The sequence below is a fragment of the Eretmochelys imbricata genome, chromosome 10, assembly GCF_965152235.1.
Source record: "Eretmochelys imbricata isolate rEreImb1 chromosome 10, rEreImb1.hap1, whole genome shotgun sequence".
In the NCBI taxonomy this organism is placed as follows: Eukaryota; Metazoa; Chordata; order Testudines; family Cheloniidae; genus Eretmochelys; species Eretmochelys imbricata.
The window spans coordinates 38,326,891-38,556,570 of NC_135581.1; the positions used below are offsets into that span (position 1 = coordinate 38,326,891).

At 45.0% G+C, this 229,680-nt stretch overlaps 2 protein-coding genes and 1 pseudogene across 5 annotated transcripts; 2 read left to right on the forward strand and 1 right to left on the reverse strand.

The window, feature by feature from the left end:
- Positions 1-1,947: 1,947 nt before the first annotated feature.
- On the forward strand, positions 1,948-122,980 carry CRAMP1 (cramped chromatin regulator 1). Of its 3 annotated transcripts, none has more exons than XM_077828027.1 (21): positions 1,948-2,336; positions 4,902-5,251; positions 17,278-17,471; positions 18,483-18,636; positions 21,904-21,987; positions 33,458-33,506; positions 48,720-48,805; positions 50,027-50,150; positions 51,701-51,782; positions 65,761-67,023; positions 75,262-75,436; positions 80,872-81,053; positions 86,738-86,812; positions 101,551-101,632; positions 105,020-105,124; positions 106,374-106,552; positions 107,261-107,341; positions 109,908-110,136; positions 112,759-112,923; positions 115,854-115,999; positions 117,605-122,980. In XM_077828027.1, exons 2-21 carry the CDS (start codon positions 4,903-4,905, stop codon positions 117,767-117,769), a joined length of 3,969 nt encoding a protein of 1,322 aa, XP_077684153.1. In that variant the 5' UTR covers positions 1,948-2,336; position 4,902; the 3' UTR covers positions 117,770-122,980. The 3 variants fall into 3 exon arrangements, with proteins under 3 accessions (XP_077684153.1, XP_077684151.1, XP_077684152.1); XM_077828025.1 differs by lacking the exon at positions 1,948-2,336 and adding an exon at positions 4,383-4,446; XM_077828026.1 differs by lacking the exon at positions 1,948-2,336 and adding an exon at positions 4,383-4,446 and having other exon boundaries at positions 17,284-17,471.
- Positions 122,981-129,290: 6,310 nt separating this feature from the next.
- On the forward strand, positions 129,291-150,006 carry JPT2 (Jupiter microtubule associated homolog 2). The gene is made up of 5 exons (XM_077828889.1): positions 129,291-129,424; positions 141,964-142,112; positions 143,513-143,655; positions 146,878-146,926; positions 147,535-150,006. Exons 1-5 carry the CDS (start codon positions 129,381-129,383, stop codon positions 147,702-147,704), a joined length of 555 nt encoding a protein of 184 aa, XP_077685015.1. The 5' UTR covers positions 129,291-129,380; the 3' UTR covers positions 147,705-150,006.
- A 4,398-nt stretch (positions 150,007-154,404) lies between these two features.
- LOC144271198 (lysosomal dipeptide transporter MFSD1-like) lies at positions 154,405-184,937 on the reverse strand (annotated as a pseudogene). Its single transcript, XR_013347319.1, has 9 exons — positions 184,770-184,937; positions 182,015-182,128; positions 166,228-166,343; positions 160,196-160,296; positions 157,899-158,010; positions 157,057-157,194; positions 156,056-156,195; positions 155,724-155,834; positions 154,405-155,270 (listed from the first exon to the last, which is right to left on the reverse strand). The product of XR_013347319.1 is annotated as a lysosomal dipeptide transporter MFSD1-like (transcript).
- Between the last annotated feature and the right edge of the window lie 44,743 nt (positions 184,938-229,680).

The following is a 229,680-nucleotide window of genomic DNA, read 5'->3' on the forward strand; positions in this document are numbered from 1 at the left end:
CCCCTGGTTCTTGAATTCTCTGCTGACAACACATGCTTTCATAAACCACATTTCTCTGGGGTACAAAGTATGCATCAAACATAGCCAGAACTCTTTAATGGTCATCTTTGTGACTATCATCAGCAAATCACAGGATTTTAAGATATACTCTGCCTCCTTCCCCACAGCATAATTTAAAGACAATATCTGGATGGCTCCAATTTCCTGGTGGAATTTACTAGCAATGTGAAATCTTGCAAAGCTCTGCTTCTACTCTCTCCATTCTGAAGGTCTGCCAAAGCTGAAATTTTCTGGGGCAATGAGCATAGGCGCCAACTCCATGGGTGCTCCAGGGCTGGAGCACCCACAGGGAAAAATTAGTGTGTGCTCTGCATCCCTGCCCCACCTCCTCCTCCTCCCCTGAGCACACTGTGTCCCCGCCCCTCCATCTACCTTCCAGCGCTTACCGCCCAGCTGCCGCCAAGTAGCAGTTTGGCAGCGTTAGCATGCTCCAGGAGGGTGTGGGAGGAACGTGGTGTGCTCAGGGGAGGAGGTGGGAAGAGGCGGGGCTGGGGCAGGGATTGAGGGAAGGGGTTGGAATGGGGGCAGGGCTGGGGGTAAAAGGGGGGTCACGCACCCACAGGAAAGAGGGGAAGTGAGTGCTTCTGGCATTGAGGAATGGTAGGTTGATGGGATTGATCCTGCAGCATTTGTTGCTTTTTTCTTCTTCACTGTTTTCTTTCCATTTTTGTTATCCTCTAGCACTAGTTAGGTTACCTTTACTTCTGACACATCACATACCCCTTGTACATGGTAGGTTGCAGATCACTTAGCAGCGGATCAGGCTTCTGTACCAGATTTGGACTGGCTACAGAGCTCCCTTCATGCAGTGACACAAGAGATGCAGCTTCTTTGACCGTGACCACCTCAGTCAGTACCCTTAAGCACAGTATAGCCAAGTGGCAGAAAATCCTAACACAGTGGTTCTCAACCAGGACTACCCCTGGGGGTACACAGAGGTCTTCCAGGGGGTACCTCAACTTATCTAGATATTTGCCTAGTTTTACAACAGGCTACATAAAAAGCACTAGCGAAGTCAGTAAACTAAAAATTCATACAGACCATGACTTGTTTATACTGTTCTATAGGCTATACACTGAAATGTAAGTACAATATTTGTATTCCAATTAATTTATGTTATAAGTATATGGTAAAAATGAGAAAGTAAGCAGTTTTTCAGTAATAATAAAACTAATAATTTAGCAGTTTTATGGCTGATTTTGTAAGCAAGTACTTTTTAAGTGAGGTGAAAGTTGGGAGCATGCAAGACAAATCCACCTCCTGAAAAGGGTACAGCCTCTGGGAAGGTTAAAAGACACTGCCCTAACACAGCTACACCATCCTCGATGGGGATAATATTTAATACAGCTCCCTGCTCTGCGGGCTGCTATGTTTCTTCTTCAGTTCTGGAAGACAACAGTTCTTCCCCGGATATGTTACCACTCCCACATGACAAGACCTCAGAACCCGCCGGTACCTAAGACGCTGTCCCCACAGTGCGGGCAACGGCCCGACCAGAGCGCGACACTGCATGCTGGGAAACGCCAATCTCATAGGCCACACCCCTTTCCGGACGCTTCTGAAGGAAATTCCATATTCAGGCCCCGCCCTCAAGTATCGCCATTGGCCCTCACTCGGCCAATCAAAGCCTCTTGATTTTGTCCCGCTCCACCCCTGCCTAGCCTGGCCAGATCCCGCCTGTCCCCTTGCCTTCGGGTTGCGTCACCGTCCGCGCGCCGCTCTCTGGTTGGCCAGCGGTGTGGCCGGGACCCCGCCTCTCGCCTTTCGCCCGTTCGCCATCGGCCAATGGGGTGGTTTGTTTGGGGTCTGGAGGGAGGAGCTGGGGGTATCGACGCGCTCTCAGCTGGGCCCGCGCCTGCCCGCCGCGCTTCCCCCGCTGCCGCCGGCCTCAGGGCGACGAGGAAGCGGAACCGCGTCCCGCTGCCAGGACTCCTCTACGCGGCCCGCTGCAGGATCGAGCTCCAGAGCTGAGGGGTGGGGGCTGCTGCTCTGGTCGGGGGGGCCTGAGGGCCCGCGGAGAACGGCCAGCTGCGCCGGCCGGGGGCAGAGGCCGTGGTTGGGGGAGCCGGCTTCGCCTCTCCGGCCGAGCACGGGCTGCTGCAGAAACTACTGGGGTGTGGGGGGACAGCTGGAACCGAAGGATATTGGCGTGCTGAGGCAGCTGTACGAGCTGGCGGATTTGGGGTGCAGCTGGGGGGGTCCTGGGGCTGCCAGAGCCAGAAGATCGACCGGAAAACCTGGGGCGCAAAGGCTGCAGCGCGGTATTGATGCATCAGGTAAAGCTTCATTAGGAGATGGGGCCTCTAGTGTGATCTGGGTCGGGGGGAATCTCTGCATCAGGAAAAAGAGGAGCGATTTCAGGAATCAAAAGTTGGCATCTATATTTGTGTGTGTGGAACGGCATTTTGCCCCGTGGGACCTGAAGGCTGCCGCTGTCTTCCCTCTCATGTGTCTTTGGCTCTAAAGGAGGACTGAAGAACCACAGATCAACTCCTTATTAAAACACAGTTTTGTAGTTTTAATACAATTTTTGGAAAGAAGAGAAGTGCCCATAGAGGGGAGTGTGGGTTTTACCAGAGGAAGGGGTAGCAGAGCATGAAGATATGGAAAAGCAAAGGCTATACAGGTGTCAAGATCTTTCCGTTTTAGAGGAAAGGGGAAAACGAGTGTAATGTGGAGAAGAAAGTTACGCGACAACAGCTGGGTGTGTGGGTTGGGAGGAGAGTTGCACTGTGATAAGCATGAGAGATTTTAGCCAGAACAGTTTATAAAAGAAACTGTTGGTTACACTGAGACTTGCTTTTCCTGAAACTTCAGTAGCCATTACACTGACTTTCATTATGCAGATTTTGTTCTGGTGGGGAGGGTACATTTTCTTCCCTGTTGCCCTGGTCGTTGGAGGATGTATTCGTTTAATTTGTGACCATGAAACAAATGGTGGGCTTGTAACTACCCTCTTTTAATAAAAGGGATTGAAACCCCCTTAAATATCATACACCCCTAGTCTTATTAGTAGGTAAAGTGGTTTTGTTTTTGTTTTTTAAAGAGCAAACTGTAAATTGCCTTGTTGTCTGTAGTTGAGGTGGTTTGTCAGGTGAATCGCTTACCACGTTTTAATATGTATTCAGGGTTTAAGTGCCTTGATGTGTAGTTCAGCCCAGTTGTGTACGCTGTTGACAGAAACCATTTTTCCAGAATAATTCTACACTTGTAAATATAATGGCTTAATTTAAAGCATAGAGAGAAAAATATGTACTTTTAACGTCACCCTTTTTTAACAAAATCACTACTGTAAAAGGTTGTGCAGCCAACAGACTCCCTTTACAAATGCATTATGTTCGTGTCTGCTTTTTCTGTATTCACTTCAGTGTGTATTAAATGTTTTAGTTTTGTTACTTGGAATTTTATTTTTTGTTGGTAGTTAGTTTTTCTTAATTTAAGTTGGACTATGGATTCTGGTTTTGTGATAAGGCAATTGCATTGCTGTTGCCAGATCGTTCTGTTTTATTTTAGTATGGCGTCTTTATTGAAAGGTGTAGTCTTGTTGTTTTTAGATATAGTGTCTGTAATATATTTCCTTTCTGTAAAAATTAAATCTGCTAAAAGTCTCACTGTCTAAAACTTTCGTGTGTAGTGTGATATTTTCCACTGAATTTAAAATTGAGCAGATTTATGAACCAAAGCAAAGCGAGTGGTCAGGTTATCGGCTACAATGGGTCCAAAGTGGGTCCAATTTTGGAATTAACGATGATGTATAATGCATTTCAGTGGCAGCAGAGCCCAGTCAAGTGGACTTGTAACAAATCCATGTGCTTAAACTTTTTACTTGGCAAAGTGATTGCAGAATCTCTGAGCTGAACGGTTTCCTTTAGGGTTGAAAAAAACAACAACAAATGTTTGGATCTGAGCGTTTTGTAGGTTTTTTTTTAATTGGGATGGGGGGGCTTACAATAAGTATAAAAATGCTGGAAGTTGATGACGTAGCAAGCAAAGTTTTTGGATTTGGAAATCCAAATCCTCTCCCGGTGTGCCGTTTTTAAAATGCAAACGTTGACAGGCAATCAGCCCCCAAAGCGATGCTCCTTTGCAAAGACACCAGAGCTTTTGGGCTCATTGTGTACTTGACGGTCTGCCACCTTCCTGGGGAAAAAGTTCCAGCTTAGGGTAAAGCAGAAAGGTGCCTAGTAATTTGGAGGCGGGGGCGGGGGGAGTTGGAAATCTTTGTAGCCTTGGCCAGTCCCAGCCTCAGAGAGAGACAGAGACAGAGAGGAGTAGCTGCTGCTGCATCTAGGAATATGAATTTCCCCCCCTCAGCAGGTCGGATCACCTCGGCTCCATGGTGAGGAGAAAGAAGAGCCCCCCTGGGCCAGAGGAACAGCACAATGGGTAGGAGGGGATGGTGGCGAGTCACTTTTAGGGGCCCCGTCCCTGCTCTGCGCTCCCCCTGTTTCGCTGTGGGTTTTTTGGTGGCTGTTTTTTCTCTCTCTGTGTGTGCCTATCGAGCGCTTCCAAACGCCTGAGTTTGGCTTGTCAATTTCCTTGCCAAAGGCGCTCCTAATCCCTCCAGGAAGGTGCCAGGGGTCTGCTGGGGAGCCTGGCTCCCTTTTGGGGTGGTTTGGGGGGTTTCCTATGGGGCTTTTCCCCTCCCACCCTTCGGCACAGGTTGTTGGGTCGGGACAGCAAACGAAAGGGGATTTAGTAACAAACAACGGCGGCCATGTTGAGAGGAATTTCTGCAGCTAAACTTCTCCCCTCTCAGCTCAAGGATTTTCCTCCCTCTCTAGTGGGGGTCTGTGGCTTGACTTTTTGCCCCCCTCTTTTCTTTGTCTCCTCCCCAACAGGATGACAGTGAAGCTGGGAGACAGCAGCGGTGAGGAAGGGGTGAAAAAGCTAGGCAAGCGAGCAGGAGGAGATGAGGAGTCCCTGGAAGAAGGGGCAGGAAGAGGAGGAGAGGCAGCTCCAGGCAGGAGCAGCACAAAGAAAGAAGAGAAGATTATTAACAACAACACTAATAACCCCTCATCCAGCCCCAATTTACCCCAAGCCCCATCTTCCCTCCAGCCCTCTCACAGCCAGGACCAGCATCATTTTCTCAGGTCCAGTGTCAGACCTCAGAGCAAGAGGTTAAGGAAGGATTCTCAGGCATCCTGCTCAGTTGGCAATAGCAGCAGCACTACTGCAAAAGGAAAAGGTACTGTATTCTGTCACCCCTAAAACACACCTAAGGGGTGGGGGTGGGGGTCAAGTGCATTTTCAGAGGCTGACAGTTTTGTCCTGCAGATGCTATCTTTTGTGATGTTTTTTGTTTTGTTTCTTGTAGTAGCTGAATTCCTCTTTGTGTCTCAAGGCTTCAGCTTGAATGCTGCCCACTGTCATGTTTAAGTTGCAAAAATGGGCACTTTGGATGTGTGCATGGATATTTCCCTGCTCTCCATTTAATATCAATGAGGGTATTTAACACCTGTATTTACTCTGTTTTAATCCTCACTAAATTCCTTTATTTTGGCTCGTAAATTAGAATGTAGCAAAATGGGTTCATTTAGGTGATTACACACACAATTACTAGCATTGGGCTATAACAGAATATTTATTGGGTGTGCAGGATAATATCTGAAAGAGAGGTTGCAGTCTGTCCCCCACACCATAAATTGTGAGACTATTGCAACAAAGAGCTCTGGCTTTGGAAACATGTCTGAAATGTACATACTGTAAACATGTCTAACCATGTTGCCTTAGGTTCTGTGCAGCATCCTCTGCTAGTGTGTTACTAGTTCAGAATAGTCCAGGGCACTTATATGTTAACCCCTTCGATTAGTTATTTTACTTTAGTTCCATGGATGACTTCATCAGAGCTGTTGCTTCCCTATATAGAGGGAACGGGGAAAGGGTATTGGAGAGACTTGGTTCTATTATGTGCAAACTGTGCTTTCTGGTTGACACCTGGCTCTATAGTTGAGTGATACTTGGATATAATTTTAGTTACTTTTGGGCACCAATACTTAAGTGTATTTTCATTATTTTGAGGATAAGTAATGTTTTTGTTCTTAGCCTTTTTATCTGAGTAAGCAATTTTTACCTCCATCTGTCCTTAAAAATAACTTGGTACTTCTTAAATATGTTATAGAGGTCACCTTATCTCTTCTTTCCCAATTACTGAATCTTCACATAGTATACAGAAGGTAAAAATGCTGAGAATCAATATTAGCTTTGCATTAAAAATAAATAAAATATAACTTTGCAAGGTGTATTTAAACAAAAATTTAAGTATGTTGTGTGGCAAATATTTTTGTAAAGTTTATGAAAGTACTTTTTATAGGTTAGTAAATTCTACTTAATCTTTTAAAGCCTCAGCAGAACTTCAATGTGGGGTGCCTAGTACTGAGAAGTCTAGATAATTCTCTCCCCAATGCACTTAAACAAACAAAATAAACAGAAGAATACTTTGATGCAGCTAATTATTTTAAGGATTGTGAGTGGTATTAATGTATTATATCTCTGGGATGTATATGTTCCATAATCAGCATGGTAAATGCGTATGTATTTGTGTATATTATACATTAAATGCATACACACATTTTCAGAACAGTGGAATGGCTTGAAATAGCCTTGCTTACACTAAATCAGCAGACTCCATTTATTTTAAGATTCACATACTAAAATTAACAAAAGAAAGTTATGCACAGTACAATATAATGACTAGTTTCAGAGTAACAGCCGTGTTAGTCTGTATTCGCAGAAAGAAAAGGAGTACTTGTGGCACCTTAGCGACTAACCAATTTATTTGAGCATGAGCTTTTGTGAGCTACAAGCTCACGAAAGCTCATGCTCAAATAAATTGGTTAGTCTCTAAGGTGCCACAAGTACTCCTTTTCGTTTTGTGAATATAATGACTAGAATCTTTTCAGTAATTATAGAAACAAGTCACTGTACCTGACTCTATTTTGTCCATGTTTTGGGGAATTTTATTCAATCATTGAGGACCGTCAATAACACATTTCAAATTGAGAGCAGCTAGAAACTCCACTTGGCTAGTTTTGCTGTGAAGGCATTGGAGGTGGTTCCTCTGATATGGCTGACGTTGTATCTGTCAGAATCATAGAGAATAGAGCTGTGGAGTGTGGGATGCTTCCAAATTTGAATTCTTTATGTCCAAAGATGTAGGCTCTGAAACATTTACTGGTTCGTCTAAATTCTGTCTGTGATGACGACGTGTCTTGTGATCAAAATGTAAAGGGGTTTACTTTCCAAGTGAAGTACCACACACTGTGAGCTTCCTGCAGGAAACAAATTGAAGGGAGGAGGCTTTTAAAGAAAACGGAGCTAAAAATTGCTGCTCTCTCTCATTTTCCATCCCATACCCAAACCCTTCCTCCCCACCCCCATAAAAAATTATGCATCTGAGCTGGTTATGGTCAGTGCTTTGTGCTTTGCTGCAGTACTCATGTAGGATTCCTCAAACCTTTGGATCTGCTATGAGAGCTCAAGCCTTTCCATTGGCATGTTGCTGCCAGATGACTGCTTCAAGGGCCATGTTAACACTGGCCATTCTACAGCTACATTTGGACCATATCAGAAGTCCACCTTGTGTTATGATCTTCAAATAATACACTCTAAGGATGTAAATAACATTTAAAAACAGTAACTGTTCTATCGGTTCTAGATTACAGTTCTGTCGGTTACACAGTTAAACATTTACCTGAGGAACTATAGTGGGGGGGGGTGTGCTGCAGCACTCCTACATTTTACATGGGGCTCCCTGCTGCCGGTCCCCTGACAACCGGGATGGATGCCCGGTGGCAGCAGGGCAGCAGCTGGGACTTTGGGTGCAGGGCTGGCAACTGTGATGGACCCTGGCAGTCTGGAGGGACTCCAGGCACACGGGGCAGCAGCTGGGACTCCTGCTGCGTGGCTGCTGGGACCCTGGGTGGAGTTTAACCATTAAGAGAAACCAATAAGCATCAAGCTTATTGGTTAACTGGCTAAACTCTTACATCCCTAATACACTCATGATTACCTTTCCAAATATTCTTAAAGAATTCTTTTAGAATCTTTAGAACGCTCACTTGAGAATATGTGGAGAGGGTGTCAGGAGGGAAATTAGCAAAGGTACAGTCATTAAACATGGCATTTAATTTCTTTTAAACAGGGCTTTGGAGCTGTGCTCCGGCTCTGCTCCAGCTCCAGGCAAAAACCTGCAGCTCCACTGCTCTGGAGCTGCTCCGCAGGTTCTGCTCCAAAGCCCTGCTTTTAAATAGTAGCTTGTCACAGTGCATTGGTTGGGCCTCATCATTTATTTGTTATGATTTACCTGTAAGTGATGTGCTTTTGTCTTTTGGTTTAAAAAGAAAATCAATTTTATTTGTGCTGTTTGGGCATATCATTTTAGGAAACCAATTATATAAATAAAAAACTTATATTTAGGATATAATTAAAAGTAATGGGGAAAAATAGATTGACTATAGTTTGAAGAGGAATCAGTGGAGTTTAAGGAACTTTTTATCCATCCTCTTTCTCCAATTCTGTTCAGCAGAAGGAAATCTCTTGGGAACTTTGACTTTAAAATAAGTAGGAATGTATTTCCAGTTGGATTCTTGGGTTGCAGCTCTTGCTCCAGTAGCGCACTGAGTTGTTGTTGCATTTTGCAGTTTTAGGGAAAGAGGTGACATAAACAGCATCTTGAAGTGAAGCATCAATTCTGTTTTTTTCTTCCGGCCCACTTTTTCACTTGCTGAGTGATTTATCTAGTGCATTGTGTGTAACAGATAAGTAATTCTTTTGTGAGCATCTTGGCAAAAATGAATACTAAGAGTGTTGTAGTCTTTGCTAAATATTGCAGCTATATTTTGAGGCAAAGTTAAGTGGTCTTCATTCCTGCACTTAACCCATTTCTCTGTTCAGAGAATGAATGAATGAATGTAAGGAGACAGTAGCCCTCTGATGGATCACCCAAGATAGAAGCTTCTTCCAGAAGTTTGGAAGCATTTTACAGCACTACTGTTCCAGATTTAGTCCCAATGGGCTAAATGGTGTTCTTTGCTTCCTCAGTAGTAGTTCCTGTGAGTCAGAAAGTTGTTCAGTTGGAGGAGTGGATTGAATGAAAATGCTCCATCTTGTTAAATATTCTTTTGTAGCTGTTCCTGTAAAATTCACTAGAAAGAGGAACCCCAAATTGATTCTCGGGCCTCCATGAGTTGCATGTGCTATAGGACATGTATTAGGGCACTGGTTAACTGCAAATTACACTCATGCAAACAGGAAACCTTTCTGAGATATTTGATTTTTTTTTTTTTTTATTTTATCCTTGAGCTTTGAAAATTGATTTTATCTCTGGATAATGAATAACTGTTTAAAACCTCCTTTCTAATTCAGTCTATCCCTTCATTCAATCAGTCCATTTCCTTCCTCCCTGTTGACTCATTCATTGTGTTCCAAGTTTATTACTGCACCCTCCTCCTTGTTCTGAAAATGACCAGGGAATCGGAGAGCTCTGCAGAACCTCTCTCATTACCCCCCAAACAGTAGCACCAAAGTGCAGCTCCCTTGCCTACAAGGCGTTGAGTTGCACTTGGTGCATGTCAGTAGGGGGTGTGGCTGCACAGCCATGTGGTTTAGGGGGAACACTGATGGGAACTGTACCTTTCCACTTAAGGATATAACTTTTGTATGTTAAATAGTATAAGGTTCAGATTTTGTCATGATTATTTTTAGTAAAAGTCAGGGATAAGTTGTGGGCAATAAACAAAACTTCATGGGAGTCATGGCCTGTCCATGACTTTATTAAATATAACGGGGAGAAAGAGAGTTGGAAGGAGTAAGGGATGAAAGCTGAAACACTGCAGCCTTAGGGAGGTGGAGGCACAGCCTTGGCTATAGCCCTGGCCAAAGCTGCAGGGTTGTTTTTTTTGGGGGGGAGGGGGGGCACAGGTCCCTGCCCGGGGAGAGGAAAGTGGTCACATAGCCCGAGCCAAAGCTGTGGTGGTGGGGGAAGCACAGCCCCAGCTCCTGCCACAGCTGGGTGGGGGGTGCACTGCCCCACCTCCATCCCCACCACTCACTGCTGAAGCTAAAGCCACAGAGGTCTGGTAAAATCAGACTCCATGACTAAATCATATCCTTAATTATAACAAGTTAATAAGGAATGCTGTCTAATGATACTTTCTAAAATAAACTGTGCCCCAGGTGGGTTGACACACAATATGTCCATAAATCCCAACTTTGTGTATGTACAACTTAGCTAGATTCTATGTTAAATTTTGTCATAAAAAAACCTCTTCCCGGCTAAGCCATTGTATACTAATGATTTTTTTTGTCTGATTGCATTTCTCCCCAGCCATATTATAAAATCCTGTAAGGGATGTGTGTAAGCGAAAGAGATTATAGTTGAAGTGCTCACATAAACTTAACAGTATCTCTGTCATATCTTAAACTGGCTAAGTAATTTTCCAAGGTGAAAATACAAATGAGCACTCAGTTGTATGCTTAGTGCTGGTGTCTAAAATGCACACCTCTTCTTAGCCCTTTCTTTTAATGTGAGAGCAAGTGAATGCTGATTTACTGTGGGTGGGAGCCTCATGCCACATTTATTTAAAATGATGTACAATGTATGCAGATGTACCATGCCCATACTAGCCATGTATATCTCTGCACTTGTTAAAGTATGTACTGTGTAGAGCAGTGGTTTTCAAACTTTTTCTGGCGACCCAGTTGAAGAAAATTATTGATGCCTGTGACCCAACGTAGCTGGGGATGAGGGGTTTGGGTATGGGAGGGGCTCAGGGCTGGGGATGAGGGTTGGGGTGAGGACTCTGGGGTATGGCTGTGAATGAGGGGTTCAGGGTGTGGGAGAAGGCTCTGGGCTGGGGCAGAGGTTTTGGGTGTGGGAGGGAGTCAGGTCTCTGGGCTGAGGGTGCAGCTCTGGGGTGGGGCTGGGGATGAGGGATTTGGGGTGCAGAAAGGGGCTCTGGGATTGGGGGGGGCTCAGGGCTGGGGCAGGGGATTGGGAACCAGGGTTACCTCAGGCGGCTCCTGGTCAGCAGCGCAGCGGGGTGCTAAGGCAGACTTCTTGCCTATCCTCACACCACGCTGTGCCCCGGAAGCGGCTGGCAGCAGGTCCGGCTCCTTGGTGGAGGCGCGCAAGCAGCTCCTTGCGGCTCTCGCCTGCAGGCACAACCCTCCACCCCCAACTCCCGTTGACTGGGAACCAGCCAGTGGGAGTGTGGAGCTGGTGCTCAGGCTGGGGGCAGCACATGGAGCCCTGTGGCCCCCCCGCCTAGTAGCCAGACCTGCTGCTGGCCGCTTCTGAGGCGCAGTGCAGTGTCAGAACAGGTAGGGACTAGCCTGCTTTAGACGGGCAGCACTGCTGACCGGACTTAATGGTCCGGTTGCTGGTGCTGACCAGAGCTGCCTCGACCCAGTAGGTCGCAACCTACAGTTTGAACACCACTGGTGTAGGGAATGCTTCTAACTATGTTTTTTGTGTATAGTTCCCTGACAGCAATTAGAATGGGACATACTGAAACAAATTTAGCTGCACTTCAGCTGTTTGATTTGTGCATGTAGTGTAGGGGAGATGGAAGATGCTTGCCATTAGGCTTCATCTTTATTGGCCTTTTAATTGCCTTGTTTGAAGCATCAAGTGTCAGTAATAAAACAGCGGTGTGAACATATCCAGGGGGCTAGTGCTGTCCTAGACTTGTACTTGTGAGAGGCCCATGCCATTTGCTGTAGAAGGCAAACAGGCTATGAATTAGTTTTCCCATTACAGGGCAAATACTCAAAATGAATCATCAGCCATCCCTGCTTTTTATCCTATTCCTAGCTGGAGCTGCTTTTCCCTCTCTGAGCAGAAAGCAAATCAGATCTAGGCTTCAGCTTTGGAGGGTTGCCCCACAGGTCAAGATGCTTTGCTGAATTCCTGAAGTACATGCTTTTTGTGGGGTTGATAGATTCATTTTTTCACTGCAGTGTTTGTTGTGTTATATCTGGCCAATGAAAGGAAGTTGACTGCGGTTTAACAATGGGACTTATTTGTTTGGAGAGCAGTGAGGAAATTTCAACACCTGTCTTGCATTTGGTTGCTTTTTCAACAAGAAAGATATCGCTATGAAAGTAGCAGGATGCTTTTGTAACCTTTCTGAAACGTAAACCTTTACACCTTACACAAGTGCACCTGGGCAATAGGGATAAGTATTTTGCTATGTAACTGTGCTGGACTATTAAATTAATTCAAGGGCTTACATAAAATTCCTGAGCCAAGAAGGAATTTTCTACCATAGTCTTTCTAATACAATCCTTCAGCTAAGAAGTACTTCTGAAGAAGTTATATGCAGTCTTAGTGTTACTGATTGCTATAATGAAAGGCCAAAACATCTAAAAAGATTGTTCAAAAATAATCTTTCCATATGTCTTAAAAGATGGTATTCAGAAGATATCCTTTTAGGAAATGGAGACAAAAGCATGTTTAACTCTTAATTTTGCCCTTGTTCTGTGCGAATAACAGTAAAAACAACATTCTTTTCCAACAGATATACCTGGTAGATGTTCAGCAGGCAGCTGACAAGTGACCCTTGAAGATGGCATTTTGTATACTGTACTCATTTTAATATTGGCCTGTAGAATGTGGATAAGGGGAGCTTAATCTAACGTATGTTCAGTTAGGCTGGTACAGGAGACTCTAATGGAGAGTGACCCTTTGTATGCAGGACCCATCAGGTGAAGCTGTGAATTTTCTGACTTTTAAAAGGTGCCAGTGGGGGTGTGGGAGACCAAACATTAAGCTGCTGTTTGGAGCCTGGATGGAAGAACTCTTCGTGACTAGCCTTTATGAGACACCAGTGTTGTCTCTGACTCATCTATTGTATCTGATGTATGCAATATTCCATTGTTTCTAACGTGCACATTAGGTTTTTGCATTTCAATCCTTAGATTTTTTTTTTAGTGCAATTTTTTTAGCAAATTTTCTGTCTTCATGCTTCTAAGTAGAATATCTGGGTTCTCGCAATCAGAACATGAAGATCATGAGGATGAAACTCAAACCACACGAGAGGGAAAATGGCTGTTTTCTGAAGTCCAGACGACATACTAAAAATTGAGTCGAGTTCAGCCTAATGTGATTTCCGACCTCCTAATTTACGTGTACTTGTTTACCAGGCTAAGTACTAGGTTTTACCAACTGTCCAGAATTTATAGAGGTTTAAACTTGCACGATTGATGGAGAGGCAGGCCCAAAGACCCAGCACAGAGGGACATGGTGAAGCTAGGCAGTGGGGCCCAAAGCACCAGTCACAGAAGTCTCGTGTACCAGTACTACCAGGCTTATAAATGTGTAGGGACCACTGCACTAACAAAATGAGTAAATGGAGCCAAAACACCAGTGCTGTAGGGTTCATACGTGTAGTTTTGTTTGGACTCGTACCTCACAGGTCATTGCAAATATCAGCATGTACAGAAACTTCTGCCTTTACAATTAGTAGCACAAGAACAAAATGCTAAGAACTCTTGCTTCCAAACTTGGTGCTTTCTACCTACTGTGCAAGAGTTCTTTCTCCCATGTGTAGGGTAGTGGAAGGAATTGTCAGAGATATGATCATGTGGGATGACCAGTCTTGGGACTCATGTAACTTGATGTCAACAGACAGATCAAGAATAGCCTCTGTGCCTCATCTGCAATGAGGTCCTTTTATAAATGTTCTTTTTAGAATAGACACCTAACTGAGATTCTTGAAATATTCCTCTTCCGGTATCCAACAACTTTTGTGACGGATGGCGAGATTCAATGGAGAGGGGTGTGTGTGTGTGTAAAAAATATATATAAGTAGTATTGCGAGAACTTAAATCATGGATTTCCGGAGGCAAAACATAATGATGCATGAATATCTTCATTTTCTTCAGTCCCTTTCATGCAAAATACTTTATAAAGTTATGTGATAGGGATAATCCCCGCTGCAATGCAGCCACACTAGGGTAGGTTGTGGCAACTAGCTGGTGAACAGCATTGTGCACAGTAATGAGGGAGGAGGATTTTGCAAAAAGAGGATAGACTTGAATTCCCCTTGTTGGCTAGAGGTTTGAAGACTAGGATCTTGATTCCCAGGGATAGATTCTCTACAGGATCTCCCCCTAAGTCTAGAGCCCGGCGCGGATACAAAATTTGTATCTGCATCTGGTCTGCAAAACATGGTCCACGGATATCTGTGGATATAAAGCAGATGTCTCAGATTTGCAGGGCTCTATCTATGTTTTCGAGAGAAATCTTTATAGTAATGATAGATTGAAATGTCATTTTCAAATAACATATTAGAAAAAACATTCAGATCTGTCTCTTTTGATAAGCAATTCTTGGTTTTAAAACTGCTTTTTTTCTTCTGAGCCACCTATTAGCAGTGCCAAATGGTTTTGCTATAAAAAGCTATCAAGTCTTAATGTCAAAATACGAGCCTTTTGGGGATTTTGTTTATTTCACAGTTTTTGTATCTTTCAAAGTTTTCTATAAATGTGTGAGTTTAGGTTCAGGGGATAGAAAAGTTGTTTATTTGCAAAGTATTTTAAAAATGAAATTGATTTTTCTCTACTTCTGATAGACTGAACCTCCTTTTGGTTCACACAGTCCCCAAGGTAGTAATAATTTTCTGTTGAAAGATAAAGTCTAAACTAGGAGACCATAAGAAACAGTCTTAAAATTGTTGTTGTGTTAACTATGCACTTCATATGAAATATTGTACAGTTACACTCAAAAGAAAAATACGTAATTTCAAATTTTCTTACAAAATATTTTTAAACAAGTTAGTTTGGAATATTCTATGTTACATTTGAATCAAAATTACCTTATTTAAAATATAAAGCAAAACTATTTTTAACACCCCAAATTAGTAACCATTAGTCTTTTGAAACAAAAGTAGTCACGCTTTCCTTTAAGTTTTGCATTCAGGTTTCTCTTTCCCTTGCACAATGTAATAAACCTAGAATAGTTCAATTCCCTGTACTCTGTTGCAATGCTATTAGGGTCCGATGTCCCCAACTCTTGTATGGGGAACACAATCTTGAATTCCAGAGTTGGTAGGTAAATGGAAAAGCTGCTTTCAAATATTTATTCAATAGTTTATTTTTAAACCTAAGCATATATAATAGCATCTTGCTAATTCACACAAAGAGCTGGGAAATTTACTGTAGATTGCTTACTCATCAGTTCACAAAATTTCACAAACAACAATAATAAAAACAAATCAAGGCAACATATTCTCTTTAAAATAACAGGAAAGCAGGGCATACAAAATGACACAAAGGTAAATATTATGTGTGAGGACAGTATGAGTATCCAATATTTCAACCAAATGTGATAGCTAGCTAGAGAAGTGGTCATCAGTGTAATGTTTTATGATGTATTAAACTCAGGTTTAATATTAAAATGGAGGCTGTTGTGTGACAAAATGTATCTCTATTTTGACAATGGTAGTCTAATTTTAAAACGTTAGTGCTTCATAGCATGTTATTGAAGATAGTGTTTGTTTGTTTTTAAAATGTAACGTAGTCAGTAAACATTCTAAAATCTTCATAGAGAAGTGGGGTTGGGCAATGTTTTTTGTGAGAACAGTCAGATTTGTAAATTAGTATTATGCTGTATTCTATCACTGATTGTCAATCTAGGGTTTTTCTAGCTAAAGAACTGTTAAGGTGAATAGAGAAGAGCTCCAACTCCCTTCAATGACATCTGAATTGTGGGGGATTAATAAATTTAGGATTCTTGGAGGAGGAGAGAATTTTTTCTACTTTTGCACTATTTGGAAAGCCGCTAGTATGCTGGAGCCCGTGAGAACCCAAAGCGATCGTACCAGAACAATGCAGAAGCTAAAATGCTTTTGTTATTATGAAATAATTGTAATATGGAACCTTATTGCACTATGACTTAGGCTGTGTCTTCCTGCCACTTTCAGCACTAAAACTTTAGTTGTTCAGGGGTCTGAAAAAAACACCCCCTTGAGCGACAAAAGTTTTAGTGCTGAAAAGCACCAGTATAGACAGCGCTTTATCTCTGGGAGCCATACTCCCAGCGATAAAGCTACCACCCTTCGTTCATGGTGCGGTTTTTTTAATTGCCGGGAGAGCTCTCCCCCAGCGATAAAGCGTGTCTATGCTGCCCACGTCACAGTGCTGCCACGGCTGCACTGTAACGTGGGCAGTGTCAACATACCTTAACTCTTGCCTTATTTCCATTCCCTGAAATTCTCTTCCCTCCTTCCTCTCACCTCCTTTGCACTTAGTTTCATTTCATCTTCCCTACCGTTTTCTTTTAAGCTACCTCCTTTTCCATCCAGCTTTATCATCCTATTTTCACTGTTCCCATGATTCTGCTACTCTCTGAATCTTGCCTTTTGGAATGTTGACAAATTGACAAGAATCATAGAATATCAGGGTTGGAAGAGATCTCAGGAAGTCATCTAGTCCAACCCCCTGCTCAAAGCAGGACCAATCCCCAACTAAATCATCCCAGCCAGGGCTTTGTCAAGCCTGACCTCAAAAATATCTAAGTATACCTAAGCACAAGGGTGCTGCTTCCAGACAGGCAGTCGTGTTTATGGAGAGCAGTCAGACCAACATGCGACTGGGTGTTGACGATGGGGGGCTTGTTCATCTTTGAGATACAGCTCACAACTTCAGAGTCATCACACTCCAAAGATACTGCTTTATGTACAGCAGAGGGGATTACTGAGAACACTGCTCCAATGAATGATGTGATCATTTATTAGTGCTTCTTTTTTAATCAATTGAGGTATTGCAGTTTTGAGTTTTAAAGCTGGATCTTGCAGCCCTCAGTTCAGTGGATTACTCATGTGCACATCACTATTCAACATTGTGTTTAGGTTCTTTTCAGCTGTGCCAGGGCATATGTACTTTTATTATATACCAGTATAGGGACTGCAGCTTGCATCATCCCTCTAGCACCTCTGAAGAGAGATGCTCTCACCTATCTTCCATCTCTCTGGAGATGTACAATTGACCCACTCCAGCCTTCATTGTGTTTGCCTGCTAACCCTCCTGCTGAGGCATACTGCTGCTTTTCATAGCTTTCAGCAACTCATCATCTGCCTAATGTGTTTCAGGTGAAAACCTTGGAAAACATGGTACAGTCAAGAAATCAGATATTTTCTTTTAATTCTCTAGGATTTTTCCCCTTTATGTGACCTCTCACAATGCTTCTAATTTCACTTTTGTTGTCTAAAGGGACAGATAATGGAGGGACCTCATCTGGTAGCACATCAGGAATTCCTCCCAGTGTTCCTGCTGGGAGTTCTAAGACTGCTGCCAGGAGCCTGGGGACCTCAAGTGGAGAGAAGGAGGAAGGAAAGAAGGTCAGACGTCAGTGGGAATCATGGAGCACAGAGGACAAGAATACCTTCTTTGAGGGACTTTATGAGGTGTGTTTGTATATGGAAGAAGAAAGGCAGGCAGCTGGCCTGGTGCTTCTTATGGAGCCCATGCTTGGCTGGCTTGGTTTTATGTTTAAATGAAAACTTGATTTGGGAGTTTGTAGAGGATGACATTTCAGATTGGTTTTGTATGTGCACATATCCTGTATACAAGTGAGCACAATTGGCTGCACAATGCATGTGAACCATAGAATCATAAGAAGGTAGGGCTGGAAGGGATCTTGAAGTCAAGTCCATCTTCTTGCACTGAGGCAGACCCAAAGCTATCTGCTTAAAATCATCAGGCACTGTGAAGCTAGAAGAAGAAATCAGTTTACTATATGCATGCAACCCCCAAACCTCCTGTTTTCTTCCCTTGTCCATAGAATTTGTACATGTTTGAGGTTGTCTATTAAAATAAAGTGCCTGTCTCGAGATGTAATGAACAAACTTGCATCATTCCTGTGCATTGATAGGGCCATTTCTCTATTTTATTCCATCTGCCTGAAAAAACAAAATGTTAAATCCTCAGCAAGATGTGAGCATTCCATAATGAACACACAAGCCCTGACAATGAAATCATGTGATTAGTATTTTATTTTCATTTACAAAATGACTGTAATAAAAGCACAATTTAAAAGTAGTGTAAATTGTTTCCAGTGGGGAAAAATACATATGGTGCCCCCATCTCAACCTTCAGAAATAAAATGTATACAATTGTGCTGCATTATTTTTTTACATGGCAGCATAACCTCAGTTCTTTATTATAGAATTTTTTATAGAAGTTAGAAATGGAAAACTTCTTTGGCAAAGAACAACCCTCTCACATCAGCTGTCACGCAGTCTTAAACTCCTAAACAGGATCTGGCCAGGCCTATAACTGGATAGGAGAAATGGAAAAGCCCTAGCTAGATCATAAAGTCCAGAAGACGATAGTCTGTGTCATTAGATGGGATTCCTCATCCTTTTTATCCTCTGTACTTTGTTCTTTAATTGGTTTTGAATCTTGTACTTTTTCAGCATGGGAAGGACTTTGAAGCTATTCAGAACAACATTGCCCTGAAGTACAAGAAGAAAGGTAAACCAGCAAGCATGGTGAAGAACAAAGAGCAGGTCCGGCACTTCTACTACCGCACCTGGCACAAGATCTCTAAATATATTGATTTTGATAATGGTGAGTATGCAGTGGGAGTGGATTCCATGACCAGCTCAGGGTCTGGGATGAGTATTCCTTTTGGTGGGAGTTGGAGTCCTGTCTTTTAATATGATCTCAGAGCACAGGAATGGTGAAGATAAGAAAAATAAATATCGGATACTATTAAGATATCGCTGAATACCTTGTACTGTACCTGTCATGGCCACAAATAGGCTCACTCTCACAAATTTAAAACAAAATATTTTCCAGTTAGAAAACAAGACCATTCCTCTGTTACTAACCCCATGCACCTATAATAAATATTCATCTAACTATTGACCTAATCAGCAAAAAGCCAGATTAAAGAGATGTATCTTCCAACATATCCTGGATGTCACCGCTCCAAGCGTTTTGACTGCGATGATAGACAGCCAGAGCATTGTAGCAAATCATGACTTTAGCGTTCCTAACTTCTTGGGTCAAGCAAAATCCAGTAAGAAGCAAATTAGTCTGCATGCTAACATATGGCCAAAATGGTGAACTTTTCTTGCACTTGTATACTCAGTAAACGTCTAAGTTACTTTATTTCACTGATCGGACAATCCAAGGTAATCCTACGCAATGTATGTTTTTTTCCCCCTTGTTGGACAGTGGTGGGGAAACCAGATAGCCAAGTAACTGGCAATAGTGATTCATACCTGTGATAGTAATTAGTGCTAACTGAGTTCTGAATTCACTTGAATTGTATGTACTTAGTGAAACTAGGGTCCAGGACTGTTTGCCGGTAACCTTGTCTAGATGATGGACTTAAAAAAATCTGTCTTGCAAAGTGTGTGAATTCCAAACTTGTAATATCTTTTAACATTCAAAAGAACTAATCAGGAGTACCTCTTATATTAGCAAGTTGAGCAGCAAGTACAGGTCCTCTTAGTTTTCATATTCTACTGATCCTGTATTGTAGTTGTACATTGTACTCCTGAGGGAATTCTGCGCCAAAAAAATAAAAATTCTGCACACAATATTTTAAAATTCTGCAAAATTCTGCATATTTTATTTGTCAAAATAACACAGTATAATCACACCAGTTTCAATTATTTCTGTCATTTATTTCAAAATACCTGTCAGCAACTATGTTTAACAATACAGACAACAAAAAAGATTCAGGAAATGTTTTTTAACAAATAGATTCTTTACTAGGCATATTAATACAGAACTCCGAGTAATAATTCATTGAAACTACAATACAGAACCATATTTCCTGCACCCCTCAGAAGAGGCTTGCGGGAGTCAAAGATAACGGAGGAACTGAGAGAGAGGGAAGTAAATTGCTGGGAAGGAGCCTGGGTGTGAAATTGAAGGGTTGTTGGGTATGGTTGGGAAAAGTATGGAACAGGTTTTTGGGGGGGGCAGGGCAGGATTGGGAGGGAGCTTCTTCCATGCAGACCCTGGCTGACTCCTATCCTCTCCCATTCAGTCAGGCACTTCTGCTCCTGTCCCAATGTTCCTGAACTCCATGTGTCCTTGCACCCCCTGACCACGTGTCCTCCCTCCCCCACATGTGTCCCTGTGGCCCTGCACCTCCCTCCCCTCTGTGGTCCTGTGCCTCCACTCCCATTCAGCCCCTGCCCCAGTTTGTCCTCCCCCACTGGCCCTTATGAGCCCCTGTCTGACCGCCCAGCACCGTATGCTGTCTGTCTCCTGACCTGACGTGACAGGTGCTGCAAAGAAGGCAGGCTCTTTCTTTTCCCTCACTGGCTGGGAGCTGCCGCTGTTCTATTGCCACAGCACCATCTGGGGGGCAAAAGGCAGAACTGCAGCAACATTTCAGCAGAGGCTTTTTTTTTCTGCGCAAAAAATTAAAAAGATGCGTGACTCATTAATTACATGTGTGTAGTAGCGCAGAATTCCCTCAGGAGTATATATTGTTACATCTAGAAGGTGGTTAAATACATTTGCCCTTAAACAGTTCTTTAACTTTTGCCATAATCCCCACAATCAGTTCATCCCGTTAATTTTTACAGATACAACTACTCTTATTAAAGAAGTGTGCTTGTCTGAGAGAGACAGATAAGATTTTTCAGTGCTGATGACCAGTTGCAAATGAAAGTAGTTCTTTAGCATGTGTTACAGCATGCTTCTCGGAAAACAGAAACAGCATGTAAAGGCTCTATAGTAAAATCCCTTTAAAAATTGATTGGTCTTGCCCCTTAAGATTAGGATTTTTAAGATGATTTCCATTTGTAAAGCACAGTTAGCATAGGTATTCTTCGAATTTTCCCTCTATACACAGAAGATGGTCACAGTTTGTGAGATCAAACAAGCCTTAGTTTTTAATTTAAAAATAAATGACCCTGAAAATTCAGCATTGGAAGAAGCCTATGTGCATATAAGTTCAGAAGTCCTTCCAAAGTAGATCGTCAGTTGTGGTCTGGATAAGCAGAAATGAATAAATGAAGGTAAAATACCTAAATCTGCAAGGTATGAAAGCTTCTTAGCTGCCAGTGTAGAGGCTTAAGAATCTGAGGAGCATGTGGCTAAACTTGAGTACTGGTGAAAATGCATATGGCTGAATTTTGGACTTATTTGTAGCCTGCAAATCAAAGAGAATTGCAATGGTCACCGCAGCATCAGGTATAAATATTTCTTGGTCTGATTTGTATGCCAAAGGGTTTTCTTTAACACTAGCTGTGGATATAAGCTGTAACATGCTACCACAATACAAATAAAATGCCCACACCAATGTATTCTGTTGTTGGAAGAAAAAATTACAGAAATTGACCCAAAATTTAGAAAAAATACATATATTAAATTTCAAAATGTACTGATATCTTCTAGAAAACTCAAGTGTGTGTGTGACTCAACACACAGACGTACGTATATTTGAGTTTTCTAGAAGGCATCAATGTGTCTTGAAACTTAATTTGATTATAGTTATAGACAGCTAACTTGAGTGGTGATGAAGTTGTGGGGTAATAGCAAATTGTCACCTCTAACTTCAGTTCATTTTGCTGAAACGTTTTGTTAAAATTATGTGAAATCTCTTCTAAGTTTTTGATCTTGTATAAAAATGTTGCATTTCCAAGATATAAAGTCATAGCTATGAAATACACGCACTCCTCTGATTTAGCATTACTGTGAAATAGGACTTAGAGCTATCTGCAGTGAGATCTTTGTGTATTTGTTAAATATGTGGATTTTTGTCCCTTTCACTAAGGAAAGTTACTTGGTCTATTGCAGCTAGTGGCATATCTGCAGAGAGGGCGCTCTCTGTCTCATATTTCGCCTGATACCTATTTTGTTTTACAGTGTTTTCTCAAGGTCTGAAAAAATCCTCTCTGGAGCTTTATGGCTTAGTCTGTTATGGGGAACTAAGGAAGAAGATTGGGGGCTGTGAGTATGAATTTCCTCTAGTTTCTTTTACTCTAGAATCTACCGTGAGGACTGGGCTTGACCTGTACTGTTGTGCTTTGGTTGCTTTCAAAATGTCTGCTTGTTGTATTGGTGCAATTCTGTGTTGTGTAGCTTTCTTAAGGGATTTTTTTCCCTAGAAGAATTTTTTTGGCCAGTCACATGGGATTCCCATTTTTCTTTAACATAATATTTATTTAGCTTTCTTTATGCAGATAATGCAGAAAACACAGGCCTGATTTTATTTTATTCTTCGAGTGCTTGTTCACGTTAATGCCAATTGGGGTACACGCGCCGCATGCGTGGTCGTTGGAAACGTTTTCCCTCAGCAGCTCCCGTCAGGTCGGCTAGGGAGCCCCCTGGAGTGGTGCCCTCATGGTGCTCAATATACGACCCTGCTGACCCGATCCCCCTTCAGTTCCTTCTTACCATCTGTGGCAGCATTGGAACTGCATTTTGCTTGCAAGTGTTCCCTTAGCCTATTACCTAGTCCTACCCTGTTTTTGTTTAGTAGTTAATTGTTATTTGTAGTTTGATCCCACTCACCAAGTCTATACTTTCTCCCCTCATCCCACCTTGGGCTTCGGGGCATGCCTCAAGCCTAAGAATTTAAATCTTGCAGTATATGCAGAAAGTCTATGCCCAATAGCGATCCCCATGACTCGTACCTGAGGTGTCTAGGGGAGTCACATCAGTCTGAGCACTGCAAGATTTGTAAGGCTTTCAAGCCCAGAACTATAAAGGAATGCGACTTCTGTTTGAAGCAGTTGTTAATGGAAGCCACACTCCATCCAGCAGCACCTGACTGCCAAGGCCCGGGCCCAAGCTTGGTGCAGAGTGCTCTGGCATCGGTCCACAAATCGGTACCAAGGAAGGACTACGCTGTGAGACACCCTTGGTAATGAAGATCCCCAGCACCACAGCAAGGAGCAGCGCCCCAGCACCGGTCAACATCTCCGGTGGCCCACAAGCGCCATAAGGCAGCGGACAGAGGGCGCTCTCCTCAGAGATTGAGACCATCGGGGAGACTTTGCTGCCCCAGAGGAAGGACTCGACTTCCAAGCAGCAAGACCTTGTGCTGTTGACTCCAGCGCGCCAGGTGGCACCATTGAGCCTGGCACTCCGTGACTCTCTGACAGGGCAGTGCCTGGTCAAGGCGTTGGAGCCCCCCTCCACCCCGGACACTTTTGAGGCTGCCAAAGAGCTTATAGAAATTACTGCACCTCAGCCCCTTGCTGTTAGAGAGATGCCTCTGGCACCGCCTAGATGGGTGCCATCTAGAGGCAAGCCCGCAATGATAAGGCTCTCCTTGTTGCCGGACTGGCACTGTTCCCGGTCTCCATTGCCGCAGCACTGCCCGGCACTGGCGTTGGTACAAGATTGCCTAGTGCCGGGAGTTCAACAATTTGTGTCTTCGGCGCCGAGGTTTTCGGCACCGATCGCGAACACCCTTGCTGGGCTGGCACCTAGACACAGCACCGAAGCACAACAGCCGTTCTTCAGCACTGTACATGTGGCACCAGTCTCGGTAGTGGGACTGCCAGCACTGATTCCCAACATGATTGTCGCAGCTCCGATCCCCGGCTTCTTTCTCTCGGCACCGACCGCTGGCTCTGGGATCGTCGGCACCACTGTGGTCATCGCCCTTGGGATCCTCTGACTCTGAGGCCGACTCCTATTACTCGTGGTACAGTAAACATAGGTCGGATAAGCGCCAGAGACACGCACAGTCGGCCTTGCAGCCACAGTGGCCATCTGCCATGCAATGGTCCTTCTGGATGCCGTGGGCTTTCCATCAGGCCCAGGATACTCCTTCAAGAGTTTCTAGGTTGGTGGCATTGGGACATCATCCTTCCCGGTTACTGATGGATGGACCTGCTCCTTGGGTTACAGAGGCGACCCTATCCAGACTGCCTCCTCATACTACAGGGTAGTATGTTCCAGACCCACCCATAGCCCAGGTCACATCTGACTGTGTCGAACCAATGGACAAGTCCAATGCAACCCTGGGGCAACGTGGGCACATAGAGGGCCACGAGGACCCTGTATCCCCACTTGCTTTCTCGTCATCCTCGCCTGATGAGACTGTGGCAGGAGCGTCAGCTTCAGGTCATCTGCCCATTGACCACAGGGCACACCAGGATCCGCTCCACCGCATTGCCCGTAACATGGGCCTACAGGGGGAGGAAATCATTGAGTCAGAGGACCGGATGGTGGACATTATCACCCCAGAAGGTCCTTCCAGGGTGTCGTTGCCAGTCATTAAAACTATTCACGACAACTATAATACTCTGTGTCAGACTCCAGCCTCCATTCTGCCCACCGCCAAGAATGTGGAGAGAAATACTTTGTTCCCTCCAAGGGATACAAGTTTTTATTCTCCCACCCACACCCTTGCTCCCTGGTGATCTTGGCGGTGAATGAGAAGGAGTTCCAGGGGCAACAGGCACCGGCACCCAAGGCTAAAGAGGCCAAATGTACGGACCTCTTTGGCAGGCAAGTTTATGCTGTGGGGGGCCTACAACTGAGGCTAGCCAACCAACCAGCTATCCTCAGCAGATATAATTTTAACTCTTGGGACTCTGTCCAAATACAAGGAGTTGCTCCCCACTGAGTTGAAGGTGAAGTTCTCACCTCTGGTCGAGGAGGAGGAGGCAGTGGCCAGGACATCTCTGCAGGCCTCCCTCCACTTGGCTGACTCTGCAGCATGTAGCATCTCCTCTGGGGTGGTCATGAGGAGAACTGCATGGCTCCAAGCTTCCGGGCTTCCCCTGGAAGTTCAGCAGACCCTGCAGGACCTTCCCTTTGAGGACACAAGGCTGTTTTTGTACCAAACAGACTCAAGGCTTCACAGCCTAAAAGACTCGAGGGCAACTATGAAATCTCTGGGGATGCACACTCCTGCTACACAGAGAAAGCCCTTCAAGCCTCAACCCCAGCAGCAGCAGAGGCAATACCAGCCCTGCCCAAAGCAAGATACTTACTGCTGTAGGGGCAGGAACAATAGGCATAGACCTTCTAACCATCCCTCAGGCCAGGGGCAGGGCCCGACCTGTGTGTGTGCAACAAGAGTGATGTAGTGGTGGGAGTCTGCTATAGACCACCGGACCAGGGGGATGAGGTAGATGAGGCTTTCTTCTGGCAGCTCACGGAAGCTACTAGATCGCATGCCCTGATTCTCATGGGTGACTTTAATTTTCCTGATATCTGCTGGGAGAGCAATACTGCGGTGCATAGACAATCCAGGAAGTTTTTGGAAAGCGTAGGGGACAATTTCCTGGTGCAAGTGCTAGAGGAGCCAACTAGGGGGGGCGCTTTTCTTGACCTGCTGCTCACAAACCAGGTAGAATTAGTGGGGGAAGCAAAAGTGGATGGGAATCTGGGAGGCAGTGACCATGAGTTGGTTGAGTTCAGGATCCTGACGCAGGGAAGAAAGGTAAGCAGCAGGATACGGACCCTGGACTTCAGGAAAGCAGACTTCGACTCCCTCAGGGAACAGATGGCCAGGATCCCCTGGGGGACTAACTTGAAGGGGAAAGGAGTCCAGGAGAGCTGGCTGTATTTCAAGGAATCCCTGTTGAGGTTACAGGGACAAACCATCCCGATGAGTCGAAAGAATAGTAAATATGGCAGGCGACCGGCTTGGCTTAACGGTGAAATCCTAGCGGATCTTAAACATAAAAAAGAAGCTTACAAGAAGTGGAAGGTTGGACATATGACCAGGGAAGAGTATAAAAATATTGCTCGGGCATGTAGGAATGAAATCAGGAGGGCCAAATCGCACCTGGAGCTGCAGCTAGCGAGAGATGTCAAGAGTAACAAGAAGGGTTTCTTCAGGTATGTTGGCAACAAGAAGAAAGCCAAGGAAAGTGTGGGACCTTTACTGAATAAGGGAGGCAACCTAGTGACAGAGGATGTGGAAAAAGCTAATGTACTCAATGCTTTTTTTGCCTCTGTTTTCACTAACAAGGTCAGCTCCCAGACTGCTACGCTGGGCATCACAAAATGGGGAAGAGATGGCCAGCCCTCTGTGGAGATAGAGGTGGTTAGGGACTATTTAGAAAAGCTGGACGTGCACAAGTCCATGGGGCCGGACGAGTTGCATCCGAGAGTGCTGAAGGAATTGGCGGCTGTGATTGCAGAGCCATTGGCCATTATCTTTGAAAACTCGTGGCGAACCGGGGAAGTCCCGGATGACTGGAAAAAGGCTACTGTAGTGCCAATCTTTAAAAAAGGGAAGAAGGAGGATCCTGGGAACTACAGGCCAGTCAGCCTCACCTCAGTCCCTGGAAAAATCATGGAGCAGGTCCTCAAAGAATCAATCTTGAAGTACTTGCATGAGAGGAAAGTGATCAGGAAGAGCCAGCATGGATTCACCAAGGGAAGGTCATGCCTGACTAATCTAATCGCCTTTTATCATGAGATTACTGGTTCTGTGGATGAAGGGAAAGCAGTGGATGTATTGTTTCTTGACTTTAGCAAAGCTTTTGACACGGTCTCCCACAGTATTCTTGTCAGCAAGTTAAGGAAGTATGGGCTGGATGAATGCACTATAGGGTGGGTAGAAAGCTGGCTAGATTGTCGGGCTCAACGGGTAGTGATCAATGGCTCCATGTCTAGTTGGCAGCCGGTGTCAAGTGGAGTGCCCCAGGGGTCGGTCCTGGGGCTGGTTTTGTTCAATATCTTCATAAATGATCTGGAGGATGGTGTGGATTGCACTCTCAGCAAATTTGCGGACGATACTAAACTGGGAGGAGTGGTAGATACGCTGGAGGGGAGGGATAGGATACAGAAGGACCTAGACAAATTGGAGGATTGGGCCAAAAGAAATCTGATGAGGTTCAATAAGGATAAGTGCAGGGTCCTGCACTTAGGACGGAAGAATCCAATGCACCGCTACAGACTAGGGACCGAATGGCTAGGCAGCAGTTCTGCGGAAAAGGACCTAGGGGTGACAGTGGACGAGAAGCTGGATATGAGTCAGCAGTGTGCCCTTGTTGCCAAGAAGGCCAATGGCATTTTGGGATGTATACGTAGGGGCATAGCGAGCAGATCGAGGGACGTGATCGTCCCCCTCTATTCGACATTGGTGAGGCCTCATCTGGAGTACTGTGTCCAGTTTTGGGCCCCACACTACAAGAAGGATGTGGATAAATTGGAGAGAGTCCAGCGAAGGGCAACAAAAATGATTAGGGGTCTGGAACACATGACTTATGAGGAGAGGCTGAGGGAGCTGGGATTGTTTAGCCTGCAGAAGAGAAGAATGAGGGGGGATTTGATAGCTGCTTTCAACTACCTGAAAGGGGGTTCCAAAGAGGATGGCTCTAGACTGTTCTCAATGGTAGCAGATGACAGAACGAGGAGTAATGGCCTCAAGTTGCAGTGGGGGAGGTTTAGATTAGATATTAGGAAAAACTTTTTCACTAAGAGGGTGGTGAAACACTGGAATGCGTTGCCTAGGGAGGTGGTGGAATCTCCTTCCTTGGAAGTTTTTAAGGTCAGGCTTGACAAAGCCCTGGCTGGGATGATTTAACTGGGAATTGGTCCTGCTTCGAGCAGGGGGTTGGACTAGATGACCTTCAGGGGTCCCTTCCAACCCTGATATTCTATGATTCTATGACCAAGCCATTGTTGGGATCCAAGCAAGGATTTTGAAGGGACGCCCAAGGACGGCATACCAGCCACTATCCCAGATCCTTCTCTCCACTTTCTGAATCATCTACCCCACTTCTACCATGCATGGTCTCATATAACATGGGACCGCTGGGTTCTTCGCACAGTAGAAATGGGATATTTTCTCTAATTCTGCTCCTCCCCTCCTTTCCACCCCCCCTTCCCCGTCCCTCTTCAGGGACCCCTCTCACGAGCAACTCCTTATCCAGGAGGTGCAATTTCTCCTCGCCGTAGGGGCAGCGGAGGAGGTTCCTCAGGAGCTATGGGACAAGGGATTCTATTCACATTATTGCCTCATCCCCAAGGCAAAGGGGGGGTCTCAGACCCATCTCAAATCTGCAAGGACTCAAGCAGTTTATGGTAAAGTTGAACTTCTGCATGGTCTCCCTGAGTGCAGTTATCCCTTCCCTGGATCCGGGGGACTGGTATGCTGCCTTTGACATGAAAGAAACCTACTTTCATATTGCCATTTGGCCAGCCCACAGATGTTTCCTGAGGTTTGTTATCCACTGCATACAGTATCAGTTCACAGTGCTCCCATTCAGGTTATAAACAGCCCCTAGGGTGTTCACCAAGTGCATGTCTGTGGTCATGGCCTTTCTCTGCAAGAGGCAGGTGTATCCCTACCTCGATGGCTGGCTACTGCAATGGTGCTCCAGGGAGCAGGTGGAGTCCCAGGTCTGGTTAGTCAGAGATGCATTCCAGAGATTAGGTCTCCTCTTCAATGTGGACAAGCCGACATTATCACCCACCCAGCAAATAGGATTTATTGAGGCGGTGCTGGACTCAGTTCAGGCAAGAGCCATACTACCAGAGACCAGATTCCAAACACCGTCAGACATCATTCAGACTCTCAGATGATACCCCACCACAACCACGAGGACATGCCTCAGTCTTCTTGGACACATGGTGGCATGCACCTGTGTGGTCAGGTATATCAGGCTGAGGCTCAGATCACTCCAGGCGTGGTTTGCCTCATCTTATCACCCAGGTTGAGACAGTTGACTCGGTAGTAACTGTACCGGCACGAGCCTTAAATACCCTAGGCTGCTGGTTGGACCCTCGCATGGTCTGCGAAGGAGTCCCATTCAGCACCCCTCAACCGTCCATGACCTTAGTAACGGATGCGTCAGATCTGGGTTGGGAGGCCCACTTAGGAGACCCACAGACTCAGGGCAGGTGGTCGCAGTCCGAGATCCTGCTCCATAGAATCATAGAATATCAGGGTTGGAAGGGACCTCAGGAGGTCATCTAATCCAAGCCCCTGCTCAAAGCAGGACCAATCCCCAACTAAATCATCCCAGCCAGGGCTTTGTCAAGCCTGAGCTTAAAAACCTCTAAGGAAGGAGATTCCACCATCTCTCTAGGTAACCCATTCCAGTGCTTCACCACCATCCTAGTGAAATATTTTTTCCTAATATCCAACCTTGACCTCCCCCACTGCAACTTGAGACCATTACTGGAACCCCCCTTCAGGTAGTTGAGGGCTGCTATCAAATCCCCCCTCACTCTTCTCTTCTTCAGACTAAATAAGCTCAGTTCCCTCAGCCTCATAAGTCATGTGTCCCAGTCCCCTAATCATTTTTGTGGCCCTCCACTGGACTCTTTCCAATTTTTCCACATCCTTCTTGTAGTGTGGGGCCCAAAACTGGACACAGTACTGCAGATGAGGCCTCGCCAATGCCAAATAGAGGGGAATGATCACATCCCTCAATCTGCTGGCAATGCTCGTACTTATATAGCCCAAAATGCCGTTAGCCTTCTTGGCAACAAGAATTGAGTCTCTAAGGTGCCACAAGTACTCCTGTTCTTTTTAAGGGCACACTGTTGACTCATATCCGGCTTCTCCTTCACTGTAACCCCTAGGTCCTTTTCTGCAGAACTGCTGCCTAGCCACTCGGTCTCTAGTCTGTAGCAGTGCATGGGATTCTTCTGTTCTAAGAGCAGGACTCTGCACTTGTCCTTGTTGAACCTCCACATAAAGGATCTCGGAGTGGTGAGACTAACCTGCTAGACATTCCATACCAGATTACAAGGTCAGCGCATGGCGGTGGTGACTGACACTACCACCATAAACAAGCAGGGCGGAGCCCGCTCTTCCCCTCTCTGTCGGGAGGCTCTCCAGCTGTGGGATTTTTGTATAGCTCACTCCATTTACCTGGAGGCCTCCTATCTCCCGGGAGTACGGAACAAGCTTGCAGACCACCTCAGCAGGTTGTTTTGCAACTACAACTGGTCTATCCGGCCGGACGTCATACATTCCATCTTCCAAAGGTGGAGGTTTTCCCGGGTAGACCTAATATTTTGCTCTTTCCAAAAGCATAATCTGGGCTCTGTCTCAGACGTATTCATGCTACCCTAGGGGAACAGTCTACTGTATGCCTTCCCTCTGATACCACTCATCCACAAGGTACTCCTCAAAATCAGCAGAGACGAGGAGGTAATTCTGCTGGTCCCTGCACGGCCACACCAACACTGGTATACCACGCTTCTGGAGCTGTCAGTGGACACCACAATCGAGCTGCCACTCCTCCCTGATATGATCACAAAGGACCACGGCCACCCGCTTCAACCGGACCTCCAGTCCCCACATCTCATGGCTTGGAAGCTTCATGGCTAAACCCAATGGAGCACCAATGCACAGAATCACTGCTTGGTAGCAGGAAACCTTCCAACAGGGCCACTTACCTAGCTAAGTGGAAAAAGTTCTTGTGCTGGTGTGAGCACAGTTGCGTACCTCCGCTTCAGGCATCTATACTATTCATCCTGGAGTATCTACTGCATCTGAAGCAGCAAGGTTTGGCCGGATCATCCATCAAAGTACACCTCGCGGCCATCTCAGTGTTCCATCCGGGAGAGTTAGGTCATTCGGTATTCGCCAACCCTATGGTGGGCCGTTTCCTTAAGGGCATGGAATGGCTATATCCACAGTTCCATCCACCTACTTGGGACCTCAATCTGGTCCTACCTAGGCTTATGGGGGACCCATTTGAGCCACTGGCTACATGCTTCCTTCTGTATCTCTCATGGAAGATGGCATTCCTGGTCAGCCAGGAGGGTGTCAGAGTTAAAAGCGTTAACCTCTGCCCCCCCCTACAGTCTTCCACAAAGACAAAATACAGCTCAGGCTGCACCCAGCCTTCCTGCGCAAGGTGGTATCCCAATTCCACATTGGCCAAAACATTTTTCTACCAAGTGTCAGAGGGGGTAGCCATGTTAGTGTGGATCTGTAGAAACGGCAAAGAATCCTGTGGCACCTTATACAGGACTCTTTGCCATTTTTCTACCAGTTTTCTTGCACAGGAGCAGATGCTTCACTCACTAGATGTGCAGAGAGCGCTAGCATTCTACACTGAGCGCACAAAGCCTTTTGGAAAGTCAAACCAACTGTTTGTAGCAGTGGCAGACCGGATGAAGGGGCTTCTGGTCTCCTCACAATGCATTTCTTCCTGGATCACGGACTGCATTCGTACCTGTTATGACGTCACCAACTTCCCAGCCCTGGCTATTACGGCCAACTCGATACGAGCTCAAGCCTTGTCTGTCGTTTTCCTGGTCCAGGTGCCCATCCAGGAGATCTACAGAACAGCAACCTGGTCCTCGGTGCACATGTTTACCACCCACTATGCCATCATCCAGCATTCTAGAAACAACACAGCTTTCGGCAGAGCAGTTCTCGAATCAGTGATTCCTTAACTCCAACCCCACCCCCATAGGAGAGCTTGGGAGTCACCTGATTGGAATCAACATGAAACACTCGAAGAAGAAAAGAGTTACTCACCTTCTTGTAACGGTTGTTCTTCGAGATATGGTGTTCTCGTCCATTCCAGTACCCACCCTCCTTCCCCTCTGTTGGAGTAGCCGGCAAGAAGGAACTGAAGCAGGGTCATATATTGAGTGCCATGAGGGCGCCACTCCAGGGGGTTTGCTAGCTGACCCAATGGGAGCTGCTGAGGGAAGAAGTTTCTGACGACCGTGCACGTGACGCGCACACACCTGATTGGACTGGCTGTGAAAAACACGTCTCAAAGAACAACAATTACAAGAAGGTAAGTAACTGTCCTTTCTTTTTTTCTTTTTAAGAACCATCCACAGTTTTGCAGGTGAAATACATGTGATTTATATATCTGGCTACCTGGTGGTTCCTGAAAATCAAGCAATGAAATATATAAACTATATCACTTGCATCTGCCATTATTTGTGCCTCCAAAATCAGAGTCTGGGATGATGCTGTTCTCCAAGTCGGGCCTTAAATCTTTATATAATAATAAATACTTAATGAATAAACATTACCAGTCTTAATCAGCAATAAAAACTTTAACTGTTCAGTAAGATGCATTCTAAATAAATCAACTTCTTTAACCCTGTCTGCACTATGTGTCCTATGTGTTTCATTCAGTCTGGTCTCAAGCATTTTTGGTGGGACCAGTGCCCTAGCAGGGATGGTGTAGCATCTATGTGTATAGCTTTGCTGGTGGGATGTGGGAACTAAATGTAGAATGTTCTCAACTTTTATTTCCTTTTAAAGACTGGATTATTTATAAAATAACAAAACAAGAAGGCATAATTGGTGGATCATTTGAATTCCCTACAGTATAGTGGTGCACCTGGGGACTTTTTACTACATTCTCTCCTCACTGTGGGATTTTACTTTATTATCTCATGAATTGGACTGTTGGGACTGTTTAGACTGTTCATACTCACTTTATTCTGTTAGTTCAAAGATCTCCAGTGTGCTCATCAATCTTGGAGAAGCAATTTTAATCTGCTTCATGACAAAGGTAGGGCAGGTTGCATTGTCAATAGAAAACACTAACAGTGTATTTCCTGCTTCTCCACACCTTGTCTTAGAATGACCAGGAGCATCAACTGACCCCACCTTGGCTGTGACAGGAAATCAAGTGTCGCTCAGTCATCTTGGTGATGCATGCATGTTGTCTGTGCAACTATGTATTATCTAATAATTTTTTTGCATCCTCTTATGTACCATCTTCACCCTCACCTTGAAAATTCTTTGTTTCCATTTGCCCAATAGACTTGAGCAGCAACCTCCCCTCCCAGGTATTATCGCAGGTCTACCCTGTTGCTTGCCGGAATCCGCTTATTTCCCTTTCCTTTGGGAACTAGGTGGTTGTCTGCATTCCCAGAAATTGCAGATGCCATGGAAGGATGAAAGTGTATCAGGAATGACTTCCAGCATTGCTGGGGAAAGGTCAATTCCTCTGCAAGTAGGTTTAGGCTTTGCTATCTTAGAGGATATAAATCAAGTTGTCATAATATGTGTTTCAAAATGTGCAGTACATTGCATAGGACGTGGGTGTATGTGGGTGTATGTGGGTTTTTTTCTTGTATTGCATCCAAACTTGTGAAGGTTTCAGGCTTCTCCATAGTGCTGTGCTGCCTTAGCAACAGAGTATGAAGAGCAGGTATCTTTGCTGTCAATACTGCAATGTCAGATCCACACCCAGAAACCTAAGGCCTTTGCAGAACTGATGAACTTTTCTTTTTTAATCTGTGTCTGAAATGTAATTAACACAGCAAGGTGTGTGTAAACCCTACTTGTCTTGCTTAAACTGAATTGTACTATACTGAGGCATATGAATAGAATATGTTCAGGAACTTTTTTGTAGCCCTGGTATTTTTATGCTAATCAAAAGCATCTTCCCATTGTAATACAACATCATAAACTATAAGGCAAGCAGACATGATTATCATTTCTGTGTCCTATTATTTAATTCTTAATATAGTGTGTTGTGTTTGTTTTCTTTTTCACTTAAAGGTATGGATGATAAAAATGCAACAAAACTTAATGAGCTCATTCAAATTGGGTAAGTAAAAATTTTTTTCGCAACTAATAAAATCAGATCATAAAGTAGCTTGATTGCTGAGTTGATGGCCCAGTGCAGGGAGCATTTATTACTTTGTAAGGGCTGTAATTTGATTTAATATGCTGAAAAACATGAAATAACCTTGTTTCATATTTTCCCCTACCTTTTCCTGAGAGGCAAACTAATTTAAATAGTAAATACACCAGGGTAAAGTTTAAGACATTCCCTGATAGTGTGTGAATGCTTTGTAGAAGATGTCTTTTTTTTTTTTTTTTTTTTTAAGTTGATTGAATGTACAGAATATGACTTTCAGCACTGATACTACTGTGGTTTTAGGCCTTCACACAGCTCTGCCAATGTACCTTAGGTCTCGATCCTATTAACACTTATGGATGTACTTGACTGTAAGCATGAGTAGTTTCCTTGACTTCAAGCAGGATTGGGGCCTCACTCCTGAACTGCACTATCCCCTAGATAATATATATGGTAGGAAGTTCTACTACTTTTAGAAATGAATGCATGAAATACTTCTGGAGGGGGCAGGGGAAGTAAGTAATTGAATTGTTCTGCTTTTCAATGCTGACAGCTTCTTCAAGTCCTTTCCTTGTACACAGTTATAATGAACCTTACAATGGAGCATTTGACCTCCCCTCTTAATGACTTCCCATCTCCAGGGTGCACTTCTTTTGTAAGACTTGCAATAGGATCACAAATCTTGGAATAGCCTGATAGCTGTTCTATTAACTAGATAGTTTGCTTCTGTCTGTTAAAATTAGAGCAAAAGTGATGTGCTAAAAATTACCACTTGGGTTTGATCTTGTGTGCCAGCCATGTAATTTTACATATAATCCTTTTTTAAATTTTGAGATTTTTAGTCTGCTTTTCTTTTTTTCTTCCCATCACTGTTTTGCTTTGATAGCTGTTTTGTGCTCTTGCACAAATGTTCAGTTAAACATTTTTTAATAAGCATAACTGTATTAGAGTATATGAACAGTTTCACCAGTTGTAGGCCTGTTTAGTTACTGCATTTGTGTTAAGGGAGTACTAGTGATATTTTTATTTCAGGCATTTCTAAATGGCTCATTATTCTAACACCTAGACTTTAGGAAATAGGTATATGGTGAATTGGGGATCTCTTATAAAGTCAGTGTCATCCAAGTACTCTGAGCAGCACAACATAATGACAAGAACGTGTTCATTTTTAGCAAATTTAGGCCCCGTTCTGTAGTGTGATGTTTACAGGCTCAGGGGTTTTCCTGTCAGTGTTACTTTGCTGGACTGGGGCCTTAGTTTTCATTAATCTCATCTGTTCTAACCAAATGGTGATTGTCTGGGAGAAAGTTAGATATTTATCTTACAAAGATTTTGTCTCCTATCCAAGCATTTCAGAAATGTGGATCCTTGCACTTAAATATATTTATACTCCAGGTCATATTAAGAGATTGAGTTTTGATAGGTTTTACTTTTCTTATTGGGAAATCCAGAATTATTCACTCTTTGGCAGATGAAATAGCACAGATTGACTCTGCTCTTATCAGGCAGAATAGGGACATCCTCTTTCTGCCCAAAAAGTATCCTGTCATTCCGATGAGCAAGCTGCACAAAAGCAGTGTGTAAAATTATATTTCCATTACCCAAATAGTAGTCTGTGTACATTAATCCAGGAAAGATGGGTAGAGACACAGCCCCCCCAACTCCACATGCATAGTCAAATACAATATGGACTAAAACCTTCTTTCTCCAGCTCACTGTGCTGTGGAAGTTACCCCACGTCCTGTTAGAAAGCCATAATCACACTCTTAGTCACAGGCGATCTTTCTCTTCCCCCTTCCCAAACACAACAGGAAACATATATATGAAAGTAGATTATCTCCACAGTCCCCATATGAGATAGGTAAGTTTTAGCCTTATTTGACAAGCGGGGAAACTTTGAGATGCAGAGGAACAGTGAGGAGCTACCCAGCAAGTTACTGGCATAGCTGGGACTTGAACTTAGGGTCTTGACGTCTTTCATTCTACTTAGACCATGCAGCATCTCTGACTTTCCACAAGATCCTCACTCATTATTTATCAAAACTAAATGACTAGATATGTTGGTCAGAACCTTTGCAGCTGAACTGAAAACCAGGGCCGCAAATAGCAAGTACTGATCGGGGAAGGGGTTGGAATGAGGGCGGGGAAGGGGTGGGGCACGGGCAGGGCCTCATGGAAAGGGTAGAGTGGGAGCGGGGCCGGGGCAGCACAGGGGTCGGGGGGTCAGTGATGCGGCCCTTGGGCCAATGTACTTGTCCTCATGTAGCCCTCATGGTCATTTTGAGTTTGAGACCCCTGACCTAGCTCCATTCTCTTTGGAACCCTCCTTCAGGTAGTTGAAGGCTGCTATCAAATCCCCCCCATCATTCTTCTCTTGTGCAGATTAAATAAGACTAATTCCCTCAGCCTCTCCTCATAAGTCATGTGCCCCATCCCCCTAATCATTTTTGTTGACCTCTGCTGGACTTGCTCCAATTTGCCCACATCCTTTCTGTAGTGGGGGCCCCAAAACTGGAGCAGTACTCCAAATGTGGCTTCACCAGTGCCGAATAGAAGGGAATAACAACTTCCCTCGATCTGCTGGCAGTGCTCCTACTAATGCAGCCCGATATGCTGTTAGTCTTCTTGGCGACAAGGGCACACTGTTGACTTATATCCAGCTTCTCATCTGTAATCCCCAGGTCCTTTTCTGCAGAACTGCCGCTTAGCCAGTCGGTCCCCAGCCTGTAGCAGTGCATGGGATTCTTTCTTCCTAAGTGCAAGAGACTGCACTTGTCCTTGTTGAACCTCATCAGATTTCTTTTGGCCCAGTCCTCCAATTTGTCTAGGTCACTCTGGACCCTATCCCTACCCTCCAGTGTATCTACCTCTCCCCACAGCTTAGTGTCATCCTCAAACTTGCTAAGGGTGCAATCCATCCCATCCTCCAGATCATTAATGAAGATGTTGAACAGAACTGGCCCCAGGACCGACCTCTGGGGCACCGCTTGATACCAGCTACCAACTAGACATCGAGTTGTTAATCACTACCTATTGAGCCCAACGATCTAGCCAGCTTTCTGTCCACCTTATAGTCCGTTCATCCAATCCATACTTCTTTAACTTGCTGGCAAGAATACTGTGGGAGACCGTATCAAAAGCTTTGCTAAAATCAAGGTGTATCACGTCCACCACTTTCCCCTCATCCAGAGAGCCAGTTATCTCATCACAGAAAGCAATCAGGTTGGTCAGGGATGACTTGCCCTTAGTAAATCCATGTTGACTGTTCCTGTTCACCTTCCTCTACTCTGAGTGCTTCAAAATGGATTCCTTGAGGACCTGCTTCATGATTTTTCCAGGGAATGAGGAGAGGCTAACCAGTCTGTAGTTCCCTGTATTCCTCTTCTTTCCTTTTTTAAAGATGGGCACTATGTTTGCCTTTTTCCAATCATCCATGACGTCCCCCGATCGCCACGAATTTTCAAAGATGATGGCCAATGGCTCTAGAATCATAGAATATCAGGGTTGGAAGGGACCTCAGGAGGTTATCTCGTCCAACCCCCTGCTCAAAGCAGGACCAATCCCCAACTAAACCATCCCAGCCAGCGCTTTGTCAAGCCTGACCTTAAAAACCTCTAAGGAAGGAGATTCTACCACCTCCCTAAGTAACTCATTCCAGTGCTTCACCACCCTCCTAGTGAAAAAGGTTTCCTAATATCCAACCTAAACCTCCCGCACTGCAACTTGAGACCATTACTCCTTGTCCTGTCATCTGCTACCACTGAGAACAGTCTAGATCCATCCTCTTCGGAACCCCCTTTCAGGTAATTGAAAGCAGCTATCAACTCCTCCCTCATTCTTCTCTTCTGCAGACTAAATAAACCCAGTCCCCCTCAGCCTCTCCCCCCTAAGTCATGTGCTTCAGCCCCCTAATCATTTTTGTTGCCCTCCACTGGACTCATTCCAATTTTTCCACATCCTTCTTGTAGTGTGGGGCCCAAAACTGGACAGTACTCCAGATGAGGCCTCACCAATGTCGAATAGAGGAGAACGATCACATCCTTCGATCTGCTGGCAATGCCCCTACTTACACATCTCAAAATGCCATTGGCCTTCTTGGCAACAAGGGCACACTGTTGACTCATATCCAGCTTCTCGTCCACTGTAACCCCTAGGTCCTTTTCTGCAGAATTGCTGCCTAACCATTCGGTCCCTAGTCTGTAGCGGTGCATGGGATTCTTCCATCCTAAGTGCAAGACTCTGCACTTGTCCTTGTTGAACCTCATCAGATTTCTTTTGGCCCAATCCTCTGATTTGTCTAGGTCCCTCTGTATCCTATCCCTACCCTCCAGCATATCTACCTCTCCTCCCAGTTCAGTGTCATTTGCAAACTTGCTGAGGGTGCAATCCACGCCATCCTCCAGATCATTAATGAAGATATTGAACAAAACTGGCCCCAGGACCGACCCTTGGGGCACTCCGCTTGATACTGGCTGCCAACTAGACATGGAGCCATTGATCACTACCCGTTGAGCCCGATGATCTAGCCAGCTTTCTATTTACCTTATAGTCCATTCATCCAGCCCATACTTCTTTAACTTGCTGCAAGAATACTGTGGGAGACCGTATCAAAAACTTTGCTAAAGTCAATGAATAACATGTCCACTGCTTTTCCCTCATCCACAGAGCCAGTTATCTCGTCACAGAAGGCAATTAGATTAGGCAGGCATGACTTTCCCTTGGTGAATCCATGCCGACTGTTCCTGATCATTTTCCTCTCCTCGAAGTGCTTCTGAATTGATTCCTTGAGGACCTGCTCCATGATTTTTCCAGGGTCTGAGGTGAGGCTGACTGGCCTGTATTTCCCAGGATCCTCCTCCTTCCCTTTTTTAAAGATGGGCACTACATTAGCCCTTTTCCAGTCGTCTGGGACCTCCCCCGATCGCCATGAGTTTTCAAAGATAATGGCCAATGGCTCTGCAATCACATCCGCCAACTCCTTTAGCACCCTCGGATGCAGCACATCCAGCCCCATGGACTTGTGCTCGTCTAGCTTTTCTAAATAGTCCTGAACTACTTCTTTCTCCACCGAGGGCTGATCACCTCCTCCCCATGCTGTACTGCTCAGTCCAGTAGTCTGGGAGCTGACCTTGTTCGTGAAGACAGAGGCAAAAAAAGCATTGAGTACAACTAGCTTTTTCCACATCCTCTTTCACTAGGTTGCCTCCCTCATTCAGTAAGGGGCCCACACTTTCCTTGACCACCTTCTTGTTGCTAACATACCAGAAGAAACCCTTCTTGTTACTCTTAACATCCCTTGCTAGCTGCAACTCCAAGTGTGATTTGGCCTTCCTGGTTTCACTCCTGCATGCCTGAGCAATATTTTTATACTCCTTCCTGGTCCTTTGTCCAATCTTCCACTTCTTGTAGGCTTTTTTCCTTTATGTTTAAGCTCAGCAAGGATTTCACTGTTAAGCCGAGCTGGTCGCCTGCCATATTTACTATTCATTCTACACATCGGGATGGTTTGTCCCTGTAACCTCAATAAGGCTTCTTTAAAATACAGCCAGCTCTCCTGGACTCCTTTCCCCCTCATGTTACTCTCCCAGGGGATCCTGCCTATCAGTTCCCTGAGGGAGTCAAAGTCTGCTTTTCTGAAGTCCAGGCTCCATATTCTGCTGCTCTCCTTTCTTCCCTTTGTCAGGATCCTGAACTCGACCATCTTATGGTCACTGCCTCCCAGGTTCCCATCCACTTTTGCTTCCCCTACTAATTCTTCTCTGTTTGTGAGCAACTGGTCCAATAGAGGTCTGCCCCTAGTTGGTTCCTCCAGCACTTGCACCAGGAAATTGTCCCTTACACTTTCTAAAAACTTTCTGAATTGTCTGTGCATTACTGTATTACTCTCCCAGCAGATATCAGGGTGATTGAAATCTCCCATGAGAACCAGGTCCTGCGATCTAGTAACTTGCATTAGTTGCCGGATGAAAGCCTCGTCCGCCTCATTACCCTGGTCTGGTGGTCTATAACAGACTCCCACCACGACATCACCCTTGTTGCTCACACTTCTAAACTTAATCCAGAGACTCTCAGGTTTTTCCTCAGTTTCATACCAGAGCTCTGAACAGTCATACTGCTCTCTTACATCCAATGCAACTCCCCCACCTTTTCCGCCCTGCCAGTCCTTCCTGAATAGTTTATATCCATCCATGACAGTACTCCAGTCACGTGAGTTATCCCACCAAGTCTCTGTCATTCCAATCACATCATAATTCCTTGACTGTGCCAGGACTTCCAGTTCTCCCTGCTTGTTTCCCAGGCTTCTTGCATTTGTGTACAGGCACTTAAGATAACTCACTGATTGTCCCTCTTTCTTAGTATGAGTCAGGAGCCCTCACCTCTTGCACTCTCCTCCTGCTTCCTCCCGGTATTCCACTTCCCCACTTACCTCAGGGCTTTTGTCTCCTTCCCCCGGTGAGCCTAGTTTAAAGCCCTCCTCACTAGGTTAGCCAGCCTGCTTGCGAAGATGCTCTTCCCTCTGTTTGTCAGGTGGAGCCCGTCTCTGCCTAGCGCTCCTTCTTGGAACACCATCCCATGGTCAAAGAATCCAAAGCCTTCTCTCCGACATCACCTGCATAGCCATTCGTTGACTTCCACGATTCGACAGTCTCTACCCAGGCCTTTTCCTTCTATGGGGACGATGGACGAAAACACCACTTGTGCCTCAAACTCCTTTATCCTTCTTCCCAGAGCCACGTAGATACTCACCAACACTCAGATACTTACCAACACAGCCTCCCTAATGCAGCGCTTAGCGTACCTCCTCTCAGACAGATCCCAGGCAAACTCCCTCTGTTAGCCTCTCTGCTGTTTGCCGCTCGGCTGGTTCGCAGCTGACTGGCTTTTTATAACAGTCAGGCCCACTCAAGGCTCACCTGGAACAAAGCACTCCCAATTCACACTTTTCAAACGAACAACCAGCACTCCTCCTCCTTGGAACTCCATCCCATGGTCAAAGAATCCAAAGCCTTCTCTCCAACACCACCTGCATATCAATTCGTTGACTTCCAGAATTGGACGGTCTCTACCCAGGCCTTTCCCCTCCTAGGGGAGGATGGATGAGAACACCACTTGCTCCTCAAACTCCTTTATCCGTCTTCCCAGAGCCACGTAGTCCGCAGTGATCCGCTCAAGGTCATTCTTGGCAGTATCATTGGTGCCGACGTGGAGAAGCAGCAAGGGGTAGCGATCCGAGAGCTTGATGAGTCTCGGCAGTCTCTCCGTCACATCGTGAATCCTAGCTCCTGGCAAGCAGCAGACTTCTCGGTTTTCCCGGTCGGGGTGGCAGATAGATGACTCAGCCCCCCTGAGGAGAGAGTCCCCGATCACCACCACCCACCTCCTTCTCTTGGGAGCAGTGGTCGTGGAACCCCCATCCCTAGGACAGTGCATCTCATGCCTTCCAATTGACGGAGTCTCCTTCCCTCAGATGTATCATCTAGTCCACTCTCCGCATTAGTACCTGTGGTGAGAACATGACAATGGTTGCTTACCTGTATCTGCATTGTTGGTACATGGCTCCCCTTTCTTCTGGAGGTCACATGCTGCCAAATTTCTTCACCGTCCTCCTGTCCCCGCTGCGCAGCCTGCTCTGAATCTTCAGAATGTTGTGCCCGTAGAAGCATATCCTGACGTCTGTCCAGGAAATCTTCAGTTTCTCTTATGCAACGCACGGTCAATACTTGTTTCTCCAGACCTTGAACCTTCTCTTCCAATATGGAGACCGGCTTGCACTTTGTACAGACAAAGTCGCTTCTGTCCTGTAGAAGAAAGACAAACATGGCACATCCAGTGCAAGTCACAACAGTTGAACACGCCCCCATCCATATTACCTTCCTTCTACGAGCTTCCTCAGGAGTTGTAGTAACTACTCACATCACATCAGCCAACTCCCTGATCACCCTCGGATGCATTGCATCCGGCCCCATGGACTTGTGCATGTTCAGCTTTTCTAAATAGTCCTTAACCTGTTCTTTCACCACTGAGGGCTGCTCACCTCCTCCCCATAATGTGCTGTCCAGTGCAGCAGCCTGGGAGCTGACCTTGTCTGTGAAGACCGAGGCAAAAAAAGCATTAAGTATTTCAGCTTTTTCCACATCATCTGCCAGTAGGTTGCCTCCCCTATTTAGTAAGGGTCCCCATTTTCCCTGACCGCAACCTTGTTGCTAACATACCTGTAGAAACCCTTCTTGTTACCTCTCAAATCCCTTGCCAGCTGGAACTCCAATTGTGCTTTAGCCTTCCTGATTACATCCCTGCATGCTCGAGCAATATTTTTTATCCTCCCTAGTCATCTGTCCAAGTTTCTACTTCTTGTAAGCTTCTTTTTTTGTGTTTAAGCTCACTGAAGATTTCACTGTTAAGCCAAGCTGGTTGCCTGCCATATTTGCTGTTCTTTCTGCACATTGGGATGGTTTGTTCCTGCACCCTCAATAAGGCTTCTTTAGAATACAGCCAGCTCTCCTGGACTCCTTTCCCTCTCATATTAACCTCCCAGGGGATCCTGCCCATCAGTTCCCTGCGGGAATCAAAATCTGGTTTTTCAGAAGTTTTTCTGCTGCTCTCCTTCCTTCCTTTTGTCAGGATCCTGAGCTCGACCATCTCATGGTCACTGCTGCCCAGGTTGCCACCCACTTCTACTTCCCTGTTTGCGAGCAGCAGGCTAAGAGGAGCACGGCCCATAGTTGGTTCCTCCAGCACTTTCACCAGGAAGTTGTGCCCAACACTCCAAAAACTTCCTGGATTGCCTGTGCACTGCTGTATTTCTCTCCCAGCAGATGTCAGGGTGATTTTGAAGTCCCCAATGAGAACCAGGGCCTGTGATCTGGAAACTTCTGTTAGTTGTCTGAAGAAAGCCTCGTTTACCTCATCCTGGTGGTCTATAGGAGATGCCCACCACAACATCACCTTTGTTGCTCTCGCCTCTAAACTTACCCCAGAGACACTCAACAGGCTTTTCTCCAGTTTTATACTGGAGCTCTGAGCAATCATACTGCTCACTTACATACAGTGCAACTCCTCCACCTTTTCTCCCCCACCTGTCCTTCCTGAACAGTTTATACCCATGCATGACAGTGCTCCAGTCATGTGAGTTATCCCACCAAGTCTCTATTATTCCAATCACATGATATCGTATTAGAGTTATTAAAAGTGATACTGGCGGATTTAGGCCCAAATTTTATGTTTTGTTTAGTAAACAAAGGTTTTACAAAGCCTAGGCTCAAGATAAATGTTCCTTTGGATTTTTTTAAATTCACTGAACGCATATGTGGGGGATTTAAACCTACTCTGTCTGTGTTTGTAAATCCAGTGTGAGTTGTGTGTTAGTTCATAAAGACTAGAAGGGGAAACCAAGTAATCTGTTAGAGGAAGGATGAACCAGTGGGCGGGACCACTAGCCTAGCAAGTGGGAGGTTTATGTTCAGGTACCTGCTCTGTCACAGACATCCTGGGTGAACTTGAGTAAGTCACTTAATCTCTGTGTGCCTCTGGTGCCTGCACAGGGCAGTGTGCTAATGTTAAATGTATTAGAGATTGTGTGGTACTTGGATACTGTGGTAATAGGGGCTGTAAGTGGGTAGATGGATGTGTCTAAACGGAGAGAAATTCAAAACAAAAACGGCATCAATGGTAATGTGTACAGCATCTCTGACAAATCAGAGAATTCAAATACATTGAATAATAATAATGTTAAAAGCACAAGTAAGAAATTTTTAATTTTGTGTCCATTTGATGAATGCTTGCATTCTCAGTTAAACTCAGAGGGTTGCTTTGTTTGGTGTAAGAAAGATATTGCAAGGTGCTGTGCTTGAGTTCCCTTTGATTTTGCTGGGAGTTGGGTGCTTGGACATGCTGTAGGATTAGAATTGTCATTTGACATTCATGTTTGATAACTCTCAATTAATCTCTCAATACCTAAATCAAATTGGAATCTATACTGCAGAAAGGCCGCAAACATCACAAGCTCTGTTTCAGCAGAGAGTACACATCCACAGCATTTCCTAATACTAAAGATTCTTAATCATATTTTGTGTAATATCAGTTTTTAAATATTCAGCACTTTGTTAGGTTTGGAAACATCTGTGGTTAAAAGAAACCAAGAGCTAAGAAGGAAGAGCATATTTTTAAGATAACTACTTTAGTTGCAGGCTGTTTCTGTTTTGATACTCATTAATCTGTCATGTTCTTTTAAATTAATTAAGCTACTCCTCCCGCTATCCCTGCTGTGCCATATGTTTGCATTAGGAAGTTGCCTCCTTCAGCCGTATTTAATTTTACACTAGTTTAAAGTTGCAATAACTGGTTATTGGACTCCTTCCTAGATCATTTAAAAACATCATGCCTTACTGAAAAGGGAAAAAGAGAAATCATTCCACCACCTCAGGACATGTAATCTTGGAGGAGAGCTCTTTTCTTTCATTTTAAAGGAGGGTAAAGAGTAGAAATTTTGAGTGCTAATGTCATGAATTAGTATCCACGGGCAGACATGGTGAATTTCCATGTGAATATATTGATGTAGCATTCTTCATCTCCCTCTCATCCTTTTTAGATAAGCTACCTGGGGTAAATAAATAGTTTTAGTGTATAATAATTTGGTGGAGCACAACTTGATCGCTTGCTTCCAAACTGTTGTAGCCCATGAAATACATAGGGTAGTGTGATGTGGTCATCCAGCAGTAGTGCAGTCAGTAGTTTTGCCTTTATCTTATTTCCTCGATCCTTGGTTTATTTTCTTTTCCTTTATTTGCCCTTTCTCTGCTGTCTCTACACTTCTTACGTCTGATGTGTTGCAGAGAGAATCATGCCTAGGATCACATGGTATACTGGTCAGCTATCCTTATTTTTGTAGCCAGATACATGTATACAGTCCCAGAGTGATGTTTCAGTAGCGGTTGCTGCTGTTGAGTTACTGCTGCCCAAAGTGTGTCTGAGCAGGTGGCAGACAGCCGAGCAGGAAGCATGGCAGGTAGCCTATTATACATGGCAGGTGCAATGTGCATAAATGTTTTGTGGTATTCATAATGCAACAAAATATACAAACAATAACCCTAACCCTAACCTTTTTTCTTTTGCTTGGATCAGTTACATTATTATAAGAGATGCAATAAATTGTCAAAAAGTGGTAAAATATTTCTTCATTTTTCATTTCCTGTCTCCCTATACATTTAAAATCTGTTGTGGGGGTTCAGAAAATCTGATTTTTATTGACAAACAAAGTGTGACCTTATCTTAGAATTTCTTAGTGTTTGAGTTTTTTGGTAAAACTATAGTGATCTGTTAGAGTGGCTGTTGCATTTTTACAACCCTAGCTCCAGTTAGTACCTTGAAATTATTAAGCTATTTTTGTAGAGTCGATAATGTACCCTTATCTGGACATGGGTCAGGCACTTAAACTGAGCTGATGGCTTGTGTGACACAGTTGTACAGCACCAGTGAATTTATATGTGATACTACATTGAAGACACTTGTCTGAGAAATTTTGGTTTAATTAAGATCTAGTTACAGGAGCTGATCCTCAGCTGTTCTAAATTGTCATGCAAGTTGATGGTGCTATGATAATTTGCACCTCCTATGGGGCTTCTCCGCATTTTTTCAGATTTGTACCTAAAAGGCCTGATCCATAACTAAGGCTAAGATTTTTGTCTCGGATATTTTTAGTAAAAGTCACGGACAGGTCATGGGTGATAAACAAAAATTTATGGAAGCCTGTGACCTGTCCCTGACTTTTACTAAAAAAATAACTGAGACAAAATGGGGAGGGAGGAGGGTTCAGCACCTACTGCTGCTGGGACTCCGGGGGGCCGCCCATGGTGGCTGAGAGTGCTGAGGTCCCCCTGCCACTTGTGGCTACTCAGAGCTGTGGGCCCACAGCTGGGAGTTCCAGGGTCCATCCATGGTGGCTGGCCAGCTGTGGGGGCCCCCTGCCGCACCAGGGCTGAAGCAGAAAATGTCAGGGAGGTCTCTGGAAGTCACATTAAATTCAATGGGAGACTTTCCACAGTCTTTAGTGGGCTTTGGATCAAGTCATAAATTAGGTTGTGATGACACCAATAGTTTCCCCTCTTACTACAGTGGAAAACTGAGTTTCCACTGAGCAAAAAAAAAAAATGGTTACAGGGGTGTTGATTGTGTGAATGCATTGTGGTCCCACTTGTCCACATAATGATCTGACATGTCCACGTAGCAGCAATGCGTCCGCTAGAACCATTTTGGTGCATCCAGGCATAACACATCTTACAACTATGATGTGTGTTCTTGCACCTTATCCTATCCAGCATGGACTTCATAAAATGCTTCTCCCATAATGCCCAGAACGGTTGGTGGGAATGGGGCTTTTTGATGATTAACATACATGAGGCACTACATTGTAGGAGGGAGCTGCAGCAGTGTACTGTATGTCTAATGCTTGTACCTTCACGTCCTCATTGAGGAGGCTGTACTGGTTCAACAGAACCTGATCCAGACCTTGCTTTGCAACCAATACTTATAAAACATCTGGGACGGCGGTTGTGTAAATGGAGAGTTCCAAGCAGTGGTTTGTTGTGATACCTTTTTGCCTAACACAGTCAGAACTTTGGGGTATTCCTGTTGCTGGAAGCATTGTGAATCTCTGGTAAATATTGCTTTAGAACATTACAAAGTATCAGAATTCAAGGACATTTGTAAGAGTTACAGTAAAAGTAGACAACCTTTCATTTAAGGTTAGGGTCATTGTTTGTATTTTTTGTTGCGTTACGAATTCTGACAGCGTTGCTCACAAAACATTTATGCACGTTGCATCTGCCACGTATAATGGGCTAGCTGCCATGCTTCCTACTCAGCTGTCTGCTTCCTGCTCAGACACACTTTGGGCAGCAGTAACTCACCAGCAGTAACCACTACTGAAACATCACTCTGTACACTGTATTGGGCTACAAAAATTTAAGTTCATTTAAGTTTTTTGTAGTTACTATTTTGCGGGAAGGAGAAACAATAATAAATATTGAACAAAGATGCTAATATATATCCAGAGCTTTTTGTCTACTGCAGACTCACTAGATCTTTCCAACTCATTTCCCATTCCAGACAGCATGGCCTAGAGCAGAATCCTCAGTGCTGTTATCCCCAGTGTCACTCTTGAGATGGTGGCACTGTGACTAGCACAGACACTGCAAACCACTTAGGTCCCCAAACTCCAATGGAAATGGAAAATTGGGCCTCTGATGAAAAGTGGGTGCTTGACATCATACAGCTGATGAGTCAGACACAAGGAGGAGGTTCTATGCTTGCCCAAAGCAAAACTCATATGTTCGCCAACTAAACTTAGGCAAAACAGTCTGATAGAGGCATTCTCGTCTGAGTTTGTTGCCTTTTCACACTGTCCGCCCACTAGGAAGATAGATTTTAGTCCTTGTGAATGAAGTTCATTCATGCCAGTTCATTCATGCCAGATTTACATGAAACTAGCATGTGATTTAGCAACCCTGATTAAACACAAACGAGTGTTTTGTGTTTAATCAGGTTTGCTAAATCACATGCTAGTTTCATGTAAATCTACTTGCTTGCAGGAGGTTGATTTTTTTCAAAAGGACTGTGACTTCATGATCAGTAGTAATTGTAGCTAGGATAAGGGGATCAAAACTCAAGTTTTGGGGCATAAGATCTCTGTTGCGGTGATCAGGAAGGAATCCCACCCTTCAACTGCTGCATTGCATAGACAGCCAGGTGTGTATTGTGTCCTCCTCTGAGGCATCAGGTATTGGTCATTGCCAGAGACCTGGTGTTAGACTTGATGGACCTCAGGGACTAATCGTTGGCTCCAAACAATCCCAGTTTTGGTTAGATTTTTAAAAAAGGCAGCAATGCTATGCTTATAGCAGTTACAATATATTGCATCAGTGTGAAGAAATCAGTCCTTGCGTACACTTGGGAAGGCACCATGGCTGACAAGTCTGTAGCAGACTGAGGATAGGAAGCACTGTTTTCACAGCTTAGCAAGTAGCTTTTGTTTCAAGCAACAAAGGTTTTTTTTATTTCACTTGTGAGCTTTCTAAAATCTTTTTTTTTTTTTTTTTAAGGGATCAGTCATCACCTCTTGTGTATCACAAAAGTTCATCAAATGGTGCTAGTACAAAAGAGCTGTCCTGGCTTCTGACAGCTCAGTGCAAATAAAAATCTACTCTGACAGTTTCTGAATCTGAGAGTTTCTGAATCATCATATTCATTCCTCCCCTCCCCCCCCGCCCCCATTAGCAGCTTCCCCACTTAGCAGCCTAGGTTAGGAACCCTTTACCTGTCCATCTTTCTTCCCTCCATCATACAAAGAAGGCGGCCTCCAGGACTCCTTTGCTTCCTCTCACACTCTGTAGGATCTCCTTAGCCCAGCCAGCCTCTGCACAATCTGGATTCCCCTTCTGGTTACCACCATCAGCAGCTCAGGGCTGTCAGCCCCTGCATCATGGGCCTGTAACTAGAGAGCAGGACAGCCTAAAAGGGGTGGGGGTGGGGAAAGAGCTTTACAAGTAACACTTTTCCCAAAAGGAAAACAAAAATTATCTTACTTCTCAGGAGACTTATGATTATTGATGTGGTTTTGGAGCCACATACTGTCTAACCATACTGTAAATGTTTACTATGCAGAGACCCTAGCACAAGCAGCTGGCCTTCATTTCTGCTATGGAGGAGCTTGGTGATGGCCTTTAGATTTGAGAGCATGCAAAGAATCCTCTCAAAGACTCTTCGGAATCTTCAGGCAGGCCCTGTGCGCAGTGGTGCAATTGTGGGGAGGAAGTAAGACAAAACTTGTTTGGTCACCCCAAAACGAAAAGGCTGGCTCTAAGGATCATCTCCTCTTGCCAAGGTCACAAAGAATTCAAGCCTGTTTTTCATATAGGGTCCCTCATTTAATGGGCAGCTTCTTGTATAGTGCTTCCTGTGAGTCTAGCAGTGCAGAGGTACAAGAGTCACTTCTGTTTCATTTTCAGGCACCTAAGAGATGGCAAAGGCCTCAACATGCCACTGTAAATCTGGATTCCTGCCCAGCAAACCCTTGCATTCCTGTCCAGTCATGTAGAATTCTTTGCATCCAACTTTTTCACTGAACTATATATATGTTGCTTTGTTCATAGTGCCTATAAATATTTCTCTTTCAAATATACTTAGGGCCACGACTGTTCGCTACAAAGGGAGAAACCTTCGGATTAAAGCTCCAATGTGCAGGGCGCTGAAGAAACTTTGTGACCCAGATGGTACGTAAGAGAAGCTGAAATGAGAAAGAGTTGTAACAGCTGATCAGGAGAGTGTGAGTGGCTGTGGGGCTTTTTTGGTGTGTGCCTCTCTGGCAAGGGAATTCATGTTATCTCAGGTTCTTTTGGGGCACTGGATGTTCCTGTTCTCTCATTGACCCATTCATTTGCATCACCAGTGATACAGCTTTGAGAAAAATCCACTTCTATAGATCTTGAGATCTGACACTGGCTGCTAAAGTACCATGCCAATAGAGAAATTGGAAAGGAATTTGCTACATTGGAGATAATCCTCTTTGCTTTGCATCTCAGGCTTAGAGCCCTGCAACCCAGCTTGAACCTGACAGGACCAGACTATATGTCAGTTATTGGTCGGGTCAGAAAGCAACCTGATCCACTCAGGGTCAGGTTGACTCTCCCCCTCCTACCCACGGGGTCAGTGCAGTGGCTTGCGTGTCCCGCTCTTGCCAGCTGCCATCACCTCGCTGTACTAGGTGTGCTACAGAGTGTGTGTGCCAAGGAGTTGCAGTGCCTCTTACTCCGCAGTGTGTGTGCACAGCCCAGCAGGGTCAGTGGCTGACAGGAGTAGGGCATGCAATCACTGCATGCAGCAGCCAACCTGCCGACCCCACAGGCAGGTGTCAGCGGCGCTGACTCAGGTTGTGGGGAAGGGTCAGTTAATTATTATGGTTGGATCGGGTGGTCTTGGGTCCAGTTCAAAACTGGTTCAGGCTTAAAAATTAGGCACAAGCAGACCTTTACTCAGGCTGTTCTGTACTTGTGGATGGCTAGCTTCATCCTAGTGCCAGCAAATGAACAGCAGTATGTTGCTTAGCATTGAACGTTTCAGATCTTCTTTACTCTTTCCACCTCAATACGAAGCACGCTTTCATCAGCGAGCAATATTAAATGCAATTTAAAGTTCTGAACAATTACACTTGTCAGTTCCCAGCCATCTGTGTTTTGACATAGCACTGCTTAATCACCTGTTCGCTCTAGTGCAGTTGCAGTGTCCAAAGATAACATCGGTGCATCAGAAGTGGAGGTAATCTGAAGAAGTGGGCTCCACTGGTGAATTTGAGCTGCCCAAATGCTCTTATGATGCTTTCCCCACCTACAGTTTTTAATTCATCTGACTGAACATTTAGCTACATTTCTGACCGAGTTGCATGTGTCAGGAACACATGTCCGCTTTGACCCATTGTTTTGCTCTCCTTCCTTTAGGCATTAGTGATGAGGAGGATCAGAAGCCAGTGCGTCTTCCTCTGAGGGTCCCTGTGGAGTTACAGCCACGAAATAATCATGCATGGGCTCGGGTGCAAAGCCTGGCCCAGAACCCACGGCTCAGGTAACCAAGGGCAAGATGAATGTTATATGTTGAGAATGAAGGGAGAGAATGCACGGGTGTGGTACAGGGCACCTTTCCAACTTCATTCCCTCTCAGTTGAGGATTTGTCCTTTCCTGGTGCCTGTGGCATTCTATCTGCTAACAGGGCTGCAAAGAGTTAAATCGAAATACTTTCTAATCACCAGTCCCGGACTAGCATGTTTAAATTTGCTGATCCTGAAAGCATTTGTGCTTGTCTGCCAAAATGCTTGACTCTAGTGCAGTGGTTCTCAAACTTTTCAGGAGTCTCATTTGTCTTATATATCCCCAAGTCGCACCTCACTTAAAAACTACTTGCTTATAAAATCAGACATAAAAATAGAAGTGTCACAGCACACTATTACTGAAAAATGGCTTACTTTCTCATTTTGTCTGTATGAAATTTTAGTTTGTACAACAGGCTACATAAAAAGCACTAGCTTTTTGTAAAATTAGACAAATATCTAGATCAGTTGATGTACCCCCTGGATGACCTCTGCATACTCCCAGGGGTATACATACCTCTGGTTGAGAACCACCTCTCTAATAGGTCATGTGATACCAGACTTTGGTAATCAGAATGACATTTTATTCTGCTTTAAATCCCCTTATTTTGGTTCACATATGACTTTATCAGTTTCTCTCCTGAACTGCTGAAGTTAGATAATATAGATACACAAAGCATTAATAAGCTTTGAGGGGATCTAGGTGGATCACTGGCTTGTGGCACTAACTCTAGTTAAGATGTGTTGGATTTAGTGTGTTGAGAGGGAGGGCAAAATAGCAGTTGAAATGATAGGTTTCTGTGATTCTGGACATGGCAATTACTACATACTGATGAAAAGCAGATTTCTGGGGATATACAACATTCTTTTGGGAGTTCATGATATCACTCTAATGCTGTCCAGCACTTTCTTAGCACTAGTCCAGGACTGAGTGTAACAAGTCCTGGACCTTGGTCAGTGTAACTTTCATTACTTCAATGAAAAATTCAGAACCAATAACAAAATGCTATAAGGTGGCCGGGGGGAGAGTTAGTATTTTAGGGTAGGATTTATCCTCCTACCCTGTGATAGAGGCCAGACATTTTGAGGACAAGGGGAGAAAACAAAAATTTTATCCCAATTTTATCCTCCTTACCACGCTTGGTATTGTAGTTTCGTGTTCTACTTGCTAAGAGTTATAGCTAACGTTCCCCTCCTCTACTCTTTCCTCCAGGAGAAACTGAGAGCCCAAGTCACCTCTGCAATATATATCTGACAGAATTTTGAGGTTACTCACAAATTATTATGAGTTACCTACATGTTAGCGTTGTGCATTATAATTGCCTCCTGTTTCTCATGGGGGTTACAGTAAGACGGGGTAGGTGCAAGGATAACTCTGCATAGTGTGTACATTGCCGCAGTCTCTGCTCCTAGTTTACACTGTGCCAGTCCAATCTCTCTCCTTGATTCTGTTTTGGGAGCAGGTTGTGCTTTGAGTTTCTGCTGACTGAGTTCTCAGTTCCCTCACATTGTTTACCTCCTATGCAGAATGATAGTGGAGTTACATCGGAAGGTCTCCAGCCTCATTGAGTTCCTGAAACAGAAGTGGGCTCTCCATGAAGTGCGCATTGTATCCTTTTCCTGTTTATAGCAAAACCGTTAGTCTGCTTTGTGTACCGTGTTCAGGGCAATTCCCTCGCTATTCTAACCTCACTGTTTTCTCACACACACATATCTCCATTAAAGGAACACTAGCCCCCTGTTTACTAAAGGTAAGGTGCTAATATATCAGAGCCGGTGAAGTGAAGATATCTCTAGCAGGGAATCTAGAAGTATTCTCCCTTTCCTTCAGCTCTTCTATCCTGAATTCCCAGGAAAAATATATTTGATTTTAAATGAAGCTCACCTCCCCCCACCCTTCCCCGCAGTGGGCTCAGTCCAATTGCTCATGGATGGATGTTCACATTACAAAATCCATCATGATGATTGGCCCTTGGGTTGGCAGCCTCAGCAAAGAGGCAAAGGAGGACTGATCTAGCAACTTGCACTTAAAGATATTCCTTAATCATGGTCTTGTGAGACTGTTAGTTGGACAGTAGGATGGAAGTATTTTGTACTGCTATCGCCCTGGACAAATCTGTATATTCTTTTTCAAGTAGTGTCCCTATGAGTGCTCCACTGTAGGTGTATCTGAGCCCCTAATGAGAGATTTTAGGTAGCAGTGTCTTTTCAGCCCGCACATGCGTTCTTCCTCCCTTGTGGTCTGCCTCACGTCTACCTATCACTGCGCAAACTACCCCCAGTTCCTTCTCGACCGCCTTCGGTCTCGAACAGAGCGAGCAGTTGTCTCTTCTTTCTGTGTCATTAGCATAAGTAGTAGTAGTTTTAGTCCTCTTGTTTCCCTTAATAGCTAGAGGTGGGCAAACTACTGCCCGTGGGCCACATCTGGCCCATGGGACCATCCTGCCCAGCCTCTGAGCTCCTGGCTGGGATGGCTCATCCCCAGCCCCTCCCCTGCTGTTCCCCCTCCCATGCAGCGATGCCCCTGTGTGGGCAGCGCTCTGGGTGGCGGGGCTGCGTGCTCCTGCAGGGCAGAGCATCTGGCTCCAGCCGGGTGGCACGGCTCCAGACATGCTGCTCTGAGCAGCATGGTAAGGGGGCCAGGGCTGGGGGGGTTGGATATGGGGCAGGGGGTCCCGGGGGGCAGTCAAGAGACAGGGAGCAGTTGGATAGGGCAGAGGTTTGGGGGGGGAACGGGGAACCGGGGTGATTGGATAGGGGGTGGGGTCCCGGGGCCCTGTCAGGGGGTGGGGGTGTGAATAGGGGTTGGGGCAGTCAGGGGACAGGGAGCGGGGGGGTGGGATCCTGGGGGGTGGTCAGGGGACAAGGAGCGGGTGGGGGGGTTGGATGGGTCAGGGGGGCAGGAAGTGGGAGGGGTTGGATAGGGGGCAGGGGCCAGGCTGTTTGGGGGGTACAGCCCTCCCTACCCAGCCCTCCATACAGTTTCGCAGCCCAATGTGGTCCTCAGGCCAAAAAGTTTGCCCACCCCTGGTTTACCCCATTGAGATTAAAAAAAGAAAAGAACATTTATTTCATGTTTCCTGCCTTTTCTGGGGGAATTCCCCCCTGCCTAGGGCATTTAGTAGTTTAGACTTTTTAACTTTTTTTTTAAGGGGTGGGCGAGGGGGGAGAAGAAGCGGGACCAGCTTTCTTCTGCATTCCTCACTTTTGCAGGGTGATAGACCCACCCCCCCAGGGGCATGTTACCTATAAGCAATCCTGGTAACATATAGGCACTCTTACTGTTTAAAGTGTCTGGAAGAATCGCATATCCCATAAAAGTGCACCTCTGTGAGCAGCTCAAGGTGAGGTTTTGAAAAAAACAGGAGCTGAAGTTAAAACTCCTGGTGGAGAGTGAATTTCAGCTGCCAGATGACTTGGGTGCCAGACCTTCTCCAGGACACAGATTGTCCCTGGAATCTTCAACTTCCAAGGGGGTAGAATCGTGGAAAAAATCAGCAGATTTCCCCCCATGAAAGCATGAGAAAAAGGCCTCCAAGCCCCCAAACAGAGTCTTTGGCCAGCCAGAGGGGTTCACCAGCATGCTCAGCCACCTCAGTACCAGGGCTCTGAAGCACAGTACCCAGAAGCATCAGGGTGCCTCTGCTATGAGATTAGTCACACCGCCTAGAGGTGCTGGGGCTCAAGCTCTGATGCAGCGTATCACTCCCTAAGAAGAATAAAGTCCACACCACTTCTAAGGCAGTAGCACTGAGTAAAGCACCCGTACTGAGTGCAGCAAAACTCCCATCCCTAGAGTGTTCCGCACATAAGCAACAGTCAGTACTGACAACTTATCGCTGATACTCCTACACAGTGCCTAGTGAGTCAACGGTACCACAAGATCTCTGGTACCCTAGAGACCTGGAGGTCATAGAAGAACCGCAATCCCCATTACTCTGTACCAGGACCCAGGTACCAAGCAGATCCGAACGCCCAGAATCACACATGGAACCTCACCATTTACTACCAACACCCTGGTCAGCACCACCTTTACACAGTGACGAGTCTGACAGTGACGAAGAGGATGTTGTTATTTCCCTGGTCTCTCACCATGGCAGGCCGTTACAGTACTAGGGTCCTCCTCACCCTCATGCCAACCTGCAATTTTGGTACAGGCCTACTTGGGCATCCCCAATGGCCGTATTGGGATTCTTGGTGCGTGTCCAATGTCTCCCAGTGAGAGTCGGCCAGACTGTTTTGGATAGCTTTGCTATCCAGAGCCCCTGAACTGGAGGAGGAGGAAACTTTTGAAGGACAGGAGGAAAGGGTCGAAAGGGAGGCTACCCCTCCAGCAAACTTCTCATCTTCACCAGATGAGGCTGTAATGCCTTCCCTCCATCAGTAGCTGATGATTTTTAAGAATTTTCAAGATCTTACTAAGTGGGTGGCAGATGAGCTGCAAATTCCCCTACATCACAAGCTGGTAGATATTCTGCACACTTCCTCCTCCAGAATTACCCTCCCAATTAATGAGGCACTTTTGGATGCTGCTAAAGTCCTCCAGCCGACACCAGCCTCCATCGCCCCAACCTGCAAGAGAGCCAACAAAAAATATTATGTCCCTCCCAAAGAGGCAGAATTTGTTTCAAATCCTCAACCCAATTCAATCGTAGATGCAGTTAATGTATGGCAACATCACCCCAAGTCAACCCCATATGATCAAGATTGGAAAGGGCTAGCTCTCTTTGGAAGGAAGGTGTATTTATCAGTGACATCGCAGTTCCAGGTCATATATTACCAAGCTGTCATGGCCAAATATGATTTTGTTAATTATGGAAAACAGCGTATTCACTGAACATTTACTGGAGGTGCAAAAAGAGCAGTTTCAGGTCATTGTCAGAGCAGGCCAGTTAGTGGCCAGAACTGCACTGACAGCATTGGACATGGCAGATACAGCAGCCTGCTCGGTCTCCAGAGAAGTGATTATGAGGCAGGCTGCTCAAAGAGGTACAGACTATAGTTGAGGATTTCCTGTACAAAGGGCCCAACTTCTTCGCTGATAAGACTGACACTTTTCTCTTCACATCCTGAAGGACTCCTGTGCCACGTTATGCTTCCTGGGAATCTATACTGTGGGATAAAAGACGAGATACTGCTCTCAACCACACCACAGGTCACGACCTTCTCAGTACCCAGTGTCACAGCACAAGAGGCCCAGGGTACAAACATGGAAACAGTCAGCACCCCAATCTTCAACCTCTCAGACCCTCTTTTAAGCACTTTTGATGGGTTGGTCGAGGGCCCAAACAATTATGCCTTGCAACATCAGCTGTTATCTATGCACCTGTCACGTCCCTTTGGAAATCACCTGTCCCATTTTCACAGCAGGTGAGAGAGCATCACTTCCAACAGATGAGCCTTGGAGTATTTTGAAGGGTTATGCCATTCCATTCACGTCTCTCCCTCATTCCCACCCTCCTTCCCCATCCCTCTTCAGGGACCCTTCTTACGAGAACCTACTTTGCCAGGAGATAGAACATCTCTTTCATCTAACGGCCATAGAACCAGTCCCAGTGGAAGTCAGAGGCAAGGGGTTTTACTTTCATCATTTCCTGATTTCCCCAAGGTGAAGAGAGGTTGGAGGCCCATTCTAGATCTAATGACATTAAACGTGAAGGTTCAGAAGTTCAAGATGGTCATGCTAGCAGCCATTATTTCAGCTCTGAAACAAGGAGACTGGTTTTCAGCCCTCAAAGATGCCTACTTCCACATCTCCATATGTCCATCACACAGGAGATTCCTACAGTTTACCTTTGGGCAAGACCATTATCAGTACAGTGACTCGTCCACACCCAAGGTATTCTCCAAGGTTCTCTGTCTTAACGGCGCACCTGTGAACATTGGGCATTGTGATCTGCCCATAGCTAGTCAACTACCTCCTCAGGGCCCCCTCATTCAAGAATGCCATACGCACCACTCAGATGACCTTATGCACATTTGCACAACTGGACTTACAGCTCGAAACCAGAAATCAACCCTCACTCCAGTGCAGCGATTGGAGTTTATTGGAGCTGAACTCAACGTAGTGCAAGCAAGAGGATATCTCCCACTGCACAGATTTACCATCCTTGTGAACCTCATAGAGATAGTCTAGGCCAGCCCACAAACATTGACCAGGACCTGCCTACAGTTACTCAGTCATAAGGCAGCATTCATCTTCGTCATTCCACACGCCTGGTTGTTCATGAGGTGTCTAAAGATGTGGCTCAGGTCTGTCTATTCCCTAACAAGGACAGACTAAGCAAACTGCTGTCAATGCCCTCTACTGTAAGACACTCCCTGGACTGGTGGAAAGACTCATCCAACATTTGAGCAGGTATTCAATTCATACAACTGCCACTGATCCTTGGGGGGAGAGATAGCTCAGTGGTTTGAGCATTGGCCTGCTAAACCCAGGGTTGTGAGTTCAATCCTTGAGGGGGCCATTTAGGGATCTGGGGCAAAAATTGGGGATTTGTCCTGCTTTGAGCAGGGGGTTGGACTAGATGATCTCCTGAGTTCCCTTCCAACCCTGATATTCTATGAGTCTATGCTGACCCTAATAATGGATGCCTCCATGATAGGCTGGGGAGCTCATCTACACAACCACAAGGTTCAGGGCAAGTGGTCTCCTACAGAAGCAGCCCTCCATATCAATCTTTTGGAGTTAAGAGCCGTCAGGAATGCTCGTGCACACTTTCTCCCATTTATCAAGAAACACCCACACAAAAGTCATGAAGGACAATATAGCCTGTATGTTTTACATCTATCTCCGTGAGGGCACCAGATCTCCCTCCCTCTGCACAGGAGCACTCAGACTTTGGAATAGGTGCATCCAACACAATGTGCCTATCTCAGCCATCTACCTACCTGGAATACAGAATGTGACAGCCAACAGAAGTTTTGACAGCCTATCACTACCACGAATAGGAACTGAACTCAGAAGTGCTTCACAACATATTTGCCTTTGGGGATCCCCGGCTATAAATCTCTTTGCTATGTACTGGAACAAGAAATGTCCTTGCTATTGCTCCAGAGCAAGCCTTAGGAATCAGTCCCTGGGAAATGCACTCATTCTCCCATGGGACAGAGACCTTTTATATGCCTTTTCCCCGTTTCTTCTACTGTCCAAGCTCCTGCTGAAGGTATGATGAGATAAAGTGGGAGTTATTCTGATTGCCTCTTCCAGACCATAAGAATGGCCCTACTGGGTCAGACCAATGGTCCAGCTAACCCAGTATCCTGTCTTCCGACAGTGGCCAGTGCCAGGTGCCCCAGAGGGAATGAACAGAACAGGCAATCAAGTGATCCATCCCCGGTCACTCATTCCCAGCTTCTGGCAAACAGAGGCTAGGGACACCATTCTTGCCCATTCTGCCTAATAGCCATTGATGGACCTATCCTCCATGAATTTATCTAGTTCTTTTTTGAACCCTGTTATGGTCTTGGCCTTCACAACATCTTCTAGCAAGGAGTTCCACAGGTTGACTGTGCGTTGTGTGAAGAAATACTTCCTTTTGTTTGTTTTTAAACCTGCTGCCTATTAATTCTATTTGGTGACCCTTAGTTCTTGTGTTATGAGAAGTAGCAAACAATACTTCCTTATCTACTTTCTCTACACCAGTCATGATTTTATCCACCTCAATCATATCTCCCCTTAGCGGTCTCTTTTCCAAGCTGAAAAGTCCCAGTCTTATTAATCTCTCCTCATATGGAAGCTGTTCCATACCCCTAATCATTTTTGTTGCCCTTTTCTGAACCTTTTTCAATTCCAATATATCTCTTTTTTGAGAGGGGGCAACCGCATCTGCACACAGTATTCAGGATGTGGGTGAACCATGGATTTATATAGAGGCAACAGGATATTTTCTGTCCTATTATCTATCCCTTTCTTAATTATTCACAGCATTCTGTTCGCTTTTTTGACTGCTGCTGCACATTGAGTGGATGTTTTCAGAGAACCATCCACAATGACTCCAAGATCTCTTTCTTGAGTGGTAACAGCTAATTTAGACCCCATCATTTTATATGTATAGTTGGGATTATACTTTCCAATGTGCATTACTTTGCATTTATCGACATTAAACTTCATCTGCCATTTTGTTGCCCAGTCACCCAGTTTTGAGAGATCCTTTTGTAGCTCTTCGCAGTCTGCCCGGGTTTTAACTATCTTTAGTAATTTTGTATCATCTGCAAATTTTGCCACCTCACTGTTTACCCCTTTTTCCAGATCATTTATGAATGTTGAAAAGGACTAGTCCTAGAACAGACCCCTGGGGGACACCAATATTTACTTCTCTCCAGTCTGAAAACTGACCATTTATACTTGTCCTTTGTTTCCTATCCTTCAACCAGTTACCAATCCATGAGAGCACCTTCCCTCTTGTCCCGTGGCAGCTTACTTTGCGTAAAGAACTTTTGTAAGGGACCTTGTCAAAGGCTTTCTGAAAATCTAAGTACACTATATCCACTGGATCCCCTTGGTCCACATGCTTGTTGACCCTCCCAAAGAATTCTAGTAGATTGGTGAGTCATGATTTCCCTTTACTAAAATCACGTTGACTCTTCCTCAACAAATTATGTTCATCTATATGTCTGACAATATTGTTCTTCATTATAGTTTCAACCAGTTTGCCCGGTACTGAAGTCAGGCTTACAGACCTGTAATTGCCAGGATCCACCTCTGGAGCCCTTTTTAAAAATTGGCGTCACATTAGCTATCCTCCAATCATCTGGTACAGAAGCTGATTTAAATGATAGGTTACAGACTACAGTTAGTAGTTCGGCAAATTCACATTTGAGTTCCTTCAGAACTCTTGGGTGAATACCATCTGGTCCTGGTGACTTATTGCTGTTTAATTTATCAATTTGTTCCAAAACCTCCTCTAATGATATCTCAATCTGGGACAATTCCTCAGATCTGTCACCTAAAAAGAATAGCTCAGGTTTGGGAATCTCTCTCACATCCTCAGCCGTGAAGACCGATGCAAAGAATTCATTTAGTTTCTCCGCAATGGCCTTATCCCCCTTTAGCGCTCCTTTAGCACCTCGGTCGTCCAGTAGCCCTACTGGTTGTTTAGCTGGCTTCCTGCTTCTGATGTACTTAAAAGAAGTAAACCAAGACCAAGGCAGGTGTGGTTCCCTTACCTGGCACAGATGGCACTATGTTCTCTGGTTCCTCTTCAGCCCATTCCTCATCTTCTTTCTCAAAGTAACAGATCTTTCCTCGCAACTTGCAGATTCTCGCCTCCAGGTTTGGCTCCTTCTTGGTTCCAGGATCTAGAGGTAAAATGCTCTGACAAAGTGAAAAATGTGCTACTACACAGAAAGTAGACCACTCTGCGTACTTACCTGCAGAAATTTAATCTATGCCAAATTTCGTGTCGTTCTAAGCACATAGACCAAACATCTTCCTTCCTCTCTTTCTCCCCCTTCCCCCCGCCCCCCCATTTCAGACTACATTTTAGTCCTCAAAAAGTCAAAGCTCTTTCTCTGTTCCCTTAAGGGTATGTAGATTCCTTAAGGGTTTTGGAAATCTCTTCCTGCATGTGAGGCCATCTGCTCCAACTTGGGATCTTACTTTAATTCTCAGAGCCTTGAGTAGGCTCCCCTTTGAGCCCATGGTGACTTGCTCTCTCCTACACCTGTCCATGAAGACAGCATTTTAAATTGCCCTCAGCCAGATGAATAGGAGAAATATGATGCCACACCCACCATTCATTCTTTAAAGTCAAAGTAACAGTGAGGTTACATCCCAAGTTTCTCCCTAAAGTAGTCTCCCCCTTTCATATGAATCAATAAATCCATCTTCCTGTTTTATCCCTTAAACCACATTGTGACAACAGGGATGCTGTGATAGAATCCCTGGGGTATAACCTGAAACTGTAGAACCTCTGTGCCCCCTTAAATCTCCAGCCTGGTCTGTCTCTAAATGCTATGCCCATGACAAGCAGCAAACCCCTCCAGGCGCTGTAATCACTCGGTACAATAGCATGTGGAGACACACCCAGCAAAATTGCATGAATGCTCTCAAAACTACTCATGAATTATACAGCGGCACCAGCAAATCACCCCAGCCTTGCACCCCAGAAATATACAGTCTTACACTGCTCAAGACACTCTTGAACAGCGCAAGCTCATTAATTAGTTCTCCACTCCAACAAAGGGTGGTGGACTTGCAACAACCCTTGTTAACTTGAGCTGAGATTTCCCAAGCACTTCAACCAAAAACACACTGTTCTAGATAAATTATAAAACAGGTGAAGTGAGTTGTAGCTCACGAAAGCTTATGCTCAGATAAATTGGTTAGTCTCTAAGGTGCCACAAGTACTCCTTTTCTTTTTGCAAACACAAACTAACACGGCTGCTACTCTGAAAACAGATTTAGTAACTATAGAAAAATAGATTTTAAGTAGCAGGCATAGAGATCAAAGTTGGTTACATAAGAAATAAAAATAAAATTTGCAATCTAAATTCTGCAGACTAAGCAAGATTTGAATCAAGAAGTTTTTCCACCCCACTGGATGTTTCAGGCAGTTTTCAGTTCTCACTACACAGGCAGAATTTCCTTCTTAGCCTGGAACCAATTTCCCAGTTCAAAGTCTTTGTATTCCAAATGATCTTCCAGGTGTTGAGATGGGGGAGGAGAGAGGCCAAATGGTGATGTCATCAATCCTCATTTATATTTTCTCTCTAGGTGCTAGAAAGATCCTTGCTGTGACATGGGGTTTAGGTGGCCCCCATTGCATATGTGCCTTCTCTGACTAGTCTCTGGAGAGTGGATTCTTCTTGATGGACCATCAACACATGTCTGGCTGGTCCTAATGTAAATCTGTCTTGTCAGTTGCCCCTTTGTTGAACTGAAAGGCTAGCTGTGGGCGTCTCCCAACCTCACATCCTGTTTAGTAACAAACCTATAGCAATACTTCATAACTTCACATTAAATGATAGTACATACAATTCAACATGATATTACTGTTCAAGAGATCGAGACTTTTTAAATGATACTTCACAAGGCATTCATTGTACAAAACATATCTTAATCATATCACCGTGGTGAATATGGGGTTCTAGGGTGCTATTTTGAGATTCAGTGTCAGAGGCAATTCTGCATACACTAGATGTTAGAAGAGCACTAGCTTTTTACTTGGACAGGACTAATGACTTCAGATAGTCTAAGCTCTTCCTTTCATTTGCTGAAAGGTTCCAAAGATTCTGCAATATCGGCTCAAAAATTATCCAAATGGGTCTCTGGTTGAATTAATCACTTATCAGGGGTGCAACCTGTTGCCTCCCTCTGGAGTCTGTACACATTCCAAGAGGTCAATCTCTACCTCTGTCACATTCCTTAAAGATGTCCCTGTCTCTGAAATCTGCAAAGCAGCAACTTGGGCCTCTCCCCACACTTCCGTGATTGCATAGTGTTTCATGAGAGCCTCAGCCTCCCATTCCACCTTTTGGCTGCACCATATTCTCTGCCATAACAGACTCCACTCTGAAACCCAGCCCCCTGGGGGGGATACTGCTGTGAAATCACCTACAGTGGAGCATCCATAGGCAATGTTCCCTCTAATTTTTTCCATCCATGTGTGGAATGATTTTTGTTATGTGCATCAAATTATCGAGGTAATGTGCGGATGTGCGCCACCAGTAGAAACAAAAGAACCTCTCCCTCTCTCTCTCTCTCTGTATATATAAATTTTTAAAAGTTACCATAGCGATAATTACTTTAGTCAGGACATGTTAGGCATTTTAGGACTCACTACTCAAAGAACTCAAGTGGGCGTGAAACCGTTAAGAGGTAAACGGGTGGAGTCCGCGCAGTCTGCCCAGAGGATTCAACCTGGCGGGTTCGGTTGGCCGGCCTGGGATGATGGATCCCCCTCGCCGCCCTCTGCGGGGGTGTTGAGAGGGGACCACCGCTCGGACGGCCCCGGCCCCCATCGGGCTCATTTCCACCTAGGTGGTGCGCTGCATCCAGCTCTGGGTTGGCTGGGAAAGCCTGGCGGGCAGGTGGCTCACTGCTTCACAGCAGGGAGTGTTACAGCCCCCAGGCAGCAGCTCTTGCCGCATCCTGGGGCCGAGGGAGATGACCGCCAGCCAGTGGATGGTGTGAGTCCGGTAGCGGCCCCCGGTGCACCTGGACCGGGTCTTCTTGGAGTCACGTTGCTTGGGAATGCAGCCCAAAGCTGGTGGTAAACTCCGTCTAAGGCTGAATACTGGCACGAGACTGATAGTCAACAATTACCATAAGGGAAAGTTGAAAAGAACTTTGAAGAGAGTACTCAAAGAATAAAATTTAATCGGGAGAGAGAAATAAGAATTATGAAATGTATAGACCAGTCAAAAAACTCAAACAACACTTTGAAAGCATACAATTATAGAGACTATATGTGCATTGCAGGAAGTATCAAGAAGTAACACCAACAATAATACAAGTATGTGTTGGGAGGTGAGTGTGAAAGACTCGTGTGTGCACACGCGCAAGACAGATATGCATTGCCCCTTTAAGTACGTTCACAGCCTGGCAGGACTCCCCTGTGGACTGCAGATGCCCTGGGGCATCCTTCAGGTAATCAGTATTGCTAATTCTCACACTATATGGTGGTTTCCCTTAAAGTCCCAGTGTGTATACATGGGCACGGGAGGATGATATTCAGGAAGTAGTATGTATGTATATACATACAGCATGTCCTTGAGTTCTGGGAGAAGTGGAATGGCTTCCTCCCATTCTTAGTCGGGGGACTAAAACTTAAAAGTATCCGTACGCCCTAAATGTGGAGTCCTGCCTGACCGCTCCAACATGGAGCTGCGTGCAGATAGAGAAGTCAGGCCATTGCCCCAGCCCCAGGCAACATGAATCCAGGGTGGGAGAATACATTTCCCAGACTGCATTCCTCACTGAAAAGGGCCCTTTTTTTCTTATTCTACAGAGGACCCAGCCCCCTCTCTCCACCAGAGGCAGCTCTGTGGAGGTTACTGTCATTCTAGTGTTTACACATCAATTAACACGATTTACACTATATTCACAATGGAAAAAGATAGAAACTCAGGGATTGCTTTAATTAAAGCGCAGACTTTCAGATGATGACAAAAAGGAGTCCCAATAAAATCCTGAGCGCTACTGTTTCTTTTCAGCCCTATGATTTGCTGCTGTACATTTCCCTTTTAAGTAGATCTGCACTTAAAACAGACACAGCAGCAGCTACCGGCAAGCTCCCTCCATCCCATTCCTGAGCCCTGTCGCGTTCCCTTCCCCACAGCCCAGCTCTGCAGAGATTGGTACAGAGGTCGGGGGAGGGGCACACCCTGACATCAGCACCCCCCCTTCCCACCCTACTCTGCATAGCAAGTAGGAGGCTTCGGGGAGCAGCTCCAAGGCAGAGGGCAGGAGCAACACAGCAGTGGGCGGAGGGACACTTGCAGTGCATAGCACTTGATAGGTTGCTGGGCGGCCGACTGGTCGCACAGCTTAGAGGGAACCTAGCCCATAGGGACACTACTTGAAGAAGAGGAGGAAGTTACTCACCTTGTGCAGCAACAATGGTTCTTTGAGATGTCTCTCTCTATAGGTGCTCCATAACCTGTTGTCCTCCCCTCTACTTCGGAGTTTTCAATATGGCACTCTGTGGTAGAGAAGGAACTGGGGGCAGTTTGCCTGAGCAGCCCAAGATAGTCATGAGGCAGACTACGTGGAAAGGAGAGTGCATGTGCACACCAAACTGACACTGCTACCTAAAATCTCTGATTAGGGGCGCAAGTATGCCTACAGTGGAGCCACCCGTAGGGAGTCACCTGTCAAAGAACCATTGCTATTGCATAAGGTGAGTAGCTTTCTCTTGTACAAGCCTTGTAACAAGGTTCCCGGTCACTGCTAGTGTACCTCCTTATGTCTGGGGAATCACTTCTAATCTGGGGAAGTAACTCTCAGGGCATTGGATGACCCATTCTGCTCACTCTGCAATAGTCTCTTTTCTGGTAAGTTGGCTCTCCAGGTAGGTCCCCATTTAGACCACCCTTTCCGAGGTGACTAAGTCCAAGAGGACCAAAGTCCAAATGCCTTCTCTGGTCAGTGTTCAACTCCAGCCTGGGGCTCAGTGCCACTATACCAGTGGTGTGAGGGAAATCCAGGCCCACCCACTACAGCCTAGGGACCTTATAACCAGCAGTCCAGGTCTGCTCAGTCCCAATCCCTGCTGCTGTTTTCCTGGGGAGTTTCCTACGCAGCCTCTCTTTGCCTTTTTCTGGATTTACCATGGGTTCCTACTGTACTCCCTGTGGCTACTTCACCCCCTCCTAGCCTCTTGGCAGACTCCTTGCTCCGGGATCTCAGGGCTTACTCTCTCTCCCTGGACTTCTTCCTTTGTCTCTGTTGACTTCCCAGGTTATGACTGCACCCCTCTTTCTCTGCTTCTCCTTTCTGCTTTCAGCCTCCTAGCTTTATGTTGCAATCCCAGCCCTTCCCAGCTGAGCTTCACTCTTAACTAACCCTGGCTCTCCCTCTCACAGGTGACACCAGTTAACCTCTCAGGCCCTTGTTAACCCCCATCACAAAGCCCTAGAGTTTGTTGCAAAGATGTATTTTTTTTAATGTTCCTACCTCTAAACTTTAATCTTTGTAATTTAATAGAAACGCTTATAAGATGCCAACTATTCTCTTCTTCCTAGCTCTTTCATGTTTCTGTTAATTTATTTTTTCTTCAACTTGTAAGTCTTTAACATGTAAGCCTTGCAGCAGCTGCAGAGTAGCACCTTACATGTGGAGACAGATACCAAGGTGAAAATATATAACAAGGAGCTACTGTACTGACTTTACAGTCCATTTTTATACCAAAATCAGTGAAAACTTCTCATTTTAATTTAAACAAAGTTGCCATGGAATTTCTAGTCTGCGGCACAAGAGTGTTGGTAAATTGTGGAGGGTTCAGAGAAGAGCCACAAGAATGATTGAAGGATTGGAAAAACATGCCTTTATAGTGATAGACTTAAGGAGGCCAATATATTTAGCTTATCAAAGAGAAGGTTAAAGGGTGATTTGATCACAGTCTGTAATTACCTATGTGAGGAACAGAAATTTGATAATAGAGGGTTCTTCCGTCTAGCAGACAAGGGTATAACAAGATCCAGTGGGTTCTCCATCACTGCCAATTTTTAAATCAAGGTTGGATGTTTTTCTACAAAACGTGCTCTAATTCAAATAGGAATTAATTCAGGTATTCCTATAGTCTGTGTTATCAAGGTCAGACTAAATTATCAGAATTGTCCCTTCTGACCTTAAACTATAAATCTATAAGTGAAGCTGAGAGCAATGACCTTGTCCTAGAATGTAGGATCAGTTTGCTGTTCATGGAAAAATTGTGGTCTTGGGTATATTCCCTTCTCAACATGTAAAGGCTTAATTCCTGATTACAGAACATACACATCTATCCTGAGTGGAGAGCTGCTTATTAATCTCTTTAAACTACAAATTGGGCTGCCAGATGTTCTTTTTAGGGGTATCTGTGGCTGATGCTGCAGCTAATCTGCATAATGTAAAATGGTTGTAATCTTTGACAAAGTATATTTAGCGTAAAACACTAGAGGAACGGCAGCTTCAGGACTCCAGAGATTCAGAAGCAAGAGGCAGCCTCTCAGAGGAGAAAGTGATGCTTCATCTCTTCCCAGGAGAGAACTGTACACTCATCCCCCTCCCTGAGGTGGCCAGAGTAGTCCACTCCAAGGCTTTCTGCACAGTGCATTGGCAGGAAACTGGCAAATGCAAACAGAATACAAAGGACTCTCACTTATTGCCTCCTGCCCAAATCCTAGGCATTCAGAGTGGTCAGGGGACAGCCAGAGGGCAGCTAAAGTACCCTCGGGGATCAGAGGGTAAGAGTGGCGGAAGGACAGAGAGCACTATGGAGCAAGGCAGAACCTCTCAGCCCATAGCGGAAGTCTCTGCAAGCCCTGAAGATGTCTCCCCAGAGAGTGGCCTGACAGAAGGACCCACTAGTTTCAGCATCACAAACTCTCTCGAAAAACCACCTTCTGGACTTCAGGACCCAGGAGGGAGTCTGGAGAAGCCAATCTTCATGGCTTTCTGTGCTGAGGGTGAGGAGGCCCTGGCCAGTGACCAAGCAACCAAGCTACCATCATGCAACACAGCTTGTGTTTGCAGCAAGATCCCTGACCTGGAGGAACTCTCTCTGCTCGATCCATTCCCTCGGTATATGAAGTCCTGTCAGGATCTGATTGTCCCAGAGAAATGTTTTTGCACAGACAAACTGCAAGGGAAAGACCCTGCTCCCTCAGCTGAGAGTGCCTCTCCTGTGGCTCTTCCAGCTGAGAATACAGAGGCAGCTGACCCCTGTTCTGCACAGATAGCAAGAGTTGTGGTAGCATCGCCTGGCAGTGGCCTATCCAGACCTGAAACTCAAGCTACCCACAGCCAGGGACCACAGCCTGATACTTTTAGTAAGGTTTTACAAGATGCAATAGTGGAGGAGACTCAAGAGAAGCTGAGCTCTTCATTTCTGCATCCACCTCAGGGACAACCTTCTGCAAAGCCTCTGAAGGATGACCCAAGCCGACTTGCTCAACAGGTCAGAGAGGAGGGATGGAGTCTACGAAACTCTGAGAGCCTTACGTTGGCTGAAGTTTACCTCATGATGGGCAAGCCAAACAAGCTGCAGCTGGAATATGACTGGCTAGCTATGTTAGGGCCAGAAACCCAGGATTCCAGGGACGAAACATCCGAACCCAGTGCTGTCCCCACATCTTCCACCTTTCACAAGCAAAGACTCCTCAACTGCCTCTTAAAACTCATCTCCACTGAAGTCAACCCCAAACCAGTAAGTAACTAGCATTGATGCCCTATGCGTGACGCTTGATTTTGGAGACAATTGCTTGTTCCTGTTGTTTCCATGGTAAGCCCTATGGAGATCTTAGAGATTTCTATCTGAAAACCATCCCAGGCAGCTTGCAGCAGAGTTAGACTCCTTCCACTATATGCTGCAGCTACTGTTTTTTAATCCCATTTTAACTTTTAACAGTATATTCCATGTGTCTTCAGCTTCAGTAGCTGTTATGATTAAGGCTACAATTTTGTCATGGACATTTTTAGTAAAAATCACAGACAAGTCATGGTCAATTAACAGAAATTTACGGAAGCCATGACCTCTCCCTGACGTTTACTAAAAACGTCCATGACAAAACACGGAGAGAGGAGGATCCAGCACCCTGCCCTGCTGTGGCTGGGAGCTGTGGCCCCTGCCCAGTGGCTGGGAGCTGGGAGGGGCCCCCCCGCCTGTGGCAGCTGGGGAACTGTGGGGGATACCCCCGCTGCCCATGGAGGCTGGGCAGCTGCCGGGGGATTTCCCGCCCGTGGTGGCTGGGGCACCCCAAAAATTCTTGGTCACCGGGGAACTGCCAGGTGATGTCCCCAACTCCCCGCCAATGCTGGCAGGGGTACCTTGAAGCTCCAGGCCATCACAGGAGGTGGGGGTACCCTGTAGCTCCCAGTAGCTGTGGGCTGAAGTCATCGAGATCTGTGGAAGTCACAGATTCCGTAACTTCCGCGACCTGCATGACCAAATCATAGCGTTAGTTATGATGAATATTTAACATGGCTGCTGTAGCAGCCAAGTCATGAGATTAGCAGCATGCTAGGCTATTTAGAGTTAATCCATTAGGAGGAACTATAAACCCTTGATTATGGTTGTTAATTTGACTTTTTAAAGTATTGGCATGAAAATTAATTGATTTATCTTGGGTGGCTGAGCCAGCCAGGTCCTCCATTCTTCTGCAGTGGTAAAAAATGATAAATGCTTCTGATTCCAAGGTGATATATAGAACAACTGGTCTAGGAGTGAGCTCTGAAAGTGATTCCCTAGAAGTGGCAGTGTGCGTTTGTATCTTAGTGACTCCAGAATAAATGTGGTGTTTTACACATAAAAAATATTTTTCTGAACTGCCAGCCCAGTGGACCTAATGTGGGACTTGAGTCAGTCTGTGTTCCTTCCTTCCTTCCTTGCACATCATCCACCAATGTTAAAGATTTTACAGGGTAAATTCTGCCCTCTGATGCTCATTCAGCCTGTTTTTAATGGTGTAGCTGATTGGAGCTCAATAAATGATTCTGTTGATGCATAGGAAGAAATTAGAATATAACAGGTATGACTGAATAAACTTGAGTTAAAGGTGATGTTTGCATAGTTATTTCAAATTAAATTGCACATTCATCATTTGTGCTGGGAAATGTGTAGTTTTTTGATCTTTGCTTGCTGGTGGAGACTTGGTTCTTTTCCTCTTTTTTTCGAACTCTCTTCTGATTATAACTTCTAAACCTGAGGAGAGTCCCAAGTCTCTCCACCAAGGAGCAGACATGATCCTATCAGCCAAAGCTCATTAGACAGTAGTGTTTTTGCTGATGGCATCCCTGAGCAGCTCCTCCCTGAAAACTGGTTCCTGGTGGAATTGTGGCTTTAGATTTATACTATCACCTTTCATTCTGGTTTGCCTTGTGGTCAGGCATCTTACAGATCTGTACTGATCTCTTCTCCTAGCGGTTGGTGATGGAAAGCTTCACACTGGGAGACATGTGACATCCAGCGAAACCACATTAATTATAGGTTTCAGAGTAACAGCCGTGTTAGTCTGTATTCGCAAAAAGAAAAGGAGTACTTGTGGCACCTTAGAGACTAACCAATTTATTTGAGCATGAGCTTTCGTGAGCTACAGCTCACTTCATCAGATGCATACCGTGGAAACTGCAGCAGACTTTATATATACACAGAGAATATGAAACAATACCTCCTCCCACCCCACTGTCCTGCTGGTAATAGCTCATCTAAAGTAATCATCAGGTTAGGCCATTTCCAGCACAAATCCAGGTTTTCTCACCCTCCACCCCCCCCACACAAATTCACTCTCCTGCTGGTGATAGCCCATCCAAAGTGACAACTCTTTACACAATGTGCATGATAATGAAGTTAGGCCATTTCCTGCACAAATCCAGGTTCTCTCACTCCCTCACCCCCCTCCAAAAACATTAATTATAAATGTGAGCAGATGTAAAGTAGGAAGAGGAACACTATCTTTATTAATAATAATAATTAATAATAATAAAAAGCCAAATGAAACTTGAGGCATTAACTTGGAAGTACATTCCTGACCTTTCAGTTTCATTCATGTCTTTATCACGGTAATGAAATGTCCTGGAAAAATTAAGTCCTTTCAGATAATAAAACTTAAAGGGTAAGTGAACTCATTTCTTTATATGGCCAGAGCCAGTTTAGATGACAGTGGCTGTCAGTAAAAAGTAAACATTCTCATATCGATTGTATTGTGATATTGTGGGGAGATGACAGGCATTCTGGGACGAAATGTTTACTTTTTAATTGCAACCATTGTAGATCTGGAAACCCCCTGCAGTTTTATTCTTTTAAACCTGCTGCACCTCAGATGGCTATAGGGAAGGTAAAATATTTCTGCTAGGAGGCACTTGAGTTCCACTGGAGATCAGTTTTGTCAGCTGTGACACATGCCTGATCTTTGCTGCCACATGAAGCATGTGATCAGAGGTCACTCTTTTTTGCTGCAGCGTTTTCAGGTCTGCCCTGAAAATAGCTTCTTAATAATAGCAGGTTAGATCTTGTGAATTTCAGGGGCAGCTGAGCCATCATTGATTCAGACTGTAATTCAGCATTGCCGATCTGGATGATCCATGCTGTTGAGGTGAAAGATAAAAATCTGCTGTAACAAAAGATGCATTGATTGACTCTTTTCACAAGACTGTATGTAACCAAACCAGAATGGCTGACTGTGCTGTGATTCTTTCCTTTAAATGAAGATTATCAACATAAAACAAACTGTAGCAAATTGCATTGCAATCAAGTGTGGGAGGTAATTTTATGCCTGTGGTTACATACAGATTCTTTTAAAAGACAGCCTTTGTTAGAAAACATCATAAACAACTTTTGTAGTGAAATTAATTGTATATGCCTGGAACATTAGCAAAGGGCCTCACCATGTGGCTCTGACTTTAATTGCTATCATATTATCTGAAATAGGAAAAGAAACGGGCAGCATTTCAGAACAGATCACCTTTGATGCCAAGTCAGAATAGCTCATTTTACAATTAAACTTTGTTTCCCACATATCTTTGCAACAAAAGGAAGCAACTGCATGGTTACTGAGTATGTGATAGTTAAGTTGTCAGTTTTGCTACTGAACCTAAAAGAAGACCTTTTTGTAGCTTAAAGTCTTTATCTGCCCTCTGTTATGGCTTTTTCTGATAAGATCTCAAACCGCTAGCACGATGATGAGGCCTATTAAATGCCAACTTGATTCTAACAAAATAATAACGTTTCACATATGTAGGGTGACGAGATGTCCGGTTTTTAAAGGGACAGTCCCATATTTATATATTGCAGGTGTCCTGACTTTTTCTTAAAAATGGACAAATCGTCCCGTATTTTGTGTCCCCCCTCCCATCAGTAATGGCGGGTCGTACTGCTGGACAGATCCCTGCTTGCCAGCTACCCACCCACCAGCGGTGAGTGGGAGGGTCCAGTGGCAGAGGATAGGCACAAAGCCTTGGAAACAAGCAGGGAGAACTGGAGGTCCTGGTGATGTCAAGGAATTATGACGTGATTGGAATAACAGAGACTTGGTGGGATAACTCACATGACTGGAGTACTATCATGGATGGTTATAAACTGTTCAGGAAGGACAGGCAGGGCAGAAAAGGTGGGGGAGTAGCACTATATGTAAGGGAGCAGTATGACTGCTCAGAGCTCCGGTACGAAACTGCAGAAAAACCTGAGTGTCTCTGGATTAAGTTTAGAAGTGTGAGCAACAAGAGTGATGTGGTGGTGGGAGTCTGCTATAGACCACCGGACCAGGGGGATGAGGTGGATGAGGCTTTCTTCCGGCAGCTCGCAGAAGCTACTAGATCGCACGCCCTGGTTCTCATGGGTGACTTTAATTTTCCTGATATCTGCTGGGAGAGCAATACAGCGGTGCATAGACAATCCAGGAAGTTTTTGGAAAGCGTAGGGGACAATTTCCTGGTGCGAGTGCTAGACGAGCCAACTGGGGGGGAGCTTTTCTTGACCTGCTGCTCACAAACCGGGAAGAATTAGTAGGGGAAGCAAAAGTGGATGGGAATCTGGGAGGCAGTGACCATGAGTTGGCTGAGTTCAGGATCCTGACACAGGGAAGAAAGGTAAGCAGCAGGATATGGACCCTGGACTTCAGGAAAGCAGACTTCGACTCCCTCAGGGAACGGATGGGTAGGATCCCCTGGGGGACTAACATGAAGGGGAAAGGAGTCCAGGAGAGCTGGCTGTATTTCAAGGTATCCCTGTTGAGGTTACAGGGACAAACCATCCCAATGTGTCGAAAGAATAGTAAATATGGCAGGCGACCAGCTTGGCTTAACGGTGAAATCCTAGCGGATCTTAAACATAAAAAAGAAGCTTACAAGAAGTGGAAGGTTGGACATGTGACCAGGGAAGAGCATAAAAATATTGCTCGGGCATGTAGGAATGAAATCAGGAGGGCCAAATCGCACCTGGAGCTGCAGCTAGCGAGAGATGTTAAGAGTAACAAGAAGGGTTTCTTCAGGTATGTTGGCAACAAGAAGAAAACCAAGGAAAGTGTGGGCCCCTTACTGAATGAGGGAGGCAACCTAGTGACAGAGGATGTGGAAAAAGCTAATGTACTCAGTGCTTTTTTTGCCTCTGTCTTCACTAACAAGGTCAGCTCCCAGACTGCTGCGCTGGGCATCACAACATGGGGAATAGATGGCCAGCCCTCTGTGGAGAAAGAGGTGGTTAGGGACTATTTAGAAAAGCTGGACGTGCACAAGTCCATGGGGCCGGACGAGTTGCATCCGAGAGAGCTAAAGGAACTGGCGGCTGTGATTGCAGAGCTATTGGCCATTATCTTTGAAAACTCGTGGCGAACGGGGGAAGTCCCGGATGACTGGAAAAAGGCTAATGTAGTGCCAATCTTTAAAAAAGGGAAGAAGGAGGATCCTGGGAACTACAGGCCAGTCAGCCTCACTTCAGTCCCTGGAAAAATCACGGAGCAGGTCCTCAAAGAATCAATCCTGAAGCACTTACATGAGAGGAAAGTGATCAGGAACAGTCAGCATGGATTCACCAAGGGAAGGTCATGCCTGACTAATCTAATCGCCTTCTATGATGAGATTATTGCTTCTGTGGATGAAGGGAAAGCAGTGGATGTATTGTTTCTTGACTTTAGCAAAGCTTTTGACACGGTCTCCCACAGTATTCTTGTCAGCAAGTTAAGGAAGTACGGGCTGGATGAATGCACTATAAGGTGGGTAGAAAGTTGGCTAGATTGTCGGGCTCAATGGGTAGTGATCAATGGCTCCATGTCTAGTTGGCAGCTGGTGTCAAGTGGAGTGCCCCAGGGGTCGGTCCTGGGGCCGGTTTTGTTCAATATCTTCATAAATGATCTGGAGGATGGTGTGGATTGCACTCTCAGCAAGTTTGCGGATGATACTAAACTGGGAGGAGTGGTAGATACGCTGGAGGGCAGGGATAGGATACAGAGGGACCTAGACAAATTGGAGGATTGGGCCAAAAGAAATCTGATGAGGTTCAATAAGGATAAGTGCAGGGTCCTGCACTTAGGACGGAAGAACCAATGCACAGCTACAGACTAGGGACCGAATGGCTAGGCAGCAGTTCTGCAGAAAAGGACCTAGGGGTGACAGTGAACGAGAAACTGGATATGAGTCAGCAGTGTGCCCTTGTTGCCAAGAAGGCCAATGGCATTTTGGGATGTATAAGTAGGGGCATAGCGAGCAGATCGAGGGACGTGATCGTCCCCCTCTATTTGACATTGGTGAGGCCTCATCTGGAGTACTTTGTCCAGTTTTGGGCCCCACACTACAAGAAGGATGTGGATAAATTGGAGAGAGTCCAGCGAAGGGCAACAAAAATGATTAGGGGTCTGGAACACATGACTTATGAGGAGAGGCTGAGGGAACTGGGATTGTTTAGTCTGCAGAAGAGAAGAATGAAGGGGGATTTTATAGCTGCTTTCAACTACCTGAGAGGTGGTTCCAGAGAGGATGGTTCTAGACTATTCTCAGTGGTAGAAGAGGACAGGATAAGGAGTAATGGTCTCAAGTTGCAGTGGGGAAGATTTAGGTTGGATATTAGGAAAAACTTTTTCACTAGGAGGGTGGTGAAACACTGGAATGCGTTGCCTAGGGAGGTGGTGGAATCTCCTTCCTTAGAAATTTTTAAGGTCAGGCTTGACAAAGCCCTGGCTGGGATGATTTATTTGGGGATTGGTCCTGCTTTTGAGCAGGGGGTTGGACTAGATGACCTCCTGAGGTCCCTTCCAACCCTGATATTCTATGATTCTATGATGGGGTGGGTGTGCAAGGCTGGTGGCGGAGCAAAACTGCAGTGCACGTGGCCAGCTGCTCCCCCTGTTGCTCCGTCAGCACAGCCCACAGCTGCATGCCGACTCTCAGCCACCAGGGCCCCGCCCCCCGTCCTGTTTCCAGCCGGCACTGGCCGCACACTGTGAGCTGCAGTGACTGGTAAGTGCAGGCAGGCACCAGATGGCAGCCAGTTAGGTATCGCCCCTGCTGCCCACCCGGTGGCCCTTTAGCTACTCCCCCTCTCTCTGTCCTCTCCCTCCCCCTCCCTAGTCCCGCTTGTCCTCCATATCATCCCAGGCAGAGTGCGTTCCGTTCCCAGTGCTGTGCGGAGAGCCAGCCCGTGGTCGAAGTGCTCAGATCACCAACAGCCTGGCTGGCAGGTTCCTTCCTTCCCCCGCTGCGTCTGGCTGGGTTGGTGCCCCAGGAAAGTCCAAGACCCTCCAGCCCGGGGTACTGGCCAGGAGGAGCTGAGTCCTGCATGTACCAAAGCCCCACACAGCGCTGGCACAGGGAAGCCTCTCTGTTCATCAGCTAAGCTCTGGAGTGGTGGCGGAAAGCAATTTCCAGCCTGTTCATGCCCTGCCCCTGAAGGCTTCACAGCAGCCCCCCAGGCAGGGGCTTAGCGCCCTCTTTGCCTGTCTCCGCCCCGCCCCACTCCTCCCCCCCAGTGTCTACCCCCAGGGAGTACAGGGCTTCTCCATCCCCTAGGCACCCTCTTCTGCTGAGACGGGTTTGCAGAAGCCCCTGCAGTCAGGTTCTCTGGGCCCTGGGGCACAATGCCTTAGGGCTTAACCCCTTCCTGCCTGTGCTGTAGCTGGGGGACAGGAGGCAGCTGGGTTATGTTGGTGGCCAGCAGCAGCCTGGAGGTGTTAGCTACCTTTCGACACTTTGCAGGCAGGAAGGGACAAGCTACTTCCAACCACTGGGGAGTGGCAGAAGAGGGAGAAGAGATGAGCTCTGCAAAGAAATGGGCCAAGTCAGTTCCATCCCTTCCCTCCCACACAGTACAGAAAGGCTGCTGCTGGCCACATTCTGGTGTGAACCCTGGCAGAAATCGGGGGTGAGGGGGATGTGACTGCATGCCCCTCCCAGTGTGTTGCCTTGGAAGACATGGCGCCAGGTACCGGGAAAGGTGGGTCCGTCCTGGGGCCCAGCCAGGCATGGAGGGCGGAGAATACTGGGCAGGGAGGGTCAGATTGGTCAGTCACCCCCCGTGTAAGAGGTGTACAGGTGTGTGTGAGACTTCTCCCCATGTGGTTATGGGGGGGGGAGGTAGGGGTGTGTGAACCCTAAAGCCTTAAAGATAAGAAGGTAAATAAAAAGAATCCAACTATGTAGTATTTCTTTTTAATGGGCTCAGTCAAGTGATGTTAATTTGAACGTTTTGTACTGCATAGTTCTTCTGATTGATTGGTTGCCATTGAACTTGCTTGAATGAGTAATTTTACCAGGTGTCCCATATTCAGCATAGGGAAATGCATTAACCAAATGCAGGAACCTACACATATGGTATGGATTAACCAAATACAGGAACATGCTGATCAATCACACTATAATGGATAAGTTCGTAATGACTTCTAAGTTTCCTGGGAGGGCATTTGTTAAATAATTTATTGTAATATTCTGGCAGCATTTTGAACAATTGTGCTTGGTTTTTCAGACACCTGAGATGAACTCTGTCGCCACATCCCCTATAAAACCTACTCAAGAAGAGCAATCACTGACTCCTCCTGGGAAGGTGATTGCCATCAGCACCAGGAGTCCAGGCTGTGCCCGAAACCAATCTGCTCTTCGCAACAAGACCTTTTCTCCCAATGCTAGTTCCAGCTCCTCAGGTGAGCACCCATGGGAATGACCTCAGTGGATCATACCATTGGTCCACCAAATCACTACCCCAGTATCCCATCCTTCAGAGGAAACCCTTCCCATAATTAAGGCTAAGATTATGTCATGGAAGTCACAGATTCTGTGATTTTGAGATTTCTGTGACATTTTCATCTTCAGCTGCTGCAGGCATTGGGGGGATCCTGCAGCTCTCAGCCTTTGCGAGCAGTGGGTGCTGGACCCCCCACCCCTCCTTCTATCCCTCTGCAAGTCTTGGGCTCTCACCCTGTTGTCAGCCCCATTTTTGTCAGTATTTTTTAGTAAAAGTCAGGGACAGGTCACAGGCAATAAACAAAAATGCACAGAAGTCTGTGACCTGTCCCTGACTTTTACTAAAAATAACCATGACAAAAATCTTAAACTTACCCATAATGCACCTGGTCAGTTCTGCAATATTATTTCTGTGGCTGGTTGAGAAGGGATGATCATTCATTCTTGACAGTTGATGAAGACACATATCCCTGGTAACTTAGCTAGAGTCACTACAAGTTACTCGTATATAGGTTTATTTTTTTGAATCTTGCAAACTACTCACCTCAATAATGCATTTACATGTGGGACTGCTGTAGGTTAACTTTACGTGACTTTGAAACATTTTCTAGTAAAGGAAGCCACTCACTAGTCAGTCTTCCTGGGGAAGCCTCCTTCTGTGAGATAATGATTGATGTTGGATTGTACAGTGTCATAAGGGTGAAGAATGTGGGGATAAGAAGTATGTTGGTTAAGATCAGGTAAAATAGCATTTAAAATGAGACATTCCTGTGTCATTCTACCAAGTTGGAATATTGAATGAGCATGAATTACCTTCTTATCCCACTAGAGGATTGTCGCTTGTCAGCTCCAACTGTGTGGACAGAATTTCAATGTCCTCATTCTCAGTCTAGTTGCTTTTGTCATCACACATTTTATGGCTTGCAGAACAGGCCATGAAGGTGTCAAGGTTACTGGGAATAATCAGCATTTTTATATCATTATTGTAATGCCAGTGCCTTAATGATCAATTTAATTAATGCTGTAAAACACTGTACTTAGGGCTCTGTGTGTTTCTCATTATAGAGTAATACGAAGCAATTTCATCTTAGTTTAAATCTTCCTTGCATTGGTTTGCAGACAAGACTGTATTTTAATTTTCAGGAAAGAGCCCAGTAATTTTATAGGTCTAAGTGTAAAAACCCTTTTTGTTAGTGCAAAGAGAAATGGGGGCAGTGGGGTGGGAAAGGGAAGTCAATCACCAGGGGAAAGGAGAGGTGAGGACATTGGACTACGCCCTGAGGGAGGGGGTGGGCAGTGAGTGTGGGAGGAGCAGATGAAGGGAAACCATCTCTGGGGCAAGGATTCTGAGGGAGTGGGAGCTGAAGAAGGGTTGGGAGTCAGTTTGCCCTCCAAGTAGCAGAGAGCACCCTCACCTCTCCCTGGGTGTAGACTGCAGACAGACTCTTCTGGTCCACAGTCATCTTGACCACTGGTGGTTGCTGCTTCAAGGACAGGTGTGTGTCCGTGCTGTGCTGCAAATTCTGCCAGCAGTGCTGATCTCATGGGGGATGAAGATGCTGATCTCATGGGGGAACACAGAGATTGACCTATCCTCCACTGACATCCTGCTCCCAGATAAGTCTCCTTCAGTTACCACCAGAAGGCATCTCAACACTGACTAATGTTACAGTAGTGCCCAAAGACCTTAATCAGTAGGAGTCCCCCGCATTGTGCTAAGCACCATACAAACCATTAAGAAGGCCCAGTTCCTGTCTCACAGATCTCTATAATTATCTTCCTTATAATTGGATATGGCAGACAGGCAAGTAGTATTATTCCCATGTTACAGTAATGGGAACTGAGGCACAGCTTCCTAACACAGAGGTACTTTAAAAATATGCGTGCACACACAAACTCTCTAAATAATAAGGCTCAATTTTCTTCTCAACTTAAAAATGTTGAATTCTCTTAGTGTTTGATTTTAAATATTCTCCTGTGAGAACTGCAGCTCAATCACTGTAGTGTTGTGCTTAAGAGCCTTCTGGAAAGTAACTAGCCTTTAAGCCAGAGGTCTCAAACTCAAATGACCAAGAAGGCCACATGAGGACTTTGGCCCGAGGGCCGCACCACTGACCTCCCTGGCCCCACCCTCACTCCGCCTCTTCCCACCCCTTCCCTGCCCCCATTCCAACCCCTTCCCTGAAATCCCCACTCCAACTCTGCCCCCTCCCTGCCCCCAGGGGGTGCAGGAGGGGTGCGGGGTGCAGGAGGGGTGCGGGGTGCAGGAGGGGTGCGGGGTGGAGCAAGCGGTCAGGGTGCAGGGTGAGGCAGGCGGCTCAAGGCCGGTTGGGGTGCAGGAGGGATGCAGGGTACAGCAGGGGGCTCAGGACAGGGGGTTGGGGTGCAGGAGGGGTGCAGGGGGCTCAGGACAGGGGTGCAGGGTGCAGCAGGGGGCTTAGGACAGGGCGTTGGGGTGCAGCAGGGGGCTTAAGGCAGGGGGTCAGGGTGCAGGAGGGGTTCCGGGGGGCGGATCCGGCCTGGCGTGCACCATGGGCAGGGCAGGCTGCCTGCCCTGCCCCCATGCTGCTCTGGGAAGCAGCCAGGACCTGTGCCGGGGGGGACAGGGTTTGTGTGTTGCCCTGGCTGCTTCTCTAGGTACCTCCCCTGAAGCTCCCATTAGCCAGGAACAGGGAACCGTGGCCAAAGGGAGCTTCGGGGGAGGTACCTGGAGGAGCGGCCAGGGCAACACACAGACCCCTGTGCCTCCAGATCCTGGCCGCTTCTCGGTAAATGGCGGAGGTACCACAGGGAACTGGCAGGCCGCAGAAAATAACCTGTTTATAGTCACTTTCTAGCCTATTTTTGTTGTTAGTTGGGTAACACCCCTAGAGCCCCACACAGCTGCAGTATAAACTCACCAGGCCTTCTACTAGTAGGATGTTTCCAAAAGTGAAAGGCTCTATTCCAATGTTAAACAGTGTCCCTTAAGTGACTAGCCTCAAGATGTCAGAGCATGTTAGTATTGGAGCTGAGTGGAGTCTAATATTTATTTAATTTTCTTTCTTTATATAGAAGTTAACTTAGAAATTAGCTGACACGAGCACTGGAGCTATCATCTGCAAAATAAGTTTTCAGGTGCCTAAGTAGCCCCTGGAATCATGGTTAAAGATGCTCCCCTCACCAAGGTCTGAAATGGTGTTCCTGCCAGTGAAAGACAAATCTAGTATTCATGCAGCTCTAATTGAGATATTATATTGTATATCTGTCCCTTAGAAATAAAACAAAACGGTGCCTGCTTCTATGTAGCTTCATGTTCACATATAAATAGGAAGATATAGTTGTCTGTGTTAGCCTGCATCATTCACACCTGCTAATCGCAACATGTAGAGATATAGTGCCACTCTTATGTTATAGGATTTTACTCACTAAGGTGAAAATAATGTAAAATCATAGCTTGAATTTAAGTAGTTTTTCACACTATCAGTATGGTACTTAGTAGCATTGATCTGGGTGCTGAATTTGGAAATTACTCCCAGATAGTAAATCTAAGATGTATTTTCAGTGGTCTGGATCATAACTCTGTTAGTACACAGTAACAAACTCCATCTCATCTGTGCATAAAGTGCTATTAAAGTCTGCAGTAGAATGTCTGCCAGAAAATAGTCAGGTTTTTAGAAACGAACCTTTTAGCTGTGATTTCTCACAGTGCTTTTTATCGTGAGCCTTTCTGACATCTAACTTCTTATAGCTAAATTGAGTTAGCTTTTCCAATAGAAAGTAACAATTTAAAAGCCAGCTTGTGCACACTCTAAGGGGAATTGAAAGTCTTGACTAACAGACAGTTTCACGGCAGCAGCAAAGAAGGCCAGGATGAGGAAAAAGGGGATTGTACACTGCGGGGAAAAAAGGGAAGAGCAGCAGGAGAGATACAGTGTGAACTAGAAAGTTTAAACAAAATTAAATTTGATCCCATAAACTATATTGCATCTGCTGAATGGTGTCTTACTGGGTACATTTGACACCCCTTTTTACTGCTTTATATAAGAAAATACCTTCTGCTGTCAGTTTTGTTTAACTCTTTTTACCAAATAAAAATTGGTAACTAATAGTATCACAAACCATGTGGGCTTTGCTCTCCTGGTTTGTAACCAAAACCCCTAGGTGATTTTTAGAAAGGACGGTGTGGCCTAGTTAACTGAACACAATCCCACCACTTCCACTGACTTGTGTGGTCTTAACCAAATTACTATAAATTGCCTTTTTTTTTTTTTTTTTTAAACTCTCTCACTGAAGTCAATGGGAATTGTGTCGCTCAGTAGCTCTTCAAAATCTTGAAATAGATTTCTCAGGAGAGTTCAGCATCCACTAGTGTAGCTGCTGGGTGCTGAGCTCTTTTGAAATATGGCCCTACACTTTTATCTCATATGTATCTGAGTGTCCGCATCTGTAAAATGGGGAAAATATATCCACTGCAAACTAGGTAAGTCAGGGTTAATGTTCTTCAAAGCACTCTTTAAGTAAAGTATTATGCATTATAATAAACTGTTATATAGACACCCAGTTTTATACGCACAGTGTAAATTTCACACACTTTTCAGTTGTCGTCATAGAACATTAGCAATATTGGATTTCAGCCAGTGTGTTTTTTTCAAAATTGATTGGCAACTTGGAGTGTGACATTGCATTGTTGTCCAAACCAAGATATTTTCCATTTATATTTAATTTTCAAAAAATGAAATTTTCACTAAATCATCATAACCTTATGTAATTATGCAAAAATCTATTGCCTCGTACCTCTGGGAGTAGTGGCAGAGTGTTTCTAGTGAACTGAGCAATAGTCTCTCAATTTATTGTAATCAGAAAGTTACATAGGGATTGTACCTCTGTATTTACCTTGTTCAACTATATTTCATACTTTAGTTTTTTCAAATACAGTATCAATCTGAACCAGAAATAAACAATACAGAATCTTTGGACACTGACCTCTTATTTGCACTACACTCCTTTGCTTGTGAATGTATTAGTCATGTATATTTACCATTTGGGAAACCCGCCCTCAACTGTTTCAGCAGATATAAAAGATACACTTCTCAGTATAGTCGTGTGAATCTCTGAATCAGATCCATAGATGTCAGTATCTGTATTAATGTGTTGCTTTTTAACGCCTTTCATCCAAAGATCTCAAAGCAAATTAATGAGTCGCAATATCACTGTGAAGTAGATAAGTGTATCCCCATTGTATAGATGGGGAGAATGAAGCACAAAGATATTGAGTTGCCCAGTGTCACACAATGAGTCAGTTGCAGAGCCAGGAATATAATCCAGGAGTGCTGACTCCCAGTCCTGTTCTCCATCTACTAAATATAATTCCTTTCATTTTTATTTTGTTAAATGGTTGATTAAAATCTTCCAGGTTTGAGAAACCCTCCTAGACCTCTCTTGGCAGCTGGTCCCTCAAGTTCTGGAGGAGCTGATGCAGATGGTGGGCTCTTCGCAGTTCCCACGACTCTACCACCCAATAGCCGACATGGAAAGCTGTTCTTGCCTAGCAAGGAAGCAGAAATGACCTTCCGACAGCACTTGGACACGATCAGTGTAAGTGAAATTGTTTCAGGGTGACTGGCACTTTTAAGAGGGAGCAGGGTCCAGTGCACCTCTGACTGATTACCAGCTGCCCAATTAGGTTTAAGGGATGGCACCTGGGTCTTGTAAAGGGGGAGACAGCAGCAGGAGAAGGTGGACTACCCAGAGAGGTAAGGGTGCAGCTCGAGGATGTAGCTGTGGCAGAGGCTGTGGAGAGCAGGAGGCTCCCGCAGGAGACCCAGAGTAACCAGGGGAGGGCCAAGAGAGCCCAAAGAAGGGTTGCCTGCTGATTTTTCTGATCCGGAAAAAGAGAATTGAAGAAGGCTGAGCTCCAGCTAGGAAGGGCAGGGAATGGCTGCTTGGTGAAGAGCAGACTGGGACAGAAGAGCTCCAGAACTGGCTGAATATGAACTTTTGTGTTGTGGTGATGGACTTTATTGTGGGACTTTGAGGATTGTTGTGAACTGTTTGTTATTGAACCAGTCCCAAGGAAGCATGGTGTTAGCCATGAGAGAGCCTGTGTAGAGTTTAAGGAGTCCTGAAAGAAGGGGAAATTGAGACAGGCCTCTATAGAGCCACACTTGGCCATCAGGGGGCACTACAGGCAGCCACGCCCTCTTACAGAGACCAGTGAACAAAATGTAGCATGCTGGAGCCTGACCCAGCTCCTAGTGGGGATTAAAATCCTACTGGTCCAAGAATGACTGATTTGAATATTAAAAAGCACCGTCTTCTTTATGAAGAAATGTCTCCAATAGTGTTCAGAACTGACATTACACTGGAAGAAGCTTGTCAGGTGCTTGAGCGTATAGCTGAGCTTCAAAGCTACACCAACTTGAAAGCCAGAATGCCATCTCACTGGCACTTTGCTAATTCAAGTTCACCAGTTGAAGTCAAAGTTCTGTCGTATTTACACATGTAGAAAAACTAGTTGATATTTCTTTGTTTATCAAAGTTTGAAATGTCTCATCAGGTTTTGTTGACTCAATAACTACTTGCTCTTCTTCAAGTGATGGTCCCTGTTGTAGTCTACTGTGGGTTACACGTGGATCCAGAGTCGGAGAATTTGAAAGAAGTGTCCATTGATATGCACATGCACCCTGACTCACCTCATGTTTCTGTTCAAGGTGATAAAGGTCACGGCAGACCAACTGCATCTCCAGTTCCTTCTCACTGCCACGTGGTCTGGGTTGGAGCCTCCAGTGTCCTCATCTCTGATGCAGCTCTGTTACCTTTAATTGTACATAGTTTTTAGTTTTAGTTGTAGTTTTAACAGCTCAGAATAAAGGTCAGTGACTTCCCCCAGTCCCCACACCCCCTATACCTCATTTGAGTACCGGACTATGCCCAGCATTTCAAACTGCACCTCCTGCCCACGGTTCTTCTCAGTCAGTGATGACCACCAATGCTGTCTCTACAGCCTAGAAGAGGCTCTCATTGCAGCTAGGTGCAGTGTTTGTCAGTCTTTTCCCAGCTGTAGCAGAAGTCAAGCACTTTGTCTCCAGAAGTATCTCCTGGAGAAGGCCATGAGACTACAGTTGGACCCAGGCTGGAGAATTCCCCCATACATCTGCCAGAATCAGTGAGGAGTGTGCCTCCTGCTGCTACTACATCCAACTCCGGTAACAGCAGAGCCACCCCTACAGAGCTCGTGTTGGGGCCTATTTGGGAGATTTGGAAGCACTCCCATCAGTGTGGGACTAAGTTTTCCTCCAAGTCTTACCTCAAAGAAACACTACTTCCACCAGCTCGGCCCAAGGGGATGACATGTGTTCTACGTTCCACAGGCACAAAAAGAAGACCCGTAAACAGTGAGAACACTGGTTCCAGGCAGTGACCCATCGGTACCGCTATCTCCAGCACCTCACAAAACGTGAGACCCTCTGGCACCAGTAAAGTGCCACTACTGGCAGCCATAAAAGAGAGTGTAGTGTCCCTTCTGCCAGGGAGATCCTGATCTATGGCTGCACCCCAAGATGTCTTTGCTTTACTGGATCTAAAGTCGTCTCCTCCTCCATCGGGTCCTTCCAGCTCCAGGGAACTCATATTTCTGCCATAAGACATGCCTGCGGTACAGGGTCTATTGCCCCCTAACATATATGCTATACACCTCTCCATTGGCTCCAACGGTACTGCCTTTGGAACCAGTCCTCCTTTTCTTTTTTGGATGAATCTGAACCTGCAGAAGAATCACCTTTCCCATACCACTCCTATGCACCACCACAGAGACCGGCACAACCATGGTAGCAACTATCTGCTCACCTTCCCCAGAGCCTCTGGTGTTCCATGCCTTGGGAACTCCACAACGTCCCACAGAATAAAAGTGCGATTCCGGAAGCTGCAGAGATTCCCCTAGTCCTGGACTACATTTTGTCCTTAAAGATATCGGGTCTCCTATCGGCAATTAGTGTGTTCCATCCTCCAACAGAGGGTTACTCAGTTTTTACACACCCACTAACCAATAGATTTTGGAAAGACCTCCTCAGAACGGTCCCACTCTACAAATGATCACACCTCAGTGGGACCTGAATCTGGTATTTTCAGTATTAACAAAAAAACCCCTTTGAGCCAGTGACATCCTGCTCCATGTTCCTCCTCTCCATGAAGGTCACCTGCCTTGTTGCCATCACTTAACCGAGAAGGGTTGGTGAACTAAGGACTATGATGGTGGACCCGCCATTTACAGTATTCCACAAGGATAAGGTCTCTATACCTACACCCAAAATTTTATTTTTTACCAAAGGTCGTCTCCTGGTTTTGTATTAACCAATCCATTCACCTACCTGTCTTCTTCCCACACACCCACAAACTCTACATCTCCCCTCAACATCTGACAGGCTTTGACCTTTTATCTACAGAGAACAAAAACAATCAGGAAGTCCCCTCGCCTGTTTGTTGTGGTGGCAGAGAAAATCAGGGGCCAGGCCGTCTCCACCCAGAGAATCTCCAAATGGATTTCCAGCTGCATTAAATTCTGCTACCAGATGTTGAATCCAGGCTTTGGAGCTGTACTCCAGCTCCACGCAAAAATCTGCAGCTCCACTGCTCTGGAGCTGCTCCGTGCTCCAGCTCCGTGCTCCGCTCCAAAGCCCTGGTCAAATCTGCCTTCCCCCCCCTACCCCCCATGAGGGTACAAACTCACTCCACTAGAGCTGAAGGAATAACCACAGCATCCCTTCAAGATGTGCCTCTCACAGAGATATGTAGAGCGGCCACATGGAGTATTCTGTCCACACATTTGCCACACACTGCACCTTGGTGCAGGACTTGGTGGCAGATGACTCCTTTGGCATGGTGGTTCTCCACATGACCCTTCTGTCCTCATCCTCACACCCTCCTCCTACTTAGGTACTGCTTATCAGTCACCCACAGTGGAATACAGTAGGGACCATCACTTGAAGAGGAGGTTACTTACCTCTAACTGGAGGCTCTTCGAGGTGGGTGGTCCCCATCTGTATTCCACTTCCCGCCCTCCTTCTCCTCTGCTTTGGATCTGCCAGATTCACATTGGAGAAGGAACTGGAGACCTGATCTGCCCTGCCCTTTGTCACCTCAGACAGAAGCACGAAGCAAGTTGGGGAGCATGTGTGGATCAACAGACACTACTTTCAAATTCTGACTCCAAGTGCCTGTTGCGCATGCGTAATCCACAGCAGAATACAGGTACATCTCCAGGAACTTCCAGTAACAGGTAAGTAACCTCCTCATACCAAACCATGATAGATGAGTAGTTAGTAAAACATTTCCTTTGGGAGTGAGCTTCCTTCCCATAAAACTGGTAAAAGAATGTATTGCTCAGTTTATAAAATGAGTGATCCTGACAGAAAACATTATTGGAGTAGTTCCTAGAGGCCCTAAAAGAGATCAGGGCCCTATTGTGCTAGACCACCTACAAACACGCAGTGAGACTGGGCCTGCCCCAAACTGCCTAAGTGTAGATACACAATACAGACCAAATATGGGGGAGCAGGGGAAGCAGAAGCATGTAGAGATGAGGTGACTTGCCCAGAGTCTCACATCAGGTCGGTAGCGGATTCAGGAAAAGAACTCGGGTCTCCTGATTCCCAGTCTAATGCCCTGTCAGTTGGACCAAGCTGCTTCAGTGCTGAGGAGAACTGGAAGAGGACCTTAAAGTATTAATTTCTAGTTTAGGGAAATTAAACATAGTGTACATAGTTCAGTGGAGCTTTCCCCTCATTGAAGTCTAACTTTGAGCAGCCTGCAGTTAGAATAATATACAATTTCAATACACCATACACCAAAGATGAGGGAGGTATATATGGTCTGCAGGTAATTTTGGCATGAAGGACTTTAGACTGATTTGAAACTTAAGAACGGCCATACTGGGTCAGACCAAAGGTCCATCTAACCCAGGATCCTCTCTTCCGACTGGCTAATATCAGGTGCTTCAGAACAGGTAATCAAGTGATCCATCTTGTCGCCCATTCCCAGCTTCTGGCTGGGGTGTTTTGGATGAATGGACTATAAGGTGGACAGAAAGCTGGCTAGATCGTTGGGCTCAACAGGTAGTGATCAACGGCTCCATGTCTAGTTGGCAGCCGGTATCAAGCGGAGTGTCCCAAGGGTCAGTCCTGGGGCCAGTTTTGTTCAATAGCTTCATTAATGATCTGGAGGATGGTGTGGATTGCACCCTCAGCAAGTTTGCAGATTACGCTAAACTAGGAGGAGTGGTAGATACACTGGAGGGTAGGGTTAGGATATAGAGGAACCTAGACAAATTAGAGGATTGGACCAAAAGAAATTTGAGGAGGTTCAACAAGGACAAGTGCAGAGTTCTGCACTTAGGACAGAAGAATCCCATGCACTGCTACAGACTAGGGACCGAGTGCCTAGGCAGCAGTTCTGCAGAAAAGGACCTAGGGGTTACAGTGGACAAGAAGCTGGATATGAATGAACAGTGTGCCCTTGTTGCCAAGCAGGCTAACAGCATTTTGGGCTGTACAAGTAGGAGCATTGCCAGCATATTTAGGGACGTGATCATTCCCCTCTATTTGGCATTGGTGAGGCCTCATCTGGAGTACTTTGTCCAGTTTTGGGCCCCACACTACAAGAAGGATGTGGAAAAATTGGAAAGAGTCCAGCAGAGGGCAACAAAAATAATTAGGGGGCTGGGGTACATGACTTATGAGGAGAGGCTGAGGGAACTGGGATTATTTAGTTTGCAGAACAGAAGAATGAGATGGGATTTGATAGCTGCTTTCAACTACCTGAAAGGGGGCTCCAAAGAGGATGGATTTAGACTGTTCTCAGGGGTACCAGATGACAGGACAAGGAGTAATGGTCTCTAGTTGCAGTGGGGGAGGTTTAGGTTGGATATTAGGGAAAACTTTTTCACTAGGAGAATGGTGAAGCACTGGAATGCGTTACCTAGGGAGGTGGTGGAATCTCCTTCCTTAGAGTCTTTTAAGGTCAGGCTTGACAAAGCCCTGGCTGGGATGATTTAGTTGGCGATTGGTCCTGCTTTTGAGCAGGGGGTTGGACTAGATGACCTCCTGAGGTCCCTTCCAACCCTGATATTCTATGAAAGAGGTGTTGTTTTGTTTCTGGTGTCTTTAATAGTTACATTATTCATCAGAGTTTAGGGAGGAATTTTTCATGACTGGGTGGTCAAAGTAGTGTTTAACACGTGTCCTTTCTCTCCCTGCCTTCTCCCCCCCCCCCCCCCGCTCCCCCAGATGCAGTCAGACTACTTCTTGCCAAAACCAAGGAGATTGCGGAACAGGCACCTGCGGAAGCCTTTGGTGGTACAGGTCAGAGAAATTTGACTGAGTCTGGCATTTATTTGCTTGTTGAGTAGACAATCAGTGAGGTTTTCCTAAAAATAAGAATTTAGCTTCCTCTCTCATGTCCTCCGGGGAAATAAAACTGAAACGTCATAGGGAACAAGGATTCTTCTTTGAGTAGTATCCCTATGGGTGCTCCACTGTAGGTGTGTATGCGTCCCTGTGTTTCTGATCGGAGATCTTTGGTAGCAGTGTCTGTTCGGCCCATACATGTGCTCTCTCCTCGTGCTCTGCCTCAAGGCTAATTAGTGCTGCATGGTGAGCCACCTTTACTTCCTTCTTAACTGCCCCTGACTAGAGATGGAGTGATTAGCAGTCTATTCACAGATACTTTAGATTAGTGGTCTCCAAAGTGGGGTGTGCAAGACCATCCCTGGGGGTGTGCAGCAGGAGGAGCACTGCAGAAGGAGCATGGCGGCAGCAGCTCTCCTGAACCTTTGATTCTTCGGTGGCACGCCGGCAGCAGCTCGGGTCTCCCCACTCAGTCTTTGGTGGCACCTTTTTTTTTTTCTTTTTTTTTTGCTTCCCTAGAGCTGGCCCTGGGGGTGCGCAATCCAAAAAGTTTGGAGACCCCTGCTTTAGGTCTTTAGAAATTCTTTCTTAGTCATTCTTAAGCTATGTCTACATTGCATACCTTACAGTGACTAAGATGCTCAGTGTAGCCACTTTTTGCCAGCAGGAGAGCTCGCCTGCCGTCAAATTAAACCCACTGCCAGTGAGAAGCAGAAGCTTTGTTGGCGGGAGAGCATCTGCTGCTGACAAAGTCTCCTGCTGACAAAGCACTGTCCACACTGGCGCGTTTTGTCACTAAGACTTTTGTCAGTCAGGGGTGGGTTGTTTGGTTTTTTTCCACACCCTGACCAACAAAAGTTTAACGACAAAAGTGCAGCGTAGACATAGCCTTAGTGTGTTTGTGTGCGTTTTCTTCTTAGGTAATGGGGTTCATTGCTATTCTTTTCCCCTCCCCCTCACACCCAAAGTTTTTACTTTATTTTTTCCTCCTCTACTGGAGATTGCTGCCATCAAGGGGTATGCCCAGCTCCCTCAGGTTAAAGAGGTGCCTTTCCTGTAAGGAGGCCTTACTTATAACAAGTGGACATTCCCACCGCATACGGTGCCTCAGGGAGGCCCACATTCCCCAAAAGTGTGCTTTGTGTCAGCAACTGAAAGCCCAATCCTGGAAAAACTGGGAAATAAAGCTTAAAACTACCTCTGATGGAGGGAGCTCTGTAACCTGCAGTTGAATCTCCTCAGTGATGAGAGCCATCTCTGCAGCCTTCTACCTCCAAGGGGGGTGAACTGAAGAAGAAACCTTCAGATTCCCTGTGAAACATCTCCAAAATGAGAGCCACAAGTCCTCACAGTGAGTCCCTAACCAGCTAGAGGAGATCCCCGTCACATTTGTTTACTTCGGTACCAATGGCTCCTAAACATGGTACCCCCAAGTCATGTGGGTCATCCAGTGTGGACACGTGGAGTAAGCCTAAGGACCCTCTGGGCACAGGCACTTGAGGTAGCAGTACTGCCTGTCAGACAGAAGCACAGACCGTACTGCTTGTGGGAAGTCGGCACCGATACGGAAACCCTCGGTACCAAAAACAACTAAACCTCACTGGACCGCTCATCTTGGTCAAGACTGCAGATTGCTTCGGTACTGATGAGTCAGCACTGGCAAGCCCTGACCGTACTGATGACCATGGCACTTCAGGAGTACAGATTTTCTAAGAACCTGGTGGTATCTGAAACCCCAGAGTTTCCTTTACTCGGTACTGGATTCATCTCAAACCCTGAATCACCACCAGTACTAAGCAGTTTGCCTCCAGTCTCCTTATCTGCACCTCCAATTGGTAGCGGCCAGGAGGAGTTTCTCTGTCACTCACATTATGCTCCCTCCCACCCTCAGCCCGGACCTTCCCAGGCACAGTTTCACTCTGGATTCCAACCCCATGGTATGACCAGCTGTGGGCTCTGTCACCCATGCCTTTTCCACGGCCACAGCAGCCACACCAGAGCTTCGAGGCGTCCAGTGTCATGGTAGCATTCTGTACCTCAGAGTAGTGCCCTGTAATCCCCATATTCATCATTCATATATGATTTTGGTATTTCATACAAAGCATGCCATATAATATATCCTAGAAAAGATCATGATCTGATGAAAATATGATCATGTATATCAGTGTGTATGATCTTATGAGATTTTGCTGTATAGTGGTTGTTGAAATATGTTACAAATTTGGGCATCACTAGTTCTCCAGTGGCAACAAAGGAGGTGATCCACACCTACATGGTGTTAAAAGACCATTAATCAGCAGGGGAATTGTAAACAAGGGATTTACAACTGTGTAAGAGAAGCACCACGCAATGGGGATTGCTCAACCCTGTAACTCAGCAAGGCCCACCAGGTACACCTGGGCTACTTTTTTTCCATGGGCATGGACTTAGTATAAAATAAGGTCCTCATGATGCCACTGTTCACCTTTTTCTTCCCCCACCTATGCTGAAGGGAAGAAGAATGCTGGGAACACAAAGACTTGAACTGAGGAAACTGGTCCAAGGCTTAAAGGGAAAGCCTGTGTGTTAAGAACTGTAACCTACTTGCAACATCCAGTGGGGTGAGAGAAACTGTATGATCCAAATATTGCTCAGTCTAATAAGGTCTAGAATTTAGACTGTGTGCTTACTTTTTATTTTCTTTGGTAACTATCTCTGAACTTTTAAGCCTACCACTTATAATCACTTAAAATCTGTCTTTCTGTAGTTAATAAATCTGTTTTATATTTTACCTAAAATAGTGTGTTTTGGTTGAAGTGCTTGGACAATCTTCGTTCAGGTTACCAAGGCTAGTGTATGTCCTCTCCACACTGAGAGAGGGTGGATTGGGTAATGAACTTATACTGGTCAGGCTTCTGACCAGGGCAAGACAGTTCAGTTCTGGGGGCAAGGCTGGGGGCTTGGCAGATTTGCTGGTGCCTTTCTGTGTGTGATTCATGAGTGACTCAGGGAACATTCATGCAATTTAGCTTGATGTGGGGCTCCACATGCTGTTGTACTGAGTTATAACCTATACTGGAGGGGTTTGCTGCTTGTCACTAGCAAAGCATTGTGAGGGAGAGTTAAGGGGGCACAGCAGTACCCCAGTTCCAGATTATAAACGGGGATCCCATTGCAGTCATCCACTGGGAATCCATGAGGGGCTCTCCTTCTACCTCTGCATCTAGAGCCTCAGCACCTCCTGAGGAAATATCCGAACAACAGGAGATGGAGCTAGAAGAGGAGACCACACCACCAACTAATTTCTCCTCTTCTTCTCCAGATGAGGCAGTGATGTCCCCTCCTCCATCCATGGCAGGCAATTTTAGGTCCTTTCGGGATCTTACAAAGAGGGTGGCAGATTGATTACAAATCCCTCTCAAGAAGGTGAGGGACACCCACCATAAGCTGCTGGACATATTACATACACCCTCCTCCTCAAAGATCGCCCTCCTCATTGACCAGGTGCTTTTGGATCGAGCCAAACTTGTGGCAAACACCAGCATCAGCCAAACCAACGTGCAAATCATAGAATATCTGGGTTGGAAGGGACCTCAGGAGGTCAACTAATCCAACCCCCTGCTCAAAGCAGGACCAATCCCCAACTAAATCATCCCAGCCAGGGCTTTGTCAAGCGTGACCTTAAACACCTCTAAGGAAGGAGATTCCACCACCTCCCTAGGTAACCCATTCCAGTGCTTCACCACCCTCCTAGTGAAAAAGTTTTTCCTAATATCCAATCTAAACCTCCCCCACTGCAACTTGAGACCATTACTCCTTGTCCTGTCATCTGGTACCCTTGAGAACAATCTAGATCCATCCTCTTTGGAGCCCCCTTTCAGGTAGTTGAAAGCAGCTATCAAATCCCATCTCATTCTTCTGTTCTGCAAACTAAATAATCCCAGTTCCCTCAGCCTCTCCTCATAAGTCATGTACCCCAGCCCCCTAATTATTTTTGTTGCCCTCTGCTGGACTCTTTCCAATTTTTCCACATCTTTCTTGTAGTGTGGGGCCCAAAACTGGACAAAGTACTCCAGATGAGACCTCACCAATGCCAAATAGAGGAGAATGAACACATCCCTCAATCTGCTGGCAATGCTCCTACTTGTACAGTCCAAAATGCCATTGGCCTTCTTGGCAACAAGGGCACACTGTTGACTCATATCAAGCTTCTCATCCACTGTAACCCGTAGGTCCTTTTCTGCAGAACTGCTGCCAAGCCACTCGGTCCCTAGTCTGTAGCAGTGCATGGGATTCTTCTGTCCTAAGTACAGGACTCTGCACTTGTCCTTGTTGAACCTCATCAGATTTCTTTTGGCCCAATCCTCTAATTGTCTAGGTCCCTCTGTATCCTATCCCTACCCTTCAGCGTATCTACCTCTGCTCCCCGTTTAGTGTCATCTGCAAACTTGCTGAGGTTGCAATCCACACCATCCTCCAGATCATTAATGAAGCTATTGAACAAAACCTGCCCCAGGACTGACCCTTGGGGCACTCCACTTGATACGGGCTGCCAACTAGAAATGGAGCCATTGATCAGTACCTGTTGAGCTCGATGATCTAGCAATTTTTCCATCCACCACATAGTCCATTCATCCAGCCCATACTTCTTTAACTTTCTGGCAAGAATACTGTGGGAGAGCGTGTCAAAAGCTTTGCTAAAGTCAAGGAATAACACGTCCACTGCTTTCCCCTCATCCACAGAGCCAGTTATCTCATTATAGAAGGCAATTAGGTTAATCAGGCATGACTTGCCCTTGGTGAATCCGTGCTGAGTGTTCCTGATCCCTTTCTTCTCTAAGTGCTTCAAAATTGATTCCTTGAGGACCTGCTCCATGATTTTTCCAGGGACTGAGGTAAGGCTGACTGGCCTGTAGTTCCCCGGATCTTCCTCCTTCCCTTTTTTAAAGATGGGCACTCGCCTTTTTCCAGTCATCCAGGACCTCCCCCTTTCGCCATGAGTTTTCAAAGATAATGGCCAATGGCTCTGCAATCACATCTGCCAACTCCTTTAGCACCCTTGGATGCAGCGCATCCAGCCCCATGGACTTGTGCTCGTCCAGCTTTTCTAAATAGTCCCGAACTACTTCTTTCTCCACAGACGGCTGGTCACCTCCTCCCCATGCTGTGCTGCCCAGTGCAGTAGTCTGGGAGGTGACCTTGTTCGTGAAGACAGAAGCAAAAAAAGCACTGAGTACATTAGTCTTTTTTCCACATCCTCTGTCACTAGGTTGCCTCCCTCATTCAGTAAGGGGCCCTTTCCTTCACTTTTTTCTTGTTGCTAACATACCAGAAGAAACCCTTCTTGTTACCTTTAACATCGCTTGCTAGCTGCAACTCCGAGTGTGGTTTGGCCTTCCTGATTACACCCCTGCAGGCTAGAGCAATATTTTTATACTTCTCCCTGGTCATTTGTCCAATCTTCCACTTCTTGTAAGCTTCTTTTTTGTGTTTTAAGATCAGCAAGGATTTCACTGTTAAGCCAAGCTGGTTGCCTGCCATATTTACTATTCTTTCTACACATCGGGATGGTTTGTTGGCCAACAAATGGGCCAACAAGAAGTATTATGTCCTCTTCTCCCACCTGCCACCTAATTCCATCGTGGTGGATTTGGTGAACTCTTATGGCCACCAGCACTACTCAAAATCCATCCCTTACTATAGAGATTGGAAGAGACAACTGGTTTGGGAGGAAGGCCTACTCTTCCGCAACTTTGCAATTTTGAGTTGCAAACTACCAAGCCTTAGCAGCCAAATATGACTGCACAAATTATGCAAAGCTTAATGCCTTTATTGATCACCTGACAGAATCACACAGAGACCAATTTCAGGCCATCGTACGGGGGGGGATAGTTAGTGACAAAACCAGCACTCCAGACCGCACTAGGTGCTGTGGAAACTGCAGCCTGTTCGATCTCGACAGCAGTCGTGATGCAGCAAGTGTTGTGGCTGCATCTTTTGAGACTGCAGAAGGAGATTCAGATGATGGTCAAAGACTTCCCCTTCGAAGGCCTGAAATTGTTTGTGGACAAGACCAATGCCGCACTCCACTCTCTGAAATACTCCACATTCACACTTCAGTTGCTGGGGATCTATATGTCCAGACAAAAAAGGGAAACTTAGTCCTCAGCCATCACAGAAGTCACATCCACCCAATTACCCATCACAGTGCTACAGACACAATGAAAAATGTCCAAATTTCAGAGGGGCAAACCATCAGGCCACCATGTCTCATCAGGTCACCATGTTTTCCACCTCAAAACACCAATTTTGATGTCACTCTCTACCACACCAGCTCTCTCAACCTCTCACATCCCTTTGGATGCTTTCTGGCTCTGTTCCATCAGAACTGGGAACACAACATTTGACAGATAGGTTTTAGAAATTATCTCCCATGGGTATTCCATCCACTTCACCTCCCTCCATCCTCTCTACTCTTCCTCCCCATTTCTCTTCAGGGATCCTTCTCACAAGAGACTATTAAGACAGGAAATAAATCACCTCCTATCTCTGTTCGTGCATATCTCCTAGGCAAAGGATTTTATTCCTGATATTTCCTGATCCCCAAGAAACAGGGAGGTTGGAGACCGATACTGGACCTTAGAGCATGGAAGAAAAATGTGAAGGCTGAAAAAATTCGAAATGGTCACACTACCAGTGATTATTCCATCTGTGGAATATGGGGATTCATTCTCAGCCCTCAACCTTCAGGATGCCTATTTCTACATATCAATTCTACAGTCTCTCAGACAATTCCTCTGGCTTACCCTAGGTCAGGATCATTACCAGTATAGAGTACCCCTTTTGGCCTTTGTTGGCTCCCAGAGTATTCTCTACACACCCTGGGGATCATGATCTACCCATACTTGGATGACTGTCTCTTCAGGGCCTACTCCTTCAAAGACGCCCTATCGGCCACCCACAGGACAGTGGAGTTATTCATGAAGCTAGGGCTACAAATCAACATCGAAAAGTCAACCTTAACTCTGATACAGTATTTGGAGTTTATAGGGGCCGATCTCAATGCACTGCATGTGAGAGTGCTCCTCCCACAACACAGATTTCACAGCCTGTCAACGCTCATAGAGACAGTTCAAAGCAGTCCACAAATGTAAGCCAGACATTGCCTCCAGCTTCTAGGACACATGGCAGCTGGCACGTTTGTAATAGTTCATGCCAGACTTCACATGAGATGTCTGTAGACAGGGTTCAGTTCGGTTTGCAGGTCAAACAGACAGGTTAGACAAACCTCTCTCAGCGCCTTCCAGGGTCAAACGCTCCCTGGATTGGTGGAAAGACCCAACAAATGTTTGCATGGGTGTTCATGAAAAGTTCACACAACTTTCCCCCCCAGCATTACTTCTCACTACAGATGCATCCCTCATATGTTGGGGTGCATATCTCAACAACCTCACAACTCGACCAAGTGGTCATCCCTGGAGGCAACTCTCCACATCAATCTCCTCAAACTCAGGTCAGTCAGGAACACTTGCTTTCACTTTCTTTCACTGATCAGAGGTACAGACACGAAGGTCATGACAGACAACATTGTGTGCATGTACTATCTAAACCGTCAGGGCGGCACCAGATTGGCCTCCCTGTGCGTGGAAGTGCTAAAGCTTTGGAACTGGTGAATCTGCCACAATGTTCTAATATCAGCAGCCTGCCTATCTCTCAGGAGTGCAGAACACAACAGCGGACACTGTGATTTGCAAGTTCTCACATGACCACAAGTGGGAACTGAACCCAGCAGTACTCCACAGCATATTCTGTCAATGGGAGACACCGACAACAGACTTGTTTGCTACTTAGCTGAACAGGAGGTGCCCACACTACTGCTCCAGGGTTGGCCTTGGACAGCACTCATTAGGAGATGTTCTCTTTCTTCCATGGGACAAGGACCTTCTATATGCCTTTTCTCCATTCCCTCTGCTGTTGAAAATCCTGTTAAAAATAAAAAGGGAAAAAGCAAATGTCATCCTGATTGCTCCCACCTGACTGAGACAAACAAACATGATACCTGTATCTGTCACAGCTTGCAGTGTGTCCACCAATCTCTCTTCAACCAACTCCTTACCTCCTCTCACAGAACGAAGGACACATTCTCCTTCCCAACCTGCGGAATGGCTCAAGGCTTGGTTCCTTCATGGTACCAACACACACAATGCTGCTGCTCCACGGTTGTACAGGAAGTGTTGCTACACAGTAGAAAATCGACTACTGGTCATACTTACCTGCAAAAGTGAACTAGGTTTCAGGTTTGGGCAATTTCAGACAAATTACCCTGGCATCTTCTATCCTTCCCATGGTGTGTGTTGACCTCAAGAGATCAGGTCAATCAGTCCCTCAGTTCACTCAAAGTACATCTGGCGGCCACAGCAATTTTCTATTTACAAGTAGAGGGATACTCTGTTTTCTCCTGCCCAATTACAAAAAGATTCCTCAGGGACATGGTGAACCTCTTTTTCCCCAACCCAGACATCCCACTTCAGTGTGGGACCTAAATCTCGTTTTAAAGAGTCTCACTAGATCACGCTTTTGAGCCTATAGCCACTTGTTCACTCACATACCAGGCAATGAAGACAGCATTTCTGATAGCCTTCACCTTGGCAAGGAGAACATTTAGTGGCACTAATGGTGCACCACTCTTTATAATATTCTTTAAAAATGAGGTTCCTCTTTTTGGCCCTATCCAAAGTTCATCCTCAAGGTGACATCGTCTTTTCACATGAGCCAACTGATTCACCTCCTGACCTTTTACCCTAAGCCTCACTGTGATAACAGGGAGGCTATACTGCACATGCTAGATGTTAGGAGAGCTCTGACCTTTAACCTGGACAGGACAAAGGCCTTTAGGAAATCTTCTAAGCTTTTCCTTTCCATTGCAGAAGGTCTAAAGGCATGGCAGTATCAGCCCAAAGACTCTCCTAATGGGTCTCGAACTTGTATTAAACACTCCTGTAATGTTTGCAATGTGGTACCTCCATCTGGAATCTGCACGCACTCCACGAGGTTGGTTTCCTCCTTGGTTGCCTTCCTCAAGAATGTCCCTATCTTGGAAATCTGCAAAGCAATGACTCGGGCATCTGCTCATACCTTTGCTGAACACTGCGATTACTGGAGACTCTGTTTCTCACACCATCTTCATAGTACTATCATCCATAACAAACTAGACGCCGAAGCCCCAACCTCCCATTGGGGATACTGCCCAGAAGTCACCCACAGTGCAGCACCCATAGGAACACTACTCAAGAAGAGAAAGTTACTCATCTTGTTCAGTAACAATGGTTCTTCGAGATGTGTGTCCCTATGGGTGCTCAACAACCCTCCCCTCTACTTCAGAGTAGAGAAGGACCTGAGGGTTCGCCCGTGCAGTGCTAATTAGCCTCGATGCAGAGCACAGAGGGAGGGGGATAAAGAGCATGTGCAGGCTGAACAGACACTGGTACCAAAGGTCTCTGATTAGAAGTGCAAGGGGACACACACACACACCCCTACAATGGAGCACCCATGGGGGGGACATCTCGAAGAACCATCATTACTACACAAGGTAAGTAACTTTCTCTTTTAGCCTCTTTAATAACTAAACCTGGTTAGATTCCCGCATCAGCAACAGCAGCTGCAGTAACAGTGTAGTGTAGCCACATGGAAGGGAGGTTGGGAAAGCAAAAATATACTTGGTCTGGAAGAAAGTTTGGAACAAATGGAATATCCTAACTAGGATTCTACTTTATACCTCAGTCCTGCAGACTTTTATCTTTTGTGTATATTTGGAATCCTGGTATCTCATTCCTTATTACAACAAGATCTTCAGTTTGTCTTCCCACTGATTGTTTTTGAAATGTCTACGAAATTGGGTGGGGAGACAGATTATACCAGAAAAAAAAACTCAGTTCAAAGGGGCACTAATTTAAAAATGAAGGCTGGGATTTTCAGTGAGGTTGATGGGAGCAAGGTGTCCAGCTCCTTCTGAATTTCACTGGTAAGTGGGTATCATTAGCCTCTCTAAAGCTCCCTGCAAATCCCAGCCAAAAAGGAAAATATGATTATAAAAGCACAGATGGTAGGGGAAGGGAGAGAGACTCAGAGCTGATGTAACTGGCAGGAACAACAAAGTATAAGAAAATGGAAATGTTATTTGGCATTTGTTTGAAAAAATCTTATGAAATGCTAGCATGTGACCAGGGGCTCTTTAGTCTCCTTAGCTATATGTAAGGGACGAAAAGAGAGAGTCCACGCTCTGCCTTAGAGGTCTCCTGTGCCTAAGAAATTGCATTTTATGGGCCTCAGTGAGATGTTCTGTTCCATACAATTCCATCTTTTAAAATTTCTGAATGTAGTTTCCTTTGTCGTTCATTATCATTTAGTTGTTAACCATGACAGAGGATCAAGTCCCCCACAAAAGCTTGTGCCCATGCTCAGAGGTGACACTACAGTGTAATACTCTAGGAAAGAGGTTCTCAAACTGTGGTCTGTGGACCACCAGTGGTCCGTGAGCTCCATTCAGGTGGTCCGCCGATTAGTTCCCTCTAAGGTTCGCACCTGGGGGGCCGCACACGAGAGAATGAAGGGCCACCAACCTAATTAGTGGAGCCGTGCAGGTGTGGCTCCACTAATTAGGTGCCTGGTCCCTGGAGAAGATGCACTTATAAGGTGAGGTGGTGGCCTTGGGGGGGATAAAGAGTAGGTGGAAGGGGGAAGTGGGGTGAGAAGAGGGGGTGAGGAGAATTTGGGATGTGCAGGGCTGCGAGGGCCAGAGAAAGAGGCGACTTTCCCCAGCTCCAGGGCTGCGGCTGCTGGGGAGAGTCTGCCCTTCTTCCCAGCCTCCGCTCTGTGGTTGCTGTGGTGGGGGGAAAAGGGAGAGACCCCTCTCCTTCCCAGCCTCAGCTCCGTGGCTGCCGTGGCGGGGAAGAGAGGGCACATCCATCGCATTAGAAAGGTAAGACTACTGATATTAAAATATGAGTTGTGGGCTTTTATCTGTAGAACAAAAAAAAGTTAATTATTAAGTTTGTTTTAATATATAGTGCTTTTATCCAAAGCACTTTACAATAGTTAGCTAACGGTACAAACAACATTTGGAAAGATCATTAAATGGTCCGCTGAGACCCTCAGCAATTTTCAAGTGGTCCGCAAAAAAAAAGTTTGAGAACCATTGCTCTAGGGGACTCGGAGACTGCTGCATTATCAGTGAGACAGGAGCTGAGTTTGACTTCACATCCATCTCTGGATGTTGTCCAGATGGAATTTCAATGCCATGGTGCTTTGCAGAGAAAAGAGACATGTAACTTACATTCCCTCTCAAACGGAAGCAGAAAGGGTTCTTGCTGCGTCTGACTGGTGTGTGCCCACGTAGTCACTGCCAGGGCCCCTCGCTTGGGCCAAAAATTTGAAAGGTCTCAATTCTGCCTTCTTCCTATTCTTCTCCTCTCCTAGTGCTCTGCTACCTACCCCAATAAAGGAGAACTAACAACTTAAAATGCCTTGTTTAAAATTTTAAGTAACACTTAACTTTCAAACACCTGAACAGCAAAGGTAACTTTTCTTGTATGCATAGTAAAGACTGGCATTTTTATCTGTTTGAATAATCAAAGTGGTGCTTTCCGTACCTTCTTGGTAGCAAAGATTTGAACTGCTTCCTGAAGGTCCACAGCCTGGGCCAGTTCATGCTCTACTGATATGGTTGCAAGGCCAACCAGCCTCTCCTGTGTCATTGTGGAGTGTAGATGTGTTTTTATTAACTTCAGCTTGGAGAAGCTGCGTTCTCCACTGGCAACTGTTACAGAAAGTGTTTAGAAGTATGCGCAGATCAGCAAAAGCATTTGGAAAGAGGGCGCTCATCTTATTTGTGTTCATATATTCCAGAACAGCCTTTGGAGTTGATCCTGCTGAAATGTATCTTGAAAGGGCTTTCAGTTCATCACCTAAATCACTTGCATCAATATCGTGCATGTCACTGCATTGCTGGTGTAGGTCTTCTTCAGGTATAGTGAGAGTTTCGGAATATCATACAACGTCCCAAATATACTGCTGTGTTCCTTGAGCTGCATGAAACGTTCTTCAACTGACTGTATTGCACAATCTAGCACCTGGTTAAAAAATTCAACTTTGAATTGTTGTTTGGGGTCTCTTAGGGGATTATCCCGTGCCTCGTAATCAAAATGTCGTCCTCTTCGGTGACTCTTGTATTCTTGAATGGGTGGGAATATAGCTTCAGAGTGAAGTTCTTCTGCCAACTTCTGTGCATTCTTCAGAATGTTTTGAAATCCCTCATCTGACCGGTAAGATTCTAGGTATGGCTTTTTGCTTTGTCCAATTGTTCCATTGCTCCAGATATAGCAAGGTCAACACCTTGGCGTCTCTTGCTTACAACATTTACTTCGAACAGTATGCCACAACACTAAGCCACATAGAAATTTGAAGTTATGCATGTTTCTGGTGATTCCATTCCCCGCTGCCACTGTTCTCCCATGAACAGTTCCTGTCATAGCATTATCCTGCATAATGGCAACTATGGCATCATCTATCTTCCCAATTTGGTGTTTGATAGGCTTTACTGCCTCCACTTGACTTTTCCATCATGTGGCACTCAGTGGTTTCAGTGTCAGAGAGTATGTTCCCAGATTTGGTTCAAAATTTGCCATCGATGAGTTGATGCAGAGAAAAATACACAGATACTTTGAATTACATTAAAAAATTCAGCAGCCTCACTAGAAGCTGATGTTGCATCACAGACCACCAAGTTCAATGAATGAAAACTGCATCGGACAAAAAAAGCTCGAGGGTTTAACTCTCGGATCCGTGTCTGCACTGTTCTGTTCTTTCCTCTCATGTTGGCACCATTACCGTAGCCCTGACCTCTCATGTCAGCTTTCATAATTCCCGTATCTTCCAGCTTTTTAAGAAGCACATTTGTCATACCAGCTCCTATAGTATCATCGGTGTCATTAAATTCTAGAAAATGCTCTCTGACAGTCACCATTGCAGGGACATTTTCACTAGGTTCTGTTGTTGTTACAAAACGCACCATTAAAGTCATTTGTTCCGTATGGCTAATGTCAGGTGTGCAGTCCAGAATAACAGAGTAATATCTTGCTGACTTCAGATCTGTCACAATCTTCTGTTTGACTTTTGTTGCCAGTAACTGTATGACCTCATTTTGAATTGTTTTTCCAAGGTAGTGGTGTGTGTACATTTCTTGGGTGGTGACTCTTAGATATTCCTGGAGTACAGCATCAAACTCTGCCATCAGCTCCACAATTTTAAGGAAGTTTCCATTGTTTGGCACATACAGCTGATCTGAAGTGCCATGCGGTGCTAGGTTTTGGGTAGTAAGCATTCTCACAATGACAATGAGCCTTTTCAGAACATTTTGACAGTAAAGAGACTCTGATGCAATCTTCTCTTGATGCTGATAATCTATGGTGGCCTTTAACCTTAGTCTTATCTCAAGCTCTTTCCACCTGTGGAATGCTCTCCAGTGATTTGCTGCCTTCTCATGGCAGATTTCTAGCTAGATTTTTCCAGTCCTTTGTTCCTCTTGAACCCAATATGTCTGGAACATTAGACTGGAAGAGTTTGCAACAAAAACAGTATGCAGCATTCTGGGGTTTTGAGTACATAAGCCATGGCCTCTCCTCTTTCTCACCATTGGGGATTTCACGCCAGTAATGTGTTGGATGGAAACTTTTATTTTCATTGTCTTTGGGGAACATGAAGTTTTTCACTTGCTGTGGCCCATGCAGTACAAGGAAGTCTCTGAGGCTACTGCTCAAGTGGGTCCACAGTCCTGGATCATCTAGACTTAAGGAACTAAACTCAGCAGCAGCTGTTTCTTGCTCCTCCACCACGCTCTTCTCTGATCTACACTTTTTCTTCAGGAATGTGCATGGTTACATCCATTTGAGATGGAGATATGGATGCTGCAGTAGCTGCCAGGTCACCTGCACTCTGACTAACTGGAAGATCAGGCATCTCCTCACCACTCTCATCCTCACTGGGGCCGGAAGGCTCACCGTGAACATTTGTGTGTCTATCTCAGGAGAGCTCCTTCCTGCTTATGTAGAAAAGCTTCCTTTGCTTGCTTTCTTTATCTGAATGCTGCCCCAGAGGGCCGTTTTCTTCTTTCACTCATGACTGCTGTTCTGTGCCAGCTATAGTGGCTCTCAACACTCAATTGAAGGGGACAAATAAGCAGGTTGGTAGCTGAGTGAGGGAAGATATCAGTGTCTTAAGGGCCAAATTGGCTCCTACTACTTCAGTTGACTGCCTGTTCGCCTCAAGTGGGTTCAGGGAAGCAGCAGGAAACTTCTCCCTGAGAAGTTGGTGTTAATCAGTTCAGGCTCCTGGGGGTGGTAGAAAGGTACATAAGAGGCTGCTCCTCCTCCTCCTCTCTCTCCCTGCAGCTCCTGCTGCTTTCTGTTATTCCCTCTCACCTTTTCTCCTTCCTGCCTGTTATGTCCCATGTGCCCTCCTTCCTCCAGCACAGCACTCCACCATATCTGTGGTGAGGCCGCCTCAGTTCGCCTCATAGTAAGGCCAGCGCTGGTTCCTACTGTACTGATATTCAACTCCTTATTCTGTAAGGTATCACAACTGCAAAGGGCACTATATGAAACCAACTCACTTTGTTCTGTTTTTAAATCTGTTTTGGTCTGTTATCTTCCCCCACGCAGAGAACACTGCTCCCCAGGCCATCGGGAAATCCGTCCCAGCATGTCTGCTCCTTCTCCATCTTATCCAACTCTTCCATAACAGGTGAGTCTGCCCTTTCTGCATTACAGAATGAAGATCCATAGTGGGAATATTAAGTTGTGAGCTGATACTGGGATGAATTAGAAAGGCTCTCTTACCACTGTGTGTGGTGAGGAGTGAGGGAATAATCTTTAAAAGAAAAAAAAAATCCGTTCAAAACCACAACCGTTCACCAGTTTAGTTGAGTCATGTCACATGGGGTGACAAGCTTCTGCTTCTTGATCATTTTTACCTAGCTTGTAATCATTTCTCCTCAGTTTCTCTCCCTCTTTCCTAATCCTAGTTCCATGGAGTTCTACATCAAGAAACCGAATTTGTGGGTGAAAATACTGAGCCAGGAATTCTTTTCCTTAGAGAGTAGTCATACTCAACTTTATGTTAGGCTTTTTCTAGCGTCAGAATGTTATATGAATTTCTTATGGTGAAATAAATTCACTGACCGGTATTTTGTCTGCCATTTGGCCTTTCCCTCTGGCCTCTTCTTGAGTACAGCACTGACACAAGTTAATTTGCATCCCACCATGGATCTCAAAATCAGCATTAGAACCTCAAGGTTATTTTAATTGAAAATAATGGCATGCAGCTGTGGTTACACACAGTATTGCCATTGTCTTGCCTGGCAATGAACTGCTGATTAGCTTGTGCTACTACTATTTGAAGTCTTAATTTCATCACTGCTTTCAGTGTCAGCTTAGTTTGGAAGCTGCTTAAAATTCCCACAGATCTATTTAACTGTGCAGTGTTTTGGTTTAAGGAAGGTTTCAGAGTAACAGCCGTGTTAGTCTGTATTCGCAAAAAGAAAAGGAGTACTTGTGGCACCTTAGAGACTACCCAATTTATTTGAGCATAAGCTTTTGTGAGCTACAGCTCACTTCATCGGATGCATACTGTGGAAACTGCAGAAGACATTATATACACAGAGACCATGAAACAATACCTCCTCCCATCCCACTCTCCTGCTGGTAATAGCTTATCTAAAGTGATCACTCTCCTTACAATGTGTATGATTATCAAGGTGGGCCATTTCCAGCATAAATCCAAGTTTAACCAGAACGTCGGGGGAGGGGGGGGGGTAGGAAAAAACAAGGGGAAATAGGCTACCTTGCATAATGACTTAGCCACTCCCAGTCTCTATTTAAGCCTGAATTAATAGTATCCAATTTGCAAATGAATTCCAATTGAGCAATTTCTCGCTGGAGTCTGGATTTGAAGTTTTTTTGTTGTAAGATAGCAACCTTCATGTCTGTAATTGCGTGACCAGAGAGATTGAAGTGTTCTCCGACTGGTTTATGAATGTTATAATTCTTGACATCTGATTTGTGTCCATTTATTCTTTTATGTAGAGACTGTCCAGTTTGACCAATGTACATGGCAGAGGGGCATTGCTGGCACATGATGGCATATATCACATTGGTGGGTGTGCAGGTGAATGAGCCTCTGATAGTGTGGCTGATGTTATTAGGCCCTGTGATGGTGTCCCCTGAATAGATATGTGGGCACAGTTGGCAACGGGCTTTGTTGCAAGGATAGGTTCCTGGGTTAGTGGTTCTGTTGTGTGGTATGTGGTTGTTGGTGAGTATTTGCTTCAGGTTGGGGGGCTGTCTGTAGGCAAGGACTGGCCTGTCTCCCAAGATTTGTGAGAGTGTTGGGTCATCCTTCAGGATAGGTTGTAGATCCTTAATAATGCATTGGAGGGGTTTTAGTTGGGGGCTGAAGGTGACGGCTAGTGGCGTTCTGTTATTTTCTTTGTTAGGCCTGTCCTGTAGTAGGTGACTTCTGGGTTCTCTTCTGGCTCTATCAATCTGTTTCTTCACTTCCGCAGGTGGGTATTGTAGTTGTAAGAATGCTTGATAGAGATCTTGTAGGTGTTTGTCTCTGTCTGAGGGGTTGGAGCAAATGCAGTTGTATCACAGAGCTTGGCTGTAGACGATGGATCGTGTGGTGTGGTCAGGGTGAAAGCTAGAGGCATGTAGGTAGGAATAGGGTCAGTAGATTTCCGGTATAGGGTGGTGTTTATGTGACCATTGTTTATTAGCACTGTAGTGTCCAGGAAGTGGATCTCTTGTGTGGACTGGACCAGGCTGAGGTTGATGGTGGGACGGAAATTGTTGAAATCCTGGTGGAATTCCTCAAGGGCTTCTTTTCCATGGGTCCAGATGATGAAGATGTCATCAATATAGCGCAAGTAGAGTAGGGGCGTTAGGGGACGAGAGCTGAGGAAGCATTGTTCTAAATCAGCCATAAAAATGTTGGCATACTGTGGGGCCATGCGGGTACCCATAGCAGTGCCGCTGATCTGAAGGTATACATTGTCCCCCAATGTAAAATAGTTACGGGTAAGGACAAAGTCACAAAGTTCAGCCACCAGGTTAGCCGTGACATTATCGGGGATAGTGTTCTTGACGGCTTGTAGTCCATCTTTGTGTGGAATGTTGGTGTAGAGGGCTTCTACATCCATAGTGGCCAGGCCTGTGTTATCAGGAAGATCACCGATGGATTGTAGTTTCCTCAGGAAGTCAGTGGTGTCTCGAAGGTAGCTGGGAGTGCTGGTAGCGTAGGGCCTGAGGAGGGAGTCTACATAGCCAGACAATCCTGCTGTCAGGGTGCCAATGCCTGAGATGATGGGGCGCCCAGGATTTCCAGGTTTATGGATCTTGGGTAGTAGATAGAATATCCCAGGTTGGGGTTCCAGGGGTGTGTCTGTGCGGATTTGATCTTGTGCTTTTTCAGGAAGTTTCTTGAGCAAATGCTGTAGTTTCTTTTGGTAACTCTCAGTGGGATCATAGGGTAATGGCTTGTAGAACCTGGATTTGTGCTGGAAATGGCCCACCTTGATTATCATGCATATTGTAGGGAGAGTGGTCACTTTGGATAAGCTATTACCAGCAGGAGAGTGAGTTTTTGTGTGTGTGTAGTTTTTTTTTTTTTTTTTGGGGGGGGGGGGGTGAGAAAACCTGGATTTGTGCTGGAAATGGCCCACCTTGATTATCATACACATTGTAAAGAGAGTGGTCACTTTGGATGGGCTATTACCAGCAGGAGAGTGAGTTTGGGGGGGCGGGGGGGGGCGGAGGGTGAGAACCTGGATTTGTGCTGGAAATGACCCAACTTGATTATCATTCACATTGTAAGGAGAGTGATCACTTTAGATAAGCTATTACCAGCAGGAGAGTGGGATGGGAGGAGGTATTGTTTCATGGTCTCTGTGTATATAATGTCTTCTCCAGTTTCCACAGTATGCATCCGATGAAGTGAGCTGTAGCTCACGAAAGCTTATGCTCAAATAAATTGGGTAGTCTCTAAGGTGCCACAAGTACTCCTTTTCTTTTTGCGGTTTAAGGAAGATGTCCAGTTTTGGCTCCTTCTGAGATTTAATTCTTCACTCTTTAGGGAGAGGTTCATTTCGGCCAATCCAGTCTTCATTGACTAAAGCTGCTGTTTCTCGACCCATTGTGCCCAAGGTTCTTCCAGCACAAGATACCAACCACCTGTCCAGTAAGTCTCCCCTCATAAAACTGGCATATTTTGATTTCCTGCATCCAGGTACAAATCCTTGGTGCCTTTAAAATGTTTTGCTTGTTTTTATATGTATACTTTGCAATACATAAAAACAGTTTGCACCACAATAGGTGTGGAGAGACTTGCTGTAGGGAAGGGGAGTGGGCAATGATGACACACTCCAAACTAATATCACATACCATGCTCATATCCTAACACTTGGCATATAGATGGATGGATGTATCTACGGATCTGAACCAGACCGAGCATCATGAATCCCCTGATCTCTGGGGAAAGTTAGAATACAGACTTTGTGGCTCACATTCAGCTCTGCATATGTATGTGTTACATTTTGTTCTAAGCCCTAATAGTTTATCCACCAAGACAAGATTTGGAATACTGGGCATGGAGGGGACTTCACCAATGCCTCCTTTTCTACCCTGCCCCATAATAAAAGAACATGCCTCTTAATTAAATGAACTGGTAGTGAGAACATGTAACCAGGAATCCTGTTTCATACTGTGTGTAGTTGGCCTGGGGAATTCTCTGCCATAGGAAGACAGTTAAATGTTGTAAGTTGTGAAAGAGCTGGATAAGCTTAAGTTACCTAAACGCTGTGTCCTGTGCAAGTTAAAATGCAGAGCACAACTTTATGCTTCAGAGAATAAGCTGGTCAGCTAATATGGAGAAATCTTCCTCCCTCATGCAGAATAACACAGCTGGCCAAGTGTATTATGGGTTTTTCCTCAAACAGAAATATCAAGCCTTGGCTGCAGCCAGAAGCAAGATATTAGATGAGACTATTATGCTGGTGTTATAGCACCTCTCTCAAACTGTAGGCACTTCCCAGAAATTACACAACTAACTGCATTACTGCATAATTTTAAAAATCATGTGGACAAACAGCATATCTGACATGTAAATACTACTAGGAACATTTGTGGAGGAAAAACTGGGATACCTCTTTTAAACTCCATTGAAGTGCAGTACAATGGACTGGGAGGGCCTTAAGGGGACAGAGTGGAAAAATGATAAATATTTTGCTAAAAATACTGCACCTCCTAAATATGGACAACAAACATGTCTGCAGGATCTGAATCAACATTACCACTTCTGCATCTCTATGCTTATGTTAAGATTTAGCTACATGGCCTGATTCAATTCTTCCCCAAAGATATTTATAGGAGAGATGGGCAGTCAATGAAAGAAAAGATCTCTAATATTTTTTCTCTCTATTTTACCAAAGGTGCTATTGACTTGGCAGCTAAAAGTGCTGGTATTATCCCTGGCAGCCCCTTGCCTGTCCTGGATTCTGAGGGCTTGTCAGGTGTGTCTCCGCTGTCTCCAGACTGTGTGGCTGCAGTGGTCACAGGGCAGGAGTCGGCCAAGGCAGATCAGATTGGAGGCTCCATTGGCACAGTAGGGGTCAGTATCTCTTAAATAGGCTTGTCAAAGCATTCATAATTTCCTTCGTTTTGTGTAAGAAGCCAACATCTGTATTAATTGTGAATCTGTGGTCAGCTTCCTCCTGAGACTTGTTGGATAGATTCATTTTTCAGAGCAAGCCTAGCCCAGGACGGAGTGGGTTGGTGGGTGTGTGGTGTTCAGGACCTGCTGGGGAGAATCTAGGGAAACAGGCACTGCTGTGTTGGAAAATAAGTTTCCATCCTGCTGGGAGGCTTACAGCAATGCAATTTCGATCTGCAGTCCAGAAGTCTGAAGCCAAAAGGCAAGGCACCATTTCAGAAAGATGCATTGAGTAGGGAATTGTGGGCACAAGAGAGTGCTGGTAGTAAACAGCTTTCTCCTAATGTGACTGAGTATTCACATGGGTCTCCGAGTGCCTGTGTTCTGATTCCAGCTGCATCCTCTTTCAGGAGATCACTTTATAAGTGGGAGTTGTGATGACCCTTACTGTTTCCCTTATCTATACCTAGAACAGGTGTCTGTGTTCACTACCTCCCTGGGATGGTGGTTAAGAGAGCAGTATCCCTGAGATCCCATCTTAGAAGAGAGGATAAGGGGGGAAACTGTGGCAAGGATGATCATATGTGCTTGTTTCTTGTAGCTCCTGCTAAGTTTGCTATAATTGGTGTATAAGTGTGACTCATGTAGTCCCTTTTGCACTTCTAGGGTTCAAGCAGTAGGTGTCGGGTTCCTTTCATTAACCTACCGACACAGCAAGAGCAGGAAGCGGTCCCTGATGGATTCCAGGTACAGTATGAGCTGATCAAAGAGCAGCTGCATGAAGTTTATAGCAGTGGTGTTCTTCACACAAGCATTATTTAGGGACTCATATTCCAGTGCCATCCTTTTACCATGCCCCCATTTTCTAACCATTTTTGCAGAAATAGTCTGCAGGTCACATGGCTCTTCCTTCAGCCATCAGGGTAATTGTTCTCCATGACTGTTACTGTGCTGGAATGGAAGTCTCACAGGTTGGTGTGGACAGCTGCTTACGTTGTGATTTTATACTACTCTGAGAGTGGAAGAGCAGAATGAAACTGACAAGTTCTGATCTCTGAAGAGCAAACAGATCTGGTTTAATGCTGCGCTTGTGCATTGACTGGTACAGTGGAGGAGTGTAGCAAAGCAAACAGGTACCTTTATACTGCACCAGTCTATTTTAAACATTGTCTGAAGGGAAAGTAGACCCCAGGAACTGAAATAAGTATTACTCCTGGGGGACTTCTGCAACAAAAAATTTAAAATTCTGTGCACGATAAAAAAAATTCTGCATATTTTATTTGCCAAAATAGCATAATATAATCAAACTAGTTTCAATTATTTTGGCAATTTGTTTCAAAATACCTGTCAGCAAGTATGTCTGTAACAAAACAAAAAAGATTCCCCCAGCGAGTAGAGAGTTAAAGAAACCCCTATGACAACTCAGTTCCTGTTTCTCTGTCATGTTTTTGTTGTGTGCCTCAGTCTGGGTGTATCACACGTGCCAGGTGGGCACATCTTGCGGGGAAACTTTGCCCCTCTGGTGTCAGACACCCACACCCACACCCCCTACTCCCAGAGCCCAGCCATGGGGCACCCCATAGCACCCCTTATCTACCAGAGCCCAGGGATCCAGAGAGAAAAACAGCCTGATGATGGGTCTCAGGCTTGTATGGCGTTCCTGCACGCCGCCTCCTTCCTTCAGGACATGATGGGAACTGCAGCTGCCTAGAACCCTCCAGCTCTGACCCCCCTCCCCCATGGGGTCCTGTATATGTGAGCTGGAGAGCCAGGTTCTGCTGAGTCCAGCAGCCCCTAGTGGTGGCCAGCAGCTCTGCAGCATCAGTTCTGTGCGGGGAATGAAATTCTGCACAGAACATTAATTCTGCGCAAATTCTGCATTGTGCAGTGATGTAGCATTCCCCCAGGAGTAAAGTATGCATTCTGGCAGTGCTGTCACTGTGTATCACTGCAGGAGGAACATTATCCAATAGTGTGATCTTGATGACAGTACTAGTTGCATAACCAAATCTTCTCAAGAGAAACACTTTGCTTTGGGTCTAGCTCATGGCAAAAGATCTATCTGGCTTTAAGATTAAACTCGATAAGTTTATGGAGGAGATGGTATGATGGGATAACATGGTTTTGGTAATTAAATATTCATGGTAAATAGGCCTAATGGCCTGTGATGGGATGTTAGATGGGGTGGGATCTGAGTTACTACAGAAAATTCTTTCCTGAGTGTTTGGCTGGTGAATATTGCCCATATTGCCCATATGCTCAGGGTTTAGCTGATCGCCATATTTGGGGTCGGGAAGGAATTTTCCTCCAGGGCAAATTGGAAGAGGCCCTGGAGGTTTTCTGCCTTCCTCTGTAGCATGGGACACTGGTCACTTGCTGGAGGATTCTCTGCTCCTTGAAGTCTTTAAACCATGATTTGAGGACTTCAATAGCTCAGACATAGGTGAGAGGTTTTTCGCAGGAGTGAGTGGGTGAAATTCTGTGGGCTGCGTTGTGCAGGAGGTCAGACTAGAAGATCATAATGGTCCCGTCTGACCTTAGTATCTATGAATCTATCTATGGCTAATTATAGAAGCAAGGATTTTTCGATGGATGTTAATTTTATAACCTCAGACTAATCTGGTGGCTAATGCAACTTCAAATGTGATGTTGAGACACTCTTCAAGGATATATATGGGAGCACTTAATGGTGCTTCAGTTATTTTAGTGGAAGAAGGTGTAGGGCTCACTTTTGTAGTGGAACCTGCTGGCTGCAGAAGTCCTCAAGAAAAATAATCTTGTTAAATCAGGGGTGATCTCCAAGCAGCTGCATGTTTCTCAGCTGACAAAGCCTGATTCAATATTCAGCTGTTAAGAAGGGTCTTGTAGAATAATGGGACTCCTCTCATTAACTCTTTCACTGGTTTCAGTTGTAGAAGGTTTCGGAAATGCTCTAGTTTAAATCAGTTGCATTTGAGTGTGATGCAAAACCCAACTTTTGTCAGGCTATTGTGGAGGGTATGGGCTGAGTATGCTTGTGGGCTGTCCTTTTGTGTGGTTTTCAGTTTTTGATAGGTGTCCAGAGCATGGAACCTGTAGATCTTTTATTCTTGTATGAAAAATACAAATATTTCATCAGGTAGTTGGACTGGTGGAACAGAGTATGCTAGGAGTCTTTTCTGCTTGATTTTATCCTGCTTCTGTTGCATCCATCTGTTCTTCTCTTTCAACCCAACGCTCAGGCTCTCCGCACGCATGATCTGTCTGTTGTAACTTTTAGAAGTGTCCAAGTCCTATGCAAACTAATGACTCGTTCATTCTCTGACTCTTACAGCAGGACACATCAGTCCTTTCTCTGTCAGAACTGTCCAAGACCCCTCTCCAGAATGGTCTCTCCACTCCTCCATCACAGGCCTCCAGTACGCATCTGTGTCCTCCCAACGTCTCTGCTCTGCTGGATATCTCTCTGCCTGGGCCACCTGAAGATGTGCTTTCTCAGGGAGAACCTGCTACTCAAATAAGCGACTCTATCATTGAAATCGCTATCAGCTCTGGTCAATACAGTAAGACTAAGTCAAGATCAGGCATTCTCATTACTAAAGTTAAAAAAATGCTATTAACTGCAGCATGTTCTAAATATCAGAAAAACCCTTATTACGAGGCATCATCATGGACTTAGTGATATCCTTTGAGAAGTTAAATTGTGTAGTTCCCCTTTTTCTTAACGAGTCTGACTGCATTTTAAATTAATGTACATTTAAGTTGTTGCTGGCCTAGCAGAGAGTTTTGGTAGCTCTTTGAACTTACTGAACAGCTCTGCAGCAGTGTCCTCCATAGCTTACTAAATAGTAAGGACCAAAATCTTCTCTCTGATCTCCCTCTGGGTTACCTATTGATTTCAGTGGTAGCCCTGTAGACACACATGAGGAGGGAATATGGCTTCTCACATATTATTTAAGTGAATTAGGCAGCCTTTTGGCCAATGATACCATGGGTCTTCATAAATGATTTTTTGAACTTAGGTCATGTCTACGCTTACAGGCTTACAGTGGCACAGCTGTACTGATACAGCTGTGCTGCTGTAAGAGCACTGTTGTAGCTGCATTATGCCGACAGAAGAGAGCTCTCCAATCAGCATATAATAAAACCAGCTAAATGAGCAGCGGTAGTTATGTTGGCAGGAGAGCGTCTCCCGCCGACAGAGCACGGTGCACAAATGCGCTTATGCCAGCAAAATGTATGTCACTCCGCAGTGTGTTTTTTCACACCGCTGAGCGACAAAAGTTTTGCCAATATAAGTGCTAGTTTAGACATGGCTTAAGTATTGTCTTCCAATCCTTCATTTAACCCTGCAGAAACATGGCCTTGGTGGACTATACCATGACTTTCATATGTAAGAGATTTCTTAAAGTAACAAATATGCAAGCGAATGGAACATTTATTCCCATCTCTCAGATGAGGAAAACTGAGACAGAGGTTAAAGTGAACTTCTACTCTAAAATATTATTCTGTAAAAATACAGAGTATTGAAACAGTGTTTTTTGTTAGACAAACACCTGTCAGGAATGGTCTAGTTATTACTAGCTCTGCCTTGAGGGCAGGGGACTGGATTAGATTATCTCTCGAGGTTCCTTTCATCATTGACTTCTATAATTCTATGTTTGTGTGTCAGTATTTCCAGGTAAAATTTGCTCAGTTTCCCAGGAAAAATATGTTTTAAATTTGGGCCTGCAAATTCACCTTGAGATCTGAGACTCAAACTGAGTTCTTTACTTCTCCTGCATCTTCATCGATAATAAAGGTCAATGGGGTTGCATAGTTTGACCTACAGCATCTTTAGTATCTGTGAGGTTACAGAAGAAGGAAAGAGCCATTTCCCAGGGTGACTTTGTAGGACTGACATTTAAAACATCCTGTTACTGGTCAGCTGAGCAAATTTGATCTCGAAATGTTGATGTATAATGAACATAGAGCCCCATCACATCACTTTTTGTCATTTAAAATGCCATACTAATTTGAGTTGCCCAAGACCCGACAAAAAGTCAATGTCAGAGCCTGAAACTCAAATTTTGGATATTGCAGATACAACCCAACCCATAATACTTCTGGTAAGGAGCCATTTAGTGTAACTGAAAATGCACTGAAATCTAGTAAATTAACTGTGAAGTCTGCAGCATGTACTGAGAGGTGAGGGACGCAGTTTTAAAACAAGTCAGTCAAAACCTCCCTCAGGACTAAGCACCACCAGTACTTGGCATACAAATCTGGGTTTAACTCTACTTGTTCAGATTTTCAGTTCACCTTTAAAGTGTTGCATTAGATTGAATAATTGTATTGTTTCTCATTTGTGAACATGCTTTAGGATGTAATGGTGTGTGCTTCTAAAAACAATATTCTTTATGCAAAAAAAAATTTGATATCAATTTTTAAAAATTTACATCTTGGGGCATTTTTTTTTAAAAGAATTGTGGATTTGAATTCTGAGCAACTTGGTGTTCTTTTTCCAGATGTCTGGCTAGCCCATCAGAACCCTACCCTATTGGGCATGCAGGAACGAGTTAGGTCTCATTACCTGGCAGTCAATAAGGGCCTAAACGTCTTCACCTACTAGCAGAGAACCTATAGAGAGACTCAGCACCCAATTATCTTTAGTAGGATATAGCGTCAAATGGTCTTTCACACTATGGTAATTCTGTGCCACTTACCCAGTTGACCAGCTGTCCTCTAAAGATTCTATATTTTCAGTTTGCTTGTAGTTTCTTTAAATGAGTGTGGACAGTAGCTTCCATCTTATTTCCTTTTCCCACAGAAATCTTGACACACCTGGTCCAGTTAGGACTGAACTAAATTGGGCCTTTCAGATCCCCACCTTCCACTATCATACTCCTCCCTCAGGAAATTGCACTGCACCATAGCTAAATTCTTTCATCAACCAGTCAATATCCTTAAGATGAGTTGGTTTAGGACTAAATCCAGTTTCCCTTACTCCACTGAGTAATGCCATTGTAGTTCAGAATAAGTTGGTGTTGGTTGATTCTCTGTACAGTGGCATTCATTCTAAGAGTATTATGGAGTGCCTTGCTTCCAGTTGCCTGAAAATGTGTTGAACACCCCAAAGTACTTGAAGTTGTCCTGGTGGCTTTACAGAATTGACTCAGTCAGTGATTCTTTGCATTGGCTTTCAGATGAAGGTGTTTCCCTCTCTCCTGCGAAACTGAATGGCAGTGACAGCTCCAAAAGTCTTCCATCCCCCTCCAGCAGTCCTCAGCAGAACTGGATTGCCTCTCCGAGCCATGACCCACAGTGGTACCCCAATGACTCTACCGACTCATCTCTCAGCAGCCTGTTTTGTGAGTGTCCGTACACAGAGAACTATGATGGAGGAATGGTCCTATCTTTTCTAAAGAGCTTCTCTTCACCCAGCCCCAGTCCCTTGACTTGGAGGGAGTCCCTGGAAGAGAGTAAACTCAGTAGGATGTTGGAAGACTTTTTCCCTTCCTTCCCACCTTCCTCTCTAACTGGAATTGTTACCCCTAGATGGACTTAATTTCATTCAGCCCAGATTTGGAAGTCTGCTCCTGAAATAGAAGTTGCTCAACTGGCACGGGGCAACAGCATATACCTTGGAGCGAGTAACTGAGACCTTTTTGTGGTCTGCTAGGTTTTGCAAGTCAGACTCATCTTTTAGGTTGAAACATTTTGAGTGTTCTGCTAAAACAGCAAAATGATGCAACCAGCTCTTCTGTTTGGAACGTGTAGGTTTCATTGTATGCGTGGTGCATAATTCTAAGGAGGTGAGAGAATTGTTTTTTCTGACTTAGCTCAAAAAATGAATAGCTGTATGGCTAGTGTCTCCAGTGTAATGTGTGTTTACCTCCTTTGGGCTGAGGTGATTACTTGATCCATTTGGCAGCCTGCTGGTAGTGCTCATGCTAGTAACTTCTTATTCTGAGGCAGTAGAGGAGAGAGATGGCTTTAGATCTGCTTTGTGCTAGGTTTCCATGTACCTCTCCTCCTCCTCTTCAAATGTACAAGTTCAATACACCTACTTGCTGCTAAACAACAAAGTAAAAGAGGCAGTGAGAGGTAAAAAGTGGAAGTTAAAGTGGAAGTTAAATTCTAGTGAGGAAAATAGAAAGGAGCATAAACACTGGCAAATGAAGTGTAAAAATACAATTAGGAAGGCCAAAAAAGAATCTGTGGAACAGTTAGCCGAAGACTCAAAAAGTAATAGCAAAAAAATTTTTAAGTGCATCAGAAGCAGGAAGCCTGCTAAACAACCAGTGGGGCCACTGGACGATCGAGGTGCTAAAGGAGCACTAAAGGGGGATAAGGCCATTGCGGAGAAACTAAATGAATTCTTTACATCGGTCTTCACGGCTGAGGATGTGAGGGAGAGTCCCAAACCTGAGCCATTCTTTGTTTAGGTGATAGATCTGAGGAATTGTCCCAGATTGAGGTATCATTAGAGGAGGTTTTGGAACAAATTGATAAATTAAACAGCAATAAGTCACCAGGACCAGATGGTATTCACCCAAGAGTTCTGAAGGAACTCAAATGTGAATTTGCCGAACTACTAACTGTAGTCTGTAACCTATCATTTAAATCAGCTTCAGTATCAAATGACTGGAGGATAGCTAATGTGATGCCAATTTTTAAAAAGGGCTCCAGAGGTGGATCCTGGCAATTACAGGTCTGTAAGCCTGACTTCAGTACCGGGCCAACTGGTTGAAACTATAATGAAGAACAATATTGTCAGACATATAGATGAGGAAGAGTCAACATGGTTTTAGTAAAGGGAAATCATGACTCGCCAATCTACTAGAATTCTTTGAGGGGGTCAACAAGCGTGTGGACCAAGGGGATCCAGTGGATATAGTGTACTTAAATTTTCAGAAAGCCTTTGACAAGGTCCCTTACAAAGGTTCTTTACGCAAAGTAAGCTGCCACGGGACAAGAGGGAAGGTACTCTCATGGATTGGTAACTGGTTGAAGGATAGGAAACAAAGGGTAAGTATAAACGGTCAGTTTTCAGACTGGAGAGAGGTAAATATTGGTATCCCTCAGCGGTCTGTTCTAGGACTAGTCCTTTTCAACATTCATAAATGATCTGGAAAAGGGGTAAACAGTGAGGTGGCAAAATTTGCAGATGATACAAAATTACTAAAGATAGTTAAACTCAGGCAGACTGCGAAGAGCTACAAAAGGATCTCTCAAAACTGGGTGACTGGGCAACAAAATGGCAGATGAAGTTTAATGTTGATAAATGCAAAGTAATGCACATTGGAAAGTATAATCCCAACTATACATATAAAATGATGGGGTCTAAATTAGCTGTTACCCCTCACGAAAGAGATCTTGGAGTCATTGTGGATGGTTCTCTGAAAACATCCACTCAATGTGCAGCAGCAGTCAAAAAAGCGAACAGAATGCTGTGAATAATTAAGAAAGGGATAGATAATAGGACAGAAAATATCCTTTTGCCTCTATATAAATCCATGGTACACCCACATCCTGAATACTGTGTGCAGATGTGGTTGTCCCTTCTCAAAAAACAGATCTATTGGAATTGAAAAAGGTTCAGAAAAGGGCAACAAAAATGATTAGGGGTATGGAACAGCTTCCATATGAGGAGAGATTAATAAGACTGGGACTTTTTAGCTTGGAAAAGAGACCGCTAAGGGGAGACATGATTGAGGTGGATAAAATCATGACTGGTGTAGAGAAAGTAGATAAGGAAGTGTTGTTTACTACTTCTCATAACACAAGAGCTAGGTTTCAGAGTAGCAGCCATGTTAGTCTGTATTCGCAAAAAGAAAAGGAGTACTTGTGGCACCTTAGAGACTAATAAGTTTATTTGAGCATAAGCTTTCATGAGCTAGGGGTCACCAAATGAAATTAATAGACAGCAGGTTTAAAACAAATAAAAGGAAGTATTTCTTCACACAACACAGTCAACCTGTGGAACTCCTTGCCAGAGGATATTGTGAAGGCCAAGACCATAACAGAGGTAAAAAAAGAACTAGATAAATTCATGGAGGATAGGTCCATCAATGGCTATTAGGCAGAATGGGCAGGAATGGTGTCCCTAGCCTCTGTTTGCCAGAAGCTGGGAATGAGCAACAGTGAATGGATCACTTGATAATTACCTGTTCTGTTCATTCCCTCTGGGGCACCTGACACTGGCCACTGTTGGAAGACAGGATACTGGGCTAGATGGACCCTGGGTCTGACCCAGTAGGGTCATTCTTATGTTCTTATGCTTTTCCTCTCTATGCAGCAAGTTTCATCTCCCCCGAGAAGGGCCGGAAAATGTTGCCAACTCCTGTTGGAACTGCTAGTGGCACCTCCTTATTGGGACCAAGCCTGCTGGATGGAAACTCACGGGACTCTTTTGTGTCTCGCTCTCTGGCAGATGTAGCAGAGGTATGTGGTCAAATCACATCAGGCTGTATTTGCACTTGAAATAATTACCATTGAATGGGCCTCCTTGCTTCCCTTTTTAATAGTATTGTTCATGTTACTCATTATATTTCCTCTGGATACTCATGGCAGATGCCAGGCTTTACATTTAACAGAGCAGAGAAACAGATTTACACAGAAGATGCAGAATGAACTGGTGGTATGTTCTGCATGAGTTGCTGTGTGAAACTCTTGTGAGCAACCTTATGACTTCTGCCTCACTGGCTGGTGGAGATCAGGTCAATTTTATAGATCAGCAGTTCTCAAACTTTAGCAACCCAAGGAACCCCCATTTTGATTTAAAATTTTTCGGGGACCCCCAAGTCCCTGGCTCAGTCCCAGGCCTCGTGCCCACTGCACGCCTTCCCCCAAGGCCCCACCTCTTCTCTGCCTCCTTCCGCTCTCTCCCCTGAGTGTGCCCCATTTCTCCCCCTCCCTCCTAGCACCTCCTGCACACCAGGGAACAGCTGTTCCGTGGCATGAGGGAGGCACTGAGAGGGAGGAGTTGATCAGCGCAGCTGGAGGCCCCAGGACATGATTCTGTCCCCTCCCCTGAGCATGTCTCATCCCCGCTCCTCCCCCTCCCGCTCAGCACCTCCTGCATGCTGCTGAACAGCTATTCCCTGGTGTGCAGGAGGCACTGGGAGGAAGGGGGAGGAGTTGATCAGTGGGGACTCCAGTTTGAGAAACGCTGCTATAGATTATATGCTTTGAACTCAGCATACAGGGAGTTCTAGTCCAGCTGTTCTCTGTACCCTGATCCATGGAGCTGCAGCAGGACTATGCTGATGCAGTATACATCACTGGCTGTTATAACTATGCCTCCACTCTGGATAGGGAGGTGAGGGAGTGAGCGCCTTTATGCGACTGCAGCCTCCAGTCCAACTTTCTGTCAGCAAAGACTGCCAGTTTTTGCTGGAGTGAATCAAGCTTATGTTAACTCAGAGCTCATAGCATTATACTTGGATAGAATTTGACTGACCCAGTGTAGTCATCTAAGAGAAGGTGATATGTGAGCCATTACTTTAGGCAAGCTGTCATGTTTTTTGTGGAGGGAGCCAGCCACAACAGTTTAATAATAGTCTTAACAAAAACAGTGTTCTGAAAGGTCTGTCATCAAGGGTCCTTCAGAAGGAAGTCTTCTTTATGTATGGAACAGGTACAGTGCAGGGAGCAGTTGCGCAAGCTTACCCCACATCACTCTGCCAGTGCACCTCGCTGCTGATCTGGAGGGTGTGTTGGCATGTCCCATTCATTCTTAAGCTCTTGGTTAAGGTGGCCACAGACATACCAATCTGAAATTTTTTGTGAAGTGGACACTTGTCAGCTAAAATTGGACTGAGGCTACTAATTCATTTCAGAGAGGCCACTGAAGAGCCAGCAGTTAACTGTTGAGCTGGGCTGCATTGGAACAGATGAATTGGAGGTGAAAATCTTATATTTTCCTATGTGGCCCTGATCTCAGCTTGTATTATTTGGTCCCTTAGCAGTCACAGGCAGATGTTACTCTCTCTAACCCAAATGAATGAGACAAGCCTCTGCTGACCTTTTTTCCTATCCGTCTTCTAGGTGGTGGATTCCCAGCTGGCTTGCATGATGAATGAGAACAGCATAGATTACATATCTCGTTTCAACGATCTTGCCCAGGAGCTGTCAATACCTGAGCCAACCCGTAGGGAAATCCTCTTTGATGGAGGAGGAGGCGGCCCTCCAACTGGTGACCTCTCGCAGTGAGCATAAGAGACTAGGAGGCTGGTGGAGACTGTTCAGCTTAGTGGAATTTATTGTACTAGATCTGAGAGGCAAGTTGAGGATATGCAACTGAAGTCCAAATGCCGTCGACCGGTGCACGCCTTTCTAGAAGAGCAACGTTGTCTTTAGAGTTTTGAAGAAGTATCTGCAAGTCCTAGAATGTGCAATATGCTGGGAAAATTGTAATGGGGAACATTATTACAGGGAGTGATGTCTGCATCAATGATCTAAGATGGTGAATAAATGCGTTTGAGGTGGTCCTGGACTTGTACTTTTGGCATGGCCTAGGCAAGAAGCTTGGACAAGAGTATGACTAGAAACTTCTTCAACTTGAATCTTTTTTTGTATGGTGATAAACATACCATGATTTGGGATCCACATTGAAATTGAGGGGTGGAGAGAGAGGGAAATGCTTTTTCTACTCATATCTTGAAACATACTGCTTGGCAAGATTGTCGAATCAGTCAAACTGAAGTTTCTTGAACTCTCCTGAAAGGCACCGTTACTCTGCAATGCTTGTGCTGCCATTTTATAAAACATTCTGTTTCTTTGGCTATGCCTTGTATATTGAACATTCCAGTTGGGCAGATGCCTGCATACTTGTTTTGGGGAGGATGTAGGCTCCCCTACCTATTCAGTGGATCCCTGCAGATTTTTCTTGTTTTTTAAATCCTACCCTACATCACAGCCACCATCCTTCTGACTGAATCTACTTGCTCCTTTTAGAAGGTTGACACAGGATTCTTCATCGCATTGGACAGTGCAGTGGGTCATCCCCCACCAATGGGAGTTTGTTTCCCTGGAAGATGGTTACTTTCCAGGAGAGGAAACATTGCAGAAAGGGGTTTTCCTGGAATCACTCTTAAAGCTTTGCCTTAATAGGTTTTGGTTTTGTTAGGAAACCTGTATATCACCATCTTTCTCCACATATATGCCAGATCCAGCATCTCGCTGGGGATTCTTATGGGAGAGGAGATAGGAAAGAACAATGTTCATATAAAGATATAAATAATATTTTTAAACTAAGTTAGATTTCAGCAATCTTATGTCTTTCAAATGAGGAGGCGAGGTGTCAAGTCTCCTTTTAATCTGATCTCTCCACCCTGTCCTGCCCTACCTAGATGATCTGTGGTACCTCAGGGCATAATTTTTCATTGTAGTCCCTCCCTGGCACGATGGGTCCAGAAGTTCCCAGCTAAGCTGTTGTGCATTTCTATGGTATAGTGTTTTAATGCCTGAAAGACCCAAGTCCTGATATCAGTAGGTCCAAAGGAGTTCTGGTAACGTTATTTCCTTTACAGATGGTTTTCCTTTTGTTTCTAACAGCTCAGGATACATCCTTCTCCTATTTCTTTTCCCATCAGTCTTGAAAAGGATACTTTTACTGTGCCTGTTTTTAAAGCATTATCTGCAGCCTCTAGTAAAAAGATTCCCCTTGACTATTTTGGGTAGCTCTGAAGCTCTCCCAGGAGCTAGTCCTGTATAAACTTCAAACTTTTATATACATAGCTGTTTGCTAATTAATAAAACATAAACCCCTCTATCCTTAAGGCCATTACCAGGGCTTCATTTCCTCAACTTGCGCTATGCTTTGGATTTAGTTCTACCTACTCCTACAAAGCATTTGACTGGGAGTCTTATTAAAATGTTGCCCACGAAGCACTGATTGGGCATATGATGTTCCCTGTCACTTTACCCCCACCCGGGTAGACATTTTTGATATTGGTTGGTATGTTCTTTGCTTTGTGCTTCTCTAGCTTTAAGAGAGAATTTAACCAGTTTTCTGATATTCATACTCTGTGACCCAGAGCAGGTTTATTTACCTCCTTCCCTAAGACTTGGAGGCCACTCCTTTGATTCATGCTGTAGGATGCCTTGTGTCTGGTTGCTTCGTTCTTTTCTTGGATGTGGGAATCACCTGCCCAGTTAGACACAGCATTCATACAATTGAGTATTCCCAGCAGGGACTCAGACCTGCATCACGAGCAAGCAGTGGGTCAGCAAACTAAAGGGGGAAGGTTTCATACTAATAAGCTAACTCCCTGCTTTGGCTATAGATCACCTGGGGTCTTTCCTCTCAGAACATGCAGTCTAAAATCCTATCACGATTTGCAGGGTCTCATGCAGTCTTAGATCACAAGCATGTTTAAAGTTGCCAGCCAAATCTACACCTAGTCATGTATATTTGTTTCTGAAGGGTTCAAACTTGGTAGAAACCAGGATTTCCATTAAACCCAAGAATCCCACTGTCTGAATCTTTCTAGTGATTGTTGTAGTTCAGATGTCTTTTAGTCCAGTTTTTCTCAAAGCAGCAACTCCAGGTTTTGGCTACCCATGTTAGTAATGCCATCTGTAATTCTCCAGAATTACCTCTGCTAACTAACAGAGGCTTCCTAGTATAGATGTGTCTGGATTACCAAAACATAATGACATTTAGCACATGTAAAAGGAGGAGATGTGACCAGTTTTAGTCAAGTGCAACAAATCTGAAACTTCAGTTGGTTTTTATGTCTTAAATTTTGAGAAGCTAGCCTTATGCTGGCAAGTATATTTGGTTACTTCAACCTTCCCCCACCCCGCAAAATAGATATCGATAATAGGACGGATGTCACATTGATCTTGTGAGCACTCTTCCCATAAGCGGGTCTAGATTATGCCAGCCCTGTTGGAAGTGAAGGGCATGACATTTCAGCAGTATCTGCTTATGAGTCTGTCGCCAGAATGCAGGGAGCTGTCTACAGCCCATATGCCTTGCCACAGGAACAGAATTGTTACAGGATGAATCTCAATGTAGTCGATATTTGTAATGGCCCATGAGGCCAGCAGATTTTAATATCCTGGACTTCTCAAGGCAGATCAGGAGCACTAGGTGGGGAGGCAAATGTGGAGAATAGGCAGAGCCACCTTTCAGCACCCAGAAATTTTATGGTAAAAATGTGCTTAGCATCTGCTTTTAGAAAATTCTTCTTATAAACACACATTTGAACATCCTCTCCTCTCCCCATGGTGTCCATGGCCCCTTCCTTCCCTCCTCTCTTCCTGATATTTTCAGTGCACACAGAATACTCCCACCTGCTATATCTGTTCTCTGATTCAGGAATGTTATGATACCCTGCACATTGCATCGTAATAGCAAAACCCAAGCAAAACAAAGTTTTTTGGCATCAGGGAAAATTTTAAAACAAACTTAGATCATAATGATAAATTCATATCAATAGAGAACTTACTGTCTTCGTGAAGTTGCTTGTACACACACCTTGGGAGATACCTTTCTCTAGGAATTGGTGGATCTCTAGCAGATGCCCCATTGTATTCTGGACTTCAAGAGGTTGTACTTAGGGCTGCCATGAGGAAAGCTAACATCTTGTTTAAAGTAGAAAAATAAAATTTGAATTATGCTATTTCAGCTCCTCCAACATGACTAAGTAACCAGAACAACTTTGGTAACCATTTCAGCTTTTCCTGAACAGATGTTCAGCTATGTTGCTAGTCAGCTGTAGGCAGGATTGTTTCAGGGGAGTAACACTTACTCCGTTATTTTCATATCTTCATGAGGCACTGTGAGGAGGCTGGGAGGGGGGAATGGACATTGACAACCTGGCCTCCACTTCTGATGTAAGTTCCTGTAAAGCTTGTGCTCTGACTTAGAATTTAGAGTTATTTTCTTGATCTCAGTTGTTTGGCAAGCCTGTGAGCGTACATGGAATGATGTAACTGGTTTCTTTGTATCCCCTAAAGTGGGATGTTGAAAACATGAAACTTGTCATTGTAGTTTGGTTATAAAGCAATATTATCTCCTAAAGAATATATCTGCCCTTTTTTGTACCTGTGCGCTTAGTAATAGGCCACCTACCAGGGCATCAGATTCTGTTCAGCCAAACAATTCATTCTGTCCTTCATCACTAAATCTACCAAGTATAGGAATTTTAATTGTTTTCTAAAATGGCATTGTGTAACTTTTTCCTTCACACCCTTCTTATTTATATTTCTAAATTGAATTAAATAGCTTGGATCAAACATAATCTACAAAGAAAGCTCATCTATTGACTACCAATCCCGCAGTGTAAATTACTGTTGCTTTTTTTTTTTTACGCTCAAAAGTCAGATGCATTTGTAAGGAAAGTATTGCACTTTTTTAACCTTTTCAAACCTTTAAATCTCCTGAGTTCACAGCGATTTATACATGTTAAATAAGTGAAACCTTGGCAAGCACTACGGCAATAAGTTATCATTAGTTACTGAAACGTGATAACTGGCTTTAGAGCTTTTGGTTTGGCAGCAAAATTTATTGCTGTTTCTTTTAATAATAGTTAAGCCATATCATCTAAGGTTTTTGGCTTGTTTGAGATGTGAATTTGTTTTATAGATTATAAATATACATATATAGTGTATGTATAAAGCAGAATGCCTGTCCTTACTGATTTTTTGTACCATATTGTAAATTATATTATTTATTCTTTACCAGTTTTGGAAAAAGATGTTTTTGGTTATTTAATATAATATACAAAAGCTGTTAAACTTCCTCTGTTTAAATTTCCAATTCAACTTGTAAAGTTTTTATTGTGCATAAATACATACTAATACTTGGTCTAACTGATGGTCAGTTGTTTGTTACATGTGCAGTTTCTGCCTTGCAGTCTCTCATTAGGTTTTGGGTTTTAACCAGTTTTTACTTGGTAGTGACTGGTGATGCTCCCATTGGAAACAAATGCGACTGAGATTTGTCCTCAAAATTTTAATTCTTGGGGTGAAGTCCTGGCTCCATTGAAGTGAGTGACAAAATTCCCATTGATTACAGTGGAGCCGATATTTTTCACCTCTTATTTCTAGAAGATATGGGTGAGAGAACCACCTTAAGATATTTCTGTATCTTGCAACTCTCCTCCCCACTCCTATCTGTCTTAGCAACATAAGTCCTTCACTGTGTTCTGTGGACAACTAGAGGCCTCAAGGAGCTGTCTAGTTACATGATACTGCCTCTTTTTCCACCTGCTCTACATCACACTAAAGACAGTTGAATGTTACCTTCATAATATTACTTTTCCCACATATAAGCAATTGTTGTAGTTGCCTCAGGATGTTAAGCAAAGCTGGATGAATGAGAGGGGAGGTGGAATGTTCAGGTCGGAATGGGGGTAGGTCAAATGTCTGAGTCACTAAGGGTTTGTCTAGATGGAGGAATTTAGGTAAATTAATCCAGATTAAATAAAATTGTAAATCTAAAGCACATTCATTCAATCACATTAACACCTGTGTGGGCACTCATTTGGAATTAAAATAGCCTTAATTTGGTTTAGCTTAATTTTCAGGAATAAAGTTAAACTGAATTAAAGGCATTTTAATGCCAAGTGAGTGCCCATATAGGGTCTTAATGTGGTTTAATGTGCTTTAAATTCACATTTATGGTTAATTTGGATTAATTTTCCTGCATGTCTCAGTGTAAAAGTGCCTTAAACTATGTTCCATTCTACAAAAAGTTCAGACTCCCTATAAAGACATTTCTTGTTGCTCTTAATCCTTGCTACCCTATGTTCTTAATGTCATACCTGCAGTTACTCAGTTTCACAATGTGGAGCCATGTAATTGAGGTATTATTTTGTTTTACACCATCTGAACAAAAATTCCAAAAGCTCCAGATTTTATTTTTTGGGGCAGGGTGGAAGAGAATATAAATAAAAGCTAAAATTTTTATATTTTTCCTTTTTTAATGCTTCCTTGTCTTCCAAAGAGGCAAACGCGCCTCCATCAGGTATTGCAGAGAAAGAAGAGAAGAGGACAGCTAACTTGATGGTGGGGCTGCATAAAGCACCAAGCCTGTGTAGTAACTGCACTGATACCTGAATTGTATTAACAATGTGGAAAAATAACAAAAGCCTAGGCAGTGCTCAGGTAGATGAGGACAGGGAAGATCTTCCATTAAAGCAACCCACTGGTACAAGCTTCCACCAAAACTACTTCCAGCATCTTAGCAACAAAATTGCCTGTAACTTACTGCATGGATACAGTTACATTTTGAGGTAGTTTTTCATATGAAACAAGGTTCCTTGTGATATAGTTACTCTCCTGCCTACTCTGTCAAATGTTCTTTACAAAAGCAGTGATGGGGCTGCACTTCTAAGCCTGAGAATTTAATGGCCAGATAATAACCTAGTTTAAACTACAGCTGAAGCAATTCTAGGTATGCCTTTTGTGTGTGCATTTAGGGTGGGTGGGTAGGGAGGATCTTCCAGTGGATGTGACCCTGACATTTTTTGTGGGGAAGGGGGATGCTTACAAACCTATTCTTTATAGTAACTCTATCTTAGAGTTGCCCTCTGCTGTTTCAGTTCATTTTTTTTAACTGACAAGTGAAAGTGGAAGGTGTGATGTCACACTCCATATGTTTTATGAAAATATGCTTATGAGTGTAAATATCATGTAACTGGAATATGCTTTGTGCAAAGGGTCTCCTGTAAGGTATCATTACAAAGCTTATAATCTACTGAGTGTGTTCATCCTATTTGTATGAATGTATCATTCTAGTATCTGAAGCTAGAAATATGAAGTATTACTGTGAAGTCCTATTGTAACTATGCAAAGTGTGGTCCATTAATGGTGGCTTGGAATCTTGGTGGCTCCCATTAACTAGAACAATTGGTTGTAAATGGCTCTGTTTACTTGTAAGCCTTCCTGTATATGTGGGTGCCAGCCAGTGAGTAATAAAGTCTCACAGACATGTGAACATGTCACATGATACTGGAATCCATCTTAAACCTGGGGCTTTTCCATTTAGAAGGAAGGGTGGGAACCGAGAGAGAGAAAGGATTCCCGCCTCGTGCCAAAGATCGAAAAGGGGGTGGAACAGAACAAATGGGGCTGCCAGTCATGAGAAATTCCCTTGTTACCATCTGAGCTGGAACTAACAAGAACTGTACCAGGGGAAAGGATTGGGCCCAGACTAAGAAGGAGTCTAGTCTGTGTAAGAAGCTTATTGGAACATCTCTGAGGGTGAGATTTACCAGTATTCAGTTTCTTAAATGTATTAGGCTTAGACTTGCGTGTGTTTGTTTTATTTTGCTTGGTTACTTACTTTGTTCGGTCTGTTATTACTTGAAACCACTTAAATCCTACTTTTTATAATTAATAAAATCACTTTTTTGTTTATTCATAATACCTGGGGGAGCAAACAGTTGTGCATATCTCTATATCAGTGTTATAGAGGGCGGACAATTCATGAATTTACCCTATATAAGCTGTATACAGAGTAAAATGGATTTATTTGGGGTTTGGATCCCATTGGGAGCTGGGTGCTGGAGATAGGTGATTTGCTGAGCAGTTTTTGGTTAAAGTCTGCAGCTTTGGGGGCGTGAACCAGACTTGGGTCTGTGTTGCAGCAGGCTAGCATGTTTAGTGCAACAAGGCAGGGATCTGGAGTCCCAAGCTGACAATGGAAAATGGGTTCAGAGGTAATTCCAGCATTTCAGGTGACAGCCTCTAGGGGGTCTCTGTGACCGAACACGTCACAGTGGCATAGTCGAATAGGATCTGTGCACAGCTGATTGCCTTGAGACACTGGTAGTGATTTTAAGTGAGTTGAGTGTGGTGGCTGGAGAACAGACAAAGTGGTTACTGGTTTGTTACTTTCTGTTTGTTTATTGCGGGTGAGGGAAATAAGCACAAGAAAGCAGGAAAATGACTACCAGTGAGGCAGCTACAAAACTAGAGCTGGCCAGACTGGAAGAAAAAGAGAAGGCAAAAGAGCATGAGTTTCAGATGAGGCTCAAAGAAGCAGAGGCAGCCAGGGAGGAAGCTGCTTACAAAAGAGCCATGGAGTAAAAAGACAAAGAGCTTGAAGCCCAGACCCTAGCACAGCAAGATGCTCAGGAGGAGAAGGAAAGAGAGAGGCAGATAGCCCTGGAATTAAGACGGAGAAATACAGGCCCAAATTGAGACCCAGGAGCATGAACTGGCTGTAATGGAGTGGAAGAGACAAAACCCTTCAGCAGCTGGTTTCACTTCCCCAAAAATCCACAAATGGGAATGATTATGCCTGCAGTATGATGAATCTAGTGATATTGCCAAATATTTCATCACCTTTGAGAGACTGCACTTTCCATGCGATTCCTGAAGATCAAAAGATGACCACTTTGGTGGCAAAACTGACTGGGAGAGCTCTGGACATAATAAGATGCCTATTTATGATGCTTCAAACAATGGTAAATTTAAGAAACTGGTTTTGAAACTATTTCAGATTACACCTGAAATCTACAGGGTTAAATTCAGGACTTTTAAGAGGGGATCTGGATTAAGTAATGTGGCCTATGTAAATGAATTGAGAGATTTATTAGACAAGTGGGTGAGGGGAAAAGGCATTACAAGGTTTGAAAAAATGTGAGATTTAATTACTCAGGAACAGTATTTGTGGGATAAAAAGGTGTGTGCAATGGGGGAATTGGCTGGATTTGCAGACTCTTATGAGCAGTCACAAGCTGCAATTAAATATAAACCACTGGCAGAGGGTTCGTGGAAAGCAGAATCACCGTTTTACCCCTCAATACAAGGTGAATGCCTGAGGCTGGGCATTCATCTCCCTATTTCCCTATTATTCGTCCCAAGTCTCCTGTACAAGCAGAGGAGCCCAAAAGGTGCTATCATTGTACGTCCACTGAACACCTGAGGAATAAATGTCCTTGGCTGAGTGGGAACAGGTAACTTATGAAGCTGCTGTTTCTCAGAGCACAGGGGTATCCCAGGCTACTGCCTCTTTCCACACAGGATTTGTAAAGGTTGCTTCTACACAACCAAGCAGTGAGCATATGCATGCTGTTAAACTTAATGGCAAAGTGCTCCAAGGCTAAAGGGACACTGGTGCAGAGGTTTCTGTGGTCAGGAGAGACCTGATCCGGAAAAATGGCAGAATTATAATTGGTGGGAGGTTACAAAGTCCTTGCACCTTTAGCTAAGGTACACATGGAACTGGTGATTTGGAAGCTGAACTGACTGTTGCAGCGGTGGCACATACTTTTGCACCATTTGTGAACATGTCACATGATACTGGAATCCATCTTAAACATGGTGCTTTTCCATTTAGAAGGAAGGGTGGGAATCCAGATAGAGACAAAGGATTCCCGCCTTGTGCTAAAGATCTAAAAGGGGGTGTAACAGAACAAATGGGGCTGCCAGTCATGAGAAATCCCCTAGTTACCACCTGAGCTGAAACTAACAAGAACTGTACCGAGAGAAAGGATTGGGCCCAGACTAAGAAGGAGTCTAGTCTGTGAAAGAAGCTTATTGGAACATCTCTGAGGGTGAGATTTACCTGTATTCAGTTTCTTAAATGTATTAGGCTTAGATTTGCATGTTTTGTTTTATTTTGTTTGGTTGGTTACTTTGTTCTGCCTGTTATTACTTGAAACCACTTAAATCCTACTCTTTATAATTAATAAAATCACTTTTGTTTGTTCATTAACCCAGGGTAAGTGATTGCTCCCCCAGGTATTAAACAGCTGTGCATATCTCTGTATCAATGTTATAGAAAGTGGACAATTTGAGTTTACCCTGTATAAGCTTTATGCAGAGTAAAATGGATTTATTTGGGGTTTGGATCCCATGGGGTGTCTGGGTGCTGGAGATAGGTGACTTGCTGAGCAGTTTTTGGTTAAAGTCTGCAGCTTTGGGGGCGTGGACCGGACCTGGGTCTGTGTTGCAGCAGACTAGCGTGTCTGGCTCAACAAGGCAGGGTTCTGGAGTCCCAAGCTGGCTGTAGAAAACTGGCTCAGAGGTAATTCCAGCTCCTCCGGTGACCGCCTCAAGGGGGTCTTTGTGACCGAACCTGTCACAGAAGGAAGATCCTATGTTTTGCAGGAAGGCCTCTCCTATGTAAGGAACAGTTGGTGAAAGTTAGCCACTGTGCTACCCACATCTTTTTAAGCACAAATTTGCTTGGTCTCTTATACATAGCTAGGGCATGCGCAAGGGGATCTAATATACATCACAAAAGGCATCACGTCTGAATTTAGTCATAAGACCTCTGGCTTTTTGTACTATTTGGGAATCAGAGGAAAGGCAATCCACTTTGCACTCAGCATGTATATGAACTAGCTGGGGTGGGCAAACTATGGACCGCATCTGGACCACCAGCTGTTTTAATCTGTCTCTCAAACTCGCACTGGGGAGCAGGTCTGGAGCTTGCCCTGCTCTAGCACTCCAGCTGGGGAGCAGGGTTAGGGGCCACTCCATGTGGCTCCTGGAAGCAGTGGCATGGCCCTACTCTGGCTCCTACACATAGGGGCAGCCGGGGGCTCCGCTCTGCAAGCCGCCCCCACCCCAAGTGCTGCCCCTGCAGCTCCTATTGACATGTTTTTACTTATTATGGTCAGTACCAAAGAGAAGACACAGGGTAAGAGGGGAGTAAGTCATGAATATTCTTCCATACCTGTTCAAAGACAATGGAGCGGCATAGGTTCACTAAGGGTATAATTTAGCCTGCCAAATCTTTACTAATAATGGTGAAATGTAAAATAAGGTTAAGCTTTACAGTGAGTACTGGAGGCCTAGGAGATAGAATAGAAAAATTTTTACTTGCTAATGGAGCATGTTTGATATGGGCTTCTGGGTGACACAACTGTAGAACCCCATACTTGTTTTCAGAACAGTCCCATGCTTCCACGCAGAGCTTCAAGCCATAGAAACTGCAACTCTTGGCCACTGTGATCACTGGAGCAGATGCTGGGAACAGCCTTCTCTACTACCCTGCCAGGGATGGAGCAACATCAACTGCCCCTGAAGGAGTAGGCCCAACTGGGATGGGTAGGGGTAACCCCAGAGATGCTTCAGCAGGCCTTGCCTCGGCCCAAGCACGCCCGGCTGGGATCTGGGCCTCACCTAGGATATTAGGGAGACAATGTGTGAGACAATATCATTTATTGAAGCAACTTCTGCTGGTGTGAGAGACAAGGTTTTTAGCTAACCCCGGGCTTGTATCTCACTAGCAGAAGTTGGTCCAATAAAAGATATCGCCTCACTCACCTGGTGTCTCCTGTATCCAGGGTAGGGTGACCAGATGTCCTGATTTTATAGGGATAGTCCTGATATTTGGGCTTTTTCTTATATAGGTGCTTATTACCTCCTACACTCTGTCCTGATTTTTCATACTTGCTATCTGGGCACCCTAATCTGTGGCTCCAGATAGCCCAGGCAGGCTGGGGATGAATCCTAGGGACAGGCCTTCCTTAAGGAACAGAGAAAGGGTGAAGTGCCTAGACCTGTCCCGTTAAATATCAAGGGTTGCCCTCCTGTTTCTAGCCCCACACTTTGCCCAATGGCCCGGCAGCTTTTCCTGAATGGCAGGTGACTGCTCCAATGGGCAAGGGGGCAGCGTGAGTCACGGAGCGGGTGTTTTAAAGCTTCCCTCCCAGGTCTGGTGGGCGGGTTCTTGTGAGAGTGTGCAGCGTGTGGTAGGCGGCTCGATGAGATTGGCGTACAGATCAGCCAATGGGTTAGCAGGGCGGGCCGGGGCGCTACCTGTTGTCTAGGCGGCCGGACCGAGCGCAACCCGCGAGAGCGGGCTGTGGAGCCGAGTCAGCAGAGAACCGTCCCTTGGCCCGCTGCTGCTATGTTCCAGGGGCCGGAGGCCGAATCCGCCAAGCCCAGCTCTAGGTACTTGGGGTGGCCGGCTCAAGGGTGGTGGCGGGGCCCTGCCTTCCCCAGGGCGGGGCGCAGGGAGCGCAGGCTTCTGCCCTGCGTGGGTGGCGGGGAGCGGCCCTGGGGACTGGGGAGGCCTCCTTATGGGCGGGCGTAGGCTGCGGGGTCGCTCCGGAGACGGCGCCCATACTCCCCTTCCTCCCCTTCGGGGGTGGTCCCCATACCCCCTTCCCCTGCCGCCCGGGGCGGAGGCAGGACGTCTGGGTTCTGTTCCCCGGACTCCTGCGTGTGAACGTGGGCAAGGCTGGGTGACCTTGCACTTCCTCGGTGTCCCTGGTTGGTCCCAAAGGGCTGCCTGGAGGGGGCGAGGTGAGTGCTCGTTCTCGTTTAAAGGGGCCGGGTGCTTGGTTTGTATGGGGGCCTGTGGTGCACTGGGCTGGGCGTGGGGTGGCGGGAGGATGGGAAGGTCCAGTAGTTCAGATTACAGGAGCATTTGGAGGCTGCTATATGGAATGGGGTCCTATTGTGCTGGACAGTGTAAACACGTGTTCTGTGTGCTGGAGGACGTCCCGTCTCTCGTGACTGCCTGGATCACACCCGCCGCCAAAGCCTGGTAATGTGAGCCTCAGTGACTAGGGATCCTGACCCCACTCCTTGCTGGAGTCTTTCCATGGAGAATTACACTGCTGGGAGGAGAGTCAGATACTCTGCCCCTCACTGGTTCCCAGGATGGATTCTAGTCCTAGAAGAAGGGCCAGGCTACCTGGTGCCACTTCCCTCTACAGAAAGAAAATTGGTTGCATCCGATGAAGTGAGCTGTAGCTCACGAAAGCTTATGCTCAAATAAATTGGTTAGTCTTAAGGTGCCACATGTACTCCTTTTCTTTTTGCGAATACAGACTAACACAGCTGCTGCTCTGAAACCTTCCCTCTACAGGTTTAACTTAGGTTGGCTTGTGGAAGGGGTCCAGATCATGCTGTTTGGTACTGTATATGTCTCTGGAGGGATCCCAAGTTTTAGAGTAGCAGCCGTGTTAGTCTGTATTCGCAAAAAGAAAAGGAGTACTTGTGGCACCTTAGAAACTAACCAATTTATTTGAGCATAAGCTTTTGTGAGCTACAGCTCACTTCATCGGATGCTGCACAGGAGGGATCCCGTGCAATACCAACTTTATTTAAGTGGGCGTTGCATTTTTTTGTGAGCAAATACTCTTACAATGTGTCTGCACTTCTCCTTCCTTTGCAATAGGGCCACGTGGCTCTGTGATGTGATGGAAGGAGACTAGTTTTATTTTTTAATTTGCAGTTCAGTTTTCTTTTCTTTTTTTTAATTATAAACTGAAAGGGGCCTCATAATTTTATTTAACTTTCAAAGTCCAAAATAAGCTATAACTTGAATTTTGAAGGGCTGCCATGAAAACTGCACGCTCAGTGTAACCCCTGAAGAGTTTTCTGTTTTCAGGTTTGGCAGCTTGGGAACTGTTTTCTTTGTAACTCATAGGCTGTATTGCTGCATGGAGTTTGGACTGCAGGGATGAACTCTTCTAACAGGAAACCATGAAGCTGTGGTTGCAGGAACAATCTGTATTGTGGCAGTGTTTACACTGTGTTGGGAAGGCAAAATCTTACATAAAAGTGCTATAGTTCTTATAAAGAACAAGACCACAAAAAGTAAATCATTTAACTGGCTCCATTAGTGTCTTGGTATGTCCTCATATGCTCTTCTTCACAGAAATCCCTCCCCCAAGTCCTGTGTTATGGTTTTTGGTCACTCAGGTGACCTCAAGCCATAACTTGGCTTTGTGTAAATAGAGCACTGAGATAAAGCGGACTCTTTCTAACATGGCTTTCTTATGTATATTTTGATTGCAGTTTAGTTCTTTTTAAAATAGCTAGAAAAATATAGCTCACCCAGCTGGAGAACTGATTAGCTTAGTGTTGTGACAAATTCAACCTTAAACTTGAACCTGCTACATCATGAGCAAAAGGCCTTACCTGTTGTGTTTGAGTCTGTAGCTAAAAATCACAGCAAATGGAAGGGGTTCAGTAAACTGGCCTTCACAGTGATACTAGGAAGTGTAAAAAAAAAAAAAAAAAAATTAATGAAATGGGTGAAAACAAAAAGCAAAATGCAACTGAGGCTTGATTTGATGGAAGAAATTGCTCTGAACACAAAAGGGGAACTTTCTGCTTTTTTTCCCCCACCCCTTGTAACAAACTGGAGCTACTTCCCTTTTCAGGAGATCTGAAATGCTGACATTTAATTTGTGTAACTGAAGTCAAGCTTCATAGAAATGGATACCTGGCAGCAGGCTATGAGGTGCTGCACTGAAAATAGACTGTGTACCTGTTGCTTGGGTTAGATGTTGCTTTTATCATACACAGCATAGAAACAGGCTCTTTCATATCTTCATTTGTGTCTGCAGTATTGGAATCGGACAGTATTGTCTTATCCATATGAAGGAGATGCATTGCAGTAAACACTTAGCTGAGGTAAAACGTAATTTAGAGTGGAATGAGGCTCTTGCAGTTACTCTTCCTTTCAAGCATTCTGAGATTTAAAAAAACAAACAAACAAAAAACCCTTAATTTAGGCTATGAACTAGATGATGACATTTGTTTCAAGATCTGGAGGCACTTGGCGGTAAAGGGGAAAGAACTGCATCATAAGGAGAAATGTCCCTATGGTTAGTCGTAACCTCCATAGATTCTTGTCTTTTCCCACAATTCCCAACTAAAGCATACTGTATAACACACTAACTTTTCCTTTCTGCTGCTCTGGGTTCCATCACATTGCTGATGCGGCCCCTTTCTTGTACAAGATAAACTTGTTACTCAAATGTAAGAGGTAAAGGCAGCTGACCTAGACGTAGATAAAGCTACGGACTTACTACTCCAGGGGCAAGCTTTAGCTGTTGGAGCTTGTTGTTAGGTTTCACTAATCTGATTCTACTATAACCACCTCTCCATGCACTCATTCCTGTCTCCCTTGCTGCAGTCTTCTTATGGCTGCATTCTGTTTGTTGAAAGCTTGACTTTCACTGGACTACATCTGTCCACTGTAAACCCTCGAATGGTTAATAGAGTCTGATCTTTGGTGATGGGGTCACAAATTTTCTAGTTTAAGAAGTTTTTACATGGCCTAGGGCTGAAATGCTTGCTCTTATTTCCAACTTTAAATTGGAATTGTAGCAGAAAAACTGACATAAAGACACCAAAAGAGCTCTGGCAAAAAGTCTGATGCAGTTTGAAGGTTAACTTTATGAAATTTCTGTTGATTCAGACTTCCTTTTAGTCTCCTATTGCTCCTGGAACATCACAAATAACCACTAGCCATTCTGTTCTGTGGATGGTTTTGGTCAACCAAAAAAAGATGTATGGGACAAAAACTTATATAAAGTGGAATTAACTATCACCTGGCTCTTTTTTTTTTTTTTAAAGTTTAGCCTCAATTTAACTTGAAAATTTGTGCTTAGTGCCATTTCAGTTTAATTATAAACTTTATCCTATTTCAGCCATTGACTTCAGTGTCCCTATGGATAAGAGATCTTATCTAAATTTTACAAACTGCTGTAGGCAAAGAACAAAGTATTAAAAATACCTTTATTCAGAGCAGTGGGTGCTGTTGGGTGCTCAGCACTTTGAAAAACAGGTTAGTTTGTTTAGGTGCCTAAAATATGGACTTAAAAATGGGTGCCTGAAATTAGACTCTTAAGTCTTGGCCTTGGTCTTCTCCTTTTAAACCACTTCATCCAAAAGATGTCTGGTGCCATTCCAAACCCTGAAGTATTTCAGCTTTCTTGATTTGTGGATCCTTAATATATCAAAAGGTGGTGTGTGCTGCAGATAGAGCAAAGCTTATCACCTTAGTGTTCTGAGGTTTCCGGTGGCTTTCCCACAGAGGAGGCTAACGAGGCCCTGGACCTAATGTCTTGACATAGATAAGCATTTTAAGGCCCTGAAAACACTTATTGTAAGCACTTTGGGACAGGGCCCATCTTTGTTCTGTTTGTACAGCACCTAGCGCAACAGGTTCTTGTTCCGTGACTGAGGCTTCTAAGTGTTAACAGGAATTCAGGTATTAAAGACACAAGCAGTCATACTGATCTCAAATAAGGGTGTATAAATGTGTACAGGATCAGAGCTGAAGATTTTTTTTAATAAAAAACCCTGTGTAAAATCTGAAATTCTAACAATAAGGAAATTCTTGCCTCTGTCACACTGATTGTATTAACCATCTGGTTTCTAATTTTAAGACTACAACATTAGAAGAAAGAAAAAGTAGCAACAGCTAATCATTTGTTTAAATCAGACTTTAGTTAAATCATTTTAGCCATGCTGGAGATATCAAAGCATCCATGTGTAGTTAAAGTTCAGAAATAGGACATTAGCATCTAGTTACACACTGCATATAAAGAAATAGCAAGTTAATTCAAATCAAAAGCTAGAGCACTGCGCTACAAACTCTGACTGAAATTGCAATTTGCTTGAGAATAAGCTTCCATCGGCAGGGTGCAGTTTGAACAGTTAAATTGTAGTAGGTGACTTTTAGTGTGATGTAGCCAAACTAAGACTCCACTGGGACAACATTCTTTAAATGGGATAGAACTAAATGCTGCCTCATTCTCGAAAAGCACTGTTCTGTTCATCCAGTCACAGCACAAACTAAGCAGAATTGATGATGCACAGGGTGTATAGGGTGTTAGAATATAGATATTCAGGCCTGCCTGTAAAGGCTTATACTTTAAGAACTTAGGTGTATTTGTGTCTCTTAGCTAGTTATAGAGGTATAAAACAAAGAATCAGAATCACAAGTGCGCCTATTGTATGGGCCTTCTCTCACTAGGATAGTCTGAAGCCTTGTTCTAGGTTAAGGCCTCTGGCTAAGCAGCAGGGGCAGCCATAAGCTGGAAAGCATATGGTCATATCCTCACATTCCAAACCAGTCACATTGAAATAAGGTGGTACTGGACTGTTAGGTAGACGATCCTGTCCTGATAGTGCCCATCACCACCATATAAAGAAACGGATCTTAAGACAGTTAAGGAAAACTTAGTTTGATAGCATCCTGTCTGGCAAGAAATCACTTATCAGTGGTTGTGAAACCTTCATTTCCATATTGTTTTATCTTTATGGCCCCCCACTTTTCTATTGTTAATCTGTCTGGTTCTCTAATTGTTTCTGTCTGCTGTATAATTAATTTTGCTAGGTGTAAGTTAATTAGGATAGTGGGATATAATTGGTTAGAGAATTGGTTCAGTTTCAGTAAAATGATTGGTTAATGTATAGCTGAGAATATTACTATATAAACTGGGGTAAAACAGGAAGTGGGTGTGAAAATTGGAATAACAGAAGATTAGGGTTGGAAGAGACCGCAGGAGGTCATCTAGTCCAACCCCCTGCTCAAAGCAGGACCAAACCCCAGCTAAATCATCCCAGCCATGGCTTTGTCAAGCCGGGCCTTAAAAACCTCCAAGGATGGAGATTCCACCACGTCCCTAGGTAACCTATTCCAGTGCTTCACCACCCTCCTAGTGAAATAGTGTTTCCTAATAGCCAACCTAGTGCAACTTGAGACCATTTCTCCTTGTTCTGTCATCTGCCACCACTGAGAACAGCTGAGTTCCATCCTCTTTGGAACCCCCCTTCAGGTAGTTGAAGGCTGCTATCAAATCCCCCCTCACTCTTCTCTTCTGCAGATTAAGCAAGCCCAGTTCTTCTTCGAGTTCTTACTCATATCAGTTCCAGTTAGGTGTGCGTGTGCCACGTCCACAGCTGTTGGAAAACTTTTCCCTAGCAGCTACCTGTCGGGCTGGCTGTGGAGCCCCCTGGAGTGGCGCCGGTATGGCGCTCTGTATATGACCCTGTCGGCCCGACCTTCCTTCAGTTCCTGCTTACCGCCAGTGACAGTTGTTGGAACAGTTGTCTCTTGCTCACAAGTGTCCCACTAATCCCTAGCTCTTCTGCTAATCTTTGTACATAGTTACTCATTGTTAGTTAATAGTTCTCACTTAGTTGTTAATTGTAGTCTTTAGCGGTTGAGGTAGATTCCCCTCCAACACGCGCCCTGCAGGGCTCCGGAGCATGCCGCCCCAGGGCTTCAAACACTGTAGTTCCTGCACTAAGCCTATGCCCATGGGTCACCTCCACGACTCCTGCCTCCCGTGTCTGATTGATGGGCTTCTCCTGGACACGTGCAAGGTCTGCAAGGCCTTCGAGCTTCACACCAGGAAAGAGAGGGACATTCGTCTAAAGCAACTCCTTATGGAGTCAGCCCTCTGTCCGCAGCAGGACCCGGCCCCAAGTGCCTCGGTGCAGAGTGCTCCTCCTGCGGTGCCGTCTGTGGTACCGAGAAAGGATTTGGCACACCAACCCAGGGGCTGCTGGTCCCCCGGGTCCCAGAAGCGTTTTCCCCAGCACCGCTCTCACTCACTGGCTGCCTGTAAGAAACAGGCCAAGGGGAAGTCCCCCCAGCGGCCTGCCATGGACACCGCACCCCTGGAAGGGGACGGTGCAGGAAACGGGTCTATGGCCGACAGACCCTAGGGCCAGGCACAATCATCGCGGGCCCCTGTCTCCCCAGGATGCCCCGCGCTCCTGGACTCGCCACGGCCGCAGGTGGCAGAGGTCATGATGCCTTCCACTCCGGACGCTTTCGAAGCCGCTAGGGGGCTCATAGAGATGACTGCGCCCAAGTCTCCAACCTCAAGGCCTCCACTTCCTCAAGGCATGTTACTGTCCAGGGGCAAGCTGGCATGTTTGGACCGTCTGCCCCCTCCCCACCCCCCCGACCAGGATCTCTGGTGCCAGGACTCCGAACCTCGCACCCTGAGTCCCAGCATCGCACCTATGCCCCGTGCTGGTCCCACTCGCGGCACTAGTCTTGGAGCCACTCCAGCTCAAGGTGGTCATCAGGGGATAGGTTATGGTCCCGCTAGAGGTCGGGTCTCGCTCTGTGACCTCACGGCACCACTCTCAGTTCTGACCTCAGCCTGCACATTCCAGGCACCGCTCCCCAACAGGGCACCACTCCCAATCCCGCTCATGGCAGCGGTCTCCGCTTTGACATTGTCCTTGATTGCGGCACTGCTCTACATCGCAGCATCGCTCCCCATGTCGCGGCACCGCTCCACATCCTGCAGTCACTCCTCGCAGCAGGACCACCCTGTACTGTGGTACCAGTAAACATCAAGACCCACGCTACCCTTCACGGTCCCTCAGAGGAGGATGCCTCCCTGGTGCAGTCTCGCACCACTCCCCCTTGGCCGTCCTGCTCGAGATCGCCCTCCCTCAGATCGGCAGGGCAGCAGGAGCATCTGAGATGCCCAGATCATGGCAGGGGAGCCTAAGGCAGAATGCTTCAGTGCCCCAGTGGCAATCCTGGACTCCTTGGGTGTACCACGAGGCCCAGGGTGCCCCTCCTGGCGTCCCTCTGCCTTCCCATTTAGGATCTCGCCTCCCACAGGCAACCCTCAGCTGCCCACCTCAGGACCTGGACCCAGTCCCATATCCCCATGTGGAAGCTAAACCCGGTGCTCGTGAGGACTTGGCCCCTGAGGATCAAGAGGCTGCCACAGAACCGGTTCTGCCAGTGGCTTCTTCCTCATTGTCCCCTGATGACATGGTGGCGGGCACTTCCACATCTGGACCACCACCCATGGACTACAGGGCCCTGCAGGAACTTCTCCAAAAGGCGGCCCTGAATATGAACCTCCAGGTGGAGGAGGTGGTCAGAGAGGAGGACCCTATGGTGGACATCGTGGCACCAGAGGGGCCTGTAGGGTGGCCTTACCCATCATAAAGTCTATTCAGTCTAATGCCAAGACTGTTTGGCAAATGCCTGCCTCCATTCCCCCCAATGGCCAAAGGGGCTGAGCCTAAATACTTTGTTCCCACTAAGGGATACAAGTATCTTTTCACCCACCCTTCCTCATGCTTTCTTGTGGTGGAGACGTTAAATGAAGAAGAGAGGCAGGGTCAGCAGGCCCCCGCTCGCAAATCAAGAGACGCTAAATAACTTGATTTGTTTGGAAGGAAAGTTTATTCCATGGGGGTTGGGTCTCTCTCTCAGGATCGCTAATCAACTTGTGATCCTGAGCAGATACTACTGCAACTTGTGGTCCTCAATCCTGAAGTTTAAAGAGCTTCTCCCCTCTGAGTCACAAGTGGAGTTGGGGGCCATTGCGTAGGAGAGCAGGGCTGTTGCCCAGACTTCCCTCCAAGGCCACGGACTCGGCAGCATGTACTCTGGCATCTGGGATTGCAATGAGGTGCAGTGCCTGGCTCCAATCCTCTGGTCTTCCCTCAGAGGTTCAGCAAACAATACAGGACCTTCCCTTTGATGGACAGGGCCTATTTGCTGAACAAACAAATTCCAGACTGCATAGCCTAAAGGACACCCAGAATACAATTAAGTCCCTTGGCATGCACACTCCAACGACCCAAAGGAAGTCCTTTAAACCACAGACCACCCAACAGTGGTCTTTCCCCCTAGACCCAAACAGGACTTTTCCCGCAGGAGAAACACATATAGTCAGCACAAGCTGTCACGCCCTCCCTCTGGGCAGGTCCAGGGACAACCCAAACCCCCTCCGGGCCCTAAGCGCCCCTTTTGAAAGTGTGCACAAGGACAGATTACCAGTCCACAACCTGGCCATTCATCCTCCTTTCCTGAACAGTTTATCCCACTTCTATCGTGCATGGTCCCTCATTACATCAGACCAGTGGGTGCTCTGCATGGTAAAGGCAGGATATTCTATCCGCTTCTGCTCCTCCCCATCCCCCTTGCCCGTCCCTCTTCAGGGACCCCTCTCATGAGCACCTTCTCATCTAGGAGGTCCAGAGTCTCCTGTAGGAGCGGTGGAGGAGGTCCCCCCAGAAGTTCAAAGGCAAGGGTTTCTACTCCTGATACTTTCTTGTCCCCAAAGCAAAGGGCGGCCTCAGGCCCATCCTGGACCCACAGGAGCTCAACGAGTTCATAGTCAGCTTGAAGTTCCTTATGGTCTCACTGAGCACAATCATCCCTTCCCTGGACCTGGGAGACTGGTATGCTGCCCTCGGTATGAAGGACACTTACTTTCACATATCTATCACCCGGGCTCACAGACCGTTCCTCTGCTTTGTGGTGAACAAGGTGCATTACCAGTTCACAGCCATCCCATTCAGACTGTGCACAGCTCCTCGCATCTTCACCAAATGCGTGGCAGGTCTTCTTTGCTGCCACCACTTGCATGTCTACCCTTACCTGGACAACTGGCTTCTTTGGGGCCGCTCCCATCAGCAGGTGGAATCGCAGGTGCAAATGGTCAGACACGTTTGAACTTAGGTATCATTCTCAATGTCAGCAAATTCATGCTCACTCCAACTCCAAGAACAGAGTTCATCGGAGCGGTTCTGGATGCAAATCAAGTGAGAGCATTCCTGCCAGAGACGCGTCACCTGGCCCTCTCGCAGATAATCAGCACCCTTTGCAGCTTCCCCACCACCACAGCAAGACAGTGTCTCAGACTGCTAGGCCATCTGGCATCCTGCACTTACATGGTTCAACATGCCAGGTTATGTCTCAGGCCTTTGCAGGCGTGTCTAGTGTCTGTGTACCACCCGTGCTGCGACAGCCTGGACATGGTGCTTACCATCCTGAGGCAAACCCTTGATCCCCTATGTGGTGGCTAGATCCCCACATAGTAGGCGCAGGGATTCCTTTCCACCCTCCCCAACCCACTTTGGCTTTGGTAACAGACTCATCCGCTTTGGGCTGGGGAGCGCATCTCAGAAGCCTGACAACTCAGGGCTTATGGCTGGTAGAGGAACTGGCTCTACATATCAACACCAAAGAACTCAGGGCGATTCGCCTCGCCTGCAAAGCTTTTCTGCCCTGCTTTCAGGGCCACTGCGTAGCAGCATTGATGGACAATACCATGACCATGTTTTATATAAACAGGCAAGGTGGAGCCCAATCATCTCCTCTCTGTCAGGAAGCCCTCCTACTGTGGGAATTCTGCCTAGCCCACTCCATTCTTCTCCAGGCCTCGTACCTGCTGGGTGTTTAGAACATGGTGGCGGACAGCTTGAGCAGACATTTCCCCATGCACGAGTGGTCAATTCTCCCGGACATCATCCACTCCATCTTTCACAGCGGAGGGTTCCCCTGAATCTACCTGTTTGCCACACTGGCCAACAGGAAGTGCCCAGCCTTTTGCTTCTTCAGGAGCCACAGTCCAGGCTTGATTGCAGATGCATTCATGATTCCATGGTCCGGTCAGCTGCAATACACTTTCCCACCATTCCCACTCATCCACAAAGTGCTTCTCAAGGTCCGCAGGGACAAGGCGGACGTCCTACTGGTGGCCCCACTTTGGCTGCACCAGTGCTGGTACCTCACCTTCATGGACTTCTCAGTCCAGTCACCGATACGGCTACCTCTCACTCCCGACCTCATTTCACAGAACCACGGTCGCCTCCTTCACCCGGACCTTCAGTCGCTCCACCTCATGCACTGGAGAATCGGTAGCTGAACCAGGCTGAGCTTGCCCTGTTTGGACCCAGTGAGGCAGGTCCTTCTGGAGAGCCACAAGCTGTCTACTAGGGTCACATGCAGGGCGAAATGGAAGAGGTTCTCTAGCTGGTGTGCCCAAAGGCAGTGCTCCCACTCCAGGCTCCCATCCCTTGTATCCTGGACGATCTTCTGTACCTCAAAGACAAGTGTTTGGTTCTTTCAAGGTCCACCTTGCGGCCATCTTGGCGTTTCACCCAGGTGATTCCAGATGCTTGGTGTTCACGCACCCCATTGTGGGATGTTTCCTGAAAGGTCTGGAAAAGATACATTTCCCCTGAAGAAGCCCCCTGTTCCAGCCTGGGATCTCAACCTAGTCCTCTTTCGCCTCATGGGCCCTCCCTTCAAGCCGTTAGCTTCTTGTTTGCTCCTTTTACTTCTCTTGGAAGGTTGCCTTCCTGGTGGCTATCGTATCGGCGCGCTGTGTGTCTGAGCTGTGGGCCCTCATGTCTGAGCCTCTGTACGCCCTTTCATAAAGACAAGGTAGATGCAACTTAGACCTCACCTGGCCTTTCTTCCCAAGGTGGTCTCCCACTTCCATGTTAGCCAGGACATCTTCCTGCCAGTCTTCTATCTGAAACAACACAACAGCCCCCATGAACAGCAGCTGCATTTGCTTGATAGCAGGAGGGCACATGCTTTCTGTATCGACTGCACGAAGCTGTTCTGCAAGGCAACCCAGTTGTTCATTGCTATAGCAGACCGGATGAAAGGTTTGCCAGTCTCTTCCCAGCGGATCTCCTCCTAGATTACAGCATGTATCCGCACTTGTTATGACCTGGCGAGGGTTCCTCTGCCTGACATCACTGCTCACTCCACGAGGGCACAGGCCTCATCGACAGCCTTCCTGGCCCATGTACCTCTCCAGGAAATCTGCAGGGCTGCCAAGTGGTCTTCAGTGCATACTTTCATGTCACACTACGCTACCATCCCGCAATCTTGGGATGATGCGGCTTTTGGCAGAGTGGTACTTTGGTCGGCTTTACCTTGACTCCAACCCCACCTCCGAGGTAAGGCTTGGAAGTCACCTAACTGGAATTGATAGGAGCAAGCACTTGAAAAAGAAAAAAACGGTTACTCACCCTTGTTGTAACTGTTGTTCTTCAAGATGTGTTGCTCATATCTATTCCATTTCCCCCCACCTTCCCCTCTGTCAGAGTAGCCGGTAAGAAGGAACTGGGGAGTTCAGATGTGGCCTCACCAGTGTCAAATAGAGGGGAATAACAACTTCCCTCAATCTGCTGGCCATGCTCCTACTAATGCAGGAATCATGCTTTCTGGAAATTAACCCCAATAAACATCACACTGTCCGCACTTCAGACTTCTGGTCTTTTGCTGCTTGCTGTCTGTGTGACAAGAATCCGGGAAGTGGGAGGGTGAAGGGAAAGTCCTCTAACATAAGGCTGACTCTAATCTTGCTTTAGCAAGTATACTGGTCTTCCTTTCCTTGCTTACTATCTCTAAGTTTGCTTTGCTCAAATGGAAACTACAGATAAATTTACACTTTTATAGAAGAAAATGTCAAGCCAAAGGAAATGTTGCTCTGTATTAACATGAGGGTTATGTCCAAATTCTGGAATGTAACCCTTCAGGCCTGCATTATTACAGTAGTATAATGTCACAATGGGATTATATTCAGGCATATCCTGGTCAGAACCAGTATCTGTATCAAACTGTCAAACTAATTACTAGAATAACATTTTGAATATTTTATATTCTGGAAGAGGCAGATATGGCACCCCACTGCTGCTCAGTGTTGACTTACAAACGTTTGTCATAGTTTGGACCTTGTGAATTTTAGGTGAATTTTTAATGATAGAACTGCACACAGTATTCCTAACTCTGGTCTGCTAATTCCAAATTATATAGTATAAAAAACTGAGCACTTTAACCAAATTTAATCTTAACTTTGGGGGATGGGGAGGAATGTGGCAAACATGCTGAATGCAGTAGACTTCAAATAAGTTGGCATCTGTCAGTAACTGTTAATGTTCCACAACAGAGTATTGAAACCCCCTGGAGGAGGCTCTGGTAATCTGTTTGGGAGCGCAGAAGAAGTTTCCTCTTCCAGCAGACCACACAGAATGGCATCTAGCATCTTTGGAGCAGCTGAGGAACCTCAGAACTTTCCAAAAAGAACAAACCCTCCAGGTGAGAACACCAGTTTCCTCAAGGAAACTACTGAGGAGAAGTAGTATAGCTGATTCTGGGTTGGCAGGTATAATTGGTTCTTGAACAAAGTTCATGTTCCAGCTCAGTATCCTGAAACAAAGTTACACTTTGAGCAATGTAGCAGATAAATATCAATGCAACAGCATTTTTTTGCTGTCGCTTAAACTATACACTACTGCTAGCTGATTGTGCTTGTGCACTAAACCCATCTGCACACCTGAATCAGGGAGCATTCAATCATGAGTTCTGAGTTTAGCTCTAAACTGAATTTGTGCTGTAAAATACAGTACTTTTTCTCCTGATGAACCATCAGTCTGACCTTGTTAAATATAGGGATTGGGGAAATCATTAATCCACCTGCTAGGCTTAAAGGACTTAAAACATTGAACAAAGCTACTGTGGGATAAGAGTTTTGGTAGTCTTTTTTTTTCTGTCTGTAGGCAGCAATGAGACTACTCTGTCCATGTCATAAGAACCCTGAAGTAGTCATTTTTAAGCTTGAAATAGAGCTGATATTGCACTGTGTAAACCATACACTAGGGTGATGTTTCTGCTTGCATATTTAGTGTGAGCTTTCGTTACATGGATAGTTTTAGTGGTGATAAGTTTGCCAGCAGTGAAATATGGGCATTAGGTAAATAGTTACCATTAGTCCAATATGGCAGCTATTAACTGTACAAACTACTGATGAAAACTTACTATTTGAAGTGAAATTACTGTACATAATTGAACAAAGCATGAATTAGAATGGCAAGTAAAGTTAGAGTGCTACACTGGACTTTACTATAGGCTCTTGGTTTTAAAAAAACATGTTACTAAAACCACAGGCAACTTTCCAGCCCTGCCTGTTTGTAGCCATTGAGATGTAAGTGCTCAAGGCTATAAAGTAACTACTGGATGATGTCTAAGTCTGTGTCTGCATTGGCAGAACTCAGGCCTGTAGTTTTCTGGCCTAAGCTATAGAATAGGTATGATACCATCAGGTTGCCCAATCCTAGTAGGGAATTAGATCTCTTTCCTAATGTAGCCACCATGTAGTGTCAGGGAGGGGGAGCGACACTTGGAGGATCCATTCCAGAGACTTTTCCAGCTGAAATGGTGACATACACAAAGAAACTACTTCAGTTCTACCACATGTAAAGCCAAGATTTTTCTGAGTTCTGATGACAAAAGTCTTAAGTATTTTCAGAATATTGTAGTAAGCAAAATTCTAGGATTTCTGGATTTAAGGTACAGATTCAGTTAGTGATACCAAAAACCTCAAACTTGGATATTTGACTGTTTTTTAATCACCTTAGTTAAAGTTTTACAGGAAGTTAGAGGGGAAAAGTACAAAACAGTTAAAACCCTTTTCCAAGTAACTGTTAGTTACCTTGCAGGGGGGAAAGGAAGTGGTATCTTTGAGGATCCTAGCCCTGTCCAGTCTCGTCAACGCATGAATCCGCCTGGTGGGAAGACAAGTGATATCTTTGGGTCTCCAGTACCTGCCAGCCCTGTTCGAGCACACCCAAACAAACCCAAGGTATCTGTACTGCTGTGACTGTGAAAATGGGTTAGAAAAAACTGCTAATAGGGCTAACTATAATCTGGTAGTACATAGGAGCCTTGTTCAGAACATTAACTCTATGTGGCATGTTAGTCCTACATTATGCCTCAGGTAATGCAAAATTAGTCAGCACTGCCTCCACAACCCTCTTCTAGTCAAGTTGTTACTTGTTACTTTTGATAGTAATCTCATTTATGCTGCATCAGTTCTCAGTGTATTGCAGATTTTTGTACGTAAAAATGTACAGTTGCACTGTGGAGGTATGAGGGGGAAGCCGGAAGCTTTCTCAGTTGGATAGAGGAGCACTGGTGCTTGTGTCACCCAGATAAGGTGTAGGAGGCTGTCTTCTGACAACCAGGAGGCATTTCAGGCTTTTGGAATTGGAAGGAGATGGATCTCCTTGTTCCTTTTTTCCAGGCGGTGCTGACTTCAAATTTGGGAGGCGCTGAATTTGGGGCAGGAGGGATAGCTCAGTGGTTTGAGCATTGGCCTGCTAAACCCAGGGTTGTGAGTTCAATCCTTGAGGGGGCCATTTAGGGATCTGGGGCAAAAATTGGGGCTGTACGGAAACTGATTCGGGTACACAGTTGTGTCAGTCATAGGATTACTATGTGGCAATTTATTTGGCTGCATAATCACATTAGGCACAGGGTCATAGCTATGAGCAAACATTCTTCTGGGGGGAAACAAGAATGTAAATATTTGCCACTTATGTACCATGTTCTTGCATAGTAGATTGGCTCCTGCATCTTGGCTGGTTAACTCTTTCCTTAAGTTGAAACTGCACCACTGGGTGAGTCAGCCATCATACTGGCAAAGTTCTCGACAAGTGGAGAGTCTTGGAAACATACTGTCCCTTAAGCACTAGTGTTAATGGAACCTGTGCTCCACTAAAATTTCTGCTGAAGGGAAACTGACGGTAGTAGCTTTATTGCTTCTAAAGTTCTAGTTGACCAATGTTACTAGAATATGGTTTAAGAACATAGAACTAAACTTGAGGCAGGAGTCAGAAGTGATATTCTTTATCCCAACCTCTTATGCAGTCCTGCCAGTATTGACTCCCAGGGATTCTGGGATTTGGGTCATAAGAAGAAACTGAGAATTTTGAGGGTTGGGTGCATGCCTGCTCAGGGGTCTGGCGTTACTTTAGAGGGTGTGTTTTTTGCCTCTCTTCCTATCCTCTGCATTGGATGGTTCTGGGGTAGCACTGCTGTGCAGTTGGCTCCACTCTCTAGAAACACAATTTTGACCAGCACTGGATGTGGGGAGAGTGGCATGAGGCATTGTAATTTGGGATGGAGCAGGGATGCAGTGAGAGCAGCAAGAGGAGGGGGATGAAATTATTCTGTTAGGTTTTAGGTAGAATTCTAGTCACTTGCTCACCCTCAGAGCATGCAGCCCAAATGTGTGTGCCCTCTTGCAACCTACTTTAAGCTCACAAGCCACTGATTGAGAAATGCTTGAGTACTCGCTTGAAAGAATTTACTCTGTTGGATAATGTGATGCTATCTTTAAAGAGGGGGTTAAAAGTAAAAAAAAAAAAAAAATCTCTTAATGTCATTTTCATGCCAGCCCTTTCTGTTGGGGTGAAACTATTATAGAAACAGTAGAACAGTAATGATTTGATGTACTGGGCACTTCAATGAATTGTATTGATTTGACTGCAGCAGTCTTGGTGTGAGGAGATCCTTTGAAGCCATGCTGGCTCATCACAGCCAATTCCTGAATATGAGGATGGGTGAAAACTGTCCTTAAGGCTCATCTGACTCAGCCCTGGTCTACACTAGTGGGGGGGCAATCTATCTAAGTTATGCAACTTCAGCTACGTGAATAAAGTAGCTGAAGTCAACATACTTAGATCGACTTACCGTGGTGTCTTCACCGTGGTGAGTCGACTGCTGCCACTCCCCCATTGACTCTGCCTGTGCCTCTTGCGGCGCTGGAGTACAGGAGTTGATGGGAGAGCGCTCAGGGGTCAATTTATTGTGTCTAGACTAGACGCAATAAATCGATCCCGCTGGATCGAGCACTACCCGCCGGATCGGCGAGCAGTGAAGACATACCCTTAGTAATCCAAACTAGTCTGGGTACTTCACTGAGCATGTTTTTATTGCTGAGACACCCACTGGAGCACTGAAGAGCTTGCTGTTCTGGGTCTGAACACTTGCTGCTGTTTTTGGGCATCAGTGGGTACTTGTAGAAAAGAGTGTTGCAAGATAATGGTCTAGAATGGATATAGATCCAAGGGTAGAAAGTCTTAAGGGTCTAATGGACTATTGCCATATCTTGCTTCTGTATATTAAGTGAGTTGTCTTGGTAAGACATACAGGCAGCCCAGCATAATGTGACGAGCACATGGGGATTGTGACGTTATTGACATGAGCGGTGACCATATAGATCATTGTTGCAACCAAGGTCCTACAGTTGCACCAAATCTAGTACAAAGGAGGTCAAGTAAGGCGTCTATGGAACAGTTGTAATTTGCTGGTTATGATTACGCTGTCTGTATGTGTGTATCGTTTTTGTATTTGGTCAGCTTCCTGAGAAAGGAAACTTCTGAGTAATTGCCCAGTCAAGAAACACTTAACTGACCAATGGACTTTGGGAGATGACAATCCACATCTGAGCTTTCCTGGGAATGTCTCTCTATCAGTGTTATAGAGGGCGGACAATTTATGAGTTTACCCTGTATAAGCTTTATACAGAGTAAAATGGATTTATTTGGAGTTTGGATCCCATTGGGAACTGGGCGTCTGGGTGCTGGAGACGGGAGCACTTCTTAAGCTGTTTTCAGTTAAGTCTGCAGCTATGGGGACGTGGTTCAGACCCTGGCTCTGTGTTGCAGTAGGCTTGCATGTCTGGCTTGACAAGGCAGGGTTCTGAAGGCCCAAACTGGCAGAGAAAACGGGCTCAGAGGTAATCTCAGCACATCAGGTGATGGTCCCAAGGGGTTCTCTGTAACCAAACCCATCACAGGGATCACTGTCTCCTTAACGAACTCGATGCTACAGTTGCTCTTACAATGCCATTGCAGGAGGCTTCATGGAGAGCCAGCTGCAGCATTTGGCTCTTAATGCAAAAATCGCATTGTGTTGGTTTAAAGGATCCTTTAGGTCTAAGATTTAAGAAAATCTTGTAGTGGAGTAGTAGTTGACCTATACCCTATGAAGCCCTAAAACAGTTCTGAATTTATTGTAGGATCACATTGTCTTACAAGAGGCAGGAGATGCATCAAAGGAACTGAAAGGTAAGGCAAGAGAAACCTTTTTCTGAGATGCTGTGAAGAGTATTTTGTGTATGCAAAGAGGAACAATGAACAAGACTAATCCTGGTTTTCAGGACAACACAGTCAAGCAAGGTCATGGCTATAGAACTTCAAACTGGGGAGTCAGACTTTCAGTATCAGTTACATGATAGGAAGTGACCCTGAAATAACCATCTAACCTCTTCTATTAAGCTGGGTCACTTTAGGTAGGGTGTTGAAAGTGGGCCCTATGCTAAGCTGATATCTAAATATGGGAAGTGTCTGTCTTGATACCTGCCCTCCCAATGTCTCCTAGATGGTCTGTCTGTTTTTATAGGAGACTATTTTTGTGCATGTCTATAAGGGGACATAAATAATTGTTGAGAACAAGATAGGAGAGTCTTGGAAGAAGTAGGCCCTGAGCAGGAAAAGTGCAGGCGTAGAGGGAGACTGTCAGAGCAGGGGCAGCATAAGTGAAGGGGGAAGATAAATGTAGGGGAAGGATGTTAGTGTTGGAAAGAGGGAAGAATATACAGGGCTATTGAAGATGAGTGCATAAAAGGCAATATTACTGCAGTGCAACCATTCTAACCTCCCTTGTCATCACACAGCTACAGAAAACAAACCACAGATGGAAGACAGAAGCGAGAAGAGAGATCTTGGGAAAGAAGAGCCAGGCCCCAAGATAGATGATCATGAACCCAGACTGGGGCCAAGGCCACGGTCACACAACAAAGTCCTCAATCCCCCTGGTGGCAAATCCAGCATTGCATTTTATTAGGAACGTTCACTTTCACTAATGGAGTCAGCACAGAAACTTTATCTATGAGTTTTCTGTTTTCAGACACTTGTATGGGGACAGATGTTTTAGGCAGGAGGATGGGGGCTTTAGTGACTCATCTAATCCAAATGGAGGACATCTTGATGTTAAGACTTCTGTAAAACCTGTTAGTTATGGTGCTTATGGAAATAACTGAAGACTCTTATGTGCTAGACAGCACAGGATTCAGCGGGACAGTAGCTTAGATAGGTGCAAGAGGAGTGTCCCTTTGTGGTGGGCAATTAAAAAAAAATACTCTTAAGCTTGCAGCCATTTAGTAGCTCAGACTCTTGGACCTAAGCATTTAGGTACAGTCAGCATGGTGAAAATTCATTCCAGTGGATGGGGACTCGAGTGCCAGGCCTGGCACCCATCTAACTGAACCTAACAAGAACTGATGCTGTTCCCCTGGGCAGTGTATCCTAACCTCAAGAAGCTAAAAATGGATCTGCAACCACTTTAATATAAACACACTCCATCCTAAGCGGTGTTGCTGGGTTCTGAAGAGTTCTGCTTAGTGATTGGCCATAAGAAGAGGCTTCCTGCCCAGGTTTATTATTTTAAAATTCTCATTATTCTGTGGCAATCTCGCAAGCCATCAAGTTGTGTAAACTTTCGGAGCACTTCAGTAATAGTCTGTGCTGATACATATTAGCTCTTGATAAAGGAAAAATTGTAGTCTAGTGTTCTGTCTCATCCAGGCACTCCTGGAAAGATCTTATTTCACTGATGTCATGCAAGGGTGCCTCCAGCCTTCCTGGTAGGGAGGGCGGTGATTTGGGCACGCAGAGTTACATCTATTGAAAGAACTCTGACAAACTACAGCAGTGTATAATTAGATTCTGGAAACTGTCCCAGGAGATCTCTAGTGAGCCAGTGTCCCATCACCAGCCTCTAAAAGCCCTCATGTAATGATGCTTTAGCTTCTGCAGGGTTTTTTTTCTCCCTCTGTCTTGGAGAAATAATGAACTGTTCTGCTTGTATCCTCCAGTAGCTTTGTTTTTTGTTTCTGTACTGACTCTGTTAGTGAAACCTCTGTTTTGTTAGCTGTGGGTTGCCTTTGACTGCCTCAGTTATTCTTTGGTAGTGTGAACAATCCAAGTTGCTCATCCACACATACTGTTGTAGCTATCTTAAGACTGTTAGTCCCTGTTCATCCTCTTGGGCCAGTCTAGGGAGCACTGCAATACTCTTCTGGCACAGTGGCTGTTTTGAATTATGTTTGCAAGAATGTGCATTGTTTTCTCCAATTAGCTATGTGGGGTTGGGGGAGGGCTCTCAAATTTCAGTTGTTAATTCTGACTGGACTTTCCTCAAATGTATCTGAAATATCAGTATTTGATAACATTAGGTGCTTAGATTGTTGGCCACTTGTAATAGTAATTTTTTTAAACTACCTAACTCATTACATACAGGAGTTATTCAGGTACAGAGACCAAGTGGCCTTATCTACACAATGGCTCCACATACCAATAACTGTTCTAGCCCAGGTTCACTGAAAACTATTTCTGTGACAAACTATTCAGAAGAGTTGTCTCTTAGCTAAGTGCTACACCAGCTTAGAGGTCATAATGATTATTAAAGTGTCCAACAAAGATGAATGACTAACTGTACCACAAAGACTTGCAGCTGCCTTTTAACTTACGAAAGTGAAAATCCCCTTTTTGTAGGGTGGAAGTGACAGGAATCTTAATGCTTCCTGTACCTCTTCCACAGGAGACTTGGCGCTCCTGCTGTTGGCCCCCTCCAGCTGTAAGAGGATGCTGATCAGTATTGAGGGAGTGTGAGCCCAATACGTCTGTTTTTAGATTCATATTCCCCTAATATAGCAGTTTCCTAGTTGCTATTCCTATTTTGCTTATTTGATCAAGTCTGTAAGAGCTCCCCTGTCCCCTTCTGCCTTGTTAGTGTTTAACTTCACTTTCCAGTATGAGCTAGGCTTTTCAAAGGGTTAGCAGGTAGGAAAGACCAACCAGTCTGCTCTTCTGCCTTCAGCTTTTGTATTGAAGGGTTTGTCTGTGGGCAAGTCAGTGAGCTTAGACTCAAAGCTTGATATCTTATAGACTAACTGGAGCTGAAATACTGAGAGATGCAGTTGTACAGTGCCTGTGTTTTAAACAGCAGTTTCCAGCTAAGTCTTAAACTACTATGGATTTCTGTCTGCATGTGTTTGGCTAACATTTCCCTTACTGGCATACACCCTGTGCTCAGTGTTTCAAGTTTAAGTTTGATAAGGACACATCTTTTTCTTTTTTCTTTTTTCTTTTTTCTTTTTTCTTTTTTCTTTTTTCTTTTTTCTTTTTTCTTTTTTCTTTTTTCTTTTTTCTTTTTTCTTTTTTCTTTTTTCTTTTTTCTTTTTTCTTTTTTCTTTTTTCTTTTTTCTTTTTTCTTTTTTCTTTTTTCTTTTTTCTTTTTTCTTTTTTCTTTTTTCTTTTTTCTTTTTTCTTTTTTCTTTTTTCTTTTTTCTTTTTAGGAAGAGGAGTGGAACTTGTATTAATGGTTAAATCATGGACTTCTTAATAAACCACAGTATTTTGTTACTTCACTGGGTACTCCTGTAAATAAGTCACCATTCTAGTTTATAGCGCAAACTACCCTGTGATCGAATTCCATATAACATTTCTTGTGTAATACAGTGAGCCTTCTCAAGCACCTCTACTTCCTACCACAGTTATTTTAAAGGTGCTCCACCCTCTGACATGGGGTGGCAGGCCAGCCTCCCTCCCTGTTGCAGAGGCAACCTATCCTAGAGCAGAGGTGGGCAAACTACAGGCCACATCTGGCTCGTGGGACCGTCCTGCCCGGCCCCTGAGCTCTTGGCTCAGGAGGGTAATGCCCGGCCCCTCCCCTGCTGTCCCCCCTCTCCCACAGCCGCACCACCACACGGGCAGCACTCTGGGCGGCAGGGCTGTGCACTCATGCGGGGCAGTGCAGCAGCATGTCTGGCTCCGGCACAGCTCCCAGACATGCTGCTCTGAGCAGCATGGTAAGGGGGCTGGGGGGTTGGATAAGGGGCAGGGGGTCCTGGGAGGCAGTCAGGGGGCAGGGTCCCTGGGGGTGGTGGTTAGGGGCGGGGGGTTCTGGGAGGGGGTGGTTAGGGGATGGGGAACAGGGGGCAGTTGGATAGGGTAGAGATTCTGGGGAGGGTTAGATGGGGTGGAGTCCCAGGAGGGAGTGGTCAGGGGGACAAGGAGCGGGGGATGGAGGGGGTTTGATGGGGGGGAAGTGGGAGGGGGTAGGGACCAGGCTGTTTGGGGAGGCACAGCCTTCCCTACCTGGCCCTCTATACAGTTTTGCGCCCCGATGTGGCCCTCGGGCCAAAAAGTTTGCCCACTCCATCCTAGAGCATGCCTGGAATCAGAATCTACGCTAGCTTCCCCTGTGATGGATACAAGAATGAAAGTGCAGTAGCTTCCAACAGTCTGTGTTTAGATGTGTTTTTCTGCTATCTTAGCCCCTTTCCATAAACCTTGACATTATCTAAATTTGCCTCTAATTGCTTTGCTATTGAGCATCTACACTTGTCCCTAGAAATTGATCCATATTTGTGAAAATTCATACCTGTAAGCCTTTTCCCTACTGCAACAAATGTAAGTTAGTTGGGGATTGGTCCTGCTTTGAGCAGGGGGTTGGACTAGAGTGCATAAAACTGTCCTTGTATATGTAGCTGCTTTTGTTCTGTAGATTAGATACTTTAAGACTATTACACATCCAACTCCAGATAAATTAAACAGCATGGCAATTAGAGAGAAATATTAACTTGGGGTGAACTATGCAGACCCTCTGTCAAAGTTGATGTTTTGTCACAGCTGGAAGGTAAACAACCAGGGATCCATATTCCAGCTGCAGACAACTTCACTGTATCTCTGTGCTGCTTGTAAGACCAAGCTTTCCTATTTCATCTCTTGGTGGAACACATTCTTAAGACAATCTTTTAGGTAAGAGCTTGTGCACCTATGAAATAGTATCAATAATATTTAAATCTTAATACAGTGATAGGAAGGAGATAAATGAGTGCAAACAGTGGATGTAATCCCTAAACTGCGATAAAGGATTAAGCAACCTAATTGATGCATGACCACAGTAACAGAACTGTATGTTAGTCATACTATACAATCTGCAAATTAATTTTTTTATTTCTCTTCTAGAAGAAACAAATCTGACTTCTGTACTGTTTCCTGATTATTAAGGTAAACATTATCCAGGTTAATGCTCTAGACAATGTAACAGAAAAGTGCAGGTGCCTAGTTTACATACTGAAGTTAGCTTAAGATGTAGCAGAAGTGTTGATCAATTGCATGCTTTGGCAAGTCACTAGAGAAAACACTTGTAGGCTTTTTCATGTCTCAAATAGCAGTCAGGTAGCATCTGACAGTCTAGTTCAAAATTCACTATACATAATTCATGAGAAACAGCAAACTTACATATTGAGGGAGGGAAGAGGAAGGAGCAGAAGGTTACTGGCCTTCCCATTACCTTTGAAATAAATAAAGTAAGTTAGATCAGTGAGGTATATTAGAATTCTTTGAGGGTTCAAATAAGCATCCATAATGTACTTGGACTTCCAGAAAGCTTTTGAAGATGTCCCTCACTAAAAGCTCTTAAGCAAAATCAGCAGTTGTGGGATGAGAGGGAAGATCCTCTCATCAATTAGTAACTGGGTAAAAAATAGGACACAACAGCTAGGAATAAATATTTTTCTCAATGGAGGGAATTAAATGGGGGCCTAAGGATCTGTGCTGTTCTGGAAAAGGGGATGTACAGTAGAGAGGTGGCATAATTTGCAGATAATACAAAATTCCTCGTTCGTTAAGTCTAAAGCTGACTGCAAAGAGTTACAAAGGATCTCACGATAAGTGCATGACTGGGCAACAAAATGGCAGATGAAATTAAATCTGGCTAAATGCAAAGTAATGCATATTAGAAAACAATCCCAACTACACATACAAAATGATGGGGCCTGAGTGGTAACAGCTAATTTAAGAAAGATCTTAGAGGCATTGGGGATAGTTCTATGAAAACATCTGCTCAATGTGCAGCAGTAGTCAAAAAGGCTAATAATGTTAGGAACCAGTAGGTTAGATATTTAGTATCTTATCTATAGATAAGATAGTAAATATAATGCCACTATATAAATCCATGCTATGCCCCCACCTTGAATACTACATGCATTTCTGGTCACCAACAGCTATGTTTTTTGTTAAGTGTTAGACTGCTGCTTATGACTATGTTAACTAGGCACAGAGTACATCTGTTATTCTTTTGAGGCAGAGCCCTACCATTTGTGTGCTACATTGGACTATAGAAATCCCAGCATGACTTTCCAAATGCAACTACAGAATGTTACAACATGGAGGTCTAGTAATGCGATGCTAATGCAGAATAGCAGTGATTGCATGTAAAAAGATGCATTTAAAGGGATAGTATATCTGAGGTCTGCTTTACTAACTCACCAAAGGCTCTCCCCTCAACTAATAGGTGGCTAAAACTATTGTTATACTCCTAGAAGATTAGGGTTGGAAGAGACCTCAGGAGGTCATCTAGTCCAAACCCCTGCTCAAAGCAGGACCAACCCCAACTAAATCATCCCAGCCAGGGCTTTGTCAGGCCAGGCCTCAAAAACCTCTAAGGATGAAGATTCCACCACCTCTCAAGGTAACCTATTCTAGTGCTTCACCACCCTCCTAGTGAAATATTTTTTCCTAATATCCAACCTAGACCTCCCCTACTGCAACTTGAGACCATTGCTCCTTGTTCTGTCATCTGCCACCACTTAGAACAGCTGAGCTCTATCCTCTTTGGAACCTACCCCCTTCAAGTAGTTGAAGGCTATCATCAAATCCCCCCTCACTCTTCTCTTCTGCAGAATAAGCAACCTGTTGTTGGCAAATAAACAACACAGGCTCCTGATCAGCCACTAGGAAGTTTCAAGCTAAGTCCAATTATGACCATCCCTGTAGGACACGTGCTCACATTACAAGTATCTCCATTGTACTGCCTCATGATAGTAGAAGGTATGAGCATAAGCCATCAAGCTTTCAAGATAGGGCATCATATCTTTCAAAATCTCCTGCCACAGGAATTGGAGCAGGTTATAGCCTCTCCCCCTCCATAACAAATAAGTCTTTCAGTTGCCTTAGTCATAGGTGTTCCTAAAGTCCAGTCCTTCCATTGTTTGCATTAGGTTGTACTGTGAGCCGGAGTAGCTTCAGATGAACTTAACACATACTAACAGGAGGCAGAGAGGCAATTGCTACATCAAAATCTTATCCTAGCTCAAATGTATCAGTGGAACAAAATTTGCTATAACAGAGGATTTCTCCTCTGTAACAATTACTTTAGAAAAGGTTACTTTATCAGACTCAACAGTACACCGTCTGTTCTCACATTAATACAGAGGTTAGTAATTTTACTCTGCAATTGTTCAACCATGTACAAGAAGCAAATTCCATACCTGTCTTTTTTTTTTTTTTTTTTTTTTTTTTTAAAGCAAATCATCTTTCAGGTGGTTGCTCTCAGCTCTGTTTAACAATGAACTTAGCACACACTTGAAGCATTGTCCTCAATGCTTATAAGAGCACCGTTCAAGAGGTTGCATAGTAAAGAGGATTGTTTTACTCATCCGGTCAAGTCAATGATCAATGTGCATTGACAGTATAAGTTCAGGTTTTAAGGGGTTTATTTACTATTTTCGATCAACCGTTTCATACCATTTGAAGGTAACATCTCTGTATCTGAGTAATGCAGCTTGTGGGAGTGTTAAGCAAAAGGTTTGGCTAGTTTTCATATAATTGGTCTTGCCAATTTAAAATAAGTAAAAACAATCCCAGCAGCCTCTGCCATTACAAAATGGCAAACTTATTTACACACACAATAAATTTGTGACAGGACATTGACAATCGACAGCAATTCTTGAAATGGAAGGCTCCTCAACCCATTCACGCCACTGTGTGAGGAGCTTTCTGTGAAGGTGCAGTGATATTTTAATGAAATACCTTTATATTGACACATTTATAATGATGAATTAAGGTGAATTAGAAGATGGTATATAGTTGCTTAGAACAAACTTCAGGTGGATTGAGTTTAGACTCTAAACATTGTAGTGTAGTCCATTTCAAAAAGTGCACTACATAAGCTTCATCATTGGCTTAATGTACCATATGGCTGATTTGTTCCAGACACAAGGACCAAAACAACTTTCCCTTCATATGCATAATTCCCTTCATACACCAGCTTGTTTTCATGGATGACTGAATAAGGTTATCCTTGTAAAAAACAAAAACACCCCTAAAAATATTACAATGTATTCCTTAAAAGCATACAATTGGAAATAAAGAGGGACAATACTGTGTCAGCAACCAGTTGTAGTTGTACTGTCACTGTAGGATCCAAAATAGGGCATCCTGGTGCTTCTTCGTTGATGAATCCTTCATCTCCCACTTCATCCAGGAGTGGTGCTGTGTCTACAGGCTGCCTGACCTCCTGTTCTGCAGATGGTTGCTTTGTTGCTCTGTTCAGTATCTCACCCTGGCAATTCAGAGAAGCAGACAGTGAAACAAACAAGTAGCTTTCCTCGAAAATGGGTGTAGCTTACAGACAACCTTTCAGCAGATATTTTGGTCTTTAGTATTTTGTGCAACCCACCTTGGGGAAGGAATGTGTGATTAGGCCACCAACATATGTGATACTGGTGGTTCCCACCATTGCCATGCCTATCTTTTAAATGGTATGGTAGTAAAACAGGGAAAGCAGTAGGTATCTGCAGGATATTCTGCAGTGACCAACTCAACAGTACCTCTCCAGAGTCGGTGAGAAAACCTACACAAACTACACTACCTAAGATCCCTTTCAAGCCAATATGTTGGGAGCTAAGTTTACACCTAAGATCTGCCGCAATGCACTTTTTGTAGGAAATACCTAGAGTCCAAGGCACCTTGTCCTGGAGGTAGGAGGGTAATGAAAGTGTAAGCATGTTACGACCTGCTGCTTGTCCACCATGTTGAGGCTAACAAGGCATTAATGCATGCAGTGGTATTTGCCAGCATGAAGATCATCATCTGTTGCCAGCACCATAGTGGGATCTTTAGTTCACTGTTGGGTCCAGAAGATTAACATATGATCATGTGAGAATGTGTTTCCTCGCGCTATATAACATCCAGATAAAATGAAGCAGCATATGGTGTTGAGTTTCATGTCCTGAAACCATGCTTCGTTTAGACCACAAACAAAACTGGTTTTATGCTCTCAAGTTTAGTCCCCCTCAGCACAACTTGTGGGCTTTTGCTTAAGAGACAAAAGGCACTAGTTCTCACCTGGACTTGGTTCCCAGAATGTGTCCAACGATCAGATTGGAGAGGCCAATTCCAATCAGCTGCACAGAGGTTGCAAGCCCCATAGCTGTCCCTAACGTTGCCTGGGGAACCACAAAGGGTATGGATGGCCACAGACTCGCCTGTTGTAAGGAGTAATGAAATGGGCTGATGTTAAAATAGGAAAAGTTTGCTGCCAAGACACTTTCTAGAAGAGTCTTACAATTCAAGCCCCAGCTTCAGGCCACTAGCTCATCGACTGAGGGAGAAAGTTGTCCCCATTACACATTTGGATGCCTTATGGAGGGGTTTACACCTTCCTCTGACCCATCCACCATTGACCACTAGAAGATTACAGTAGATTACAAAAGGAAAAGGAGTACTTGTGGCACCTTAGAGACTAACCAATTTATTTGAGCATAAGCTTTCGTGAGCTACAGCTCACTTCATCGGATGCATTCAGTTTTCCACTGAATGCATCCGATGAAGTGAGCTGTAGCTCACGAAAGCTTATGCTCAAATAAATTGGTTAGTCTCTAAGGTGCCACAAGTACTCCTTTTCTTTTTGCAAATACAGACTAACACGGCTGCTACTCTGAAACCAGTAGATTACAGTAAATGGATGATGACAGTGCCTACATCTTTCTTCTCCAGTTACTCCAGTCAGCTTAAAGCACACACAATTCAGAGTCAAACATCTTAATAAGGAGCTGGGATAACTGACTCAGGTGGACACTCTGGATCCTGCTCAAAAGGTGTCATGAAAGGACAGTACTGCTTAACAGCTAATGCTTCCCACAGACCATGCCAATGGGTTCCTTGAGCTGTTTTCGGTTATACAGGGGTGTTTGCTGACTAAATCCTTTGGGCTTTGTAATCCAAAAGCCTCAGAATGCACACATGCCCAATGTTTATCCCTTGGCTAGTGTAAAATGCCAGTGTTTGGAAAGGAGTGAGCAGAGCTACAAAATGACCAGCTAATGCAGTGGCTTCTACATACTTACAGCAGCAAAGGAGTAAGTGATCCCCAGACAAATGGTAGAGACAAGCGGAGGAACAAATGTAAATGCCAGGAGAGCAAAGACTGGCAGAGTCAGCACAGCACAACCAACTGCAAACACACCTCTCAGTCCTACACAGTCCTGATGAAGGACAAACAGAAGGTGATTTACCTAGAGTCCCCCATGGTTTCCACCAGGGCTCCAGTGCACTCTTCTTCAATGTGCGCAGCTGAGCAATGTGTAAATAATAACTTATAAGAGTATCAGCTAATGGAAAATAACACCTCACAAAGTGTTCCCATTCCTCACATGTACCAAGAGGGACTGAAGAGACTGGTGTGCCTATTAGAGAGTAAGGATGTTCCAAATCACCTGAATTTGAAACTCCAAGGTTTTAGTTTTAAGGCAGTATGTTGCATTTTAGTGCTTACGGAAGTGAGGGATTGATAAATTAGACGAAGCATGAGTTGATTCTATGCAAGCTACTGCTCCTCATCCTTCGCGACGCTCTGTCTGTGCCCCTTAATCCTGACCTGCAACACTCCCCTCATTGTTTTATCTTGGGCCTCTCATGAGTATTCAGCTATTGGTGTGGTACTTCTACAGCACGAACTAGGGGATCAGAGATCAAACTCATTTCACTTCTGACCTAATACAGAATGGTCTTCAGGGTTTCCAGACTAGTCCCTTAACCCCCTGCATCACTAATGACCCAACTCCAGAGCCCTAATTTTAAACACTTGATCTCTGTCAGAGATGCACAAAATATTATTTGTACTAAGCCGTGGTCTATCAGCAGACAATCCACCATGTAGTTGATGTTCTGCTAAGTACTGGGTACTCACAATTAATACGCCAACTGCTGCAGAGAGAACAAGGGAGCTGTCATATACCGCCCCAGCAATGTAAGCGGCTGCCTGCTGACTGTAGTCAGAGTACTTATCCTGGATAAACTTGCTAAAAATAAAATTGAGGGGGACAAAAAAAAATTACATTAGGATTCTTGGTCTGGTTATCTTGGCACAAAGCAAGTCTGAGCACACATCTGGACAGGGAGTTTTTAATTAGAGAACTTGTCAAAGCACAAACTCAAATCAATCATTTTTTTTTAAAAGGTGTGCTGAACAAAAAGGTCTGTTGGGGGGAGGAGGGAGGTTTGTGCCCTTCCTCGCTTTATGATGGATAAAAGAGGCCTGAAAGTTTGGGGGCATGGGGAGGGGAGCATGCATCTTGGAAATTCCAGGAACAGTGAGTCCTGTTTTCCCTGGTGGTCTCCTTGGGGGAGTAGATGATTTCTCAGCCCTGAAACTGAAGGGGTGAGAGGGATGTTAAATTTTTAGATACATTAACTCAAAACTGTGTGGAGGGAAGAATCAGCATTTAACAACTTCAACCCTTTGATTAAGGGCTCAGAAATCTCCCACTCCAGTTCTCTACTGCTCCAAGAAGATATCCAACAAAAGCAGAGAAGACAGGCCCCGATATCGCTACAGCAGAAAACAAGCTTCCTTCATACATTATGGAGGACAAAAATGGCGTAAACCTGGTGTTTTTTAAATCCTTTGTAGGGCACCCAGATTTCTACTGGCCAGCCACTGCTTAGCAGCTTTGAGAAACTAATTTATTTGGAAACCATCTGCTCACCTAGATTTTGACTGGTTCCTCTTAAGTGGCTAGAATTATTTTGAGGACAGCTGAACTTCTTTGTAGCTCTGGGGCAGCAAAATGCTGTCCCTGCAGATTTACTGCCATAGATCCAAGTAATCAATGACACTGAAGGCACTGAGCCATGATTCTTGTTTTGGAAACAAGCCTGGAATTAATCTGCCAAAAGAGATATTTGAAACATGACTCTTTGTGCCTGAGGCACTGTGGAGTATTGCTCCATGACAGAACATGGGGATACAGCAGTGCAGGAATCAGGCCGTATGGGGACCATTTCTGGGTAAGGTAAGCAGATGACAGCTGGCCAGAGAGCCCATTTCAGGGAGTGCAGGGAGAGCCCCAAAGATCCCAGTACTGTGCATTTTGCTTTCACTAGGTTCTAATAGTAGGACCTTTTTGTTAATTGCTGCAGCAAGCCTGCAAGGACCCCTCCCCACCCCAAACTGCTGAGCCGTTTGTTTGTATTATAAATATAGAGCCCTCCTTTCATTTTTCTCCCAAGATCTCAAAGCACTTTGCGAATGTTAAGTTTTGCAAGCCTCCTGTGAGGAAAGTAGCAGCAAAATGGGGGAAACAGACAGAGGAGAAGCACTTTCCCCAAGGTCATATAGAGTCTGTGTCAGAGCCAGGGCAGGCAGAACCCAGGTCTCTTGACCCCCTAGTCTGCTACTCTAACTGCAGTCCCTCCCACTGAGGTTCTAGCATTTGAGAAATGGCAGTGTGCCATAGGAACTGCCATGCACAGCAGTTTTAATCTATGCCTTATCTTAAGATGCTGGCTGCTGGCCATCTTCTAGGCAGCTGCTCACATGTGTGGCAGTCTTGGGAAGGCTACAATGGTTCTGAGTTGTTTAGCCAAGAAACACTTTACAGCATCATTGGTCTTGAATCTGACCCCACCGGAGCCCTCTGCACCTTCCTCCTGTTGACATTGCCACTCCAGTAAGTGTTTTACTTGAATGGATTTATGCAACACAAACCCCCTGGCCCCAGAAGCTGGGCAGTTCTATCTAGATGCACTTCATGAGCCTTTCAGGTGCTGGTCAGATGGGTTTCCTCTTTGCCATTGTCCCACTTAAGTCAAAGGAGAAGTATTAATTTGCAGGAGACCAGATTTGGAATTTCCCCAATCTTTGCAGTTTTGGAAGAATCCAAGTTCCTTTAAGGTTGCTTTGGACTGGAAATCCCCATGTCTTGCATCATCTTCAGAGATGGCTGCGTAACAAGGGAGAGAAGAGTCAAAGGACCCTGATGTTCTATAGCTAAATGTTAAGCACCTTGCTTGAGAGGGACAGTGCTCCCTTTCTGGCTTTGTGCTCACAAAGGCAGCAGTGAACAAGCTGTTTGGAAAGCTCCCCATTCCTCTGAGATTCCCCTGTTAGCTAAATGAAGAGGGAGATGGACACAGTTAGCTCTGTACCAAAGCTCCAGTGCCGGGAACAGTTACCAGCACCAATGCTACCTTTCTAGTCAGTACCTGGCATCTGCCACGAAAGGGAAGACCCCGTTGTAGAAGAACATGATGGTTAGGACTAGGAGCCAGTAGCGAAGTGGCAGTCATCAGCCATCCTGAACCGGCTGTAAAGAGAAAAGCACCTTAGATTAATAGGATGCAAACTACTTCCAACTTCATAACTATGTTACCTTCTTCCTCTACTATTCCATGAGAAGGGCCAGATGGTGACTGGAGTCTGAAAGGTCATTCATTCACCTCTGGGAGTTGCTGTGCCCCTCTACACCCAAACACCACCCTTCTCTGGCAGTGTGGTCAAGTGCTTTTCCTTCCCTTCATAAAAGTCTATGGCAGCAAAAGACTTTTCTGAGCAGAACTTGCAGCTGCCAGAGGCAACCCATGGGATGAAGCACAGCAGGGATGTAGGTATAACTAGGAGTTATTAATGAAGGGAAATACCAGAATATAACCAGTACATTAAGAATGGAAAACTGTCATTAAGACCTTCCCTCAGGGTATACTCTTCTGAAGTTTAATGGATCTGATGACCTGAAGCAATGTCAGCCCTGTTACTTGGGACACTAACGGTATGTCTACACTGCAATTAGACCCCCGTGACTGGCACATGCCAGCTGACTCGGGCTCACCAGGATGTTTAATTGCAGTATAGACATTTGGGCTTGGGCCACAGCCTAGGCTCTAGGACCCTGGAGGATCCCAGAACTCAGGCTGCAGCCTGAGCCCTGAATGTCTACACCACAATTAAACAGGCCCTTAGCCCAGCTGGGCTAGTCAGCTGGCATGGACCAGTCACGGGTATCTAATTGCAGTGTAGACATACTCTTGGAGAGTGTAGCACAAAGACTGGTTCTGCATTGGAAGGAAGATGGGCTAGTTCTGACCAGATTACTCTGTAAATCACACAAGAGGAGGCGAGAATCTCATCTGTATTCACAAGCAACTTGCACAATGAACTCAGGTGAATGTTTGCTGACCCCTCATGCTCAGAGTCCTGGCTCTGGTCTTCAGTAGGCTGCCAACATCTATTCTCTTTGTTTAGTTTGATTTTCATGATCCCTTGTTGTTTGCAGCTGCAGAAGCCTAAGCCCTGGAATACACTTTAGGAGTTGAGGTCGAATTTAGCAGCATTAAATCGATTTAACCCTGCAACCGTCCACATGACGAAGCCCTTTTTTTCAACTTAAAGCGCTCTTAAAATCGATTTCTTTACTCCACCCCCGACAAGGGGATTAGCGCTGAAATCGGCCTTGCAGGTCGAATTTGGGGTACTGTGGATGCAATTAGATGGTATTGGCCTCCAGGAGCTATCCCAGAATGCTCCATTGTGACCGCTCTGGACAGCACTCTCAACTCAGATGCACTGGCCAGGTAGACAGGAAAAGGCCTGTGAACTTTTGAATTTCATTTCCTGTTTGGCCAGCGTGGCAAGCTGCAGGTGAGTGCATAGCTCCTCAGCAGAGGTGACCATGATGGAGTCCCAGAATCGCAAAAGAGCTCCAGCAAGGACCAAACGGGAGGTACGGGATCTGATCGCTGTATAGGGAGAGGAATCTGTGCTATCAGAACTCCGTTTCAGTTTTCGAAATGCCAAAACATTTGCCAAAATCTCCCAGGGCATGAAGGACAGAGGCCATAACAGGGACCCGAAGCACTGCCGCGTGAAACTTAAGGAGCTGAGGCAAGCCTACCAGAAAACCAGTGAGGCGAACGGCCACTCCGGGTCAGAGCCCAAACATGCCGCTTCTATGATGAGCTGCATGCCATTTTAGGGGGTTCAGCCACCACTACCCCAGCCGTGTTTGACTCCTTCAATGGAGATGGAGGCAACACGGAAGCAGGTTTTGGGGACGAAGAAGATGATAATGATGATGATGAGGTTGTAGATAGCTCACAGCAAGCAAGCGGAGAAACCAGTTTTCCCGACAGCCAGGAACTGTTTCTCACCCTGGACCTGGAGCCAGTACCCCCTGAACCCACCCAAGGCTGCTTCCTGGACCCGGCAGGCGGAGAAGGGACCTCCGGTGAGTGTACCTTTTAAAATACTATACATGGTTTAAAAGCAAGCATGTGAAAGGATTACTTTGCCCTGGCATTCGTGGCTCTCCTGGATGTACTCCCAAAGCCTTTGCAAAAGGTTTCTGGGGAGGGAAGCCTTATTCCGTCCACCATGGTAGGACACTTTACCACTCCAGGCCAGTAGCACATAGTCGGGAATCACTGTAGAACAAAGCATTGCTGGCATTCAAACAACATCCGTTCTTTATCTCTCTGTGTTATTCTCAGGAGAGTGATATCATTCATGGTCACCTGGTTGAAAAAGAGTGCTTTTCTTAAGGGAACATTCAGAGGTGCCCATTCCTGCTGGGCTGTTTGCCTGTGGCTGAACAAAAATGTTCCCCGCTGTTAGCCATGGGGAGGGGCTAGCCACATGGTGGGGGGAGGCAAAATGTGGCCTTGTAACGAAAGTACATGTGCTATGTATATAATGTTAACAGAAAGGTTTACCATGAAAGAGTGTACCCATTGTTCTATAAAATGTGTCTTTTTAAATACCACTGTCCCTTTTTTTTCCTCCACCAGCTGCATGTGTTTCAAGGATCACAGGATCTTCTCCTTCCCAGAGGCTAGTGAAGATTAGAAGGCAAAAAAAAACGCACTCGCGATGAAATGTTCTCTGACCTCATGTTGTCCTTGCACACTGAAAGAGCACAGACGAATGAGTGGAGGCAGACAATGACAGAGTGCAGGAAAGCACAAAATGACCGGAAGGAGAGGTGGTGGGCTGAAGAGAGTAAGTGATGGGCTGAAGAGAGGGCTGAAGCTGAAAGGTGGTGATGATAGGAGGCAGGATTCAGTGGTGAGGCTGCTGGAGGATCAAATTAATATGCTCCAGCGTATGGTTGAGCTGCAGGAAAGGCAGCTGGAGCACAGACCGCCGCTACAGCTCCTGTGTAACCAACCCCCCTCTTCCCCAAGTTCCATAGCCTCCATATCCAGACGCCCAAGAATGCGGAGGGGGGGCCTCCGGCCACCCAGCCACTCCACCCCAGAGGATTGCCCAAGCAACAGAAGGCTGGCATTCAATAAGTTTTAAACTTTTAAAGTGCTGTGTGGCCTTATCCTTCCCTCCTCCACCACCCCTCCTAGGCTACCTTGGTAGTTATCCCCCTATTTGTGTGATGAATTAATAAAGAATGCACGAATGTGAAGCAACAATGACTTTATTGCCTCCGCAAGTGATGATCGAAGGGAGGAGGGGAAGGTGGTTAGCTTACAGGGAAGTAGAGTGAACCAAGGGGCGGGGAGTTTCATCAAGGAGAAACAAACAGAACTTTCACACCGTAGCCTGGCCAGTCATGAAACTGGTTTTCAAACTTCTCTGATGCGCACCGCGCCCTCCTGTGCTCTTCTAACCGCACTGGTGTCTGGCTGCATATAACCAGTGGCCAGGCATTTGCCTCAACCTCCCACTCCACCATAAATGTCTCTCCCTTACTCTCATAGATATAGTGGAGCGCACAACAAGCAGTAATAATAGTGGGAATATTGGTTTCGCTGAGGTCTAACCGAGTCAGTAAACTGTGCCAGCGTGCCTTTAAACGTCCAAATGCACATTCTACCACCATTCTGCACTTGCTCAGCCTGTAGCTGAACAGCTCCTGGCTACTGTCCAGGCTGCCTGTGTATGGCTTCATGTATGGCAATTGCATTACGGGGTAGGCTGGGTCCCCAAGGATAACTATAGGCATTTCAACATCCCCAATGGTTATTTTCTGGTCTGGGAATAAAGTCCCTTCCTGCAGCTGTTGAAACAGACCAGAGTTCCTGAAGATGCGAGCATCGTATACCTTTCCCGGCCATCCCACATTGATGTTGGTGAAATGTCCTTTGTGATCCACCAGTCCTTGCAGCACTATTGAAAAGTACCCCTTGCGGTTTATGTACTTGCCGGCTTGGTGCTCCAGTGCCAAGATAGGGATATGGGTTCCATCTATAGCCCCACCACAGTTAGGGAATCCCATTGCAGCAAAGCCATCCACTATGACCTGCACATTTCCCAGACTCACTACCCTTGATATCAGCAGATATTTGATTGTGTTGTCTACTTGCATCACAGCAGCCCCCACAGTAGATTTGCCTACTCCAAATTGATTCCCGACTGACGGGTAGCTGTCTGGCGTTGCAGGCTTCCACAGGGCTATTGCCACTTGCTTCTCAACTGTGAGGGCTGCTCTCATCTTGGTATTCTTGCACCTTAGGGCAGGAGAAAGCAAGTCAAAGTTCCATGAAAGTGCCCTTACGCATGCAAAAGTTTCGCAGCCACTGGGAATCATCCCAGACCTGCAACACTATGCGGTCCCACCAGTCTGTGCTTGTTTCCCAGGCTCAGAATCAGCGTTCCACTGCATGAACCTGCCCCATTAGCACCATGATGCCCACATTGCCAGGGCCCATGCTTTGAGAGAAGTCTGTGTCCAAGTCCTCATCACTCTCGTCACCACGCTGACGTCACCTACTCGCCCAGTTTCGCTTTGCCAGGTTCCGGTGCTGCATACACTGCTGGATAATGCGCATAGTGTTTAATATGCTCCAAATTGCCAAAGTGATCTGAGCGGGCTCCACGCTTGCCGTGGTATGGAGTCTGCACAGAAAAAAGGCGCGGAATAATTGTCTGCCGTTGCCCTGACAGAGGGAGGGGCGACTGACGACATGGTTTACAGGGTTGGCTTACAGGGAATTAAAATCAACAGAGGGGGTGGCTTCACATCAAGGAGAAACAAAAACAACTGTTACACAGAATGGCCCCCTCAAGGATTGAAATCAAAACCCTGAGTTTAGCAGGCCAATGCTCAAATCACTGAGCTATCCCTCCCCCCGGTATTTCAGGCAGGACTGGATCTCCATTAAACTTTTCAAGGTGCCCCTGACAGACCACACCGAAATGATTGTTGGCCATTGATTTCATGGAGGGAGGGAGTGGGGAGCAAACGAATACAAAACAAATCTGGTGTATTTGTTGTTTTGATCCACTCCATCTATCTTTTACATCTCTGGCTGGCAGCAGATGGTGCAATAGGACTGCCGGCAGGACTAAAGAGAATGACCTCGTCGAGTCACTCCTAATTTAGTCTCTGCGCCCATGTCTGCCCAGGCGCTCCTGACCGACCTTACCGAGGCGGCCAGGAGCACCTCGGACACGATGACGATGGTTATCAGGCCTATTGCACCATCTGCTGCCACAAGGCAATGGGTTGCTGCTGCTGTGTAGCAATGCAGTACCACGTCTGCCAGCACCCAGGAGACGTACGGTGACAGTGAGCTGAGCGGGCTCCATACTTGCCATGGTATGGCCTCTGCACAGGTAACTCAGGAAAAAAGGCATGAAACAACTGTCTGCCGTTGCTTTCGCGGAGGGTGGGAGGGCCTGACGACATGTACCCAGAACCACCCGTGACAATGTTTTTGCCCCATTAGGCATTGGGATCTCAACCCAGAATTCCAATGGGCAGCGAAGACTGCGGGAACTGTGGGATAGCTACCTTGTTTTTTCCTCCCCCCCCCACTGTTCCTCGGACGTTCTTTTTAAACCCTGGATTTGTGCTGGAAATGGCCCACCTTGATTATCATACACATTGTAAGGAGAGTGATCACTTTAGATAAGCTATTACCAGCAGGAGAATGGGGTGGGGGGAGAGAAAACCTTTTGAAGTGATAAACACCCATTTTTTCATGGTCTGTGTGTATAAAACATCCTCACTGCATTTTCCACTTTATGCATCCGATGAAGTGAGCTGTAGCTCACGAAAGCTTATGCTCAAATAAATTGGTTAGTCTCTAAGGTGCCACAAGTATGCCTTTTCTTTTTTGCATATAAAACTTGGATAAGTGGCATTGGATCCCTTTTCTGGCTAACATCAGCTACTGCTATTGCAAACTTCAGTCACAAAATAAACACAGCAGAGACAAGAAAAGTCAGTTAGCTCATGCCAGAACCTCAAGGCTCTGGAGAAAAAGGAGGTCTGTATTCCACGTACCACTTTCTTGGACTCTTGCTGGATAACCCCATCCAAGCCAAGCTGCTTCATGCCCACTTTGTCCAGCATGGTGACTGTGATGGCCAAAATAAACCCCATCATACAGAGCAGGATACCTGCAAACACAGAAGAGATATTAGGACTTTCCTGGAGGAGAGAGAGCTGAATGACAGAGCCCTCTGCACAATTCATGTTCCTGGCTTCTCTCTTACAACATGACTAGTACTTCTCCATTGATCGACAAGTTGGATTCTTTGCAATGTATGGATCAGCACAAGGCTGGAAAGTCTGGGTTGCAAACACTGTAGGGCCAAGTTTTCACTGATTTTATAATAAGATCTGATAATATAATAAGATCTGATTGCCTTCTATGATGAGATAACTGGCTCTGTGGATATGGGGAAAGCAGTGAATGTGATATATCTTGATTTTAGCAAAGCTTTTGATACGGTCTCCTACAGTATTCTTGCCAGCAAGTTAAAAAAGTATGGATTGGATGAATGGACTGTAAAGTGGATAGAAAGCTGGCTAGATTGTTGGGCTCAACAGCTTGATGTCTAGTTGGCAGCCGGTATCAACCGGAGTGCTCCAGGGGTCAGTCCTGGGGCCAGTTTTGTTCAACATCTTTATTAATTATCTGGATGATGGGATGGATTGCACCCTCAGCAAGTTTGCGGATGACACTAAACTGGGAGGAGCAGTAGATACACTGGAGTGTAGGGATAGGATACAGAGGGACCTAGACAAATTAGAGGATTGGGCCAAAAGAAATCTGATGAGGTTCAATAAGGACAAGTGCAGAGTCCTGCACTTAGGATGGAAGAATCCCATGCACCCCTACAGACTAGGGACCGAATGGCTAGGCAGCAGTTCTGCAGAAAAGGACCTAGGGGTTACAGTGGACGAGAAGCTGGATATGAGTCAACAGTGTGCCCTTGTTGCCAAGAAGGCCAATGACATTTTGGGGTGTATAAGTAGGGGAATTGCCAGCAGATCGAGGGATGTGATCGTTCCCCTCTATTCAACATTGGTGAGGCCTCATCTGGAGTACTGTGTACAGTTTTACGCCCCACACTACAAGAAGGATGTGGAAAAATTGGAAAACGTCCAGCGGAGGGCAACAAAAATGATTAGGGGACTGGAACACATGACTTATGAGGAGAGGCTGAGGGAACTGGGATTGTTTAGTCTGCAGAAGAAAAGAATGAGGGGGGATTTGATAGCTGCTTTCAACTACCTGATAGGGGGTTCCAAAGAGGATGGATCTAGACTGTTCTCAGTGGTAGCAGGTGACAGAACAAGGAGTAATGGTCTCAAGTTGCAGTTGGGGAGGTTTAGGTTGGATATTAGAAAAAACTTTTTCACTAGGAGGGTGATGGAACACTGGAATGCGTTACCTAGGGAGGTGGTGGAATCTCCTTCCTTAGAGGTTTTTAAGGTCAGGCTTGACAAAGCCCTGGCTGGGATGATTTAGTTGGGGATTGGTCCTACTTTGAGCAAGGGGTTGGACTAGATGACCTCCTGAGGTCCCTTCCAACCCTGATATTCTATGATATATTATAAATGATCTGGAATAGAAATTTCACATGTGCTTTATTCATGAGCCCAGTATATAGGACTATTTTGGTTAAAGTCAATACTTGTGAGAGATTTGCAATGGAGTTTTGAACAGTTTATCAAGTCTTTGTTTACTAACATCTGGAATAGTTTAGAAGCTATATGTTGGCAAAGATTGTAAGCTTTTTCTAACTGAACTGTTTTGGTTCAAAAAGTTTTACAAAATTGGGGCGGCATAGTAAGTGGAGGGTGTAAACATCAGGGAAACTGCTTAGGTTCAAAGAAGTTACAAACTCTGCAGGCACAGCTGGCAAATTTTATAAACTCTTCTGACTAAACTGTTCAAAGTGATTGCCAATTACTACTTTCCAATAATGAACAGAAAACTTTCTTTTGCATATTTGTGTATGTGTGTAGTGGGAAGGACACCAGACCTCAATTTCTGCAAAATTTAATTAAAAAATATTTTAGCTTTTATGGTTACAGATAACTTTCTAAATGTGACCAGATGAAGTATTGTCTTACTGAGTCTGTGAATAGGCTGATCCTGTGTCTCTCCAGCTGCTTGTAGCTTTCCCAAACAGTACTAGAATGAAATACACAAGACTCTGGTCAGAAATCTACCATTCAGAACCTTATGGGCAGCAGAGAAACTGACAAGAATCATGTCCAATTAATTCTGCTACCTACAGTAGAACCTCAGTTACGAACTGACCAGTCAACCACACACCTCATTTGGAACCAGAAGTATGCAATCAGGCAGCAGAAAAACAAAAAAGCAAATACAGTTTAGTACTGTGTTAATGACTGTAAATTACTAAAAAAAAAAAAAAAAAATAGAGAAAGTTTAAAAAAAGATTTTGCCATGTAAGGAAACTGGTTCTGTGCTTCTTTCATTTAAATTAAGATGGTTAAAAGCAGCATTTTTCTTCTGCATAGTAAAGTTTCAAAGCTGTATAAAGCCAACGTTCAGTTCTAAATTTTTGAAACAACCATAATGTTTTGTTCAGAGTTACAAACATTTCAGAGTTACAAACAACCTCCTTTCAGGAGGTGTTCAGAACTCTGAGGTTCTACTGTATTAGGAAGGTTATGGGCAGCAGGAGAAGCAGGCCTTTGAGTTACTCACGGAGTAGGATGATCCATAAAATGGAAGCTGGGGGAAGGGTAGAATATCAGAGACCTCATCCCCTCAACCAGAAGACTGGGGGGACAGAGTAGTGAAGGAGCAAAGGAAAGCGAGAAAGACCTCCTTCTGTACTATCGCAGCCAGAGAGGGATTTCATCTTTAATAACAGACTTCTTCCATATCAGCCTCTATCTAGAAGATGGAGCCCCCTGAGCTGGTTCAGAGGACAACATTCTTGTAGGAATCCAAACACTCTCAGAGTATGTGCTGAGTCTGTAGTGTAGCTCATAAGCCTCTGGATCTCACTAGTGGGTGTGTAAAACATCTTTTATATTAGTCTGTGGCTATTAGATGTCTAGTAAATTTTCAATCTCTGTAAACCTTCATAGATTTCCAAGGCAGAAGGGAACACTGATCATCTAGTTCAGTGGTTTTCAACCTGTGGTCTGAGGACCCCTGGGGGTCTGTAGACTATGTCTAAACTTTCCAAAGAGGTCCAAGTCAACTGCCTTACAGAAGTCCAAATATATTACATTGACACTATTATCTTTATCAAATGAACCTGTAATCTCATCAAAAAAGATAAGTTAGTTTGAAGGATCTATTTTCCTTAAACCCATGTTAATTAGCATTAAATTATATTACCCTCCTTTACTTCTTTATTAATGAAGTCCCATAACAGCCGCTCCATTATCTTGCCTGGGATCAAAGTCAGACTGACAAGCCTATAATTACCTGGATCATCCCATTTACTGTTTTTAAATATTGGCACGTTAGCTTTCTTCTCATCAGAACTTCCCCAGTGTTCCAATTCTTAATGCTGATTTTCAATAACACCACAGCAAGCTCCTCAGCCAACTCTTTTAAAAACTTGCATCCAAGAATATATATATAAAATTTAAATATGTTTAACTTTACTAGCTGCTGTTTAACATCCTCCTGAGATACTAGTGGAATTGAAAGTTATCACATGGATTGACATCATCTGTATTTGGGGGGGGGAAAAACAAAACAAATCAATATTTTTTGAACTCTGCCTTATTATTGACAGTTAGAATCATAGAATATCAGAGTTGGAAGGGACCTCTGGAGGTCATCTAGTCCAACCCCCTGCCCAGAGCAGGACCAATCCCCAAGTAAATCATCCCAGCCAGGGCTTTGTCAAGCCTGACCTTAAAAACTTCTAAGGAAGGGGATTCCACCACCGCCCTAGGTAACGCATTCCAGTGTTTCACCACCCTCCTAGTGAAAAAGTTTTTCCTAATATCCAACCTAAACCTCCCACACTGCAACTTGAGACCATTACGCCTTGTTCTGTCATCTGCTACCACTGAGAATAGTCTAGATCCATCCTCTTTGGATCCACCTTTCAGGTAGTTAAAAGCAGCTATCAAATCCCCCCTCATTCTTCTCTTCTGCAGACTAAACAATCCCAGTTCCCTCAGCCTCTCCTCATAAGTCATGTGTTCCAGACCCCTAATCATTTTTGTTGCCCTTCGCTGGACGTTTTCCAATTTTTCCACATCCTTCTTGTAGTGTGGGGCCCAAAACTGTACACAGTACTCCGGATGAGGCCTCACCAATGTTGAATAGAGGGGAACGATCACATCCCTCGATCTGCTGGCAATGCCCCTACTTATACAGCCCAAAATGCCATTGGCCTTCTTGGCAACAAGGGCACACTGTTGACTCATATCCAGCTTCTTGTCCACTGTCACCCCTAGGTCCTTTTCTGCAGAACTGCTGCCTAGCCATTCGGTCCCTAGTCTGTAGCAGTGCATTGGATTCTTCCATCCTAAGTGCAGGACTCTGCACTTGTCCTTATTGAACCTCATCAGATTTCTTTTGGCCCAATCCTCCAATTTGTCTAGGTCCCTCTGTATCCTATCCCTACCCTCCAGCGTATCTACCACTCCTCCCAGTTTAGTATCATCCGCAAATTTGCTGAGAGTGCAATCTACACTATCCTCCAGATCATTTATGAAGATATTGAACAAAACCGGCCCCAGGACCGACCCTTGGGGCACTCCACTAGATACCAGCTGCCAACTAGACATGGAGCCATTGATCACTATCCGTTGAGCCCGACAATCTCGCCAACTTTCTACCCACTTTGTACTGCATCCATCCAGCCCATACGTCTTTAACTTGGTGACAAGAATACTGTGGGAGACCGTGTCAAAAGCTTTGCTGAAGTCAAGGAATAACATGTCCACTGCTTTCCCTTCATCCACAGAACCAGTTATCTCATCATAGAAGGCAATTAGATTAGTCAGGCATGACTTGCCCTTGGTGAATCCATGCTGACTGTTCCTGATCACTTTCCTCTCGTCTAAGAGCTTCAGAATTGATTCCTTGAGGACATGCTCCATGATTTTTCCAGGGACTGAGGTGAGGCTGACTGGCCTGTAGTTCCCAGGATCCTCCTTCTTCCCTTTTTTAAAGATTGGCATTACATTAGCCTTTTTCCAGTCTTCCAGGACTTCTACCATTCTACCATTCCATCTACTGATGAACCAATACCATTGTTAAGATTCTTTTTGTTCCTTATACTCTTAGGAAACTCCTCCTTAACACTGCTGCTGGCTATAGAGGTCCTCTTGTGTCCCTTTGCTTCCCTTATCAATTTTCTACATTTCCTTAATTTTGAATTGCCAGGCTGTGTCATTTTAGTCTTATCTTTTTACACCTTTTAATATATCTCAAAGTTTGTGTCTTGAATACATATTTATACCAAATCTGTATCTGTTTTCTTCTTTTCTCAAGCTCTCATATACCATGGGAATGAACATTCTGTCAAAACCTAGACAGATTCAAATAAAAAAAAAAAAGACAAGATATTGTAAAGGGACACCATCAACTTGAAATCTAGTCAATTACAAAAAAAAAAGAAAAAGAAAAGAAAGATAATTTCAGGTCCTCTGCCTGCCCCTGAATTTCCCTGCCAGTTTTTATAGTTTTACAGCTTAGCGTCCTGAAATAGGGTCAACTGCCTCCAGAGCACCCCCTCCTGGTCAAGGGTGCCTCTGCAGTGCCCTACCTCTGTTTCCTCTTCTTCAGGGCTTCTTTAAACAAATGCTACACAAGCCAAATGAAATTAAACATTCCCCACCTGCGGTCCAATTTATTCGGTCCTCACATCCACTGGCCCTCCAGGTTCCAACCCCAGTTCAGTGTCCCTGTCCTGATAAGCCACTATAACACAAAGTCCTGCAAAATAGAACACTCCTCTTCCCAGTTTCTGCTTCTCCCTGAGAATCTGTCTTATAGACTCAGACTTCAAGGTCAGAAGGAACCATCATGATCATCTAGTCTGACCTCCTACATGTTGCAGGCCACAGAACCTCATCCACTCTCTCTTGTAATAGACTCATAACCTCTGGCTGAGTTACTGAAGTCCTCAAATCATGGTTTAAAGACTTCTGGTTACAGGGAATCCTCCACTTACCTTCGTTTTTTTAAACCTGCTTCTCCACAGCCCTTCCCCACTGGAGCCTTCTCATGCAACTCAGGGCCCTGCAGGAGCCTTCTTAGGCCTGCTCCGCACCTAAAACTTAGCCCTGGTCTACACTAGGACTTTAGGTCGAATTTAGCAGCTTTAAATCAATGTAAACCTGCACCCGTCCACACGATGAAGCCCTTTATTTCGACTTAAAGGGCTCTTAAAATCGATTTCCTTACTCCACCCCTGACAAGTGGATTAGCGCTTAAATCGGCCTTGCCGGCTCGAATTTGGGCTACTGTGGACACAATTTGGCCTCCGGGAGCTATCCCAGAGTGTTCCATTGTGACCGCTCTTGTCAGCACTCTCAACTCGGATGCACTGGCCAGGTAGACAGGAAAAGAACTGCGAACTTTTGAATCTCATTTCCTGTTTGGCCAGCGTGGCAAGCTGCAGGTGACCATGCAGAGCTCATCAGCAGAGGTGACTATGATGAAGTCCCAGAATCGCAAAAGAGCTCCAGCATGGACCGAATGGGAGGTACGGGATCTGATCGCTGTTTGGGGAGAGGAATCCATGCTATCAGAACTCCGTTCCAGTTTTCGAAATGCCAAAACCTTTGTCAAAATCTCCCAGGGCATGAAGGACAGAGGCCATAACAGGGACCCGAAGCAGTGCTGCGTGAAACTGAAGGAGCTGAGGCAAGCCTAACTCAGAAAACCAGAGAGGCGAACGGCCACTCCGGGTCAGAGCCCAAACATGCCGCTTCTATGATGAGCTGCATGCCATTTTAGGGGGTTCAGCCACCACTACCCCAGCCGTGTTTGACTCCTTCAATGGAGATGGAGGCAACATGGAAGCAGGTTTTGGGGACGAAGAAGATGATAATGATGATGATGAGGTTGTAGATAGCTCACAGCAAGCAAGCGGAGAAACCAGTTTTCCCGACAGCCAGGAACTGTTTCTCACCCTGGACCTGGAGCCAGTACCCCCTGAACCCACCCAAGGCTGCTTCCTGGACCCAGCAGGCAGAGAAGGGACCTCCGGTGAGTGTACCTTTTAAAATACTATACATGGTTTAAAAGCAAGCATGTGAAAGGATTACTTTGCCCTGGCATTCGTGGCTCTCCTGGATGTACTCCCAAAGCCTTTGCAAAAGGTTTCTGGGGAGGGCAGCCTTATTCCGTCCACCATGGTAGGACACTTTACCACTCCAGGCCAGTAACAGGTACTCAGGAATCATTGTACAACAAAGCATTGCAGTGTATGTATGCTGGCATTCAAACAACATCCGTTCTTTATCTCTCTGCGTTATCCTCAGGAGAATGAGATATAATTCATGGTCACCTGGTTGAAATAGAGTGCTTTTCTTCAGGGGACACTCAGAGGAGCCCATTCCTGCTGGGCTGTTTGCCTGTGGATAAACAGAAATGTTCCCCGCTGTTAGGCACGGGGAGGGGGGAGGGTTGAGGGGGTAGCCACGCAGTGGGGGGAGGCAAAATGCGACCTTGTAATGAAAGCACATGTGCTATGTATGTAATGTTAACAGCAAGGTTTATCCTGAAAAAGTGTAGCCACTGTTTTATAAAATGTGTCCTTTTAAATACCGCTGTCCCTTTTTTTCTCTCCACCAGCTGCATGTGTTTCAATGATCACAGGATCTTCTGCTTCCCAGAGACTAGTGAAGATTAGAAAGAAAAAAAAAAGCACTCGAGATGAAATGTTCTCCGAGCTCATGCTGTCCTCCCGCACTGACAGAGCACAGATGAATGCGTGGAGACAAATAATGTCAGAGTGCAAAAAGCACAAAATGACCGGGAGGAGAGGTGGCGGGCTGAAGAGAGTAAGTGGCGGGCTGAAGACAGGGCTGAAGCTCAAATGTGGCAGCAGCGTGATGAGAGGAGGCAGGATTCAATGCTGAGGCTGCTGGAGGACAAAACCAGTATGCTCCAGTGTATGGTTGAGCTGCAGCAAAGGCAGCTGGAGCACAGACTGCCACTACAGCCCCTGTGTAACCAACCACCCTCCTCCCCAAGTTCCATAGCCTCCACACCCAGACACCCAAGAATGCGGTGGGGGGGGCCACCAGCCAACCAGCCACTCCGCCACAGAGGATTGCCCCAAAAAAAGAAGGCTGGCATTCAATAAATTTTAAAGTTGTAAACTTTTAAAGTGCTGTGTGGCATTTTCCTTCCCTCCTCCACCACCCCTCCTGGGCTACCTTGGTAGTCATCCCCCTATTTGTGTGATGAATTAATAAAGAATGCATGAATGTGAAGCAACAATGGCTTTATTGCCTCAGCAAGCGGTGATCGAAGGGAGGAGGGGAGGGTGGTTAGCTTACAGGGAAGTAGAGTGAACCAAGGGGCAGGGAGTTTCATCAAGGAGAAACAAACAGAACTTTCACACTGTAGCCTGGCTAGTCATGAAACTGGTTTTCAAAGCTTCTCTGATGCGTACCGCGCCCTCCTGTGCTCTTCTAACCACTCTGGTGTCTGCCTGCACGTAAGCAGCAGCCAGGCGATTTGCCTCAACCTCCCACCCCGCCATAAACGTCTCCCCCTTACTCTCACAGATATTGTGGAGCACACAGCAAGCAGTAATAACAATGGGAATATTGGTTTCGCTGAGGTCTAACCGAGTCAGTAAACTGCGCCAGCGCGCCTTTAAACGTCCAAATGCACATTCTACCACCATTCTGCACTTGCTCAGCCTGTAGTTGAACAGATCCTGACTACTGTCCAGGCTGCCTGTGTATGGCTTCATGAGCCATGGCATTAAGGGGTAGGCTGGGTCCCCAAGGATAACTACTGGCATTTCAACATCCCCAACAGTTATTTTTTGGTCTGGGAATAAAGTCCCTTCCTGCAGCTTTTGAAACAGACCAGAGTTCCTGAAGATGCGATCGTCATGTACTTTCCCAGCCATCTCACGTTGATGTTGGTGAAACGTCTCTTGTGATCCACCAGAGCTTGCAGCACTATTGAAAAGTACCCCTTGTGGTTTATATACTCAGCGGCTTGGTGCTCCAGTGCCAAGATAGGGATATGGGTTCCATCTATGGCCCCACCACAGTTAGGGAATCCCATTGCAGCAAAGCCATCCACTATGACCTGCACATTTCCCAGGGTCACTACCCTTGATATCAGCAGATCTTTGATTGCGTGGGTGTTAGAGGGCTTATTCCTTCACCCACTTACTTCCCTGGTCCTTCTTGCATGAACAGAGAGCAACAATACCCGAAGTCCAAAGGTGCAAACAATTCGATGTTTATTGGGGTGAACTTCCAGCAAGCATGATTCCAGTTTCCTTCCTTAGTATCCTCCTTCCCAGCTCTGACACCACGGAGCCTTACACCTGTGTCCCTGTTCCCATTCCTACCCTTAGCCAAACATGATTCCAACTTCCTTACTCCCATTCCCTGTTCCCATTTCCCCCTTTAGCAAAACATGATTCCAATTTTCTTACCCCCATTCCCTGTTCCCATCACACACACCCACATGCCCACCCCCACCCACACCCAGTCACTTCCTCATTGACTACAGATTATATAGTAAAACTTGAGTTCTGCTTAGCTATACCTTAACCAATCATTTTCCTGAAATTTAACTAACCAATCCTAACATATTGTAACATGATTATGTAACCAATTATATCCCACCACCTTAATTAGTTTACACCCAGCAAAATTAATTATACAGCAGACAGGAACAATCACAGAACCAGACAGAGATTATGCAGACAAACAACAGCAAAGTGGGAACTATAATGACAAGACAATACAGAAGTGAGGATTTCACATCCCAGCTATTGATAAGTGAGTTCTTGCCAGACAGGATGCTATCAAACTAAGTTTCCTTTTACATTTTCTAGGCACTTCCCTTTCTCTGGAGGTGATAGGAATACAATCCTGTCCTGCTAGTGCCTAACAGCCCAACAGCACCTTATTTCAATGTGACTAGTTTGGAATGTGAGGATGTGACTGTTCGCTTCCCAGCTTATGGCTGCCTCTGCCGCTTAGCCAAAGGCCTTAGCCTAAGAACAGGGCCACAAACTGTCACAGTAAGAGAAGGCCCCTACACCGGCAGACAGTGGTTTTGATTCTTTCTTTTATACCACTATCACTAGCCAAGTGATAAGAATACAATCTATATCCTAACAGTGGGCTTCTTGCATCACAGCAGCCCCAACAGTAGATTTGCCCACTCCAAATTGATTCCCAACTGACCGGTAGCTGTCTGGCGTTGCAAGCTTCCACAGGGCTATCGCCACTCGCTTCTCAACTGTGAGGGCTGCTTTCATCTTGGTATTCATGCGCCTCAGGGCAGGGGAAAGCAAGTCACAAAGTTCCATGAAAGTGCCCTTACGCATGCGAAAGTCTTGCAGCCACTGGGAATCGTCCCAGACCTGCAACACTATGCGGGCTCACCAGTCTGTGCTTCTTTCCCGAGCCCAGAATCGGCGTTCCACAGCATGAACCTGCCCCATTAGCACCATGATGCATGCATTGGCAGGGCCCATGCTTTCAGAGAAATCTGTGTCCATGTCCTGATCACTCACGTGACCGTGCTGATGGTGCCTCCTCGCCCGGTATCGCTTTGCCAGGTTCTGGTGCTGCATATACTGCTGAATAATGCGTGTGGTATTGAATGTGCTCCTAATTGCCAAAGTGAGCTGAGCGGCCTCCATGCTTGCCTTGGTATGGCGTCCGCACAGAAAAAAGGCGCGGAACGATTGTCTGCTGTTGCTCTGATGGAGGGAGGGGCGACTGACAACATGGCTTACAGGATTGGCTTCAGGGAGCTAACATCAACAAAGGGGGTGGCTTTACATCAAGTAGTATTTCAGGCAGGACTTCACGGAGGGTTCCAATAAGAAATGGTGCACCTAAGTTATTTTCTTATTGGAACAAGGAGGTTAGTCTGGCCTCTGATTGATACATGGCTAGATTTACCTCGCTGCACCTTCTCTGTGAGTGACGACAGTGTGCCCTAGAGGAATGAGTCCCCTAGACAGGGGAGGGGGGGAAAGCAAATGAGTACAAAACAAATCCGGTCTATTTCTTGTTTTGATCCACTCCATCTATCTTTTACATCTTTGGCTGGCAGCAGACGGTGCAGAAGGACTGCATGCCATCCACATCTCATGGCTGCTCGGCAGAAGATGGTACAGCACGACTGCTAGCCATCCTCATCTCTTGCCTGCCCGGCAGAAGATGTTACAATACGACTGCTAGCCATCCTCATCTCTTGCCTGCCTGGCAGAAGATGGTACAGTACGACTGCTAGCAATCCGTATTGCCTGCCTGCTCACCATAAGACGGTTCAATAGGACTGACTGCAAGACTAAAGAGAATGACCTGGTCAAGTCACTCCAAATTTAGTCCCTGCGCCCATGTCTGCCCAGGCGCTCCCACCCGACGTGGCCAGGAGCACCTCGGACACGACAATGACGGCTACCGGTCCTATTACACCATCTGCTGCCAGAAGGCAATGGGTTGCTGCTACTATGTAGCAATGCCGTACCGCGTCTGCCAGCACCCAGGAGACATACAGTGACGGTTATCTGAGCGGGCTCCATGCTTGCCGTGGTATGGCGTCTGCACAGGTAACTCAGGAAAAAAGGCGCGAAACGATTGTCTGCCCTTGCTTTCGCGGAGGGAGGGAGGGAACAGGGGCCTGACGATATGTACCCAGAACCACCCGCGACAATGTTTTAGCCCCATCAGGCATTGGGATCTCAACCCAGAATTCCAATGGGCAGCGGAGACTGCGGGAACTGTGGGATAGCTACCCACAGTGCAACGCTCCGGAAGTCGACTCTAGCCTCGGTACTGTGGAAGCACTCCGCCGAGTTAATGCACTTAATGCACTTAGAACATTTTCTGTGGGGACACACACACTTGAATATATAAAACCAATTTCTAAAAAAACGACTTCTATAAATTCGACCTTATTCCGTAGTGTAGACATACCCTTAGGTCAACCTAGCTATGTCACTCACACCCTGAGAGACACAGTTAAGCCAACCTATGTCCCAGTGTAGACACCTACCGAGTCCACAGAAGAATTCTCCCATTGACTTAGCCACAGCCACCCCTCAGAGCGGAAGATTTACTACAACAATAGAAAAAACCCTTCCATCATTGCAACAAGTGTCTACAGTACAGTAGCATAGCTGCAGCTGTGCTATTCTTGTGTAGACATATCCTCAATCTCTACAGGCATGGCCACAGATTTCTAGACAACCTCCTGCTCCTTCCTGTTGATTTTATACTGTAATTGCCTGATTCCTCAGAGGTGGGGACTGTTTTGTAATCAGGGCTGGCCTCCAGCCATTAAGGGGTAAGCCACCTGTTACAATTCTCTCTTTTAAATGTTTTTCCCTCACTGGTTGCTGTGAGAGAGACCCACACAGACAGGAGAAACTGACTAAGATCTCAATTCTGTGGACACTTAAAGCACTGTGTGTTATGCCTCTCACAGATGGCATGGGTAAAGTTAGCCATGTGTCAATGTTTGCAGAATCTGGGCTCAAATGATTGACTACAAAGGGGGAAAACAGTTAAATTGACTATAAACAAAGTTCTGTCAAACTTTAAAAATTAGAGACTAGATGAGGGATGAGAACCACCCCCCCCCAGTTATGATTATCTTAGATATAACTTATAACAATAGTAGGTACATTTTTCAAAAAGTATGATTTTTAAGATGACAATGTCCCTTAAAATTAATACATATGTTGTACAAGATTATGCACTGGGCAATTTTCTTCTGTAATTAGGAAAAGCAGAATCACTGGTATTTAACTTGGTAAATAACTCTTTCCCCACATCCTCATTGTGACTGTGTAATTTTATCATTGGCTAGCAAATGTCTTCACACAGAGACGTGCCCAGTCCCCCATAAGACTTATGTTCTGCCAGCTGTTTTTTTGGTGATGAGACTGACACTGCCATAGGCTGTCTCGCCTGAAGATTCATGCTGTTCATCTCGGCATCTGAAAGGCTAAAAAGGAGGAAAATCCAAGAGCCACAGCTCAAGCAGGCTGGGGGAGGGTTGTTTACAGCTGCAGTCTTCCCCAGTAAAACCCATGCCTGTTTTTATACTGTGGTGCTATTGGGATGAGCAATCCTCCCCTACCCCCCAAGCACCTCACAGTAGATAAGGGTGCTGCTTAATCTGATTCATAACATAACCCTTCCTTTTCTACTACTGATTCCTTACAACCCACTCCAGCCTGTTTAGAAGCTGTTGCTCCTTCACCAAAAGGAAGTGTTCTGGTTTCTCCACTCCTCAGAAGCAACTATGGATTTAACACTACAGTTAACTGGGAAATCTTGTTAATTTGTGTTCTCTGTCCATGTCACAGAAGCAGCATTTTCCATAATTAATTTGCTGAGCTTCTAATGGTGTCTGTCTATGATGGGGCATCTGCCCCACACTGGCGTACACGGGGTTAATAGGGCAATTTCTCTCCTTGCCTTTTGGCCCACATCACTTTTTCTACCTATCCCATCAGTCACATATATATTTTTGTGGCGTGGGGGAAGGTAGCTAGATAGATGTGACAGGGGCTACCTACATATCTACTTTTCCCCACCACATCACATGTGGTGGACTCTATTGTTTTGTTCTCTTCACACTGAACAGTGTGGAGACTGCAGGGACACAAATCAGTTACTGGGCTCAGCAGGTCAGGGCATGATGTGACCATAATGATGGCATATTTTCCCCCTTCAGTTCAGTGTCTATCAATTAAATTTAACAACTTCAGAAAAAGGAATTAAATATTTCAGGAGCAAATCAGTTGAGGAAGAAACAAAACTTGGGTTTAGATATTGCACTATAAGAGATCAAGATGTGGACTTTTTGGTGTTAATCTTTGAAATCAATGTAATTATCATATGCCATGAACAGAAGAGTTGGACAGCAAGGGAGTCTCAACCAAAAGCAAAGAGAATGAATAAAATATACAGATAGAAGGCAAAATTGTGCTGTGCTGTAAGGATCAGCACTTCAAACAGTGCTGTGGTAATTAGCACAATACCATCTTAGAGAAATCCAAAACCATTTACGTACACTCTCTGGCTTTATTGCAGAGTTCCCAAGGGAATGTAAACTAAGGGTACTGGGGACACATTGTTTAGTGTATTGTTTGATAAAAACAACAAGGAGTCCGGTGGCACCTTAAAGACTAACAGATTTATTATGCCCAAATAAATCTGTTAGTCTTTAAGGTGCCACCTGACTCCTTGTTGTTTTTGTGGATACAGACTAACACGGCTGTTTGATGTTTGATAACAGAGAGCCAAAAGTCAAGGAAAGTCCTTGAAAGTGAAAGCTACAGGCAGAATGAAGAAATATAATGAACATTAGATTCACATGAAAATACTTTGATGTCAGTAATGTAGAAGCACAGTCTTCTAGGTGGGCACCAACCCTTGTGTCAGGCACACGAATAGAATTGTTGTGTCATCTGCCGTCACAAAAGGCAACTAGGAAAGCGGAGACCCCATTCTGTATGTCACCTGTATTTATTATTCCTGGGGGAATTCTGCATCACTGCGCATGCGCAGAATTCATGTCCCCTGAAGATTTCTTTGCTTCCTCACAGAAAAATGACTTCTGATGGGGAAGCAAAGGGAAGCTGCAAGAGCAGTTATGTATCCCTCCCTGGCAGTGCAGGCAAGTCAGTTTGGGTGACTGAAGCAGCTGATAGAAACATAAATCACCCTGGCCGGGGGGGGGGGGAGAAGATGGGCAGTCATGCATGTGAGAGAGAGTGACACTTAGTCCCTCTTGCTCACTGTTGTGGCATGCTCAGCGTGGAGGGGCAGGGCTTTGGGGTGTTTCTGAGGAGGTAGGAGTGGGGCAGGCTCTGTCCTCTCAGGTAGAACAGAATGTATAGAATCACAGGACTGGAAGGGACCTTGAGAGGTCATCTAGTCCAATCCCCTGCACTCATGGCAGGACTAAATATTATTTAGACCATCCCTGATAGGTGTATACTCCTGGGGGAATTCTCCACCACTGTGCAAAGCAGAATTTTGCAGAAATTAATGTGTGCACAGAATTTCCTTTCCCCCACAGAAATGGGCTGCAATGCTGCTAGCTGCCACTGGACCCAACAGAGCCCAGCTTGCACAAAGAAGACACTGCTGTGGGAGGGAGAGGGAGCTAGAGGGTTCCTGGCAGTTGCTGTTCCCAGCATGCCCTGAGAGAAGGAAAGGGCAGCAGGCAGGAAACTCCATGCAAGCCTGGTACCGACCATCAGGCTGTTTCTCCCTCTGTATTCCTGGGCTTTGTGGGGAGGGGTTGTGGGCATCTGGCCCCTGGCTGGGCTCGGGGGCAGGGGAGTTGCAGAGAAACAGGAACAGAGTTTTCATAGGGGTTTCTTTAACTTTATTCCTGAGGGAATTTTTGTGTGTGTCTGTATTGTTACAGACATACTTGCTGACAGGTATTTTGAAATAAATTACCAAAATAATTGAAACTGGTGTGATTATGTAGTGTTATTTTGACAAATACATTTTGCAGAATTTTAAAATAGTGTGCAGAATTTTAAATTTTTTGGCGCATAATTTTTAATTTTTTGGTGCAGAATGCCCTGAGGAGTAATTTATGATTACTGTCTGCATGATGGAGAGCGTGCATTACCTGTGTTCATGGCAGATACAGTCACAATGACAGGATCCACATGATGTGACGCATCCCTGTGTAACTTGCTTGAACACTGGCGTCCATGACAAAGCAAAGGAACAAGGTGCATATCTGCGTAATAAACAGGTAGACACTGACTGTTGGAGATCCAAGTCAAAGACAATACATATATTGTCTGTTATCTTTTTTCTTCAAGGTATTATTTAGTTGCTAAAACTTTGGAGACTTGTGGTTATCATTATCATGCCAAATCAGCAGTTAAAAAACTCAGAATTTCTTCAAGCCACATGGATTGGAAGAGAAGGATGAGAGTAGAGGCTGTGGGAATTGAAGAATATGCATGTCCTGAGATTATGTACGTTGAGAAAGGAATTGAAGACTATGCATACTCTAAGATTAGGTGTGCATCAAGAATCTCAAATCAATTTTGATTGGAAGGTGCAAGCAGTTACATGCACTTATCTATAATATACACTATTACTTGCTCTACCTTATCCCTTTGGTGTTTTTCTCTTCCTTACTACTGTGTTGGTGCTGTAGCACAGGGAGACTTCCCCTGACACAAACTGCGCTTCCTAATACATTTCCCACCTTTATGAGTCTCTAAAAAGGAGTATTGCCTACACTGTTCTATTCTTCTGTCCCCAGATCGTGTTGGAAAACCAACAAAGAGGGTTGTCCTATTTAAAATCAATTAATCTTCCTCCTTGGTCAAATGTTACCAAACTAGACAACTACCAGTATTTATTCCTACCTACATGCCTCCAGCTTTCATCCAGACCACACCACACAATCCATTGTCCACAGCCAAGCTCTACGATACAACCGCATTTGCTCCAACCCCTCAGACAGAGACAAACACCTACAAGATCTCTATCAAGCATTCTTACAACTACAATACCCACCTGCGGAAGTGAAGAAACAGATTGATAGAGCCAGAAGAGTACCCAGAAGTGACCTACTACAGGACAGGCCCAACAAAGAAAATAACAGAACGCCACTAGCCATCACCTTCAGCCCCCAACTAAAACCTCTCCAAGGCATCATCAAGGATCTACAACCTATCCTGAAGGACGACCCATCACTCTCACAGATCTTGGGAGACAGGCCAGTCCTTGCTTACAGATAGCCCCCCAAACTGAAGCAAATACTCACCAACAACCACACACCACACAACAGAACCACTAACCCAGGAACCTATCCTTGCAACAAAGCCTGTTGCCAACTGTGTCCACGTATCTATTCAGGAGACACCATCATAGGGCCTAATCACATCAGCCACACCATCATAGGCTCGTTCACCTGCACATCTACCAATGTGATATATGCCATCATGTGCCAGCAATGCCCCTCTGCCATGTACATTGGTCAAACTGGACAGTCTCTACATAAAAGAATAAATGGACACAAATCAGATGTCAAGAATTATAACATTCAAAAACCAGTTGGAGAACACTTCAATCTCTCTGGTCACTCGATTACAGACCTAAAAGTGGCAATACTTCCACAAAAAAACTTCAAAAACAGACTCCAACGAGAGACTGCTGAATTGGAATTAATTTGCAAACTGGATACAATTAACTTAGGCTTGAATAGAGACTGGGAGTGGATGGGTCATTACACAAAGTAAAACTATTTCCCCATGTTAAACCCCCCCCCCCGCACTGTTCCTCAGACGTTCTTGTCAACTGCTGGAAATGGCCCGCCTTGATTATCACTACAACAGGTTTCCCCCCGCCCCCCTCCCGCTCTCCTGCTGTAATAGCTCACCTTAAGTGATCACTCTGGTTACAGTGTGTATGGTAACACCCATTGTTTCATGTTCGCTATGTATATAAATCTCCCCACTGTATTTTCCACTGAATGCATCCGATGAAGTGAGCTGTAGCTCACGAAAGCTTATGCTCAAAGAAAATTGTTAGTCTCTAAGGTGCCACAAGTACTCCTTTTCTTTTTTCATAAATATATAGAGTGCAACATCACAGGCAGCCCTGTCCACCGAAACTCTAGAGAAACCTGTCTTCCCAAAGCGGCACACCACAGAGAAGACTGACCCAGATCAAGCCCAGACATCCAGCTTCATGACAAAAATGCAGGGAAGGGCTGGGGAAATGGAGACTTCTCAGGAGGGAAGGGTCAGCCCTCTCCCCAGCGAAGATCCCAGTGCCAGGATGGAGGGATGCCTTTAACTCAGGCTGAGTTCTAACTGAGGAAGAAAGGAATTTCTTCCTAGAGGCAAAGTGCTTGGAGGCAGGAGAGGAGAGAGAGGCAAAGTGCTTGGAAATGAAGTGCTTGGAGATAGAAGCAGAGATGAAATACTTGGAAGTGGATGCAAAGTGCTCGTAGGTGGAAGCGGAGGAGAGGAGAGAGGCAAAGCATTTGGAAACAAAGCGTTTGGAGTTGGAAGTGGAAAGAGAGGTGAAGTGTTTGGAGGTGGAAATGGAGCTGAAGTGCTTAGAGCTGGAAAAGGCTAAGATGGATCAACCAGGTAGCCATATCGGTGGTCCTCCACATACTGCTCCCCATTCCAAGAAATTTCCCACATACAAGGTAGGCAATGATACAGAGGTCTTCTTAGAAAATGTTGAAAGGGCCTGCCTTGGGTACAACATCCCTACAGACCAGTATATGGTGGAGCTGAGGCCACAACTCAGTGGACCCTTAGCAGAGGTGGCAGCTGAAATGCCTAAAGAACACACAAACAAGTATGAACTTTTTAAAGAAAAGGCCAGAATTAGGATGGGGCTAACACCTGAGCAGGACCGTCGGCGGTTCAGAGCCCGAAGGTGGAAACCAGACATGGCATTTTCCCAACACGCCTACCACACTGTGAAAAATTAGGATGCCTGGATATCAGGAGCAAGTGTGAAGACTCTGGAAAATCTGTCTCGCCTCATGCAAATGGAATAATTCTTACAGGGTGTTCCTGAGGAAATAGAAAGGTACATAGAATCATAGAATCATAGAATATCAGGGTTGGAAGGGACCCCTGAAGGTCATCTAGTCCAACCCCCTGCTTGAAGCAGGACCAATTCCCAGTTAAATCATCCCAGCCAGGGCTTTGGCTATCCTAGATTGGAACATCCTAGATTGGAAGCCTAAAACTGTAATTGAGGTGGGGGAGATCGAAGCCAAATGGGTGGAGATGGCAGAGGAGAAGAAAGCTACAAGCAGTTAGTGCGGATAGCAGAAGGGGCAACCCGAGACAACACCCCACGATCAAAGTCAGCCCAAGGCCCCACCTCGCAAGGAGGAGCCCTCCACACAGCCAGGGAAACCCCAGATGCCGTCTTGTCCCACGACCCCACTCTCCAACCACCCACCTCGCCCCAGCCCACAGTCAGCTGGGTGATGCTTTGAATGTAATGAGCTGGGGCAAGTGAAGGCCAACTGCCCCAAGAGCACCAGCCGACTGCAATTCATCACCCCAGGGTCCCAACGAGAGTCTTCAGGCCCAGATGCCTCGCAAATATCCCAGAGCGAAGGGATACTGTGAGTGTGGGTCAGAGGAAGATTACTGCATGGAGAGACACTGGAGCACAGATGTCAGCTCGCCACCAATCCCTGGTGGACCCCAAATTCATCGACCCAGAGGCCCAGATGACAGTGCAACACTTTAAGGACAACTCTTTTAACTTCTCTTCAGCCAAGTTCCCTTCAGTCCAGTACAAGGGCTGGTCAGGAATATGGACTTTGCAGTCTATGACGATTATCCCATTCCCATGCTGCTGGGAGAAGACATACCACGTAAGGCTAACAAAAAGGGTGGGGCTGGACACCTGCAGCCAGGCTAAACAGGCCTCCACACTTAACTCCATTCCCGAGCCTCCTACAGGGACCCAGGCAGAGGTGGTGAAACCAGATCCCAGACCAAAGTCTATGGCAGCAGTTGTAGATCCAGTTCCTGGGACCTACCCAGAACCAGCCCAAGAATTGGAACTGGTAGAGTAGTCAGCACCAGAGCCCGTGCTTACAACCCCACCAGAGACAGGGGAGCCAGCACCAAAGGGTGCCACAGAGCCTGCACCTGCAGCAGCAGCTAAACCAGAGCAAGAAGCTCAACTGGAGCCTGAAGTACAACCTAGTGCACCAGTGGAAAGCGGTTCACAATCGACGGAGACAATCCCATCACCTGCATCGCTTCCAGTGGGACCAAGCCCAAGTCCACAACCCAGCAAGAAACTAATCTCTCCAGCATCAAGGGAGCAATTCCAGGCAGAGCAGGAAGTGGATGAAAGCCTCAAGGGAGCTTGGATGGCAGCATGGAGAGACCCACCACCTCTCAGCTTTTCCAAAAGGTCCAGGTTTGTTGTAGAAGGAGGACTCATATACAAGGAAACCCTTTCTGGTGGGCACAAGGAGGACTGTCATCCTCACAGACAGTTGGTAGTTCCAACTAAGTATAGGGAAAAGTTCTTGAGCTTAGCCCACAATCACCCTAGTGGCCATGCTGGGGTGAACAGGACCAAAGACTGTTTGGGGAAGTCATTTCACTGGGAGGGAATGGGCAAGGATGTTCCTACCTATGTCCATTTTTTGTGAGGTGTACCAGAGGGTGGGAAAGCCCCAAGACCAGGTCAAGGCCCCTCTCCAGCCACTCCCCATCATTGAGGTTCCATTTCAGCATGTAGCTGTGGATATTCTGGGTCTTTTCCTTAAGAGGACACCCAGAGGAAAGCTATACATACTGACCTTCATGGATTTTGTCACCCGATGGCCAGAAGCAGTAGCTCTAAGCAACACCAGGGCTAAAGGCATGAGCCAGGAATTGGCAGACATTTTTGCCAGGGTAGGTTGGCCCTCCAACATCCATCAGATTCAGGAACTAACTTCCTGGCAGGGATCATGAAACGTCTTTGTGAAACTCATGGGGTGAGCCACTTGGTTGCCACCCCTTACCACCATCAAACAAATGTCCTAGTGGAGAAGTTTAATGGGGAACTTTGGGGGCCATGCTATGTAAATTCGTAAATGAGCACTCCAGTGATTGGGACCTAGTGTTGCAGCAGTTGCTCTTTGCCTACTGGGCTGTACCAATCCCAGTCTGGAGTTTTCACCCTTTGACCTCGGTTATGGCCTTGAAGTTAAGGGGCCATTACAGCTGGGGAAGCAGCAATGGGAGGGGGTTACATCTTCTCCAGGAACTAACATTTTGGACTTTGTAACCAGCCTGCAAAACACCCGCAAGGACTCTCTAGCCCTTGCTTGAAAAAACCTACAGGATGCTCAACAAGAGCAAAAGGCCTGGTATGAAAAACATGCCAGAGAACATTCCTTTGAAGTAGGTGACCAAGTCATGATCCTGAAAGCACTCCAGGCCAATAAGATGGAAGCGTTGTGAGAGGGGCCATTTATGGTCCGAAAGTGCCTGGGAGCTGTTAATTACCTCATAGCGTCCCCAGACCCTACCTTAAAACCTAAAGTATACCATGTTAATTCTCTAAAGCCCTTTTATTCACGAGAAATCAAGGTTCTCCAGTTTACAGCCTAGGAGAGAGATGATGCTGAGTGGCCTGAAGGAGTCTACTATGAAGGAAAACGCAATGGTGGTGTAGAAGAGGTAAGCCTTTGCATAACCCTTGGGCGTAAGCAGCAACACTAGCCTATGAGGATATCCGATGCGTGATAATACTGGATTTAGCTCTCACAGTTCATGTCATCAGTAGAAAGTCAAGAGTCATTATCTTTGAAAACTCGTGGTTATCTTTGAAAACTCGTGGTGAACGGGGGAAGTCCCGGATGACTGGAAAAAGGCTAATGTAGTGCCAATTTTAAAAAAGGGAAGAAGGAGGATCCTGGGAACTACAGGCCAGTCAGCCTCACCTCAGTCCCTGGAAAAATCATGGAGCAGGTCCTCAAAGAATCAATCCTGATGCACTTGCATGAGAGGAAAGTGATCAGGAACAGCCAGCATGGATTCACCAAGGGAAGGTCATGCCTGACTAATCTAATCGCCTTTTATGATGAGATTACTGGTTCTGTGGATGAAGGGAAAGCAGTGGATGTATTGTTTCTTGACTTTAGCAAAGCTTTTGACACGGTCTCCCACAGTATTCTTGTCAGCAAGTTAAGGAAGTATGGGCTGGATGAATGCTGTATAAGGTGGGTAGAAAGCTGGCTAGATTGTCGGGCTCAATGGGTAATGATCAATGGCTCCATGTCTAGTTGGCAGCCGGTGTCAAGTGGAGTGCCCCAGGGGTCGGTCCTGGGGCCGGTTTTGTTCAATATCTTCATAAATGATCTGGGGGATGGTGTAGATTGCACTCTCAGCAAATTTGCAGATGATACTAAACTGGGAGGAGCGGTAGATACGCTGGAGGGGAGGGATAGGATACAGAAGGACCTAGACAAATTGGAGGATTGGGCCAAAAGAAATCTGATGACGTTCAATAAGGATAAGTGCAGGGTCCTGCACTTAGGACGGAAGAATCCAATGCACCGCTACAAACTAGGGGCCGAATGGCTAGGCAGCAGTTCTGCGGAAAAGGACCTAGGGGTGACAGTGGATGAGAAGCTGGATATGAGTCAGCAGTGTGCCCTTGTTGCCAAGAAGGCCAATGGCATTTTGGGATGTATAAGTAGGGGCATAGCGAGCAGATCGAGGGACGTGATCATTCCCCTCTATTCGACATTGGTGAGGCCTCATCTGGAGTTCTGTGTCCAGTTTTGGGCCCCACACTACAAGAAGGATGTGGATAAATTGGAGAGAGTCCAGCGAAGGGCAACAAAAATGATTAGGGGTCTAGAACACATGACTTATGAGGAGAGGCTTAGGGAGCTGGGATTGTTTAGTCTGCAGAAGAGAAGAATGAGGGGGGATTTGATAGCTGCTTTCAACTACCTGAAAGGGGGTTCCAAAGAGGATGGCTCTAGACTGTTCTCAATAGTAGCAGATGACAGAATGAGGAGTAATGGTCTCAAGTTGCAGTGGGGGAGGTTTAGATTGGATATTAGGAAAAACTTTTTCACTATGACGGTGGTGAAACACTGGAATGCGTTACCTAGGGAGGTGGTAGAATCTCCTTCCTTAGAGGTTTTTAAGGTCAGGCTTGACAAAGCCCTGGCTGGGATAATTTAACTGGGAATTGGTCCTGCTTCGAGCAGGGGGTTGGACTAGATGACCTTCTGGGGTCCCTTCCAACCCTGATATTCTATGATTCTATGATTCTATGATTCTAGTAACTATGTTACACAATGCATAAATAACCTTCAAATTCACTGTGTCAAGATATTATTGAGGATAGATTGCTAGTGGGAGTCAGAAAAAGATTATGGATATATAATCCAACTGCACAAAAACATTGTTAAAAACAGTTAAGGTTTCTTAAAGGCAAAATCCAGCCACATAAACCCTCAAAAAGCAAAGAAATGATCAGTAAAAGGCAACTTATTTACAACATTTTGACACCAATACAGCATATTAATAAGTCTCACTGACAGACTCTGCCCCTCCATCTGGAACTCCTTTCCACCTCCAGCGGATAAAACCACACACTACACAAAATATGTTAATCTCACTTGAACTGTAATGTAAAACCTTAACTGTCACCTAATAAGAATGCTCACAGTAACATTCATTAATATTAAAAAGCACAAGGAATATAAAACCTCATGCTTCAGGGCAGAAGCCAAACAGCAGCTGCCTGGAGTCAGGAAGATACTTCCACCATGAGCAGATTATTTTCTATAGCATTGGTACTATGATGTTATAATTCTCTTTAGAAGTGATATAACTCCTTTGATTCAGTGGAATTGCATCCAGGATGAACTTGTCCTATTTAAAATCAATTAATCTTCCTCCTTGGTCAAATGTTACCAAACTAGACAACTACCAGTATTTATTCCTTTATACACAGAAAGCCTTCAATATTCCCACCCTCTTCAAAAAATCTAAATAAACATCAGAGGACCACTAAAACACATGCCGTGCCATTTCAGTGCTCAGTCTCCCTGCTCTTGCTATCACCTCTCTTCTGCTTGTATGTTTTCTGTTTACACTGTCTAGCTAGATTGGAAGGTCTCTGGGAGAGGGATCTCATCTTCATATCTATCTGTAATGCACCTAGCTCACTATTGTCGCTATACAAAAATTTCCGCAGGTGGCTAGCCAGAGAAGGGGAGATGAGGTTCAGCCCCACCTGTGACAGGATCAGCTCACTTCCCTAGGTGGAGAAAATGGAGGAGGTCGTGTTACTCAGTTAGGCCTGGAGTATATAAAACAGAGGCCTGTGGAGAGCCAGAGGGGGCTTTGGGGCTGGGCTGACGTTTCCCCCAGCTTGGGGAAGAGGTGGAGGGAAATGACTGCAAAGAGCAAGAAAAGTCTTGCAGGCTGGGACTGACTCATGGAGGAGAGGGCATGCTGGATGGATCAGAGGAAGACTGGGAAGGCTAAGTGCTTTTGAGGTGGGGCAGTAGCTTGTCAAGGAGAGATGGAAAATTTAGTGGATGATACTGAAGCTAGTCTAGAAAATGTAGAAGGGGATGGCAAGGAGGAAGAATGGTCACAGGTTCGGAAAAAGAAAAGGGTGGATTGCGTGATTCAGAAGGATCAGCAAGTAGGAGATAGGAAACTTTGTAATTGTGAAATCACTGGTTCAGGATATAAAGATAGAGGATGTTAACCTCCTAAAGTAGCAGAGTGGTTAAAAAAGTGCGCTCGTGATATAGTGAGAGCTAGGAAACTACAAGATGGTGATTTGTTAGTGGAATGTAAAAAAAAGTGGGGAAACTACTTAAGACTAAGGTTCTATGAAAACGGAAAGTAAGCTGTCAACTCCCCAAGTTTCTGCTGGAAACAAAAGGATAGTGTATGGTGTTCTTATTAAAATGACTGGAGATGAAATCAAGCAAGACATAGGAGATACGGTGATTATGCTAAGTAGTTAATTAGCCGGAGAGGAGGTGGGAGGTTAAAAAAAAGAGCATTTAAAATATTAAATAAAAGAAAAATATAAAAGGTTAAAAGAAAACACATGGCAAAAAAGGGAATTTTATAAAGCAGAGACTGTTTAGTAAGCACATGGTAAAAAATATAAAGGGAGGTTAATAGAAAAGCATTAAAATATTAAATATAAGGATAGGTTAAGAAAAGAGCATTTAAAAGAGTTAAATAAAAGAGAAACATATAAAGATAGGTTAAAAGAGAGAACAGGGCAGGAAAAAGGAAAAGAAAGCCCCTTTGCAAAGGACAAAGATTGGCAGCACGTGGTTGAGTCAGAGAGAGAGAGAGATCTTACCCTTGCGACTGTTCCGGCGGAAAGAGGGAGCTCCCAAGGCTCACTACCCCTCAGGCTAGTTACCTCCGCCTTTGGATCAGACCAATCAGATGCTGTTCTACAGTTGCGTCATAGAATAAATTTTCCTGAACCACTCCTACAGTCCCAAGATTTTTAAACAAGAGCGATCTCCCTCCCCTCCCCTCACTACCCCCTCTCTCCTTTAACTGCTTTATTCTTATCTAAAAAACCAAACCCCAAGCATCTTTCCCGCCATGTAGCACTTTTACACGGGTGCTTTAATAAAGGTTAAAACCATAAGCCCTTAATAACAAACAGTTTTTAAAAGTTTTTCCCTATGCTTTTGGTGAGGACAATTTGAAGCTGCAGCAAAAGCAGCTTTGTTAGCCTGTGAATTAGAGATAAAGAAGGCTGTTAGATGTCCAGAACAAAGAGATATGAAGTTTGTTTCTTTTTAAACTTTTGAACAAAAGCAAGTAAAAGTTATATTAAGTTTTGTAAAGTAATAAAGCTCTATTTTATAATCACTTGAAAAGACAAGCCTATTTGAGGAAACAGCCCTTTATTTTACATTTTTACATGTGTTTCAATAAAAAATTAGCATGCAGAAACACCCCAGAGTTAAAACCACAGAACCTTAGTAACAGCTAGTTTATATTCCTCTTATTCTGTAATCCAGTGGATCAGAGAGAAGTTTATTTTCCTCTCCATTTTTTAACAAATCCATGTGAAAGTTATATTAAGCTTATATTTACTTAAACATTTTAATTTTTGTTGCATTATCAGACTGTTTTTGGTCTTAAATGTTTGCAGACCATGGACTGAGACATAGATACATGCTTCTGTGTTTGTTTTGTGTTTAGAAGCTGTATTTAAAATAATGCTTTATAAAAACAAAAAGTATTTTTGTGTAATTTGTGTTTATAAGAAGAAAAAAAGCATTGTAGGGGTTTTTATTAATAAGTTTAGTGGGCATTTTTAAATGAGCAAGTTTGCTTTAAAAATCTGTTTAGTTACTATTAAACAAAGCCAGGGCCATAAAATTAATTAAAGGAAACAGAGGTGTAGATTTCAAAGCCTCCTGGTTACAGAAATGTTAATGGGCATATCACTATTTACATAGTCTTTTTATTAACAGTTTAAATAACTTACTATATAAAATAAGAACTTTTTACAATTAAAGTTTAAAGAAGCTAAGTTATGTAGTAACATGCCTCCCTCCTTTTTTCCCAGGAAAAAAAAAACAAAAAAACCCCAAAAAACGAGTAAAGGACCCCTGGTCCATTCTTATCTTTAAAAAAAAAGGACCTCCCCCCCGCCCGAGACAAAAGCCGGCCAACACATAATATGAAAGGTTTCAGAGTAGCAGCCGTGTTAGTCTGTATTCGCAAAAAGAAAAGGAATACTTGTAGCACCTTAGAGACTAACCAATTTATTTGAGCATAAGCTTTCGTGAGTACTCCTTTTCTTTTTACATAATATAAACAATTTTAAAATGCCCTTAACAATGTGTTTTCTAAAGTAATGCCTAAAAAACCCATCTTTTCTAACTTATTAAAAATGTAAAATAAAAAGATAACCAAACCCAACCCTCATTGCCTGTAAATTGTGCAGAAAGCTTTAAAAGTTAAGGTCCAGTTACAACCCATCCCAACTGTGACTTTTTAAAAAAGGGTTAGAACATAATATGAAAAATTTCAAAAAAATCCACAGTAAACCACAAAAGGCTTATGTAGTTTCTTTATATATTGGTTTGATTAAAGGAAACAAATGTGTAGGTTTTAAAAGCCACAGCAACCTAAAAAGGCACCTTTTTAACAGTGTAAAATAAGAAGGAAAAAAACATTTTAGGGCTTTTAGTAATATGTTTAACAGGGGTTATTTTTGAATCAGCAAGCTTATTTTAAAAAGCTGTTTAGTTACCATTAAACAAAAGCCAAGGCCACGAAATTTAATTAAAAGAAACAGGTTGCAGCTTTTAAAGACTTCTGGTTACAGAGATATTAATGAACACACATTTTATTTTTATGAACTGTTTAAATACACTTAATATATAAAATAAGAACTATTTACAATTAAAGTTTAAAGAAGCTAAAGTATGTAGCAACAATCCCCTCTCCTTTTTTTCCTAGAAAAAAAATGACCCTTACACACCCTGGTTTTTCGAAGAAATGCCTTTTTAAATTTTATTTTTTGGGGGGCCCCATGCCTTTTTTTCCAACAGGTTTAGGCCTATAAATAGAGACAGAAAACTGGACAATGCTGTCAAAGAAATATTGCTGATGCAAGACTTCTGCTGTCATGGGGAGCAACGACACGGTAACAAAAATTACTAGTGTGTGTGCCTCCACAGTTTTATGCATGTGTTGTGTTTAGTTAAAAGTTAATTTGTTTCTTTTAAATAGGACCATACCTTTTCCCTTGACATACCAGATTCTGCACTAAAAGTTTTAAATTGTGGCACGCTGATTAATATGCTACACAGTTATGGTTTATTTTTAAAAGAAATGGTTTTAAGGATTTTATTACTTTTTTAATTTAGAACAAGATGGAAGTCAAAATCAATGGTATGAGCTGTTTATTTAATGTGTCTGAAATAACGGTTATTGGAATTAGTGAAATAACGGTTATTGGAATTAGTCAACATTTTTTCCCCCTAGGGGTTGTGCATTAACATGTGTATTGGGGCTATGTTTGTTACTATTAGTAAAAAAGAAGTTGCCTTTTCTCCAAAGATTTTACTGTAATAAAAAAAAAAGGGGGGGGGGGGATTTGCTGGCGGCTGTTGAGGGTTTGGGAGCCGCATGGTGCTCCTGTGCTGTAAGCGGGAAAAGCACTTTTTTTTTTACATTGTATTTGAACACACAGTTTTTCAGCACCATTTCTATAAAAAGTGTTTCAGGATCACGGGATGGGTTATGTGTGAAAGCTTTTGAAATATATATATGGGGGATATATTTGTTGCTGTTAGTAAAAAGAACCTATGGGATTATGTGTTTAAAAACATTTTATGTGTATTGGCAGATTTATCAAATGTTATCCCACAAGAAGAAATGCTAAAGGGGATCTTGCTTAAAGGGGCCAAGAAATTTCCCTCTGAATCAGTTACAGTTTGGAACAAGGGAATCTGTCCCCCTGATTTTGAACAGCACTGCACATCTAAAACCTTCATTACACAGAGCCAACTACCTTTAAAGGGGGCAAAGAAATTTCCCTCTGAGGCAGCTGCAATTTCCAGTGTTGGAAGCAAGGGTATCAGACCCCCCCCCACCCCCAGATTTTGAACAGCCCTGCACATCTAAAACCTTCATTACACAGAGCCTACCATCCATAACAAGGGCCAAGAAATCTTCCCCTGAAGCAGTGACAGTTTCCAGGGGTGGGGAAAAGGGGATCAGACCCCCCCGATTTTGAACAGCCCTGCACCTCCAGAGCCAAGAAATCTACCTCTGCAGCTTCCAGAGACATTGGTAAGCGATGCAAAGGGGTCAAAGCCCCTAGTTCTGAGCAACCCTATGCCATCACAGCCCAGAAAGAATCAGCTTTAAAAAGGGTAAAGGCAAAGAACCCTGTAGCAGAAACAGTGTCCAGCGGTGGGCTTGAGCAGGATCAAGGGGTCAGCCCCCCTGATTCTGGTTGCTGAAGAACCGTTGCTACAAATAATAACCTACCTGCAGGTCTTGCTGCATCAGTTGTTGTTTGTAATAAGCTGTTTAGTGTTTGTACATCTCTTAAGCGTTTAATAGATAAAAAGTTTTCAAAGCTAATTCTTGAGGTGTTTCAAAAGCAACATTCTCCAGAAGAAAGGGTGGTTTTAGACCAAAAGGTAACAGATACATGTGCACTGTCTGAAAAGGTGGAAAGCGTTTTGAAGAGAGAAGGGAGGGTGTGACTAAACATGATACCTAACAACGTAAAGAGGGGTTGGGGAAAAAAGTGGAAGAAATCTAAAAGATTGAGGAGGCTTTTGGCCAAGAAACTTTAAAAAGCCAGAGCTTTTTTATGAAAATGACCCCCAACCAAGAAAGGGAAATAGACATAGACCCCCCAAACCCCCTCTTCTGAAGGTACAGATTCTCCTGCTCCTAATACACCTCCTCAGGTGTATTTGGAACATGTGAGACACTAGATAAGACCCTGAAGAGAGTTTAACACTTATGAATATTTTCAAGAATTTTGTTTCGCTAATTTGGACAGAGTAATGGGGTTCACAGAGGCCATGGTGGCTGTTGAAACCGCTATTCAAAATTTGCTAGATTATATTAATAATCAGGTGGGGCCTGAAGATTTTGTTCAGCTATGCTTAGATGCCCTGGGGCTAAATCACCCGCTCTTTTCTCTGCAGAGGTCTTGGGAAGATTTAAACACTGTTGATTGTTTTAAATAACTTGGTTACGGTGTTGCAGAGTAACGCAGAGATCGTGGGTTCCGGAACTCTAAGACTGGTTGTCATGATTATTAGAAGCAGGGCTGGTGAAGTTGGCTCTGTAAGACCCTTAAAGACAATCACATATAGTAGAATCATCAAAAAAAAAGAAAACATTTAATTGATTTAAATAACCAGGGTGACAACCTGTGTTTTGCTGGTAGCATGCTGGGTCTCTTATCAAATGAAAAACTGACAGATGCCCAACTATTAGAGCGTACCAGACATCTCCAACAGGAGCTGGGGCTTTCAGACCAAAAAATGATTAGCTTTACAGATGTGAGCTCTTTTGAAGAGTGCTTAGGTGTGACTATTACAATCATGTATCATGAAAATGGGAATTGCCGCTTTTTTCCAACAGCTGGTGTACATCACCTCAAAACTGTTTTCGTTGTGTTACATGACAAACATTATTATGGCATCCTAAATATTAAAGCCTTTCTAGGAGCAGCATATTTGTGCAACTACTGTCACGCCACATACAGCCACAAACACCAGCACGCCTGTAAAAACAGTGTAGTATGCAGTATGGTGAATTAGTGAAATAACGGTTATTGGAATTAGTCAACATTTTTTCCCCCTAGGGGTTGTGCATTAACATGTGTATTGGGGCTATGTTTGTTACTATTAGTAAAAAAGAAGTTGCCTTTTCCCCAAAGATTTTACTGTAATAAAAAAAAAGGGGGGGGTGGATATGCTGGCGGCTGTTGAGGGTTTGGGAGCCGCATGGTGCTCCTGTGCTGTAAGCGGGAAAAGCACTTTTTTTTTTTTTTTACATTGTATTTGAACACACAGTTTTTCAGCACCATTTCTATAAAAAGTGTTTCAGGATCACGGGATGGGTTATGTGTGAAAGCTTTTGAAATATATATATGGGGGATATATTTGTTGCTGTTAGTAAAAAGAACCTATGGGATTATGTGTTTAAAAACATTTTGTTTATGTGTATTGGCAGATTTATCAAATGTTATCCCACAAGAAGAAATGCTAAAGGGGATCTTGCTTAAAGGGGCCAAGAAATTTCCCTCTGAATCAGTTACAGTTTGGAACAAGGGAATCTGTCCCCCTGATTTTGAACAGCACTGCACATCTAAAACCTTCATTACACAGAGCCAACTACCTTTAAAGGGGGCAAAGAAATTTCCCTCTGAGGCAGCTGCAATTTCCAGTGTTGGAAGCAAGGGTATCAGACCCCCCCCCACCCCCAGATTTTGAACAGCCCTGCACATCTAAAACCTCCATTACACAGAGCCTACCATCCATAAAAAGGGCCAAGAAATCTTCCCCTGAAGCAGTGACAGTTTCCAGGGGTGGGGAAAAGGGGATCAGACCCCCCCGATTTTGAACAGCCCTGCACCTCCAGAGCCAAGAAATCTACCTCTGCAGCTTCCAGGGACATTGGTAAGCGATGCAAAGGGGTCAAAGCCCCTAGTTCTGAGCAACCCTATGCCATCACAGCCCAGAAAGAATCAGCTTTAAAAAGGGTAAAGGCAAAGAACCCTGTAGCAGCAACAGTGTCCAGCGGTGGGCTTGAGCAGGATCAAGGGGTCAGCCCCCCTGATTCTGGTTGCTGAAGAACCGTTGCTACAAATAATAACCTACCTGCAGGTCTTGCTGCATCAGTTGTTGTTTGTAATAAGCTGTTTAGTGTTTGTACATCTCTTAAGCGTTTAATAGATAAAAAGTTTTCAAAGCTAATTCTTGAGGTGTTTCAAAAGCAACATTCTCCAGAAGAAAGGGTGGTTTTAGACCAAAAGGTAACAGATACATGTGCACTGTCTGAAAAGGTGGAAAGTGTTTTGAAGAGAGAAGGGAGGGTGTGACTAAACATGATACCTAACAACGTAAAGAGGGGTTGGGGAAAAAAGTGGAAGAAATCTAAAAGATTGAGGAGGCTTTTGGCCAAGAAACTTTAAAAAGCCAGAGCTTTTTTATGAAAATGACCCCCAACCAAGAAAGGGAAATAGACATAGACCCCCCAAACCCCCTCTTCTGAAGGTACAGATTCTCCTGCTCCTAATACACCTCCTCAGGTGTATTTGGAACATGTGAGACACTAGATAAGACCCTGAAGAGAGTTTAACACTTATGAATATTTTCAAGAATTTTGTTTCGCTAATTTGGACAGAGTAATGGGGTTCACAGAGGCCATGGTGGCTGTTGAAACCGCTATTCAAAATTTGCTAGATTATATTAATAATCAGGTGGGGCCTGAAGATTTTGTTCAGCTATGCTTAGATGCCCTGGGGCTAAATCACCCGCTCTTTTCTCTGCAGAGGTCTTGGGAAGATTTAAACACTGTTGATTGTTTTAAATAACTTGGTTACGGTGTTGCAGAGTAACGCAGAGATCGTGGGTTCCGGAACTCTAAGACTGGTTGTCATGATTATTAGAAGCAGGGCTGGTGAAGTTGGCTCTGTAAGACCCTTAAAGACAATCACATATAGTAGAATCATCGAAAAAAAAGAAAACATTTAATTGATTTAAATAACCAGGGTGACAACCTGTGTTTTGCTGGTAGCATGCTGGATCTCTTATCAAATGAAAAAATGACAGATGCCCAACTATTAGAGCGTACCAGACATCTCCATTAGGAGCTGGGGCTTTCAGACCAAAAAATGATTAGCTTTACAGATGTGAGCTCTTTTGAAGAGTGCTTAGGTGTGACTATTACAATCATGTATCATGAAAATGGGAATTGCCGCTTTTTTCCAACAGCTGGTGTACATCACCTCAAAACTGTTTTCGTTGTGTTACATGACAAACATTATTATGGCATCCTAAATATTAAAGCCTTTCTAGGAGCAGCATATTTGTGCAACTACTGTCACGCCACATACAGCCACAAACACCAGCACGCCTGTAAAAACAGTGTAGTATGCAGTATGTGTAATAGTGCAGAGTGCATTGAAGTGGCCAATGGGAAAAAAAGAGATGCCCCGGTTGTAAGCTATTTTGCAAGTCCGAGGCTTGTTTAGAAAGGCACAGCACTCTGGCAAAAGACGGTAAAGTTGACTGTAAAAACAGAAGTCTTTGCGGTAAGTGCGACTTCTACAAAGTTAAAAATCACAGGTGTAAAAGCAAAACGTGTCCCCAGTGTTCTCAGAAGACCGATATCATAGATGGTCACGAGTGTAATATGTGTAATATCTGGTCTCCAGAAGAGAGGAAGGATTATGTGTTTTATGATTTTGAATGCATGTAAGAAATGGGGGTACAAATGCCAAATTATGTTTATGCCTTGCACTTAGATTAAAAAAAACAGCTGGGAATTTAAGGGGGAAGAATGCATCAGTGAATTTGTTCGAACCTTTGTAGACAAGCGTTTTAAGGGATACACTTTTATCGCTCATAATGCTAAAGGTTACGATTGTTATTTCATCCTTAGAAAATTGATTAAAGAAAAAATGGCTGTCAGCCCCGTAACGCAAGGCGGAAAAGTAATGTGCATAATGGTGGTGAACTTGGACATCAGATTTATAGATTCTTTAAATTTTCTTCCCATGAAACTCAGTAAGTTACCCAAAGCTATGGGGTTTGAGGAAGTCAAAGGGTACTTTCTGCACTTTTTTAACACTGCTGAAAATCAGGACTATGTGCGGTCTATGCCTGGGATAGAGTACTTTGGAGTAGAATACATGATGCCTGAAGAAAAAATGGAATTTCTGAACTGGTACCAACACAATCACCAGAAAGAACTGCGCTATTATTGTCAAAAAGATGTTGACATTTTCGAGAGGCTTGCGACTGGTTCAGAAAACTCATAAAAATGACAAAAAAGCAGATTGTTAAAATCCCAGGACAGGAAGACGAGGAGGTGGCCACTAAGTGTATAGACCTCTTTCAGTACCTTACATTAACCTTGATTTGCATGGCCACGTACCGGTTTAATTTTTTAAAACTGCGAACCACAGCCCTTTTGCCATTAGACAATTACCACAAACAGCAGAAGAGATATTCCACGCCGGCCATTCAATGGTTGTTGTACGTAGCCCACACAGAGAACATTTACATCCAACATGCTTTGCAGGGTGGGGAGTTTAAAGTGGGGTCCTATTTTTTGGACGGTTACGCCAACATAGCAGGTAAACCTACAGCCTTTGAATTTAACCGTTGTTTTTTTCACGGCTGCCCCATCTGCTATTGTGAAAATGATTACAATCCTTTGCTTAATGCGACCTCTGGACAACTGTACATCCAAACCATGATTAAGGCTGAATGTCTAAAAAGACAGGGGGTTGAGGTAAGGACTGTATAGGAACATGAATGGAAGGCTATGCATTATTTTTAATACAGCTTCTAAACACAAAACAAACACAGAAGCATGTATCTGTGTCTCAGTCCGTGGTCTGCAAACATTTAAGACCAAAACCAGTCTGATAATGCAACAAAAATTAAAATTGTTTAAGTAAATATAAGCTTAATATAACTTTCACATGGATTTGTTACAAACTACAGCCCAGGGAGCAGATTCACTACTATGATTTTACCAGCCTCTACCCTTTTGTTAACAAGACTAAACAATACCCTGTGGGGCACCCCCATATTGTGTATGAGGGTTTTGGGGATATCAGACAGTACTTTGGCATCGCCAAGGTTAAAGTGTACCCTCCAAGAGGCCTGTATTTCCCCGTATTACCATACAGGGTCGGTGGTAAACTAATGTTCCCTCTGTGTGCCCTTTGTGCAGAAACAAGACAAAAGGACCCCTGCATGCACAGTCAGGAGAAGCAGGCTTTAACAGGGACTTGGTGCACAATAGAGTTGGCAGAGGCTTTAGACAACGAGTACAGGGTCGCTGAGATTTATGAAGTCTGGCACTTTAACTGCTCTTAAGATGCTCCGTTTCCAGACTACATTAAAACGCACCTGAGACAGAAACAAGAGGCCTAGGGCTTCCCTCACTGGTGTACGGACAAGTTGAAAAAAATAACCCAGTACGTTAAAGAGTACCATGAAAGAGAAGGCATGTGTCTGCGTCTAAACAAGCTTAAGGTAAACTCCGCAAATCTCAAAGCTGTTTTTAAATTCCTTGTGGGGAAAATTTGGTCAGAGAACAAATTTGACTAACACCAGTATAGTGGCGGACACCGACGAGCTCTTCAAGTACGTCTTTGTACCTTATTATGATGTGTCATTGTGAGAGTTTATCAACGATGACACAGCCGTGGTGTCTTGGAAGTATGAAAAAGAACACCGCACCCATTCCAGCAACACTAATGTGTTTATAGCATGCTTTACCACCGCTTATGCCAGTCTAGAGCTCTACCGTCTGTTAAATCTCTTTCAGGAGCGGTGTCTTTACCACGATATGGATTCTGTGATTTTTGTGAGTAAAGAAGGGGCATGGAGCCTACCTCTAGGGGATTATTTAGGGGATCTGACCAGCGCAATACCACCAGATTAACACATTCGGAGTTTGTGTCCGCTGGGCCTAAAACATATGGGTACAAACTGTCTAGTGATAAGATCTGTATGAACGTAAAAGGAATCATGCTCAACTCAGGGAATAGCAAGAAAATTAATTTTGAAAGCTTAAAAGAACTTGTCTGGGATTACCCCACGGGAGAGGTCCCAAAAGGAATTGTGGTACAGCAGCCAGGGAACCTTAGGGGTAAAAAAGCACTGGTTGATAGACATGCGAACTCTGGGGGGGGAAAAACAGAAAGTTGTTTACGACAAAAGAGCCCTCGAGGTGGATTTTAAAACCTTGCAATATGGGTATTGATTATTATGAAAAGCCACATTCAGTTTGTTCACCCCTTTTCCTGTTTGCTTTGTGGTCTTTGTGGGATGTATAAGTAGGGGCAGAGCGAGCAGATCGAGGGACGTGATCGTCCCCCTCTATTCGACATTGGTGAGGCCTCATCTGGAGTACTGTGTCCAGTTTTGGGCCCCACACTACAAGAAGGATGTGGATAAATTGGAGAGAGTCCAGCGAAGGGCAACAAAAATGATTAGGGGTCTGGAACACATGACTTATGAGGAGAGGCTGAGGGAACTGGGATTGTTTAGTCCGCAGAAGAGAAGAATGAGGGGGGATTTGATAGCTGCTTTCAACTACCTGAGAGGTGGTTCCAGAGAGGATGGTTCTAGACTATTCTCAGTGGTAGAAGAGGACAGGACAAGGAGTAATGGTCTCAAGTTGCAGTGGGGGAGGTTTAGGTTGGATATTAGGAAAAACTTTTTCACTAGGAGTGTGGTGAAACACTGGAATGCGTTACCTAGGGAGGTGGTAGAATCTCCTTCCTTAGAAGTTTTTAAGGTCAGGCTTGACAAAGCCCTGGCTGGGATGATTTAATTGGGGATTGGTCCTGCTTTGAGCAGTGGGTTGGACTAGATGACCTCCAGAGGTCCCTTCCAACCCTGGTATTCTATAATTCTATGATTCTATGATTCTTTCAAATTCTGGAAAATCATTTTTTATAAAGCAATTGTTAGAAAATGACAATAAAATGTTATCGTGGATGCGTAAAAATATTGTGTGGTGTTATAGCTGTTGGTAACCATTGTATAAAGAGTTGTTGCAAAAATTTCCATGTATTACATTTTTGGAAGGTTTACCTGATACTTTTAATGATGAACATTTATTTCCTATTAATAAAGTGAATATGGTTATTATAGATGATCTAATGGAGTCTGCTTCTGAAAGCGGTGAAATCGAAAAAGGCTTTACAAAATACGTGCACCACAGGAACCTAAGCATTATGTACATTGTGCGAAATGTGTTTTGTCAAGAAGAAAAAAAGCCGAACAATTAATTTAAATACTAAGTATATGGTTCTTTTAAAAAAACCCACACGAGAAACTGCAAATCACCACTCTGGCTCGGCAAATGTACCCTGGTAAAACACAATTATTTTTGGAGGCTTTTGAGGACGCTACCAAAAATCCCTATGGATACCTGCTAGTGGATTTGAATGCTTCAACGCTTGAAGTCTTCAGGTTGAGAACAGGCTTTTTCCCCCCCAGACTGGCCCTGTGTATACACCTTTAAAAAACCCCATAAAATAGTTATTTTTATCAAACTCCCATTTTAAAAAAGAACATCCCCTTGTCTAGCTGCGTGCAGAGAAACCTGGCTCTTTTACGATTCCTCATCAAAGCCAAACCGCAGCAAAGGAAAGCTATCCTCTGATCAGTTTCTGACGATCTGGTAGCGGCCATCTCAGAAATAGCGCTCAACACTTTAAAAGGAAATGGTCCTCTAAAACCCTGAAAAATAAGCATATTAAAAAGCTGAGCGATAAAAGGCTATCCCTCAAAAGAAAAAAACTAACTGTAAAACAGGCTGGGGGCTTGATTGGTCCTTTGTTGAGCTTTGCACTCTTTCTACTGTCAGTCCTTTTAATTAACAGATAATGGAACACGCTGAAAAATTGTACCTCGTTCCTAGCCATCAGTTTGAACAAATAAAACATGCCTCTAATGGTGAAGAAAATATCAGAACCACAACCACTCACCAATTGGATTCAGAGATGAAAGACATTGTTAAAAGATCTGGTTTATCTGACTACAAGAAGGCTAAACTTTATGAGGAGGTCCTGCAAAGATACCTGGTATTGGCCAAGCATGGTGAAATGGAAAAGACCACAATAAACCTCATTCTCCCCAAGCAAGAGCAAGAGGAAATTCGACCTCCTGAAGTCAAGGAGGGGGGGTTCATCGGACTTGCTCGTTCGGGAGGTAATGGAGGGGGTAAATCCTCACTATAAGAAAAAAGCTGAAATATTGTTAAATAAACTCACACTGCGTAAAGATGTTTTTTCTTGGGTTGATAATGGAAGTTTTGTGTACTGGGGGGAAGCAATTGAGGGGTCTCACATGCTCGATTTAGTCAGGGGGGTAACCAGCTCTTATTCTTTCGCTAACAATAGGACTCCGAAAGGGTGGAATGTTTTTATGAAAGCCTTGGCAGAGCTGAACACGCCTAAGTCCGTTGTAGGGCATGTTACCAATAAAGAGTTTTTAGAACATCTAAAAACAGGTCTAGAGCCTGCCAAGACAATAAGTAGCATCAACCCTTTAAAAAATGTACCTGCTAGAAAAAGAAAAATTGAATGTTTAATGGTGTAAAATAAAAGACGTAAACAAAATTCAATGTGTGCTTTATTGATGCACGTCTTTAAACTCAAGACAAGACAAACATGTCTGGACAAGTTGAAACGTGTAACCCTTCTGCCCATCAGAGTTGGCAGCAACAAGGGCCGGGTTCAGTATAAAACCTTGAGCCCCCACTCAGTGACCTGGGACAATTACATACCACCCCCCTGGGTGCCTCCAAGAGGCAATACTTCCCCTCTAGCAAGCACAGAGTCTGAGTGCAGCAAAAGCCTTTTAATAAAGGAGGGAAACAATGCAGAATTACGTTGGGGAAACACCACAAACAGAATTCATAACACCAACTATAAGCAAAAGACCCACCCCCAAGTAAGTTTGGCAGTGTCCTTTTCCCCTCAGGGTCTTAAATCCAGCAACCCAATAGTCACCCCCCCCCTTCCCCAGTTTCTGTCCTTGGTCAGTGCAGCCCCTCAGAGTTCAGAAGTTCATCTGCAGAGTTTACCTCTCAGCCTGGGTGGAAGTGGAGGGAGGTATGGGGGGCATCTTACATGCTCCGCTGCTCGGGTCGATGGCCAAGTACCACCCCTCTCCATGGGGTTCTGCTGCAGTGTTCACCACCAGCCCTGCCTCTCTGTCAGCTGCCCTGCTATCCACTCCACTCCGCTCTCCACTAGCTGTCCTGCAGTCCACTCCTCTCCACCAGCCACCCTCTCCATGCTAGTTGTCCTGCTGTCTGCTTACCAACTTGTCTTCAGGTCCCCCCATAACACAGCTCTCAGCAACTTCAGCTCTTTAGTGATTTCAACTCTCAGTGGTTTTTAACAGGTAGTAGGGAGCACTTCAGTGCTGGTGCACCATTAGCCCAAAGTACAGTGAATGCTTAGACCTAGGCAACAGTGATTTCAGCTCTGCAAAATATAATAAGACTCCTAATAGAGCCAAAATTAGCTCTCATTATTACATTGTGAAGAGAGACAGGATCAAAATAGTGTTTGAAGCCTCAGAAGGAGCCCACACTACCAGGTACGCATACCTGGAACCCATGTCCCTTGCCTAGCGAGTGCTACTTGGTTGAGGGTGAGTCCCTCCATCATAAAATGCCAAGTACAGTTCTAATGTCCTTGATTCACATAATCAGGATAACAACCCTTTATTACTCCTGCCCCAATATCAGAGAGACTGGAGATCCCACAGCAGCCAAAGTGACCATTTGGGCAAGCAGTCCATCATGCTAGGCAGGGTGGGTGTGCCCATGCAAACGAGAGTGCCAATGCAAATGAGATCAGCCCCTGAAGTCCTTTTCCACAGCTCACCACCAGATGTCAGGGTAGAGCTCATTCTGACTCTGCTTACACATGTTTCGGAGAAGTCTGGGCATGGCTGGTCTCTTCCCTTTTAAAACTGCACCACAAGGTGGTCATTTTCTGGTAAATCATTGGTGTACAATTTAAAATGCGATAAAAAGATAAACCCCTACTACATTGCTTAAAAAAAAAATACAACGATAACCGCAGGTTATAGCTAGAGGGTCCTGTAGTTGTCTCTGATGAAACACAACGTTACTAGAGTTACAGTTTAAAAAAGTCATAATAGATTTAGAAAAAAGTTACTATCTAGGGGAAATCTGAAGGAGTCAAAGAACTCACCAGGCCCCTGTTTTGGTAAATAGAGAGCCAGCCAGTGTTCCCTGGGTAAGTCATGGGGGGTGCTTGTTAAGAATAAGCCCCAAAGGTCTTCGAGACACAAAATCCTTCGGGAGCAAGTCGCTAGGAAAAACATCTAAAAAAGAAGTGTCCTTTGATAAAATACACCTTAGCTGCCCAGTATTCATAATCACATATAATCAAATGGGACATTTCTTCTATGGTTCACTTCGAGCATATTATCAAAAACCCCATACACTATCATGTTAACTGTAGAGGGCAGTGCCATTGCAAATTGAATTTCCACTTTCAGGTTTCCAGTTTTAATCAGAGAATAAGGATTGGCGCCCTCCTGGTCCGGGGGTCAGATCGAAGATGTACAGTGTATAGCCCTGGGCAAATTCACCATGGTCAATCAGGAGCGATTGGTCTTTTAAATATTTCCCAGTCACCTGCATGAGCTGCATTTACTCCCTCACACAGTTTCCATTCTCAGAATTGGTTTGTAGGGGTTTTGCCGGCACCTGTTCGCCATTCACATACAAGGTCACAAAATTAATGTTATGTTCAAAGTTAAAAGGATTTTTAACGTAGCTGCTGCTGAAGGCTTCGTTATCTATAAAACTGATTATGAGCTGCTTGGGTAACTGTCACAAAAAGAGGTTTTCCTGGTTACCGACACAACTGCTGGCCGGAATGCTAAACACCTTTATGCCCATCCTGTCTACCAGGTACTTAGCGTTGGCGGTCATTAGAGCTTCAGCGTGCACCAAACGGACCCCCGGGGTCTCTATCATCCATTTTACAAACAGGGATGCTGTAATAATGTGAACTTTATAATTCTGGTTGGCATTCCCGCTCTTGAGGCAAAAAACATCTTTGCTAATTTTAATTTTCAAGTCCACGCCGTTCAGCAATAGTTTTTTTTGAAAAAACAAATTGCTGTGTAGAAGCCCCAACAAATGCAGCTTCCTGCTGCAGGCCATTAGTCTGGCCCTGCGCATAAACCCCTGTTACCCACCCTGACCAAAACAGTGCTTTCGTGGGCCCCTGCCGTGTCTTTATGAAACCCTCCTGTCGAAAACTGCATAGCGAGGGTGTCATGGCTGTAGTTCAGAATCAGCTCTATCAAGGCTCTGTAAGGGTAACAATTGTTGCTCTGACTGATAAGACGGTTGCCTAGAGTGACGTCCAGCTGGTTAAAAAGGGTGGCAATGGGGTAGTTTGTTAGGGCAACACTGGCATTGTTGTCAATGTCTGACCCATCTTCTTTTACCAGCTTGCAGCACATGTACAGCTGTGTGTTGTTAAGGTCTAAGTGTCCTGAAACACAAAATGCTAGAGGGGCATTCACCGTTAAAGCGGCCAAAGGAAGCACCGCTACATAAAAGCTGTTCTCGTTACTGGTTTGTGTTGGGGCTATTTGAAATAAATCCAGTTCTAATTTGGTGCATTTGTCAGCACCACGATGAATAAAAGCCATTTTAAAATATATCCCTTTTACCCTGGGCGACGCTCTGCTACCTCTTCTTAGGGTGCCTTTTAGGTTTATGACTGAGGTGTCTTCGGGCAACTTTTTTTTCTTAAGGGCCTAGGAAGCGTTTGAAATGGCTGGTGCGACACTGTTCTTTTTCTCCTCATCACCACTAAAGGGTTTTTAACGTTTTAAAATATCCTGTGGCATGTGCACGCCTATTTTTGTTTATAACGGCGCTAAACATGTGGTTCACTACGTCTCTGGTTATATTTTTTGCGGCTGTTTTCGTGTGGGGTTTAATAATTTCAAAATCCCTTTTCAAAAGTGGCTTTTCTAAAAAGATCATCGAATATCCCTCCTAAACCAGCTCCATACATGATGCGTAATCCTTTATATCCCGGTAAGCCATAACAAGCCTCGGCCTTGTAGTAGTTCCTATACAAAAAGGGATCCCGGTAGTTTTTTATAGTCATCATTCTTCAACCTGGGGCGCAAATGTAGTTTAACAATCACCTTCCCAAAACTAAATGAAATGTGTTTATTCTGATCCATCATTATTTCAATACTGTGAAAAAGTTACTCCTCTACCTTGGTAGGTCTTGCGCTTATTGGCGGATTTCCTCGCCTTGGAGCTTCATGGCAGCCCTCAGCTTGGCCGTTTTTCTGAATTCACAGTCCAGGTCGACGACTCCTGTTTCTGACCAGGAGTTGGGAGGATTTGGGGGAACTCGGGCCCACCTTCTACTTTGGGTTCCAGCCCAGGGCCCTGTGGAACGCAGCTGTCTAGAGTGCCTCCTGGAACAGCTGTGTGACAGCTACAACTCCCTGGGCTACTTTCCCATGGCCTCCTCCCAACACCTTCTTTATCCTCACCGTAGGACCTTCCTCCTGGTGTCTGATAATGCTTGTACACCTCAGTCCTCCAACAGTCCGCGTTCTCACTCTCAGCTCCTAGTGCCTCTTGCTCCCAGCTCCTCACACGCACACCACAAACTGAAGTGAGCTCTTTTTTAAACCCAGGTGCCCTGATTAGCCTGTCTTAATTGATTCTAACAGCTTCTTGACTGGCTGAAGGTGTTCTAATCAGCCTGTCTGTCTTAATTGTCTCCAGAAGGTTCCTGATTGTTCTGCAACCTTCCCTGTTACCTTACCCAGGGAAAAGGGATCAACTTAGCCTGGGGCTAATATATCTGCCTTCTATTACTCTCCTATAGCCATCTGGCCCGACCCTGTCACATATCCCTCCCTCTGCTCAACACTACAGGGTTGGGCAACTTGGGACGTCAGGCAGTATACTTGTGACAAGCCTCTGCATTGCCATGGTGGCTTCCAGCCCGGTGTTGTGTGGTGAATTGGAAAGGTTGTAGGGACAGGAACCATCTGGTCACTGCAGGGTCACTGTGGTTAGAATAGGAGGTCATGGCAACCAAATCCGCCTGCCATTGCGCGTCCACATCAGGCACAACCATTTCATTCCTTTTAAATTTAATCCTAGCCGGTTTTTGTAAAGTGTAAGCATCTTGATCCTCAAGCTAAGATGCAACCTTCTTTCAGCTCAGAGTTTTACGGTGCCTTTTAATGCACTGAAATAAGGGTGTTACACCTCCAAAACTCCCAACTTCTCCAGGAGAGTAATAAATTTTCTTTAGCAACCTCACCGTCTAATCCGTCTTACTTTAAAACAAATAATAAAATATCAGGGCTGGAAGGGACCTCAGGAGGTCATCTAGTCCAACCCCCTGCTCAAAGCAAGACCAATCCCCAAATAAATCATCCCAGCCAGGGATTTATCAAGGCTGACCTTAAAAACCTCAAAGGAAGGCGATTCCACCACCTCCCCAGGTAATGCAATCCAGTGTTTCACCACTCTCCTAGTGAAAAAGTTTTTCCTAATATCCAACCTAAACCTCCCCCACCACAACTTGAGACCGTTACTCCTAGTGCGGTCATCTGCTACCACTGAGAACAGTCTAGAGCCATCCTCTTTGGAACCCCCTTTCAGGTAGTTGAAAGCAGCTATCAAATCCCCCTCATTCTTCTCTTCCACAGACTAAACAATCCCAGTTCCCTCAGCCTCTCTTCATAAGTCATGTGTTCCAGTCCCCTAATCATTTTTATTGCACTCCGCTGGACGCTTTCCAATTTTTCCACATCCTTCTTGTAGTGTGGGGCCAAAACTGGACACAGTACTCCAGATGAGGCCTCACCAATGTTGAATAGAGGAGAACGATCACGTCCCTCGATCTGCTGGCAATGCCCCTAATTATTCAGCCCAAAATTCCTTAACCTTCTTTGCAACAAGGGCACACTGTTGACGCATATCCAGTTTCTCATCCACTGTAACCCCTAGGTCCTTTTCTGCAGAACAGCTGCCTAGCCATTTGGTCCCTAGTCTGTAGCAGTGCATGGGATTCTTCCTTCCTAAGTGCAGGACTCATCAGATTTCTTTTGGCCCAATCCTCTAATTTGTCTAGGTCCCTCTGTATCCTATCCCTACCCTCCAGCATATCTGACATTCCTCCCAGTTTAGTGTCATCCACGCCATCCTCCAGATCTTTAATGAAGATATTGAACAAATCCGGCCGCAGGACTGACCATTGGAGACCCCACTTGATACCGGCTGCCAAGTACACATGGAGCCATTGATCACTACCCATTGAGCCTGACACTCTCACTAGCTTTCTATCCACCTTATAGTCCATTCATCCATTTATCCAGCCTGTACTTCTTTAACTTGCTGGCAAGAATACTGTGAGAGACTATATCAAAAGCTTTACTAAAAAGGAATAACATGTCCACTGCTTTCCCCTGATCCACAGAGCCGGATATCTCACCATAGTAGGCAATCAGTTGGTCAGGCATGACTTGCCCTTTGGTGAATACATGTTCACTATTCCTGATCATCTTCCTCTCCTCCAAGTGCTTCAAAATGGATTCCTTGAGGACATGCTCCATGATTTTTCTGGGGACAGCGGTGAGGCTGTAGTTCCCTGGATTTTCTTTCTTTTTTTTAAAAGATGGGTACTATGTTCCCCTTTTTCCAATTATCTGGGACCTCCCCCGATCACCATGAGTTTGCAAACATAGTGGCCAATGGCTCTGCAATCACATCAGCCAACTTCCTCGGCACCCTCGGATGAAAAGCCATGTTCAGTTTGTTCACCCCTTTTCCTGTTTGCTTTCTGGTCCTTCAAATTCTGGAAAATCATTTTTATAAGGCAGCTGTTAGAAAATGACAGTAAGATGTTATCGGGCTTGGCTGAAAATTTTGTGTGGTGTTATAGCTGTTGGTATCCATTGTATAGAGTTGTTTCAAAAATATCCATGCATTAAGGTTTTGGAAGGTTTACCTAATACTTTTTATGATGAACATTTATTTCCTAGTAAAAAAAGTGAGTATGTTTATTACAGATGATCTAGTGGTGTCTGCTTGTCAAAGGGGTGAAACTGAAAAAGCCTTTACAAAATATGTACACCACAGAAACCTAAGTATTATGTGCAAAACCTGTCAGACCAAAAAACGCCGATTAATTTCAATAGTAAGTGTACAGTTCTTGTTTAACCCTCCCCGCGATAAACTGCACTGTAGCCCAGCAAATATACCCTGGTAAAACATAATTCTTTTTGGAGGCTTTTGAGGACGCTACTAAAAAACCCTATAGGTATCTGGTGGTGGCTTTAAACGCTTCAGCGCATGAAGCCTTCAGTTTAAGAACAGGCCTCTTCCCCTCCCCCCCCCCCCCCGCCATCTGGCCCTCTGTATATTCCTTAAAAAAAAACATAAAAACTTATTTTTAATCAAACTTCCATTTTAAAAAAGAGCATTCCCCCTGACAAGCATGTCTAGCTACGTGCAGCGACACCTGGCTCTTTTAAGATTTCTCATCAAAGCCAAGCCCCATCAAAGGAAGGCTCTTCTCTGCTCAGCTTCTGATGACCTAGTAGCGGCCATCTCAGAAATAGCGCTCAACACTTTAAAAAGAAACGTTCCTCTGAAACCCCGACAAATAAGCAGTCCTAAAAAGAAAACGGGGGATTATTAAAAAGCTGACTGATAAAAGAAAAAAGTTAATTGTAAAACAGGCCGGGGGCTTTATCGGACTTTTGTTGAGCTTTGCACTCACTTTACTGTCAGGCTGTCCCCTTCAGCCCCCAACTAAAACCTCTCCAGCGCATCATCAAAGGTCTACACCCTATTCTGAAAAATGATCCCTCACTCTCACAGATCTTAGGTGACAGAACGGTCCTCGCTTACAGACAGCCCCCTAACCTGAAGCAAATACTCACCAGCAACTACACAACAAAAACACTAACCCAGGAACCTATCCTTGGAACAAAGCCCGATGCCAACTCTGTCTACATATTTATTCTAGGGCCTAATCACATTAGCCACGCCATCAGGGGCCCGTTCACCTGCACATCTACCACTGTGATATATGCCATCATGTGCCAGCAATGACCCTCTGCCATGTACATTGGCCAAACTGGACAGTCTCTACGCAAAAGAATAAAGGGACAAAAATCTGACATCAGGAATCATAACATTCAAAAACTGGTAGGAGAACACTTCAACCTCTCTGGCTGCTCAGTAAAAGAATTAAGGGTGGCAGTTTTGCAAAAGAAAAGCTTCCAAAACAGACTCCAACGAGAAACTGCTGAGCTTGAATTAATATGCAAACTAGATACCATTAACCTGGGTAGGTCATTACACATATTGAATCTATTTCCCCATATTAAGTATCCTCACACCTTCTTGTCAACTGTCTAAATGGGCCATCTTGATTATAACTAGAAAAGTTTTTTTCTCCGTCTGATCATAGATCATCTTAATTAATTAGCCTCTTATAGTTTCTATAGCAACTTCCACCTTCTCTGTATGCATCCGATGAAGTGAACTGTAGCCCACGAAAGCTTATGCTCTAATAAATTTGTTAGTCTCTAAGGTGCCACAAGTACTCCTTTTCTTTTTGCTGAAAAATTGTACCTCGTTCCTAGCCATCAGTTATAACTACTAAAGCGTGCTTCTAGAGATGAAAGAAATATCAGAACCACAACCACTCGCCAACTGGCTTCAGAGATAAAAGACATTCTTCAAAGATCCGGTTTATCCGACTACGAAAAGGCTAAACTTTACGAGGGGGTCCTGCAAAGATATCTGGTATTGGCCAAATATGGTGAAATGGAAAAAGCCTAAAATAAACCTCTTTCTACCCAGGCAAGAGCAAGAGCAAAAGGAAATTCGACCTCCTGAAGTCCAGGAGGGGGGGCTCATCGGACTTTGTCGCTCGGGAAGTATTGTAGGGGATAAATCCACGCTATAAGAAAAAAGGTGAAATATTGTTAAATAAACCCAAACAGCGTAAAGATGTTTTTTCTTGGGCAAATAATGGCAGTAGTGTGTACTGGGAGAAGCGATTGAGTCGCGGGGATAACCGACTCTTATTCTTTTGGTAACAAGAGGTGTCGTAAAAGGTGGAATGTTGTTATGAAAGCCTTTGCAGAGCTGAACGTGCCTACTTCCGTTGTAGGACTTGTTACCAATAAAGAGTTTTTAGAACCTCTGAAAACGGGGCTAATGCCTATCAAGGCCATAAGTAGCATCACGCCTTTTAAAAAGTCCTTATTAAAAAACGAAAAATCGAATGGTTAATGGTGTAAAATAAAAGAAGTAAACAAAATTCAACGTGTGCTTATTGATGTGCCTCGTTAAACTCATGACAAGATAAGACAAACACGTCTGAGACATGTTGAAACATGTTTGGAACAAGTCTGGTCATGCCTGGCCTTTTCCCAGCAGGTCATTGTTTCGTAAATCATTGGTGTATAATTTTAAAATGCGATCAAAAGATAAACCCCTACTATGTTGTTTAAAAAAAAAATACAGTGATAATCGCATTACAACTAGAGGGTCCTGTAGTTGTCTCTGATGAAACACAATGTTATTAGAGTTAAGGTTTAAAAAAGTCATGATAGATTTAGGAAAAAAGTTACTGTCTGGGGGAAATCTGTAGGAGTAAAAAACTAACCAGGTCCCTGTTTTGGCAAATAGAGGGTCAGCCAGTGTTCCCAGGTAAGTCGTGGGGCTGCGTGCATGTTAACAATAAGCCCCAAAGGTCTTCTGGACACAAAACCATTCAGGAGCAAGTCGCTTGGAAAAACATCTAAAAAGAAGCGTCCTTGGATAAAACACGCCTTAGCTGCACGGTGTTCATAATCACATATAGTCAAACAGGACGTTTCTTCTATGGTTCACTTCGAGCATGTTATCGCTGGCACCTGTTCGCCATCCACATACAAGGCCACGAAATTAATGTTATAATGTCTAAAGTTAAAAGGGTATTTAACGTAGCTGTCGCTGAAGGCATTGTTATCTATAAAACTGAGTCCGAGCTGCTTTGCTGACTGGCCCAAAAAGAGGTTTTCCTGATTACTAACTGGACTGCTAAACATCTTTATGCCCACCCTGTGCTCTGGATCCTTAGCATTGGCTGTCATTAGAGCTTCAGCGTGCCCCAAATGGACCCCTGGGGTCACTTTCACCCATTTAGAAACAGGGATGCTGAAATATTGTAAACTTACACCTTTTCAACTCTGGCTTCAGATAGCATTAGCCTTGTTTTAACCTCTGATCCTCTGTGCTAACCTAAGGATTTCCCAACAGTTGACTAATAAACTAATAAACCCTATTCTATATTCGCTGGGCAGAGCTCACCTTGAAAAACAGGCGAGGTAGAGCCAAGAGGCCAGTCTTAGAGGTGTTGAGGCCTGGTGGAAAAGTGTGACCGCCTTGAGGGGTTAATACCAAGAGCCTTTTTAAAGCCCAAGGCAGAGCCCAGACATACTGACACTCACATAAATGGAAGCAATGTGATGCTGTGAGCCCCGAGAGACTGCGGGACAGAAACACCTGCATCCTATTCCCGTCTCTGCCACTGACTCTGAGTAGTATTGGCCAGATGGAGTCTGGCCTTTTCACATTGCTCAGGCAGAGAGGTTCTCAGCCTATTTACCATTATTTACCATTTACCAACGTCCACTATTACCTGTATGGCCCTGAGGATGTCACACAGGACAGACCTGTGTACTGAGTGGGCCGCAAGCAGTCCATGGGCCACGGGATGAGAACTACTCTGGCAGAGTAATAATTTCAAAATCCCTTTTCAAAAGTGACTTTTCTAAAAAGATTGTGGAATATCCCTCCTAAACCAGCCCCGTACATGATGGCTAATCCTTGATATCCCGGTAAGGCATAACCAGTCTGGGCCTTGTAGTAGTTCCTATACAAAAAGGGATCCCCGTAGTTTTTTATAGTCACCATTCTTCAACTTTCCTGGGGCGCAAATGTAGTTTAACAATCACCTTCCCAAAACTAAATGTAATGTGTTTATTCTGATCCATCTTTATTTCAATAGTAATGGTACCGATGTGCTACTTACTCATGGGGACGTAATGCGGTTTGTCATACGTGATGGTAATAAATTCCTTGTTGCTACTGCGGATGAAAACGCAGCGCAACAACAGCACGTAGTAGTCCCCTACTAACTGATGTTCCCCTATGTCCGTGTACACGTTGTGACAGGGTCAGGCCAGATGGCTACAGGAGAGTGATAGAAGGCAGATATATTAGCCTCAAGTGAAGTAGGTCCCTTTTCCCTGGATAAGGTAACAGGGAAGGTTCCAGAATAATCAGGAAATTTCAGGCAGACAGGCTGATTAGAACACCTGCAGCCAATCAAGAAGCCAGAATCAATTGAGAGAGGCAGGCTAATCAAGGCACCTGGGTTTAAAAAGGAGCTCACTTCAGTTTGTGGTGTGTGTGCGAGGAGCTGGGAGCAAGAGGCACAAGAAGCTGAGAATGAGAAGGTGTACTACTGGAAGACTGAGAAGTACAGGCATTATCAGACATCAGGAGGAAGATCCTGTGGTGAGAATAAAGAAGGTGTTGGGAGGAGGCCATGGGGAAGTAGCCCAGGGAGTTGTAGCTGTCATGCAGCTGTTATAGGAGCCCCTGTAGACAGCTGCAATCCACAGGGCCCTGGGCTGGAACCCAGAGTAGAGGGTGGGCCCAGGTTCCCCCCATCCCTCCATCCCCCCAACTCCCTACTTGATACTGGAGGAGTTGACCTGGACTGTGGGTTCCACCAGAGGGGAAGGTCTCTGGCCTGTTCCCCGATCCATTAGGTGGATCAGCAGAGACTGTAGGGATTGTTCTTCTTCCTTTTTCCCATGCTGGCCAGTGATGAGGCTAACTGAGTGAACGGCATTTTGAGCCGCGAAAGTGGCCAAACTGAGGACTGCCATGAACCTCTGAGATGAGCAAATCAGCCAATAAGCGCAGGACCCACCAAGGCAGGGGAGGAACTTTGTCACAACTGGTGTCAGCAGTGGGATCTGGTGTGCACAGCGTGGTGGAAGAAGGAGGGTGTTTGAAAAAGAAAAAGAAAAAACAAAAAAAGGGGGAGCGGGTTCATTTTTTTTTCACCACAATGGAAGTCATAGTGCGGGCACTGATACAAGCTATGGCTGCCCAGCAGGAGGCTACCCGTGTCCAGGCAGTTGCCCAACAGGAGGCAGTGCAGCTGCAGCAGGAGACCAATCGCCTGTTGATGGACCAGGCCGCTCAAGACCGTACTGTGTTGCGGGAACTGGTAAATCAAGTGAAGGCCCTTATGGAGATGAACTGCAGCCATGATGGGATGCGGATCATAAGGGCCAGCAATTGCCTGCAGAAAATTATGAGGGAGGATGACATAGAGGCATATCTCCTGGCCTTTGAGAGGACAGCCCTATGGGAGGCCTGGCCTCAAGATCAGTGGTCTGGCATCCTCGCCCCATTCCTGTGTGGGGAGGCCCAGAAGGCCTACTATGATCTGCCTGAAGAAGCTGCAGCAGACTATCCCCAGCTGAAAGCAGAGATCCTGGCCAGATCTGGGGTAATGACCGCAGTGAGGGCCCAGCGGTATCATGAGTGGAGGTACCAGGAAAACAAAACCCCGGGGTCCCAATTGTACGACCTCATGCATTTCACACGAAAGTGGTTGCGAACTGAGTCCCAGAGTCCAGAAGAGATACTAGAGGTTCTGGTCATCAACATGAGGGGACTACTGCCAGACCTTTGCGCATAGGTAAGCCAGAATGAACCCTCCACCTATGACGAGGTTGTCGCACTTGTAGAGAGGCAAAGGACAGCAAGGGAGCTGACCCAACCAATTAAGGAAGAGGCACCCCGGGTTAAATAGCAGCACCAAGCCCTAGAGCTCGGGTGACTGAGCCATCAGAAGAGCCCAGGTGGAAAAAGAGAGGGGCTAAAGGCCCACCAGAAGCCACAAAGAGTCGGAGCACTGAGGGGGAAGAGGATCATGTTAGAAGGCCCAAACCAAGAGACTGGGGAATGCCTAAGGCTCCATACAGATGTTATGCCTGCGGGGAGTGGGGACACACAGCTGCACAGTATCCCAATGGCGAGGAGCCTATGCAGTGTAACCTGGGGAACTGGGCAGACCCATGCTCCCTAATCCACCTTGTGGGGGTCTCACTAACCCCACATATGTACACCAGACCAGTGAAGATAAATGGGGTAGAGACCACGGCACTGGCTGATTCAGGGAGTGCTATCATGCTTATCTCAGGGAAGCTCGTGAAGCATTGTCAGCTGCTGCAGGCTATACGTATGGGGATAACATGCATCCATGGGACAGTTAGTTACTACCCCATTATCCCAGTAAAAATTGAAATCCAGGGGAACACTTCTGAGGTAGCAGCAGGTGTAGTCCCAAACTCCCATACCCGGTGCTCACAGGAAGGGACTTCCCAGGGTTTGGAGACTTACTCCCAGTAGGCAGATTGGAGAGAGGGGTGGGATCCGGAAATTAGTGAGGCGTCCACAGTAGACTGTCAACCCCCAAGATTCTCTGAAATATCCCCAGATTTGTTCTCCCCTCCCAGACTGGGTAGAAAGATGAAAAGGGAAAGAAGGGCAGCTAAGGCCTTGGGAACTCGAATACTGATCCAAAGCCAGAGGGTGGCTCTCGTAGGTAGGCGGACCCAAGCAGCTGAACAGGAGGCTGCCCAGGAGGGGGAAGCACCCGAGTCTGACCCCCACCCTAATGCCTCTGAACCAGTCAAGGCAACAGAGACTGGCCCCGTAGAACTCAGGCAGATTAGCCCCAGGAGAGGAAATTTTGGACAGGACCAGGCTGAAGACCCAAGGTACGACAACATTAGGAAGGAGGTAATAGAAATAGATGGGGTTCCTGTGGAAGGGACTTCATAATGAAGAAGGATCTCTTATACCGGATTGCACCAGTACAGGGACAGAAGGTACAGCAGATCCTAGTACCTCAAAAACACCAGAATGCTGTATTAAGTCTTGCCCATAGTCATCTTTTTGGGGGGCATTTGGGGGTAGAGAAGACCCTGGCACTGGTCCTATGATGGTTCTTCTGGCCTGGAGTACATGAAGAAGTGCGGAAGTACTGTGCATCCTGCCCAGAATGTCAGCTGCACAGTCCCCGTCCCCACTTGAGGGCATCTTTGTACCCCTTCCCATCATAGAGGTCCCCTTCCAGTGAATAGCCATGGACCTGGTGGGACCCCTGGAGAAGACAGCGCAGGGCCACCAATACATACTTGTTATTTTGGACTATGCTACTCGCAACCCAGAAGCTGTCCCCCTGCGGAACACGGCCTCTAAAATGATAGCTAAAGAGCTGGTGGGGATCTTTGCCTGAGTGGAGCTACCAAAGGAAATATTAACAGATCAAGGAACCCCGTTTATGTTGAAGCTAAAGAAGGATCTCTGTACACTACTCTATATACATACCCTGAGGACTTCGGTCTATCATCCAGAGACCGATGGGTTGGTAGAAAGGTTTAACCGAACCCTCAAGGCTATAATAAGGAAGGTGGTAAGTCGGGATGGGAAGGATTTGGACACCCTACCTTATGTTCACCATCCGGGAGGTACCTCAGGCCTCAACTGGGTACCTCAGGCCTCAACTGGTTTTTCCCCCTTTGAGTTATTATACGGGCACCACCCCCGTGGCATACTAAATATCGCAAAAGAAATCTGGGAAGAGGAACCCAATGAGGGAAGAAATATAATTGACCATGTGTTGCAGATGTGAGACCGGATAGCCCGGGTCACCCCTATTGTACGGGAACATTTGAAAAGGCACAAGAGGCCCAGCGAATCCACTACAATCGCCAGGCAAAAGTCTGACAGTTCCAACCAGGGGATCAGGTGATGGTGTTGGTACCCACGGCAGAAAGCAAGCTTCTGGCTCAATGGCAGGGGCCCTATGAGGTGGTTGAACCTGTGGGGGAAGGTGTGGCAGCCAGGATGCCGAAAACAAGAACAGATTTATAACATTAACCTCTTGAAACCTTGGCACCAGCGAGAGGCATGTGTAGTAGCCCAAGAGGCCCCGATCCAGGGAAATAACCTACATGAACAGATCAGGATATCCCCTGATCTGACACCGAACCAGAATAAGGAGGTAACTGAGATGATCGACCGGTACCAGGACATGTTCTCAACCAAACCAGGCCAGACCACTGAAGCATATCACCACATTGTCACAGACCCTGGGGCAAAGGTAACTTTAAGGCCCTACCGGGTCCCTGCGGCAAAAAGGGAGGAGATCAAGGCAGAGGTAAAAAGGATGTTGGAACTGGGAGCCATAGAAAAGTCCCACAGTCAACGGTTGAGCCCAATTGTGTTGGTGCCCAAACCTGATGGCACCACTAGGTTTTGTAATGACTTTCGCCGGCTGAACGAGACATCCAAATTTGATGCATACTCCATAAACCATATTGATGAGTTAGTTGACTGCCCGGGCAATGCCCGATTTTTGACCACCCTTGATTTAACAAAGGGATACTGGCAGATTCACCTTGCCAAAGATGCAAAAGAAAAGACGGCATTCTCGACACCAGAGGGTCTGTTTCAATATACTGTTCTTCCTTTTGGACTGCATGGGGCACATGCCACCTTCCAGCATCTTATGCACAAGCTCCTGTGGCCCCATACCAGTTATGCAGCTGCATACCTGGATGATGTAGTTATCCATACCCCTGACTCGGAGACCCACTTGGAAAAGGTGGAAGCGGTCCTGCACACGCTAAGACGGGCTGGCCTTACAGCCAATCCAGTCAAGTGTGCTATAGGGCTAGCTGAGGCTAAATACCTTGGCTACATTGTAGGAAGGGGCATGGTCAAGCCCCAACTGAACAAACTGGAAGCTATCCAAAATTGGCCCCGGCCAAATCGGAAAAAGCAAGTCCGGGCGTTCCTAGCGGTGGTGGGGTACTACCGGCGATTTATTCCCCATTTCACTACCAGAGCGAGACCCCTGACAGACCTAATAAAAGCCAGAGGTCCGGACATGGTAAAGTGGACTGGCGCTGTGGAGAAAGCATTCATGGATCTACAGACAGCTCTCTGCAGTAACCCTGTGCTTATAGCCCCAGACTTCAAAAAAGAGTTCATTTTACAAACAGATGCATCTGAAGTAGGATTGGGAGCTGTCCTATTGCAGATGGTCGGAGACGAAGAACACCCAATCCTCTACCTCAGCAGGAAACTCCTCCTGAGAGAGCAGAAGTATGCCATGGTTGAGAGAGAGTGCCTTGCTGTGAAATGGGCCATGGAAACACTACGTTATTACCTTCTGGTAAGACGGTTTACCCTTGTGACTGACCATGCACCCCTCCAGTGGATGCAGCGAAATAAAGAGAAGAACGCAAGGGTGACCAGATGGCTTCTGTTCCTACAACCTTTCCAATTCACCATACAATACCAGGCTGGAAGCCACCATGGCAATGCAGATGGTTTGTCACAGGTACACTGCCTGATGTCCCAAGTTGCCCAACCCCATGGTGTTGAGCGGGGGGGGATTTGTGACAGGGGCAGGCCAGATGGCTACAGAAGAGTGACAGAAGGCAGATATATTATCCCCAGGTTAAGTAGATCCCTTTTCCCCGGGTAAGGTAACAGGGAAGGTTCCAGAATAATCAGGAAATTTCTGGAAACAATTAAGGCAGACAGGCTGATTAGAACACCTGCAGCCAATCAAGAAGGTGCCAGAATCAATTAAGACAGGCAGATTAATCAGGGCACCTGGGTTTAAAAAGGAGCTCACTTCAGTTTCTGGTATGCATGCGAGGAGCTGGGAGCAAGAGGCACAAGAAGCTGAGAATGAGAAGGTGTACTACTGGAAGACTGAGAAGTACAGGCATTATCAGACATCAGGAGGGAGGTCCTGTGGTGAGAATAAAGGTATTGGGAGGAGGCCATGGGGAAGTAGCCCAGGGAGTTGTAGCTGTCACGCAGCTGTTACAGGAGCCACTGTAGACAGCTGCAATCCACAGGGCCCTGGGCTGGAACCCGGAGTAGAGGTGGACCTGGGTTCCCCCCATCCCTCCATCCCTACTTGATACTGGAGGAGTTGACCTGGACTGTAGGTTCCACCAGAGGGGAAGGTCTCTGGCCTGTTTCCCGATCCACTAGGTGGATCAGCAGAGACTGTGAGGATTGTTCTTCTTCCTTTTCCCCATGCTGGCCAGTGATGAGGCTAACTGAGTGAATGGCATATTTGAGCCACAAAAGTGGCCAAACTGAGGGCTGCCGTGAACCTCTGAGGCGAGCAAATCAGCCAATAAGCACAGGACCCACCAAGGCAGAGGAGGAACTTTGTCACAACGTATAAAGAGTTAAACCCTCCTGTGATGTCTGCAGGGTGTGGTGCTAACTTACATGGATGATTCGGAATTGTTCCCAATATTGCTGCCAATTCTCCCTGTGCGGGAAAAAAGGTAGTTTTCATTGTTTGCTTTTAACCAAACTCTTCTAGTCACCGAGCTGTAAATGATGCTGACCTTTGGTTTTTCGGAATCTTTGTCGATGTTCTTGTTGAAGTTCTCTATTAAATGCTGAATGCTTGAATAATAGCCAGTGTCTATGTTGTAGGATTGAATTTCTTTTTTCGATGCTAACACAAACAGTGTATCGTGAAAGATTGTATTCCACGAGTGACAATAATGTATTTCCGATAAAGCGACATCCCAGTAACCTATCAAATTTGAAGGCTTTGCCAGTTGTATCGTAAAATTGGAACTAGTATTTTAAGGAAAAGCCCCCGCAGAGGCGTTGCTATGTTAAGTAATGTAAAAACCCCATTCAGTCATTCCTCCCTCCCCCTTTATTAGCAGTCTTGAACTTGAGATGCTTTAACCCAACTATTACATTTTTCAGGCCATCCTCTCCATTTCACAAAAAAATACTCATTCCTTCCCTGGCCTTTCTTCGCTAGAATCTTTTCTACCCTGTAAACATGGTCCTGGTTAGGGTTTACTTTTTACTTCGGGGTAAAAAGAGCCTGCAACTTCCTCTTCTCCATAATCTTGTAATGCGTACACACACCTCTGTCCTTGTAATAAAACCCCAGACACGATAAATATTTCATCAGTAAAGGTTTGCTGATATAACATTTCAAAAGTACCCTTCTTATAGATACCCTTACGTGATTCACCTTTCTTAAAAATCACTCGCGGCACCTTTATTTTAAAACTATTCCCGTAGATGGTTTTCCATACGCTCAGCACGTTAGCATGTGTCACGTCAATCGGGCGTCTTCTGATAGTTCTGTGATAACTTCTGTTGTAACCATCGATGAAAGCCTGCAGCACATTGATGTATCGAAAGGTGCTACAGGCAGTAAAATACCTCCACATCTTTGATTTTAAAGTTATGTTGAACCTCTCCATGACCCCGACGTTGACTTCATTATTGGTAACAAAATGGTATAGCCCATGTTGTTTAAACAAAGTCTTTAAAGCTTTGTTTAAAAACTCTTTTCCTCGATCTGTTTGTAATTTTTGAGGCATGTGGCCTTGTCTAAAAATAGCTTTAAACGCCTTTGCCACCTCTTCCCCTGTCATATTCTTTAGAGATACCGCCCAGGCGTATTTAGACAAAATATCTATCACCATTAAAATATACTTACGACCATCATTGTGGTTAAAATAGGAGGTCATGGCAACCAAATCTGCCTGCCATTGCGCGTCCACATCAGGCACAACCATTTCATTTCTTTTAAATTTAATCCTAGCCGGTTTATGTAAAAGTGTAAGCATCTTGAGCCGCAAGCTAAGCTGCAACCTGCTTATTGCTCAAAGTTTTACAGTGCCTTTTAGTGGCCTGAAATAAGTGTGTTACACCCCCAAAACTCCCAACTTCTCCAGGACAGTAATAAATTTTCTTTAGCAACCTCACCGTCTAACCCATCTTACTTTAAAACATATCATAAAATATCAGGGTTGGAAGGGACCTCAAGAGGTCATCTAGTCCAACCCCCTGCTCAAAGCAGGACCAATCCCCAAATAAATCATCCCAGCCAGGGCTTTATCAAGCCTGACCTTAAAAACCTCAAAGGAAGGAGATTCCACCACCTCCCTAGGTAACCCATTCCAGTGCTTCACCACCCTCCTAGTGAAAAAGTTTTTCCTAATATCCAACCTAAACCTTCCCCACTGCAACTTGAGACCATTACTCCTTGTTCTGTCATCTGCTACCACTGAGAACAGTCTAGATCCATCCTCTTTGGAACCCCCTTTCAGGTAGTTGAAAGCAGCTATCAAATCCCCCCCTCATTTTTCTCTTTCACAGACTAAACAATCCCAGTTCCCTCAGCCTCTCCTCATAAGTCAAGTGCTCCAGACCCCTAATCATTTGTGTTGCCCTTCGCTGGACTCTTTCCAATTTTTCCACATCCTTCTTGTAGTGTGGGGCCCAAAACTGGACACAGTACTCCAGATGAGGCCTCACCAATGTTGAATAGAGGAGAACAATCATGTCCCTCAATCTGCTGGCAATGCCCCTACTTATACAGCCCAAAATGCCACTGGCCTTCTTGGCAACAAGGGCACACTGCTGACTCATACCCAGCTTCTTGTCCACTGTCACCCCTAGGTTTCTACCCACTTTGTAGTGCATCCATCCAGCCCGTACTTCCTTAACTTGCTGACAAGAATACTGTGGGAGACCGTGTCAAAAGCTTTGCTAAAGTCAAGGAATAACACGTCCACTGCTTTCCCCTCATCCACAGAGCCAGTTATCTCATCACAGAAGGCAATTAGATTAGTCAGGCATGACTTGCCCTTGGTGAATCCATGCTGACTGTTCCTGATCACTTTCCTCCTGTCTAAGTGCTTCAGAATTGATTCCTATATACTTATATAGGATCTGGGCCACATTCAGTTTAGAAGAAATACATCTAATCTGGTGAAATACTTCTGAGCAACCCCAAAAGATACACGGGTGACTAAGTGGATTGGGAGCATCTACCGCACAGGCTGTAGAATTTCAAAAAGCTGTTTTTTCAAGCCGTTAGCCTTCTGTTTTTTCAAGCCGTTAGCCTTCTGTTTTTTCAAGCCGTTAGCCTTCTGTTTTTTCAAGCAGTGGTAAATGGCTTTTACTACAACGGCCCTAATAATCTTGGCCATAACATCATCTTCACAGCTCTGGTGGTCACCCTTCTTACTTTTTACAGTCTTTTTTTTTAAATCTTGCTTCATGCAAGAACAGCAGGTGCATATCACGGTTATTCTTCTCAAAGGACGTCTCTCTTTATCCTCTGAGGACGTCTGTCAAAAGCAGAGAAAAAATATGTTTTAAATTCTTTGTTGCAATCATTTAAAAATAAAAAGGCAAACAATTTACTCATGCTACCTCAATCATACCCTCATCTGATTCTGAATCATCATCATTATCCCTGGCTGTTGCACTGTCGGGCACCGTGTCAGGTCCCTGTTATTAAACACAAACATATAGCCATGTTTAACCGCCCCCCATTATATATATATATTTCTTTCAAGATGCTCTAAGTTGTTTTTACATCATCATGTTCTTTTGGTTCTACATTTGACGACTGCTCGCTACACACCCTGGCTGTGTCATTTGTTTCTGAATCACCACAGGCAGGAGTTCCATCGGTAATCGTTTCAGCAACCTATTATTAAGCACAACTGTATAGTAGCATTTAACCACCACCTTACATAGATATATTTCTTTTCTTTCAAATAATTTAAGCTGCTTTTACCTCATCATGCTCTTCTGGCTCTGCATCTGTTGGCCACTCATTACACACCAGAGAGGTGATTCTGTATGGCCCTGACTTGGTTATCTTGGATATAAACTGTTCAGGAAGGACAGGCAGGGCAGAAAAGGTGGGGGAGTTGCATTGGATGTAAGAGAGCAGTATGACTGCTCAGAGCTCCAGTATGAAACTGCAGAAAAACCTGAGAGTCTCTGGATTAAGTTTAGAAGTGTGAGCAACAAGGGTGATGTCGTGGTGGGAGTCTGCTATAGACCACCAGACCAGGGAGATGAGGTGGACGAGGCTTTCTTCATGCAACTAATGGAAGTTACTAGATCACAGGCCCCGGTTCTCATGGGAGACTTCAATCACCCCGATATCTGCTGGAAGAGCAATACAGCAGTGCACAGACAATCCAGGAAGTTTTTGGAAAGTGTAGGGGACAATTTCCTGGTGCAAGTGCTGGAGGAACCAACTAGGGGCAGAGCTCTTCTTGACCTGCTGCTCACAAATGGAGAAGAATTAGTAGGGGAAGCAAAAGTGGATGGGAACCTGGGAGGCAGTGACCATGAGATGGTTGAGTTCAGGATCCTGACACAAGGAAGAAAGGAGAGCAGCAGAATACGGACCCTGGACTTCAGAAAAGCAGACTTTGACTCCCTCAGGGAACTGATGGACATGATCCCCTGGGAGAATAACATGAAGGGGAAAGGAGTCCAGGAGAGCTGGCTGTATTTTAAAGAATCCTTATTGAGGTTACAGGAACAAACCATCCCGATGTATAGAAAGAATAGTAAATATGGCAGGCAACCAGCTTGGTTTAACAGTGAAATCCTTGCTGATCTTAAACACAAAAAAGAAGCTTACAAGAAGTGGAAGATTGACAAATGACCAGGGAAGAGTACAAAAATATTATTCAGGCATGCAGGAGTGAAATCAGGAAGGCCAAATCACACTTGGAGTTGCAGCTAGCAAGAGATGTTAAGAGTAACAAGAAGGGTTTCTTCAGGTATGTTAACAACAAGAAGACAGTCAAGGAAAGTGTGGGCCCCTTACTGAATGAGGGAGGCAACCTAGTGACAGAGGATGTGGAAAAAGCTAATGTACTCAATGCTTTTTTTGCCTCTGTCTTCACGAACAAGGTCACCTCCCAGACTACTGCACTGGGCAGCACAGCATGGGGAGGAGGTGACCAGCCCTCGGTGGAGAAAGAAGTGGTTCGGGACTATTTAGAAAAGCTGGACGAGCACAAGTCCATGGGGCTGGATGTGCTGCATCCAAAAGTGCTAAAGGAGTTGGCGGATGTGATTGCAGAGCCATTGGCCATTATCTTTGAAAACTCATGGCAATCGGGGGAGGTCCTGGATGACTGGAAAAAGGATAATGTAGTGCCCATCTTTAAAAAAGGGAAGAAGGAGGATCTGGGGAACTACACGCCAGTCAGCCTCTCCTCAGTCCCTGGAAAAATCATGGAGCAGGTCCTCAAGGAATCAATTCTGAAGCACTTAGAGGAGAGGAAAGTGATCAGGAACAGTCAGCATGGATTCACCAAGGGCAAGTCATGCCTGACTAATCTAATTGCCTTCTATGATGAGATAACTAGCTCTGTGGATGAGGGGAAAGCAGTGGACGTGTTGTTCCTTGACTTTAGCAAAGCTTTTGATACAGTCTCCCACAGTATTCTTACCAGCAAGTTAAAGAAGTATGGGCTGGATGAATGGACTATAAGGTGGACAGAAAGCTAGCTAGAGTGTCGGGCTCAACGGGTAGTGACAATGGCTCCATGTCTAGTTGGCAGCCAGTATCAAGCGGAGGACCTCAAGGGTCAGTCCTGGGGCCAGTTTTGTTCAATACCTTCATTAATGATCTGGAGGATGGCGTGGATTGCACCCTCAGAAAGTTTGCAGATGACACTAAACTGGGAGGAGAGGTAGATACGCTGGAGGGTAGGGATAGGATACAGAAGGACCTAAACAAATTAGAAGATTGGGCCAAAAGAAATTTGATGATGTTTAACAAGGATAAGTGCAGAGTCCTGCACTTAGGGCGGAAGAATCCCATGCATCGCTACAGACTAGGGACCGAATGGCTAGGCAGCAGTTCTGCAGTAAAGGACCTAGGGGTTACAGTGGACGAGAAGCTGGATATGAGTCAACAGTGTGCCCTTGTTGCCAAGAAGGCTAATGGCATTTTGGGCTGTATAAGTAGGGGCATTGCCAGCAGATTGAAGGACGTGATCGTTCTCCTCTATTCGACATTGGTGAGGCCTCATCTGGAGTACTGTGTCTTGGGCCCCACACTACAAGAAGGATGTGGAAAAATTGGAAACCATCTAGCGGAGGGCAACAAAAATGATTAGGGGTCTGGAACACATGACTTATGAGGAGAGGCTGAGGGAACTGGGATTGTTTAGTCTACAGAAGAGAAGAATGAGGGGGGATTTGATAGCTGCTTTCAGCTACCTGAAAGGGGGTTCTAGAGAGGATGGATCCAGACTGTTCTCAGTGGTAGCAGATGACAGAACAAGGAGTCATGGTCTCAAGTTGCAGTGGTGGACGTTTAGGTTGGATATTAGGAAATCTTTTTCACTAGGAGGGTGGTGAAGCACTGGAATGCATTACCTAGGGAGGTGGTGGAATCTCCTCCCTTTGAGGGTTTTAATGTCAGGCTTGATAAAGCCCTGGCTGGGATGATTTATTTGGGGATTGGTCCTGCTTTGAGCAGGGGGTTGGACTCAATGACCTCCTGAGATCCCTTCCAACCCTGATATTCTATGATTCTATGATCTGTCCAAAAAACAAACAAAATAATTTTTAAGTGTATAAATGTAATTTTTTTTCACAACTGGTAAAGCTTTCACTTGCTTTTACTGTAACAATGTCGCCATCTTTCCGTGACTCAGGGTTTATCGTTTGCTTCTCGACATCACTATCCTCTGACAGTCCCTTGGTTGCCATGTCCTCGTATACAGACTCTTCTTCCATTCCTACCTATAAAAAACAAAAATATTTAACCATAAATATTTATAAAACATCTGTAATTTTTCATCAATTTGTTATAGAAAGGGCCTTACCTCCGCCTATGAGTATGCTTCCTCCAAAGCCATTAACAAATTTTTTCTCACACTATCCTTTTCCTCTTTTACATCTGGCAGTGAGTCCGTAAAGGCTTCCTGTTTCTTCAGTTCAATTTCAGGATGAAATGCGGGGTTCGGCAACGGGTCTGCCTCTTTAGCAAAATAAGTGTAAATGGGTCTTCTCTACTGATCATGAGCTGTGGCACCCACAGGCAATTCTGGCTTCTTGGCATCTGTAGGCGTCTTGTAAAAGGACATGGCTCTTGTGTCTAGGCTACCAATTTTAAAAGCGCTGTTCACAAAAATGACATGGTTTTATACACAAGGTCAAATGCTCATTGGCTAGAGTTTTTCAAATAATCCACCCCACGATAGTCCGTTTCTGAAGGGCTTTAAAGGTTTTAAAATCTTGGTATGAAAGGATTGGTTCAAAAAGTGCATTCTGTGATGTACCTGTAAAACAGCTATGGATTGATCCACTGAAAGGCAGGGCTAGCTCCCAAGGTTCGATGCACAGAACAGTTATCATTTCACTACCAACAGTCACTGGGGTAGGATGTTTTGCTCTGCATCTGTTCAGTAACACAGCCTCTCTTATTGCTTTTTTTTTTATTCACTAAAAATCTTTTTTCTTTGCCCTGTGCTTATTTTTTCCTCTCTTTCTATTATTTAAAAATGATCTCTCCTTACTAAACCTAACCAAACAATCTTTCTTCTCTTTAATAATCTTTCTTTCCTTTTTCCCTCTAAACCTAACAAAAGCTTTCTTTTTTTAATCTTTAAGTTCTCTCACTCTATTCTTTCAAACTTTTGCTCTAAACAATGAACCAAATGTATCAAAGCACAAGAATGCAACGTTCCCCCTATTCAAACATAAAAATTTTTTTTCAAAATGGCTGATGTCACCAAACCTTGACACCAATGGAAACGGGAACAGAGGGCAGGACATAAGCCCTAAAGAAGGGTGTGGAAACCTGTCAAAAATACATGGTGATGAATACTATTGAGGTATATACTACTTGTGTGTCAAGACCAGTTTTCCTGGACTACTTACTACTAAAGTCTCTTTAGTTTGGGACATGGCCCCACTAGTCCAGTTGCCCTGCAGTTGGGGCTTATCTGCAGGCTCCCCTTGGCAGGGGAAGATTTACTTGCTTCCAGTGGCCGTGCTGGCTGGCAGGTCACCAATCTCTTCGGGCAGACAAACAGAGAGCTCCTGCCTCCTCATTAGTCAGCTCCCAGGTGAGCCCAGCTCTCTTCTTTTCTCCCTCTCCAGGCCTGGCATTGGCTGCAGATATAGCAGGGCAGGGCTAGCTGCACCCAAAGGTTTTCTTTAACACCTGCCATGCCAGGTGGCAGTTTCTCTGCTCCCTGACACATTCCCTCCCATGACTCCATTTGGGGTCACCCCCCATCCCCAACTGCCCTCCACCATCCCATGAAAAGAAGTCCGCATTCAGATGAGCTCTCCTAGCCCAGAGCTGGATGCAGAAGAAGGGCTGAAGGCAAAAGTACCATCTTATGATTCAGGGGGTTGTGTTTTTCATGGCATGTAGCCAATGGAGAGGGGCAAGGTCAATGACTAGGGTGAAGTGCATGCCCAGGACTTAATAATGGAATGAATCCATAGCCCATTTTACCGCTAAGGCTTCTTTCTCGATTAGGAGGTAGGCCTTCTGCTTCAGGTACAGCTTCTGGCTAATGTATAGTATGAGGTGTTCGTTACCTCCTACTACTTGCCATAGAACGGCTCCTAGGCCTACATCTGAGGTGTTCGTCTGGAACAAGAACTCCTTGGTGAAGTCAGGGCTGTACAAGATGAATTCCTGACTGAGCTGGGCTTTCAGAGTTTGAAAAGCCTCCTCACAGGCTCTGGTTCACTGAATCCTTTTGGGACTCTCATTTGTGAGGAGATCAGAAAGAGGAGCCATAATGAAGGAGAACCCTGGAATAAAGCGGCGGTAGTACCCAGCCAGTCCTAGAAATCAGAATACTTGTTTCTTTGAGGGGGGCGGCACAGCTGGAGGACCTGAACCTTGCTAATCAAGGGTCGGACTGTGCCCTTTCCCAATATGTACCTGAGGTAGGTGGTCTCATCCTTACCCAGGTGACATTAAGTGGGGTTTGCTGTCAGGCTGGCCTCTTCGAGGGACTGTAGCATCACGGTCACGTTTCAAGTGGTTCTGTCAGTCGTGACTATAAATCATCATGTTGTCTAGGGATGCAGCTGAATACCAGCTATGGGGGTGGAGAACTTGGTCCATTAGTTGCTGTAATGTGGCCGGGGGGCCCATGCAAACTGAAGGGCATGGTCTTGAATTGGAAGAGACCAAAGAGGGTAGAGAGAGGTGTCTTTTCCCTGGAGTTGGGTGTGAGGGGGTTCTGCCAATATCCTTTTGTTAAGTCCAGAGTGCTGATGTACTCTGCCTTTCCTAGCAGGTCAAGCAGCTCATCAACGCTTGGCATCGGGTACGCACTGAACTTTGATACTGCGTTGACCTTGTGGAAGTCAATGCAAAAGTGGGTGGTTCCATCAGGTTTAGGGATCAATAATACATGGCTTTTCCAGTCACTGAAAGACTCCTTGATCATCCCCAATGCTAGCATTGAGTGGAGTTCCTGTTTCATGGTCTCTCTTAGTTTCTGGG

What these genes read in the sequence shown, in the direction of transcription:
- CRAMP1 (XM_077828025.1), top strand. Translation starts at nt 4,397, where the DNA reads ATGGTGAGGAGAAAGAAGAGCCCCCCTGGGCCAGAGGAACAGCACAAT. An exon ending in TCTTTGAGGGACTTTATGAG is followed by an intron (nt 17,472 to 18,482) that starts GTGTGTTTGTAT and finishes GTACTTTTTCAG; the next exon opens with CATGGGAAGGACTTTGAAGC. An exon ending in ATCCAACTCTTCCATAACAG is followed by an intron (nt 101,633 to 105,019) that starts GTGAGTCTGCCC and finishes TTCACTCTTTAG; the next exon opens with GGAGAGGTTCATTTCGGCCA.
- JPT2 (XM_077828889.1), top strand. Translation starts at nt 129,381, where the DNA reads ATGTTCCAGGGGCCGGAGGCCGAATCCGCCAAGCCCAGCTCTAG. An exon ending in AAAAAGAACAAACCCTCCAG is followed by an intron (nt 142,113 to 143,512) that starts GTGAGAACACCA and finishes GTTACCTTGCAG; the next exon opens with GGGGGAAAGGAAGTGGTATC. An exon ending in TGCATCAAAGGAACTGAAAG is followed by an intron (nt 146,927 to 147,534) that starts GTAAGGCAAGAG and finishes GTCATCACACAG; the next exon opens with CTACAGAAAACAAACCACAG.